Source organism: Rhineura floridana, chromosome 10, assembly GCF_030035675.1.
Source record: "Rhineura floridana isolate rRhiFlo1 chromosome 10, rRhiFlo1.hap2, whole genome shotgun sequence".
Lineage (NCBI taxonomy): Eukaryota > Metazoa > Chordata > Lepidosauria > Squamata > Rhineuridae > Rhineura > Rhineura floridana.
In genome coordinates this window covers 69,598,223-69,873,576 of record NC_084489.1, presented here as the reverse complement: position 1 = coordinate 69,873,576, position 275,354 = coordinate 69,598,223, and the positions used below count along the sequence as shown (strand labels likewise).

The window sequence follows — 275,354 nt, the reverse complement described above, 5'->3', positions numbered from 1 at the left end:
ACTGGGCCAAAACCCAGGTTCTTTAGCTACAGGGTGGATGCCTGAACCATTCCACTATTGTAGGAGGCATGGGAAGAAGTAGCACCTCCCCACAATTCCTTGTACTGTATTTACAGAGAGTCCCCAATTGACTTCTGACTCACCCTTCCTATTGGCTGGTGCCAGGGCCAAATTGGTGCTACAGGTAGCCATGCACAAACCAAGGTTTGGTGAGTGTGCTCTGAAGCCCAGAGTGCTTGAGGTTAGATGAAACCTAAGTGCAGGAGGCAGAAGTACTGCTCTGTTTATGCATGCAAAGACAAAGGGGCAGACTCCTGTGATTCTATTATTCTATTTATGTTAGGCCTACAGGGGCATCAAATGGCTTGGGCCTGATGTTTCCCTTGGTTCTTGAAGGGGGCTCTCTTCTTCATACTACATCAGGTTTTGGGAACCTTTGGATCTCCAGATGTTGCTGAACTACAACTCCCATCAGCCCCATCCAAAGACTAGGGATGATGGGAGTTGTAGTTCAGCAACATCTGGAGATCCAAAGGTTCCCCACACCTGTCCTACATAGCCCACTAGGCTGGATCAAAGCCATTGTAGATGAGGTCCCTAGTTTAAGATTCAGAGCCCCTGACAGTTGGGAATCAGAAACCTTTATACACTTCCAGGTAGGGTGGCCAAGTGTTCTCCTTTACAGAGGATTGCCCTCCATTGGAAGTGCTGCCTGGTCTAAATCCAGGTTAAAGTTAAAGAATCATCAGAAGGAAGAGCAAGAAAGGTCTTGAAGTTGCTCACCCACAGTTAGTACCTCCTAGACTGACAGCAGACTGAGCAGGCACAGAGGTCACAGCCTATCTCACTATGGTGAGTTCTATTTTATTTCTATTTAAATTACAGAAATTCTTTCTAAGTATGTGTCTATCCATGTAAATTAGCATATGCCTATTTTATGCAAATCAGTGGTGCATTTCCTCTTTGTGTGTGTGTATGTGTCAATGCGTAAGTGGCCATGCCAGTAACTAAATTAATGCATCTACATTTTTGTGCTCCAACAGAAAACTGTTTTCCTTTCTTTGGGCTCCCCCTCCCTCACCACAGTTTGTCGGCTGCTATTGTCTGTTGGTCTGTATGCTACATCAACACAGCACCCGTGGCTGCATTGGCACCCCAGGTAAGGCTCCCAGACTTTGAGTTTTCATTATTAGAAAAGTAACTCTGTTGTATCTGTATGTATATGAGTGTACTGAGAAATGGAAACATGGGAGTGACCTACTGCAGATGCTGGCCATGTGTATGATCTTTAGTTTCCGTATGAGTGCTATGTACACAGACAGAAAGAGAGTGTGTCAAATGTATTGAAATCTTTTCGAATTTTTTTTCTATAGTCTTGATCTGAACATTTTCTCCAGCCTGCGGCGTAGAGGAATAATCTGTCTGACATGAGATTGTGTATTTTAGTATTTTTATAATGCACCTTCTTGTAGTTGAACAGCACTGCAAAATTTTCTTTTTTAGAATACAAAGTCCCCAAAATTTGGTGACTTACCGCTCTGGGCTCCTACTGAGAGGAAAGGTGGGATATAAATTTAATAAATAAATAAATAAAATCTAGCCCTCCTAAAAAGCAAGTTATGGAGCAAAATGTGCAGGTACCCTTCTAAGCAATTTCTGTGAAGTGAATGAACCTGGCTGCTCCAGCCTGCCAGTGTTTTTAGCTAATGAATATAGTGAGTACAGGATGGCATTCTAGGTTTCGATTGGTGACTGGCATTGGAGAAAACAGGGTTCTTGTGACTTTAACAGCTGTATCTCCACAATCAGGACCAGCAGGACATAGCTGACTCCCCATGGTAAACATTTATTTATTTATTTATTATTTGATTTATATCCTGCCCTTCCTCCCAGCAGGAGCCCAGGGTGGCAAACATGAGGTTGTTGGGGGGAGAAGCAGCCATGACAGTACTCTCTCTCATTTTCTGTTATGCCATACCCCCAGGGCAGCCATTATCTGTTATGCCATGCCCCCAGGGCAGCCATTTTGTGATTGGTACCCTCAGCAGTCTCTCAAAATGTTAAATGTGCTCACTGGTCCAAAAAGGTTGGCGGCCTTGGTATCCTACTTAATCAAAATATCCCTAAGTGATGTACCTAAAAACAATATATAACAATAATCAATAATATGCAAATAAAGTCAGCAAGGTGTTTTGCCTGCCTGGTGCGAAGGTTGCGGATATCGCCCATCGTTTAGATAGTTTGGTAGACAGTGCTGGGAAGGAGTCAGTGGTCGTGGTGCACGTTGGCACCAACGACATGGGGAAATGCAGCCGTGAGGTCCTGGAAGCAAAATTTAGGTTGCTAGGTAGGATGCTGAAAGCCAGGACCTCCAAGGTGGCTTTCTCTGAAATGCTACCGGTTCCACGCACAGGACCAGCCAGACAGGCCCAGCTTCGCAGTCTCAATGCGTGGATGAGACGATGGTGTCGGGTGGAAGGGTTTGGATTTGTTAGGCACTGGGGAACATTTTGGGACAAGCCGGGCCTGTACAAAAGGGACGGGCTCCACTTGAACCAGAATGGAACCAGACTGCTGGCACTTAAAATTAAAAAGGTAGCAGAGCAGCTTTTAAACTGACTGAGGGGGGAAACCCGACAGGAGCTGAGAAAGGTCCGGTTCGGAATAAACCTTCCCCCTGGGATAAAAACCAAAGAAATGATGAAATTTTAAAAGGGGTAAGCCTAGAAGTAGGCATTGTGAGAGCAGGGGCACAGGATATCAATTCAGAAGAGCAAAATTACCACAGGCCTAACCACAAGTGCCAAAGACACTTGAAGAGAGACACTGCTTACAAGTGCCTGTACGCTAATGCTAGGAGCCTCCGAACCAAGATGGGAGAACTGGAGTGCTTGGTCTTAGAGGAGAGCATTGATATAGTGAGCATAACGGAGACCTGGTGGAATGGAGAAAACCAATGGGATACGGTTATCCCTGGATATAAACTATATTGGAAGGACAGGGAAGGACGTATTGGTGGCGGAGTCGCTCTATACGTGAAAGAAGGCATTGAATCCAGCAAGCTCGAAACCCCAAAAGAGGCAGACTCCTCCACAGAATCGTTGTGGGTGGTGATACCATGCCCCAGGAGGGACTTAATACTGGGAACGATCTATCGTCCCCCTGATCAAAATGCTCAGGGAGACCTTGAGATGAGATATGAAATTGAGAAAGCATCCAAACTAGGAAATGTGGTAGTAATGGGTGACTTCAACTACCCGGACATAGACTGGCTGCATATGTGTTCCAGTCATGACAAAGAAGCAAAGTTTCTAGATATTCTAAATGACTATGCCCTAGACCAGTTGGTCATGGAACCGACCAGAGGGACGGCAACCCTGGACTTAATCCTCAGTGGGGACCGGGACCTGGTGCGAGATGTAAGTGTTGTTGAACCGATTGGGAGCAGTGACCATAGTGCTATTAAATTAAATGTAACTGGCCAATTGCCAAGAAAATCCAACACGGTCACATTTGACTTCAAAAGAGGAAACTTCACAAAAATGAGGGGATTGGTAAAAAGAAAGCTGAAAAACAAAGTCCAGAGGGTCACATCACTCGAAAATGCTTGGAAGTTGTTTAAAAACACTATATTAGAAGCTCAACTGGAGTGCATACCGCAGATCAGAAAAGGTACCGCCAGGGCCAAGAAGATGCCAGCATGGTTAACGAGCAAAGTCAAGGAAGCTCTTAGAGGCAAAAAGTCTTCCTTCAGAAAATGGAAGTCTTGTCCGAATGAAGAAAATAAAAAAGAACACAAACTCTGGCGAAAGAAATGCAAGAAGACAATAAGGGATGCTAAAAAAGAATTTGAGGAGCACATTGCTAAGAACATAAAAACCAACAACAAAAAATTCTATAAATACATTCAAAGCAGGAGACCATCTAGGGAGACAATTGGACCCTTGGATGGTAAGGGAGTCAAAGGTGTACTAAAGAACGATAAGGAGATTGCAGAGAAGCTAAATGAATTCTTTGCATCTGTCTTCACAGTGGAAGATATAGGGCAGATCCCTGAACCTGAACTAACATTTGCAGGAAGGGATTCTGAGGAAATGAGACAAATAGTGGTAACGAGAGAGGAAGTTCTAAGCTTAATGGACAATATAAAAACTGACAAATCACCGGGCCCAGATGGCATCCACCCGAGAGTTCTCAAAGAACTCAAAGGTGAAATTGCTGATCTGCTAACTAAAATATGTAACTTGTCCCTTGGGTCCTCCTCCGTGCCTGAGGCCTGGAAAGTGGCAAATGTAACGCCAATCTTCAAAAAGGGATCCAGAGGGGATCCCGGAAATTACAGGCCAGTTAGCTTAACTTCTGTCCCTGGAAAACTGGTAGAAAGTATGATTAAAGCTAGATTAACTAAGCACATAGAAGAACAAGCCTTGCTGAAGCAGAGCCAGCATGGCTTCTGCAAGGGAAAGTCCTGTCTCAGTAACCTATGAGAATTCTTTGAGAGTGTCAACAAGCATATAGATAGAGGTGATCCAGTGGACATAGTGTACTTAGACTTTCAAAAAGCGTTTGACAAGGTACCTCACCAAAGGCTTCTGAGGAAGCTTAGCAGTCATGGAATAAGAGGAGAGGTCCTCTTGTGGATAAGGAATTGGTTAAGAAGCAGAAAGCAGAGAGTAGGAATAAACGGACAGTTCTCCCAATGGAGGGCTGTAGAAAGTGGAGTCCCTCAAGGATCGGTATTGGGACCTGTACTTTTCAACTTGTTCATTAATGACCTAGAATTAGGAGTGAGCAGTGAAGTGGCCAAGTGAAGTGACACTAAATTGTTCAGGGTTGTTAAAACAAAAAGGGATTGCGAAGAGCTCCAAAAAGACCTCTCCAAACTGAGTGAATGGGCGGAAAAATGGCAAATGCAATATAACAAGTGTAAAATTATGCATATTGGAGCAAAAAATCTGAATTTCACATATACGCTCATGGGGTCTGAACTGGCGGTGAACGACCAGGAGAGAGACCTCGGGGTTGTAGTGGACAGCACGATGAAAATGTCGACCCAGTGTGCGGCAGCTGTGAAAAAGGCAAATTCCATGCTAGCGATAATTAGGAAAGGTATTGAAAATAAAACAGTCGATATCATAATGCCGTTGTATAAATCTATGGTGCGGCCGCATTTGGAATACTGTGTACAGTTCTGGTCGCCTCATCTCAAAAAGGATATTATAGAGTTGGAAAAGGTTCAGAAGAGGGCAACCAGAATGATGAAGGGGATGGAGCGACTCCCTTACGAGGAAAGGTTGCAGCATTTGGGGCTTTTTAGTTTAGAGAAAAGGCGGGTCAGAGGAGACATGATAGAAGTGTATAAAATTATGCATGGCATTGAGAAAGTGGATAGAGAAAAGTTCTTCTCCCTCTCTCATAATACTAGAACTCGTGGACATTCAAAGAAGCTGAATGTTGGAAGATTCAGGACAGACAAAAGAAAGTACTTCTTTACTCAGCGCATAGTTAAACTATGGAATTTGCTCCCACAAGATGCAGTAATGGCCACCAGCTTGGATGGCTTTAAAAGAAGATTAGACAAATTCATGGAGGACAGGGCTATCAATGGCTACTAGCCGTGATGGCTGTGCTCTGCCACCCTAGTCAGAGGCAGCATGCTTCTGAAAACCAGTTGCCGGAAGCCTCAGGAGGGGAGAGTGTTCTTGCACTCGGGTCCTGCTTGCGGGCTTCCCCCAGGCACCTGGTTGGCCACTGTGAGAACAGGATGCTGGACTAGATGGGCCACCGGCCTGATCCAGCAGGCTCTTCTTATGTTCTTATGTTCTTAAGATTTTAAAACATGTATATGTTCCTAGATTATGTCTTAATAGGATTGCTGAAACAAAAAAAAAAGTCCTGGTAGGATTCTATGGAGGTCCTAGCCCTGTTTGTGCATTCCTTCCTCTGTTTATATGTGCAGCAGGATTATACTTGCTAGTTGTCATGGCCCCGTCAGAGGACTCCTCAGATGAGGACGACTCGGGAGTAACAGCAGCAGACCCAGGAGCAGCAGACCCAGAAGGAGACACGGAGGAGACTCCTGAGAATCCAGCTCCTTCTGCCCCTCAGCTGCAGAGCACCCCAGATACAGCAGAGGCCCTGCAGCCAGACGCAGACAGTGAACAGGACTCCCCCCTCACCTGCAGAACGTAGACAGCAGAAGGTCAGGCAGAAGAGAGGCAGGCCTGTCCCCTTAAGGCCCAAACGCTGAGGGCTCACACCTGCTGTCAAACCTGCTCCTTATAAGGCACACATTGGCCTCAGCTTGTTGCTGACTGCAACGTCAGGCGTGGCTTCGTGTATTCCTTGTTTCCTTGCAACGTCTCTTGGACTGACCCCTTGGCACTTGACCCTGGACCTCTCCTGACCTCGCTTCTGGACTTCTGACTCAGCAAGTAAGCTTCGGACAGGCCTGGCCCTTATCAGGTTCCCTCCTCATAGACCTGGCAGATTTACGACCAGACTGCCGGCTAAGGACTTTCCTTCCCTGCCTAAGACCCAGGAATTTCCAGCCCCCACCGGCACTGCTGACTCAGTGCAGAGCTGACACTAGTCCAGCCTCTGTGAGTTCAATGGAACTGTGATAATGGCTTCTATGGAGGGAACAAGTTAAAAGGGCTATTGACTGATCCAGGTGGGCCATGAGTTGACTATTAGGTATGGTCACTTTTCTTATCTTGGCAGCCATCTCTCTGTAAAAGCTGACATCGACACTGAAATTCAGCATCGTCTGACCTCTGCGAGTGCTGCATTCTCCCCAGTGAAGCGTAGAGTGTTCGAGGATCGGGATATTCGCAGGGAGACCAAAATGCTTATTTACAAAGCCATTGTACTACCGACCTTACTGTACGCCTGTGAAACATGGACCATCTATAAACGCCACTCCCAACTTCTTGAAAAATTCCACCAACGCTGCCTCCGGAAAATTCTGCAAATTACTTGGGAAGATAGGCGGACCAATGTGTGCGTATTGGAAGAAGCAAAGACTACCAGTGTTGAAACAATGATCCTCCAACATCAACTTTGCTGGACCGGCCATGTTGTTCAAATGCCTGATCACCGTCTTCCAAAGCAGCTACTCTACTCCCAACTTAAGGATGGAAAATGGAATATCGGTGGACAGCAAAAGAGGTTAAAAGATGTTCTCAAAGCTAATCTAAAAAAATGTAACATGAGCATCGAGAACTGGAAAGCCTTGACCCATGAGCGTCCCACCTGGAGGTCGGCCATTATCAAAGGTGCTATGGACTGTGAAGAAGCACGAGTACAGGGTGAAAGGGACAAACGAGCTAAGTGGAAGGCACATCAAGCAAATCCTCATTGTGACCATCTTCCATCTGGAAACCTATGTCCTCACTGTGGGAGGCTGTGTGGATCCAGAATTGGCCTCCACAGTCACTTACAGACCCATTATTAAAGACCTTACCCTGGAAGACAATCTTATTCGGCCACGAGTGATCGCCAGTGAATGAGCGATGGCAGGGACGGAGAACCTGTGGCCTTCCAGACTTAGCTACACTGCAATTCCTAGATGTTGCTGGACTACAACTAACTGTTGGCCATGCTGGCTAGGGACGAGGGGAGGTGAAGTCCAACAACATCTGAAGATTCTCCATCCCTGAGGTAAGTGATTAACTGTGTAACGCAAAGAGCGGGTGGCTACATGCACTGCAGAGAAGATCACAAACCAGACTAATGGTATATTTGTACTACAATCATGGATAAGTTCCCCACACACATGCATGCTCACACACACACTTTAACTGCTATGGCCTCCCTCAAAGAATTTTGGGAATGGCACATGGATTATATGTGTGCTGAGAATTCTGCTTGAGGTTTCTAGCTGTCTCTCTCTCTCCTCCTCCCCCAATCTTACAAATCCAAGGATTCTCTGTTTCCTGGACTGTTAAACTAGTTTAACTCTGCATTATAGATAAACCCAGGGACTAGCTGCCCTCACGTTGTGGGAAATTACTCATCTTCTGTGACAGGAAATTCCTGACCTTACACTGTACATGAGGGAAAATAATTCAGCAGTTCTGATCTCTAATCCCAACCCTGAAGTGTCAGGAACAACCATTATGAACCCTCTCCTGTCAAGAAAGCAATTAAAGGCCCATAAATAATGCCACTTTCACAAATTGCAACATTAGACAGATTTAGCAGTTCCTTGACTCTGAAGATGTCTTTCTGATGACTGAATACAACTGCTCCTTGGAACAACCCAAGCCAGTTATTCGTGAAAAATGAGGAGTATCTGCCTTGTGGAGAATCGAATCATGTATGGACATTTAGGGACAGACATTTTGTACCTGTTTTGAACAGGGAAAAGAGATAAAAATGATGCCTGACCAACAAAACAAAAAAGCATAAAATTAATCCTTCAGAAAAAAAATCAGTCCACAAGTTTATCAGTTTATGTATGTGGTTCTTTGAACAAACCACACTTTAAATACCTGTAGTAGTACTCTGCCTTCAGTAGATAACGAACATCTGTCCAGATTAATCAGCACACTGATGTGAATATCATTAGCTTTTTATTCAATCCCATAATTAGTAGCAACTGCTGGTGGGTTTTCCTTTTAATGAAAAACCTAAAAAGAGCATCGTTTCAAAGCAAATTAACAGTTTGATTAGTCAAACAGCAAACCTGTCATTCAGATAGCACATTTTATCAGTGACTTTGATCAGTCAACAAGGAGAGTCCCTTATTTAAGTGTCACAGGTTTCATTACACACATGAGCACACATAGAGACAATACCAATGTTTGCAAGATTAAAGGGATTTTGCAAAAACTTTTATACAGGGCATAAAAATATAAAGCAAATTCTTTTGTTACCAGCTATTGGAGAATCACACATGCACTGTTTTTGTCTTACTCTGACCTTTGTAGTGATATTTTCTGTCATGGAAAAAACCATCCTAAGAAAATGATACTTAGCGGGGGAAATGGGAACTTGTTGAGAACTTCTGTTTTCACCATGGTTTTATCTGTCCACAGTGCCCTTCTGTACGGAGGTGGAGTTTTTAAACATGAATTTTGGCCCTTCAGACTACACCCACAATCTCCAAGTGTCATTTGTGATGGATATTGCTACGCTGGTTCTTCTTAAGAGAATTTATTTGTTAACCTATCAAACAGGCTGGCTTTGCAAAATTAGATGATTGAAGCCTGGTTTTGCAGGAAAATGTTGCATCTATGCTGAAAAAAAAGCAGGACAGTAATAACCCAACAGGGCAAGAGTTTCCCAAGCTCTGCTACCAGCTGTAAAACATGCAATTGAGGAGAAACATTATTAAGAGACCTTCACTGGCCAGCCACCATTTCATTTCAATTCAGAGTGCTAGTCTTGGCCTTTAAAGCCCTAAATGGCCCGGGCCTGGAATACCTAAAGGATTGCCTTCCCACACACAATCTACCTGCTAATTAAGATGTTCTCAGATGGTCTTCTTCAGGTGTCTCCAACCAGCATGGCCAATGGTCAGGGATGACGGAGGTTATAGTCCAACAACATCTGGAAGGCCACAAGTTCCCCATTATTGTTACAAATGGTATAGATTAATTTCAGTAAGAAGGGGGACTTCTATAATAGAGAATGAATTTAACTGGTCATTTTCACACTGGATAAACAGCGTAATCCAATCTGTCTGGAATTACTGTGGGACATATCATTTCATGGGATAGCAAAACAGAATCCACAGGGGATGTATCTTGCAACCTTGAGAGCCTTTTTTGCGCCACTGGATACAGAGCTGGGCGTGGATGTGGTATATCTGGGCATGTCACCAATCTCAGCCTCAGCCTTTCATCTGTAAAATGGGAATGAAGAGACCACAGAGCTGTTCCAAAAACAAACACAACAAAAATGCTTTGCAAACAGAGACCACATGAACTTCACATAAATGCTAACCCACAGCAATCCACTGAGACAAAGTTGTGTGCATTGTGCCAGACATGCCCACACAGCATAGCATGGTATGGACTGACTCCTCACTTTAATGGGAAATTATCAGAGACTAGGAAACATCTTTTGAAAAATGGGATCAAGCTCAAGAACAAAGCAAGCTGCATTTGACACTTGTTGTACCTGGAATATTGTTAACAGGCTGATGTTGATGCCGGCCACCAGTAAATGATAGTTTCAGGCTTATGAGCTCTGCTGTCAATAACCTTTCCCTCCCCCCATTAATATGAAGGTGGAACAGCCTCCCCCTCATAATTAAAAACCTAAAGCAACTACCCATTGCTGTTGATGCCTAGTGAGAAAACACATCACTCGGCTGTGATTTCAGACTGCTGTGGTGACGCTGCTCCATGCCAAACAGGTCAAGTTCTCTGTGCAATGGCCTTTGGAGAGCATGAATGGAGAGGAAACTAAAGGGAGCTAAACCTTTTCCACAGCCCAGAGACCTAAAAGAGAGGAAACGTATGTTACAAAGGAAGCATGAAGTCTGGAAAGGGGGGCAAACAAACACACATCTTGATTAAATTTCCATAAACTGTTTGCTGTAAAGATACAGCGAGCCCCAATATGAAAAAGCCATTAAAATTACTTCTGCTTTTTCCTGTTCCCTCCCCTGCCCCCCCTTCCTTCTTTTTTGAAATTTTGCTGATTTGCAACTTCTTCTTCTCTCGCAGGTTCTCCCCCCCCCCCGCCACTCCTTGGAGTGCTATAACCCTTGGCTGTTGCAAGAGCAACACTTAATAATAATGCAAGGGGTGGGGAGAAAATAGATCTCTAGCCACACATTCAACTGAAGGCCCACATTCTGGCAAAATAAAGTTGTTAAAGAAATTAGAATCACAATGACACACTGTATGGTTCCCATTTATTACACCCATGATATTTTGGGAAGGAAGTGGGCCAGACTCCTACAAATTCTTGAGAACGGTTAGAGGAAAATATATCTGAATGTACTCCTTCCCTCCCCCCCCCTTGCTGTCCTTTATGCAGTTTTTAGAGAGAAACTAAACCATGCAAAGTGTCAACAAAAGGAAGATCTCCTTTGGCAACCGTTTCACTTCTGAAGCATCCATGCTTTAGACAACGAATAATGTTTTATTAGCAAGCATTTTTCGCTGGGAATATAAAGAGTTTGGTTCCGAGCAGTGTATGTAGTGGTGTGTTTTTTATCAGACTAGAGCAGCCTTTCCCAACCTTTAGATCTCCAGATGTTGCTGGACTACAATTCAAATCATTCCTGATCATTGGCTATGCTGGCTGGGGCTGATGGGAGTTGTAGTCCAGCAACATCTGGGGATCCAAAGGCTAGGGAAGGCTGGACTAGAGTAATGATGAAGACTCAGGATGAATCTGACCTGACAGGAGGGAGGGAGGGAGAGAGGGAGGGTGTGTGCATGCGTGCGTGAGCGTGTGTGCATGTGTTGCCTCCCACTGCTGGCATGCTATCCCTGGAAGGGAATGTACTTGTGGGCTGAAAAAAGCCACCCAACATAGTGGCATTTCAGCTCCAGGATTTCTTGGATGAAACTATCTGGATGCATTTCAGTCCAATATCAGAAGTACTCACTTTGAAGCTGATGTAGCTTTGGTCACCTGGATAAGCAATCTATACCAACATCCCTCCTGGCTCTGCTGGATGTCTCAGTGGTGCTCAATACCACTGACCATGATATCCTTCTAGGCCACCTGGTGGGGATGGGTTTGTAAGGCACTGTTTTGCAGTGGTGCACGTCCTTCCTTGTAGGCTGGTTCCAGAAGTTGATGGGGGATTCCTGTTCAATACCTTGGCCATTGCCAGAAACTAGCTCATGCAGCCAAACTGAGCAGGATTTAACCCCATCAGCTGAGGAGTGGGGTTAAATCCTGCTGCTTTGGCTATGCACACCAGGTCCCTGTAAGCTAGTGGCTCACGTAGCAAAACTGAGCAGGATTTAACCCCTCCATGCTCAGCTGATGAGCAGGGGTTAAATCCTGCTGCCTTGGCTGTCCCCTGAGAAAGTTCCCTGAGAAACCCCACCCCTGCACATCAGCTGATTTAAAAAAAAAACCTGCATCAGAGAAATGTCAACTGATTGACAGGTGGGCATGATTTTGAAAAAAAAAATGGCTTTGTGGGCTAAACTAGACAAGCCAAGATTGGCCCATGGGCTGAAGATTCCCTGTGTCTGCTGTATGGTCTCCCTCAGGCGTCAGTTCTGCCCTCCACATTATTCAACATATACATGGAAAAGCAAGGAGTATTTGTCATCAGCATGCGAATGACACACAGCTCGATTTTTCTTTTTCATCAAGTATCAATACACCAGTAATAAGTGTATTAGATGGACTGATACTTGGTGGTAATGGGCCAGATTAGAGGTAACAAACTGAAGCTTAGGTCAGACAAGACAGATGGGCTCCTGGTCAGGAGAGAGATGGATTCTGGAACAGGGATACAGCCTGTTTTAGATGGGGTTATATTCCCCTTGAAAAATCAGTTTTGCCATTTGGGAGTGCTCCTAGATGGGCCTTTACATCTGGATGAGCACATGGCAACTTTGCTTAGCTTAGGCTTTGCCTTTGCTTAGCTTAGGCTAGTGAGCCTGTTCCTGAAGATGTCAGACCTGGCTATGGCAACACACATCTTTGTTACGTCAAGATTGGGTTACTGCAATGCACTCCACACAGGGCTATCTTTCAAGAGCCTTCAGAAGCTGCAGTTGGTCCAGAATGCAGCAGTAGGGATGCTAGTAGCCACATGCCCATGGGACCACATCACATCTATCCTGCCACTGACTACCAGTTTGCTTCCAGGCACTATTCAAAAGTGTTAGTGATTACCTCTAAAGCCCTAAATGGTTGAGGTACAAGATCCCTGAAGGATCTACATCTCCCATTCCATCCTGCCCACTGCAGAAGCACAGGTCATTCTTCTCTCTGTCCCACCTAGAATGTGTTGGAATATTGGTAAAAGCAGCAGGGTTTAGCTGAGTGTCGCTTGCTCAGCATTTCTGTGCAGACTGAGTGTGTGTGGCTTACCTGAGAGAAAACAAGCTTTTATCTTGCTTTGAATGACTGAGACTTTAGTCTGAGTAAAAGAAAATACTACTTTATTAATTGAAATACCAACTTGTTAGGAAAGACTCTAGTTCTACCTAACTTAATTGAATTGGAGGCACATGGCCTGGTTCTACTGAGTCAGGCCATTGGTCCATCTAGCTCAGTATTGTTTACTCTGACTGGCAGCAGTTCTCTAGGGTTTCAGACATGAGCTTTTCCCAGCCCTACCTGGAGATACCAGAGATTGGACCTGGGGCCTTCTGCATGCAAGGCTGGGCCTCTACTGCTGAGCTACGATCCATCCCATAAATAATACCCCTTCATAACATAGATCACCTGGAGACATATTTTAAAAATCACAGTCTGATTGTTATGCCAAAAGAGATGCTGAGGTTCCCATTTTGATTTAAGCATCCTGCTCTCTGAGCCTGATTTGCATTGGCAGCTGGAGAAGGCCCATGGGCTGCCAAGTGCCAAGCAGGAGGACAGAAAAGCATTAAATGGGAGAGATGGGTGCTTTACTCTAGGTCAGCATTTTTAAAGGGTTGTGGAAGAGCATTCCTTTATAGCAGCCTTACCCTAGCCATTGCCCTCCAGCTGTTTTGGACTACCTCTTCAGCCTCAGCTAGCTGTGCTGGCTGGAGCCGATGGGAGTTGTAGTCCAAAACATCTGGAGGGCAACAGCTTGGGAAAGGCTGCTCTATAGCAGCATCATTACATTATTCCTGAACCATCCCCAACAGATAAAGATCTCATCTAGTCTCTAGTCATAAATATAAATTGCACACAAACATCTAACTGATCCAACAAGTTTACTTTCCCAAGGCTGAGTACATCATGTAATTCCCCTACCACCACCTCACCATCATACATCATACAACAATAGGAGAGTTTGAAGCCTGATCACCTGATTTATTATTATTTATTTATTTAGTTGCATTTCTAAACCACCCTATAGCTAACAGCTCCCAGGGCGGTGTACCTTTCAGCCTCTGCTTGGGGAATTACAGTAGACACATTGCCAGCAGGAATTATTTGGCTCTACAAAAATAAAAATGGGCTAGCCCATCAGTAATTATATTAGCATTAATTCTGGGTCCATCTAGGTGAGCTCCTAAAGTTGTAAAGAAGGAACTGTTTACAGCAATATAATTCCGCCGATTATCCCACGTTGTCACTCACCTCTCTCTCATCTCTGGCTCCTTCCCTGCTCTATTTACATATTCCCATTCTCATCCCTTGACCCATCTTTTATCTCTAACTACCACTCCATCTTCTTTCTCTTCCAAACTCCTGCAGTGTGTAGCTTACTCCCAATGCCTCAACTTCCTCTCTTCCAACTTGAGTCTGGACCTCCTCCATTCTGGTTTCCACCTACTGTACTCAACTGAAAATGCCCTCAAAAAATCATTTGACTGCAAAATCTAAATGCCTCTATTCAGCCCTCATTCTGCCTCTGACACAGCTGATCACTCCTCCTCGACTCCCTTTCGGCCCTAGATCTCTGTCATTCTGTTCTCACCTATTTCTCCTCCAGCCTATCCAATAATTATCTAGGTCAGAGATGGAAAATCCGTGGCCCACTAGATGTTGTTGGACCACACCTCCCATCATCCCTGAACACATTGGCCTGTAGCTGATGGGAGCTGGAGCCCTGCAACGTCTGGAGGGCCACAGATTCCCCTATTCCTGTTCTATATAGAAGTTCTTCCTCTGCTTTCTCTCTCTGTTGGAGTCCTTCAAGAATCTCTTCTTGGCCCTTTACTCTTTTTTTCTCTATACATTGCCCTGGATGACAAATCAGGTGGCTTTGTGTACACACTATACATTTTAAGCACATAGAATCCTAGAAACTGTAGTTTATGCCTCACAGAGCCGCAATTCCCAGCACTTACAGTTTCCAGGATTCTTTGGGGGAAGCCATGTGCTTTAAATGTGTTTAAAATGTATGGCCTATACACAGCCTTATACACGGATGAAATCTAGCTCCATCTTTCTATTCCCCTTAACTCTAGACGAGCAACTCCAGCAGCCTCTCTGATGTTCCTATTTGGATGATTCACTGTCATCTCAAACTCTGGGGCCCTATTTGTACTGCGCATTTAAAAGCAATATTATACCACTTTAAAGAGCCAGTGTGGTATAGTGGTTAGTGTTGGACTACGACCTGGGAGACCAGGGTTCGAATCCCCACACAGACATGAAGCTCACCGGGTGACCTTGGGCCAGTCGCTGCCTCTCAGCCTCAGAAGAAGGCAATGGTAAACCACCTCTGAATACCGCTTACCACAAAAACTCTTTTCATAAGCTATCCTGCCCTTCCACTGTTAAAAACAGAGCTGAGGACAGCTTATAAACATAACAAAACAAGGGAACTTTGGATGGATTCAAACCCCTTTATTCCATCCTGCATGCTGGTAGGCATACACCCTCATTGCATTCACTACTTAAGAGACATACCCTGAGACACAGAGGCAATTGAGATGAAGGATGCTTCTCTTGCTGACTCAGCCAGAAAGTGAGCTAGAGTCTCTGGATGAGGGGCAGAGCTGTATGTGTTGATCAAGTAAACATGTGCAGTTTTCTAAACCATTTAGATTCTGCATATGCAGCAGGCAGGCAGGTTAAAATTCTTGATTTTCCCGGGACAGCTGTAATGACCCTCAGTGACTAAGAACAATGGCAGAGGGGAGTAGGCTGATTTCTCACAAAATGACTGGGCAGAAAACTGCCTCCACAGTTTGCCTTATATCTCTGGATCTACAAGGGCTAAAGACTTGCTTTTTTAATGAAAGCTGGGAATCCGGGGCATCTAATGGGCTAAGTGGGCAGCAGGTTGCATGGCTAGATCTGGGTAAAACCTGGCTAACTGGGCAATATGGCAGGCAACCCTACCTATTCCCCTCAAAGAGCTACAATTTACAGAGTTCCCTAGGAAGAGGGATTGACTGTGATTCTTTGGGGAAAGCCTTGACTTTTTCAAGTGTTAAGAGTAATACTGCTTTAAATGTATAATGCAAGTGAGGCCTGTATGTACAAAGTCAAACTTCTTTTTTTATTGTTATTTGAAATTTGCAAATCGACATGCTATATAACATTATTCATCAATGATTATAAGAAAAAAGCATTTAAACTACAGAATAGAAAAATACAATACAAACCTTTATAAATTATTACAAAGATATAACTGCATTCAGTCTGTTTTTTTAAATTACAATCATGTTCAGTCTAAATTAATAATTCAAGTCCAAACTCCTCACCTTTCCTCCCAAGCCCTCCTCTCCCTGCACTTTTTCCTTATCCACGGAGAGCTTTGCCAATATCCACTCTGTGGCATGAAGCCTTCGCTTTACCTTTTGACTTCTCTCTTCTATGTTTCCTGTATTCAGTCCATTGCCAATCATCTTGCAAAAATGCATCCCTTCATCAAAAACTTAGGTCCACGCCATGGTCACATTTCACCTAGACCACAGGTTCCCAAACTGTGATCTGTGGACCACCAGTGGCCTGTGAGCTTTATTCAGGTGGTCCGCGGCATGTCCACATTTAAAATGTATATTTATATTTCACTGTATTTTTATTTATCATTTATTTACTAATTATTAGATTTATATCCCGCTCTTCCTCCCAGCAGGAGCCCAGGGCGGCAAACAAAAGCACTAAAGCCACTTCAAAACATCATAAAAACAGATTTCAACAACACAACAAACAAATTGGATTACAATTTGAATTCTATGGAATACAAATGGTAATTGTTCTGAGCCCGTGGTTCTGCAACCCACTGTGCCAGACAGTCAACTCAGTCTCCCTCTTTTAATCAGAACCTATTTTATTAAACCAGAAAACACAAAGGTATACAGAAACTTCAAAGGAAACTGGGGATGGTGAACTGAGGATGGTGATGATGATGGAGAAGGGTGAGAGCAGGTAATTACAGGCATACCCCGCTTAAAGTCGCTTCACTTAAAGTCGCCTCGCTATAACGTACATGCTCCATACGCCACCATACCCCACTTTAACGCACGCGCTTCGCAATAACGGACACTTAATGTCATGACGCCGCTGCCATCTAGTGGCGATTGCGGTGCAGTACATGCATAGGTAATTGCTTCACTTTAAGTACATTTTCACTTTACATACACGCTCCAGTCCCATTGCGCATGTTAAAGCGGGGTATGCCTGTATATTGTAGGATTGTTGAAGAGGTAGATTCAGGGGAGGAGAGGTACTTTCTGAGAGAGACAGCTTCTGGAAGAGGCAATTCTGCAGAGAAATAACTTCTGAGAGACAGCGATAGATAAAAAAGGAGTGTTGTCCTCTGGGGCTACTACGCCTACTGCTAGCTTCACTGATGACAGAAGCAAACTGAGGCAGGTTTTGGAGGGAAAACTAACTAACCAATTAAAGAAAGGGGTGATGTCACCTGACAGGAAGTTACTGTAAGGCTAAGGGAGCATAGAGACAGACTTCCAAAGTTCCATAACGCTAACCTAATAAATACCTTCTTTAGCACAACGGAAGGAGTCTCCCTGCGGGGGCAGCACAGTAATACTATAAAATACAATTATGAGAAACAAAAGAAGCAATACAAATACCATTAAAAATCATACAGCATCAAACACAGCACATTCCAATTGCTACAACAGGCAGAAAAATCACTCAGTAGCCTGCCGAGACCATTAGCAATATTCAAGTGGTCAGTGGGGGGGGGAGAAGTTTGGGAGCCACCAGCCTAGATTATTTATTTATTATTTATAGATTACTGCAAAACTGCTCCCCTCTGGTCATCCATTGTTTCATCTTGGTCCCTCATGTCTATCCAACATGCTGCCACCAAAATGATTCACTTCTGTCATGACTCTGATTGCATACTGCTTTTCCTTAAACCTTAAGCTGGTATCTTGCCCCAGATCCAGCTGCAGTTCCTTGTCCTTCCCTTGAAAACAGTGGAGGCTGCTTCATTTGGATGAATGGGCCACTTCCTCACCAAGCTCAGTCTGCTCTCAGACAGCCCCAACCTGCCTGCATTCTTTCTTACAATAAGAACATAAGAACCTAACAGCCTGCTGGATCAGGCCAGTGGCCCATGTAGTCCAGCATCCTGTTCTCACAGTGGCCAACAAAACTCCTATGGGAAGTCCACAAGCAGGGCCTGAGCACAAGAGCACTCTCCCCTCCTGCATTTTCCAGCAACTGGTATTTCAAAACATACTGCTTCCAACTATGGAGGCACAACATAGCCATCATGACTAGTAGCCATTGGTAGACTTATCCTCCATGAATTTGTCTAATCCTCTTTGAAAGCCATCCAAGTTGGTGGCCATCACTGCCTCTTCTGAGAGTGAATTCCATAGTTTAACTATACGCTGTGTGAAGACGTGCATTCTTTTGTTGGTCCTGAATATTCTAACATTCAGCTTCAGTGGATGTGCCCGAGTTCTAGTGTTGTGAGAGAGGGAGAAAACGTTTCTCTATCCACTTTCTACATGCCATGCATCATTTTATACACTTCTATCATGTAGCTTCTTATTCACCTTTTCTCTAAGCGAAAAGCCCCAAATGCTGCAGCCTTTCCTCATCGGAGAGTCTTTCCTTCCCCTTGATCATTTTGGTTGCCTTTCTGAAGCTTTTCCAACTCCACAATATCCTTTCTGAGGGCAATCAACCAGAACTGTACACTGTATTCCAAATGCATCTGCACCATAAATTTGTATAACGACATTATGATATTGGCTCAACAGTTTTGTTTGCAGTACCTTTCCTAATGATGGCCAGCCTGGAATTTGCCTTTTTTGCAGTTGCTGCACACTGTCCTATCAGCTTAGTCTCAGTGGTGCCCTTGAACAACTCAGCAAGGAGAAGGATGGGGACAAAACTAGAATTTGCCTGGCTCTGTCTGCACCAACAGTTGCCCTTCCTCCTGCTCTACTAGTCCCAACAGCACCGCTTCAAAGCCTTACAGGGCCATGCCCCTTCCCCACCCCTTCTCTCTGCCCGTATATCCCAATACATCTCTGCTCATGATCTTCGCTCCTGCACACCCACCACCCTCCACCATCTGAAGGGCTGTACCAGCACAAAACTCTACCCTTTCTCCTTTGCTGTCCTCAGAGCTTCACAGAATACCTGCATGATCCCACCTTTCTAACTTCCTTCAAATGCTTCCTCAGAGCCCCTCTTTTCCATGAAGCTGTCAATGTAACCACTCAGAGGTCAAAATGGTCTTTCGTAGAACTAAGCCCAGAGGAGGATGGAGACCAAACTAGAATTAGCTGACTGCCTGACATTGGCTCTGGCTCCACCTGCTGTGGATCTTCCTGCTGTAAGATGTACTTTTTACACAGAAAGGGTGTTGACCAAGCCACTTTATTTAGAACAAACTGGAACACACATTAGTCATGAGAAAAGCCCTCCAGAAATCTCCTCAACTGCCTCAGGGTCTAGTCTCTACAGCTCTTGAGATTTGTGTAAAACCTGGGCTGGAACTGCTCCAAACTCTGGTAAACACACACACACACACACACAAGCAGTCCATATGTCCAAAGAGATATCCCAATAAGATTGACAATTATGAGATATACATTTAAATTTAGACAAGGCAATATGATCTTCAGACCACTAAGTAATGGATGGTGGGTGTTTATCCTTCCAAACTTTAAGTCTCTTTGCAGCCATAAGGGTTTGAAGGATCCATTTTTGTTGTCCAGCAGGGGGTTGGACTCAATGGCCTTATAGGCCCCTTCCAACTCCACTATTCTATGATCTGTTAGTCCCCAATTACAGGAATGTAGTATAAAAGTGTGTGAACATCCACAAATATCAAGGTGCACCATATTGGCACTAGATAAGTGGTTGGCTGTTTTCACCCACATGTGTCAAGTATTCAGAGAAAACTGATATGAATCATCATCATACTGTTCCTTCCAGTAAACTGTCCAACTTTTAGAGAGCCAAATTGTTTGTCTTTTAGGCATGCTATTAAATTAAAGATGACTGAGAGGTTCTCCCAACAGTGAGAAAATACATATTTCATTAATGCTCTGTCATGTCATTTTACATGGCTAGAAAACTATCTATAAGTAAATCTTACACCTCTGGCAAATATGCCCATTTTTTCAAAAAGCAGGTAGTAAATGTGTGTTGTTCCTCCTGCGTCTGACCAGGAGCCCACTGCCAACATGCAGAGGAAGGATAAAATGGAACTGTGCCCAATATACTACTATAAAGCCTCTATAGTCAATTTAAATAAATGGGCCAAAGGAACTATTTCAAGATTAAAGAAGCAGAAAAAGATGTTGTGGTAGGAAACAAAACTCACCATCTCAAGTAGTTACAATCCTTTCAACCAACCAAGCCGGAATGCCCCCAGCCGCAAGCATCAATGGCCATCTATTATTTATCTATTTATTTATTATTTTATTTAGATCCCGTCCTTCCTCCCGGCAGGAGCCCAGGGCTGCAAACAAAAGCAGTAAAAACATTAAAACATCATAAAAACAAACTTTAAAACACATTAAAACAAAACATCTTCAAAAAAGTTTCTTAAAAAAAGCTTTCAAAACATCTTCTAAGATCAAAAACATTTTTAAAAAGAAGATTTAAGAACATATTAAAAAGCAATTCCAACACAGATGCAAACTGGGATAGGTCTCAACTTAAAAGGCTTGTTGAAAGAAGAAAGTCTTCAATAGGCACCAAAAAGATAACAGAGATGGCGCCTGCCTAATATTTAAGGGGAGGGAATTCCACAGGATAGGTGCCACCACACTAAAGGTCCGTTTCCTATGTTGTGCAGAACAGACCTCCTGATAAGATTGTATCTGCAGGAGGCCCTCACCTGCAGAGCGTAGTGATCGGCTGGGTATATAAAGGGTAAGACGGTCTTTCAGGTATCCTGGTCCCAAGCTGTATAGGGCTTTGTACACCAAAACGAGAACCTTAAACTTGGCCCAGTAACAAATGGGCAGCCAGTGCAATTCTTTCAGCAGCAGGGAGGCATGTTGGTGATACCCTGCCCCACTGAGCAGTCTCGTCGTTGCATTTTGCACCAGCTGCAACTTCCGGACCAACCTCAAGGGCAGCCCCACATAGAGCACATTAGAGTAATCCAACCTGGAGGTTACCAGTGCATGGACAACAGTAGTCAGGCTATCCTGGTCCAGAAATGGCCGTAGCTGTCTTACCAGCCAAGGCTGGTAAAAAGCACTCCTAGCCACAGTGGTCACCTGGGCCTCTAGTGATAAAGATGCATCCAGGAGCACCCCCAGGCTATGAGCCTGCTCTTTCAGAGGGAGTACGACCCCATCCAAAGCAGACAACTGACCAATTATCCAAACTTGGGAACCACCAACCCACAGTGCCTCCATCTTGCTAGGATTCAGACTCTATTTATTGACCCTCATCCAGCCCACCACCGAGTCCAGGCAGCGGTCCAGGGCTTGCATGGCTTCTCCCGATTCAGATATTACGGAAAAATAGAACTGGGTATCGTCAGCACACTACTGACACCTTGTCCCAAATCTCCTGATGACCACTCCCAAGGGCTTCATATAAATGTTAAACAGCATGGGGGACAAGATGGTACCCTGTGGCACCCCACAGCACAACTGCCAGGGGGCTGAGACAGTCACCCAATAATATTCTCTGATAATGACCTTGGAGATAGGATTGGAACCACTGTAAAACAGTGCCTCCGATACCCATCTCACCAAGTCGGCCCAGAAGGATACCATGGTCAATGGTATCAAAAGCCGCTGAGAGATCAAGTAAGAATAACAGGGTTGCACTCGCCCTGTCCTTCTCCCGATAAAGGTCATCCATCAGGGTGACCAAGGCCGATTGAGTCCCATAACCAGGCCTGAATCCAGACTGGGATGGGTCAAGATAATCTGTTTCAGCCAAGAATACTTGCAATTGCTGCGCCACAACCCTCTCAATCACCTTCCTGAAGAAGAGGGTATTTGCAACCAGTCGGTAGTTGTCACAAACCAATGGGTCCAGGATGGGCTTTTTCTGGAGCGGTCGGATCACTGCCTCTTTCAAGACGTCTAGAACCACTCCCTCCTGCAATGATGCATTGACCACACCCTGGATCTACTTGGTCAAACCCCCTCAGCAAGCTTTAATAAGCCAAGAAGAGCAGGGGTCAAGAGGACACGTTGCTGGCAGCATCAAGGCAAGCACCTTGTCTATGCCATCAGGCTGCATCAACTGAAACCATTCCCAAGAAGTTGCAGCAGACATTGCACTAGACACCTCATCATCTAACTATAATGTGTATCAGAAAAAGCTCCTTTTGAGTGGCGTTGTGAAAAACTGGTAAGTTCAGGCTTCATTCCAATATCATTTTTGATACTCGCTCTTTTTGCAGTGCTAAATGAAGATTTAGTGCCTCCAGTTAGGCAAGCACTTTCAGTCCCTCCCATCCCAAATAAGGGTGCTTACCCGCAAGAGTCCTGCTGAAGTCTAGCTCCCTTCTAAAAGGCTTGCAAGGAAATCGTCGCTGCTGCATCTTTGTGCTTGAAGCTGCCCACTGACATGTTAAGAGTGCAAGGGAGGATGCGGGTATGCAAATGATGTTTGCAAGCCAGAGAAAATAAAATATACTGAACCATGAAAAAGGAATGGAAACAAAGTCCAACAGAAACAAACAAGCATCACCATCACCAGTGCATGGATATTTAGACCAAGTCTGCAGTTCGCTCCAGAGTCAGCCCAAGACATTTTGTTGCCTGGCACCACCACCACCATCAAGCTCCTGGATTCTATGTATGGCAGGGGTTGCCAATGTGATGCTCATGGGTGCCAGTGTGCCCACCAGTACCTCCTATGGCACCTGCAAAAGGTCTCAGTAAATATCCCTTCAAAAATCCACAGTGCACGAGAGACTATTTGGTCTTCCTGCTCAGTTCCTCTTTGCCTTTGCTTGGCCAGTCCTACACTGAACATGCCCTCCACCCCATTTAAAATGAAAATGGACTGCCTTCAAGTCGATTCCGACTTATGGCAACCCTATGAATAGGGTTTTCATGGTATTCAGAGGGGGTTTACCATTGCCTTCCTGTGAGGCTGAGAGGCAGTGACTGGCCCAAGGTCACCCAGTGAGCTTCATGTCTGTGTGGGGATTCAAACCCTGGGCTCCCAGGTCGTAGTCCAACACTCTAACCACTACGCCACACTGGCTCTCACCCCTTTTAAACATGTCTACATTTCATTGGATGCCACGCACCCCAGGGCAGCCGTTTTGTTAACCTTGCTTCAACAGTGGCCACAGGATAGCATCCTCTAGTGACCTGTGAGCAGCAGGCTAGCTTAGAGGGTACATGTCAGGTCTGTGGCACACACAGCTCTGATCTCCAGGTTGTGCCGGTGCTCTTGCACAACAAACCCACTTCTTCCCGTCATTGGACTTTTTGCAGTAAGGAAAGTGGTGGGGAAATGGGGGCATTCCTTGACACAATGTTGTATAACCTCCCTCAGAGAAATCAGCATAAATGCTCAGTAAATAGCCAACCGGCTTACCTCCCCACAAACTTTGTGCAAACAAGTCAGGATGAATGCTCAATAAACAGATAGTCTGGAAACTACCTGTATGTCCATTCATAGAAACCTAGCAAGACCAAGTACTCTGAGCAAATGCATTAGAAAACTTGGAACAGTTCATCTATGCATGGCATCAGAAGTATGCATAGGTAAGGGCCTCACCCACTAAGATCAGGCAATAGAACCCTTTGGACCCTAAACCAGCAGGACAATTACTGCCACTTAAAGATGGGGAAATCAAGGCTGTGAGAGAGTACTTTGCACCCATGACCCTCCTATAATAAGTTCAAAGCAGAGATGACAGAGGCTGAAACGCAAGCCCAGTATTTTATGCACTAGAACCCTCCAGTTCTTCTGTTATTAACATGATTAAGAAGGTTGTCCTTATCATACCTGTCAGAGTGTAGTAGCTAAAATTATAAACAGCAGAACAGGATGTCCATGGTTCTAATATGCCCTGAGCTCATGAAGCCACTGTCCCTTAGCCCATTAGCTTCTCCTCTGCAATAACAATGCTGGCCTACATTACAAGGCCATTGTACAAATTACTGAAAAAAAGTTTCAACTCTGTGTAAATGCTAAATACATTATTAGTGACAGATATCAAAGATTGCATCAGAATGAACCTTCCCTGAATATCGATAGGGCTGTCACCTTTTTTTGGAGGGGGTGCCTAGAGTCTTTCTCTGGGCAACAGTCACCTGACAGGTAAAAATCCAACAGGTGCCACTATTCTAGCTTGCAGAAACAGTAATTGAGAAAGCTGAGTTTGGGCCTTATAACTGCTAAAGCCACAGAGCCAGTATCTGGAAAATTGTGGCAAGTCTAGAGACGTGAGGCCCAGTAAACCAGTTCACCCACTTATGCTTCCTTGTGGTCATGTACACCAATTCCCTCACAGCCTGAATTTAATATTCCTAAATCATCCGCACTAGACATATATGTTTTGTCTAGTCTTGCGTATCCCCAGTGGTATTTTGGGTTGCAAAATACTCCTTGGCAATTTGTTCCATTGCTTAACTCCTGTAACGAGTGGGTGAATTTTCTGGAATCAGAGGCAAGTTTTTCAAGGGCTTGTTTGTTTAAAACTAGCATTCAGAATATGTATTGGAAACTCTTCCCATTAGCAGGGCTTTAAAAATAAGTAAAACTTTGAGCATAGGGAACAGGACATGAACAAGTGGAACCTGCAATAAATGTTGCAGTGTGAAGTATTCCTGTTCAATGCTGTCTTTCATAATATGCCATTCCATTCCCCCTTTCACCAAGTCTTCTGTGTGCCCCCCCCCCATGGCCATTAAGCATGCTCGGTCCATGGACTATTGGGGTTTTTTTCCCCTTCTTTGGGTCTTTGGGTCTTTTTGTACTTCTCCAAACCTTGGAGTACCCCTCTTGTGCACAGGAGATGTCATTTTGGCAATCTAAGCAACAACAGCACTCAAATCTGAACTACCAGAAATAGAGGAGGAAATTCCATCATATGTATCTCCTGCCATAGCAGAGAAAGCACTCAGCATTTGCTAGGTTAGGATCAAAGAGAGTGTCTCAGATGAGAGTGCTGCATAGTCAGGGTGACACCAATGTGAAGGTCCAATCTCTGGTTGCCATGTGAACCTGCCTGGGTAGTGGTGTGTTGGTAAATTTTGAAAATTATGACATGCTCACAAGGAGAATCCAAAAATGCAGACAGCTGTGTTGCATATGCACAAGAACATACATACCTCCTCTCCACCCCCCTGCTCCAAAAAAGCCACAGCATGATACCAAATTTATTAGGGTCAGCTGACAATAATGAAATAGAAGTTTATAGCATAAATTCAAATTTTAAAACACACTGAGCTTTAACAACCTTTACAGCTGAAAAGCAACCTTAATATTTTAATTAGAAATGCAAACAACCTTGCAAAGAAGTGTTGCCTTTTACACCAGTAACATGAAGAAGAAACTTCATCAAAGAAAAGGTAAGAAGTATCCAGCCTCTGGTTCTAATTTTCCTCATTCTCCAACTTCTGCTGTGCTAATCCGTTATAAACAAACCTGAAAGCTTTCACTTGCCAGACAAGGAGCGTCCATCGATTAACCTGGTGCTCTACCAGATGATGTCATTGCTCTTGCTCTGAAAAACATGCAAGAGCCATGCTTCCCTGTATTTCCCCTCCACTACACTTCTGTACCCAAGCCTAGAGATCAGCTTCAGAGGCCCTGCTCATGGGTCCCCCATCAAGATGTATTTTTAATTTATTTTTTAAGAGTCAAGTTTAACAAATAAACAAAAAGACAGAGGAAAAAATACAATACCAATTCATACTGTCAGCTCACATTGAAAATACAACAACCATCAGGGCTTCCAAATAAGTTTAAACATATAAATTGATATAAGCACTCCATATGTCCAGACAGGTATCCACAAGAAATTGGCATCTATAAAAAATATTTACAAATGTAACTAGGGTGGTGAGGTCCTCAAACCATTGCATAATGATGATGCTTATCAATGGTTCCTTCTCAAACTGGGCAAGTAACAAGTGGGGTACCACAGGGCTTGGTCCTGGGCCCATTGCTCTTCAACATTTTTATTAACGACTTGGATGAGGAGGTACAGAACATGCTTATCAAATATGCAGATGATACAAAATTGGGGGGCATAGCTAATACCGTGGAAGACAGAAACAAAATTCAAAGGGACCTTGATAGGCTGGAGCACTGGGCTGAAAACAACAGAATGAAATTCAACAGGAAGAAATGCAAAGTTCTACACTTAGGAAAAAGAAATCAAATGCACAGTTATAAGATGGGGGATACTTGGCTCAGCAATACGACATGTGAGACGGATCTTGGAATTGTCGTTGATCACAAGCTGAATATGAGCCAACAGTGTGATGTGGCTGCAAAAAAGGCAATGCTATATTAGGCTGCATTAACAGAAGTATAGTTTCCAAATAGTGTGAAGTATTAGTTCCCCTCTATTCAGCACTGGTTAGGCCTCATCTGAAATGCTGCATCCAGTTCTGGTCTCCGTACTTCAAGAAGGATGCAGACAAACTGGAACAGGTTCAGAGGAGGGCAACAAGGATGATCAGGGGACTGGAAACAAAGGAGAGACTGAAATAACTGAGCATGTTTAGCCTGGAGAAGAGAAGACTGAGGGGAGATATGATAGCTGTCCGGTTCAGAGCCGGAAGGAGGAGGCGGGAGCGTAGGTGCGAGCAAATCTCGTTTTATTAGAGTAATGGATACATCAAAGGCAGTGCGCTTCATAGAAAACCCTGCGCTAGCTCACTAGAATTCCTAACTACACTCTAGACATGCTCTGCAACATGTGAAGGAAGTTGACTCAACGACTTCACACTGTAAGTGGCAAGCTTATGAAGGGAATGTTTTCGCACGTAATCTCTGACTCCTACGTAATTCCTGTCTTTGCCCTGTCCGTTTCTTGCGGCGGCGGGCACACGGGGACAGAGGGCGTGCTTCCAATGGCTCATCAGAAGACACCTGCTCCTGAACAACAGGCTCAAGATCAGGGGGCTGTGCCACACTGGAATCCTCCTGGGAACTGCTTGGGAAGGGAGGAGCTGGCACTGTCTCTGGAGCTTCCCCCAACACGTCTTCTGCATCAGCCAGGGGCGGTGCTCCCTGTCCCTCAGAGAGTGCAGTAACCGTGGGAATTGGCTGGTGTGCGTGCTGACCCCCACCTGCAAGGTCCTGTTCAGACTCAACAATTCCCAACTCCACTTCCTCTGGCGGCGGAGGCGCCTGAAACTCATGCCTCCCCCTTCCCTGTCCATTCTGGTTTAGCTGAGGCTCAACAATAGCACTCTTCAAGGACATGAAAGGTTGTCACGTAGAGGAGGGCCGGGATCTCTTCTCGATTGTCCCAGAGTGCAGGACACAGAATAATGGGCTCAAGTTGCAGGAAGCCAGATTTTGACTGGACATCAGGAAAAACTTCCTAACTGTTAGAGCCATACGACAATGGAACCAATTACCTAGAGAGGTAGTGGGCTCTCCGAAACTGGAGACATTCAAGAGGCAGCTGGACAGCCATCTGTCGGGAATGCTTTGATTTGGATTCCTGCATTGAGCAGGGGGTTGGACTTGATGGCCTTATAGGCCCCTTCCAACTCTACTATTATATGATTCTATGATAATCAGTGGTGGGTGTTTATCTTTCAAGGATCAAAGTATAAGTCTCTTGGCAACCATAAGGGCCAGCCATTAATCCCCATACTATAGAAACATAGTTGAAAAGTTCATGAACATCTGCAAATATCACATATTTCATCAGTACAACATTGATACGGACAATCACTTCAGACCAAAAATAATATATCACCGGACATGCCCACATCATATGCCTCAACAAAGCATTTTTAGCATTACACCTCCAGCATCTAGATCTGTATTAGATAGTGCCTTCCTGTATAAACATTGTGGAGTCTAATACACCAAAAAACAACCATCTTTGCTGGATCAGTCTCATTTTCAAATCTAGAGAAACATTTCATATAGATTCTAAAGCAATTTTCCATTGTTAAGGTTGTATATCACATTCTGTTTCTCTATTCCACCACTCTCTAAGTTCCTGAACATCTACTTACAGTGGCCCAATCAGCATTTATAAACATCAGTAGAGGATTTAGCTTGCTGCAAAGATCCAATAATTCCCTCCAACAATTTAGGAGATGTTGAAGCACTCAAAGAAGATGGTCCGTAAATAGACACCAGCAGGTGTTGTTATTGAAGAAATTGCCATTTAGCACTCACTGGTAAAGGATATTTAAACTGCTATATAGAAATGGCAAAAATTCTCCATCTGAACCTATTAGGTCATCAAATGTGTAAATCCCACAATCAACCCATTTCTTCCATTAAAAAGGCTGCCTCTCTATCTTCAAATATGGATTACCCCATAAGGTTAATTTGACATGAACATATGGGTCAAATTGTAACTGATGGCCATCAAGATGAATTAGGCTGGTGGGCATTATATTCAAGACCTTTTCAGTGGCATCTCTGTGTTTTTGAAACTCCCTCCCCAGGGCAATACCCATGGCTCCTCCTTTCCCAGTTTTCAGATGGAGGGCCTTCTTATTTCAAGCTGCTTTTATCTAACATCTGGAGTACTTGCCTGGTTTTTCCCCCCTAGCTGTTACTGATCTAATGCTCTATATTAAACTGCTTGTAAGTATTATACGTAGTGCTTTATGTTGTTTTAAATTGCTGCTCTGTCAGTGTTGCATTGTTCTAATGTTTTAGTATGAGATGTGCTTTACTTGCATTGTATTTATGATGATAAATTTTATAGGGTTGTTCATTTTTAGAAGTGCAAGGGAGCGTTAGCCCTGAAGTCAGTGCTGAAATAAGTGGATAAAATTGCCACCTGCCATAATTGCAGTGGTGTGGAAACCTGAAGAAAGGCTTCCAGGGATGTCAGCAACCAGACAGGTTCGTATGAGCTAGGCAGCCCTTCTGGTGCCACTACCCGAAGCCATGAAGGGGTTTAAAAGCAATGGCAGCTGGTGGCTCCATGTCACTGGAGCAGTGGAATCTGCTCCAGGTTTTAGTCCAAACTTTCAAGGAGCTGTCCAAGGTGAAGGGGCAGATTCCACTGCACTCTGACATGGAGCCACCAGCTGCTACTCTTTAAAAGACCATCACTGGCACCTTGAACTGGGCCTGGAAACAGACCAGGAGCCAGTGCAGTTGTTTAAATACAAGGAAAATATGGTCCTAGCTCCCCAAATAATGGGAACTTCTCAGGATCAAGGTGGCACTGTTGCACAACAAACAGAAAGAGCAAATCCCCCATGCTCCGAGTCTCTGCAACACCACTTTTAAGCTGGAGGGCCACATTCCCTTCTGGGCAACCTTCCAAGGGCCACATGCCCGGGGGTGGGCAGAGCCAGAGGCAAAAGAAGGCAGAGAAATACATCTACATTTTGCCTTTGCACATTAGGCTAGTTTCTACACACATCCACACACCTCTCTCTATCCTCCATCCAGACAAAGAGATATTATCAGAGTCCGAGGACACATTTCAGGAAGGCAAAAACACTCCGAATGTGAAGCCGGGCCAGTGAGGGACATTTCCTGGGGAGAGTTCCAAGGGCCAGATAGAGAAGCCAGGAGGGCCATATTTGGCCCCCAGGCCTGAGGTTTCCCAGCCCTGTTATACAGAGTGGAACATTTGGTAGTGCTCACTGCCAGCTAGTATATGGCTGTGGTATATGGAGTGTAAAGAGTTAAAGGAGACTGACTGCAACCATTGCCCCTCCTATGACTCAGTGGGTGGGATTTATGGTGTGTGTGTTTCAGCCCTCTACCAGTTCAGCTCTGTATAAGCTGGCCGCAGAGCTAGTCCTGTTTATGACCTGTTCCATAAAGTGACTGTTTTGCTGTTCTACTGGAGTCTGCAGTGGTGCATGGTCAACAGGAAAGTGTGCAACTGTGTGAGATGCACAAGAGACTCACTTAAGAAGACTACAACCTACAGACTATGCTTTATTACCTGCAGTGGAAGGGACAGTTTGGCTGATGATGGAGATACCTAAATTATCCCTCCAGCTGCTGATAATGAACATCCTTCTCTGCCCAGACTTACAGGCTGGTCACCAACTGAGGAGTGTCCAGATGGCCTGTCTATTGAGCATTCATCCTAATTGGTCTGCAGGGAGATTAAGACAATGTTAGCCATATAATGAAGTCATGCTGATTTGTTTGCAGGGAGGTTAGATGACGTTGCATCAAAGCAAGTGTCATCCCACACTTTCCAGTGCATGTCCCCATCCCTTTCTTTGGTCTGATCTTTTGAGGAAGCAGAGTTGTTGCATAAGAACCTCCACATCAGTTTTAACTCTGGATCCTGAATTTGCCAGTATGTGATTGAATCGTACTGGAAAATAGCAATAGGCTGGAAGCACCCATTCTCTACCAAATTGCAGCCTTACCAAAAGCCTCTTCAGCATATCCAGCAAGCTGGAGCAGATACCAGAGACACATTGTAAGTAGCACAGAGGAAAGGTCTCCTGGTTCAAAACCCAGGCAATCCTGGCAACTCACACCACTGCCAAATATTGCTTCGTCCTGTTTGCCGAGAATATACAGCAGGGATGGTAGACTTGTGGCACCTCCAATATGGTGTTGAACTCCAACTCCCATCAGCCCCAGCCAATGTAGCCAAAAGTGAGGAATGATGGAAGTTGCAGCCCAGCAACATCTGGAGGGCCACAGGCTTCCTGTTCCTGATATATTAGATACTCTTCCTAATCTGCAGGGAGCAAGAGAGCCCTTGTCGTCCTTTTCACCTAATAATAGAACAAGAGGGCATGCAATGAAATTTAAAAAGAGCTGGAAAAGTCTGTTTCTCCATGCTGCACACAATGTGGAGCTCCCTGAAAAGTGGGGAGAGGCCAGTTGTATAGAAAACTGGTAAATAAACAGCAAATTTCTGGAAGGCATGAGTGTCAACTAGTCTACAGCTGGGAGAAAAGGTGCTCCTGACTGATGCTTTGTGAGACAGGAACTGTACAACCTACAGTCTACAGCAGCTTTCCCCAACCTGGTGCCCCCCAAGTGTTTTGAACTACAACTCCCATCAGCCTCAACCAGCATGACCAATGGCCAGGGATGATGAGAGTCATAGTCCAAACCATCCAGAGAGCACCAGGTTGGGAAAGCCCCACATCTCCTTTCTGTGATTGGTGGCAGTGTAGTGTTAATTATATTAAATTCAGCCCACCTAGATTTCCCTTTCGGCTCTTGCAAATTTCCAGAATTGTGCTCATCTCTTTTTAGGTCATGTATGGGGAACCTGTGGCCCTCCACATGTTGCTGGACTCCAACTCCTATAAACCCCAGCCAGCATGACCAATGGACCATCTGGAGGGCTATAGGTAGAATGGCATCTAGGGGGTACCAGAGTGGTGCCTTCCAGATATTGTGGTGTAGTGGTTAAGGTGTTGGACTATGACCTGGGAGACCAGGGTTCAAATCCCCACATAGCCATGAAGCTCACTGGGTGACCTTGGGCCAGTCACTGCCTCTCAGCCTCATGAAAACCCTATCCATAGGGACACCATAAGTCGGAATTGACTTGAAGGCAGTACATTGGGCTGCAACCCTCATCATTTTAACGTCGGCTGCTATTGTTGCTGTTTGGGTGCATTTTAATTGTCTGTTTGTTTTGTCTGTTGTGTGTATGAATGAGATTGTGTGGACGTGTTTGTGTATATTTATGTGTATTTTTATGCGTTGTTGTGTGAATGTGTTTGTTTGTATTTAAATATTTTTAAAATGTGCCTGGGAGAGCATGCTTTGTATTTAACGGGGGGGCTTCCGGGGGCCCCAATTAGCATAGTGACGGGTAATGGGAGGTATGGCGTTAGGAGGAGAACATGCCAGGTAAGGGGAACTCACCCCAGACAAGTTGTGTCTGTACCTTGTTCCGGTTCTCCTCAAGACCACAGAACTGCTGGTTGTTCTATCAGCCAGCCCTTAGATCTCCAGGTGCTGCTTTTGAATGCCAGGTCGGTATATAATAAAACCTCCCTTGTCCATGATTTAATTGTGGATGAGGGTGCCGACCTGGCGTGTATAACTGAGACCTGGGTGGGTGAGCAGGGAGGAGTTGCCCTCTCTCAGCTTTGCCCACCTGGGTATACGGTGCAGCACTATGGCAGATCTGAGGGCCGGGGAGGCGGGGTCGCTGTGGTCTATAGGAGTATTTTCTCTCTCACCAGGCATCCTGTCCAGATGACGACTGGTCTAGAGTGCCTCCACCTTGTACTGGGCCAAGGAGACAGACTGGGAATCTTGTTGGTGTACCGCCCACCTTGCTGCCCAACAGCTTCCCTAGCTGAGCTGACAGAGATAGTCTCGGAGGTGTTGTTGAGGTCCCCCAAACTTGTGGTGTTGGGGGATATCAACGTTCATGCCGAGACTGTCTTATCTGGAGCAGCTCAGGACTTCATGGCCTCCATGACAACCATGGGGCTGTCTCAATTTGTTACTGGCCCAACGCATGTGTCGGGTCACACTCTTGATTTGATCTTCGCCACTGGTCATGGAGATGGTGATCTGGAGGTGGGGTATTTTTCATCTACTCCATTGTCATGGACAGATCACCGCCTGCTGAGTTTTAGACTTACGAAGACTCTTTCCATCTGCAAGGGTGGGGGACCTATTAAGTTGGTCCGCTCCCGGAGGCTTATGGATCCTATGGGTTTTCAGAGGGCTCTGGGAGTTTTTCCAGCTGATAGTACTGGCGCTCCTGTCGAGGCCTTGGTCGAACTGTGGAATACAGAGATGGCCGGGGCTATCGACACGATCGCTCCCATGCTCCCTCTTCGATGCAGAGCTCATACAGCTCCGTGGTATACCCCGGAGCTGAGAGTGATGAAGCAAGAGAGAAGGAGGCTGGAGTGCAGATGGAAACGAACTCCAGACGGATGCAATTATGCTTTGGTAAGTGCCTCTACTAAGTCGTACATAAAAGCGGTAAGGGCGGCGAAGAAGTCCTACTTCGCTGCCTCTATCAAGACATCTCTCTGTCGCCCAGCAGAGCTTTTTAGAGTTGTACGAGGACTCTTACATTCTGGTCCTCAAGATACCATTGAAACATCTGAAGCTCGCTGTAACGACATTGCAGGGCACTTCCAAAATAAAATCGCATGCATCCGTAGGGACCTAGACTCTGATGTTACGACAGATGAATCCATTGAAGTGTCCAGAACACGGTCTTGTCTTTCATTATTGGATGAGTTTCAGTTGGTGCAGCTTGAGGAAGTGGACAAGGTGCTTGGAATGGTGCGGGCGACCACGTCTGCTCTAGATCCTTGTCCATCTTGGCTGGTCAAGGCTAGCAGGACTGGTACCACCGGCTGGGCCAAGGAAGTGATAAATGCCTCCTTGAGTGAGGGAGTAGTCCCTAGTAGCCTCAAGGAGGCAGTAGTGAGACCTCTTGTGAAGAAACCTTCCTTAGACTCAGATAACTTGAACAATTATAGACCGGTGGCAAATATCCCCTTTTGGGCAAGGTTCTGGAGCGGGTGGTTGCCAATCAGCTCCAGGTGCTCTTGGATGAGACCGATTATCTGGATCCGTTTCAATCCGGTTTTAGGCCCGGTTTTGGCACTGAAACAGCCTTGGTCGCCCTGTACGATGACCTCTGTCGGGAGAGGGACAGAGGGAGTGTGACTCTGTTGATTCTCCTTGATCTCTCAGCGGCATTTGATACCATCGACCATGGTATCCTTCTGGGGAGACTCGCGGAGTTGGGAGTTGGAGGCACCGCTTGGCAGTGGTTCCGCTCCTACTTGGCGGATCGTCGCCAGACGGTAGTACTTGGGGAACATTGCTCAACACCTTGGACTCTCCATTGTGGAGTCCCTCAGGGGTCGATTTTGTCCCCCATGCTTTTTAACATCTACATGCAGCCTCTGGGTGCCGTCATCAGGAGTTTTGGAGTGCGTTGCCACCAGTACGCTGATGACACGCAGCTCTATTTCTCCTTTTCATCTTCTACAGGTGAGTCTGTGGATGTGCTGAATCATTGCCTGACCGCGATAATGGACTGGATGAGAGCTAATAAACTGAAACTCAATCCAGACAAGACTGAGACACTGTTGGTGAGTGCCTCCCCTGCCCAGATGGTGGATGTTCACCCTGTTCTAGATGGGGTCACACTCCCATTGAAGGAACAGGTTCGTAGTCTGGGAGTTCTTTTCGATCCTTCCTTGTCTCTTGAGGCGCAAGTGGCCTCGGTGGCAAGGAATGCGTTCTACCACCTTCGGTTGGTAGCCCAGCTACGCCCCTATCTGGACAGGGATGACCTCACCTCAGTTGTTCATGCTCTGGTAACTTCTAGGCTGGATTACTGTAATGCGCTCTACGTAGGGCTGCCCTTGAAGACAGTTCGGAAGCTTCAGCTAGTGCAAAACGCAGCAGCCAGACTGCTGACGAGGACCAGCCGGTCAGCACATATAACACCTGTTCTGGCCCGTTTGCACTGGCTACCTATTTGTTTCCGAGCCAGATTCAAGGTGCTGGTTTTGACCTATAAAGCCTTACACGGCATGGGACTGCAATATCTTGTGGAACGCCTCTCCCGCTATGAACCTACCCGGTCACTTCGCTCAGCATCTAAGGCCCTCCTCCGGGTACCAACCCATCGAGAAGCCCGGAGGACAGTTACTCGATCTAGGGCCTTTTCTGTAGTGGCCCCCGAACTGTGGAACAGCCTCCCCGAAGAAGTACGCCTGGCACCTACACTTCTATCTTTTCGGCGCCAGGTTAAGACCTGGCTATGCTCCCAGGCATTTTAAGTGTTTATGTTATAATTTAAATTTTTTATTTTTTATTTTTTTCTTTAGTTGCTGCTTGTGTTTATTGTTTGTTGTCTGATTTTATTGTTGATATTTTGTATTTTAACCTTTTTGTACACCGCCCAGAGAGCCACTCGCTATGGGTGGTCTATAAATGAAACAAATAAAATAAATAAAATAAAATCAGTCCCAGCCAACATGACCAAAGCACAGGAGTGATGGGAGTTGTAGTCCAACAACGTCTGGAGAGCACCATGTTGGCTCCCCCTGCATGACTGAGTTACACAAAATAGATTAGCCTTGTTCAGAGGAAGCCGTGTTATGCCAGGTCAAGCAATTTGTACATATAGTCCAGCACTGTGTACTCTGACTGGCAGCAGCTCTTCAGGTTCCTTATTGCCTGCTACCTGATCCTTCTTAACCAGATGTCAGGGATTGATCTTGGGGCTTTCTCCATGCAAAGCATGGGCTGTACCACCAAGGGACATCGGAAGGTGCTTTCTGTCGAGTCAGGCCATTGCTCCATCCAACTCAGTATTGTCTACACTGGCTGGCAGCAGCTCTTCTCTCCAAGCTTTGAGAAAGAAGTCTTACTCTTTTCCAGCCCTATCCAGAGATGCTGGGGGTTGAACCTGGGACCTTCTGCTTGCAAACCTGATGCTCTATGAGCTACAGCATTTCCCCAGCCATGCAGGAGCCAGCCTGGACCCAGCAAATGGGATTGAAAAGCAGCCTTACTGCAGAAGTGCTTTACTCTTCCCAACACATTATTAGCATATACAGATTTCATGCAAATGTGTGCCCTTGTTTGTCTTCCTTTTTGGCAGTGTGTTTCCTCCTTTGAAGCGATGTGCAAGTGGCTACCCTGGGTGGTGACTGGTGACCATTGTGTCTGGTAGGGCATAAGGGAGGGAGGCTAGCAGTAGGTAGAGGCAGAGCCAATAATGGGCAGACTCAGCTCAGGCTCCATCTGCACTATACAGTTAAAGCAGTATCATGACTTTAAACAGTCGTGGCTTCTTCCCCCAAAGAATCCTGGGAACTGTAGTTTGTTAAGGGTGCTGAGAGTTGTTTGGAGATTTCCATTCCCTTCATAGAGCTACAGTACCTGGAGTGGTTTAACAATCACTCCCTCTTCCCAGGGAATCATAGGTCTGTGAGGTCTCCTAACAACTCTCAGCACCCTTAACAAACTACAGTTCCCAGGTTCCTCTGTGGGAATCCATGACAGAGGGAAGCTCGGAGGACAGCAACAAGGGAGAGGGCCTTCTCAGTGGTGGCCCCCAAATCATGGAATGATTTACATGACGAGGTGCACCTGGCGTCAACACTGTTATCTTTCCAGCAACAGGTTAAGACTTTCCTCTTCTCCCAGGCATTTTAGCATGTGTTTTTAAATTGTTTTTTAAAAATGTGTTTTTAAATTTGTATATTTGTTTTTAATGTTTTAATTGTTGTAAACCGCCCAGAGAGCTTTGGCTATGGGGCAGTATACAAATGTAATAAATAAATAAATAAATAAATAAAAAGTGGCATGATACTGCTTTAAAATATAGTGCAAATGGGGCTTAACTCTGGTTTAGTCCCCACCTTCCTCCCTGCTGGGTTCTGCAGGGGCTTAAGGAAAAAGGAGCTGACAGCCATTGCAACTCCCTGGGTTTGCTGTAGGAAAGAAGGCAGGCAGGTGGGGGCTGGCTGAGGGCAGTCTGAGGCTGGTGGGGCAGTGCCCCAGTTGCCCTAATGGACCAGCCTCCATCGGCTACCCTGTGTTTCCTTCCCCCACTCCAAAGGTGCATGTGGAATGCGAGGGTTGCAAATGCATTCACCTACACACACATCTGCTCCTCTTCGAAACCAAGGGAGACTCTCCCCAGCACAGCCTTGACTCTCGTGGTGGGCAGCAGCTCTGCAACCGGCTGTCCAGCAAAGCTGTCACATGACTGCAACCTATTACTGAGCCAGGCGAGACCACTGGAGATATCCAGATTGAAGGGGGGGGGCAACACAGCTGGTCTTGGGCTGGCCCGGATACTTTTCTGCTCAGAGCTTCATGTTCTTTCCAAATATACATTTGGCAGAAATCTCTATTCAGCCGTCTTGTTTTACAAAGCCATCCGTCATGTTTAGAGGGAGTGGGGGACTGAGATGTATCATGCAAATTGATCATATTATCTAGTGAGGTTTCTCAAAGTGCTATTAAGCAAAAACAATATTGCATCAGTGTGGTTTTTTTACCCAATGAATTATTGACATTGCTTCCTATGATTGCTGGAAATTGTTGATTAACATCACTTGAATTCTAAGGTTCACACAACTTTGTTGTTGTTTTCCTTAAACCACCGGCATATCAGACGAGTTCCTCCCAAGCTCAGCCACTTTTGACATGAGCCTTATTCTATAAGACAGCAAATAAATGTTTTACACTGTTCTGTTGGCAAGCAGCAGGCAGCATATTTAACAAGGAACCAGGGGACAGTTGTTCTAAACACAGACTATCGGCATGCTACGAGCTAACATAGTTTACCCTAGTAAGGGGGCAGGGGAAAGCAAAAGTGACAATTTGCAAACTTATTTCACATTACTCTTCCTAAGATATTTGTGAGAACATTTTCATTCACCCCACCCCATCTATTTACTACTCAGATCTGCTCTAGAGATTCATTTTACAATCAATCTGCACTACAGTTCTCACAGCATGAGTCTGGGCTCTCAAAGGAGACACCAGGAATTGCTAGAGGACATGGAACCTCCACCCTGTGTAAGAGTCAATTAACACAACCAAGTTAGCAAATTAGCAGATGTGAACCTGAAGAGTCAGCCATGCGAAGTTGCAATGAAGGCGCCATGTGATCTTCATAGACCAGCAACTCATCTGAGCCTTTGAACCAGTCTTGGGCCACATCCATACCATACATTTAAAGCACTCTGGGGTCCCATCTGCACCTTACATTTAAAGCAGCATCATACTTTGGACACATAATGAAAAGACATGATTTACTAGAAAAGACAATAATGCTGGGAAAAACAGAAGGGAGTAGAAAAAGAGGAAGACCAAGCAAGAGATGGATTGATTCCATAAAGGAAGCCACAGACCTGAATTTACAAGATCTGAACAGGGTGGTTCATGACAGATGCTATTGGAGGTTGCTGATTCATAGGGTCGCCATAAGTCGGAACCGACTTGAAGGCACACAACAACATACCACTTTAAACAGCCATGGCTTCCCCCTCAAAGCATCATAGGAACTGTAGTCTGTCCCTAGAGCTATTGGGAGATCCCTGTTCCCTTCACAGAGCTACAGTTCCCAGAGTGGTTTAACATCAATTCCTCTTCCCATAGAACTCTGGGAATCATAGCTCTGTGAGGGGAATAGGGATCTCCTAACCAGGGCCGGATTAAGCTGAGGAGGGCCCCTAGGCTGATTCTGAGCCGCCTGCCATCCTGTCCCATCCCATCCCTCTCGCTTCACCTACCTTTCCGCTTTTTTTGCAGCTGCGCGCACTGCGTGCACAGGTTTACCATCTATCAAGATAGCGGCTGAGGTTTCCCTAAGGGGCTGAAGCCTCTGCCGCCATCTCGGTTGATGGCAGCAATGTGCATGTTGTTCCCAAGCTGCTGACTATGAAGGTAGACCAAACCATGTGTGTTTTCTCTCTGTCAATTATTATTAACTGGAATTGGGTTGGCTGACAAAGTGAGTTTATAGCAGCCCACAAGGAGACAGAAAACAGTAGAGAATCTTCTTACTCTTACTCATTTCTCAGACCTCTTTCTGAAGTGAAGGGTCAAATCTGTAAAGAAATTTGGAGGAGCCATGTTAAAAGGTAGGGCCATTCCAGACAGGGGGTTGCCAGTCCACTTGGATATGGATATCTTTACATAGAATCCCTTGTCAAGCTTTACCAACAACACAATTCAAACCATATCTACTCAGAAGTAAGTCCTATTGAGTTCTATGGGGCTTAGTCCCTTAGTACATTTAGAATTGCAGCCTTCAGGGGCATCCATCTTTACTCCTGAGTGCTCCCCTCTAACATCTCCACAACACTAGGCTTCTTTCTTCCTACAATGGCCTTCTGGTGACTGGCCTGGCCTGAGGGCACTTAAACCCTTTTTGCCAGAAACAAGTTGGCTAGATTAAATGTTCCCTACCCAGACTCCATCTTTTAGCTAAGATTTCTATTCTAATTTCCAATCAGAGAAATGTTTTTGTTTGAATTGTATGCGACAAGCAACTGTGGTTGACGCTTAATGTATCATGCTTAATGACATCATTCAGGCCCACCCCATGACAATACTCAGGCACACCCCTATGACATCACTAGGGCCTGCCCCAAAAATCTCTGGGTCTGGTATGCTTCTGACCTGGCAACCCTAGGCCCAATTCAGCAGACCTGGAGTTTTTTATATATTCTGTATCCCTTTCTTTACACACCATACATTTAAAGCACATGGCTTTCGCCAAAGAATTCTGGGAAGTATAGTTTAATAAAGGTCCCAGGAATTGTAGTTCTGTGAGGGGTAAATTACAGTTCCCAGGATTCTCTGGGGGAAGCAATGTGCTTTAAATGTACAGCAGGTATGCTGCCTTAGATTTTGGTACAGATCTCCAGTTTAAAAAATGGTTATATAATGAAAAATAGCAGCAGGTGGGCTACCTTAGGAAGATTAGGAATTTGGTAAAATCAATATTCTAGCTTCTGAGAACTTCAGGAAATACCTGCCTGGGAAAAGTAGAGAACAGGGAAACTTAATATGGTATTTGTAATCATTATCTATTAAAAAAGAAAAGAAAAGGTCCTTTGAGAGACAAACTTCCTGCTAAGCCAATTTATTTTGGAGATAATAACAGAGATGGCCTAGAAGTCCTGTTCTGAAGGAAAACAGTAATTAATTTGTCACCTGGAACCTGAGGGGTCCTCTTCCACTTATAAGTGATAATGAATATTTTGCATGTAATTAGCAGGAGTAATTAGCACATTGCTAGTAACAAATAGACTGATTGGTACTCTGCAAACAAAACAAATTGTTGTGCTAACACAGGCAATTGTCAGACAATGTCCCCAGTTTGCACTAAAGATTAGGTGGCTTTGTGCATTCAGGGGCAAAGAAAAGTCTTGAAAATTGTACCTGGTCCATGTGGCTTTGGATGGAGTTTCAAAGCCATCAAGAGAGTCCTTTGTCAAAACTCTCATTCAACAATTTTCAATGTTTGCCATGAATTTCACAGTACTGTATTGAAGGATGACTTGTTCAATTCAGCCGAGGAAGTCTGCAAAACTACATTCAATTTAACATTAATTTATATCCTGCATTTAGATTGGATTCCTAAAGCATGAATAAACAGCAGAAATAACATATAAAATGTTAACAAGTGAAATTTAAACAAAATCAACAGAAATAGTATGGAATCAGCTATAACTCAAATCACTTTACATTTCCATAGAATGCAGATACCAAAACAGGAATAGTTCTGAATGCAGAATTCTACTACAGATCTTATCATAATCAGGTTCCACCCAGCCTCCACTCAAAGTCCTGTGTAAACATTTACTTTGGTTCCAAAAAGAGTGACATTTCAATCTGGTTAAGGTTGACCAGGAACAGGTTTAAATAGGTTCAACAAAATAAACACATTTCATTAAAGAAAATTGGTACAAGTAATTTTGTTTAGGGGGAAAAAGCGTTAGTGACTTCTTGTTTCTTCATAGCTGACATTTCTATATCCAATTTAAGAAAACATGCATGGCCCATTTCCCCTCCTCAACAACAATATCACATCAGCTTTTAAAATGTTCCTTCCTTCAGGTTTCCTGGCTTGCTGTTTTGTCTGCTCACACCATAGTTCTCCAACAGAGATGTGTATTCCCTGGCTACAAAGAACACAGGAGGAAATAGTATCATTCTCAATCATTTATCCTTCTCAAACAAGATTTGATTCAGAAAGAGAACAACTATAACTGTGGGTAAAAATCTGCAGCAGAAGCCAAAGTGATAGCATCATTTCATTATCCACCTCATTTTGAAACTTTTGAGTGATCATTGGCTTATTTCCTATTGCCCTGAAATGTTAGATTTCGCAGCAGATGTAAAGTCAGAATTTCTACATTTGGACCCGGAAAAGCTTAAATGATGTCAGTTACGATGGACTGAAGCTAATAGTAAAAGTAGTAAAATAAAATCTCTGTCAGAGCTATGATTTGAGTAAACAGTGCAAGGGTCTGTGGGTCTGAAGGTGCCTCAGGCAGCAACCTTGCCGAAGCTAAGCAGGTATAGGTCTCACTAGAGCCTGGGGAAAGGCCATAGTTCAATGGTAGAGCATCTGCTTTGAATGCAGAAGGTCCAAGGTTCAATCCCCGGCATCTGTATATGTGTTTTTAGTGTTTTTAGGTACTGTAAACCACCCAGAGAGCTTCGGCTATGGGGTGGTATACAAATACAATAAATAAATAAATAAATAAAATCTCCAGGGAGGACTCAGAATGTTTCCTATCTGAAACTGTGGAGAGCCACTGCCAGTCTGAGTAGATAATACTGAGCTGGATGGATTGATGGTCTGACTCAGTATAAGGCAGCTTCCTATTATGTTCCTAACCCTATGCACAGTGCATTCATGGAAGATATATGGGATATAAATGTAATAATACTGTTGGTCATGTTAGCCCTACCTCTCCTCTCAGCAGGCCCACTGAATACCACACCGCCCATCTTTGGGCATATCCCTTTAGAAACGGTTATTTCATCATGGTGGGGACTGCCTTCAAGTCGATTCTGACTTATGGCGACCCTATGAATAGAGTTTTCATGGTATTCAGAGGGGGTTTACCATTGCCTTCCTCTGAGGCTGAGAGGCAGTGACTGGCCCAAAGTCACCCAGTGAGCTTCATGGCTGTGTGGGGATTCGAACCCTGGTCTCCCAGGTCGTAGTACAACACTCTAACCACTATGCCACACTGGCTCTCTGTTTCATCATGGTAATCATTTTAAATTACATTTTTGTATTGTTTTGGCGGTTGCTTAATACTGTATTTTGTATGCCACTGTTTGAATTTTCTCCTAAAAATTGGGTTGTAAATGTATTAAATAAAATTAGGTAGGTAAAAGTACCTCTGAGCATATAAAAATGTATTTGCTCACCAGTGAGGAACTGCAGCCTGTTCCCACTAATTTAGAACTTATAAATGACAGTGTTTGAAAGGACTTGATCATTCTTAGCTCTCCTGAAAAAAAGGCTCAGGGCGGAACTTGGATCTAACCATGATATTCTGATATACATATTCAAAGGTCTCATTAGAAATGGATGTATGGGATGAGCTGGGCTTCATCCTTGGAACATGGAATGTAATCTTGAATGTGCACACCAGTTTCCATTCCAAGGAAATTACATTGTCTTTTAATTTTGCTCCCCACTTTACAAAATCAATGTGGAGAGCTAGTATTGGAATGTAGAATTGTGCACCAGGTACATGTACCAAATTTCATTTCATTTCATTTATTTTATTAATTTATTTATATCCCGCCCTTCCTCCAGCATTTCAGCATTTCCGTGTTCGCTGCAAATATCCTATAACAAAATAGCTCTCATGCTTACAAAACTACTACTACAAATAAAACAGCAGAATTAAACTGAAAGCTTTTCTTAACAATCAGGGCATCTCATTTTAAAATTCAAGCACTGCCAAACCATTACTTATAAGCATCCTGAAAGAACAGCCTAGTTTTGTGCATATGATTGATACACACATCTTGCTGAAGCTCATCAGGTCTGGGTCTGGTTAGTGCCTGGATGGGGAACCCCCTAGTCACTCTTTCATAGAATCATAGAATCATAGAGTTGGAAGGGGCCTTGTAGGCCATCGAGTCCAGCCCCCTGCTCACAGCAGGAAATCCACAGCTAGAGCATCTCCCGCAGATAGCTGTCCAGCCTCTGCTGGAAGACATCCAGTGAAGGGGATCCCACCACCTCCCTAGGCAGTCGGTTCCATTGCCGAACCGCCCTTACTGTCAAGAAGTTCCTTCTAATGTCCAATCTGAATCTACGCTCCTGCAACTTAAAACCATTAGACCTAGTCCTACCCTCTGGGGCAGCAGAGAACAAATCTGTACCCTCCTCTATGTGACAGCCCTTCAGGTACTTAAAGAGTGCAATCATATCACCCCTCAGCCTTCTCTTCACCAGACTGAACATGCCAAGTTCCTTCAACCTTTCCTCATAAGACTTGTTCTCCATACCGGCTATCATCCTCGTCGCCCTCTTCTGGACCCGCTCTAACTTGTCTATATCTTTCTTAAAATGAGGCGCCCAGAACTGAATGCAGTATTCCAGATGAGGCCTGACCAATGCAGAATATAGTGGGACTATTACTTCCCTCGACCTGGAAACTATAGCTCTGTTTCAGATTCTGTGGAGGAAAGGTGGGATGGAGATAGAATAAATAAGTGAAAATACACTCCAGTAATTTTTCTTCAAGGGTACTTATGGTTGTACTCTCATGTCACTGTTCACAAGCAACCTTGTGCTGCTATTGCGTACCACCAACTGGAACAATCATCCTGGTCTTCTCTGCCCAGTCTTGACATCATGTCTCAGAGTTTTTGTGAACATTCTTTGATTGCCACCATCCACCCTGAAGATCTCAGACCTCTCCCTATTTGAAAAGGAGTAATTCAGAATCAGGATAAACAAACAGATGACTCAAATTAATGGCAACTATAATGGAAACAGTGAAGCTTGAGAGGTATGATGGGGAAACTGCCGTTCTGAAGGCCAGTTAAGAGAGTAATCATGCATAGGAAGATGGTGGAGAGGGAGAGAGGTGAGCTTGGAAGAGGAGATGCGGGGAAATCCAAACTTAGGGTTGAATCCAATAAACTCATTGTGCAAGCGAGACAACGTCCGCTCACACAAAGGCACTTCTCTCCTCTCCCTGTGTGCCCTTGCACCAGCCTCAAATCTGCTTGGATGGTTGGGAGGAAACCCAGAGCAGATTTGTGGGATGAGGGGGAGAGGAGACAGAGGGGAAAGTTCCCTTGCACAATTATTATTATTATTATTATTATTATTATTATTATTATTATTATTATTATTATTAAATGTATTAGTCGCCCATCTGGCTGGCTGTCCAACCACTCTGGGCGACGTACAAAATAAAAACATACAATACATTAAAACATTAAAAATCTCAACAATAATAAAATCTAACCCACCCCAAAAGCCTGCCTGAAGAGCCAGGTCTTCGCCTGGTGGAAGCTCATCATAGAGGGGGCATGGCGGAGATCATTTGGGAGGGAATTCCACAAAGTGGGGGCCACAACTGAAAAAGCCCTCTCCCTAGTTCTTACCAGTCTAGCTGTTTTAACTGGTGGGATAGAGAGAAGGCCTTTTGAGGCTGATCTTGTTGAGCAGCATCCCTGATGATGTTGGAGGCGCTCCTTCAGGTAGACTGGGCCGAAACCGTATAGGGTTTTAAAGGTCAGAACCAGCACCATGAATTGGGCCCAGAAAACAACTGGTAACCAGTGCAACTCCTTCAGCACTGGAGTGATGTGATCTCGCAGAAGTTCTGCTCACAAAGTGTCTTAGGCAGTGTACAGAACCCTGTTGATTCTGCATACAGTGCTCTCCCATTGTCGGTTTGGTAAGCTGTGTACACACATTGGCCACAATCCATATCTACCCTGTCATTTTTTATGAACTACGGCATTTTCAAATCAGCTTCCAAATTGAGAAAAAGAATGACCTAGCTGTGTTTTAAGTCAGCAATGTCTATACAGCCTTAGTTAGGTTCTGCCCTTAATTTTGATGCTTTCCCCATGATCCTGGGACTCTCCTTTTTCAAGGCCTTTGGGATTTATAGAAATATCCAACCAAACATTGGTGGCAAGAAAATTCTACTCTTGCTATAGATCAGGGATGGGGGAAATGTGACTCTCCAGATGTTGTTGGATTCCAGTTCCCACCCAGTTCTAAACACAGACTATCGACATGCTACGAGCTAACATAGTTTACCCTAGTAAAGGGGCAGGGGAATGCAAAAGTGACAATTTGCAAACTTATTTCACATTACTCTTCCTACGATATTTGTGAGAACATTTTCATTCACCCCACCCCATCTATTTACTACTCAAATCTGCTCTAGAGATTCATTTTACAATCAATCTGCACTACAGTTCTCACAGCATGAGTCTGGGCTCTCAAAGGAGACACCAGGAATTGCTAGAGGACATGGAACCTCCACCCTGTGTAAGAGTCAATTAACACAACCAAATTAGCAAATTAGCAGATGTGAACCTGAAGAGTCAGCCATGCGAAGTTGCAATGAAGGCGTCATGTGATCTTCATAGATCAGCAACTCATCTGAGCCTTTGAACCAGTCTTGGGCCACATCCACACCATACATTTAAAGCACTCTGGGGTCCCATCTGCACCTTACATTTAAAGCAGCATCATACTTTGGACACATAATGAAAAGACATGATTTACTAGAAAAGACAATAATGCTGGGAAAAACAGAAGGGAGTAGAAAAAGAGGAGAGAAAAAGCAAGAGATGGATTGATTCCATAAAGGAAGCCACAGACCTGAATTTACAATATCTGAACAGGGTGGTTCATGACAGATGCTATTGGGATATTTCAGATCCCATGGTTCCTGGTTCTAGCTCTACAATTTTCTGACAGTCACCCATGGTCCTGTACCAAAATCCAACAGGAGGAACAGGCATATGCGCAACTGTATGGCATTCACATTTTCCTGGGGTGGAAAGCCTAATCCAAGAGTCAAAGTGGCATGCAGAACTCCAGTCAAATTGTCTTCAGTTGCACTGATCAGCTGTTCAGGGGAGGGGAGGTATTACCCAACTTTCTATTCCCCCTGCCTTTCACCACCCATGTAAAGAATCTACACACAAAAAATACAAGGCTTCTCTTATTCTTTTTTTGTTTTTCAACAGAACTCTTTTTTCTTTATTATTTGTGCTTTGCATAGTCCATATTTGTCATCATGGATTTTTCCACTGCAGAAAGAACTCGCAATGCCCTGAAGGAAAATTCACAGTGAGGCTGAATGAGATGTCTATATCATTCTTTTTCCTGCAGAAAGTGCAGGTACAGAGCGAAGCTAGAGAAAAGCCACAAGTAATTACCCACGTCAGGATGAGCGCATGAAAATCCAGGACACATGAAGCTTGGTACTTATCATGTTACTTCCACACCACTGCTAAACTTTGTGCGCTCCTGTACGGCAGGGGAGGAGAAACTTTTTTTAGCTCAAGGGCCACATTCCCTTCCCAGAAGTCTTATGGAGGCCACATGCCAATGGTGGGTGAGACCAGAGGTGAAAGTGGGTGGAGCAGCTAATGGAAATTTTACCTTCATACAGTAGACTGGTTTCTATACATGCATGCTCCCACACTTCTCTCTGTCCTTCATCGAGACAAGCAAGAGGCATGATCAGACTTCAAAGACACATTCCAGCCAGGCAAAAACACTCAGAGTGTTAAGTAGGACGAGTGAGAGTGTGTGGCCTGGGAAGAGTGCCAAGGGGCAGACGGAGAGGCCCGGAGGGCTGCATTCGAGGTCCCTCACCTCTGCTATACTGCATAGCTGACTGGATCCCACTATCTACCGCCGCTGACATAAACATGCAACGTGGCTCTACCTGCCTCTTAGTGCATTTTCAGTGTTGGAAGTGGGGCAAGAGCAGCTCCTGTTTTGTTCTTTTGTTTGTACTCCAGAGGGAAGATAGAGCTAGGATCCTCCAGATGGATAGGCTTGTTTACCTTTACCTGTGATGCTGTGACTGACTTCCTTCTGTCGCTAGACTGTTAGTCTTTAGGGAAGCTTACCTGCCCCTCCTCCTTCCGCCCTTTCCATTCCTGTGTCCTCCGGCTGTCCGGAAGAGAGGAGACATCCCTTTGTCTCTGCTCTCTCCAAGCATGGGGCTGACTCCCACACCTGGGCGTTATGCCTCCAACTTAGCTAGTTAGTTAGAACTAGGTTTGCCTTTTCTATCTACTATGTATTTCTATAAATAAAGTAGCTTTTCTTATTTTACTAATTCTCAAGTCTCAGTGATGCTGATGCAGGGTATCACACATGCTGACGCACGCACGTGCTGGCACACTTGCATTTCAACATCTGCTGTTACTCTGCTGCTGTGGTGTTGCTTTAAACAAATTACACACAGCGCAACATTCAGAAGGATGATGCTCCTTAAAGATGGTTGGAAGTGGGGCAAGAGCAACTCCTGTTTTGTTCTTTTGTTTATGTTGCACAAGGGAGATAGAGTTAGGGTCCTCCAGATGGATAGGCTTGCCTACCTTTACCTGTGATGCTCTGACTGACTCCCTTCCGGCTATTAGACTGATACGTCTTTAGGGAAGCTTACCTGCCCCTCCTCCTTCTGCCCTCTCTTCTCTTCTCCAACTGTCTGGGAGAGAGGAGACACCTTTTGTCTCTGCTCTCTCTCTCCTAGCCATGAGGCCAACTCCCAAGCCTTGATGTTGCACCTCCAACTTAGTTAGTTAGTTAGAACTAGGTACAGCATGCCTTTCTATCTACTATGTATTTCTATAAATAACGTGGCTTTTCTTATTTAACTAAGTCTCAAGTCTCAGTGATCCTGATGCAGGGTAAAAGCCTGCTTTCTTAGGTAAACACGCACACGCTGGCACACTCGCATTTCAGACAGCTGTTACTCTCTGCTGTGCTGCTTAACTAATTTAGCACCAGCAACAAGGACTAACACAGGCAAACAAGGACTGATTCAGAGGAAGGCAATGAAAATGGGCAAGTCCTATGAGGGGAGAGTGCAAGAGCTGCGTATGTTTTGCCTACAGAAAAAAAAAGATGGCCACCTCCACATCATATATTTAAAGCACATTTAAAGCATATGGCACACACACACCCAAGAATCCTAGGAACTATAGTTTATTAAGGGTGCTAGCCACACCTGTCAGGGCAGGCAGATGAAGTATATCCACCTCAGCCAGGAAAAAGGGTTTGGGCTACGGGTTTGAAATTGGGGGGGTAGTATCTTCAGTAGGGCTGTGCCTCAGTTGCCCTAATTGAATATCTGCCCTTGCATAAGATCATCCTCAGTTCACATAACATTTCACAAAATGCACAGTAAAATAATGTCATCAGATACCAGAGCAAGTGCATCATATTGGAATTTCTTCAATGGATTTATTTAATATAAGCTGGGCATGCTTCACACACACACAAAAAGCTCACATAAGAGCTATTGGTTGCCATGAGAGATGCCCTTTAAAAAGAAAAAAAGGGGGTAAGGCCTATGATTATTTGCATACATTTACATGTGTTAAAAAGCACAGCCATTCAAAAAAGAAACAAGGGTTCACTTTAGGAAGACAAACTCCTGGCAGATGATTGAGTGACAGCAAAGCAAACAAAAGCCAATTGAAAACTATATTGGCCCCCCTCCCCATTCATTTCCCCCTTTTCTTGATGACAGCGGGTCAGCCAAGGATGTCTTGGGTCATTCCTTTTTGGAAATTTTAATTTATGATTGGTTTATCCATTCATATATGTATTTCAACAAAAATTCAAGTGCCTTTGCTGGATGCAAACTGCGGGGGGGGGGCGAGAGAGACATGGATCAGAGCCTTGTACAATCACAGGGGTTAACTTGGAAGACAGTGGTTGCAATAAGGATCCTTCCCTTCTCCCGAGTTTGTTACAAGAAGCAGGCCTCACTGATTTAGCAGAGAAACCCGCATACTTCTCTTAACCAGTCCTTGCATCAAGCATGTCAGCAAAGCATTCCTGGCAGCCTGTGACAATAGTAACACATCCTTTCAACCTAATGGGTCCTGAGCTCCCTCCTTTGTCTGCTGATTAACTGCTCCATTCAGTGACCAGGCCGCTAATTGCATGCTCCTTATACATTACTGTAAGAATTAATGAGACACAATTACAGCTCCCAGAAATCGGAGGCAGGAGCTTACCGCAAAAGCACTCCAACTGAATGAGAACTCCCCGAGAAGGGAGGGGGGGGAGATCCAGCCCATTGTTCACAGGAAGCAGAACGTTGTGGGGGTTTTCCTTGGGGTTAAAATTTTCTGTATTTATTTGAAGCTGTTTCATAATTAGGACTCAGAGAGTTGTTGAGGAGGAGAAAAGGAAAATGGGGGGTCTGCAGGGAGAGAGAAGACTTGAGAACTAGCATTCACTGGCAAAAATGAAAGCAGAGGTGAAGAGATGGAGATTCCAGTGTAAGGGGAAGGAGTGCAAGTCCTGGCTCGAAAATCACCAGAGTGCAGGACAAATTGCAAACATGATGGATGGGATCCAGTCGTACAGTTAAAGCTGGACCTTTGGGTCAAAGTCCGGGGGCCTCGCAACTCACAGGGCCCCCAAATGACTACCCTGAGGCCTGGTTCACATGATAGAGCACACCACACTGTCTTACCAGGACCACATGAACAGACTGTTTTTTGCTCCTCTGTGGTCCATAGTGTGCCATCTGAATTAGGACCTGTTGTTAAACTCTCCCCTCATGAAGAGAGCCAGCAGGGTGCAGTGGCGGCTGGTGGCTCCATGTCAGCAGGGCAGTGTAATCTGCTCCGCATTGTAGTCTGAACTTTCAAGGAGTTGTCCAAGGTGCTGAAGTCTGTTACAGTGTAGTCCTATTCAAAGTAGACCTAATGGAATAAATGAACCTAAGGTACTCATGATAATTAACTTCAATGGCTCTGCTTTGAGTAGGACTAGCACTGGATACAACTGTTGCAAGCAAAGGATGTGCACAGCTTGAACACAGGCCAAGATGGAGCTTTAAGAGGACCATCCTCATCAATGTACTGCCTGTTGGAAGTTTAGCAAGAACAACTATTATTTGGTTCTCTTTGCATACCTAAAGAGAGATAGAGAGAGGGTCCTCCAGGTGGCTAGACTGCCTGTCCATATCTGTGTTCCTCTACCTGTCTTCCTTCTGTTGTAAAATGATGTACTCAGGAAGCTGATCACACTTCCATCCTCTCCTCCTTTCCTTCTTTTTGGGTCAACCGAGTGAGAGCAGGCATCTTCCTGGGACAATGTCCAAGCCAAAGCATTATGCCTCCACCTTAGTTAGCCAGAACTAGAACCTTTCCTGTCAAATACGTATTTCTATCAATAAAGTAGTATTTTCTTATCTTACTAAGTCTAAAGTCTCCATGATTCAAAGCATGGTAAAAGCTTGCTTTCTCTCAGGAAAAACATACACACTCACTCCAGAGAGAAACAATGAGCTCAGCTAAACTCTGCTAATTTTATCAATACTCCAGCACTGCCAAGATTGAACCTATGGCCCATGCACACTCTAAACCTTTATCCAGCAGCTACAAGATGACTCAAAAGGAGCAGCTGAACAAGGAACAAATGTACAGTAAAAGATGATTATCACAGTTGCCTACAAGCCCTGTCCAGTGTTCGAGGCATCAACAGCCAAGCTCCCATCATCGTCATGCAACCATACAACTGGACAGGTCTGCAGCTCTACCAATCTTGGCTGAGACTCATGGAAAATTGATGTTCTCTTCTGATGCTGTTAGTCACACCATGTCCCCTGCTGATCATCACACATCCTTCCCTGCTGAGTGTAAATGCTGCTCTCAGAATGTAACACTCTTGGCAGCAGCCAGCAAAATGGGCTCCCTGTGGGAAGACGGCTGCACCTTACTCATCACACACTCAAGCTTGTCAATTGAAACACTGCTGGGAGGGTCCACCAAGAAGCGATTGAATTAGGAGTGTTAACTCTTCTTGCCAATATGGCTGGTGTTGCGGGATAGAACTTTGGTGGGCAGGCTAGTGAAGAATCTCATGAAATGTAACAGTAGGAACAGGCAACCAGAGGTAGGGATGTAAAAAGGCACTGTTTTCCATCCTGCCCCATATCTATCACACACGTCACTGTTTCTGTTCTTCTGCAGTTCAGGTTCCTCAAAAACGTTATTTGGCTCGCTGTGGCCAAATTTAATGTCACAAATTCAGAGCTTGGAAAAGTTTTTTTTTTTTAACTACAACTCCCATCAGCCCAAACCAGTGGCCATGCTGGCTGGGGCTGATGGGAGTTGTAGTGTAAAAAAAGTAATTTTTCCAATCTCTGTACAAATTATGTGATTGTTATGTGATTCCATACCATTCATTTCAAGAGGCAGGGACGGGGGGGGGAGGGATGTCATCAATAACACATTTAAAAAATAACAACAAAATGATGACAGTGAACACCGATTGTATTTGCCTGCCTGATTTCAGTTCATGTTTGCATACCAATGCATGAACTGACACAATTTTCCCATAATGTTTCCCATTTTGACGGAATTCTCCAACATCCCTAACCAGAGGCCAGAGGGCCTGCCCTGCCCTCTTCCTCGCATAGGCGTTAATCCCAAGGACCCTCCTCTGCTATTAGGCACTCAGCCCTTGTCTCCTGACCTGAGATACAGACAGACATTTTTCCTCCAAAGCAAGAGGTTCTGCCGGAGATGCTTAAAAGGGACAGCTGGTGAGGTGTAGTGGCTACACCACTGGACAAGGACAGGAGAATATTGTTTCAGCCTGAGGGCCTCATTCCCTTTGAGGCAACCTTCCGAGGGCCATATGCCAGTTGTGGGTGGAGCAAGAGGCAAAAATGGATGGAGCAATTAATGTGAATTTCACCTTTGGTACAGTGGGCCAGTTTCTACACACACTCACATACCCCTCTCTATTCTCCATCCAGACAAGCAAGCGGCATTCTCAGAGTTCACGAACACATTCCAGCCAGGCAAAAGCACTTGGGGTACTAAGCAGGGCCAATGAGGGGTGTGGCCAGGGGAGAATTCTGAGGGCCAGATAGAGAAGCCAGGAGGGCCACATCTGGCCCCCAGTCCGGAGGTTCCCCACCCCTGGACTAGACCTGGGAAACCATGAAGCTCACTGGATGACCTTGGGCCAGTCACTGTCTCTCAGCCTAACCTACCTCACAGGGCTGTTGTGAGCAGGGGGGAGAACCACATACGCCACATTGACCTCCTTGGAGGAAACATGGGATAGAAATGTAATAAATAAGTATAAAATAAAATAAAACCAATGGGGAGGTCAATAGCTCAGGAGGAGAGCACAACCTTTCCCATCAGGGCAGAGGAACCAGATGTTGTTTGACTACAGATCCCATCATTCCCTACTGTTGGCCATGTTGGCTGGGGGTGATGGGAGCTAGAGTCCCAACGCAGTCTAGACGGCTGCAGTTTCTCCTCATCCCTGCTTTACCTGAAGAAGGTCCTCAGTTCAATCCCTGGCACCTGAGCAGGGGCAATGCAGAGCTAGAGAGACAAAGAGTCTATCCTGGCATAATAATAATAATAATAATTTTAATTTATAAGTCGCCTATCTGGCCAATGGCCACTCTAGGCGATGTGCAACTCAATTAAAATACATCATAATAAATACAGTACAACAATAAAACAGTAAAACAGTGACAGTTCAGAGTAGCAGGCAATTAGTCAAAAAGATTAACCCTCCCCGGAAGTCCCGAAGGCCTGTCTGAAAAGCCAGGTCTTCAAGGCCTGGCGGAATACATTCAGGGAAGGGGCATGTCGAAGATCATATGGGAGGGAGTTCCAGAGAGTGGATAAAGCAGATTCCTATGTTCCCCTGCTTGGGAGCTTCCCACGGACATCTGGTCGGCCCCTGTGAGGACAGGATGCTAAACTAGATTAGCTTCTGGCCTGATCCAGCAGGGCTCTTCTTAGGTTCTCACGTTCAGTGCTGTTGTTCACTCTGGGGAAAAGACTTGCCTGGAGTGACTGAAGAGGCAGAGCAAACGCTGCTGTTCCTCCAGCACCTTGGCCAGTTCAAAAACATGTCTGTTCCTAAAACATAGCTGCCAGCCAGGACTGTAAACCATGAAGCTGACTGGGTGACCTTAGGCCAGCCACTGTCTCCCAGCCTAACCTACTACGCAAGGTTGTTGTGAGGATAAAAGAGAAAGGGAGAAAGGGAGAGAAGCATGTACACCACTTTGTGCTACTTGGAGGAAAGGTGGGGTACAAATGTTATTACACTCAACATACACTCAAATAAAGGTCCCAGGGTGTTCTCTTAAGGCAGGGGTAGCCAAAGTGGTGCCCCCCACAGATATATTGGGCTACACCTCCCAGCCCCAGCCAGCATTGGCAATGGTCAGAATGATGGGATTTGTAGTTGAGCATCATCTAGAGCAGTGGTTCCCAACCTTTATGAGCATGGGACCCCCTTTATAAGCAGAAAAAAAATGTGACGCCCTCCCCCCAGGGAGGCAGGCTGGCTGCCACGAAGGAAGGGGGAAAGCAGCCTTTCTTTGCAGGCTTGCTTCTTTTTGCTTCACAAGAAGCCCTCTCCTCTCATTCTAAGTAAGGGTGTTGCCAGTAGTGGCAGTGCAAGGAGACGGGAATCAGTGATAGTAATCCCCTCTTCTTCCTGGTAGCCCCACCCTCAGCCTCCTTTGGGATCTGCCATGTATTTTATAGGCAGATGCCTGCCCTTAGTGCGCCTGAAAGATGCTCTGGAACTTCAGAAAAGGCCTCCCCTCTTGTTTGGAGCAAGGGGGAGGTCATCTCAGCGGCAGTGGAAAGCAGACAGTGTTGAGGAGTGAAGACTTTTAAAAAAAAATTAATAAATAATTCATTTCTTTACTGTTTGCGGCCCCCTCTGGATTACTTTGTGGCCCTCCTGGGGGTCCTGGCCCCCAGGTTGGGAACCACTGATCTAGAGGTCACCATGTTGGCTACCTTCACGTAGATCCAGCCAAAAAAAAAAATCACACTGGCCATCTTTGGGGTATATTGTGTCCCAATGAGATTTCCAATGGAAGGATTAGTGAGTTTGTCCCCCAGAAACCATTTTTTCTGTGTTGTCAGCACAAGTGTGCTTGACAATACTAAAGCACCTTGAGCCAAAAAAATAACCACTTATTCAGAGGAGGAAGAATTTTTCTGAGCAGTAAATGCAGTCCCTTCCCCATGCATATTAAGTAAACAACACAATTTGCCCCCAAGGCATTTTGCTAGGGTGTATTTGGACAACCTGGTAAGTCCATTCATGTGTAAATTACACAGTAAAAGTGCATCTGAAGTAGAAACTTGCCCCCGGGGCTTTTTGCTGGGGTATATTTGGCCCCCAGTGGTTTTTTGCTTTCAGAAGGAAAACGGTAAGTGGTAACTGGCTGAAATTTGGGGACGTTGTACAGGTTAACATTTGTGACAATGTCCTAGAAGGACATCCCTATAGGTCTATGTATAGGTAAATCATACAATGAAAAGTGCAGCTGGGATCCAAATGTACCCTAGAAGTCTGCATGAATGCTACAGGATATGGTACAGCCACCTTGCTGAAGCTTAGTAGGTCTGAATCTGGTTAGTGCCTACAAGGGAAGCAGGTTCTGTCATGAAGGTGGGAGGTCACGGTCATTAATGAATAAGTTCACACAATTCAGTTGTGCATGATTTACACTGAAAGGTCACCTCTTCTCTAGACCCTCAGATCATCATCTGAGGCCCTCCTCCAAGTGTGAAGTGAGGTGTGACAGGTGGCAACGAATAAAAGAGCTTTTTCACTAGTTGGACCTCAGCTGGGGAATACCCTCCGTGCCTCCCTTGACATTTTGCCAGATGTCCCCAATTGCAGGGTAACTTCTCTTCTTGCTCAACACTCGGCTCCCAAGGGACACGCACAGCAAGCGCCAAAGTGTCTCCTATATTCGAAAGAAGCTGCCAATGCTAGGAAGGGAAACAACAGTGACAGCCAAGTCTCGCTATTGAGACTGGTCTCTCCTCAAGACTGCGAGCAGGTTCGGCACTGAGAACCTGAGTTCATCTCCCTAAGGCAGAGCGAAGCAATCCTGTCGGAAAGATCTCTAGAACTTGTTGCACAATCGTGCCATCGTAACTTTGTCAAAAACACAGAATCCCAACCGCATAGCAGTATTGCTTCGGTGCCATTTTATGAAGGCCTGCTTATGAAAGGATTAGTCAGGCCAGGCATCCCAGGTACTGCCCAAACCCTTGCAAACCCATTTATCTGCCTCAGTGAATGTCTGCTTCCCAAGAGTGCAAAGGCCACTCATTAAGCCCATTTGCCTGTAATTTCTCTTGTCAAATGGTGAGGAGAATTTGATCATGCTACCACCCTGAACACGGAAAGCAGGGGAGTTGTAATAACATTTTCCTTCCATCCATCTGTCCATCTTTCCTACTAAGGCTGCATACACACTAACCCGTTTCTAGCACAAAAATGTAGTTTTTCTCAGTCCGGAATCATTTATGCTCGTCCTCAACATGCTGCTTTCAATCAAGGTTGATTCTAGATCCTGTCACCCACAAGGCTGGGTCTCACTACTTGATGCGTGTTTGAAAAGCCTCCCCTCAATTAGGGTACCCATGCCTTTTCCTACACATGCCATGGCAAATGAAGAAGGAAGTTGTGATTGCGATCTTGATATATGCCATCCACAATGTCATTGGACAGGTGTACATACTGTTGGAAGTGTGGCAAGAGCAACTCCTGTTTGGGTTCTCTTGTTTGTATTCCAGAAGGAAGATAGAGTTAGGGTCCTCCAGCTGGCTAGCCTTGCCTACCTTTATCTGTGCTCTTCTCTACCTAACTTCCTTCCATTGTAAACTGATATTCTCAGGGAAGCTGACCTCACTTCTGATCCCCCTTCCTGTTTGCCTCTTCTTCAAATGTCCGAGGAGAGAAGAGACATCTCTCTCCCGAAACATGAGGGCAAGAGCCAAGTCTTGGCATTGCGCCTCCAATTTAGTTTGGCTGCAATCCAGTACACACTTATCTGGGAGTAAGTCACATTGAACCGAATGGAGGTTACTTCTGAGCAGACATGGATTGCAGCCTTAGTTAGAACTAGGTATGCCTTTCCTATGTACTATGTATTTCTATAAATAAAGTAGCTTTTCTTATTTTATTAAGTTTTATGTTTCAGTGACATAAATGCAGGGTAAAAGCGACACGCACAGCTTCGAATGCTGAATTACTCTGCATACACGTAACAGAGGGGGAGAACCATAGGCACACACACATTGCCAGGAATGCCTACATCTTTTTTCATCTGTTTTCAAATGGACACACTACAGGGATGAGCTTTTATTTTCAGAATGAAACCAGTTTCTCAAAAAGGACTTTTCATGGGCAAAAATATATGCAATGGATCTAGATTGCATGTGGACTATGTAGAAAAAACCAAGTACTCAATCTCCATTGATTCTAGAATAAAATGCTGTGTGTGTCCACAGCCTGATTACACTTATATCCCACCTTTCCTCCAAGGAGCCTGTGACGGCCTCTACCCAGTCGCTCTGAACCTGTGCCATCTGAGCAAAGATAATTCCTGGTTAACACAGTGAGTACCCCTCTGTTTTGCCTATGGTTCTCCCCTTCTATTATCTCCACAGCAACCCTGTGAGGTACATTAGGCTGAGAGTTTGTGGCTAAAGGTCAACCAGTGAGCCCCATGGTCAAACAGAGAATTAAAATCTGGTCTCTAGGTCTTAGTCTGTCACACTAACCACTACACCACATTGGCTCCAAACCTTCTTGGCTGTACTAGTGGTGCCGGGTGCATTTCACAGTGTTTGGGGTGCTACTAGTCCCACCCACCTTCCCAAGCCACTCCCACTTTGCTCCATCCAGTTAAAGCTCCCTCCCACATGCTCCACCAATGGAAGTCCCTCCAATCATCCATGATAGCTAAAAGGGGAATCTTCATGTTGAAAGGCAGGACTGGAGATACATCAGAATCTGGAGTCAGACAACAACAGGCGGACACCATTGTTCTTATGCCCTGCTTGTAAGCTTCTCACAGGCATGTAACAAACCACTGCTGAAAACAGAATGCTCCACCAGAAAGAGCAGAGCTGGCCCAAGGCACTCTGCTGCCTGAGGTGAAGAAGAAGATGTAAGGGGAAAAGCTGTGGCTCGGTGATACAGCATCTGCATTGCATGCAGAGGTTCCCAGGGTTAATCTCTGGCATCTCCAGGTAGGGTTGGGAGATATCCCAGTCTGAAACCTGGGGAGCTGCTGCAAGTCAGTGTAGACAACACTGAGCTTGATGGACCAGTTCTCTGATTCAGTATAAGGCAGCTTCCCATGTTTATGTCATGTACAGAAGCCTACGGGCCTGGAAGTTGAATCTGACTTTAATACTGGTGGTGGGATAGCATCCTTCACCAGCAGGTCAGCAGGTCAGATTAAGGGGACTGGCTGGAGACTCAGGAGGAATAGCTTGGGCCTGCTGTTGCTCTCCGACATCTGCCTCCTGAGGTGGTTGCCTCGCTTGACCTAATGTCCAACAATATCTGGAGGGCCATGCATTCCCCAACCTTGCTCTGCAACCACATGTGTCCTAGTTTACAGAGTTGTTGTATGGATGGGTTTGTTGAGGTTGTGTCTTGAATGTTCAAGATTTATTACTGCCATATAAGCGGTCCATTTTTGTTGTTGCTGTTATAGCTGTTGTATCTGGGCTGGCTTTTGGTGGCTGGAATTAATCCAGTAATATGGATGGATTTTTGTTTTTTGTTTTAGTCTTTTTAAAAAGCCTTTGCTTCAGGTAATGACTACGTTCCATTCCAGCTGCTTCCTGGGAAGGCTTGGAAATGCAGACAGCGAGGACCCAACCTTCATAACTCTTTTATTTTTGAAAAAGGAAAATCACCAGATGATGCTGGGGAGTGACAGGAGAGAGGGGGGAGTTATCATCAAGCTGTCAATCAATTTTTAATTGAGTCTGATCTCAGCCACATACAGATAGCAGTGTAAATTTGATTTTAAGGGTGCATTCACACTGGCACTTTACTCCTGGAAGACGCTGCTGGATGGGTCCCTACATTTACAGGGTTTGCAGTAGTTTAAATTACTGTTGGAAGAATCAAGCCATAGTTTACTGCTGTCTCCCCTGGGATATTTGAAAGAGGCAGTATGGACCGTTCTGGACTTCAGATGAACTCCTTGTAACCTCTTGGGAAGAAATAATTGGGTAGAGTGCTCTTTTCAAAGGCCAGCATCCTCCGTGCACCTTAACAATGCAAGGTGTCAGGCTATGGTCTGAAAGCACATAAAGCCAAGCCAACTCCCTGATGAAGCTAAGCAGGGTCAGGTCTGGTCAGTGCCTGGATGGGAGACTGCCTGGGAACCATATGTAAGTGCCTTCGGTTTCTATCATGGAAAGAAAGGCAGGGTATAAATGTAATAAATAAATAATAATTCCAAAAGCGACAGAGTGAAAAGGCAACAGGATTTTCTGATGTGAGATGCATTTTAGCTGACAGATGAGCAGAAATGAGAAGAGATTAAAACTTATTACAATTAATTTTTGAACCCATTAATAATTAGCCATTTTTCTTATGTAAATAGTGGCCATGGGAAAGCCTAAGCAGTTTTAGGACTGTGGGGCCAGAGTAGGGGTGAAATGGAGTGAATTTAACTCTTTCATTCCCTACCATAACTGTCACCATTTCCAGGTGAGATTCAGTCGCATACTGGCAAATTTAGGGTGCAAAGTTAAAGCTGATTTAGAGGCTGTTGCACAACAAACCCACTTCCCCAAAAGGTCTGACTTTTTGTGATAAGGAAAAGGACAGGAACATGCCCTGGAAAGTTTGGGATAACACTTGCTTTGACGCAACGTCATCTAACCTACCCACATGCAAATCAGAGTGAATGCTCATTAAATGGCCACCATCATCTAATCTCGCTGCAAAAATCAGGATGACTGCTCATTAAACAGGCTGTCTGGAAGCGCCCAAAATGTTCCTCTCCAAAGCTGCTATTTCAAAGGAAACATCCCTTTGGTGCCAATGCAAACAGCAGCTCCAGAGAAGTGATTTCTCAGGACCTCACTAAGGAAAGAAAGAGTGAATCTTCCCCTGCCTGCCCCCATACCCCACAAAGCTGTCACAAAGCTGCTCAGGGTTCCTTGCAGCTGCTACTGGCACACATTTTTTTTAAAGTGTTTGTTAACTCCAGTCATGTAGGTCATGTCACCTCAAGGTTGGCTCTGAATGGACAAAGGTGAGGGTGGGATGCTTGGAGGCAATATGAACAGGAAATGCTTTGCTACAAAATTCTCCCTATCTGGATTTCTCCCTGGGTTTTGGAGTTCTGGATCACCTGCTCTTGTTTGCTGTTCTGCTATTCTACCGGTTTTGATTTCTGGATTTTGCACAGACAACTGCAATGTACATCTTGTTGCAGCTCTCTGATCACTGTTTGCATGCTTTCCCCCATCCAGGATACACAACATGCACATGCACATTTAAAAAAGGAAAGCCAATGCATTCGTTCAGAAAGCGAACCCATGCAGCAGGATGCAATGGGGACATCAGTTCATCCCTGACAATAATTGAGCCATCCCACAGTTGCATCATGTTCTAATCTATGCAAGGGCACAGATGAAACCCCTCATGGTGAAAGTGTTGGGCTAGCACAGAGAAGAGGCTGGCTCAAATCCTCATTTAGCCAGGAAGGTCCCTGAGCAACCTTGGGCTGGTCATTATAGCCTGTTCAGGCATTGAACAGGAAGATCTGAACAGGGCTTCTAAGTGCATTTGGCTGAACACACTTAGAAAGATCCTTATGACTGGGAGCCCTGTGTGAATTGTAGGGGGGCATCTAATGAGGTCAGCGAAAAGCTATTATAAGCCCACTTAAAATCCTGACACAGCAAGGTCCAGGGTGGAGTGGGCAGAGACAGCATGGATGGAGGTATTGGAGGGGGAATACATATGCCCTGGTGCCCCTAGAGGGTTCATGCCTTCACACATTTTGTAAAATGCCAGAACAAGGCTTATTTTTCTGCTCAACCTACCCACAGGGTTGTTGTGAGGACAAGATAGGGAGGGAAACAATGTGCACTGTCTTGAAAGAAAGGCAAGATATAAAATGTAACGATATGTTAAATAAATGCATAAGGATAACTTTTTCCCCATTCAGACCTGCTCATATGTCGAGATCATCAGCAGAGTCCCCCTTTTAGGCAGTGGCAGCTCCATGCCAGTGGGGCAGTGGAATCCGCTCTAGGTTTAAGACCGAACTTTCAAGAAGCTATGCAAGGTGCAAGTTCCGACTAAAATCTGGAGCGTATTCCACTGCCCCACTGACATGGAGCCACCAGCCGCCACTGCTTTCAGGGCAATGCAACAGGGTGGAGCGGCCTCCTTCAAGCAGCACCATGAGAAATGGGAGGATAAATACAGGCAGGAATTGGTGTCTGAATGGTGCAGCAAGTGTTGGCCCTAGCACAGAGGAAGGCAACACTGGGATTTCACTCCAGGCAGAAAAATGTTTTGTGCCAGCATTGCCCGCATCTTTGGAAGTTAGGCAGGAGCTCTTTTCTTGTGGAACCCCGACTGTGAAATGCCCTCTCCAAGCATGTTAGCCTGGCACCCTGTTTAACCCAATTTGTCCAAGCACCCATTTTATAGACTGGCTCATTTGCTAAAGCTTTCCATAGGTCATTTTAGATTTCTGTACAGCACCTTATTTTTTTGTAGGTGCTCAAGAAATGAATATTAATAAAGTGGCAGGCTACTTTTCTTTTGGTTACAGACAAAAGGTGCATCCAAAGGCCCTTTTGAATAAGGCTGTGTCTGCATTAGCACAAAGTTGAAGGATTAGCTGCCTATTGGCACCAGCTGATAAACTATCAATGCATGCAATCTGCTCCATGCCTCTTGCCCATTTTCATGCCAGATAGTTTATATTATCAAACCTATTGCACTATTACAAAATTTAGGTCACCTTGAGATCAATCTTGTCTTGCGGCTGTTCCTTTGCCAGGTCTATAGGAAACAGCAGTGCATTCCCAGTTAAGCAAGTTTACAAGTGTCATTACAAATGTATTTACAAGTACACTTTTGCACCCAGGCCTTTGGTTAAATAGTTATTGGTGGAGATGGTCACTGTTACCTCATTGGATACATATGTCTTACTGCTGTTGATGTTTTTGAGTTTTGCTTTGTATAACTTATGTTTTCTTATGTAATTATGTTTATTATATATACCCAACTCTGGGATTATTTTTTAATGAAGAGTGGATTAGAAAGCTTCTACATCAAATAAATAACTCCACAAATGTATTTATTTATATTAGTCCAGTTGTGTAGTGACAAATTCAGAAGTGCAGGGTCCCTTCATGTTAGTCACAGCCATGCCCCCCCTTTTTTTTTCTTTTGCTGCAGGGTTGAGAATGAGTTCCTTGTTAATGGCTTCTCCCACAACAACAGATGTCCTTAGGAGCCAATAAGCATGAAAGAGGAGTTAGCTACTGAGAAGAGTCTTCTCAGCGGCTGACTCACCTCCTTTCACTCAGTTTTGCTCAAATCAACAGGAAAGGACAAGGAAGTATATTAGAAGACTCTTCTCAATGACTAACACACTCTCCTTTCATGCTGATATGCTAGAGACATAGGGACTCTGCTGGGACTTGGCTCCCGTAAGGAGTCTAAGACCTGCTGAGGCCCCCGATGACTGCACCCCCATATAAGTAATGTATATACCACTTAGCATCATTTGTCAGTGGAGTACATAAAAACAAGCCATACATAACTGGTACAGTGGCTAAGATGAGCTCTGAGCCAGGAAAAAAGCCCAGCTGAAATTTCATCTGAGCCATAAACCCATGAAGGCTGCAATCTTATACCCATTTACTTGGGAGTAGACCTCACTGTACTCAATGGGACTGACTTTTGAGTAGGCATTGCTCTAGTGGCCTTAGAACTTAGACAAACCACTCTTTCTTGGCCTGACCCCCACCTACAATAAGAGGATAAATAACTTTTGGCTGCCAGTTGTTTACCGAGCCCAATTTAAGGTGTTGGTATTGACCTTTAAAACCCTATATGGTTTCGGCCCAGTTTATCTGACGGAGCGCCTCCAGCATCACCAATTATGCCGCCTGACAAGATCAGCCACAAAAGACCTTCTCTCGGTCCCACCAGTTAAACTAGCTAGGCTGGTGCAGACTAGAGAGAGGGCATTTTCGATCGTGGCTCCCACCCTCTGGAACTCCCTCCCGTTTGATCTTCGCCATGCCCCCTCCCTGTCAAGTTTCTGCCGGACCTTGAAGACCTGGTTGTTCAGGCAGGCCTATGGGATTTCTGGGGTGGGTTAGTCTTTTAACTGTTGTTATTAACTGGTGTTTTATTAATTACTGATTATGGTCCTTTTTTGGTTTTTATATTGTATTTTATTGTAATTTGTTCGTCGCCTAGAGTGGCCGTTCACTCGGCCAGATAGGTGACTCAAAAATAAAATTTTATTATTATTATTATTATTATTATTATTATTATTTTGCCCACCTTGCAGAGCTGTTGTAAGGATTATTGTCTGCTAAAATGTATCCAGTGGTGTAGTCGTCTGGGATCTCAGGGGGTCTTAGATCCTTTACTTTTGGGGGAGCAGGATCCCACCAGGGTCCCTATGTCTCCAGTTTCCTGTGAGCCAATCAGCATGAAAGAGGAGTGTGTTAGCCTCTGACAAGAATCTTCTAACATGCATCCCTTGTCCTTTCCTATTGGTTGGAGCCAATCAGAGTGAAAGGAGGTGAGTCAGCCACTGAGAAGACTCTTGTCAGAAGCTAACACACTCCCCCTTCATGCTGATTGGTTCTAGGAATACATATATTTATTTATTTCGGTCCAAGACCAGCAAATACAAGGCATATAGGACGCAGTCATAAAATACACTTTTTCAAACCAGGTAAAACATTTAAAAAAATATTTAAAGCAGAAGTTAAAATTATTGGACCAGAGTTTTTCTATGAGCCATGGCCACCACACAAAATTTCGCAACCATGTCCATGATCAAAGGGTCACGATCGTCGAGTAAAAAGTGCACCGGGTTTTCTCCTAAGATTCTGGGCCTTTTAAGAAGACATGGGCAGATAAACATAGTGCGGAGATCAGAATAAAGGGAGCAGTGTAATAGAACATGCTCTACCGCTTCAACCGCTCCAGAGTCACAGATACAAACCTGTTCTGTATAGGGCACTCTCTTGTATCTCCCCTCAAGTAGCGCTGAGGGGAGTACATTAAATCTTGCGAGAGTAAATGCCTTTCTGTACTTAGGGATACTCAGACTAGTTAAGTAGTCCACAGGCGCAGGTGCTTTTGCACTAGCCCAAATATTAGGAAATGCTGCCAGTAGGTTCAGATTGTGTTGGAGCTCAATATCCCTGATACGCTGAGAAATGAGTTCTTTGGCCTTAAAGTAGCCGAGTTGCAGCACGGCTGTCTGCGAAAAGCCAAGGAAAAGCAATTTGGAATTCACCACGAGTTTCCACCTAGATTGGAAAGTGTCGGTGAGAGTTAATGGAGCAAGCCCTAGAGGGGAGAAAATCAACTTTAGCCACATAGTCAACCTATAAACCCAGGCCCTCGTCTCGGTCAACAAGGTATCTACTTCCCGGCGTAACACAACATTTGGGACACTGCTAGGCAAACCATGAATGCTCCTAATAAATTTAGATTGTGCACATTCCAGAGGGGCATAATTACCCTGGGGACAAAGCTGAGTGCCATATAAAAGTTGAGGTACCACTCTGGCATTGAACACCAGCATTGCCGAGGGGATGTACTGGCCCCCATTAGAGAAGAAAAACGCAAGTAACGCCCTAATACTTCTCTGGGCACTTTCAGCAGCGTTACTTAGGTGTAATTTCCAAGAATTGGTTCCAGCGACATTTGCTGTTGTGCACACAGAAAGGACTGAGGCGTGTGGAGATGATGACAGAGAGCAAGCATGCGAGTGAGGAGGCATGGCTGTGAGGGGGCATGGTGTCACTGTCATGAAGGGACTGCACTTCTGAATTTGCCCCTACATTACTGAACATATCAGAAGAACTTTGGACATTTGTGAAGTTCTATATATACGCTAAGTAAGACTTTTTGCAAGCCAGGCTGGACATTTATTTTAAGGATGAGGTTAAAAATACCTATAAGAAATGGATGATCAACTATGTGGAGATTTAAAGACATCACTGAAAGAAATCCAGTCCTTGGAGTGGCTTAGTATCAAACCCCTTCAAAGGACCAACCAAATTAAAATGAGGTGAGCGTGTGCCTTTAGTTGTTTATTAGACTGACATCAGCCTGGTCATGTAATGGCTTCACTGGCACATCCAGCTTCCAACTCAACCCACATTAACATTTCCATTCCAAAGCTAGCAAACAAAATGGGTCGTTGGTGGCACAGTAAATGTGGGTTGAAGCATGAGCTGAGCATGTGACAGGAGAAATAACGCAACCCCTTTTGCCCCAATGTACAACCAGCATAGGTTGTCAAAGAATAATCGGGGTTCAAACGTCTTCTAGGTCATCTAGTCTAACATCCCTGGAGCTCAGTGCCATAAAGCTCACTAGTAGAGCACCAGCTTTGCATGCAGAAGGGCCCTGGTTCAATCCCCAGCACCTCCAGGTAGGGCTGGGAGAGGCCCCCATCTGAAATCCTGGAGAGCTGCTGCCAGTCAGTGTAGACAATACTGAACCGGATGGGCCAGCAGTCTGATTCAGTATAAAGGAGCTTCCAATATTCCTTTGTGTATATGTTCCTAGCATAACCACAATTCTCAGCACACTAGTTTTATTTGTGAATTTAACAACTACATTGAAAGAAATCCAGCCTTAGAAGTGGGGTAGGATCAGAGCACTTAAAAGGACCAGCTCTTTCTCTACGTTGCTCGCTCCTTATACCTGGGACTTTTTCTGAGAACTCCCACATAGTATCACCACCCTATCTTTTCTTTCAGAACCTAGCATAAAACCCAATTCTTTCACGAAACATTTGGCTACAGTCTCTGCTCCCAATAAAATTATAATCTTAAAGAGTGTGAAAGTGCTTTGACTCACTGCCCAGACCTGCTGGGGCTCAAACTGGGAACCTTCAGATCTGTGGATGGCTGCCCCATGTGGCGAGCCACTGAACTGCAAGTTCCAGCATCTGCCTAGGGGGCAGTTCAGTATCCTCAGGCAACGGACTGACCTCACTCATGCCAATCATTGGATCCTTCTGGGTCCAAAAGGCTTCCGGTTTCCATTGAGCTTTGCTTGAGTAACCCGGTTTTCTGAATTCTGGCGTGTTCCTGTTGGTTGTTCTTCGGTTCTGACTTTTGGCTTGCTCCTTGACCCTTGCTTCTCATCTGTCCTTCAGTCCTAACTTGCTCCTTGATCTTGCCTGACTCCTTGGTCCCGACTACTGGTTTTGGCCCATGGCTCCCAGCTCACCTCAGACTGTTGCACACACTCCAGCTCAGAAAGTCATCTTTATAGGATCACAGGAGAAAGAAACATGTTCAGAGAAGGACCGTAGCTCAGTGGTGGAGCATCTGCCTGGCATGCAGAAGGTCCCTGGTTCAATCCCCAGCATCTCCAGGTAGGGCTGAGAGAGAATCCTACCTGAAACCTTGGAAAGTCGCTGCCAGTCAGTGTTGACAGTGTTGAGCTGGATGGACCAATAGCCTGAGTTGGTATAAGGCAGTGTCCTATGTTCCTAAGATGCCTTATTCTGAGCCAGAGCATTGGTCCATCTAGCTCACCACTGTCTACACTGACTGGCAGCGCATTTCAGATAGAGCTACCTCCCAGCCCCACCTGGAGATGCCAAGGACTGCACCTGGGAACTTCTGCATTAAAGCAGACGCTCTCCCACTGAGCTACAAACCCTTCCCTGACTTCCTTATCCCAAGCTGGTAGATGCAGCTTCTCTCTTTAATGGTCATGGAAAAGCCAGAATATGGAAAACACCTCATCCGCAGGTAGGCCAACCAATCCTCACACTGGTGGAAGCTTCCATTGGTCTCTGCAACGAGTAACTCAGTGCCTATGAATGAAGCATGACAAGCACTTTCACCTTCCCATCATAGGTCAGCGAATGTACGGAGCTGCCTTATACAGAGTCTGCGCAATCTTGTCTACAATGAGTGGCAGCAGCTCCCCAGACTGGGGACGTTGATTCTCAGACGCCAGGGATTGAACCTGGACCTTTTGCCTGCAATGCTGATACTCTGTCACTGAGGTACAGGCCTCGCTACACTCCGGCCTGACGCCAGCAGTCGGCAGTGTCAGTGCCATCTCGGACCACTACTGCTGCCCTGTCAACATATTCTGATTGTTAGCAGAGTGACTGGCATAAAGCAGGGAGAAAGAAAACTGGTAATACTTTACTGAACAAGAATAGTGTATGATACAAGGAGCAAGGAAACAGAGAGGTTGTCTTCCTTAGGTCAGGCCTAAGGCCTATGTGTGTGGGGCAGGGGTCCTTCAGAACAACATTTTCCCTCCAACTGTCAAATCTTCGTGGTCTTCCTCACTGACAGCTAACTCCCAACTCTAGCCAATCAAGAGTCTGCTGTCAGCCAGACCAGTAACAGAATTAACCCCGTAACTTACTGACAGAACGGTCCCCAGTGCTGTACTTCCAATATTGATGAGCACCCAATTGTCAACATTTAGATTGTAACCTCCTTGGGGCAAGGACCTCAATGTTTCTGCTCAACTTAATCTGTGCATTGGGTGGTGCTGTATGCAAACCACCAGCTGATACATGCTGACAAGAAAATAAGCATTTATACCGTAACCTGTGCTTCATTTATCTTGTAGCCTCATGGGGGTGGCATGAAGTGAGTGTGGGCATCCATCCATCTGATAGGGAGCTTGGAATCCACCAGTTTATTTGAAATCCACACTTTCCCTTTCTCCCTCATAGTAGCTTCACTTCAAAGGGGATGAGGTTAGACGCTCTCTTCTTATCACAGACATGTCAGTGTAAACAGTGTAAAATTATATTTCCATTAGTTAAAGACAGTCAGGGGTGGGAGGAGAGAGTGAGAGGATTGTCTCCTTCCCTTAGAACATATAAACTCTCATAATTAAACTTTTCACCTTTCCAAGTAGCTGACTGTGTATTCCTACGCAGTGGGTGGTTTGCTTTGCAGACATTATGACTTGGAACAATATACAAAGCAGGAATAACTGAATGGAATTCATCTCTCAATGTAGTCATGCATGGCTTCTTTTTTAAAACGTATGTGTACTTGCATGTACAGCTGTGCAGCATTCTGACTGCCCCCCCCAAAGTAACAGTTAGAAGGTTGCAGTTAAATGGAAATAAACATTTCATTGTTTTTTTTAGGAGAAAAAAAGGCACACATTTCAGCAATTCTCCAGTTCTGAGCCTAAGACGATATCTCTAAGAATTTCTGGCATTAAGCAGGAGTCACTAACCTTAAGTGGAGGGGGGGGAATAAGGTTTCCCCAAAGAAAAATTACTTAACCCCTTACCTTGCAAAAATGTACACAGTGTAAAGCAGAGGTAGCTAATGTGGTGACCTCCAGATCTTATTGTACTCCAAGTCCCATCATCCCCAACCAGCAAGGCCAATGGTCAAGGATCATGGGAGTTGGAGTCCAATAACATTTGGAGGGTGCTGCATTAGCTACCCTTGATCTGAACCTTTGAAAATAGCTATATACTTGAACACAACTGTTTCTAGCATATTCCATAGCCTTCAAAAAGCACAATCTTGTTTTCAAGAATCATAGAATCATGAATAGTAGAGCTGAAAGGGGCCTATAAGGCCATCGAGTCCAACTGCCTGCTCAATCCAACATAAAGCAGACCCAACAGGTGGCTGTCCAGCTGCCTCTTGAATACCTCCAGTGTTGGAGGCCCACCACCTCCCTACGTATTTGGTTCCATTGTGCCACTCTAACAGTTAAGTATTTTTTCCTGATGTTCAGTTGAAATCTGACTTCCTGTAACTTGAGCCTGTTTTTCCGTATCCTGCACTGTGGGATGACTGAGAAGAGATCCCGGCCCTTCTTTGTATGACAACATTTCATGTACTTGAAGAGTGCTATCTTATCTCCCCTCAGCCTTCTCTTCTCAAGGCTAAACATGTCCAGTTCTTTCAGTCTCTCCTCATAGGGCTTTCTTTCCAGTTCCCTGATCTTCCTTGTTGCCCTCCTCTGAATCTGATCCAGTTTCAGAGAAGGGAGAAATTTAATTCAAAGAATTTTTAGGTAGTTTAAGAAGCTTTCCAGTTATTTCCCCCCCACAGACATTGATATTTGCAATGATTTATCCCCTGTAGTCAAATGCAAAAGATGATGGCCTCAGGTATATCACCATCAAGTGATATACTTCGGGTTCTAGTATGACCCTCTCCAAAGACTAGAAGATCTTTCCTGTTGATAGCATTGCTGTTTTTATGAAACTATTAAATGTCTACACAGTGACACACACTGCTGGCTTTGGGAGAAAAAGCACAGGGAAAATGTTGACATGTGCTTCAGCAACAGAGAGCTTTTAGTTTGGTGTGGAGAGCCAGTGTGGCATAGTGGGAGACCAGGATTCGAATCCCCACACAGCCATGAAGCTCAGTGGGTGACCTTGGGCCAGTCACTGCCTCTCAGCCTCAGAGGAAGGCAATGGTAAACCCCCTCTGAATACTGCTTACCATGAAAACCCTATTCATAGGGTCACCTATAAGTCAGAATCAATTTGAAGGCAGTCCATTTCCATTTACTAACCATACGTACCTGGAAGCAAGTTCCACTGAAATCAATGAGAGCTTCTTTTCAGTAGGTATACCTATCAGAACAGAGTTTATATAGGTCGATTCAAACAACTAATTTAGAACGAGAGTATGCCTTCAGAAGTTTATGGTCATGAGATTGCTTCACTTGTGACTCCAGCTTCCAGCACCACCCACACTGACAATAGTGCCATTCCAATGCTATCAAAAGTGGATTATGGCAGCACAGTGAATGTGGGTTGAAATGAGGCGAGCATGTGAAAAGAGAAAGCAGTCATGCAACCCCTTTGTCATGTTGTTGCCACCTATTCCTGTGCTCACCCTATACATTTATTTTATGCTCCCTCCCAAAAGTGGCGCAAAAATATTAAAATTTAAATTACAAATGACCTCAAAACAACATATGCTAACATTTTTAAAAAAAACATTTTCTTCCAGAAGGGTAGCTGTGTTAGTCTGTTGCAGCAAAAATAATAAAGCATCTTGTGAACCTTAAAGACATATGCCATAATTAATTTGTTAGGCTTTAAGATGCCACAAAATTCCCATGAAACTGAAACAGCCTTCCCATGAGGTCTTATGCCCAATGGATGCATTTTGTGCACATTTTAATGAAACCTACTTGATTAACCAACTGAAAATAAAACAGGATTCTTGAAGATGCCCAGTTTATGCTAAGCTGTGACAGGGCCTTTCCAGTGGCGGCTCCCCATTTGTGGAATGCACTCCCCAGTGAGGTGTGTCTTCCATCACTACTGACTTTCAGGAGGAATTTGAACATATTCCTGTTTACCCAGGCATTTGATGGCTGTTGCTCACAACCCGAAGATCACTCATGAAAGAATGTTTTTAACTGGTGTTCTGGAATGTTTTTAACTGTTTTTAGAAAGCTTTTCTTTTTTTCTAAAATTGTTTAAGTTTGCCACCCTGGGGTCCTTTGGGAAGGTTGGATATCAATTAAATTAATAATAATGATGAAGATGATGAAGGATTTTCCAGATAAACGGAGATTATTTTCTACAGTGAGGAGAAAATACAACTACTTGCTTGAACCTAGACAAAGAAGGTCTCACAATAATACTCCTGGCACTTCTCTACTTTTCCATTTGACAGTTCCATTTAAAATGCAAATTATCAGTTAAAATGCACATTTTACGCTATACAGTTAACTGACCCTTATAACTGACAAACCATAAAACCAAGATTTGTTAAATCTGTACTCAAAGTTTTATCATTCCACAAGCCCTGGGTTTTTGTTTTCGTTTTAAATGAAAACAACTCTGAAATGAGAACATTTCAGAGGTATTGACATTTCTCATCTCTAATCCCTTCAGCCTAGAAAACCTATGTAAAAGTGTAGCTCTGACTGTGACTCTTCTTAATAGGACATTTCCTCTACTTAAATGCTTGTTAGCTACTTAACTTTTCATTTGCAAGAATCAGCAGTTATTTGCATAAGCTACCAATCTGTCTTTGTTCCCAAAGCTAGAAGTGCATTAGACTTTCCACCCCCTCCCCTTAAAAGCTCCTACCTACAGTTTAGATTCCACTGCTGATAGCTCCAGGGAGCAATTACAGGGCAGAGGTTGGCCTGTTCTCCATCTCATGTCTTATCATTTAACACACTGGGCAGAGCAAGTCTACTCCACAGTGAGATTCTACCAATAGCTGTCAACATTATCACTTATTAGAGAATATGCAAGCAAGAGAGAAGGCAGCAGAAGAAATATTTATGTACATAAAATGTCAACAAGGAATGTGGATTTTGTGGACAATGTCTGAGGCACAAGCACGTGTTAACTAAATACATTGATAGTGTGATCCTTTTTTACATGACTACTCAAAAGTAGATTCCCAAACCTTAAAACAGGAATGGGGAACCTGTGGCCCTCCAGATGTTGTTGGACTACAACTCCCATCAGCCTCTGCCAGTATAGGCAATGGCCAGGGATAATGGGGACGGCAGTCTAGCAACATCTGAAGAGCTACAGGTTACCCATCCCTGCCTAAAAGGAACCTGTGTATTTTGGCTTAAGGTTTGGGACTCATCTGGGTTACAGACCCTATGATCAACAGGGGAGGTCCTGTTGGTGCTGCCTGGTTGGGGATGATCTGTAACAGAGCTTTCTTGGTGGTGATTCTCCATTTGTGGAATGCTCTCCCCAATGAAGTGCATCTGTCTCCCACATTATTAACTCATTATTTAACCAGGCATTTGATGCCTGAAATATGCTGTTACTAGCATTTGAGGTAATGAGCTATGAGGCATGTGACTGTTTTTAGATGTTTTTATTTTTATTTTCAATTGCATTGCTCTGCCATTTTGGTGTTTGCCACCCTGGGCTCCTTTGGGAGAAAGGGCAGGATAGGCATTTAAATCATCATCCCTTTAGTATAGCAGCATCTACTCTTTGGAACTCCCTGCCAATTGACATCAGACAGGCACCTTTGCTATATTCCTTTCAGTGCCTGCTTAAAACTTTTTTCTTTAGGCAAGCCTATGCAGACACATAGATGTTGAGCTGTTTTAATCTTCTTAGGAGCTGTTTTAATTGTTTTAAATATGTTTTAATTACTTGCTTTTAACTGTTTTGTTGATAATGTTCATGTTTTGTAAACCGCTTCGAGGTCTTTACATTCAAGCAGTATATACATTTTGTTAAATAAAGAAATAAAATCTGCAATCCTGTGCATGCTGAGTTGAGACTGAACCCAAATGAAGTCAATGGATCTTACCTCTGAGTGAATATGCATAAGATTGTGGTGTTAGGCTGCAAACTCCACTTATCTAGAAGAAAGCCACATTGGATTCCATAGGACTTACTTCTGAGTAGATGTGGTTAGGATTGTGCTCTTTTTCTGTTCTGCCCAATAGTTTGTAAAACTTCTTGTTGTTGAGCAGGAAGAAGAAAATCTTGTTAAACTAACCCTGTAGATAATGTCCTTAATTTGGCTCAGAGGAATCAGAGTTCAAGCCCCAGTTTAGCTACAAATTAATCTGGTGGCTGGAACAAGTCACTGTCTCTCAGGTGATATCTACACTGCCAGTGTAATCCTATACAGTGGTGCCATCAGGATAGGACTTTTGCGGGGGTGGAAGAAATCTGAGCAGAATTATCAGAATCGTCCCCAAAATGCAACACTGCATTCTAAATAATACATTTTGAATTGTACCTAAAGAGGAATCCCTCAGAAGACCATCAAGTCTAGAGCAGCAGTTCCCTCTGGACCGCTTGAAAATTCCTGAGGGTTTTGGTGGACCACATAATTATTTTTTGCTTGTTGTAGCAATTGTCATGCACTGTGCTAGATGCTGCATGATTTTCATTTGCATTTTTATTGCTTCCCTTATTTCTTATATGTTGTATGTAATTGCATTACAATTTGAATTTCAGACCATTCAAATTACAATACAGTAAAATAAAATGTAAGAAATAAAAGAAGCCATAAAAATGCAAGTAAAAGTCAATGCTAAAATTTAACGTAATGGACATGCCATCTCCAGTCTCCAACCATCAATCCACATACATGCCACAAACCACCTGAACGAAAATTGTGGACCACAGGTGGTCCATGGCCCACAGTCTGGAAACCACTGGTCTACAGCACCAAAGTAACTAACTGTATCACTGATTCTATACATATCTACCCAGAAGTAATCCTCATAGCATTCAGTGGGGCTTACTCCTACATAAGTGTGTATAGCAGGGGTGGGCAATATTTTTTTCTGTTGAGGGCTACTTTTCCTTGTCATTAATCTGTTAGGGGCCAATGCTGACACAGCCATTGACAGATGGAATCAGAGACAAAAGTGTTCTGGATTAACTAATCTGGAATAAAGGCAACCATGTTTCAGTATTCACCATGATGACCTCAGATTAGAATTCCCAGTCCTGTGCCACTCTTCTCAGAAGTAACTCCTACTGGGTTTGACAAAGTTACTCTCATGTATGCAGAGGATCTGTTGTTGTTGTTCAACAGATTAATACATCTGCTATTCTGGAAACCTCCTCTAGGATGCAAACCTTAACGTGGTGAGGGGGTTTGAGAGTGTCAAAGAAGCTGACAGCAATGCCATAAGAAGTCTAGACCAAGAGGCTAGACTCCTAGCAGGGGCACCCAAGGTGGAATGGTCAAAGTTGAGACACCAGACTAAGATGCATCCACACTCAGAGGAAGGCAATGGTAAACCACCTCTGAATACCTTTTACCAGGAAAACCCTATGAATAGACTGTCCAAAATGCAACACGAGATAGTGCTGGAAGATGAGACCCCCAGGACAGAAGGCACTCACCGAGCTACTGGGGAAGAACAACGGACAAGTACAAGTAGCGCTGTGACTAATGATGCCCCTGGGTCAAACCCGAAAGAAAGCCCAGAGGCTGATACGCACATATGTGAAAGGAGAGTCTGGAGTTGTACGATGCACACAATAGGAACATGGAATGTGGGAAGCACGAACCAGGGAAAGTTAGAAATTGTCAAGCAAGAAATGGAACGCATCAACATTACAATACATGGTGTGAGTGAATTAAAATGGACAGGAATGGGATACTTACAATCAGGTAACTACAAAATATTTTATGAAGGAAATGAGAAATTAAGAAGAAATGAGGTTGTTTTAATAGTGAGAAGTGATGTAGCAAAAGTAATTAGGAGCTATAACACAAGGTCTGAGCACGTGATATCAATGAGATTAAATGGGAAACCTATTAACATAACCATCATCCAAGTCTATGATCCATCAGCAACCGCAGAAGAGGAGGAATTGGAGAGATTTTACGCAGAAGTACAGGAAGAAATTGATCACACACCAAAACAAGATGTGCTGATAATCATGGGCTGGAATGCAAAGGCAGGAAACAGAGAAGAACTAGAAATTGTGGGGAAATTGGGCTTAGGAGATAGAAATGAAGCAGGAGAGAGACTTACTGAATTCTGTGAAGCCAATAATTTTCTTGCAAACACATTTTTTGAACAACCAAAAAGCCAACTGTACATGTGGACATCACTAGATGGTCAATATAGGAATCAAATTGATTATATAATTGGTAGCAGAAGATGGAGAAGTTCCATACTTTCTGCAAAAACAAGACCAGGAGCAGACTGTGGTACAGATTGTGAACTGGTACTATCGAAAATCAGAGCAAAGCTAAAGAACAACAAAGCAATCATAATGCCAAAATACAATTTAAATAACATCCGAGAAGAATATAAAGATCAATAAGGAACAGATTTGAGGCTTTCAACTTAGTTGACAGAGAACCAGAAGAACTACGGATCGAAGTCAAAGACAATATCAGGGAAGAATGCAAAAAGACAATACCTCTAGCTGAAGAGAGAAAAACAGTGACTAGTACGTAGGTACAAAGAGAACTATTACAATAATTATTGTATAGAATTAGAGGGCATCAAAAAAGGTAGAACAAGAGCCCTATTCCAAAAGATTAGAGAATAATCAACAAGGGAACACACTGACTGACCGAGATAAAATAAAAGGAAGATGGAAGCAATACACTGAAGAACTCTAAAAAAGGGATGCAAGGATGACAGATTCATTCACGGAGAAACCGTATGATGAAGAACCAGAAATTTTAGAATGTGAGGTGAAAGCTGGTCTTAAAATACTTGGAAGACACAAATCACCAGGAATAGATGGCATACCAATAGAGTTGCTACAAGCTAGACTGAATTTGTCAACAAATATGGAAAAGAAAACAATGGCCCACAGACTGAAAGCGTTCAATATACATCCCAATTCCAAAGAAAGGAGACCCCAGGAAATGTAGTAATTATCAAACTATTGCGTTAATATACCATGCAAGTAAAGTAATGTTCAAGATTTTACAACAAAGGCTCTTACCATATATGGAGCGAGAAATGCCAGATGTCCAAGCTGGATTTAGAAAGGGAAGGGGTACCAGATATCACATGGCACACACACGTTGGATAATGGAATAGACCAAGGAATTTCAGAAGAAAATCACCGTGTGCCTTATAAATAACAGCAAATCCTTTGATTGTGTAGATCATGAAAAACTATGGAATGCATTAAAAGAAATGGGGGTGCCACAGCATCTGATTGTCCAGATGTGCAACCTATACTCTGGACAAAAAACTACTGTAAGGACAGAATATGGAGCAACCAATTGGTTCCCCATCAGAAAGGGTGTTAGACAGGGGTGTATTTTATACATTTGTTTAATCTGTACACAGAACATATCATACGAAAAGCGGGATTGGACCAAGATGAAGGAGGTGTGAAAATTGGAGGGAGAAATAGCAATAATATAAGATACGCAGACGATACCATACTACTAGCAGCAACCAGTAATGATTTGAAATGAATGCTGATGAAAGTGAAAGAGGAAAGCACAAAAGCAGGACTACAGCTGAACGTGAAGAAGACTAAAGTAATGACAACAGAAGATTTATGTAACTTTAAAGTTGACAACGAGGACATTGAACTTGTCAAGGATTATCAATACCCTGGCACAGTCATTAACCAAAATGGAGACAATAGTCAAGAAATTAGAAGAAGGCTAGGACTGGGGAGGGCAGCTATGAGAGAACTAGAAAAGGTCCTCAAATGCAAAGATGTATCACTGAACATTAAAGTCAGGATCATTCAGACCATGGTATTCCCGATCTCAGGGTATGGATGTGAAAGTTGGACGGTGAACAAAGCGGATAAGAGAAAAATCAACTCATTTGAAATGTGGTGTTGGAGGAGAGCTTTGCGCATACCATGAACTGCCAAAAAGACAAATAATTGGGTGTTAGAACAAATTAAACGAGAACTATCACTATTTATTTATTTATTTATTTATTTATTTATTTATTTATTTATTACGTTTGTATACCGCCCCATAGCCAAAGCCCTCTGGGCGGTTTACAACAATTAAAAACATTAAAAACAGATATACAAATTTAAAAACACATTCTTAAAAAGCAATTTAAAAAGACATGCTAAAATGCCTGGGAGAAGAGGAAAGTCTTGACCTGGCGCCGAAATGATAACGTGTTGGCGCCAGGCGCACCTCATCACAACCATCATTCCATAATTTGAGGGCCACCACTGAGAAAGCTCTCTCCAGTGTTGCCATCCTCCGAGCTTCCCTCAGAGTAGGAACCCAGAGAAGGGCTTTCAATGTTGATCATAGTGTACTGGTGGGTTCATACACTAGTAGCTAAAATGATGAAACTGAGGTTATCGTACTTTGGACACATAATGAGAAGACATGTTTCACTAGAAAAGACAATAATTCTGGGGAAAACAGAAAGGAATAGAAAAAGAGGAAGACTGAGATGAATTAATTCCATAAAGGAAGCCACAGACCTGAGCTTACAAGATCTGAACAGAGTGGTTTATAACAGATGCTACTGAAGGTTGCTGATTCACAGGGTCGCCATAAGTCAAAATCGACTTGAAGGCACATAACATATTCTGAAAAGCAAGTGAAAGTCACTCCCTTTCCGACGTTACTGTTCTGTACGCATACCCATATGCATATATGGCGGAAGTCTAGCAATTTGTTCCCAAACAGCTGGGGAAAATACTTGTTTTCCCCAAGCCACACATCCAGGAAAAGTGTTTTTTTTTAATCAATTAATTTTTATCAAATAAAATACTGACCCTTCTGATTGTTCTGAAACTACACAGAAAGAATGGGAACTGCTTTTTAAAGGCCAGGAAAAATAAGGAGAAAAACAGGATTGAAGGAAGTTTGACTGGGATGGGTGAATGGGCCAACTTCAGGAGGTATTGGGAGCTGCATCAAATGAGGTCAAGGGCTGTAGGCAGCCCCTGGGCCACAGGTTGCCTTCCTGTGGTGCACTGGATTGTGGCCTACATAACTTATAGTGGTTTTATACCATGGCTTTCTACAGCAATCTTAGGAATTGTAGTTTAATGAAAGGTTGACAATACTCTGTTTACAAATCCCTCTCTCCCTCTACCCTTATACTATTATTTATCTATTTATTTATTACATTTGTATACCGCCCCATAGCCGAAGCTCTCTGGGCGGTTTACAACAATTAAAAATGTTAAAAACAAATATACAAATTTAAAAACACTTAAAAAAAACCAGTTAAAAACACATGCTAAAGAGCCTGGGAGAAGAGGAAAGTCTTGACCTGGTGCCAAAAAGATAACAGTGTTGGGTACATGGGTAACTACTGCATTTCCTAGGGCTCACTGACTGCTAAAACAGTTTAAGGCTATAGTCCTATACCTCTGCACGGGGGAGATAAGCCCCACTGAATGCAGTGGATCTTACTTCTGAGTAGACATGCACAGTATGGATGGCTCTAATTAAGCCCAGCAGAGATCCTAATTTGGCCCACTGAACCATTTCATACAAACCACTCCCATCTTTCAAATCAAGTAACATAGCTGCATTCATTTTCATTAGCTGCCTTCATTTTCACCATTACCACATTATCATTTCCGTAATCAAGGCTTAATTCCGTGGTACCCTGTATATATCATTGCACTGATATAGCCTGTAGTATAGGCACACCCTCAGTCTCAGTCCCCAGTCTGTAAAAAAAATGGGTGGGGGGGGCAATGGTGACCTGATTAGCTATTCAAATATTCTTTGGATTGCGCCCAAAGTATGTTCCTTGGCTGGATTACTTTTCATAAAAGTTATTCCCTGGCCATCCCAGTATGTAACACAAACTGTCCCTTGTCTGCTCTAGTCTAGGCACAGCTTAGCTTGTCAAGGATTCCTTTTCCCAAGGTTACAAAGGCACAGCATCACTTGGAGGCCCAAGACCAGGTTCTATCTAATGGTCAATCAATACTCTAGCAAAGGATGCTGGTGTTGGTAAAGAGATGTGTCTTCATCAGCTGCCTTTCTGCTTACGCATGGTTGTTCTGGCTGGACATCTGCTCTCACCTATAAAAACATGCATATACATACACACACACACCTAAAATCATGTTCACACAATTACGTTTCAGGAAAAGCAGCTGCTGTACTCAAGGGACAAAAGGCGTAGATGCACACAAGTGTACTAACCTAACATTCCTTGCCCGCTTCAGAACTTCCACTTGCTTTTACAGTTTTCCTGAACTGTAACTGATTTCAGCAAGAAATGGATTCAAACTGAAGGGTCCTGAAGCCTGTCTGAAGAAATCGGCTTGTAATTCTGCTCTTATGGAAGTTAAAAATGTTGGGACACCACCAGGCCCAAATAAACATGACGTTAATGGAGTGCAAGTAATTAACAGGCCGCACTTACCATTTAAACAGCCTCCGGGAGCAGGATTGAGAAAGTAACATGTGGGAAGAGGGTTTGATCCTTCCCTTCCCCCTGCTATGGCCCTGATGAAAGTCATTTGTGCCTAAGTTACAATGGGGAAATAGTACTGATCGCAATGCAAGGAATCTGTACATGGAGGGATTGCTCCTAGGTATTCCCATGCTGAGGATGGAATGTATGGTGGTGGCTCCATCCTTGAAGACTACAACCTGCATTGCAGCCAATGACCTCTTAGCCACTGGTGGAAGTGCTTCATAAGGAAGTCATTCTACTGCCTGCAGCTCAGAGATAGCCCAGCCTTGGGATCTTGACTGTGTTTTACAGTTCATAGCTGGTTCACCAGAATATGGCTAATAATAATAATAATAGGCATTTTTATCCTGTTCTTCACTCGAAAAATGCTCCCAAAGCATTAACAAATATCAGCAACACAAAAGGAAAAGGGACTGTGAGGGAGGAGGAGAAAAAAAGCAAGGCACTAATACTTATTTATTTATTTTATTTTATTTTTATCCCACCTTTCCTCCCAGGAACTCAAGGTGGCATACATGGTTCTCCCCTCCCTGTTTGATCCTCACATCATCCCTGTGAGGTAGGTTTGGCTGAGAGGTAGTGACTGGCCCGAGATTATTCAGTGAGTTTCATGCTCACCTCTTAAGTCACAGAGATATTTTGTGTACAGCTGGTATGGAAAAAAACTGGCGCCAAAAATTGTCAGTCTTTCAGCAGAGCTAATGAAAGGTTCCAGTTTCATTTCTCTCCCTTTCCTATAGCCAAGGGGTTATAGAAAACCCCTGTAGACAGAGTGGGGGGGGGCTGGGAGGCATGCCCTCTAAAAATTTTCTTCCCCCCCTATTTTTTCCACAAATATTAAAAAATTTACCGTAATTTATTATAGAAAAAAAAAATTCCCCCTTCTACATTTTGGGTACCCCCTCTTGAACTTTTAAGCTGGCTACTATCCTGCTTCTAAATGCTGCTGAACTACAACTCTCTTAAACTCCAGAAAGCATGGTCAATGGCCAGGGATGGTGGGAGTTGTAGTTCAGCAACATCTGGAGAGCTCAAGGTTTCCCACACCTACTGTAGCGTGATGGAATGGCTCTTGTCAGCTGAGGGAGGAGCCTAACTGATCTGCTCTCTTAGCAGAGAAAATTGACTCAACCTAGCAAGCTGATGAGTGGCATATTGCTTCCCATTCATAAAATATAAACAACAGAGCTTCTGGTCCAACACCTCCAGGGACACAAATGTAGTTTTGGAAAAACCTATGCATATGACTGATATTTTATGCAATTCACAAAATATGTTTACATGACATAGCTAGCAGGTACTTATATGCACATGATCAAATCCTAAATGTACTCTGCAGATGTTTTAGGCATTATGTTGAAAAATGGAAATGGACTGCCTTCAAGTCGATCCTGACTTATGGCGACCCTATGAATAGGGTTTTCATGGTAAGCGGTATTCAGAGGGGGTTTACCATTGCCTCCCTCCGAGGCTAGTCCTCCCCAGCTGGATAGGGCCTGCTCAGCTTGCCACAGCTGCACAAGCCAGCCCCTTCCTGTCTGCAACTGCCAGCTGGGGGGCAACTGGGCTCCTTGGGTCTATGCAGCTTGCCCACGGCTGCACAGGTGGCAGGGCACGTAACCCCTGAGCCACTCACTGTGGGGGTGATCATTAGCTGGCCCTTGACACCCAGGAGACATGAGCAGGAATTGGAACTCACACTCTGGATTTTTTAAAACTGCATTGCAATAAGGGCGGAAAGCTGACAGAGTATTGGAAACACAGGTCAGTGTCAAAAGAAATCTAAATATTTTAGGCTGTTAAAAGTCCCATAGGTCTAATAAAGAGAGTCAAATCAAACCATTGCATTTTTAGTAACTTTAAAAGATACTTTTAAACAGCTGAACACTGAGCCCCCTTATTCAGAAGTAAGTTCATTTAAACTCCAAGGGGCTTGTTTCCATGTATATGTGCTTAGGGCAGCTCGACTGTTAAGAAGGAATACGATTGTTCAATATGCACTAATGCTAAAGGGCATAACTGCACCTCCTGTTGAAATCCTTGCAAATTCTGACAACTTCGCACAATTTTTTTAAAGCCCTCCCGAATTCTCATACTGCTAATTAATTATACGAACACGAGGCAATCGCTTAGATTGCGCTTTCCGTGCGCCGGCGACAATTTCATGCAGCCAGATCCTGTGCAAGCTTTACTTTATACCATGAGACTTAACCCACAGGTAAAGACGCACAGAGAGTTACGGCTGCGTGTACCCAATCGTGGGCATGGCGAGTCCGACGGGAACTTATTCTCCGTGCCGCCGCCGCCCCGATTAAGCGGGCAAGGAAACTGCAAGTCCAATCGGACTTAAAGGAGGAATGGAAACCGAGCATTCATTTTAAAAGTGTATTATTTATCACTTAGGTGTTGCTTTTAACTTGGGAGGAGAATGGGGGCTTCGGATTTAACAACACGAGTCTACATATAAATTCAGTGGGGCTGACTCCCCAGCAAGCGTCCGCAGCCTGCCTTACAAAGAGCGAAGAGAGGGCACGCCCCCTCCGCCCCCAAGAGAGCTCCGTCCGGGAGGCGCCCGTCCGCTACGGTGCCCCGCCCGGCTTGCTCCACGTGCTTCACTCCGTACCAGCCCAGAGACTACCAGCAGTCCCTGGAAAAGTTGTGCCTTCTCCTCCGGCCTTTCCACGTTTCGTTTCATTACGCTTTCCTCGCCCACCTGACTAACCACCCCCTGCCTGAGAAAAGGCGCTTCCCCACCTCCGTTTCCTCTGCCACCCTCTTGGGCCCTGCAGAACGCTCGTTGCCGAGACGGCAGCAATTACGGCCCCAGCGTGAGCTCCGTACAAGCGCTAAACGAAACAGCAGATCAATTAAAAAAAATAAACACTCCGTTGGAAACGGAAGGCAGCCCCCTGGGACGGCCTAACAAGCGCAAATGAACCTGCCAGGCAGGCTGGCCCCTGGCCCCGCCTCCTCCTCTCCCCGTCCCCTCCTCTCCCCGTCCTCCGCGCTTAAGGTGGCTTGGGAGGATGCGAAAGGCCGAGCGCGGCAACAGGTGCGCGCCTGAACGTGCGCCGGGGAGAGGGACTGCGGGGCTCTCCGCTTTCCCGTCTGCGGAAATGATCCCCGACGGGACTTAGGGCTTGTCCTGGCGTGCAAGGAGAAGGCGGGCTTAATGGAGCAGGGGATTGTTGCTGCTGGGACTCTGGAGGGAGACGCGTGGGATTTAGGGGAGGGGAAGGCTCCCCACTTATTTTGAAAGTAGGGGTGGGGAAGTTGTGGTTTCCCGGATATTGCTGAACAGTGGCCGTGCTGGCTGGGGTGGAGGGTGTTGGAGGCCATCAACATCTGGAGGGCCACAGGCTCTCTCTCTCCCCCCCCTCGTTTTAAAGGGTGAGGGTAGGGTTTATTCTAAGCTTTTTTTCCCCCGGCACTGCACAAGCAGCTAGCATACTACCCGTCCCCAAACTAGTCAAGTAATTTGTCCCACAATATATTATTAGCAGGGCTTTTTCTGTGATAGTACTCACCAGTATATAGTACCTGCATCTTCTGTCTATCTATCTGTTTGTCTGCCTATGCCAGCCATTTTGTGCTGGCACCCATAACACATATTGATTGATTATTACATTTATACCCCACCTGTACTCCAAGGACATCAAGGTGACATACAGACATGGTCTTCCCCCGCCCAATTTTATCTTCACAACAACCCTGTGAGGTAGGTTAGGCTGATAGACCATGACTGGTCCAAGGTCACCCAGTGAGCTTCGTGTCTTGAGTGGGGATTTGAACCCTGGTCTCCCAGGTCATAGACTGGCACTTTAACCACTATGCCACACTGGCTCTCTTTTGTCCAGATGTGAGCACTGGCACCTTGATTTTTACCAAAAAAGTGCTGACTATTCATATGAGGTTTAAAAGGAACCAGTATTTATTTTCATTTCTATTTCTTTTGATCTTTTCTCATCTATTTCTTTTTAGAAACTGCCTAGCTCCTTGTTAAATCCCATATGCTCAACAGCACAAAAACGTATTTCACACTGCACAATTTTTTTCGACACTGCACAAAATGCGTCTAGCTGCACATTAGAGCAAACGCTGTGGGTGAGCAAACTTGTCTAGCTATTATCTTGGGCTTTCAATATTTAATCTGCTACTCAGTATTTAACCCCTCCATTTCTGATACTTTGATTAAATTTATTTATTTGTTTTTTTATTGATTTCTTACCTACCCTTCACAACGAGGTCCCACAGGGTAGGTTACAATAAGGAAGTTCCCCTAGAATTAAATGTCATTGATCTCAATAGTGTTTTTATTGTTATTATTGTTTATTATTAGTTGTAGTAGGACATTGAACTTGTCAAGGATTATCAATGCCTCAGTACAGTCATTAACCAAAATGGAGACAATAGTCAAGAAATTAGAAGAAGGCTAGGACTGGGGAGGGCAGCTATGAAAGAACTAGAAAAGATCCTCAAATGCAAAGATGTGTCACTGAACACTAAAGTCAGGATCATTCAGACCATGGTATTCCCGATCTCTATGTATGGATGGGAAAGTTGGACAATGAAAGAGGATAAGAGAAAAATCAACTCATTTGAAATGTGGTATTAGTTGCGCATAACATGGACCGTGAAAAAGACAAAAATTGGGTGTTAGAACAAATTAAACCAGAACTATCACTAGAAGCTAAAATGATAAAACTGAGGTTATTATAGTTTGGACACATAATGAGAACACATGATTCATTAGAAAAGACAATAATGCTGGGAAATACAGAAGGGAGTAGAAAAAGAGGAAGGCCAAACAAGAGATGGATTGATTCCATAAAGGAAGCCACAGAACTGAACTTAAAAGATCTGAACAGAGTGATTTACAACAGATGCTATTGGAGGTCGCTGATTCATCAGGTCGCCATAAGGTGTAATCGACTTGAAGGCACATAACAAAAAGTAGTATTAGAGTTTTCACATTTTAAGAAATCTTTACATTTTGGGGTCAAGAGCCCATATCTACATAATGCTCCTGCTGTGGGATCTCCATTACTTTCACTGTTGTGGAATTCTCTCCCTTTGAATATTAGGCAGGCGCCATCTCTGCTATCTTTTCGGCACCTTTTGAATACTTTCCTCTTTCAACAAGCCTTTTAAGTTGAGACCTATCCCAGTCTGCATCTGTGTCAGAATTGTTTAATATATTTTTAAATAATGTTTTAACCCTTTTTTAAGGTTGTTTTTAAAAAATGTTTCTAATGCTGTTTTGTTTTAATGAATTTTAAGATCTGTTTTTATGGTGTTTTAAAGCGTTTTAGTGCTTTGTTTGCCGCCCTGGGCTCCTGCTGGGAGGAAGGGCAGGATACAAATTAAATTAATTAATTAATTAATTAAAGTTCTCCTGTGCTATATTGAAGAGCTGCATATGATCCCTCAGTAACCATTACAAAAAATAAGGGTATGATCTGGCCAAAGTTAAGCACTTTGTGGTCCCTGTATTTAATGTCAGTTTTGGAAATTTACAAAGCAATCCACTACCCCTCTTACACTGGACTTGGGGAGGAAGTTGGATTAGAGAGAGCTGTCCCTGCACCCACCTCTCTTGCCTGAGCCACCCTCTCACTGAATGTGTGGGCAGGCAGAAGGCTTGCTGCTGGTATCCCCACCAGGGTGGGAGCCCGTGGAAAGCCCCGAAACAGGCCATTCTGGGGGCGAGGATGAGCTGGCTCTAGATCCCGAACTGGTCTCACTGCAGTCCTGCAATCCAATTTGGGCCCAGTCGCCCTGTCCCCCACTTAGTGACTGGTAGAATCACAGATGAGGCATTGGCCCCACCATTGGCAAAGCCCTGCTGGTGAGGTGGGTGGGAGTTTGGATGGCACCCTTAATCGTGTGCTCAACTATGGTTGAATATTTTAACCAAAGCTTCAGAAACAGATTTATTTCAGTGCATAAGCATTCTGAAGACAAATACTTCTTGCAATCCTCTCTTCCTCCATTGTCTCACTGGCTTTCTCCAATTTTGCCTATGTCTTTGTTATGGATCCCCTCTTTTTTTAAATAAAACAACAACAACCCTAAAGTTAAATCAAATTAGAAGAGCAACTGATAACTCTATCAGTGTGCCTAGCCAATTCCCAAAATCCTTCTTTTTTCATATTCTATTTTGCAATCTTACCTCTGTCAAAGGAGTGTGTGTGTGTGTGAGAGAGAGAGAGAGAGAGAGAGATGGTTTGACCATGTTTCTTGGACTCTGTGTTCATTGGGTCACTTCAGATCAAGATCAAGAAAGGAGCTGGGAGGAAGCTTGGCAAGAACAACTCCTATTTGGTTCTCTTTGCATACCTAAGGGGTGATAGGCACACCTGGTATAGCACAGTGGGGAGGAGAGCCTGGCTGAGAGTCCAGTCTGTGAGTTCGTGTCTCCTGGATGTCAAGGGCCAGCTAAAGATCACCCCCACAGTGAGTGGCTCAAGAGTTACGTGCCCTGCTACCTGTGCAGCTGTGGGCAAGCTGCATAGTCCCAAGGAGCCGAGTTGCCCCCCAGCTGGCAGTTGCGAACAAGGAAGGGGCTGGCTTGTGCAGCTGTGGCAAGCTGCGCAGGCCCTATCCAGCTGGGGAGGACTAGCCTGAGAGGGAGGCAATGGTAAACCCCCTCTGAATGTCACTTACCATGAAATCCCTATTCATAGGGTAGCCATACATTGGGATTGACTTGAAGGCAGTCCATTTTTCAAGGGGTGATAGAGAGAGGATCCTCCAGATGGCTAGACTGCCTAACCTTACCTGTGTTCCTTTATCTGTCTTCCTCCATGAATTCACAGGGAGCTGGCCTCACCTCCATCCTCCTTCCTTCTTCAACAGCCAGCCGAGGAACATTTTGTGTGTGTTCCTCGACGAATGACCAAAGCCTGGCCATTGTGCCTCCAACTTAGAACGAGTTCTGCCTTTCCTTTCAACTATGTATTCTGTAAATAAAAGTAGCTTTTCTTGTTTTATGAAATCTAAAGTCTCCATGACTTGAGTGCAGGGTAAAAGTCTCCTCCTTTCAGGTAAATCACACACAGCACAAGTAGCTTAACTCCACTGCAGCTTAAATTCTCTAACAGCCGGGACAGAAATGTCATCTTTTGTGACCAGCTCTTCCACACTGAACCCATGCATGTTCGTACATAACCCTACTTTGATAAAATGAGAAGATGTCAAATTCAATTTGTGAATGGTTCATTTCCAAATTTCATAGTGTATATAAAATATATTTAGAATGTGTGCCTCTGTATGTACCCTATGCCAACAAGCTCCATGGCATATAAAAACAGCCCTGCTAAATCAGGCCAAAGACCCATCTAGTCTAGCATTCTGGTCTTCCAGTGGGCAACCACATGCCCTCAGGAGGCCCACTAGGAAAGAGCTTTGCCCAGGTTCCCAGAGAGATCCTTCTCGTGATCCCCACCAACTGCTGTATAAAAGCATAGTGTGGTGTTCAATGCTGGCCCTGTAGTCCCATTGAAGTTAACACATGGCTAACTTAGGGTAATTAATTTCAGTGGATCTACTCTGAGTTAGACTTAGTTAAATACAACTCATACTGCCTCTGATCCTGAATATATGGCATTTTTGATAGCCTTTTTCTCCCTGAATTTCTCTAATCTTTTAAAGCCATCCAAGCTGGTGGCCATCACTACAGCCTGTGGTAGTGAATTCCACTCTGCAACTATGTACTACTGTGCAGAGTAGTCCAGACTATTTTCAGTCTCCCAACATTGAGCGACATTGGATGATCCCAAGGCCTAGCATTTTGTTGTTGTTGTTATGTGCCTTCAAGTCGATTACGACTTATGGCGACCCTATGTATCAGCGATTAAGAGAGGCCCTATCTACTCTGTCCACACCATGCCTAATTTCATACATCGCTATCATTGTTCTTGGAGCTGTTGGAGGTAGCAGATTCATAGGGTCTCCATAAGTCATAATCGGCTTGAAGGCACATAACAACATCATTGCTCATTTGTTTCCTTAGCTGAAAAGCCCCAAATGCTGCAAACTTTCTTCATGGAAGAGTTGCTCCATCCCCTTGGTCATTCTGGTTGCTCTTTCCCAGGTCTACGATATCCTTTTTTGAGATGCAGCAACCTACACAGTATTCCACCTGCAGTCGTGCTGTAGACTTGGCATAAAAATGTTATAATATTGGCAATTAAAAAAAAATCCCTTTCCTAATGATGAAGAACATGGAATTCATCAAACCTTTGCCTAGCCTGCAGATTCCTTCTCTGCACACAGAAGAAATCAGCACTACCAGAAGGGCAATAGTTTAGTGGTGAGGCTCACCCTTGGTGTGCTTATGGTCCAATGTTCAAGCTCTCACTTCTTTGGCTCAAATAGACGTCAGGAAGCTAGACTAGAAAAGAGCTTGGCCCAAGATCCCGGAGAGCTACTGCTAGTCAGAGCCAAGGTAGATAGACTGACCTGGTATAAGAGTTGTAGTGTTTCCCTTCCAATGTTGCTAAAATGTTCAGTGCGGCTCCACATATGATCATCTGCTGCAGGAAGAGGCAGTGGCCAGAAGAGGTCAATTCCTCCCATAAGTGCACTTGTACGGCAGTGCCGTGCAACATCTGCTTTGTATGCAGGAGGCCACAGGTTCAGTCCCCAGCATCTCCAGGTAGAGATGGGAATATCCCCCATCTGAAACCCTGAAGAGCTGCTGCCAGTCAGTGTAGACAATACTGAGCTTAGAGGACTGTTGGCCTGGCTCACTATGCAACACCCTGACTCTGAGCAGAACCTGTTTTTGAAGCAGCTGAAGAAAAAGAGCAGCTTAGTTCCTGAGCTATGGGTCAATGCCTGGGGCAGGCAGGCAGGCCCTGGTGTGCCAGTCCTATCCTCATCCCTCAGCCCGCCTGGATGGAGCAGCTGTCAAATCCTAAACTCGCTGGTGAGTGGGGAATGAGAATGGAGACTGGCAAGACTGGGGGAGTTAGGAGAAGCAAGGGAAGGCACTTCTGAAAATTATTTGAGCAAGCCTTCTCCATTGCAGCAGTGAGAATGCTCACAGCCCATAATACATCTCTGTTTATTCATCATTTAGACTGATGGGCCAGCAGGGAGGCAAATGTTCAATTTCAACAAGTTTGCAAAAACGTTATCTCTTACGGAAGGTAACTTCCATCAAAATAAATGGGATTTACTTCTACTTAATGTGCTTATCATGGGGGCATGTGAGATCTTTGCACCTCCATGAAAAGTACATTAAGTAGAAGCAAATCCCATTTAAACTTGTTTCAACTGACACGCATACGCACACCCTTTTAAAACAAACACTAGGGTTGCTTCCCTGCCTCGGAAGGAAACTGATGTAGCTGTAAGATGTTATGCCATCAACCAGCATGATGCTTAGCGGAGTTAACAGTACAGATGGGGGCTCTGCCCCAAAGCGCTTCAAATCTAAAATTCAGCACAGGGGAGACGAGAAAGGGAAGGGAGAAGGATGGAGGTGAGAGAAGACAGGGAGAGAGAATACATGTCCTGTCACATGTACTTAGTACCAGTGGTACTGTCAGGGCAGGACTTTGAGGCAGAAGACCAGGCCCCAACTCAGGAGAAGAAGCAGGAGGGGCCTCAAATGCTGACGTGAGTGCAGTAATATACAATACATTGGGGAAGAGTCATAGCTCAGTGGTAGAGCACATTATCTGAAGGCAGAAGGTCCCCAGATTCAATCCCCGGCATCTCCAGGTAGGACTGGGAGACCCCTGTCTGAAACCATGGAGAGCAGCTCTCAGTGTAGGCAGAACAGTAAGATAGGCCAGTGGTCTGACCCAATATAAGGCAGTTTCCTATATAAAGCCACGGCGAGTTGCATTCGAGTTGTCCAAGCCAGTAGGCAGCATTGCACTAGCCTTGGCGCTCAGCCATCGCAAGCTGCCTCTTTGTATGGACGGGTCGTAGCTCAGTGGTAGAGCATCTGCTTTGCATGCAGAAGGTCCCAGTTCAATCCCCGGCATCTCCAGGTACAGAATTCTACCTCAAACCCTGGAGAGCTGCTGCCCACCAGTGTTGACAGTACTGAGCTGGATGGATCAATGGTCTGACTCAGTAGAAGGCAGTTTCCTACGTCCCCATCTAGAAGAGGCGGCTGGGAGTGGGAGAAAGACCACTAAGTCCAGAGTCAAATATGATTTCACTCGGCCAGTGGAGAGGGCACCGTGAGGTTAAGAGGGAAATGAGGAATAGGCGGTTGCAACAATACCAGTGGCTCCATGTCAGTGAGGCAGTGGAATCCGCTCCAGGGTTTTGTCCTTAAAAGGTGTCCAAGGTGCTGGACCTATTGTGGAAATAGGTTTCAGGACCTTAGACAGCTTTTTTGAAGTTCAGACTAAAAACCGGAGTGGATCCGCTGCCTCACTGACATGGAGCCACCAGTTGCCACTGGCCAACCTCTTCTCGGAAAAGCTACCCTGAGCAGTGTAGGCTAGGGGTGGGGAACCTCAGGCCTGGGGGATGAATGTAGCCTCCCAAGCCTCTCTGCTTGGCCCTGCAGACTCTCCCCACAGCATGACCCTCACCTGCCCTGATTCGTACCTCAGCTGTTTTTGCCTTGCTGTAAAGTGTCCTTGACCTCTGATGATGCCTCTTCTCACCTGGATGGAGGATGGAGAGAAGTGCGGAAGTGTGTGCAGAAACGAGCCTGCTGTGCAGAAATAGCGTTGACATTGGTTGTTCTGACTACTTTTTTGCCTCTGGCCCTGCTCAGCACTGGCATGCGGCCTCTGGAAAGTTGCTCAGAAGGAAATGTGACCCTTAGGCTGGAAAAAAAATGGCACTCGCCTTTGGCATAGGCGCTGTAGGGGGTTGGGGTAGAAATGTCTACATTAAATATCTGAAGTGAAATAAAAGGTGGCTCTTCAGGAGCTGTTTGGAAAAGAGAAACAATGGCTTGCATGATGAAAATGTCCTGAATCTGGAAGATAAGCCAGTGAATTTACTGGTACCGCTTGAGGTCATACCGCCCTGAGCAGGCCCCATCCTGTCCAGAATCTGCATGAATTGACATCAGGCCCCTGCTTGCAATGTTACATTTTGTTTGTTTGTTTTATATCCCACCTTTCCTCCCAGGAGCTCAAGGTGGCGTCCCTTTTCATTTTATCCTTACAACAACCCTGTGAGGTAGGTTAGGCTGAGAGATTGTGGCTTGCCCAAGGTCACCCAGCAAGCTTTTAGGGCTGAGTGGTGAGTTGAACTCTGGTCTTCCAGGTCCTAGTCCAGCACTCTAACCACTACACCACACTGGCTTTTTAAATAATAAAAATAACTAATTTAAAATTTTAATTAATTACCTGGCTTTTAAAATTTTAATTAAAAGGAAACCCTGGAGCAAGCCCCCACTCCCACTATTTCCATCTTCTTTCGCAGGGGAAAAAACGAGAGAGAAAAACTAGGGTATGTTAAAAATGAAACACAGAACTTCTTGGGTGGCAATCTTAATTTTATTATAGGAACTGAATACGACTCACCGTTCAGTTGCTGCACTAGCAGCAAAGAAACAAAGAATCTGGTAAGTGAAGAACTGGAAACGGGTATTTAGCTCGGATATTGTTTGAGCAGAAGCTTTATAACTTACCTGCCAAAGTGTTAAGTGAGTCATTTACACCTTTTTTAAAAACAAACAAACACCCGTCCCCACCACCGAATCTTAAAGGGCCAGAGGCGCCAGCCGATTTCCCATCCCGGTGCGCACCACGATCCACCTTAAGGGAGCCTGCTGGGTTGGGGACCCCCGTTCCCCGCCCGTAGCCCTCGTGATAGGTAGCTGGGCCAAGCGAGGGCGGGGCCTGGCAGCCTTCTGTATAAATATTCCTGAGAGCGAGGCCACCGGATTGGCGCTGCCGGAGCTGGAGAAAGCGAGAAGTTGTGCAAAAGGGACCGTGGTGGCTGCTGCCGCTCACGGAGCCTCGCAGGTGGCGCAGCTTCAGGAGCGCGCTGTAACTTGCCCGCGGCTCTGCAGGCATCGGCGTCCGATCGCGCCGGGATCTGGAAGGCGACCTGAGCTCTTCGGAGCGCCCGCGCTCCGGGGATACCGCGGACGGCTTAAAGCCGCCGCCTCTTGAGTGGCGTTTGGGATCCTTAGCCATCTTGACACGGCGCGGCGAGGGGAAAGTTGAGGCGAGCCAGAAGGAGCAGTCGTTGCGGCGCCGAGTCCCTCGTCGCGTCAAAGCCGAGAGGAAGAGATGGGCGCGGGACGGCTCGAAGCGGACTGAGCCGCGCGCGCGAGAAGGAGCCGCCAAGAGAGCTCGCCGGAGCCGCCGCTCCTCTCCGTCTCCCTCCCGGTCCGGAGAGGGCCGACTCGCTTCGAGGACAGGAGGCAGCGCTCTGGAGGCGAGCGGGGCAGCTGGAGCTTGGAGAGGTGGCGGCAGGAGCAGCGGCGTATCCCGGCGTGGAGCTCGTATTGGCGGGGCTGGTGGCATTGGGAGGCGGCGGCGGCGGCGGCAGAGAAGCGTGGCTGGCTCTTTCTCTGCCGGAGGAGTCCGCCGAGACGTGCCGCCGCCTGGGCTGCGGCGGTTGCTCCTCCTCCCCAAGCATGGAGCGGAGCTACCTGTGGGCCATCGCTCTCCTCCCGCTCTTCCTGCCTGCTTGGTCCCCGCAGCAGCGCTCTAACTGCGCCGCCTCGGCCGCTTCTGCTGGCGCCGCCGCCGCCTCGTCGTCTGCCTCGTCGTCGTCGTCTTCTTCGGCGGCGTCCGCCTCCGCCTCGTCGGCCAAGGAGCTCTCCTGCCAGGAGATCACGGTGCCGCTGTGCAAAGGCATCGGCTACAACTACACCTACATGCCCAACCAGTTCAACCACGACACGCAGGACGAGGCGGGGCTGGAGGTGCACCAGTTCTGGCCTCTGGTGGAGATCCAGTGCTCGGCGGACCTGCGCTTCTTCCTGTGCAGCATGTACACGCCCATCTGCCTGGAGGACTACAAGAAGCCGCTGCCGCCCTGCCGCAGCGTCTGCGAGCGGGCCAAGGCCGGCTGCGCGCCCCTCATGCGCCAGTACGGCTTCGCCTGGCCCGACCGCATGCGCTGCGACCGCCTGCCCGAGCAAGGCAACCCGGACACACTTTGCATGGACTACAACCGCACGGATCTCACCACGGCCGCGCCGCCGCCGCCGCAGCAGCCCAAGCCCCCGCACCGCAAGCCCGGAGGAGCCGGAGCCGCTTGGAGCCCCGGCGCTGCTGTGCCGCCGCCGCCACCACCGCCGGCCGAGCCTCCCCTGCGCAAGGCCCGCCCGCCGGCCCCCTGCGAGCCGGGGTGCCAGTGCCGGGCGCCGATGGTGTCGGTCTCCAGCGAGCGCCACCCGCTCTACAACCGGGTCAAGACAGGCCACATTGCCAACTGCGCCCTCCCCTGCCATAACCCTTACTTTAGCCCGGACGAGCGGGCCTTCACCGCCTTCTGGATCGGCCTGTGGTCCATTCTTTGCTTCATCTCCACCTTCGCCACTGTCTCCACTTTCCTTATCGACATGGAGCGCTTCAAGTATCCGGAGAGGCCCATCATCTTCCTGGCTGCCTGCTACCTCTTCGTCTCCTTGGGCTACCTGGTGCGCCTGGTGGCCGGCCATGAGAAAGTGGCTTGCAGCGGCGGGGCAGCTGCAGGAGCAGTGCCGGCCGGCACCGCCGGGGGCGCCGCAGGAGCAGCTGTGGGAGGGCGTGGGGCAGCAGGGGGTGCCGCTGAGCTTCAGCCAGAACTAGCTGTGGCTGAGCACGTGCGCTATGAGAGCACTGGCCCTGCCCTGTGCACCGTGGTCTTCTTGTTGGTCTACTTCTTCGGTATGGCCAGCTCCATCTGGTGGGTCATCCTGTCGCTCACCTGGTTTCTTGCGGCTGGCATGAAATGGGGCAACGAAGCCATTGCGGGCTATGCGCAGTACTTCCACCTGGCCGCTTGGTTGGTGCCCAGTGTCAAGTCCATTGCTGTGCTGGCACTCAGTTCAGTAGACGGGGACCCCGTGGCGGGCATCTGCTATGTGGGCAACCAGAGCCTGGAGAACTTGCGTGGCTTTGTGCTGGCCCCCTTGCTCATCTACCTGGCCATCGGGTCCATGTTCTTGCTGGCCGGCTTTGTCTCGCTTTTCCGCATCCGGAGTGTCATCAAGCAGCAAGGGGGCCCCACCAAGACGCACAAGCTGGAGAAGCTCATGATCCGCCTGGGCCTTTTCACAGTCCTCTACACAGTGCCGGCGGCCAGCGTGGTCGCCTGCCTTTTCTACGAACAGCACAACCGCCCCCGCTGGGAGGCCACTCACAACTGCCCCTGCCTACGGGACCAGCAGCCCGATCAGGCTCGCCGCCCAGACTATGCGGTCTTTATGCTCAAGTACTTTATGTGCCTCGTGGTGGGCATTACGTCTGGAGTGTGGGTCTGGTCTGGGAAGACTCTGGAGTCCTGGAAGGCCCTCTGCACCCGTTGCTGCTGGGCCAGCAAGGGGACTGCCGCTGCAGTGGCGGCTGGGAGCGTTGGAACTGGGGGCGGTGGTGGGGCCCTGGTGACTGCTGCTGCGGTGGGGGGGCTGGGAGGTGGGGCGGGGTCCATGTACAGTGACGTCAGCACTGGTTTGACATGGAGGTCGGGCACCGCCAGCTCAGTTTCGTACCCGAAACAAATGCCCTTGTCCCAGGTGTAAAAGGGGTAGTTTGGGGAGTGCAGCTAACTATATTATCCACTCCCCGTCATTCCTGAGCTTCCTAAGAGCCTCCCCACGTGCAGAACAATACAACTGCTAGAGGCTGTCAAGTGCCAGACCAGCTCCTTGGCCCCCTTTCCTTACTCTTTTGTCTTTTATTCACACACAAGGAGCTCCATACTTTTAAGGTACCAGCTTTCCTTGGTGATGGAGGGAGTGGAAGCCAAAAAGAACTTTCTGAAGCTGCTCCTTGGACTAGCAGGAGCTCCTCTTTTGTATGGAGCTCCCCTGCTTGCTCTTCCTTTTACCTTCAAACTGAAAAAGACGACATCCAAAATATGTATGGATGTCTGATAGGACTGCAGGGTTTGGGAGACTTTTTAAAAATTAGTTTCTTTTTTAAAAAAAAAACCTGGCAGATGCCTTAAACACAAGCTGTGTCTTAATTATACACCCCAAATAAATACGGGTTTCTTATGTTAAAGGATGTATTTATATAATTATTTGGTACCTTGTACAAAATGTGTAAAATATGTATATAATCCAAATGCTATACAGTCTGTAAATTTTTTTTGTAAAAAAAAAAAAGTTTAGAGGCTTACCACCACCGCTCCCTCTTAAGAGCAAATATTTGAGTATTCTATTTTGCCAATAAAATAATGATAAATGATTTGTTGGGGAGGGGAAAACCTCCTCTATTGATTCCCAGATTATTCCTGTGGGTTGACTCTGGAGAAGTGTGTAATTTGGGATGTCGTCTTGGAGCAGAGTTGAAAACTCATGGGACGCTTCAGGGGGATGGAGTTTGCACCTTCAGAATTTAAACAACAGTGTTCCTCTAAGTCAGGTGTGGGGAACCTGTGGCCCTCAAAAAGTTGGGCTCTAACTCGCATCATCCACAGCCAGCATGGTGTGAGGGATGATGGGAGCTGTAGTCCAACGACATCTGAAGGGCTGCAGATTCCTCTATGCCAGGTGTGGGGAACCTTTGGCCCTCCAGATGTTGATGAACTACAACTTCCATCATTCCTGGTCATGTTGGCTGGGACTGATGAGAGCTGTCATTCAGCAACACCTGGAAGGCCAGTTGTTCCTCACACCTGCCCTGAGACAAGGATGGGGACTGTTGTTGGATTATACCTCCCATCATCCGTAGCCATTTGCACTGCTGGCTGGGGCTTAATGGGAGTTGGAGTCCAACATCAGGAGGGCCGCAACTTTGCTATCCCTGCTCTAAGGTTAATGGTCAGCATTGGAGGCAAGGAGGAGCTGCATAAGGTTTGACAACATGGAGCATCTTGTCACCAAAAAGCATGGAGGAGTTCCCAGTCCGCAAGCGGCTTCCTCAGAACAGGACCACTTGAAATCTATGGGGCTAACACAAGATAGGGAGAGATCCGGCCTCAGGCCTGTGCTTTTATTTACTTATTTTTTGGAAAGAGCAGTGAATCTGCCATTCTCAACCAAAGATGCTAAAGGGATGGCTCTGAAACGCAGAATTAACATGGCATTGCTTGAACAATTCCAGAGTGGATATCCAAACTGCTTCCTCTCCGTAGATTGGGGCTCCTTCAGAACAAGCGGCTGGGAGACATGCTACCTGACGCCTGTGCCATCATTTCTCTTGAAGCCATCTGCTGTGCCATAAGAAAGAGAAACGACAACAGGGCAACCAGTTGCTGAATGTTACTTTAGGAATGTGGGAGATATGCTCACTACGGTTTGCCTGTGTTTGTCCATGCTTGTTTAGGTAAGCACCTGCTGCTTCAGCGGGCCAAGGCAGAAATGTTAAAGCCGATTTATGATGGAAAAGTAAGCTAAGAATTGTTCAAGGGGTTGGTTTTGTTTTTTTGTTTTTTAAAATGCACTTAAGGATAGTGTGATCTTAGCTTTTCATACTTACCTACTTCAAATATCTCCCTCCCGGGAGACGGAGACTGTCCTCCTTGTCAAGGCTAAAGCTAATTGATTGGTGTCAGAGGCTGTGGAATTAGCAGAATGCTTTGAGAGAGAGCTGAACTTTTTACCTGTCTACCCCAACAGCTCTGAACATCTCTGCTTTTTAAGAGGAACTAAATGAATAGGGTTAATCTATAGGGATCTTGGTTCCTTTTGAGATTGGGAAAAACTTTGATCTTTTCTTTTCTCTAAATGCAGTGTATAGGGGTGTGTGGTGGTGTGTGTGTGTTTTTAAATTCCACCTCCTGCCCAGATTCTCTTGTTGCAGACCAATTGGCCACCATGGAGCCTCAAAGTTCTTCAATTAAAAGAATGTGGGGCTTTTTAAAAAGCGGGGTGGGGGGGCAGACTTGTAACAGTTAGTGAACACCAGAGGAACAGGAGAGAACAGCCTTTTAAACAGATTTTCCTAGCATTGTTAACCAGTAAGGCCCAAGGTTAGAGTATTATAAAGGTGGGGGGGGGTAGAGAAATCCATGAATACTCTACAGGTGGTCTTCTTACAACTGCCTCAGTTTAAAGCATGTCGTTTTGCAGAGAACAACTGTGTTCCAAAATTCTTCTCTATAGCAGCTAATTGAACCAGAGAAGAACTATTACAAGGCAGATCTGTGTGTGTGTGTGGTGGTTGGGTGTTTTCTTTTTAAAAAAAGAGAACTCCAGTGCTTGAAATCCTGGCACAGCGTGTGTGTGTGGTAAAAAAAATATCAAGGTTTCAGTGCACCAAAAGCTATATTCTGCTTCATATTTTTATGCCTACTGCTTCTCTGAGATTTGCTTGAATACAAAATCAATAGATCAGGCTGCCTGTCAGCAGTTAAAAAAAAACAACAGTCCCAGGGCTTGCTAGCTAGACAGCCATTTTGCTTAATGACACAACCATAAATTGTAGGTGAGGGTGGGGGAGGAAAAGGCCCACTCAATTTTTTCTAGAGTGTCATGGTTTGGGGAAGGCAAGAGCACCTTAGTGCTCAAATTAAAATAGTAGATTCTCTCCCCTCCCCAACACTGAGTGAGGGGAAATCTAGGTGTATTTTTAACTTTGCTCCAAGGTTTGAACAAACATTTATTTAACAGCATTTATATACTACTTAATCATCAACAACTCTAAAGTGGTTTACGTAAAGTAGCACATTAAAATTACCAATAAAATCATGTTAAAAACAAGTTAGCCTATTTTTTTTCAAAGTAAAGCCAGCAGTTTTAAAATGTATGTTACCAAATTCCATTTTAAAATACATGTCAATGGACATGCATGGGTAGGCTTGTTTAAACAAAAAAAGATTTTAGTAGGCACTGAAAACAGTACTGCAAAGCATCCCGTGTAATATCAATGGGCAGGGAGTTCCAAAGTGCAAGTGCTGCCACACTGAAGGATTGATTCCATGCAAGTGTGGAATAAATGTTATGTGGCATATAATTTCTCCTCCCTCCATCCAAAAATGCTAGGCCTTTAAAAATCCCCAAATGAGGGAGTTTCCTATCTAATAATGGTTAACAGTATCAGAAAAGAACTTAAGTTGGGAAATTAAGTTTTGTGTCCTGCACAAGATTTCACTTTTCTTTTTGGCTCCTGTGTGATTTCAGCAGCTGAAGCAGAACACAATCTGCTGAGCTAAAACAGCCTAGTCAACATTTGAAAAAAAGGTGAGATGGGAGCTGAGGAGTGAAGCTGTTGCTTTGACTTGTCAAAGCAGTAAGTAGCGTAGGGTGTATGTTTTCTAGCAATTAAAATCACATGGGGGTGGTGGAAGACAGCTTACGATCTTTCTGAAGCGAATTCTTCCAATGGCATACAATGTTCAATATAACATCTTATAGCAGGGATAGCCAATGTGGTCCTTCCAGTTGTTATTGGATCCCAACTTCCATCTGCCCCAGCCAGTAGGGCCAATGACTAGAAATGGTGGGGAGCTGTAGTTCAGCCACATGTGGAGGACGCCACATTGGCTACCCTTGCCTTATAGGGCTGAAATAAGACAGTGGGTTGCATCATTCTCAGGAGTAGACCCACAGACATCTGTAGACTAGAGGAGGTTAAGTCCATTGATTTCATGGGTCTGCTCTGGGTATGGCTTGATTGGATATATCCAGTGGCTGCATGACTACTAAAGGTACTGGAGAAATGTGTTTTTATGTTGTTCTTTTGGGAGAAGCTTGGTGGGTTTGTTTCCTGCCTTATTAGCTGGATCACTACTCAAAAGCATTTAGTTAGGATAGGATGTCATTTTTGTCTCAACACACCGACATGCAATCTTAAAAGCCCTGATAGTAGTGGAACTGTAGGCCATTTCACACGTTTAAGGAACACACCAGACAGAATTTTTTCACTGTAAAAGAAAGCCAGGTCCAATTGCCCCTTCCCTTAACAAGTATGTGTAACTAAAAGGCATTTATCGATCTCGCGTAGTGTTAAGTGACACTGTGCTGCATACACTGTGCTTCAGCACGTGAAGTGCCCCTTGCAGAATGCCAAAGCAACCAGAACAAATTTGAAGTCATCAATAGAAGGTAGCCAAAGACAGCAATGGAGAACTCTCCTTACATTAAAACAAGTTGGGTAAAATTAATTTCACTTTGGTGAGACAACAAATTTACAAAAGTAGAGGAACATCCTGTTAATAGTTAGGGAGCAGTGCCACCCACTGGCCACATAGGGAACTAAACCCCAAGCAAATTAGAACAGAATGCTGTTTGTCAACAATCATGTAACAACTTAGTTAACTTAATAGCAGAGCTTGGAAGAGTTACTTTTTTTGAACTGCAACTCCCATTAGCCCCAGCCAGCATGGCCACTGGATTGGGCTGATGGGAGTTGTAGTTCAAAAAAGTAACTTTTCCAAGCTCTGCTTAACAGCATGCACCCTTGACAAAATTGATTGAGGGAAAAATCAGGTGTATTTTTACATGTGGTTTCAGAACTTGCCCAGGCTGTCATTTCTTTCTTGCGACGCATACATTTGATTTGTGTAAGATAAGTTTGCTATGTACGTCTCACTTTGAAGGAGAAAAATGTGCCAATTCTGCATGTAGATTGTTATATGTGATTATTCTACAGGTCTTGTGTTTTGCTGTATGCATGTGCTGGACGCAACCACAGCTTCACAATGTAAATGCAGTAAACCACACGTAAAGATAATGCATGATTCTCTTAACATCATAATCTACATGATGGATTTCCTACAGAGAAGGAAAGTATGCCATGTTTGAAGCAGCTCCTACAGTAGTCTCTTCCAGTGCAGACCTAGGCAGGTGTACTCAGAGATAATTGGACTGAGTTTAATAAGGATTATTCCCAGGTAAGTGTATATACAACTGCGTGCTTAAGAGTCTTACCACAAGTAAGCTAATTTGGACTTCTCTGGCTGTGACATGGATCAGGTAGTGGGATTACCATGTTTTGGATTTATATATATTGTTATGTGCCTTCAAGTCAATTAAGACCTATGGTGACCCTATGAATCAGTGACCTCCAACAGCATCTGTTATAAACCACCCTGCTCAGATCTTGTAAGTTCAGGTCTGCGTCTTCCTTTATGGAATCAATCCATCTCTTGTTTGGCCTTCCTCTTTTTCTACTCCCTTCTGTTTTTCCCATCATGATTGTCTTTTCTAGTGAATCATGCCTTCTCATGATGTGTCCAAAGTATGATAACCTCAGTTTCATCATTTATATATATATTTAGTTAAATTTACCCTGTATTGAAAAAAAAAATTAAGTGTCAAGCTGCAATACGCTGAAGCTTTATTCAACTCAATGGAAGCTGCTTTCAAGTAAAAATTGATAGGATTGGGCTGAACAATTGATAAAACCAGCAGTACATACTTTATATCACACATACAGTTACCATTTAAACCACTTCAGCCTCCTTTTGCTTAAAATGTAGTTTCTGTAATCACAAGCACTAGTATGAGCTACCATTCTCTTCCTAGCTAAACGTTGATCATTCTCTTCATCTCTTTGCACTAAGGGGGGGGGGAACCTGTGGTGCTTCAGAACTCCTGTTGTCCCTGACTACTGGCTACATTGGCTGGACCTGATGGAAGCTGGAGTCCAACCAGCATTGCGGGGGCACAGGTTTCCCTCATCTGGTGTCAGGAAGTAATCAATGAATGCCTTGGTAGAGAATGATAACTCATATTAGTGGCTATGACTACAAAACCTAGGCTGCGTTCAGATGTGGGGTTTATTGTGTTGTTTTATGGATTATAACAGTAGCATTTCTGTCCCAATTTGTAACATTCCTTTCACACTGTAGTACCAGGAATCATGCGTTGTTGACCTATATACCATCATGTTGCGCTAAATGTCTTTCACACTGCTGCAATGAACGACTTGTTTCCATTGGTCACCCGTTACATATATGCGCACTGTTTTGTTGTTGTGTGCCTTCAAGTCAATTAAGACCTATGGTGACCCTATGAATCAGCAACCTCCAAGAGCATCTGTTACAAACCACCCTGTTCAGATCTTGTAAGTTCAGGTCTGTGGCTTCCTTGATGGAATCACTCTATCTCTTGTTTGGCCTTCCTCTTTTTCTACTCCCTGCTGTTTATCCCAGAATTATTGTCTTTTTTTAGTGAATCATGCCTTCACATTATGTGCCCAAAGTATGATAACCTCAGTTTCATCATTTTAGCTTCTTGTGATAGTTCTGGCTTAATTTGTTCTAATACCCAATTATTTGTTTTTTTCACAGTCCATGGTATGCACAAAGCTCTCCTCCAACACCACATGTCAAATGAGCTGATTTTTCTCTCATCTGCTTTTTTCACTGTTCAACTTAGAGATTGGGAATACCATGGTCTGAATGATCCTGACTTTAGTGTTCAGTGACACATCTTTGCATTTGAGGACCTTTTCTAGTTCTTTCATAGCTGCCCTCCCCAGTCCTAGCCTTCTTCTGATTTCTTGACTATTGTCTCCATTTTGGTTAATAACTGATTGATAATCCCTGACAAGTTCAATGACAGTTTTAGTGAGGATTTTAAAAAAGGGCAGGAGCAAATTGCATGCTGGGATATCACACCCCAGCTGGTCACATCAGTGACGGTAGCATGATCATGTAAAAATGACAGCACAAAACTCCCATGATTTATCAGATTTTAGGGCTTGCAAATGGAATATTTCTGGAATCATTTATCATGTAAACAAGTGCTAAACTTCCATTATATTCTGTTAGATTTCTGGAACTTGCCTCTCTACATCATGTGAAAGACCAAAAAAGGGGGGGGAATTATGCAGTAAGGAACCATCAGGGAAATGGATTAAACTGCTGTCTGAAAGCACCCCTACTGTGAATTAATTAATTTGGCATTGAAAAATTAGTAGTACAGTACAGTCCTGTGCATGTACAATCCTGTGCACTATGTCAAAAGTGGCTTACTCCCCTTTTTGTTTAGAGTTGCAATCAATGTGAATCTAACCCTACAATGTTTGAATTAGCAAAGTGGCAAAGTTGTACTGTTTATAACTAACTAATACAGCATATGTCCACAGAGGCTACTATTTGCTCTTACATCTTTTTAGCTTGCCTTTGCCTGAGTTGAAACTATATGTCCATCATTCTTTCAGCCTCATACTCTGAGAGAAACACTTTTCTTGGCAAAGGTGTTTAGGGTTACTTCTTGGAGCACTAATGGAGGCTCAAAGCTGCACAGGTTTTCCAGGAAAAGAGTCCTTCACCATGAACTCTGGTACTAAAAAAGAACATGCTTATTGGGATGAAGTACTGGTTTCTTCGTTCTGCACAAATTGAAGTTTGGAAAAGAAATGATCTGCCTCTTAAAAGTTGAGCATTCCAGGGAACTTGCCCAGGTTTGTTTATCAACAGAATGGCTGTCAAGGCCATGGAGCCCTTTTGTAAAACACTGTATGTGATGATTACATTTGTATATTTCACTGTGAGTATAAGCACAGGGGTTTATTGGCCAGAATTTGCCAGAATTTCTTAGTCTTGTAAAGCTAGTATAGCACAGTGAGGAGGAGAGCCTGGCTGGGAGTCCAGAGTCTGTGAGTTCAAATCCCCGCTCCTGTCTCCTGAGTTAAAGGGCCAGCTAAAGATCACCCCCACAGGGAGGGGCTCAGGGGTTACGTGCCCTGCCACCTGTGCAGCTGTGGGCAAGCTGCATAGTCCCAAGGAGTCCAGTTGCCCCCCAGCTGGCAGTTGCGGACAAGGAAGGAGCTGGCTTGTACAGCTGTGGCAAGCTGAGCAGGCCCTAGCCAGCTGGGGAGGACTAGCCTCAGAGGGAGGCAATGGTACACCCCCTCTCAATGCCGCTTACCATGAAATCCCTATTCGTAGGGTCACCATAAGTGGGGATCGACTTGATGGCAGTCCATTTCCATTTTCTTAGCCTTGTACATCCAATGTACACATTGCAAAATAAGTAGCATGATGATGAACTTTCTCTCTGCCTATTCCACACCAGGATGATCAGAGTTTTCATGATGAATTGCTCGGGTATGGGGACATTCAGTAGGTGTATGTGACCAGTTTCTCCAGATGCAAACACTGGCCTGGTCTGCACGTCACAATAAAGCAGAGCTTGGAAAAGGTACTTTTTTGAACTACAACTCCCATCAGCCCAATCCAGTGGCCATGCTGGCTGTGGCTGATGGGAGTTGTAGTTCAAAAAAATAACTTTTCCAAGCTCCGAGCAAAACCATGATTTAACACAGGGTGGGGAACCTTTGGCCCTCCAAGGTGTTGCTGAACAACAACTCCCATCATCCTGGCCATCAGCCATGCTTGCTTGGGGCTGACAGAATTTGTCATTTATCAACATCTGGAGAGCCAAAGCTTCCCCACACCTGGCTTAAACAAACATGAAGGCTCCTGGAGGTGAAGTCATGGACAGTTTGCTCCTCCCTGATCATTCTGCTGTGCTGAGCTAAGCCATGTTTGTGTGACATCTGAAGCCGGCCTCATGCTAAAGCTTGCCTAGATGCACCACTAGCTATAAACCATAGGACCATCATCTTGGTTACAGTCAGTGGATATTATTTATTTATTTATTTATTTATTTATTGCATTTGTATACCGCCCCATAGCCGGAGCTCTCTGGGCAGTTTACAACAATTGGTGGCTCTGATGTTAGTTGAGCACTGAATCCACTCTGAGTTTTAATCCAAATTTTCAAGGAGCTGTCCATGATACTGAAATCTGTTCCCAACCTAGGTTCAGCATCTTGACCAACTCTTTGAAAGTCCTAACTAAAACCTGGAGTGGATTCACAGTCTGACTGACATCGGAGCCACCAGTCTGCACTGGTTACAATTCATGGTTAATATGGAGAAAGCTAAACCACAAGCAACAACCTAAGCCCAGTCATAGCTTAGTGCAATGCAGGAGAATTAGGGAGGACCAAGGCAGCTACAATCTCCACGTTTGCACTAAGCCACAGTTTGGCTTAGGAACAGATGAGAGATTGGTAGCTCATGTTCTGTTACATGAATTCACATCAAAGCTCAATAAAAAGAGGAGCAGGGGCTACATACACACAACAGAAGGTGTCCAGCTGGTGGAAAAGCTGAGAAGAACATGGTGTATAACATCAAGGGGGCCCTAAAGCAAAGAGTATCTCCAGGGAGATCAGGATGAGGTGGTGTATAGTAATAACAAATTCATTCAGAGTGCCAATCCTTATTTAGCCAAAACAGCACCAACAACTCACAAGAGAAGCTCAGTGCCCACAGTGTCAATTTTTTGGGGGGGGGGAATGGGAGGGATGGAATGAAGCATCTTGGGAAAGGGTTTGACTGGCTGGTACCCTGAGCTCTAGCCTGCAAGCACGCTGTAATGTTTTGTTCCAGGTTCCACTTGTATCAGCTGAGATTCCAGTGAAAAAGCAGGGATGCAGGCTCCTCCTACGAAAGGTGCTCATCCTGCATCTTCCAAGGTTGAATGGTACAGACAGTTTCTGTTGGTGCGTCTTTTTTCGTGACCACAGGAATGGCAGGCACAGACTCATGGGCCCCATTGTTTCCTGGTTATGTGTATTGGGGGGGTGGAGGTCAGTTTTAGGCTGGTAAACTTATTGCTGAAGGGGACACATTCACAACCTTATTTCAAAATGTAACGGGGAAGGAAAATAATCCTCTTCAAAAGGCCATAATGAAAATGTATATAATTATAGGGGTCAGAGCAGCTCTGCAAGAGCATGTAGTTCAATCCCATATCTCCATTACACAAGAGATTCTGGATCCAGAAGTTTCTAGCCAAGCCACTCATTTCAAGATTTTCAGTCTGGATAGTGTCCCTGGGGCAGATGCACAATTGATGATCCCTTGGCTGAAGACAGAGATGGAGACATTCTGAAGGGATGCTGCGTGATCTTCCATTCCAGCGTTATCTTTTCTAACATTTTCTTGGCTTTCTCCTCCCACCACAGCCTGACGCTTCTGTGGAAATATCAAGGTCTAGTACTGCTCTGCGGTGTCTGGTGCCTATTGGGGCTGGTAGGGCAGAAAGTAGAGAGGAGGCCAACAGCAGGTGGAGCCAGAGTCAATGACAGAGCCATCTGATTCTAGCTTTGTCCCCATGGAGCTCTACAAGGTTACACAGAAGGAGGAAGCCCCTGGACTGGTTGTAAGAAGGCAGGCTGAGGTTCGATGATCAGCCTCTGCTCTTGTACTCCTCTCGGGCTTCCAAACAGCCTGGGTGCTGCAGCCTGATCAGTGAAGATCTAAATCAGAGATGGGGGAACCTCAGGCCCATTGGCTAAATTTGACCCTGCAGGTTTCTCTAGCTGGGCCTCAAGTCTGTCTCCCCACACCCAGGTCACACTTCGCGCTGGGCCTGCTCCATGCGCTCCTCAAGGGATCTTGCATGCCTGGAATGTGGTTTTGAACTTCAGCCACGCCGCTTGCTTCCCTGGATGGAGGGATGTGGGGGGGGGTGTAGAAACCTCTGGCTTTTGCATGATTGGAATGCAGCCCATGATACAAAAGTAAGGGTCACATCGATTGCTTTACCTGCTTTTGCCTCTGGCCCAGCCCCACAGCGGCATGGGTCCCTAGAAGGCTGCTCATCAGGGAAAGCGGCCCGCAGGCTGGAAAATTACGTTTCCCCTCCACTCTACTGAATACAGAATTTGGCATGCTGATCGTTCACTTCTGCTAGCAGTGAGGAGCCAGAGGGGGTGGTGATCCAGCTGTGAGGAAGGAGCAGAGCTGGCGGTCATTTCTAGATCTGTCAGCTGTAGCGGTGAAAAACATATAGCTGGGAACAGCATGCAGGGGTCTAAGAAATATCGCTGTGTGTTGGGGGGTTGTTTTTTTGGGGGGTGCACAACGCATTTGGTACAAGAGGAAACAGACATTGTTTACAAACAGCATCACATTTAAAGCTTCCAGGAAAATCAATATCCAATCATATCTGGCTGAAGAAAAGGTGTTGCCAGGTGTTGGGCTGTGTAGGTAGCAGGACGTAGCCTAAAAGTTTCACTTCCATGGAGTGAGGACACAGAAATGTTTACAGTGCCATCTGCTGGTAACAGGGATGAAATTCATATAACTGTTTAATTATACAGCAATACCTCAGTTTACCAGTGTGGTTAAATGGTTAAGGTGTTGGACTACAACCTGGGAGACCAGGGTTCAAATCCCCACCTAGCCATGAAGCTCACTGGGTGACCTTGGGTCAGTCACTGCCTCTCAGCCTCATGAAAACCCTGCTCATAAGGTCACCATAAGTCGGAATCGACTTGAAGGCAGTACATTGATTGACCTCAGTTAACGAAGTGCCTGTGTTCCTGGACATTACTTCCTTCACAGAAACTTTGGTTCCAAAGGTAGGAATAACGTGGGAAGAATAGGGATAGGTTCCTACACCACAAAAAAGAAGAGCAGGTCAACATATTTCAGCGAACTTTTTATTCAAAACTTAGAATACACATGTCTGAAATGAAACAACCAGGTCAGGTCAGCCTTGCATACAGGCCACTTGAAGGCTTCTTCCAAAATGCATCCAAGGATGTCTGCCTTGCCTTTTTTATTTTATCAGGTAGCATCTTGCTATAGCAACCTAAAGTTTTGGGCACAGCATTCCCCTTTGTACACTCGAGCAGGCAGGCATGGGGTGGCTGCCACTACCATCCTGTGCTCTCTCTCTCTCTCTCTCTCTCTCTCTCCTTCTCTCTCTCTCTCTCTGCCATCCTCCCCTATACTTGAGCAGATGCATCTGCAGTAAACAGGGCCATTCCAGTCACATGTGAGAAAGCTGCCTGCAGCTGCCGCAATCCAGGAGACAAGGACCCACATTCTGACTGTGTCAGAGTGTGCCCTCCCCACACCCAAAAAGGACTTTGTTAAAAGAACGTTGTTAACAAAGGATATTTAACTGAGATATTACTATACTGCCTTTCAGTCATATCTCCAGCCCAGTTAACTATAATTAGCTGCAGACTGTTGTCGATCATCATCATCATCATCTATATAGGGAACAGTCATTCACACCATTTATATTTTTTGGATTATTAACCTGCTCTACTTCCGTGAGAACATTGAAGACAGTGATATATAAATGTAAGATGTGTAAAATATTAGAAATATTAATTTAAAAGTTGCTGAAACTTGGTGAAATAAAACTATCTTTACCATCTTCATATTAGAGGACAGCAACTCTCAAGGAGGTTTCAAAATGTAGAAATGTGCATCCACAAGCACGTGCGTGCGTGCACACACATTGCGATAAATATCTCTCTTTGGGTTTGCAAAACTGTGAATTAATTGTGGTGTATTTTAATCTAGTATCAGTTTAGTAAAGTATAAAACTCCTGCCTCCTTCCCCTCAAAATACTCAGCCAAAACCCTAGTTCAGACTGAAAGCCACACTTGTCTGAAAGACGAAAGCGGTTAACATGATTAATAAGGGAACAGAAAAGAGGAGTAAAAAACTAAAGTGGAAAAAATGGAGGAAAATGAGGTAGTTGCCCCATTTCATCCATGTTGTTTAAGGAAATGCATCCAGCTTTTTCTGAAAAGGTTTTGATTACTCAAATCCATCATAAGCCAGGCACCTATTCATAAATCCTCTATTTAACACTCTCATCCCAAGACAACAGGCAACTTACAATGTTGTAGGAATCGTAGGATTCATCTTTGGATAATCAAGGCTCCCTTATGTTATGTATCCAGTTATCAATGAGGAAAGAACATGATCTACCATTTCTACACTGCTAGGATACCTGCTAGTTTTCAGGGTGGACAGCCGAAAAGTACAGTGTGCAGAGGCAAGCGCTGACTCCAGCAGAGGCAAGGATATCCTGGACAGCTCCATGCATTGCTCAGGCTGCACACTGCATGACAGCAGAGCTCAGATGTTGCTTCAGCAGCAGTTAGTCTCAGATTGAGCCTTATATGGGGGCTGCAGCTCCCTCTCAGTATCTTACTCCACCTTCACTGAGAGGTGCTCCTTCATTTAAAGATCCCCAGCCTTCTCCAGCTGATGTTTGCTCTGATGTAGTGGGGGAGACTCTGGTTGCTCTGGAACTTCTGAGATGTCCTCCAAGTCAGAAGAGGCCAATGCAATATCCTTGGGCAAGAGGAATACTGACTCCAAGGGCTTTTCTAGTGCTTCTAGTAGGTTAGATGGTCCTGGGGATGGCCCCAAGGACAATTCCCCCTTCCACTCTGAATCCTTGGGCTTCCCATCATCCCCAGAAGATGGGAAGTCTAACCCTAGGGTAAGACAACTTGGATCCAGGATACCCTTAGGACAGTCTGACCCCTTATATCCCCACCTGATCAGTGAGATCATCTGGAGGAGTGCTGTTCATTGTCCCCCATGTTACAAAGCCCTAACTGGCCTCAACTAGAAGTTGGGCATTTACTGTCACTGGTCTTACTTTGTGGAAAACCCATTTGGCAGAGATGCGGCAGGCATGCTTGCTTTTGACTTCCAGCCATTTTAATAACTGCTTTATATTGTTTTAAAATGTTTTTATGTTATTGTACACATCCTGAAATTTTGCGATAGGGCAATATATAAACAAATTTACTAATTTAGTAATAAATAAAAAACACCTTGCAGTTTACCTATAACCAATGGATATTTCTATCAAAAAACAGGGAAATTGGGCAGCTATAGCGAGTGCACCAGAGGAGCAAGAGACCTGACCTCCTTTCTGAGATTTTGTACTGTCCTACAAATTTGTAAAAATGCAAACACAGTTTGGGATGGTCTTTCTCAGTCCAATCCATTTCCTGTGTAGCTTGAAAGAATTTGGCAATGTCCCTCTGAGCATATGGTATTTTGTTGCTGTTCTTATTTTGCTTCTTTCCTGTGTTACTACTATTTCTACAGAGAATCTAACCTAGAAAATTATATTTCTCTCACTATTCATCCTAGAAATCTGTGTCAGTTTTATTTTCATTAATTTCAAAGCTTTTTTATTGGTCAATGTCATATGATAGTGAAGACAGCCTTTTGTGTTTCAAACTGGGGGTTATGTTCTATTTCTATTTTGGGTACATTCACAATTGAATCTGAAACTTCAGTTTGATGTAAAATCAGACTGATTACAATATGTTGCTACTTAAAGCAATGAATCTAGCTGTTAGAAAAAATAAAGTTGGCCTGCCCAAGATGCATGTTTTCAGCCTGCTATGCTTAAACTACTCCACTTAAGGAAAGGTGGGCATGGTCAATTAAGAACATAGAGCACACCTAGAATTTTGCTAGAATATATTTCACCTCCCACTGTTTTATCTTGTGCAAACTGAGATGCTCCTCCTGTCCATTGGAAACTATTCTGCAGAATAGTCAGTGCAATTACTCCACAATAATGTTTTTGGAGTTTTTTGGTTTAGTGTAAATTATGTTGCTGTATTTCACATATTCATAGAAACATATGTCACATATTCATAGAAACAGAAGCAAAAGAAAATGATTTACTTTAGGAAACTTCATTAAAATTCCAAAGTAAATCAAACATATTTAAAGTGACTATCTGAACTATATCAACTGTCTTAATAATGTTGTTTCCTCCCTGCTAAAACAAGATCAGCACAGCACATCTTGTTGCTGTTATTTGGGTTAATTCCCCCCCCCTTCAGGTTTTTAGCCAATGAATGAAGTCAGAGCTGTGATTGATTATTGGGCCCCAGCAAATTAAAAGCTGCTGTTTTCTCCTCCCTGGCTAGTGGCTTGTCTCCATTTTGATCATCAGGTACTCCCAATGAGTTAGTTTCTGCACATTCCATACACACTAAATGTTAATGAGGCAGATAGATTTTTCCATAGCAACTTTTTCCAGCACTTGCTTTCATTCTCTTTCCTCCTCTCTCTTTTACTAGTGTTGTCAAGGAGGAAACGTGTAAATCTTCCTGGTCCCTTTTTTGTTGGTAGCGTCCCTGCAGATCCTTTCCCTGCTGCCTCTGCCCACTGGTTTTTCTGATTCTCCCCCACATGCCATTTATATAATAATAATAAAATAAAATTTTATTTGTTAGTCGCCTATCTGTCCGAGTTAACGGACACTCTAGGTGACGTATAACAATGCCATCGGGGTTGACCTACTGGAAGTGCTGCTCTTCGGGGTTGGGTGGAGAAGGGTCCTTCCACCTCCTCCTCCCAGACTCTACCCAGAGTTGTGAGTACTTTACATGAAATTAAAAAAAATATGGCAGCCTTTTCCCCAGATTCTGTTGGACTACTAGTCCCATCAGCCCCAGCCAGCATGGCCAATGGTCAGGAATGATGGGAACTGTAGTCTAGCAACATCTGGGGGCCCAAAGGCTGGGAAAGGCTGAAATATGGCAAAAAAAATTGGCCCTGTGGTCCCCGACACACCTGATAACCAGGGAAGCAAGCAGAGTTCCATGTCCAGCTCTGGGCTCCAGCAGGCGTTCACTCTCTGTCTCTCTCTCCCTCACACACACACAAAGTGCTCTAAGCATGTGAAATTTGACTAAACCAACTCTTAGCCTAACCTACCTCACAGGGTTGATGCAAAAATAAAAGTGGGAGTACCCAGGAAGAAAAGAGAGGTGCAAATATATAATGTCACATTCATGGACCGTGCAGAGTGTGCGTGTGGGGGGAACATGCATATTTTACAACAGTTATAAATACAGTAATACCTCAGTTAAGAAATTCTCTATGCAAGCTCCTTTTAACAAAGGCTTTTTTTAAGGTGAAACTGAGCAGCTTTGCATTGCTATGGACAAGGTTTCAAGCCTGTGCCTTTGCTTTAAGGTGAAACTGACTGGCCTGTGTAGGTTGCTTTGCCATCAATAAGCTGATAAGGCTGTGCCTTTGCTTTGCTAGGGTGAAACTGGCAATCCTGTGTCTTTGCTTTGCATTAAATAGATCTCTTGCTTTCTCCCAGGGCTGGAGAAGGAAGGATCCAATATGATTCAAAGGAGGGGAGGGAGAGGAAGGGGAGGAGGGAGAGTGGGTGGGTGCCAGGTAAGCACCCTTTAAAACCCCTGCTGAAACTGCCCCCACCGTCTATAAGTGGGTGTAGGAGCCTATCTATGTTATTCCTACATCTGGTACCAAAGTTTCTGTTAAAAAAGCCATGTCCAGGAACGCATCTACTTTATTAACTGAGGTGTTACCGTAATAAAAAATTAAAACAATAAATCATTTTGGTTGCCCTTTTCTGAAGCTTTTCCAATTCCACAATTTTTTTTTTTAAGTGAGGGGACCAGTATGAATGTCAAGATAGATCAGAAATAAACAAAACAGTGGTTGCTTACAGATTTTGTACACATATTTTAATAGTTAATGAACGGTGACGAATGGATATAAGGACATGCAATACATGTCCTCTTCCCGCTCCTCCCCTTTTGCTCCTGTCATGCATGCACTCTTAAATTTGGTTAAAAGCTGTAAATAAAAGGGCTCCTGCTAAACGCAAGGCTTTCAAAATGCTTGCAATCACTCCTCTACAGCTAAGCTAAATCTTCCTGTTCACTGCAGAAGGGCCGTGGCTCAGCGATAGAGCATCTGCTCTGTATGCACAAGGTTCCTGGTATCTCCAGAGCTTGGAAAAGTTACTTTTTTGAACTACAACTCCCATCAGCCCAATTCAGTGGCCATGCTGGCTGGGGCTGATGGGAGTTGTAGTTTTAAAAAAGTAACTTTTCCAAGTTCTGGGTATCTCCAGGTTCAGCTGGAAGAGTCTCCAGCCTGAAATCCTGGAGGCTAGCTAGTAGTCAATGTAGACAGTCCAGTCCTGAGCTAGATGGCCCAGTGGTCTCACTCGGTATAAGGCAGCTACCTATGCACCTAGGTGCTGTCAGAGGGATCATGGCATCCTGGGGCACTCAGCCTCAACTCCTTTGTGAAAGTAAGTGGGCCCTTTTTAAAAACAGTAACACCAGATTCTTGAACAACAGAGCCTAAGCTGTGCAGGCTGATGGATCAGTGTCCTCATGGCACTGAATACATTCACGTGCTCCACTTTATGTGCTCCAGGAGCAGAATTTGGAAAAGGTAGTTTTTTGAACTACAACTCCCATCAGCCCAATCCAGTGGACATGCTGGCTGGGGCTGATGGGAATTGCAGTTCAAAAAACTACCTTTTCCAAGCTCTGTCCAAGAGTGAGGAATGCATCATGCTTTTGCTTGGAAGTGGGCCACTAAGGTTGTAAATTCAAATCTCAGCATCTACTCCTAAGGGAGACCTGGGTTCTGTAGCTTTAAACTGTGAGGGCAGGAAACATACTGTAGCTCAGTAATAGAGCCGTTGCCAGCTTCAGACTAGTTTTCTTAAAGGACCACCTTACCCCATATAGGCCAGTTCAATCACTTCAATGTGCAGAACTAGCATTTTTACAAATGCCACATTATGTCCATTCCGGATTTGTAAGAAAATGATATTTTGTTGTGGCGGTACCTACTCTCTGCACCTCCCTGCCCATTGACATCAACTAGGCACCTTTGCTGTAACATTTTCAGTGCCTGCTAAACACTTCTTTGTTTAGGCAGGCCTACCCAGATATGTAAAACTAGCATACATTTTAATATGTAACTTTAAATAATGTGTATTTTTAACTGCTGATTTTATTTATATTTTGAAATGTTGTTCGGTCAGACCATGGTATTCCTGATCTCTGTGTATGAATGTGAAAGATGAACAGTGAAAAAAGCGTATAAGAGAAAAATCCATTCATTTGAAATGTGCTCTTCGAGGAGAGCTTTGCGCATACCATGGACTGCGAAAAAGACAAATAACTGGGTGTTAGAACAAATTAAACCAGAACTATCACTAGAAGCTAAAATGATGAAACGGAGATTATCATACTTTGGGCACATAATGAAAAGACATGATTCACTAGAAAAGACAATAATGCTGGGAAAAACAGAAGGGAGTAGAAAAAGAGGAAGGCCGAACAAGAGATAGAGTGATTCCATCAAGGAAGCCACAGACCTGAACTTACAAGATCTGAACAGGGTGGTTTATAAAAGATGCTCTTGCAGGTTGCTGATTCATAGGGTTGCCATAAGTCGTAATCGACTTGAAGGCATATAACAACTTGTTTTTAACTTCTGACTTTGATTGATCAGTTTAATGTATATTTTATATTTTATGTGAACTGCTTAGAAGTTGTTACAATTAAGTGGTATACACATTCTGCTAAATATTTTTAAAATGTACGTATAGAGAGAGCACATGCTTTGGATGCAGAGATTCTAGGTTCAATCCACAGCACTTCAAGTTAAAATATCTCTGGTAAGAATATCCCTCCCACCCCAAGAGATTGGTACGGAACTTTATCATGTATGATGCAATCTTTAATGTTGATTTAACATATGCCCACAGCATTCACCATCCCTTATGGGAAGTTGGGCTCTGAGCTCATAATTGGCTAGCTGGCAATCGAGGCAAACTTACCTGAAATCCTAGTTCAAATGCAAGAGGAACCCTGATTATCATTAACTATGGTTAGCACCACTGCATACATAGCTCAGGGGTGGGGATCTGTGGCCTTACAGTTGTTGTTGAATTACAGTTCCCATTATCCCTGACTATTGGCCATGCTGGCTGGAGCTGATGGGAGTTAGAGTCCAACAACATCTGGAAGGCACCAGGCTCCCCATCCCTGCCATAGTTGCAAACCATGGAAGAGATGGAACAGATTTACAGAGGACAGAAAGGAGCAGGGAGCCTATAGCATGTTTGCTGACCACCAAACCATGGTTAGAAGATGAGGACTTTGTCTGCACTAGGCAGAGCTTGGGAAAGTTATTTTTTTGAAGTACAACTCCCATCAGCCCCAGCCAGCATGGCCACTGGATTGGGCTGATGGGAGTTGTAGTTCAAAAAAGTAACTTTTCCAAGCTCTGGCACTAGGCCAAAATGTCTATGGCTCTTGAAGTGTACAGTGGAGTTCTCTGGAGAGAGAAACACAGATGTTAAGGCTGGTAGAAGATATTTATGTAATAGCGCATAAATATATTGCACACGGCCCATACTTGGGGGAGGAGAGAGAAGGTCCACCTACAATTACCATGTAAGGTGTCAAAACCAGATCTTCCTCCCTTAGGGTTGCCACATTATCCCCAAACAATGGTTCAGGGTGGTGGGTTTTTGTTTTTTTGTTTTGTCTGAGGTTTCTTCCTTGAGGACCCTGACATACGCAAGTACATTTACGCACATACATGCACTCCAATGTGGACATGGAGGAGTTTCTGTACATGCTAGATTTCCCCATTAATTATTCAAGGGGGGGAGTGCCATTTACTCGAAAAGACCATAGGACCATGACATACCCCTTCTGTTTAAATGAGTGATGAGAAAGATCCAGTGCACTGGCGTTAATATATGAGAGAATGCTTAAATCGGCAGTTTGGGTCAAGGTGCTACCCTCTCCCCCAGAGCTATGTGAACTCTATACCAATAGAATTCTGCAAGGTTCACCCATATTCTGTGCCAAGGAAATGGTAGGCCTGCAGGTTGGATAAATTATGCAAATCATGTAAGTCTGCAAACATATTTGGGTTTTTTAAAAAATAATTTATTCTACTTCCACTATTCAGAGGACTGGTAGAGCAATGAAGACCACAGAAATTCTTGCTCCACCTGCTTTTGGGTTCTGAGATTCCATCCTGCATTTCAAAGTTTTTCTTCTAGCCATTAGGTCTAGAGATCAGCTTTCTACCAACCAAAAGTCACCCAAAAGCCAATATTCTGAGAATGCTGAATTTTGCCTTGGGCAGCATTTTCTTCAATACACAGAATGCCCACAGTCATAAATCCTTACTAGGCACTCTCCGCTTGCACTGTTACAATCACATAAGGGTGAGAAATGCAAGCATGCTCACTGGCTCCACCCCTCTGCCATGTCCCCATTAGCACCACCTCACCAGGAGGAGCATCTGAAGATGGGAGCCTGATCTTCACACCCAGGCTCTCTGTGCAGTTTAGAAAACCCAACCACACAGGGTTCCAGGTCATGTGGGTAGGCTGTGTGTGAACAGCAGGCTCCCGGGGAGGGGGGGAGTGGAGCCAGCAAGTGGAGCCCTGCTCTCCATTTCATGCGGCTGTAATAATGATGTGAAGGATTTCCCCTTTTGCTTTACAGCTTGTGCCCAAAATGTATAAATGATCACATCCAGATGCAACATGCACCCACATTATTAGTCTCTTTAATAAAACAAAAACAAAACACCTACCTACTTAAATAGAATATTTTATATTCACCATATGAGATTCTATCCTACATTGCTGTTTCCATTAAAAATGGTATCAGCAGTAACTGATAGTAGCTTTTCCAACACACCATGCTCTATTCTGGCATTTTACACCCACTCAGATTTCTTGGATCTGGAGCACGCAGCACTGCTGCAGACAGACTGAACATCGGAAGCCTTCCTCTCAAGAGCAGAATAATGGACTGAGGGCTTGGAGCAACTTGCAGGTGAATGAGCTCCATGACGGCACCCCTCTGGCGTTTTAAATACCAAAGCTCCTTTGAGAGCGGGTGGCTCTTGCTCAAATCTCGAGTGCTCATACGAGATCTCTGGCTGTTCACTTCCATGGAAAAGCACCCCTTTCTGCTGCTCATGGGCGGCTGCAGTGCACAATTCATTACTGTTGAGGTTAGAGCCAAGTTTTTGCTGAGGAGTAAACACAGGTTGACAAGAGCAGCCCTCCTTCACCTCACAGCCAATTAAATAGTGGCCAGAGTTGCCAGCATCAGCTATGCTGCCTTGGTCCCCTAGCCCATGGCTGTGCAAGCGTTTGCTTGGCTTGTCATCTTGATGCAGAAGGCTAGGACTGCACTTCTCCTCGGCTGTGAAGCTTTCCAACAGCAGCTTCTTCCTGTGGTTTCTTACAGCATTGGTTCGGAAGGCAAAGACCAGGTCAATAAGGCTAAGGAGGAACGAGAAGCCACTGAGCCCCCAGATGAAAAGCATCATGATGGATTTTTCAGTGGGCCTGGAGATGTAGCAGTCAACATAACTCGAACAAGGGGACTGGTTACAGGAGAAATGTCTCGGGACAAAGAATCCAAAAAGGTAATAGTGTCCCACTCCAAAGCCGGCCTCTGTCAATAATCTCAGAAGAAGCTGAACTGTATATGCTCCAGAAAAATCAGGAATGTCCATTTCATTTGCCCGGCAGGCAACTCTACACCTTGTTGCCACTTTGGATGATTTCTTGGTGACTCTGCGGCCTGCCAAAGGTTTGATGTCTTTGTAGCGATAGTAAGGTGAGGAATAGGCCTTCACAACCTGCCTGACCACATTGTGCAATACATAGATGCCAAAGATGGCGCAAGGGAGTAGGACGGACACAGTCTGAACAAGCCAGAACCGAAAGTGGGAGACCGGAGCAAAAATGTCATAACACACATTGGAGCATCCTGGCTGTAAGGTGTTGCAGACAAAGCGTTCCTGTTCATCTTGGTAGAGAGGGTATGCAGCTAAGAAAATCACCATAAATCTCAGCAGGATCACAAGAGTTAACCAAATCTTCCCTGGAAAGAAAGAACAAGGGTGGAGATGTCATTGGTCAAGGAGTTGAATCATACTGGAGAATCCCTGTCTATTTATGACCCTGGTCAGTAACATTGTTGCTGTTGCTGTTAGAGAAGTTGTATTCTTCATTTATCAAAGGCCGATAAACCATCAGCATCACCCATTAACTCACTCAGCCAAGATGCAGGCAAGGGGCTCTCAGTATTCCATGTGAACAGCAACAGAGGGCTTTGGTAGGTTTCACCCTTTACACTCCTCAGTTGATCATTTTCATTGTCCTGTGTACATATATGGGAGATGACCGCTGAGGTGCATGTTAAGGGACAGAGCTTGGAAAAGTTACTTTTTTGAACTACAACTCCCATCAGCCCAATCCAGTGGCCATGCTGGCTGGGGCTGATGGGAGTTGTAGTTTAAAAAAAGTAACTTTTCCAAGCTCTGTTAAGGGGAGGGGTCTAACAAAGGCAATGTTGCTGTTCCCACTGGGAAGGAGGGATGCAAAAGGGTTGTCACTTGTGTGTTGACTTGCATGGGAGAAAGTGCCTGAGGTGCATAACGTAGGACCCTTGAGAAATGAACTGAAGGTTGGGCATTATCAGCTTTTTTGCAAGTTGGTGAGCTCCCAGATCTTCCTGAACTACAACTCCCATCAGCTCTGGCCAGCATGGCCAACAATGAGGCGTGATGGGAGTTGCAGACCAAAACATCTGGAGGGCACAAGATTGGGGGAAGGCTGGGGTCCAGATGAGAAGCCTTTGAGGGCTGCTAGTTGCCTACTTCTAATTTATGAATAAATATCTCTTTCCACCCCAGACCTAAGAAGCCCTTGCAGTGCACCTGCACTCTGCTTCTTTTTTCTCCTTCAGATCACACCTAAAAGCCCGCTTTGTTTAACTCCCCCCAAATCTTGATTCCTAACTGCCATGAAATCTAACCAGACACAACTGCATTTCCTCATGTTTATCCCTTGTTTGCAATAAGAGCCCTGCTGGATCAGATCAAAGGTCCATCAAGCCCAGCTTCCTGATGTATTTATGGTATTTATATACCACTTAATCATTAATATTTCTAAGTAATTGTCCATACTGGGCAATGAGACGCCACTGGGAAGCTCACAAACGTGGAGACAAAAAACCCTCTCCTGCTGTTGTTCCCCAGCAACTGGCCATTGGTGGCACAATGCATCTAAAAATGTAGGTTCCATTTAGACATCATTAATATTAATTTATTAAATTTATATCACACCCTTCCTCATAGAAGGAGGCCACAGTGGCAAATAAAAACACTCTATCCAATGTACACCGCCCAGAGAGCCTTGCTATGGGCGGTATAAAAATTGAATTAAATAAATAAATAAAACAGCTTAAAAACAGCTTAAACAGCTTAAAAAGCTTTAAAAACATCTAAAAAGTAATTCAAACAGAAGCAGACTGGGATAAGGTCTCTACTTAAAGACTTGTTAAAAAAGGTTTTCAGCAGATGCCAAAAAGATAACAGAGATGGTGCCTATCTAATATTTGAGAGGGAATTCCAAAGGGTAGGTGCCACAACACTAAAGGTCCATTTCCTATGATGTGCGGAACAGACCTTCTGATAAGATGGTATCTGTAGGAGGCCGTCACCTGCAGAGCACAGTGACTGACTGGGTATATAAGGGGTAAGATCATCTTTCAGGTATCCATTGATAGGAAATGAATTTGTCTAATCTCCCTTTTAAAGCCGCTTAAGCTAGTGACCATTACATCTTGTAGCAGTGAGTTCCAAAAGTTCACTATGCACCATAGTCTGTCCTAAACCTTCCCACCAAACAGCTTTATTGGATGATCCAATGAAGTTTTAGTACTATGAGAGAGGAGGGGAAAACCCTCTCTCTATGAATGGGCTTCTCAACCTGTCTCCAGAAACCTGACAGAAAGCTATTCACAAGTTCCTATCAATAATGTGTAGGTTTGTATGTATGTATATCAATAAATATATCCATAGACATAGAACTGTAAAGAAGCTGGAGTTCCACCAAAACTTCACCTAAGACATAATTTGGAGAGGATGCTACAGGTTAAGACTGTTCCTGTTCAGGATGTTCCTGAACTGACTGGCAGAAGCTCTCCAGGATTTCAAATTGGGTTCTCTCCCAGCTCTACCTGAGATGCCAGGGATTGAACCCGGACCTTCGACATATAAAGCAGATGCTCCACTATAGCCATTCCTCAAAGACTTGGGAGTTCTGCAAACCCCTGCAACAAGAAGAACACCAGGCCCAACTTTTCATCACAAGAGAGAAGAAAAGGTCTGCATTCTTAGTATTATTCTTATGTATAACCTTCTTCGTTTGCTACCTTAGGCTGAGGTCCCGTTTGCTGGGACAAAAAGCCAGAGTAAATACATAAACAATTATGTAGCTCATAAATTCAGGAACATAAGTAATCTCTACTCTAGAGAGAGTGAGCCAGTCTTAGAGTTCGATGAACCTAAAAAGAGCTGAGAGATTACTTTCATTAACTTATTTACCCCCAATTGCTACACACAACATGAGTAATAACATCCACAAAAATTACTCCCACCAAGGGGAGAGACAACCATGTTTTTGGACCAGTACAAAATTAGGGTGAAATCTAGCCAAAGATGGATATATACATGCTAGCTATTGGCCTCAAAAACCAAACATGGGAATCAGGAAGAATCTTTATTTTAAACAGGGAGCAATCCAAGCTCATTGTTACCATTTAAAAGTGCTGGATAAGCAAACTGTTAAAAGAACCAAAATATCAGGATCAGCAAATGCCCGTGAAGTTACTTTAAGAAGCGTCCTTAATTTTACCTGGGATTTGCACAGTTCAAATGATTACTTACTAAAGGCGTAACTCGGCTATCACGTATGGCGTAATAAATTCATGCTCTTACATTTGCTATCATCTTCATATGTATCACACTAGCTTATGGAAAAGACAAAAGACAGCCCATTTAAATAAATGACAGTCAAACATCAATATCAACCATCATTTTCATTTACAGGCAAATGTTTTTTAAAAAAAATTAAATTAGTGGATGCTGGAAGCAGCCAAACACACACACACACACACACAAACAGAAGGGTGCCAACCCTGAACAAAAACCACGACACATATTTCTTCATACTCACCAATAATTGTCACATTGTAGCTGATAGCAATGATTAAAAGACCAAGGGAATCCCAACATTCCATGTTTGAACTCAGTTGCGGGAGTCCCCCCACTTACTGAAGGAATACAAAAAAATTGAGCATTTTCAACAACCACTGTAATCTAAACGGAGAGGGCAAAAAGGGGGGAGGGAAATATTTAAGAGCTGTCCAGAAACAGGAGTAACAAAACACTCTGCAGAGAGAAAGGAGCCTTCCTTAGGAAGCCCTGCTAAATGCAACAGCTTCACGGTCGGATTCATTGCTCTTACCTCTGGCCTGACGACTGCGAGAAGACAAAAGGCAAGAGGAATTATCTCTGCCATTGTCGGCTATTCTTACTCTCTCGGGGCATTCCAGCCTCCTGAAATTGCTGGGATAGTTCAGCGATGAAAGAGAAACCGAGCAGTTGACGAAATAATAGAAGCAGCTTTGTTTCCTCTTCTCGAAGTGATAAAAATGGATAATGTGAGGAAACTGGATACCAAAACACCAAGTGCCATGTCTGCAGATTATATTGTCTCCACAGAAGCTCCATGAAGCAGATATAAAAGCCAGTTCCCAAAAGCCAGTCGCACGCTAGTATCGCCAACAGAACTCAATGGCGTCTCTGCGTGTTCCTATTTTATCCCTTCTAGGTAAAGGAAGAGTGAATCTGTCTATATCGGTTCTCATAGCTTCTGATTTTTCCAGTCTTAAATTCAGTACTCTACATTTGCACAGCAATTTGGAAAACAATAAATAAGTAAAAAAAATCACATCTTCATGAACATTTGTCAGAATTTTAGGGTGATTTCTGCTAATATACACAATTTTGTATGGTTTTGACGAATATATACATATTTTTGCAAGAAACTTTCTCTGATATAATGCATTTTGTATGTTATTTTCATTTATATGCATTTGAATGCACACTTTAATATATGCATTTTTGGCACACATTACTTGGATGGAGAACTGCATCGCAAAATTCAGAGAAGTGTGAATTTCAAATGATTCTATGATTTCGGTTTGCATATTGCTTCAGAAGGTGCAAATTTAGTAGGTTCTCCTTTAACACAAACAATCAAATTTCTCCCCCATCCCTAGCTCCTTTCTCCCCCATTCATTGCTATGGGTCAATGAAGAACTGAACTTGGGTTCACAAAACCTGCCCTTAACCTCCAATCTTGGATGGCCTGGTCTTTACAAAACAGGTCTATGTTGTAAGGGATGCGTGTGTGCGTGCGTGCTTGCATGTATCTAAATATGTCTCTGTGCTAAGTGTGTACACTGCCTTCCCTAGAGGTTGTTGTAATATAAAATATCATGTTCCACACCATTTCCACCCATCAAAGGCGAGTAATATGGGAGCATGACAGCATGCATAAAATTATGCATGGCATGGAGGAGGGGTTAGCAAAGTGTCGTCTGTAGACCACCAGTGGTCCATGAGCTTCATTCAGGTGGTCCATAGCATGTCCATTTTAATTGTATTTTTATTGCTGATTTCACTTCCTGTTCTATGGAATGCAAATGGTAATACAATAACATGCAATATAAGAAATAAAAGAAGCCATAAAATACAATTAAAAATCATACAGCATCTAGCACAGCATACTACCATTATTGCAACAGGCAGAAAAATAATTAAGTGGTCTGCCAAGACCATCAAGTAGGAAAAGAAGGTTTGGGAATCACTGGTGAGGAAAGATAAAACTGGCAAGTCATCCAATGAATGTCGGAAGGTTCAGGACAGACAAAAGGAAGGACTTCTTCATACAGGTTAAACCATGGAATCTGCTACCGCAAGATGCAGTGATAGCTGTCAACTCTGAGGACTTTCAAAGGGGATTGGACACATTTATGGAGGATAAGGCTATAAATGACTACTAGTCACAATGGCTATATATTACCTCCAGTGTTAAAGGCAGCATGACAGTCACTGGGGAGCATGAATAAGAAAGAGCAATTGCACTCATGCTGTGCTTGTTGGCTTTCCATAGATGTACCTGCCATTAGGCAATGTGAGACAATTGTCTCAGGCAAGAGATGGTTTGGGGAGGGGAGGTAGGGTCAGCATCCCCCTGGCTATTCCTCTTAAGCCTACCAGATATTCCCCTCCATTGGACGACAGAGCTGTGTATACCACATGTCCTGTCTTCACCCCCCTAAACTAGTATGCTGACTTAGATGGTGTAGAGGACACTGTCCTATCACCAGTGTTGAAATAAGATTCAGTTGCCAGTCCCATTGGATTCTGTACATATGAGGGGCTGCCATCTTGTCCTTCTCTGAAGCAGCAAAATGTCCTTGGGCTAGCCCTCCAGACTAGCCACTGTGGGAACAGAATGCTGGCCCATATGGGCCTTTGGCCCAATTCAGCAAGATTCTTTTCGATTAGGACTTTTACAAAAAGACCCAACTTCAACAAAATGGCATGGGCTTGTCATTGTGAACGGCAGGGAAATCTTAGAGCAAGACTAGCGTCTGTCCCTGATTCCTCTGAATCAGTACACAACAGAAAGCTAACAGTAAATCCTCTCGTACTGATTATCGGTGCTGATGAGCTAATCTAGCAACCCCCATGCCCCAACCCCCAAGAGTGCTGCTCCAGTGGACCACAACAAGCACTGACATGTGAAGTATCCTCCTAGGACAAAGTTTGAGCATTACAGGCCTCGGGGCCCAGGACACCTCTGCAACACATTTCCCTTACTTACATACATTTTTGCACTGTTGTCCCGTTTTAAAATCAAAAAATGACCTGCAAAACAGTTAACAGAAGCGGCTTGCCGGGTGGGGTAGCGCCGCTACAGGAGCTTCCCAGCAGGTGGGTTGCTGCTGCTTACCGAGAGGGAGGCGGTAGCAGGGAGGTCAGTGTCATACAAACACACTGTCAGGAAAGACAGATTGACTCCACTGCTGCGTTTATGCCATGCCAACCTTTCTGCTGCTTCACCCGTCTCCCTCCCAGGAAGCAACTGGAAAGCTAGTGCAGTGGATCCCCTCCACGTGGTGATCTGCTTCTGTCAACTAAGCATACATAAGATTCATCCAGGCAAAAGTGAACGGTTCCTTTCTACTCTTTCTCTCTGATAATCTCACTGTGGGAGCAAGGGGAAGGGTCTCCACTGGAAATTCATGCAGGCATGATTGAAACGTGCCTGGCAGCTGCCTTGGTTGGTTCTTTTCATTTTCTATTCTCATTACAAAATTCATATACGATACCCGTATATATATAAATACACAGAGGAAAACTACAAAAAGATATTATGTTGGACCCAGACTTATAGCACAATTCTAACCATGTCTACTCAGAAGTATTTGCCACTGAATTCAATGGGGCTTACTCGTAGATCAGAGGGACTGGAATCATACATGAGAGTAGATCCATTGAGTGGGATCTATTCTATGTATCACTATTCTAAGTTGGACTAAGATCCAACCCATCATCTTAATATAAATGTACTGACATAATATTTTCGGCACCAGGTTGAGACTTCCTTGTTTGCCCAGGCATTTCAAAGGCAGTACATCTGGTGTTTAGCTAGGGTGTTTTTAGTTTTTATTGTCAGTTAATATACTTTGCATTTACTGTTTTTTATTATTGAGATTACTATTGTATATTGCTTTGGGATTTCTTTGGATGAAGGCCAGTTCAGAATTAGAAACAGTAAGCATTAAAACATTGATATTAAAACCTGTCTTAAGTGCTGTCCTAACCCATTTCTTGTATTAAATTTTCTTACTTCAGGCAGGGAGAATCTCTACCCATGAGCTTAATCTGTCCGTCGTGCCTTTTACTCCTGTCTCCAGCATTCCCCCTAAGCCACACCCCATTTCTTGCAGACCACACCACTTTCCCCTCACCCCCAATCCTGTCTCACAGTGAGAGACCCACACAGGAACACAAGAAGTGCCTGTTGGATCAGGCCAGTGGCCCATGTAGTCCAGCATTCTGTTCTCACAGTGGCCAACCAGATGCCTATGGGAAGCCCAAAAGCAGGACCTGAGTGCAACAGCATTCTCCCCATTTGTGATTCCCAGCAACTGGTATTGAGAAGCATATTGCTTCCAATAACAGGGGGGGAAACACTTAAGGCAGTTTGCTTTCCTTCCTCAGTCCTTCCCCCTATCCATGAACTCACTGCATTTCCATGCTGCTCTTTGAGGAAGAGACATTCCTTTCTCCGTAGCTTTCTCTGTATGGAAATCAAGGGAGCTGTCAGGAGAGGAATGGAGTGATCTGGCCCACCTCCCTACGTGCACGGAATTGCTGGCTACCAGGCGAGTTGATAAATATGGGACTGTACCACACCTCAACTTAGTTTATATTTCACCATGCAATACCTAGACTAGGGCAGCCAAACACACAATTGCTTTCCAGTGTTCACAGAGCATTTATCATTTTGGCAGTAGGTACGTTATTAAACAGCTTTTTCTAATAAAAAAAAAGGCACAGGGAAAACTGCAGAGTTAGAATAAGAATCCTTTACACATTCTTGAGTTTCTCCAGTGACCGTGTTAAAAGACAAAGCTCAAAATTGTTTATTCAGAGTTACTGAATGAAGATACTGTTTTTGTGTGTGTTTTCAGCCATTTGAGACAGAGAGATAGTTGAAAGATGGGCTGCTGAACGCTGGCAAGGAGATATCCCTGAACAGAGGGTAAATTTCAGCAAGGGCAGAGAGATCAAAGGGATGATAATGAAGTGATGCTATGAAACGGGTTCACTTACCTCTAACTTTGCTTGTTCTTTAAGTGGCCCCGTGTAGTAGGGGTGGGTGAGAATTTCGATTGAGTTTGCATTTCAAGCAGAATTTATCAAATTCACAATTTCAGAAGCAATACGAGAACTGAAACATAGCCATCGTTCCAAATTCGCACTGATTAGAATTTTGGAATGCAGTTTGCCAACTAAACATTTACAAAAATGCATATATTAGGGGAAAGTGTGCATAAAAATGAATATGAGTGAAAATAACATGCAAACAGGCATGATGTGATGAGAAACGGCTTGCAAAAATGTGTACCTTTGTCAAAACTGCCTACAAAAATGTGTTTATTTGGAGAAATTCACATTAAAATGGTGGAGAATTTTCATGAGTTCTTTAAAAAAAATTCACAGATTGTTGTAGAAATGTAGAGAACTGAATTTAACATTGTAAAAATGAGAAACTGAGAGAACCAAAACAGACAGATCTTTCCATCCCTACTGTGTAGTAGTCAAATATACGGGGTTGTGAATGTATGAACTGTGGCACAGAAACATCCAAAGGGGTATTCTGGTCTCTCAGTCGCAGAACCACTCCTAGCAAGCAGGCTTTGAGAAAGCAGCAAACATTCTGTGGTTCTAAGAGCTGGAGAAGGTCCGTCCTCCACAGCAGTTTTCATTGTTTGGCATAATTTATTCTGGTTTGGGTAGTCATGTGGAGGGGCCATGGAGCTATACAGGGCACTGATGCCTCACCTCCAACTACTGGACATTTTATTTAGCCTCTTCTCTTGCTGGCGAGACTTCAGCAGGCTTTCTCTATCCACTTTCAAGAGTATTTTCATAGCCATAAAAGCTAAGCACTTTCCCAAATGCCACATGCTGTGATACCACAAAGACTAATGCTGTTCCACCAAGTCTACGCATTAGTAATGGTGCCCTCAGGGGATGACATTTGGGCAAAAGACCAGGGTGCCACTCAGGGGAATGAGCAGGAGAGCCCCCCAAAAAAGCAGGGCCAGCTGACCTCATTTTGAAGTAAAGTAATACGCTTTACCATCTAAAGAGCTTCCCACCCCTTCATAAAACCATTAAGTCCAGAGAAGTTATCTAACTGCGGTACGGATGTGCTAGAATTTTGCCCAATTTGGATTTGGTACCGAATTGTCCATTAATTTGCTTATTCTCTATCATTGCAGATTGGATTTTTATGTAATGATTTTCAAAAATGGATTTTAATACGCCTCCAAAATATTGATAATATAAACATGTTTATCAATATTTCCTTTCATTTATTGACCTTTCCTTTCAAACTATCAGTCTTTCCTTTCAAAATACTGGTATTTCCTTTAAAAATATTAATATCACTATCTTTTCTTTTTTGCAAGGGAAAAAACAGATCAGTAAAAGCAGCAGCTAGTGGACAAAGAACAAACTCAAATCAATACCAGCCTGTTAGGTCAACAGAATCCTTTTGAACCAGCACCAGTCAATACATCCTGTCCCTAAACTGCGCCACTGTTGGTCAATGCCTCTTCTGATAATAGGCTAAAAATCTTAGGAGAGTCTGCTGGATCAAGCAGGTGGCCCATCTAGTCCAGCTTCTTGTTCTGACAGCAACCAGAGCACAACAGGCCTTTCACCTCTCCCAGCAATCGGTATTCATAAGCATACTGAACTTTAGGCTTGGACTCTAGCAATGTGTAATTAGGCTTCTTTGCAAAGCCACTTCTTAGACCAGTTCTTCTTCCAGCTAGAGTGGTGTAATGGGTTAGAGTATTGGATCAGGACCTAGGAGACCAGGGTTCAAATCCCCACTCAGCCATGAGGTTCCCCTTTGGGCCAATCTCTGTATTTCAGCCTAGCCTACCTCACTGGGTGTCACGAGGACAAAATGGGAGGAGAGAGATGCATGTACACCACCCTGAGCCCCTTGGAGGAAAGGTGAGATAGTCATGTAATAGCAACTAAATGGAACTAGTTAAGGGATTCAGTATGGGTTTGCTTTTGGTGATGGAGGTACAGCTTTGTACTCACAGTACTGCATCCCGTTAAAAACACTGAGGAATATTAATAAACCAGAATGTTTCAACAGTTTTTGGCAGTTCCATACACTTTATAGAATCATACAGGGAAGAACTCTTTTAAAAAGTTCAAAACAATTTATATTGCAAAAATGTAATATCAAAATAAAAGGAAAATACCCACATTTAACAGCAGATTTCGTTGGTTTTTTAATTTTTAGTGCAAGAAACATAACCAAGTTAAATCACAGAATCAGTACTAATTGAAGAATATGGAAAATTCTCCTATACAGAGGTAGAATCCAGTGCACAAGGCTAAAACAATATCCAATATAGTCTAAACAAGACTGAGCCAGGTTTTACGGAATCCACTTGAAAGTTTACAATAAATAGACTATACAATCTTTAAAGTTGTTTAATAAACTTCACAAAATTATAGTAGATGCATTGAGAACTTTACATAATGCAAACCTTGCTCTCTTTTTTGGCTATCCCCTACACCAGCTTTCCCCAGCCTGGTGCCCTCCAGATGTTTGGGACTTCCAACTCCCATCAGCCCCAGCCAGGACAGCTAGTTGGGGATGATGGGAGTTTTAGTCCAAAACATCTAGAGAGCACTGGGTTCATGAAGGCTGACCTATACCCATTCCAAACTGCATAACAATGCTTTTGCTAGAAAGTCAGCTCCAAATTGTTCTGCAAACTGTTGATAAAACAATTAACTGTACAATCACATATATATTTGGGAGAGATGCCGTAACCCAATTCTATCAAAAGCTGACCCTTTTCATTCTCACTGCTCTCTTTTCCTTTGCATTAAAGAATTTTTAAATTTAAAACGATCTAGTCAAGAAAAAGGAAAATGCAAAAGGGGGAGAACCCTCAAAACTTGACGAAATCAGAGTTTCAATATATTGGCACAACAATAACAGTAATGAAAATTAAACTGATCAGGAAATGTAGGTGAGCAAAACCTTCATGTCATATAATACAGGTTTAACCTCATCAGTGCTTTACCCTTTTAAGGCAAATAGCATAATCGGGGGCACAGTTATCTGATTTAAAAAAAGACCTTTAATGTTCTGAAGTGCTAAGCACATTTAGGGCACATTGAGAAGCTTCCTACATTCTTGATTAGGCACTGTAGAACCAAGCTAGAAACATGGAAAGTTGTATTCACAGGAGAGAATCAAGCTCTGTTTCTGATGCAGCAGCTCGCACCGGTTAGGAGGCAAGCAGCTGTTTAGTTTTAAAAAGCAGCTTGCCTCTTTAGCAATGGGAACTTTTGCAGGAGAAATCAAGAAGAAACTTTCAGGTGTGCAGACCTGTTTCCTCTTTGGTTCCTGGCCTCTGACTGCAGGAATCAGAAGTGGCAGGAGCATGCTTCTGCTCCCCAAAATTAGAACTGTCTGGATGTGCTCTTATAATGGAAAAGTTGTTTTACTGGAAACAGTCAAGTAAACAATTCATAATTGGGGTTTTAAGGGTTAATGAGATCAGATAAAGGAATGTGTATGAGCATGTCTCCTGCAAGTGCTAACACTGAAACTAATTGGAGTAGCTCAGGAGGACACTAATGAATACTTCCCCTGTGCAAGCACCCAATGAAATGAATTGGGGGGGGGGATAACAGCACAACTGGAACAGGAGTGGATCTGGTGGAATGTGCTTTGTATGTTTTGCTCAACCAATGCACACAGAGCGAGATCAATGCAGCAAAAATGAGGGTCATTTATTCCACTGTTTCTTGTACAGGAGAAGAGAATTGAAGGATCATGAAACTACAACTGATTTTGGTTTGTCTGTTTCATGTATTGTAAAATGACATCTTTCTCAAAATATGCAAAATAATTCATAGACACTTTCATAGAGCACAAAGGTTGTTTTTACAGAGATAACCGTTGATTTACTGTTCATAAAAAAGGGTATTCAACTTGTTTATCTCATGAAGGAAAAGAAAGGTGGGAACCAGTAGTAACAACAAAAAAGGTACAATATAATCAACAAAGAAACAAACATTTCTTCACAGTTTGCATTTTGTTTAAATTTCTATAAGCACCTACAGTGAAAAATGCATTTTTAAAAGGGATTTTTATTTTGAAATCTAACCTGTGACAAAACACTTGGTAAAAGTAATATAGATTTTCTTCTTCCTCCATGGACCCTTTCCCACTAGAACAAAAACTTTTTTTTAATTTTTCTATTTTATACAAACAGATTGGTTTCCATTTAAAGTAAACATATAAAAAACTTGAGGCTATTGCTTGCAACATTGAACCAGGAAGTGAAGGAAATAAACTGTCTGGGCCTTACAAAAGGAGATTCTCTCTCTCTTCCTCTCTCACTTAAACTCTACTAAATCTCTAAATGCTATGAAAAAGTTGCAAAAAAAAAAAAGGACTACTACATCCAGTGCAGATTTCAACTCCTTGGCCCAAATTTCACTGTCAACCTGGATCCTTCCAACAATCACAACTTTATAGTAAGGAAAAATAAACTATTCCAAAGAACAGAGGAAGGCACATGCAGCCACATATACTATGAAGCAGCCCGTAATCATGACGCAGCCTGGGGGCAGGCATCCCGGACACGGTTGCTATAAATTAAAAATAAAAGATTGCAAACGATCACCTGATCTTCTTGTATACTTTTGGTTCAGCACTAGAAATCAAGTCAAAATTTTGTTTTTTTAAAAAACAATAAAGGCATATGAGAAACAAAATATGCATAACAATTAAGGGGGAGAAAAGGCTAATAAAACAGCTTTTATGAAGGAAAGCTGGGGGGGGTGACAGAGAAGAAAACCACCAACGCCGTCTGCTTCAGAGGCTTGTGCTCTTGTAGATACCGCCTTTGTCAAGTTTGCTGCTTTGTAGAAGCAGGAAAAGCAACTCCTGGACATATAGCAAAGAGGAATGAAACCAAACCAAACCCAGAAAAACCGATGAAAATATTGAAGAGAAAGTGAAATGTTTTCAACCCCTTTCTCATAGTGCTTCTTCCAAGTTGATCATGAGGTTGTTTGTTTTTCATTTCCATGCTGTTGTCTCTGCTGAGGATCTTTTGCTTTTTAATGGCGTCCACTTGTTTCTCTCTGTTCTTCCAAGCATATGTATGAGTTTCCCTTTTTCTCACGTTAAAAAAGGACAAATCTGCAGTAAAATAAGCAAACCGGCTCTCTTCCAAAGTTCTTCCCGATGGACTGATGTCTCTCTCCTGTCCCTATATATTTATCCTTGTGTGCTACACAACAGGGGAGGCACTGTAAAGGCAGATCTAAAAGTAAGAATAAGGGGGGGAAAACAAAAAACAAAAAACACAACACACACCCTCCCTCCCAAAGTCGAGGATAGAAACAGTACTTTTGGAGGACTATCCCAGACTTCACTGTTAGGAGATAATAGCCGGCGACCACCTAACTACAGTCAGATTGTCCGAACTGACTGACCGTTTCTTGGCTGATTTCCTGAAGTCCTTATACTTGTCTTCACACAAGCGGGAGATGGCCTGCAGAAAGACGGGTAAGGGAGAAAGGTTAGGCACATGCATTAGCCCACTATTGTCTGCTTTGACTAGCAGCAGCTCTCCAAGGCTTCAGACAGAGAAAGATCTTTCCCATCACCTGCAACTGCATGATGCTTTTAACTAGAAATGCCAGGGGAGGAATCTGGGTCCTTCTGTATGCAAAGCATGTGCTCTGCCACTGAGCTATGCTTTCCCTAAATAACTGAATATGCCACAGATTGATCCTGCAACCTTTTGCTTGCAAAGCACATGATCTGCCAACTAAGCTATGGTCCCTCCCTCTTCCCCTGTATTCCAAGCCTGCAGAACTTGAGACCTAGCAAGCCAAACACAGCCCACCCAGGTAGTTGCTAACCCCCCTCCTGCCCCATTGCTTTGGTTGATCTCCCATCTCCATGTGGGACAGAGAAGACTACTGGGCCTCCAAGGGTCTTCAACTTGGGGAGTGGGGGATTGTCTCATTAAGCTGCTAGTTCCTAATAATGATGTCATTCCCAGGAGGCCTCTGGCCTCTAAGCAGCATGGCTGGGAAAAATCTGGTTTCCTTCAGACAGCAAAAGTCATCTCTGAACTAGACCAAACATGGAAGTCTTCAGGGGCTGGTCCTGTTATCAGACAACTGCTAACTCTCACCTACGGAAGAACACTGTTGGGGTCACATTTTTGCTGCAATAAATTATATCCTTTCCCAGGGTGAATGAAGTTCGGAAGGTAATATGACAAGAAATGTAAAGGGAAGTAGACTGGCAAAATAGGAGATTGTTGGCACTAATTGCCAGGTGTCACAAGACCTGGACAAAGGGTGTGAGATGGCAATGCAGCAGGGAGTGACCTTCTGGTGATGTGTAGGAACATGGAAACAATGGGGAACCCTGGAGATGGTGCTGTTTACTGTATATTTTTAAATGAACTTTTTTAAAAAGCCCAGGATGCAGCAGAGGTAATGGGCCAACCCTTCTGAGAGCTGTACTGTTTGGAAACTCTGTTGCAATCCCTGAGAATGAGAAATTGTACTCTACAACACACTTGCATGAACTTGTGCTTACGGATGCACTTGACTCTGTCCTTTAATGTTTTAATGGGATTGTTTTATTGTGTGTTTTAATGATGGATGGTTATAGTTCAGTGCTTCTGTAACTGGTTTTATGTTTGTAAATCTCTTAGAAGCCTATCTTAGCACTAAGCAGTAATCTATCAATTAATTAATAGTACTGACAAAAGAACAAAAGCAAGCAGCATCAGAAAGGCAGTTAAGAGTGCATGCCTGGTGATATCATCACAGCTAGTTCCATCCATGGCTCTTCCTGCTCCAGAGTACCAAAATCTCCATGCCACTTGGAAAACCACAAGTTGGGGTAGGGAATAACTGATATATCCCCTGTCAAGGTAAAAGTGGCTAAGCTCAATCCTTTCTAGTGGGCAGAAAAGAAAGTTGCATTTTTTTTTGAAATTTTTCAGGCAGCGTGTCAAAATAAAAAATCAGCTTGTAATGTCCACAAGATGTGTGTGTCTCGGGAGGGAGGGGAGATCAAGGGTCTCACCTCAAGTTTACAGGCCCTATCCCGGCTGAGGGGCTCCAATGGAAAGCTCAGGTTGTTTGCTTCTGCCAGGGATCGCAAATCAAAATAATACTTGGCATAAACACTGGAGGGAACATTGATGTTGAACTGCAACAACTCAAGAAACTGGCGTTCCAACTCATTCCTGCAAAATAAATAACAAGAAGTACGAAGACCCATTATAAACTCCTGACCAGAAGGACTATGGTTTACTTCAGCTTGTAACAGGCTGGCGTGAGACAATGCCAGACAGAAAATGTATGGTAAGTTTGTGTCACATAGACACTGCCTGGAAATGAGCTATCTTCAGTCCAGGCCGTTTGATTCTGGGGTTCTCCTCCCCACCTGTCCAAGTGTTCAGATTCAATAAAAGTGTTTCCTACTTCAGTGTTTATTTCATGTTGTTTTATGGAATATCAAGACCTCATTTCCATCGCATGCCTGTACCTCACTTTGCAACAACAAAATATGAAATTTAAGAGCAGATGCTCAATAGTCAGTACAATAGTTGGTGTTGTGGCACCGACACTTTGGAATTCCCTCCCCTTAAATATTAGACAGGCACCATCTCTATTATCTTTTCAGCACCTACTGAAGACCTTCCTCCTTCAACAAGCCTTTTAAGTAGAGACCTTATCCCAATCTGCATCTGTGTTGCAGTTGCTTTTTAAGATGTTTTTAAAGTTGTTTTTTTTAAAGATGTTTTTAAGAAGTTTTGTTTTAATATGTTTTAAAGTCTTTTTTAAAAGAAGTTTGAAAGTGCTTTCAGTGTTTTTGTTTGCCACCCTGGGCTCCTTCTGGTAGGAAGCGTGGGATATAAATTTAATAAATAAATAAATCAACAATACAAAAATGTGCATGTTTTCATTTATTTATAAGATTTCTTACGCATCCTTTACCATACCAGGGTTACTTACAGACCAGACCCTTTCCTTGGTTGCTCGCGGTTTGCTTGGTCAGATATGTTCCTGCACATTTTGACTTGTAAAAGGAATTTTGGACTACAGCCTCTAAACTACACAATATAATTTGTTGGGGAATAAGATTCTCTTTATTTTATGAGCTTTTAAATAGAGCTTTTTGTGTACTATTGAATTCCAGTCCAAAGTAGCAACCCTCCCTCAAACGAGCACATGTAAATATAAAGACGCTCAGATACACTTTGCCACCTTTTTTGATGTCCTTGTGTTAGGAAATGCCATTGCTTCACAGAGGAAGACAAGCTATACTCAGGACATCCTGAGGCAAAGGCAGTGTGAGCTAAGGCACCATCCTACTTTGACTGAGCCTAAAAGCCACTTCTTTATTTGCCTTCCACTTGTCTTCCCTGCTCTCTCCCTCTCTTATACATTTGACTAAAGTTTCTGTTTCTACTTATTCTGTGAAACTGATCCTTGTCTTTTTGAAAGTTGTAGAGATTTTGATTTCTCGTTAGGGACACCAAGGGGTTCCATGTGCTACTTATTGCCTCCTCTGGGGTGAGCAATTACTCCCACATGAGCAGATCACAAAGGCAACGACTGTGCAATATGGTGGACAGCAACGGTTCAAGCCTGCATCAAAATACATCTAGCATAAGGCCATCAGAGGCTACTATGATGGCTATGTTATACCTCCATGGTCAAAGGCAATGCGCCTCTGAATACCAGTCACTGGGAGTCACAAATGGGGAAAGTGCTGTTGCACTCAGGTCCTGCTGCCAGAGATCATCAACTGGCACACAGGGAAGGGTCAAGTCTATATCTCCAGTATTCCATGATTGATTGATTGATTGATTTTTATTTACGGTCATAGACCAAACTGTGTATTCCATGGAGAATCATGTCACATTATGTGATGATTCTTACATTCGCTACATTTTAACAACAATATGTTGCAAATGCTTTGGGCAATGGTGTTATCCGCCACCACGAGAAATCTAACTGGGTTGGATACAGGCTAAATTAGTTGAATTTATTTCCCTTTGAAAAATCAATGGGACTTATGTTACGGATAATAATCCACTGATTTCAATGGAACCTAAGTTCAATAAATTTAGCCTGGATCTAACCCTGTTTGTTTATATGTTGTATTTATATTTATGATCTCCCCACAAAAGTGGTGTACAGTGCAAAAGAAACTGTCATAATAAATTAAAACAACAGTAAATTATATTAAAAAATCAGTCAAAAGTATGGTCAATTATATTTGTAAATCATGGGGACAACAGAAACCTCTATAAGAGTCTACAGTACTAGGTGTGTTAATCAGAAAGAAATAATAAAACTGAGACAGAACAGAACAGAACTCACATGTCCTCAACTGTGATATCTTTCAGGATCTGACAGTAGTCCACATTCCACACAGCCTGGTCATCCCAAACTTTTGATGCCAGTAGAATTGCACCCAGCACAATTCGCTTCCAGTTTGCTGGACATATATCTATCTCTGCGTAAGTTAAAAGTCTTTCAAGATATACCTAAAAAGAGACATCATTCATTCATCATTCATATAGCATGTCATCCATGTACATGACAATCTATAAAGAACAGGTTTGACAGGTCCTCAGCCCAAGCAATTTACAATCTAAAAAGGGAAGCAACAGAGGGAACGTGCATACGGGATGGGGGAGAACGGAGGTATGGGTAGCCAGGGAGGTACATTATACTTCAATTACACATATTTTGGCTTAATGACAATGGGGATCAGAGGGGCTTCCCCAAAAAGGGGAGTTTTGAAGAAGGGCATAAGGGAAATGTAAACACATTATGATAACAGCTCATTGTATTTATCTAGCTGTATAGAAATAAAGATTTTTTTGGGGGGGGGAATAGAGAAAGCAGTGTTTGATTGACCTTGCTTGATTTAGTACAAAAGGAAGCACTTCTTCACACAGCACATAGCCAAACTATGGAACTGAATCCCACAGGAGGTAGTAATGGCCACCTTGGATAGTTTTAAAAGAGGATTAGACAAAATAATGGAGGATAAGGCTATCAATGGTTACTAGCCATGATGGCAATGCTCTCCCTCCATAGTTGGAGGCAGTATGCTTCTGAATACCAGTTGCTGGAAACAGCAGACGGGGAAGTGCTCTTGCACTCAGGTCCTGCTTGCAGGCATTTGGTTGGCCACTGTGAGAACAGCTGCTGGGCTAGATGGACCACTGGCCTGTAGAATCTTATGTTCTTATGGTTGACATATGATTCTGCCCACTGGCATCCCTTTCCAACAAATGTGTTTGCTCAATCCACCGTCTCCATACTGTGTTGATATTTGCAATCACCAAATGATGAGAATCAAGAATCACTAAATTCTGAGAAGGGATTCAGTAATCTAGGGGTAGCCAACATAGTGCCCTCCAGATGTTGTTGGACTCCAACTCCCACCAGCCACACCCAGCATTGTCAATAGCTAGGAATGATGGGAGCTGCAGTCCAACAACATTTAGAGGGCATGAGGTTGGCTACCCCTGCAGTAATCAGTGGCCTCTGCTTATCATTGGATAAAACACAGATTGAAAGCTCGTCAAACTTCTAGCCTCCCTGTTGCCAACACAGACAGGTTTGGGGACAGATGGACAGACAGGGCTCTTTTGAGCCTTCTGCCAATCCAAATGTGTGCATGGATGGATTATACCAAAGGTGTGGAACCTCCAGCCTGCTAGGTTGTTTCAGCCAAGAAACGTCCACCTGCCCTACGCCTGACATCATATACAATGACACATGAGGGACAGATAAAGGTAGGGCTTGGATGAAAGAAGCTTTGCAGGCACCACCAATCAGCTGATTAGCAATGACTACAAAGCCCCTTGCACAGTGCTTCCCAGGTGCCTGAGAATCAGCTGACTGTCAGCTGCTCAGAAGCACTGCACAAGGCACTTTGCAAGCCCTGTGCTTGGTGCTTGGGAAGCACAAAGCTTGCACAGTCTCTTCAAAGGAGGTTACTCTAATCGATGATCAGCTGATCGGCAATTACAGCAAACTCCTTTGAACTTTGATAGATGGTGGTCACCTGACATCATTATGATGTCAGGTGATTGCCAGGTTGGGGGGGTTCTGCCCACCTGTCAAAGCTGGCCCATGTGGGTTGGGAGAGATAAGGATCTGGCCCAACAGTCAAATCCAGTTCCCCACCCCAGGATTATACTCTAGAGATTCATAATCAGATATTAATTTTTATTGGAGTTTCTCCCCTCCCACAAGCTGCACATATAAAATAATACTAGCTATGGTACCCAGAAGCACAATCCAATGAAATTAATTGCCTCCATTCTCCTTGCGATTATTTGCTCCATGTGGCCTAACACATCAGATTGCTGGTATTCTGTCAACAGCACCTTATTGCCAGTTAATTGCTCCGTAAGGATTGTCATCCAAACTAAGGTTCACCCCAGCACTCTGGAAGAGAGGTGAACCCAGAGGGAACACATGATCCCACTGCCTACTTGCAATTGAAACTGTGATTAATACAGTCATCAGTGTTATATATCTGCATTGCTCTCAATGATTGGCAACCATTGAGTGCACTCAGTTCAAACATTACATCCAATAGCAGAGGAAGCAGTATTATTGGCTATTCTGGTACAACATGAGTAATTACAGGGGCCCTTGCAATATGCATCACCTTCCACTTTAGAAGTGTGTGTGTTGTTATTTATTTACATACCCACTTCACACCCATCGCTATGACATCTAACAGTAACTGCCTCTTGGGCACAGTTGCTGGGATGCCAGGTAATGGCTCTTTCCATTAATTTTTTTAAAAATAGCCTACATTATTTATATATTTCACTGTTAACGCTTAAGAGGTTTTTAGGAACAGAGCTTCTGCTCCAGGCAATTAATAGTCCATGTCTCCAGGAAGTGGTTTCTATAGGGCTACGTGGCCTGAATCCTTTAAATTCAAATTAACACCACTCTTACCATACAATCTGTGTGTCATCAAACCGCACTCATGAGCGACTGTGCTGCATGTCCAAGAAAAGAGCCCAAGGAACCTGCACTCCATGCTTCATTCCCAAATGTATATAAATGAGGCAACATGTGACGCCTCTTGCGAGCTTCCCATAGGCATGTGGTTGGCCACTGTGAGAACAGGATGCTGGCCTAGATGGGTCTAATCCAGCAAGGCTCTTCTTATATACTTAAGGTAGGCAGCAGCAGTGCGAAGCCACTTCTATGTTTCTTCCGGGGTTGCCTTTCCGCATACTCTAAGCTCAACATTGCATGTGGGTGAACAGAATACATGGGTGTTCCCACCCACGTTTATTACTGCTCATAGCCCATTGGCACTGAAACAGATGATAAGGAAAGATACCATGTTTTACAGTTTGAAAGAGCGATCCTACGCATGTGCACTCAAAAGCAAGGCCCACTTGCTTCAAAATCTCAAGTCTTCCTCCAGCCTAGGCAAGTTCAAAAGTGAAACAACAAACAGCAAAAAGCCCTAGCTATTTATGACAGATTTTTAGAAAATCAGTCAGCAATTTAAAAAATAAAATTCAATTAATGTTCATTAAGATTTTTAAAATGTGTAGGATTGTAATGTAATTGCCTGCCTCTCCAATTTTAATTTCATCACCTACGGGAACACAGAATCTCTTGGCAGCTTTGGAAGCTGTAAGAAAATTACATAGCTTGTGTTTAATTCATGACTTGCTTTTTCTTGTAGAGTTAAAACAGGCTTTAATTGAAAGAACTTAATTAAAGACATTGAGGCAATTTCCTCCCTCTCCCTGTCTTTCCCTGCTGGAAACCTGTCTTTCCAATGGAAAAGATGAACCCACCTAGCACTGTGGCTACAGCAAACCCTGCTGAAATAGACCACAGTCCTCCTGTACACCATCTTGAGCTCCCTGGAGGAAGGGTGGAGTAAAACTGTGATTACATTTTTAATAATTAAAATATGCTGTCATGTGATTCTAGCTGCAGGGCAAATCTAGAGATTCCTCCTCAGATGAAACATCTGAGGAAAGCCAAAAGTGTTTTAGCGTGATTAGTGAAAAGTCTTAGGATGGGTTTGCGGAACCCTCCTGACTGAATGCCACTATGGAAATTTGCAGCTATGGATTCAAGTCAACTTTTGGTCCATTGTAGAAAGAACAAGAGCAAGCAAGAAAGCTCTCTCACACTTAGAAATGCATGTGCAAATGGTATGCACACAGGTATGTGTAAGAGAGCAAATGTCTACAGCAACTTCAACTAGATTGCTAGGGTCTAGTTCCCCAGGGATATTTGCAAGCTGGTTGACAAGTCTCTGAGCCAGAGCCCTGGGTCCAGCTGCAGGATGCTGGGGAAGACTGCTTGAAGACACCTACAGATGGATGGTCCAGATTGCTTATTGTCTCAAAATAATGCTCGGGGGAGGTGGGGGTTCATGCTCGCTAACACAGAATAGTCATTAGTTCTTCAACCCAAAATTTATTGGCCTGGCATCACCCACAGTGGATGATTTTACAAGGCTCCTTGTGACAGGACAGAACTTTTGAAAGGGTTTGGAAATAGATTTGATGTGGTTTTGAATCCTGTAAGGAAAGGGCTAGTAAATGGGGAGCTTCTCTTTCCATTCCTGGCAGGCTCTGCCACAGAAGGGGATCCGCCCAGATGTTTCCTAATTTCATGGCAAGGAACACAACCTCTTGTACACAGCCTGAAGGGCATGCTTTCTGTGCTTCTGATGTTCCCTGCCCCCAGCCTTTCACCTCTCTACTTTTGCAACCCTGTTGTTCTTTACCAGTCATACCTCTCACCTTTTTGTGCAACTGAGGCACACCTGGGTTTAAAGAAATGGCCTGCTGCCATCACATCTTATTTGACCAATTAGATCTTAAAAAAAAATGAAGGTATATTGTAAAGGGGGCGGTTTTTTGGGTTGTGGATATGTTTGCCCTGTATCCTCACAACAACACTGTGAGGTAGGTTAGGCTGAGAGAGTGTGACTGCATCTGCCTCACCCAGCAAGCTTCAAAGATGAGAATGGATCTGAATCCAGGTGTGATGACCCTGAGGTAAAACTCTCCTTCCTCAGTAGATGAGCCCAGGAATTCACAGTGGCAGGGGGAATTGCCTCAGAAGTACCTTATCTGATGGAAATACTTTTGTAAGAAGAGCCACGGAGCCAAGGATCCTCTGGCCTGAGGATACCATGTTGCCCTCCTCTGACTTGAAGAACTAAGCCCCTTGCAACTGGAGTCTCCCCCTCTCTATTAGCATAAGCTCTGCTGAAGAAGCTAGGACCCTTTTAATTAAGAGACACTTCTTAGTGAAGGCGGAGCTAGTTAGCTACTGAGACAGAGCTACAGCTCCTATATAAGGCTCAGTCTAAGAGGAACTGCTGCTGAAGCAACATCTGAGTCCTGCCCTCATAGTCAGCCTGAGCCCTGCCTGGAGCTGTTCAGGGTACCGCTGACTCAGCTGAGTTCAGTGCTTGCATTGTAACATCAGGTCTCCCAGGGTGCAATTCTCTTTCTATTTATACCACACTGGAATATATGGGAAATGGGAAGCTAGGAGAAAGGTGAGGTTATAATAATCCAAGGCGGTTTTGATGACGGAAGAAGGAGCCCAAAAAAGGGAAGTGATGATTAAAGGGTAGCAAAAGTGAGACAACTTCATGGGTCTTGCACTGCCTCAGAAATACATTTGAGGTACCTATGCTACTGAAAGGAACTGAAACTTAATTAACACACCTGACATTAAATAAGAGAGCCACAGTGGCTCTCTCACTGTGATAACAGTAGCCCTCCATAGTGACAGAGAAGGGGCTTTGCACACAGAAGATCTGGTTTCAAGAATTATGATGGGCTCAACCAAAGACTCTGCATCTATAAAATGGATATAACAAAAATCTGTCTTGCAGAGCTTTTTTTGACAGTAAAAAAAACTCCCGGTGCCTACTCCTAGGGAAGCTCGGTGGATGGCAACAAGGGAAAGGTCCTTCTCAGTGGTGGCCCCCAAATTATGGAATGATCTGCCTGACGAGGCGTGCCTGGCACCAACCCTGTTATCTTTTCAGTGCCAGGTTAAAATTCCCAGGCATTTTAACTGCATTTGAATAATGTGTGTTTTTAATCTGCTTATCTGTTTTTATGGGTTTTAATGGTTTAAATTTGTACTTGTTTTTAATGTTTTTAATTGTTGTAAACCGCCCAGAGAGCTTCAGCTATAGGGTGGTATATAAATGCAGTCAATCAATCAATCAATCAATCAATCAAGATACAAATGTACTAAAGCTCTTTACTCACAGAGGCTGCAGTGCAACATCCAGTTAAAATGTCCTTTAAGTCACAATGCTCATTAATATATCTGGGATGTAAGGAATCAGTCCTGTTTGAATTCAAATGACAGTCCTTCGAAACATAGGTACTAACTGCATCATCCTGCTCCTGTGAACAAATGCAGCTTTTGCCAGGTTTCTCTGTCATCATATCTAGCAAGGTATGGACTTTCCCACAATAAAAAACATAATGGATAACCATATTTCAAAGCACACAATAGAGAATCTTAAACAAATCCAGTATAGACGGGTAGGAAGCAATTGCACATATACAGGGGAACCTCTTTTTTAACAAAAGCCTCATGCAAAAGAGATGACCGTTAAAGAGCTATGAAGGTCTGCACAATAACTCCCATCTTACTTTTCTAACCATAAGAACACAAGAAGAGACCTCCTGGAGCAGGCCAATGGCCCATCTAGTCCAACTCACAGTGGCCAACCAGATGCCTATGGGAAGTTCGTAAGCAGGCCCTGAGTGCAAAAGCACTCTCCTCTCCTGCGGTTTCCAGCAATTGGTATTCAGAAACATACTGCCTCTGACCAGGGAGGCAGAGCATAACCACTGTGGCTAGTAGCCACTGGTAGCTTTATCCTCCATGCATTTGTCTAATCCTCTTATAAAGGAGAATTTATAAAGGATGTTGGTGACCATAACTAACTCCATAGTTTAGCTATGCAATGTGTACAGAAATGCTTTCTTTGTCTGTTCTGATTCTTCCAACACTCAGCTTCATTGAACAGTCCTGAGTTCTACTATTATGAGTGAGCAGGGGAAGCTTCTCTCTGTCCACCTTCTCCACGCCATACATAATCTTATATGCCTCTATCGTGTCCTCTCTTACTCATTGCAACCTTTCCTCGTAGGGGAATTGCTCCAGCCCCTTGATCATTTCGGTTGCCTCTTTCTGAAGCTTTTCTAGCTCTATAATATCCTGTTTGATCTTTAATAAAGCCTTTTTTTTAGGTGGGTGTCCTTCACCCTCAGCTATTGAAGTTGTTTACTAGTCTGGCATGCACCAGCAAGATGCATACACTGAATTTATTTTATTTTTTAAAAAACGTCCCTTTACATCAGCCACAAACATGTGCCAGTCACTCACGCAGCCCTTTGTGCATCCATCAACTCTTATTAATGCCCCTGTCAGTTACTGACAGTTGTCCAAGATTGTTTGCTTGAAGCTACAATGATTTACAATCAGCTGCACAAATATGGAAAAGTTCCAGTGTCTAACATCCATAGGATGCCTGCACGATTACAGCCCACCTGTGTGTTATATTAATCAATCAGCAGAGCCGTCTGTAACAGAATCCGTTTACACAGCCAAGATGTAATCTAGGCTAGGCTCACTTTAAATAGATTTCCTTACTGTATATAACAATGGTTACAATCCCCCCCCCCAAAAAAACCCCAACCAATCATCTGCACATTTCTATGGGCACTGCTGCACAGGACACTCAGTCTCTTTTCAAGGAGATCATTCTATTTAATTACTGAAAATCTAAGCAGGACAGAGGAAGAGAGAGAAAATCTGTGTTGTGTTATTTTTTAAAAAACATTTAACATCAGCAAAGAGCCCTGGAAACTCACTGAAAAGTGCCAACATTATTCTATATGTGTTTTTGTTGTTTTATTATGGATTCTTATCGTATGTATTTTGTATTTTTGCTGTACACCGCCCAGAGAGCTATGCTAGTGGGGCGGTATAAAAATATAACAAATATATAAATAAACATTCTTAGGGCTCTGATCTATTTTTCTTTGTTCATGTTGTTATATTTTTATCCAAGCAGCCTAGGGTTGCATAACTAGCTCCCCTCCATTTTATCCTTACAACAATCCTGTGAGGTAGGTTAGGTTTAGAATGTGTGACCGGCCTAAGGTCACCCAGTGAACTTCACGGATGAGATTGGATTTTCATCCCTTACGTAGCCACAGCCTCTGTGGTTGCTCCTACACCCCTCCAGGTAACATCTATATTTTCCAGCCACATTATTAGAGCAGACGTCATTGCTATATACAGTATACCATGTTGATTACACTCACACTTCCATCAGGCAGGCATCAGCACCATGACATGTAATTGTACAATACACCCTAAGCATGTGCTAGGAGGTTTAGGCATTACCTGGTGGAGGAGAAAAAGGGAGCAACCACAAAAAAGGGAGCCACACAACAGATCTAGGAAAAGTGTAAATGAGGCTTTACGTATCAGTTTTCAGGCCCCAACCAACCAGGTGCCAGGGATTTGTCTAGCTCTTGGCAAGATCCACCATGCTCAAATACATACTGAATCAATTATAGTTCACATTGTTTTGATTTCTGGGTGACATATCCTGATTTGCCCTATTTAGAGCCGTGTTGGAGAAGCACCATGCCTAAGGCATTGCTGCCACAGGAAGTCACCACATAAGCACTCGTTAGTAGTCCTTAAACTGCACATGGTGTCCTCATGTGCACATCACGTACCTTTGCATACATCACCTGTGGCAGAAAACCTAGATTACAATGATATACACAAGCTTAGATTTCCCACCCACATGCACACCACCGGTTCCCTAGTTTTATCCGTCCCTTTATTCTAGGTCAGCTTTTCCTTTGGATTCCCACATGCTGTTGGACTACAACTCCCTTCTGCCCCAGCATGCATGGCTAATGGTCAGGAATGATGGGAACTGTAGTCCAGCAACATCTGGGGAGCCAAACATTGAGAAATGCTGTTCTAGGTAAACCTCTCCCTTGGGGGCCGAACCTAGAAGAGTTTTCTGGAACACAGGAAACTGTCTTTTACCAAAGTAAAACATGGGTCCATCTAGCCCAGTATTTACACTGTCTGAAGGTAGTTCTCTAGGGTTTCAGACAGAGGGCATTCCCAGCCCTACCTGAAGTTTCCAGGGATTGAACCTGGGACCTCCAGCACTCAAAGCAGATGCTCAGCCTACAGCATGGCCTGACGCATCGCATACTCACCAGAGTGACAATGGCACATTCGGCAGTCAGTTGAGCAGCGCTGAACAAAGTCCGCACGAAGCGGTAAATCTGCTTCTGCTCTGGGTCGTGTTTGTCATAATCTGGCGGCACTTCGGATTTCTGTGGGAACAACAGTGTTAAAAAGGTGAGCAAACTACCATTCATGGGTGTGGGGGGAAAGAGTTAATAGAGGTGGTACGATCCACTTCAGGAAGAATGAAAAAAAATATGAGGTAGATGAGCTTTACCGAAAGGGGGTGGAGGTTTTCATCAAAAATATCGAGGAGCATCCTTCCATCTGTGTCCCTGGAAACAGAAAGAAAAGAAGGACAACTAACTTGTTACACCATAGAGGGCGATGAAGGTGAAAATGGAAAAATACATTTATGACAAAATGAAAGACCTCTTCATACTTTGGCAGGTCTGGTAGGAATTGTTTACCAGTGGCTTATTCCCACGTTGCTCCAGCAGTGTATATTAAAAAGAGCCACATTGTCATGGACAGTTTCCTCTCATGTAAATATTACCCAGCCAAGAGGGACATTTGCATGGGAAAAGAGCACTTTAGTGGCCCTGCCAAGTGGCTGCTTCATATACACGTCACTGGAGTGGTGTGGAAGGATGTCACTGGAAAATGGCACACAGGATGGCAATGTAAGCACAAATCGCTCCCAAGTCAATTACAAAACTATTTTGGCTTTGGAGAACTATTGCAGACAGACAAAGGCTTATTCACAGATTACAGTCAGTCAGTCAATCAAAAAGTGTGGTAAGCACAAGCCACTACAAAACAGAACATGAAATAAATGAGGGAAAACCCTTTTGACCCCAGCAAATAAAAAACAGACACAATTTATAATTTAACACGGAATTAAGTGCCAATCTATCCATAGTAGGTTGCTGATAATACACAATGATTTCCATTGAGTGGATTCAAGCCAAGTCTGCAAAAGAACATAACTTTTTTTCCTTTGCCAGCCGTGGTTTGAATTCAAGCAGGTCTGCAAAGGAAGAACCAGGAATGTACTTAGAGACTGTGCTTCCAAATCATTACTTTGAAGTTGAGTCACCTGATGTCACCAAGATTTCCCTGTCAAAGTGGCCTGTGGGGGATGGAGGAGCTCAGGATCCCACCCACCGGCTGGACCCTGATATGCACCTCTGCATGTAAATTGCATTCACTCTCAGGCAAAAAAACCCCTTGTGGTTTAAGAATATACCTATAGCCAACAGATATTTCTATCAAGCTTTAAAAAGCAGGGAAATTGGGCAGCTATAGTGAATGCACCAGGGGAGCAGGAGACCTGACCTCCTCTCTGATATTGTACTGCCCCACAAATTCGTAAAAATGCAAACACAATTTGGGTTGGTTTTTCACAGTCCAATCCACTTCCTGCATAGTTTGGAAGGATTGGGCAACATGTGCCTCTCAGCATATGATGAGTGCTGGCAACACTTGCCATCTCCACAGATGGAGAATTACATTTTCGTATGTTTGTTGGTGTTCTTCTTCCTTAGCTTCTTTTCTGTGTTACTACTGTTTCTACAGAGAATCTAACCTAGAAAATTATATTTCACTCATTATTCATAGTAGAAATCTGTCAAATTTATTTTTATTAATTTCAAAGCCTTTTTCTTGGTCAATGTTATAAGATGGTGAAGACAGCCTTTTGTGTTTCAAACTGGAGGTTATGTTCTATTTCTATTTTGAGTGCATTCACAGTTGAATCTGAAGCTGCAGTTTGATGTAAAATCAGACTAATTACAATATGTTGCTACTTAAAGCAATGAATCTAGCTGTTGGAAAAAATAAAGTTGGCCTGCCCAAGATGCATGTTTTCAGCCTGCTATGCTTAAACTACTCCACTTAAGGAAAGGTGGGCATGGTCAATTAAAAACATAGAGCACACCTAGAACTTTGCTAGAATATATTTCACCTCCCACTGTTTTATCTTGCGCAAACTGAGATGCTCCTCCTGTCCATTGGAAACTATTCTGCAGAATAGTCAGTGCCATTATTCCACCATTGTTTTTGGAGGTTTTTTTAGTGTTGCAAAGTGTTCTGTACTTCACATATTCACAGAAACAGAAGCAAAAGAAAATGATTTACTACAAGAAACTTTACTAAAATTGCAAAGTAAATAAAGCATATTTAAAGTGACTACCTGAACTATATCAACTGTCTTAATATTGTTGCTTCCTCCCTGCTAAAACAAGTTCAGCACAGCACATGTCTCATTTCTGTTATTTGGGCTTTATTTATTTATTTTATTTAAAGTATTTCTATCCCGCCCTTCTACCCTATAATAGGGCACTCAAGATGATTGCAAGTGTTGCCACCACTCACCATACGTTCAAAGGCACGTTACCAAATTCTTCCAAGCTACACAGGGAGTTGATTGGACTGTGAAAGACCAACCCAAATTGTTTGCATTTTGACAAATTTGTAGGGCAGTACAATATCTCAGAAAGGAGGTCAAGAGGTATGAAATGGGATCCTGTGCAAGTTTGCTGAGAATGGATTATCATTTGCATACCTACTGAGTTTACTCCCCTGCAATCATGCTTAGGATAGGTGAATCTGACCACCGGGGAATGGGGAGGGGAGAAGGAGGAAGGGCAGAAGTAGGGGAGGAAGGACAGAGGAGAAGAGGGGGACGGGAGCAGGCCCAGCCTCCAAGAGGTCTTCTGTATCTTTAAAAGTTGTGCAGGGGGAAGGGAGAATTCTACCTTGTGGTTTTTCTCATTACAGTGTTGCAAGAATACCTGTACTTGGCTGACTTTCTCTTCTCCTAAAGATACAGGATCAGTTTCAGGCCAAGAACCTGGCAACCCTATCACACGGCTACTGCATTCACTTGGGGCAATATCAACTCAGAGCAATATCACAAACACTACAGCAAACCTTTCCCAACCTGGTGCCTTGCAGAAGTTGTGGGATTCCAACTCCCATCAGCTTCAGCCAGCATAGCCAAGGGTCCAGGCTAATGGAAGCTGGAGTCCAACAATACCTGGAAGGCATCAAGTTGGGGAAGGAACTACAAATGTTACAGAAACAGTGCTTATAATTTTAGTTGTGGAAGCACAAATTTAAATGTTTTTATTGTTAACAGAGGGCCATTGTTTACCATTTTTGGACAATAAAAAAACCTACCTCAAACTGTTTAGTTATATAATGTGAGCTCAAGATAAAAAATGATGCTTTTTGTTTTAATATGAAACTTCACACAATGCATAATAAATGTATAGAATTCATTGCCATTAGATGTGGGGATGGCCAATAGCTTAGATGGAGATAAACAAGGAATCAGACACATTTGTGCCTAGAAACAGCTGCTAATCATTATGGTCAATGGCTATATACTATTTCCAGGATCAGAAGCAGTTTGCTATGGAATACCAGTGGCTATGGAAAAATAGGAGAGGGCTACTGTTTTCATATCCTGTTTGAGGGCTTCCCCTAGGCATTTAGCTGGCTATGCTGCAAAAGAGGATGATGGACTAGTTGGGGCCTTTGCTCTGATTCTGCTCAGAGTAAAGAACAATATCTCCAAGATACAGCAGAGGGCGCATGCAGAACATGCTGTGTACTACTGATGATTTTAGAAGATTTCCACAGCAATTGCTACTTGACAAATTTACTGGGTGGGATGTAAAACAAAAAACAAACAAGCAGCACAAGAACATAGGAAACTTCCCTGCACTGAGTTAAACTCAGTGGTCCACCTTGCTCAGCACCATTTACACTGACTGGCAGCGGCTCTCCAAAGGTTTCAGACACGGAGTCACTCCCAGTCCTACCTGGAGATGCCAGGGATGGAACCTGGGACCTTCTACATGCAAGGCAGATGCTCTACCACAGAGCTATTGCACTTCCCCACCAGCAGCTCTCATCTACCCCCAAGCTCATGTCCAGCTCCTCTCCAGAGTTCTGAAAACTAATTTTAGAAACATCTAGGTTTGTGATAATCAGGCTTAGAATAGGAAGTCATATGTAACACCATGCCAGAGTAAATGGGGAAAAGGAAATTAGAGAGGGGTCTGGACTGACACAGGGAGCATAATCGCACAGCCTGACTCTTATCCACCACCTAGTTAAGGGCCAGCTAATACTATGTCTGCAAAAGCACTGTTGTTATGTGCCTTCAAGTTGATTATGACTTATGGCGACCCTATGAATCAGTGACCTCCAAGAGCATTTGTTATAAACCACCCTGTTCAGATCTTGTAAGTTTAGGTCTGTGGCTTCCTTTATGGAATCAATCTATCTATTGTCTTTTCTAGTGAATCATGCCTTCTCATGATGTGTCCAAAGTATGATAACTTTAGTTTCATCATTTTAGCTTCTAATGATAGTTCTAGTTTAATTTATTCTAACACCCAATTATTTGTCTTATTCGCGCTCCATGGTATCTGCAAAGCTCTCCTCCAACACCACATTTCAAATGAGTTGATTATTCTCTTATCTGCTTTTTTCACTGTCCAACTTTCACACCCATGCATAGAGATCAGGAATACCATGGTCTGAATGATCCTGACTTTAGTGTTCAGTGATATATCTTTGCATTTGAGGACCTTTTCTAGTTCCCTCACAGCTGCCCTCCCCGGTTCTAGCCTTCTTCTAATTTCTTGACTATTGTCTCCAGTTTGGTTAATGACTATGCCGAGGTATTGATAATCCTTGACAAGTTCAACGTCCTCATTGTCAACTTTAAAGTTACATAAATCTTCTGTTGTCATTACTTTAGTCTTCTTGACGTTCAGCTGTAGACCTGCTTTTGTGCTTTCTTTTTTAACTTTTTAAAACTTTCATCAGCATTCGTTGCAAATCATTACTGGTTTCTGATAATAGTATGGTATCGTTTGCATATCTTAAATTATTGCTATTTCTCCCTCCAATTTTCACACCTCCTTCATCTTGGTCCAGTCCTGCTTTCCGTATGATATCTTCTGCATATAGATTAAACAAATAGCGTGATAAAATGCACCCCTGTGTATCAGTGATACATCCTTTGGGAAGCAATCATTTTCTCCATATTCTGTCCTTACAGTAGCCTCTTGTCCAGAGTATAGGTTGCGCATCAGGACAATCAGATGCGGTGGAACCCCCATTTCTTTTAAAGCATTCCATAGTTTTTCATGATCTACACAATCAAAGGCTTTGCTGTAATCTATAAAGCACAGGGTGATTTTCTTCTGAAATCCCTTGGTCTGATCCATTATGTATGTTTGCGATATGATCTCTGGTACCTCTTCCCTTTCTAAATCCAGCTCGGACATCTGGCATTTCTCACTCCATATATGGTAAGAGCCTTTGTTGTAGAATCTTGAGCATTATTACTTTACTTGCATGGAATGTTAAGGCAATAGTTTGATAATTACTACATTCCCTGGAATCCCCTTTCTTTGGAATTGGGATATATATTGAATGCTTCCAGTCTGTGGGCCATTGTTTAGTTTTCCATATTTGTTGACAAAAAAATTTCTTAGTGCTGAAGCACTAGGAAACTTAAAAGGAATGTTTGGAAGTCTTCCAGCTTCTAAGAGATGGGATTTAATGGCTTTATTATCCCACTCCTTCAGGGCTGCTAGGATGTTATATTAAACATGGCTATTTGGGGCTTAGTCCTACTTATATTGATGGCCTCCTACTTCTGAGTATTTATTATTGGGCTACATCTGTGTATGTTGAGGATCTTGCACCTTATTCTTCCGCCCGACACCTGCTCTGCATTTCTGCTCTCTGTCCTCAAAACTTGCCAAAAGCCAGACTAAATTCTAAGGAAACTTAAAAGCTGCAATCAGAATTATGTAACCTCAGCAGACCATGCATATTTGATGAAAGAAAGGTGAGATATAAGTGTATTAACCAGATGAAAATAAAATAAAATAAATGGTTGAGATTCAATTTGAAAATGTTCATTGATGACATTTTCATACCAGCCCTGACTAATATCAGGGCAATCCTGGGCATCTCCAAGTAGTGCTGGGAGAGACCCCTGTCTGAAACTCTAGAGAGGCACTGCCAGTCAGTACTGAGCCAGATGGACCAATGGTCTGAGTCAGTATAAGAAGTTTCCTATGATATGTACTGTTGGCCTCATTCATAAAGAAGCAACACCAGCACTTCAGAGGTAACATATGAAATGGCCCTAAATCTTCACCCAATTTTATTATTTGCAAACTATAGCTATACATTACTAAATAGAAAGGGAAGGAAACTAATTAATGGGTGGGGGATAATTGGGATTCCCAAAATAAACATACCTGTTTTTGATGTGGTAATATATTGCAAGAGCTACACTGTAAAAGAAAATATAGAGTTAATGCCTTAGGATACAATTGATGCCTTAGGATACAATTGATGCCTTAGGATACAATTGATGTGGTAATATATTGCAAGAGCTACACTGTAAAAGAAAATATAGAGTTAATGCCTTAGGATACAACTGAACATTTTCTACAACTTCACAGTATTAAGTTCTGCAAATATTTTCAACTTTCTCAGACGGCTCAGACAAACTGGACCATTTCTTACCAAGGGAGGAAATGGGGATCATTTAGCAAAGTGATGAATGTTAAGCTGTAGCACACAGAGCTGAATACCATCATCCACACTGTGCTAAATAAAATGCTTCTTCAGTTCTGCATGACAAGGGCAGCTGCTTGAGTTAGCAAAATGTCTTAGGTAGGCCTTGGAGCGTGGAGGGAGGCACAAAAGTGGAATGGGAAAGGGGAATGAAATGGGTCAATAGCAGATCACCTTGCATTAAGCTAACTGATCAAGGAATGTAAGAGGGAGAGGTGAGAGAAGAGCTATCGTCAGTTATGACAAAGCAACAAATTCTGAATGCAAGGCCTACAGTTTTGAAGCTGACAATACAGAAACTGGCAGGGATCCACAGTGGAGAGACTTACAGCGTGGCCAGATCCAATTGCAACACAAAGAACAACATTTTAGTAGAGACATTCTGAACTGAGTGAAGTAAAGAGAGGAAAAGAGAGACCAGCAACAGGGAGTATACTTGGCAAAAGTCTATTAGGCCACATCTGCAGCTCACATTTAAAGCAGTATTTTGCCACTTTTACAGTCATGGCTTCCCCCAAAGAATCCTGGGAACTGTGGTTTGTTAAGGGTGCTAAGATTCCTCTTCTCCTCACAGTGCAACAATTCCCAGAGTTCCCTGGGAAGAAGGACTGATTGCTAAACCACTCTGGGAATTGTCACTCTCAGAAGGGAACAGGGGTCACCTAACAGCTCTCAGCACTCTAAAAACTACAGTTCCCAAAATGCAGATCCCATCTTCTCAGGAGGTCCATTCTGCACAACACAGGAAACGGACCTTTAATGGCACCTACCCTTTGGAATTCCCTCCCCTTAAGTATTAGACAGGCACCATCTCTGTTATCTTTTCAGCGCCTACTGAAGACCTTCCTCTTTCAATAAGACTGTTAAGTTGAGACCTTATCCCAGTCTGTGTCTGTGTTGGAATTGCTTTTTAATATGTTTTTAAACCTTCTTTTTTTAAAAAAATAAATGTTTTTAAAGCTTTCTTTAAAAAAATGTTTTTAAAGATGTTTGGTTGTAATATATTTTAAAGTCTGTTTTTATGATGTTTTGAAGTGTTTTTAGTGCTTTTGTTTGCCACCCTGGGCTCCTACTGAGAGGAAGGGCGGGATATAAATCAAATAATAAATAAATAAATAAATAAAAATCAAACAATAAATAAATAAAATAAATAAATAATTCTTTGGGGGAAGCTATAGCTGTTTAAAGTGGGACAATACTGCGGGACTTCCCGGAAGGATTGCTCCGCCTGTGGCTGCCTCTGAGATGAGCTCTGTCTCAGAGGAAGCTTTTTTCAGTTTAAAATCAGTCAAAAGGGAACTTTGACTGGTATAAATGTTCCCCCAGGCAAGGGTGAACCGAAGATTATCCACAGAAACTTCGTTAGGCTGTCGGTGGCTGGAATCGATCAGGAATTCCCTGGGAAAGGAAGGCATACCTAGCAGCCAAGGACGGAGTTAGGACTTCCAGCAAGCTGGGCTGAAAAAAGCGAGACGTTTTTTCTTTTAAACGATCCACAACAGGCGAGCTTGCTTCTGTCTAATCTTATCATTTGGCTTAAATTACTACAGTAAAAGAGATTTGTTTAAGAATCAGAAATCAAGATACCTGGGTGAGTTACACTTCTCTCTTTTATACAAGGAATTAAGGAGGAGGAAAGAAAATTTTAAAAGCTTATCTTATTTTTTATGGCAAAAAGCTGGCCTGAATTTGGAAACTATAAAGATTAAAACGGATGAGGGGCAACTTACCCGAAGAGAAAATCTGATCTAGATGATTATTTGATTGATATATGTCTGGGACTACTTTTTCTTGGACTACTTTCTTTAGACGAATCTGCTGTTTGTGTATGTTACTAATTGTTCGGCGTTGTGAACCAAATTTGTTTTGCATTCTTGGACGTGCGGGAGATAAGAACTGTGCTGGCCAGATGATGTCAACAGGCCTGGAATATTAACCCCCTTATTGCTGGAAAAAGAAGCAAATTACTCTTTGCTTGGGAATTGTGGCTATATTGGAAATTTGAAGGGTTTTTTCTTCGGCTTTAAGAATGACAATCAAAGAAGTGGCAGAGACCCTGGATGTATCCCTGGAAGGGTTTTCCCCTCTGGATATGTTTCAGAAGATAATGGATGAGATTAAGATAATGAAACAAGAACTGGGACAGAGTAGACAAGAGATGGCAACTGAATTTGGTAAAGTGAAACAGGAGTTGAAAGAAATAAAGGATTATATGAGAAAAGGAGCAGATGGACAAGCAATAGAAGATAAAAAAGAAATTAAAGGGAAGGAGCAAATTCTGGAGATTGGATCAGATATATCAAATGTGGAATTGGAAAAAGATTTGGACTTTATGGCAAAAATTGAAGGGAGGATGCAAGTCCTGGAGATTGGAACAGATATATCAAGTGTGGAACTGGAAAAATATTTGGAGTTTGTGGATCCTGGAGATAAAGATTACTGTTTGGAATTCGGCGTTGTCCCTGGAGAAATTGATGAAGATATCAGAGATAAAGTTATCAATGCTTCGATGGAATTTCTGGACTGGAATGATTTGATGGAACTTGAAAAAGAGAAAATTTATAGAATTAATTCCAGATATGTGACAATGGAAAAACTCTCAAGAGATGTGCTAGTGCATTTCGTAAAAAAGAGGAACAGAGATATGACTTTACAACAATATTTCAGCAACACATTCAGAATTGACGGCAAGGAAATATTTCTGATGAAGGAAATTCCCATCAGACTCTTACTATATGACTATGACTATGACAGCAAGATTATTATGGGTGCAAGGATGGAAGTTGGAAGATGGAATTAACACTGATAATGGAAAAATGGCTATTGAAATTACTGGACCTAGCAGACTTGATGAGATGGATTAATTGACATGTTTATTTGGAGAAAAATTGATGGATATATTTCTCAAGGAGTGGAAACCTCTCTGACTTTTTGCGGAAAGAATAAAGTGATGTTAATGAGATTTGATGATTAATTAAGATAACTACTGGAGGAAAGTGATTTTGTAATATATTAAGAGACAGATTTGTTATATACCATAGACCTATATCTGATCTGCGACAAATCGGAAGTCAACATTTTATTTTATTGTTTAATCTGTTTCTTTTTTGTTTTGTTTTGTTTTGTGTTTGAAAATTTGAATAAAATTAATGGAAAAAAAGTGGGATAATACTGCTTTGAATGTATGGTGTGGATGTTGCTTCAATTTGGGGGAAAGACCTTTATTAATTAAATGCCCCATCTGCACTATACATTTAAAGCAGTATCATACCATTTTAAACATAGTTTCCCCTAAAGAATCCTGCTTAAAATGTATAGCACAGATGGGGCCAAATATGGAACAGAAATAGCAGGTCATCTAGATGAGGAACCAGTAAGATTTGATAGGAACACTGGCGTACTAAGAAAAGGAATACTAATATCTGGAAACAAACTATTGCTCTAACTGTACAGGAGATTAACAAAAACCTAAAAGGCAAACAGAAAAAGAAGAAGAGATTTTACAGTTTCTACTTGTTGACAACTTGTTTTCAACCATTTCACTGCTTGCTAGCCTTATTTGGACTTGCAAGTTCCCATCAGTGTGCCTTACATACATATTTATATAAATCATTAAAAAGAATCAATTTAGATTTTCCCCTCAGAAGGAGTTTTACAAGGAAACCTCTGTCTTTCTGATGCATCATAAGTTAACACAGACGGCATGTTCCAATTATACTATGATTTGCCTTTTATGGGATTTCAAAAACTTTTACGAGAAATTGGGGAGGGGAAAAAAGGATACAAGAGGATTATTTATGCCTCCTCTGAAAGTTGAAGAAATAAACTATTTTTATGCAGAAATATGGTAGCATTTGGATGCCATGTGAGTTGCAAGGCTCAACTTTTCAATATTTGAAAAGTACAGTGAATGCCAATGATATTTGGAGGCTCAAATATGTGATGTGCTGGCATCCCACATGTACATATTGAAAGTCTGAGCAGATGACTAAAAAGCTGACTGCAGCAGCAAAAGCAAAGGTTTCCTTTTGGATAAACATGTTTGAGTCTTCTGATGTCACAGTTCTTTCACTATAGGCGTGTTCACACATTAAATTCAACAAGTGTACAATCTGTGTGCACAATAGTTGAGCTATACAGTCATACAGTTATTCACAAAATCTGCCACTGTAATCCATAGTACTTTAGATTCCCATGCAAAAAGGCCAAGAGATCCAGCCATTTCATTAGGGCAGCTTTCTCCAATCCGGTGTCTTCTAGGCAGCTTTGGACTGCAACTCCCATCAGTACCAGCCAGCATGGCCAGTGGGCAAAGATGATGGGAAATGTAGTCCAAAACAACTGGAGAGCACCCACCACATTGGGGAAGGCTGTATTAGGTCTCCTCTCCTCTTTTGGAGTGCCTTTGTTATAGAAGCAATTATTCAAAAATAAGTAAAAACCAACATCATACCCACCATTTAATTGTATATTTGAGGTTGGGCTGACTGACTGTGCTGTCATCCAGGAAAATAGTGGAACAGGAACTGTATTTCCTTCTCAGTTGACCAGGAGGATGCTAGAAAGCAAACATACAAGAAGAACAGTGGTTGTCACGTAGTGCCAAAGGCATTCCTTAGACAACACAAAGTTGAGTAAACAGTTCCTCTCTGTCTCTTGCACGCACACACATAGGTGCATTCAAGTCAACAGGGGTCTGGGGGGGGAAATTACAGGTCGTTATCTCATGAATCAGACAGAAATGGCACTTTGCTAGTGGCTCAAATAGAAAAGCAAACAGGGACAATGCGTTTCAACTACATTTATTCTGAAAATGACAGAGATGGTGGATGCAACAATGTTTGCACAGGGTATAAATAGAAAGCACATGCCGCACTTTTATTTCATTTCAAAACAGCACAGATAAAGGCCTGAGGAAGTTAGTTAGCTAGTAAGTTAATGGCATTTATAAACTGCTTGACAATTTAAAAAATCTCTAAGTGGTGTGTCTATCTGTCTATCTGGAGATGCTGGAGATTGAAGCCAGGATCTTTTGCATGCAAAGCAGATGCTCTACTGCTGAGCTCAACCCTTCCGTGATCAGCTTCAGACAAAACTATACTCTATCCACCTTTCTCCATCAGACAAAGAAAGGAGGATTTGATCCCACCAAAGTGATCATCTTTACCGCATCTTCAGAAGCATACAAAAACACATATTTTGTAGCAGACACATTTAAACAATTAAACAATTTTGTGGTTTGGTTTTCTTTGGCCATCCAACTTCACCAAAAGTGGATGGAGGCCTATGCCCAACGTACACAGCTAAGGACTGATGCTATAATTCTCAAGCTCATCTATTCCAAGAGTAGTAGGTAGACTATGAGGATGTCATCAGCCCTCTATTCTCACTAATCCCACCACCACCAAAAATAATAATAAAAAAATGGCTATGAGAAGCAAAGGGTGTGCTCCTGCTGCTGCTGCTATTTCATCATCATCTATATTCCAGGACCAACAATGCCTCAGGCAATGTGCAGAACAGGATAAAGGAAGAGCAAATTAATAGTAAGAATTTACCTACTCCAATCCACCCAGAGGCAGCATTATTCATACCCAAATGTCCACTGGATGCTGCAACCAATAAATGGGGAAGTGGGGAACCAGGCCTACCTGCGGAGGTATATATGCCTGCTGGGACTGACGTTACTTGCAGCCTAAAACCTTTGGAGGGCACCAGGTTGGCAAAGGCTCTGTGCTAAGCAATCATAGCATGGTGTGAAAATATTGTAAAAATATCTATTATCTGGAGCTAAAGAAGGAAATGACTCAGGTGCTGTACAACTTCTGTCCCACCATCTGTTACTTTACATATGTAAGCTTTTGAACACAGTTTAGAGCAAATGTATCCACTCTTGGGAGAAGAAAAAAATAGAGGAAGCTGGCAAACAGCTGAATTCACATCTTAACGAAATCTTTAAGTAATAAGACTTTCTTCTTCTACCAGGCATTTTATCATGTGTTTTTAAAACTGATTTTTAAGAATGTGTTTTTAAATTTGTATATTCATTTTTAATGTTTTTAATTGTTGTAAACCGCCCAGAGAGCTTCGGCTATGGGGCGGTATACAAATGCAATAAATAAATAAATATGTAAAAAAAAATCTCTCCCCAATGCACATACAAATTAGATGAAGTTGGCCTATATACACAGTTGGACTATTGGTCCATCTCAAGCTCAGTATTGTCCACTCTGACTGGTAGCAGCTCTCCAAGGACTCAGGAATAAGTCTCTCTTAAGTCTGCTTCTGGAGAAATGTGAACAGGAGATACTGGGATTTGAACCTGGGACCTTATACATGCAAAGCATGTGCTCTGCCACTGTGCTAAAGCTCCTTGCAGCACCCCTTGGTCTTCTCTCCCTACGCGGCAAGAACTTGCAACCTTATGATCTGCATGCAACAATTCACATTAAGTAGTACTGATTGCCAATTATTTGCTCAAAATTGTTGATGCTTGCAGAGAAACTGACTATAGTTAGTTTCAGATGGGATTTGTTAAACATTTTGAACATGGTCCCCTTCTGTGCACTCCCAAAGACCAACAATATGTTCCACTGACAAACATATAGAGTATCTCATGCACAGGTGCATGTAGTCAGGAGATTTGGAGTGAGGTGCCATCAATATGACACCCAGCTCTACCTCTCTATTCCATCTGAATCAGAAGAGGCAGTTGAGATGTTGAACCAGTACTTGGAGGCAGTAATGGACTGGATGTGGGCCAATAAATTGAAGCTGAATCCTGAAAAGACAGAGGTGTTATTTGTCCAGATTTCTCATGTCCAAGAGGTAGGAAGACGGCCTGTTCTGGATGGAGTTGCTCTTTCCTTGAAGGAGCAAGTTCACAGCCTAGGAGTACCCCTTGATCCAACACTGTCACTGGAGGTTCAGGTGGCCTCAGTGGCTAGGAGTGCCCTTTTCTGCCTCCAGCTGGTTCACCAGCTCTGGCCCCTTTTGGACAGAGACGACTTGGCCACAGTGCTCCATGGTCTGGTAGCTTCCAGACTGAATTATTGTAACACGCTCTATGTGGGGCTGCCCTTGACAATGACTCGGAAACGTCAACTGGTCCAAAATACAGCAGCCAGATTACTGGCAGGGATTCCTTTTAGAACTCATGTAATCCCTGTTTTAAAACAGCAGCATTGGTAGCCAATTCGTGCCTGGGCCCAGTTCAAGGTCCTTACATTATATATATATAGTGTGTAGCAGTCCATATCATAAGATGAAACTGAGGCAAGCCAAGAGCCCCTAATTATCCAGGGACTCTCTTCTTTTTTGCTCACTTTGGTTTCTGATTTTAATTCCTTGCTGATGATACACAATAAGAACATACAACATAAGAACATAAGAAGAGCCTGCTGGATCAGGCCAGTGGCCCATCTAGTCCAGCATCCTGTTCTCACAGTGGCCAACCAAGTGCCTGGGGGAAGCCCGCAAGCAGGACCCGAGTGCAAGAACACTCTCCCCTCCTGAGGCTTCCGGCAACTGGTTTTCAGAAGCATGCTGCCTCTGACTAGGGTGGCACAGCACAGCCATCATGGCTAGTAGCCATTGATAGCCCTGTCCTCCATGAATTTGTCTAATCTTCTTTTAAAGCCATCCAAGCTGGTGGCCATTACTGCATCTTGTGGGAGCAAATTCCATAGTTTAACTATGCGCTGAGTAAAGAAGTACTTCCTTTTGTCTGTCCTGAATCTTCCAACATTCAGCTTCTTTGAATGTCCACGAGTTCTAGTATTATGAGAGAGGGAGAAGAACTTTTCTCTATCCACTTTCTCAATGCCATGCATAATTTTATACACTTCTATCATGTCTCCTCTGACCCGCCTTTTCTCTAAACTAAAAAGCCCCAAATGCTGCAACCTTTCCTCGTAAGGGAGTCGCTCCATCCCCTTGATCATTCTGGTTGCCCTCTTCTGAACCTTTTCCAACTCTAGAATATCCTTTTTGAGATGAGGCGACCAGAACTGTACACAGTATTCCAAATGCGGCCGCACCATAGATTTATACAACGGCATTATGATATCGGCTGTTTTATTTTCAATACCTTTCCTAATGATCCCTAGCATGGAATTTGCCTTTTTCACAGCTGCCGCACACTGGGTCAACATTTTCATCGTGCTGTCCACTACAACCCCGAGGTCTCTCTCCTGGTCGGTCACCGCCAGTTCAGACCCCATGAGCGTATATGTGAAATTCAGATTGTTTGCTCCAATATGCATAATTTTACACTTGTTTATATTGAATTGCATTTGCCATTTTTCCGCCCATTCACTCAGTTTGGAGAGGTCTTTTTGGAGCTCTTCGCAATCCCTTTTTGTTTTAACAACCCTGAACAATTTAGTGTCGTCAGCAAACTTGGCCACTTCACTGCTCACTCCTAATTCTAGGTCATTAATGAACAAGTTGAAAAGTACAGGTCCCAATACCGATCCTTGAGGGACTCCACTTTCTACAGCCCTCCATTGGGAGAACTGTCCATTTATTCCTACTCTCTGCTTTCTGCTTCTTAACCAATTCCTTATCCACAAGAGGACCTCTCCTCTTATTCCATGACTGCTAAGCTTCCTCAGAAGCCTTTGGTGAGGTACCTTGTCAAACGCTTTTTGAAAGTCTAAGTACGCTATGTCCACTGGATCACCTCTATCTATATGCTTGTTGACACTCTCAAAGAATTCTCATAGGTTACTGAGACAGGACTTTCCCTTGCAGAAGCCATGCTGGCTCTGCTTCAAGCAAGGCTTGTTCTTCTATGTGCTTAGTTAATCTAGCTTTAATCATACTTTCTACCAGTTTTCCAGGGACAGAAGTTAAGCTAACTGGCCCGTAATTTCCGGGATCCCCCTGGATCCTTTTTTGAAGATTGGCGTTACATTTGCCACTTTCCAGTCCTCAGGCACAGAGGAGGACCCAAGGGACAAGTTACATATTTTAGTTAGCAGATCAGCAATTTCACATTTGAGTTCTTTGAGAACTCTCGGGTGGATGCCATCCGGGCCCGGTGATTTGTCAGTTTTTATATTGTCCATTAAGCTTAGAACTTCCTCTCTCGTTACCACTATTTGTCTTAGTTCCTCAGAATCCCTTCCTGCAAATGTTAGTTCAGGTTCAGGGATCTGCCCTATATCTTCCACTGTGAAGACAGATGCAAAGAATTCATTTAGCTTCTCTGCAATCTCCTTATTGTTCTTTAGTACACCTTTGACTCCCTTATCATCCAAGGGTCCAATTGTCTCCCTAGATGGTCTCCTGCTTTGAATGTATTTATAGAATTTTTTGTTGTTGGTTTTTATGTTCTTAGCAATGTGCTCCTCAAATTCTTTTTTAGCATCCCTGATTGTCTTCTTGCATTTCTTTTGCCAGAGTTTGTGTTCTTTTTTATTTTCTTCATTCGGACAAGACTTCCATTTTCTGAAGGAAGACTTTTTGCCTCTAAGAGCTTCCTTGACTTTGCTCGTTAACCATGCTGGCATCTTCTTGGCCCTGGCGGTACCTTTTCTGATCTGCGGTATGCACTCCAGTTGAGCTTCTAATAGGGTGTTTTTAAACAACTTCCAAGCATTTTCGAGTGATGTGACCCTCTGGACTTTGTTTTTCAGCTTTCTTTTTACCAATCCCCTCATTTTTGTGAAGTTTCCTCTTTTGAAGTCAAATGTGACCGTGTTGGATTTTCTTGGCAATTGGCCAGTTACATGTATGTTTAATTTAATAGCACTGTGGTCACTGCTCCCAATCGGTTCAACAACACTTACATCTCGCACCAGGTCCCGGTCCCCACTGAGGATTAAGTCCAGGGTTGTCGTCCCTCTGGTCGGTTGCATAACCAACTGGTCTAGGGAATAGTCATTTAGAATATCTAGAAACTTTGCTTCTTTGTCATGACTGGAACACATATGCAGCCAGTCTATGTCCGGGTAGTTGAAGTCACCCATTACTACCACATTTCCTAGTTTGGATGCTTCCTCAATTTCATATCTCATCTCAAGGTCTCCCTGAGCAATGATTGGAACTCTTCCCATTATTCAGTTGTAAACCACCCAGAGAGCTTCGGCTATGGGGCGGTATATAAATACAATAATAAATAAATAAATAAATAAATAATACATTAGTGTTTAAAGCCCTAAGCGACTTAGGTCCCAAATATCTGAAAGACTGCCTCCTTCCCTACAGACCCTCTCAGGTGTTGAGATCAGCAGAGGGGGCCCTTTTGGTAGTTCCGCCACCTTGGAAGTTTGGGGGGCTGGTCCAGGGGAGGGCATTCGCCTCCCCTCCCACCGAGGTGTGTCTGGCAACTTCATTGTATAACTTTCGGCAAATGCTGAAGACGCACCTCTTTACCCTTGCCTTCGACACCAGAGATGTATGTTTTTAGGACCCACCCTATTTTCTGTGATGTTGTTTAGGTTGTTTTTAACTGTTTTAATTACAGTATGTGTTTTAAATTGTTGTAACTCGCCCTGGGACCTCTGGGTGAAGGGCGGGTAATACATCCTATACACTCTCAAACCCCCTCACCACATTAAGATGTGCGTCCTAGAGGGGGAATAATAATAATCACAATAATAATAATAATATTAATAGTCTCCTGCCACTGCATCTGGGGAATCTGTGAAATGGAGTACTAATTCAACACTCCTGTAAAAAGAGGAATATAACAGAAAAGGACATATTGAATCCCATTCTAAAACCATGTATTTGGGACTATCCTGATTTTAAAAGCGGTATTTTTATATTGAGTTCCTTTCTTCCTAAATAAGGAGGTTGTGACGAGGTGCGCCTGGCGCCAACACTGTTATCTTCTCGGCGCCAGGTCAAGACTTTCCTCTTCTCCCAGGCATTTTAGCATGTGTTTTAAATAGTTTTTATATTGTTTTAAATTTTAAAATTGTGTTTTAAATTGTATATTTGTTTTAATGTCTTTGATTGCTGTAAACCACCCAGAGAGCTTCGGCTATGGGGTGGCATACAAGTGCAATAAATAAATAAATAAATAGTCAATCCTACAAAGTTAATGTAGATCGATGAGGAATCCTGTACAGGGGAGGGCCTTCACCCTGGTCTTGGGTGGGTGGGGTTAAGGCTTCACTTCCTTCCAGGTCCTATTCCTCCCTGGAATTTTGTGTCCTCCCTACAGTTTGAAACTTGCTGAAATAAACAGCACTTGAAGAAACAATTTCAATTGAATAACTATTAAATGAAATCTATGGCACAAATGTCCTTGACACTGCACCAGCATTTATTTCTGACACATCTGCATGATGCCAAGAAACTTCAGCACCTCTGAGACATCCTTTCCATGCTGCTTTTTTAAAAATGCAAATTATCTCTACATTTGGAAGGAGGAGAGAAAGCATTGCTTTGGAATTACAGTACAGGGGAGCCAAGCTGCACTCCTCGCAAATGCATCATCCACTTATGGAGGTCAAACATAAAATAAAAACACAAACTATTTCCCAATAAGAAAAAGTTTGTAAGGAAGTGTGGATGCCAACTTAGTTGCTATTTTATCCAAAACCATTACAATAGCTTTATATTATAGATATTTGCTTTCCTAGGACCTTTATGTTTCCACTCTCCTCTTCCATGTCTTCCTTCATTCCTTTCCAGCTTCCCAGGAATTATCAAGACTACTCTCCAGGACACTAATAAAGTTCCCTTGAGTGGTGCTCATCGTTGACCAAGACAACTCCAAAGCCCTTCACCACTTCCTAGGAAAAGTTGCTGTGAGTTTTTAAAGTCTCTTGGAAAATTGCTTCCAGGCTTAGAGACTCTGATAAGCTGATAAAACTCTGATAAGCTTACAGATTTAGAGAGTCTGGTACACTGAAGGAGGATGTTGGCTGCTTAACTACAATCATCATCATCTCTCCTCATGCTCTTTTGTGTAAAAACAAAAGTGCAGCACAAACTACCTGTGGAAGAGGAGAGGAGGTGATGGCAGCAACGGCTCCAGTTCAGCTCATGACTGCTGGATGAGTGCCTATTGCAAATTATTGCAGTCGAAGAACATGTGTAATGAGCTTGAAATAACCAGGCTCAGGCCAGACATCAGCAGGTGGCACCTTTATGGGGCATTGTTATAATGCCAGCTGCCTGGTACTAGTCAAAGGGCCACTACCACTGCCACAACCCTCCTTCTTCTCCCTTGTTGTTGCAGCTACTGGGAGGTGCTCCACACACTGTGCTTTCAGTGGAAATGTACAGGAGGGGAAGCTGCTTCCTGCCTGCATGCAAGGGGCCCACAGTATGTAGGGGTGGCAACTAGAGGGTCCCATGCCAAGCCCCTAACCCCAAACAAAAACCCACTGGAGCTGACTAGGCTGCAAGAAAATACTGGGAGACATTGTTCTGGAACGAAGGGTTCTTGTCCTCATTCTTCCCAAGGTATCAGAACAAAAGAAGAGGCTGACTGGATGATACTAGAGGTCTATCCATGAGTTTTAATCCAGACCTCATGTCTTACAGTGACCCTATGGTGGAGGTGGGGAAAACTGCTAGCTTATTAAGAGCCTCCTTCCCATCCCCTTACCAGCAGAAGAATATAATAACTGAACTGTTGGGCACTGTGTTCCAGGTTTGAAAAGGTGGAGCCTGGATCCCAGAGCCAGGAGGATTCCATGGCTGAATGCATATGGGTAAAAGCACAGGCTTGTGCTACCAGGGTGGGGATGAAGCTGGATCCTGTGTAGGCAGAACCAGGCAAACATCCAGGACAGGTAGGAAACAGCCTTAGCTACCAGCAGTGACGGCTTCATCTAAAGCAGGGGTGGTGAACCTTTGGCCTCCAGATGTTGGCTTGACTGCAACTTCCATCAACCCAGCAAGCATGGCCAATGGCCAGGGATGATGGGAGTTGTAGTTCAGCAACATCTGGAGGGACAAATGTTCCCCACACCTGATCTAAAGCTACAAGGAAACATGGGTCTTAGACTGGCAGCCCTAGCAGCCGGACTCCAGTATCTTCCCTTACTGTGCCACTGAGACAGCATGTCTGCTGACAGATTTGAAGCCTAAGGTGGGTTAACCCAGGGGCACTGCCTAGGCAGCATCACAAGCTCCACCAGTTGACCTAGTGAACCAATAAAGCTCTGTCTGGCGCTATAAAGCCTCAGCCTTGGGGACTGATTGTCATGAGCCCCATGGAGAACTCTTGGCAGGACTGAGGAGGAGGGCTGGGATCCAGAGGAGGGCTGGGATCCAGAGGAGGGGCCCAGTGGTCTGCCCACCAACAGCCCCTCCTCTGAGGTGCTGGCGGACACAGATGAGGGGGTTGAGCTGTCATTCTTCCCAATTGTGCCACTCTCAGCGGCCGATCTGCTGCTGAGCTGGCCTCCTGTAGCTGACCCACCCTCAGTCCAGGAGGGAATGTCGGAGACAGGATCAGGAGAGGGCTTTGCAGGTTCATCTCTGCCTCCGCCGCCACAGACACACCATCAGCTGCGCAAGTGCAGGCAAACCAAGCCCATTAACAGCCTGCTCATAGGAGCACCTGCTTGCTTGCCCAGTGCCAAGCTGCGAGAAAAGTCCCAGGCAAGTAGTTGTGCCCGACCCATCCTTTATTAAGGGGAGGCAGGAGGTGTGTCAAGCATTGCAACAACATCTTCACTTGAGTAGCCATGCCAAGTACTGCCTTGTAGTGATTTTAAATCTTGTAAGCTTTAGATCTCTTGTGACCTACGTCCCCATCGTATGCTAACTTGTGTATTAAAGTCATTAGCAACAACCCAGCTGAGAGTCCCGCCTGTTTCATCAACTTATCCTCAGGTGAAAACATCCTGACAACCTCTGTTCCTGCATTCCAGCCTTCCAAACATTCTACCTCTGGAACCTGACTAGTTGCCTGCCTCAAAGTACAGTGCTTGTTTCTGGCCTCCCCCTGGCCTGGTAAATATTATCTGAACAGGGCCTCAAGATCACAAGCTGTGGTTGGGGAAAGCATTATCAGCTAGCAGGTGAAGAAAATGAACCAGTAGTGCCTTTTGAGGATCAAGTTGCATTAGCCAGAAATGGAGAAAAAGGTCTTTGCTTGTAACTCCTTCCCTCCCCTCCGCCCCCACTTTCAAATGGCCTTTAAATTAACAAAAGAAAATCACAAAGGAAATGACCAGGAAGCAAAGTCCTTGCCTGCGGTATTTTGTTGTTCTCTCTTTGCCACAACACATTTGGAATTCTGAAGAAATATTGCTGCCGCCATCTGGCACAGAGGCTCACCCCTGCATCCTTTCTGAACTTTCAATCCCCTGCTGTTTAGCTCTGTTGCAGCAGCTTTCTTATTTTATGTTATAGCAGAGGGAAAATGTTTGAACAGCTCTAATCTCAACAGAATGTCTCTTATCAAAATCAGAACAGCCTGCAGTCTGAGAATCACAGAGAAAAGATGAAAAATGGTCAAGCTCAGAAGCTCTTGAAGTTCAGTTTTCTGTTTATTAATTCCTGCATCACTGCCAATTTTATCCTAATGTTAACAAGGTTTTTTAACAAAAGGTGTGTGCAAGGGGTGGGGAGATTTGGTTTCTAAACCAGAAAAGAAAAAGCTAAATAACAGATGACTATGAAAAACCGGGTAAGTTGAAAAAAGGGTATGAAAGGTCTTGGAGAGATAAAAACAACAGGAGTTATATTAGCAGGGGTGTAATTGTCCAGGGTCTCAGGGTGGTGGTGGTCTTAGACCCTTTACTTTTTTTGGAGCAGGGTCCCTATGTCTCTGGCATCCTATGAGCCAATCAACACGAAAAGGGAGTGTGTTAGTCACAGAGAAGCGTCTTCTAATATGCTTCCTTGTCCTTTCCTGTTGATTGGAGCCAATCAGAGTGAAAGGAGGTAAGTCAGCCACCGAGAAGACTCTTCTCAGCAGCTAACCCACTACCCTTTCATGCAGATTGCTTCCTAGGAATCTCAGTTGTTATGGGAGAAGGTTTAAAAAGGATCTCATTCTTAACTCAGCAGCAAAAAAGGGGGGCATGGCTGTGACTAACCTGAAGGGACCCTACACTTCTGAATTTGCCACTACACTACTGTATATTAGTAAAGAACAAAGTATTTTGGACTCTAAGCATTGTATAGCACTCCTTAAAGTTCCAGGCCAGTTCCAACCATGGTACGCTATATTCAGCAAGGCAACACAGTTCAAAACTGGCTCTGATCCATAAAAGCTCACACCGCAATTGAGGTGTTACAGAGCAATCCTAAGAGGAGGGGAGGAGTGAAGTGATGGCAAGACTTCCAAGGTCTCGCCAGCTTATGCTAGCCAGGGCAGGAGGGTGATGTTGGCTATGTTCTCCTTCCACTGGCAGAATATTAGTTGCTGGGATTCAAAAGAGGGAACAGCACTTTTGCACTCAGGTCCTGTGTTGCAGGCTTCCCATAGGCATCTGATTGGCCACTAAAAGAACAGGATGCTGGACTTGATGGGCCTTTGGCCTGATTCAGAACGGTTCTTCTTAGGTATTTAAAGTGTTTCAAACTAATAATACAGCAACTAGCACTTAACCTTTACTGGAGTTGGGGAAAATCACTGTGTCCGTGCCTAATATTTCCAAAGACAAACTGCATTTTATTTGGAAGACAACTTTTTCCCTTGCTTTTTATTTCTTGCACATAATATTATGAAAAATGAGACTTTTGCTTCTGATTTTGGGTGCCAACTTTAAAAGATTTCTTAAGTGTAATGCCCCAAATCTAAGAGTTTGCTTTCTGAGCAACATGAAGCCAATACATTGATTACTGCAATTGTATTGATTACTGCATTAAGCACAGCTGAAAACAGATTTGCCAGCATAATATAAGTGCAGAATAAAAATCCTAAAATTAGAAGCAAAAGTCATTGTTTTCTGCAAAACTGTACCAATATTCTGTAACCTTTATTTAATTGGGTGGTTAATTACTTAATATCCATGCAGTTATTAACAAAACTGAAGTAGTTTAGATAGCAAAACTTTCACGGCATAAAAAGATGCTTAAGGGCATGATTCTGCTCTTGAGATTTACCAGTCAAGGGGCTTTAGGGTTTGGCAGAAGCCCTGCTATGCCAGTGGAATTCAAGATACACCTCCACTATGACAAGATAAACCATCAGGACAGAGTCATGGGCAGGATGCAGGTAGCATAAGGAAGAAGTATTCATATGCTGTAGGGTTGCCAGGTTCAGGGCCTGAGACTGATCCTGTATCTTTAAGAGAACAGAAAATTCAGCCAAGTGCAGGTTTTCTTGCAACACTGTAATGGGAAAAACCACATGGTGAAATTCTCCCTTCCCCCTGCACAACTTTTAAAGATACAGAAGTCCTCTTGGTTGCCAGGTGCAGCCTCTATGTATCTTCTATTCACATGGTTAGGGTACACTGAAGGTTACGTACCATGCTGGTCACGTATACACTCTGAATAAGGCAGCAGACATGGCAAGTATGGTATGTTACTATGCAACTGGACTTAGAAACACAGGCAGAAGATAGTGGCATACCTGGAGCAGCCATGGAGGTGGTGGCAACAACCATGCCGCTCAAAGTAATGTGCAAACAGGATCTGCACAGACTAAAAAAGATTAACATCTGAAAGAGCTTTGTTTTGTTTGTTTATTTATTATGGGTTGCATCCAACAGTACCATACTCAGAGTAGACCCACTCATGGTAAGCGGTATTCAGAAGTGGTTTACCATAGCCTTCCTTGGAGCTGAGAGGCAGTGACTAGCCCCAGGTCACTCAGTGAGCTTCATGGCTGTGTGGGGATTCGAACCCTGGTAGAGCTCGAATAACCAATCATGATAAATGACACATGCACAATTATACCATTGTGATGCTTGACAAAACAGAAGGATGCAAGGGTTGAAAAAAGATCAGGTCTCACGTTGCATGCATTTTATTGAGAAAAATGAAAATCTGACACATGTACACCATTTATAAGTGAACAGAGGTACACATATTTTATACCTGGATATCTGTACCTAAAATCCATCTGTGCCTAAAATCCATGTGTAGCATGGTAAAACCAAAATAGACGATGGCCTATTTTACAAGGCAATATTTCTATATTCATTCATTTAAATTAATTTCCCTAAAATTTCAGAGTTGACATAGATCTACAGATTCATCAGCAACTACCCAGATACTTTAAAGATCCTGAGAAATCTACATCCCCCAGCTACACCTTAACGCAAAGACAAAGGGTTTCTTTAGGGCAGTGGTTCTTAATATTTTTGGGTCACAGACCCCTTTGAGAACCTGATGAAAGCTATGGATCCTGATAGATAAATAAATAAATACATAAAATGTATTTAATTGCATTGGAAGTTGATTTTTTCCCACCCAGTTCATCAACTCTCTGAAGCACATCCATGGACTCCTGGGGTCCATGGATCACAGGTTAAGAACCCCTGCTTTAGGGTATTTACAGACTACTACATATCTGTACAAGTAGTGCTGAAAAAGTGTACCTTTCAAGAAGCATTAACTGACTACGACAAAATGAATTGGTAAACAAGGAACTAACTCAACTCATTACAATTTGGCTTTCAGTAAGCCACTTCGTCTTCCTTTTCCATTCTAATATGTGGCTAAAAGAATGGATAAGAAAATGGCAAATGCTTGCACCCCCAGTCTAAAATGCAAGGTGTTTTGCACACTTTCTTGCCTTAGGCTTATGCAACAAATTTATAAAACACACAAGGCTTCCTCCTCAGTCTCTGGATAACTTTAGGCACTCCATTGGTTGTACATTTAGACAACTGATTTGCTTGCAAAGCAGACTTTTAGATTTTATAGTGTGTACTCAAAACATGCTATTCAGCCCAAAAGTTTTTTCTCACTTACGTGGTTTATAAAGAGACTCTTCCGTTTTTCTCTCACTGTGAAAACACAAAAACATTGTAGAAACGTCATATGAGTTCATTTGATCTAAATTAACTCCCCACTCCCAACTCCAACATCTACCATTGGAAAACAATATAAACTACTTCCCTTTGTGAAACAATGCTAACAAAAAGAAGAGGAAAACATCTCCTAGCTTTACTTCACTGTAATACTGGGCAGTGAATAATCAGAAGTTTCTGATATGTAAATTGAAACAAGACGTATTAAAGTTCTGCTTTCAAATTTAAATGGCCCTGGTTTTATGTAGCGTACAGGGCAAAGAGATTTTAAAACATTAAGCGGTTTGTAAATCCTTTTAATTAATTAATTAATTAATTAAATATGGCCCATTTGTTCAGTTTGATTGGAACTCAGTTCCAAAGGCCAAGAAAGCTTTTGATATACTTGAACGGCACCTACAGGTGAAACATGTTTTTAACGGTTAAAATGTTAATAGACATTGGTCTGTAAGAATGTTTAACGGCCAGATCTCAGGTGAAATGTTTCAATTCAGTAAGGTGACAAACCAAAGCTTTTGGTATCAAAAGAATGCCTAAACTGCCTCCAGATCCTTGGATGACTTGGTTCAGTACTGCTTCACTCCACCATCCTCTTTTCCTCCATCGGCATCCTGTCTGCTGTAGTTCCAAAAGCTAATTCATGCCAATCCACTGAGTGGTTTATGCAAGAGGCATCATATAACTAATATTCTATAATTCCCACACCTGCAGGAATTCCACCCCTGCTCCCCCACAAGTCTTTCTGGACAAATATCATATCATTTTGAGTTGCTCAAAAGGTGACCTTAGAACCAAATGTAATAATTATGTGTTTCATTGAGATGACAGTAACACCCAGTTGAAAGCCTGATGCCCGACATAAAAAAAAGAATTAACAATCCAATGCTATATATATATATGTATATATATATATGTGTGTGTGTGTGTGTGTGTATATATATATATATATATATATATGTATATATATATATATGTATATATATATGTATATATATGTATAGATAGATAGATAGATAGATAGACAGACAGACAGACAGACAGACAGACAGACAGACAGACAGACAGACAGACAGACAGACAGACAGACAGACAGACAGACAGACAGACAGACAGATAGATAGATAGATAGATAGTACTCAGAAGTAAGCTAGAGTTCAATGAGACATACTCCCAGGTGTAAGACTGCAAGCCTAAATGAAATCGAATATGTTTTGAGTCAAGGTTGAAAACTTAAACTGACAACCTTCTGCAATGTCCAACAAAAATAACAATCTGCGATTTCTTAATTTGCTTTATTTTTAAAGCCAGGTGCTCCATCTAATTTTTTAAAATGTAGTTTAACTATTAAGCTTTTTAGTGCTGCAAGGAGAAATCAAATTAGGCAGCATTAAAATTAAGAAAACTTGTTTTCATCTTACAGTGCTTTTCTGTACTCTTCTGCAGTGTGTAAGGAATAATTTTAGTGGGAGACTTCAAAAGAACAAAAGGCAATATCCTTGAGTTAATAATTACACATCAGTTACAACTTCTCATATTTTGATACCTTCTAAATAATTGAGCACTGGAATAAAAACATTTCTTCAAGTTAGGGGAATTATCTGGTACTGATCTAAGCAAAGGACTACATGAGTTCAAAGAAAAACCGAGTCTATTTCTCCAAAACCCCTAAAATGAAAACTGGATTTTCTTTTGGTCTTTTGAAGCTGTCAAGTGTACTGGCAGCAAACACACACAGTCTTACTGAACTGAGGCAAGCCAGTGGGGAGGGGGTTGCATCTACAGATGTTGTTGCACATCTGCGAATCAAGATAGACTGTACGCCAAGGCAAACAAGGCTCCTCCATTGCTCTAATACAGGGTTGGGGAACCCCAGGCCCGTGGGCCAAATGCATCTCTCCAGTTCTGTCTGCCTGGCCCTCAGGACTCTCCACAGGCCATGCCTCCTCCACAAGCCACACCCCTCAGTGACGCAGCTCCACACTCCTCCAGTGGGTTTTGTTCAACTGAAATGTGTCCTTGAACTGTAATAATGCCTCTTGCTTGCCTGAATAGACTTTTGTGTGGCTGGACTGTAGCCTACTGTACAAAAAGTCACATCTGTTGCTCCACCCACTACTGGCATGTGGCCCCTGAAAGGCTACCCACTAGGGAATGTGGCCCCTGGGCTGAAAAAGGCTGCACCATCCTTGGCTCTAGTAGTATCCAGCATTTCCTTCCCATGTCACTTTACCGTTGCTCATCTCAATTTTTAACATGCTTGCAGAGGCATGGAGTCTAAAATGCCCAGACACAATTGTATCCTCAAAGCAAAGAAGCAAGGCTTCTTTTGCATATGGCAGCCATTTGTTACCAGTTGCACAAGCCAGCACATCTCAGTGATTTAGGTCTTGCAAACAGGTGGATTCAAGCGAGGTTGTGTATTCATATTCTGCCATACTTCAGGCAGAGGAAGAGTTGTGCCTGTCCATTAGGAAATTGTGAGCCACCTTCAAAGGCTTATGTGGAACGTAAGGGCCAGGACAGGCATTTTAAAATAAAGAAAAGCTTTAGAGCAAAGCTTTGCACTGGGAAAACAAATATGCTTTGCACATAAGGGCATCCAAGATTGAAATTTTCCCACACTGGGGACCTCAAGGAGCAGGGTTGGGAAAGGCCTCTGCTCAAGACCTTGGAGAGCCACTGAACTAGATAAGAGTCAGTGATCTGACTTGGTCAAAATGCAGCAAGTCTTCACAGGTACAGTCAACATTAAAAATAGTGCCCTCCCTCTGCAGCTGGAGATGAAAGTGAAGAAGCAATGTTTGCTGCCCAAACATTTGAATGAACTGTCAGAGAGATACCATCAATCAAGATCCACAACCCACTAGGGATGGAAACATCTGTCAATTTCTGTTTTCTCAGTTTCCAAGCTTAAATTCAGTTATCCACATTTCTGCAGCAAGTCGCAATTTTTTTTAAAAAAAATCCTCATGAAAATTCTCTAGCACTTGAGTGTGAATTTCTCCTAAAAATACACATTTATGTAGGCAGTTCTGACTAACACACATATTTTTGCAAGCCATTTCTTGTAATATAATGAATTTTTGAATGTTATTTATATTTGTATATTCATTTTTATGCACACTTTCCCTTAACATAAGCATTTTTGTGAACGCTGTCCGGCTGGCGAACTGCATCACAAAATTCAAATAAACGTGAATTTCAAAGGATGGCTGTGTTGGAAAGTGAGGATTGCATAGATCAGCTTGAAATGCTAACTGACTCTAAATTCTCACCCATCCCTACAACCCACTCACACCTGCCTAAAATTACCCCTCCCCAAGACTGATTGACATTATAAAGAACTATGGGGAAATTTCAGGACATAAGACAAAATTGAGGCAAATCAGTGGCCGCATCTGTAGAACTGTCTGTTTATAAACAGTTGAAGCATGAAGTCCCTTTTGAAAAGAATAGCCTTCCTCTTTCCTTTGCCAAAGCAGTACTCTCAGGAAGGTATGCAGCCCTCAAAACACCAGACAAGTCTCCTTGCAGCCTAGCACCCAGTGACTGAAACTCCAGGTTTTGGAGGGCAGTTAGGCAAGATACCCTCCATGGCGTTCCCTCCCCTCAGTGAATCTACCTCGTCACCATCATTATCACCAGCTGCTGCAGCTGCTTCTCTTACTCATCGCTGCTGTCACCTATTTGCTTGCCAGGCAGAGACAATGGCAAGAAGGCAGTGGCGTCTTTTGCTCTTCCCTCTCACCACCATAGTTGTCTGGGCCAGACTGAGAGAGGCAGGGAAACAAGCAAGATGTAATGGCGAAGAGGAAAAGGTCCAGGGGGTTCTTTTCAGTGGCCCCCTGCTGGGGTTTGGGCCCTTGACAGATGTGTGACCATGCTGACGCTTGACGCAGGCCGTGCTAACACCCTGTTCCTGGACAGAGTTTCGTTTCATTTTTTAATTTGTCACTGGATCTTTAAAACTATCCCTGGACCTGTGTCATGCTCTTCTTCTGACCCCCCTTATCCCGGGGCTTCAGATGAGAGAGCCACATGCATCTTCTCCTGTTTTGTCCATAACTAGCAATTCAGATGTGTATTGAATTTGTTCCTAACACCAGAGCCTACTTGCCAACTGCTCTTCTTTGGCTTCCACAATGCCATCAGTCTTATTTTGGGAATGGAATTTCACATCTTTTGCAAGCATGGCCTAAATTTAGAAATTCTGAACAGTGTTTTGGGCGCGAGAGGCTGCATGACAATAAAAGATGTTCCCATTTATTATGCAAAGATACGGGCTGCAACCCAGGGGATCAGAAATGGGCACATATACAGCTACGGTCTTCTAACAGCAACAACAAAAAGGAACCTGAATGCCTCTGACAAATGTCAGAAAATATGGGCTGAGCACTAATTTGTCTATTTTATCTATTTGTGCTCCACCTTTTTAAATTCCAAAAAATTCACAAAGCTGCATACAATTAAAAACACAACAGCAAAGAAATTTAAACACAGCATAATATGATGATAAAAATGACAAAAGTTACATAATAAAGACAATAAAGCAGCAGAAAACATAACACACCAACAAAACAGAATAATTAGTAAAATTCCAGCAGCAACAGAAACAATCAGCAACAATATTCATTCAAATCCCAGGCAAATAAAACAGTTTTGACCAAGTTCTGAAAATCTGAGTAGGCTGTAGAAATAGATATTTCCTTTTTGTTTTGTCTTTGGCCATCTTTCCAGGTTCCAGGTGCTTGGTATATCTTAGGATTCCTGTTTCCTGCAGTCCTGGCATTTGACCGCCTACTCTTGTTTGCAGAGGTCCACACTGTTGACCAGAACCAGCATGCAACTAAGCATCTGGCCAGCTTTTCACAGTAAATGCAAGTTGTTCCAAAGGACAGACTGCCTCCCTGTCCTAAGCTACAACAAAAATGGACAAGGATGGTAGTATCCTGATAGACAAACATCTGAGAACAAACCTAGAAAAGAAACCACTGCCTAGCAATGCTTTTCCTTTTACTTCACACTTCAAGTACAGGACAACTGCACTGGAGTACAAAAGGAGTTTTACCACTGAGAAGCTTTTCCATGCTATGGCCATTAACTTAAGAATGTAGTAGACTAAAAATAACACAAAAAATGGAACAGTGGTCTAAAATGTAATCCATTTTTACAATCACTGGGATGCAATATTCCTTGCTTATGTTGGAACAACAAATCACTGAACTGCAAGTATGGACCAAATGTTCATTCACAAGCATCTCCGATGTGGAAAATTTTCCCCCAAAGCCCTATATTTTTCTGACCATTCACATTTTTTTCACATCTGTTTGTAGCCGTTATTAGAGAGTGTTTCATTGCTAATTCTGTGGCTTCTTCCTGCTTCACTATGCAATCCTAGCCAATCAAGAATCACATAGAGAACATAATGATATCATGGTACCACATAGATTCCGCTACCTTAAGGGAAGGCAAAGTAAAGTATACTGCTGTAAATGGGCATTGGAAAGGAAGGGTGAAAGGGAGTGTGTTCTGTTGCCCCAACTGATCAGGATGACACACACTGTTTTGCCAAACTACATAATTTACTTGTCTTGGAAACAGGCTAATGTGTTCCCTCTTCCAGCCTCCATTCAGAGTGGAAAAAATGTGATAGCTTTGTTTGCCTTCAGTGACACCACCCTGAAGCCAAATCTGATGGGCCATGATGTTATATTGTGCTTCTTCAGACTCGCATACCCTGAAAAAACACTCAAAGGCATGTGATGGTGCAAAAGTGTTCACAGAAATCAATTCCCCATTGGGGTTCATCTTAGTCTCAGCATCCAATAAGGTTTACAGAACTGTGGAAAAAGAAGGATAAAAATCACACATTGCACACTGATTTGCTAATGCTGCTCTTGGATTAGGGCAAAAGTAAACACTATACAAAAACAGGTCTGCTGTTAAAGAGGTATCTTTTTTATCAGCCTTCCCCAACATGGTGCCCTCCAGAAGTTTTGGAGTAACTCTCAACAACATGGCCAATGGTCAAGGATGATGAGAACTGTGGTTCAAAACATATGGAAGGGACAGGATGAGGAAGGCTGTCTTTCTCATGTTGTACAGCTTACCTCATGTCCTGATGCCATTTTGAAGTAGATTTCCCTGACCAGACACACAGCAGTCAATTACACAGAGCAAGATCAGGGAAACGTACACCCTAATGGTGTTAGCAGATGTCAGGGCCCTCCATGGCAGAGCAGATGTCAGGGCCCACTAGGGCTGACATAGTTAAAAAAAACCCAAACCTCATGGAGCAGAAGACGATCAGTGGCTACTAGCAATGATTTATTAATTTAAAATATTTCTATCCCACCCTTCTACCCTACAATAGGCCACTCAGGGTGGCTACAATAAAATCGCACACATATATAATGAAATACACCAAAAAATACACACTAAAACATAAAACATTACAGTAAATTAAAATATATAAAATACTATTAAAATAAATAAAATGCATTATGCATACACATACAAACAGAAAACATGTATATATGTGCATATACATATAAGAAAGTGAAAATAAAAGAACTTAAAAATAAAAATAAAAGAAAAAAGAAAAAAAACTTAAAACAGTGTCAGGCTGATGGCTATGTTCTGCCTTCACTGTTGGAGGCAGTATGCTCTGAATACTAGTTGCTGGGGAAAACAAATGGGGAGAATGCTATTGCACTCAGCTCCTACTTCTGGGCTTCTCATGGGCATTAGGCTGACTACTGTGAGAACAAGATGCTGGGCTAAATGGGCCTTTGGTCTGATCCAGCAGGCTCTTCTTATGTTCTTTTTTAAAAACAAAATCACCCAGTGCTCTGACAAAAGTCCCAAGCAAAGTGGCTGTAAGGCACCAACAACTTTATTACTCCAGATCGCCTCTTGCATATTGGGGTCCCAAGGCATTCTGGGGTAATAAAGATGGTGGCAGCTCCAGCAGACACCTGACTCAGCATCTTTCTGCTGAGCACTTGGCAGAGCTTTGCCTCTTGTGCCAACTACTACCGCCTGGCCTGGCAAGGTTACAGGGGTCAGACTGCAGGTGGTATGCAGGGCCAAGGAAGGGTGCCAGTGACCAACTTGGTCTTTAGCAGAGCAGTGCTAAGGAAAGCACATGCAGCAGACATCGCTCTCTTCCTTTCCCTGGGGTGAGTCCACCACGGTGGTGTAGTGGGGGGGGGAGAGATACAAAGAGCATCTTTCCCAGAGCCCCCTCAAACCCAGCACTGGCCCTGAATGTCAGGACATGATCTTACGGAGAGGGAAGAAGAAACTTAACAGAGGACTGCCTTTTTTGGCAGGAATTTCTAGCAAATGTTTCACAGACATCATGGTTGCCACTTATTACATCTGACAGCTTTGGGGTGGGGGGAACCGATAATCATTCAGGCCCAACACTACAGATTGAATAAGCCAACAGTAAATGAATCTCCCCTCTACTCTGATTACATCAAGATTCACTCCAAGGCAAACACATTAGTTTCCAGGGAGGTAAAAACCCAGACTAATAAATGATGATGTTCAACTCCACTGATCAATGAGCACAAAGAGAAAGTCTGCATTTTATTTTTAAAGCGTGCAGCCTGCAAGAATGACGTTATAAATCACTCGCCACAACTCTCGAGGAACGAATACAGTTCGTGAGAGCCTCAGCAAATGCAAGCCTCTCCACTTGAACTAACTTGGCAAAAATTATACCAAAAGTTTCTGATAAGTAACTCTTGCCTGTTTGTAAAACAAATCATCATTTACAACATGGCCCTGTGTGGTTCACTGGAAAACGTGTTGCAACTAGCTTCAAGTCCTTGCTTGGCTTTTCAAGGGGTTGCCTTGAGAAAAGAACTGTCTCTCAGCCTACTTATTTGGTACAAGAGAAAGCCATTCTTTGTGGGTTGCCACACACCTGAATATGTGGGCTCATATTATTCTATGTAACGCCCAATAATTTATAGAAAAAAGCAAGATTTTACCTCATAGCCTTTTTAAAAGGAAGACTTGCATAGAGTTAGATCAGAATTCTGTGCTACAATACATCAGTTTCAATACACTTCACTAGTCGATTGTGTCTGTATAATGGAAACATGAATTGTAGATAAAATACATAAAGGATCTGGAGTTAAAAAACCCTAAATAAATAATTTAGTAGCCGAAATGCAGTGATTCACTATTAAATATCACCCTCATTGAGAATCAATAGCACATAGGAACACAAGTGGTCTTAGAAAATGGGATTAAAGTGTGTTTGGACCCTCACCTATTGGACTGTATCCAGCCCGTTGGCTGATGGAACTTTTTAAAACAAGAGAGAGATTAGATTGGCTTTTGTGGATCAAAAGAAAGCTAGATTATTACTCTTGCATATTATTTTGTTAAGGCCCTGAAAAATGAAAATAAAATCATGCAAAGACTCTCTACCAAAACATGCTTATTGGAACTTATCCATAAACAAACATGTTTAAGTTGAAAGTCTTTGCATGATTAATTCCTGGTTTTGGCCCCATTTGAATGTCAAGTAAGATATAAACCATAGCTTAGTGTGAACAAGCAGTACGCTGGTGCATGCTCCCATCTTGCTCTGCCCTTCCTCTGCCATGGCTTACTGTGACATGCGAACTAGTGCTTCACAATCAGTTATCCAAGACTGGTTTGTTTGGAGAGATACAAGTGCTGCTTTGCACATCACAGTATGCCAAGGCTCATGGTTTGTTGCCCCTGACTCAAGAAAGGGAGCGGCAAAATGGAAGGAATTCAGTAGCATGCACTACCATGTTGCTTCCTGATGGTTTATCACAGTGTGCAACTGAGGTCAATGACATCTTGATTCAATGCATTTGTGTTAGACAATTTGCCCTATAAATGCCAAGGTGATGCATCACAGTTCTTTGCTAGTGAAGGACAGTTGGTACACCTCTCTCCCAATTGTTATCAGATACAGTCCTACAATAAGGCCACATGTGTATTATAAAGCGTTCATGAAACAGCAATATCTTTACATGTTGAACAATAGTGGTTCTTCTGACAATATAATAAAATTGGTGACCTACCATCTGTTTGAGATTTGCTGAGGAAGATTGTGCTGGCCCGCGGGTGATCTGATGGGTTGAACTCCATGTTCAGATCTTGAAAGAAAAGGGGGAAAAGACAGAATATTAAAAGAATGTCACACATTAATCCATCTTTAAGTAACCATATAACTCTATGGCCTTGAGAATCTACTCCCACAGCCAATTCCCTTTAAAGCATTGAGCCTGTTCAGATATATTTTCAAGTGGGTTTTGTAGAAGTAAGAATCACTTGTGCCTCTCCATACACACAAATAATGTAATGTGCAAATCCTTCACAGAAGGGCGTCAATTACCATCACATCCACTGAGATCATATTCAGACATGGAACTGACAGTTGACAAGATGCAAGTAGGATGAGCCAGTATAATGAAATAATAACATGCTAGACTTGGATAGAGGTGCCCTGGGTTCAGAAGTCAACTTAGCCATGAAGCTCATTTGTTGAACTTGGAACAATCACTATCTCTAAGCCTGACTGTAACCTACAACACAGGTTTCTATGAAGTTAAAAAAAGGAGGGAGGTGGAAACCACGTCCACTTTCCTGAACTCCTTAGAGAAACATGTAGAAAGTAGGCATACTATTACAGGCTTGTAAACAGTGCCTTCCTTAATAACTTGCAGTGAGTAAAAATGCTTCCAGGGAACCAGCACAAAACTCTGTATAAAAGCAATAAATGATTAACATAGTCAATTTCGACTTATGGCAACCCTATGGATCAGCAACCTCCAATAGCATCTGTTACAAACCACCCTATTCAGATCTTGTAAGTTCAGGTCTGTGGCTTCCTTTATGGAATCAATCTATCTCTTGTTTGGCCTTCCTCTTTTTCTACTCCCTTCTGTTTTCCCCAGCATTATGGTCTCTTCTAGTGAATCATGTCTTCTCATGATGTGTCCAAAGTATGATAACCTCAGTTTCATCATTTTAGCTTCTAGTGATAGTTCTGGTTCCATTTGTTCTAACATCCAATTATTTGTCTTTTTCACCTTCCATGGTACCCACAAAGCTCTCCTCCAACACCACACTTCAAATGAGTTGATTTTTCCCTTACAAGCTTTTTTCACTGTCCAATTTTCACATCCATACACAGAGATTGGGAATACCATGGTCTGAATGATCCTGACTTTAGTGTCCAGTGATACATCCTTTGGGAACCAATCGGTTTCACCATATTCTGTCCTTACAGTAGCCTCTTGTCCACAGTATATGTTGAGCATCAAGACAATCAGATGCTGTGGCACCCCCATTTCTTTTAAAGCATTCCATAGTTTTTCGTAATCTACACAATCAAAGGCTTTGCTGTAATCTATAAAGCACAGGGTGATTTTCTTCTGAAATCCCTTGGTCTGTTCCATTATCCAACATATGTTTACGATATGATCTCTGGTACCTCTTCCCTTTCTAAATCCAGCTTGGACCTTTAGCATTTCTCTCTCCATATATGGTAAGAGCCTTTGTTGTAGAATCTTGAGCACTACTTTACTTGCATGGGATTTTAAGGCAATAGTTCAATAATTACTACATTCCCTTCGATCTCCTTTCTTTGGAATTGGGGTGTATATTGAACACTTCCAGTCTGTGGGCCATTGTTTTCTTTTCCATATTTGCTGAAAATTTTTGTCAAAATTTGGACAGATTCAGTCTCAGTAACTTGTAGCAACTCTATTGGTATGCCATCTGTTCCTAGTTTCTTTGTTTCCTTTGTATCTTCCAAGTATTTTAAGAGCAGCTTTCCCCTCACATTCTAAACTTTCTGGTTCTTCATCATACAGTTCCTCTGTGAATGAATCTCTCATCCTTGCATCTCTCTTACAGAGTTCTTCAGTGTATTGCTTCCATCTTCCTTTTATTTCATCTTGGTCAGTCAGTGTGTTCCCCTGTTGATTATTCAACATCCCTACTCTTGGTTTAAATTTCCCTTAAATTTCTGTAATCTTTTGGAATAGGGCTCTTGTTCTGCCCTTTTTGTTGTCCTCTTCTATTTCTATACAATAACAATTGTAATAGTTCTCTTTGTCCCTACGTACTAGTCCAGCCTTTCCCAACTAGTGGGCCACCAGATGTTGTTGGACCACAATTCCCATCTTTCCTGACCATTGGCAATGCTGGCTGAGGCTGATGGGAGTTGTGGTCCAACATCATCTGGTGGCCCACTAGTTGGGAAAGGCTGTACTAGTCGCTGTATTATTGCATTTAGGGTTCTAACTGTGTTTTTGTCTCCTTTTGCTTTTCTTCTCTCTTTAACCATTTTAAGAGTTTTGTCAGTCATCCATTGCTGTCTTTCTGTCTTTTTAACTAGATGTATTGTCTTTTTGCATTCTTCCCTGATAATGTCTCTGACTTCAATCCATAGCTCTTCTGGTTCTATATCAACTAAGTTTAAAGCCTCAAATCTGTTCCTTATTTGATCTTTATATTCTTCTGGAATGTTATTTAAACTGTATTTTGGCATTATGATTGCTTTGTTCTTCTTCTTTAGCTTTCCTCTGATATTCAATACGACCAGTTCATGATCTGTACCGCAGTCTGCTCCTGGGCTTATTTTTACAGAAAGTATGGAACTTCTCCATCATCTGCTATCAATTATATAATCAATTTGATTCTTATATTGACCATTTGGTGATGTCCACGTGTACAGTCGTCATTTTGGTTGCTCAAAAAACGTGTTTGCAAGAAACAAATTATTGGCTTCACAGAATTCAATAAGTCTTTCTCCTGCTTCATTTCTATCTCCTAAGCCCCATTTCCCCACAATTCCTAGTTCTTCTCTGTCCCCTACTTCCAGTCCCCCATGATTATCAGAACATCTTGTTTTGCTGTGTGATTTCTTCCTGTACTTCTGTGTAAAATTTCTCCAATTCCTCTTCCTCTGTGTTTACCGTTGGAGTGTATACTTGGATGATGGTTATGTTAATAGGTTTCCCATTAAATCTCATTGATATCACTCGCTCAGACCTTGCATTATAGTTCATAATTCCTTTTGCTACATCACTTCTCACTATTAAAGTAACCTCGTTTCTTCTTAATTTCTTATTTCCTGCATACAATATTTTATAGTTACCTGATTGAAAGTGCCCTATTCCCATCCATTTTAATTCACTCACACCAAGTGTTGTAATGTTGATGCATTCCATTTCTTGCATAACATTTCTTGCATAACAATTTCTAACTTTCCCTGGTTCATGCTTCTCACATTCCATGTTCCTATTGTGTACGTCGTACAAATCAGGACTCTCCTTTCGCATCTGTGCACATCAGCCTCTGGGCTTCCATTCAGCTTTGACCCAGTGGCATCATTAGTCAAAGCGCTACTCGTACTTGTCCACTGTTCTTCCCCAGTAGCTCAGTGAGTGCCTTCTGACCTAGGGGTCTCATCTTCCAGCACTATCTCGTGTTGCATTTTGGATACTCTGTTCATAGGGTTTTCATGGTAAGAGACATTCAGAGGTGGTTTACCATTGCCTTCCTCTGAGTGTGGATGCATCTTAGTCTGGTGTCTCAGCTTTGAGCATTCTGCCTTGGGTAATCCGACCTCTTGGTCTAGACTCCTGACAGAATTGCTCTCAGCTTCTTCAACACTCTCAAACCCCTTCACCACATTAAAGTGTGCATCCTAGAGGAGGATATATATACACATACATCATAACAAATGTTGTAGACTCATTTGCAGGACAATGCTACTAATGCTGCTAATACAAAAGTGGGGATCCACAAAAAAGTTTCAAAGAAGGGAAGAATGGCAGATTCAAAAGCAGATTTTAACTCTTTTCACTCTCCTAACTCACCCCATAACCAGAGCTTGGAAAAGTTACTTTTTTGAACTACAACTCCAATCAGCCCCAGCCAACATGGCCACTGGATTGGGCTGATGGGAGTTGTAGTTCAAAAAAGTAACTTTTCCAAGCTCTGCCCATAACCTCCACTTCTCAGCTCCAGAGTTTCCTGAGAAGAGGGATTGATTGTTAAACCATTCTGGGAATTGTAGCTCCATTAAGGGAATAGGGGTGTCCTAGCAACTCTCAACACCCTGAACAAACTACAGTTCCCAGGATTCTCAGTTCCCATGACTGTTTAAAGTGGTATATACTGCTTTAAATGTGTAGTGCACAGGGGGTCTAACTCTAGGAGCCAACTTAAATATTAGAAAGGCACCACTGCTGTTGTCTTTTCAGTGCCTATTGAAGACCTTTCCTCTTTCAACAAGCCTTTTAAGTAGAGACCTTATTTATTTATTTATTTATTTAAAATATTTCTATCCCGCCCTTCTACCCTACAATAGTGCACTCAGGGCGGCTACAATTAAATCGCACACATATATAATAAAATACACAATAAAATACACAATAAAACATTAAAAATTACAGTAAATTAAAAAGTATAAAATACGATTAAAATACATAAAATGCATTATGCACATACATACATAAAATGCATTATGCATACACATACAAACATAAAACATGTATATATGTGCATACAACACATATAAGAAGGTGAGAATAAAAGAACTTAAAAGATAAAAATAAAAGATAAAAAACTTAAAACAGTGTCAGGCTGACCCGTCAGTCCCAACCAAAGGCTCTCCGGAACAAAACAGTTTTTACAAGTTTCCGGAAGACCATCAGGGAGGGAGCAAAGTGGGCTTCTTGGGACAGGGAATTCCAAAGTCTGGGGGCCACAATTGAAAAGGCTCTCTCCCGTGTGCCTGACAATCTAATTTCTTTCATTCCGGGCATGCAGAGGAGACAAGAGGTAGATGATCTTAAATCCAGGCTAAGAACATATGGGCGTAAGCGGTCCCTTAAGTACACTGGTCCAAGGTCATTTAGGGCTTTAAAGGTCAAAACCAGCACTTTGAATTGGGCTCGGAAACAAATTGGGAGCCAGTGGAACGCCTCTCCCGCTATGAACCTACCCGCTCACTTCGTTCAGTATCGAAGGCCCTCCTCCGGGTACCAACTCACCAGGATGCCCGGAGGACTGTTACTAGATCTAGGGCCTTCTCTGTGATGGCCCCCGAATTGTGGAACAGCTTACCGGAGGAAATACGCCTGGTGCCTACGGTTCTTTCTTTTAGGTGCCAGGTTAAGACCTGGCTATACTCCCAGGCATTTTAATGTTTTAATGTTTAATGTTTTATGTTTTATGTTTAATGTTTTGTTACTGATTTTATTCTATATTGTATTTTAACCTCGTTTTGTACACCACCCAGAGAGCTACTGGCTATGGGCGGTCTAGAAATGAAATGAAATGAAATGAAATAAATAAATAAATAAATAAATAAATAAAGCACAGGGGTGATATGCTCCCTGCCCCGTGCTCCAGTTAACATTCTGGCTGCTGCATTTTGCATTATCCCACTCTACATCTGTGTTGGAATTGTCTTTAGGTTGTTTTTTTTAAAAAAAGATGTTTTAAAGATATTTTTTAAGACTTTTTAAAGATGTTTTGTTTTTAAGATGCTTTAAATATGATTTAGTGTGTGTTTTTTCCGCCATGATCTCCTTCTGGGAGGAGGGGTGGGATAGAAATTTAATTAATAATAATAACTCCTGCACTCTCCCTGATTTGTTGCCTAGCTTGTTCACATATGATACACCCACTTCACTAATATAGAGGAATAACATTGCAATTATTTGCTTCAAGAAATCCCAGTGAGTTTTTTCTGGGTAACCTGAGTTAAATAGGAACATAGGAAGGTGCCTTATACTGAGTCAGGCCACTGGTCCATCTACCTCTGTATTGTTAACATTACCTTGAGATGTTGGGGATTCAACTGGGGAGCTTCTAAATGGAAAGCAGATGTTCTACCACTGAGCTACAGTCCTTCCCCACTAATTCTCTTATTCACATTACCAGCTTAAAAGTAATGACCGAAACTATCAAAGCAGGATAGACTGTGACAGGACTAAAATAGGAGCTTGTTCGAGCTTATATACAGATGGATTACTGCACATTTGTATTAGTATCTTCCATCCACTGCACAACACTGCAAAGAACAGAAACAGGGTCTCCTGCTCAGTACCGTGCAAGAGTTAAACCACTGGAACTAATTATGTAGCACTGACTATTAACTGGGTGGTCATTATTCAATGCGATTGCTAAAGAATGGTAACTCCTTTCGAGTTTAAAAATAGATTAACACATTTAACCTAGCATCTATGGGCAAGAAACGTTTTCCCTCCCAAGTCACAGGAAGGGAAACAGGGCAGTATATTTCCATTTACATCAGCTTCATTTGTATTAGGAACATACACACACACAGATGGGAGGAGAGAAAAACAATAAGGTTTTCAATAGCACATTTTCAATCTAGTCATTTAGCAGCAAGTCTATAAGGTTTTCCAGCCACCTTCCACCAGCCCCACTGTTGTGGGCCACTGCAGCTGAACGGAGAAGACAACCAATAAAAGCTGTTAGCCTAATTTTCTGTGTTGATTGCTCATGCTGGGGACCAACAAGAAACACTTGGCTTGCTGCAAGCTTCTCATTTTTCCTACTTTCAAGAGATTATGTTAGTTTTGCAGCAAAATGAACACAGAGCCTTGTTACCTTCAAAGCAGGTGTAGGGAACCTTTGGCCCTCTAGATGTTGCTGAACCACAACTCCCATCAACCCCAGCAAGCAAGGCCAGGGATGATGGGAGTTACAGTTGAGCAATATCTGGAGGACCAGAGCTTCTCCACACCTACTTTAAAGGCTAACAAATTTTATTATGACATAAACATTTGTGAATCACAAGTTATTTCATCAGATGCATGAAGTTGCAACTGAGGTTTACACTTCATGTGTCTGATCTGCTTTCGTCCACTAGTTCCCAAACTTTATTTCCCCACAGGCTACGTGAAAATTGCTGATAATCTTGGTGGACCACTTACTGTTTTTTCTGCCTACTGTAGCAACTGAAATGCACTAAAGCATAATTTTAAATTGTATTTGTATTGCTTCTTTCACTTCTTGTATTTTATTTTATTGCATTATAATTTACATTCCATTAGAAATCAAATACACAGTACAAGACAACACAATGTAAGAAATAAAAGAAGCAATACCAATACAATTAAAAATCAATATGAATATTTAATACATACATGCTGCGGATGACGCTCACAGACCACCATTTGGGAACCCCTGCAAAATGGAAATGCACTGCCGCCAAGTTGATCCCGACTTATGGCTACCCTATGAACAGGGTTTTCATGATAAGCGGTATTCAGAGGGGGTTAACCATTGCCTCCCTCTCAGGCTAGTCCTTCCCAGCTGGATAGGTCCTGCTCAGCTTGCCACAGCTGCACAAGCCAGCCCCTTCCTTATCCGCAACTGCCAGCTGGGGGGCAACTGGTCTCCTTGGGACTATGCAGCTTATCCACGCCTGCACAGGTGGCAGGGTACATAACCCGAGCCACTCACTGTGGCGGTGATCTTTAACTGGCCCTTTACATCCAGGAGACACGAGTGGGGATTTGAACTCACAGACTCTGGACTCCCAGCTAGGCTCTCCTCCCCACTGTGCCATACCAGCTACACTAGTCCATAAAAGTGTAGGTCATAATAAAATCTGTTAAGTCTTTAATGTGCTTTAAGGCTCTTTGTTCATTTTTTCCAAAGTCCCTTCCCTAGGCAATATTAACATAAATTGTAATTCCTTTGTTTCTGCTTCCCCTGGCCCCTTCAGTTAACCCATTTCCTCTGCCCTTATCTCACACTCTCCAATAGTCCCTATTTCTGGTACCTGTGCCTGGTATAAACAGTGCCTATTTTGTCCCTATTTTGAGGAGAAGTGAGTCCACAGAGTTCAACAGGGCTCACTCCAAAGTTAAATGTGGGTAATACATTATCCTGGAATGATTAATGGAAGGGGAGATAATACTTTCATACACACTCACTTCTGAGTCAAGGCACTAGACAATCCAAGCTGCAAACATTAATGCTGTTCTCAAGTTTAGAACAGTGTTAGGATCAGTTTGCTAACACACCCTACTTCTGAAGCCAAAACATGTTAGGCTATTACAGAGTTAATATGTACAGCATACAGCTAGCAGATGATCGCCTTTGGAAATGTGTAATGAAGGGGGTGGGGGCTCAGGAAGTGATCCTGCTGGTTGGGGCTGATGAGAGTTGGGAGTCCAACAATGTCTGGAGAGCCATAGGTTCTCCACCCCTGAAACAAACAAAAATGCCCCATCTTCACTTGTGAAATGTTGGAGCATATGTTTATTTGTCCTGACCATGGCCCAGTCCTATCTGGTTGTCCTAGTTTTGACACTGCTCCAACTTACATCCCAGGACCACCTTGACCCATTTACACTTCTTGCCCCTGGCAAGGCCCTGAGAGTTTTGCACCAAGCAGCTTACAATGAGGACTGTCCGACTAACATTCATTCTTGGTTATTTTTCAGCGTTTTCCTGACTAAGAGAAGCTGACTAAAAGGGAAAACTCTTGTAAAGTGCTTTGTGAAAATAATTTTCACATAGAACCTTATTTTGTATTTCCACCTTTGGAATGCTTGTGCATGGGCTGAGCACTATTTACACATCCATCCAAACATAGGTGGGGAGTGGACTGTGGCTTCTAACCCCATTTGTATGGGGGCAGGGCCTTTCATACGTTCTGTGAAACACATCCTTAATATCTCCAATGGTTAACATTTATTATTATTATTATTATTATTATTATTATTATTCTATTTATATTTATATCCTGCCCTTCCTCCCAATAGGAGCCCAGGGCGGCAAACAAAAGCACTAAAAACACTCTAAAAGATCATAAAAACAGACTTTAAAATATATTACAACAAAAATATATTACAACTTATAGCTAAGTATGCAAGACAGACCCATTCTGAATACCCCAGTATTAAAATAATACTCAGAGTCAAAGCTCTTCGGGATCTCAGCACAGTAAATAACCAGCTGTTGGTTTCATATGATCTAAGCTGCTTTACGGATTTGAACTAGAAATAATGACAACACACAGCTGCTGACCCACATCTCACACAGAAATGTGTAGTGAAAGAAGGTGTGTGACCCAACATAAACACTTAGCGTTTTCTAGCCCATGTTCCACTTCATTGGTTTCCACTTGAAGAGGTCAGGAAATGCTGAGCACATTGATGCCACATCACACAATTTAATTCACTAGACATGACTTACAGCCGATTCACACAAGCATGCAGAAAGACTACTTATTACAAGTCCTCTCTGGACTGTGCCAGTTTAGACTAAGGGAGGGGGGGTTACAAGTTTGAGTGCTTCTCCATGTACAAAGCACTCTGGAGACTGGGATGTTAACCATGTTTTCTCCTCAACAGGTCCATGGAGTCCACTAAGAAGAATTGGAGACAAATGGGAATGTAGGGAATCTCCAGCTTGGGCAGGAATGAAACCCCAATTTACTTGCTGGCTGATTCTCTACAGAACCTTTTCACCCAGTATGTTTTCATGTGTGCAGTTAAAAAACAGAAGTGTGCAAATTTGGCAAACGAGTGTTTTCAAAGGCAGGTATCCTATGCTCATCAGGGATCCAGAATTGGCTGCAGGTCCCTTTTGAACGTACACTTAGTGGCAAACCCAGGTTAATATGAGAAAAAGATCCTCGCGTGTGTAGTCCATTAGGATGATCCGTTAAGAGGGCTGCCAACTGATCGGCAGGGGGAGGACCAGTCTGCCCTGTGCTCTTTTGTCTTTCACAGCCATTTCATCTTTTCAAAGAATGGAGATAAGTACTATCATCTGATGCAGAAGGTGCAAAAAGAAACATGGCTGGGAAAAAGTTGGCAACCCAGTCATCATGATGTAAACAGCAGTTAAACAGCTTCTTATATGATTTAGGCACACAAATCAAACTGTCAAGAATTTCCTTATGTTCATGTCTAAGGCTGAAACAAGAACCATTCATCTTGTTTGCAAAAAGTTGGCATGAGTCAATGCCTATTAAAACTGTACTGCTTTTAAGGAAATGCAGTCAAGTAAACCTTCCAATCAGAGCTTGGTGATCAAAGCAGACTGCCATGCCACAGGGCATATTTGGTACTCTCATAGCTCAGTCTCATAATCTGACCCTCCAAAGGCACTAAGGGGAAAATTGCCTCTTGATGACACATTATTAGTAAGTAAGCTTGTTATGCATGGTCCCAAATTTGCCAAATTCTTCACTTCAGGGACCCAAGATGTTTAAAAAACAAACAAGCCATGATTAGAAAAATAACTATGCAAGGAAAGAGGGGGGAAATTAAAAAGCTATCTTGGCATCATTTCTAAAAGAGAGGGAGAAACTCCTTAAACTCATTAGTGCACAGGAAGGAGACCATCACAAAAAAGAATGAAGGCCCGGTATCCTAGCAACTAGCTGCTTCGGAGGAATTCTCATCAGAGCTTCCTTGGGTGTGTAATAAGAAATGCAAGCAATTGTTGCCTGGTTTGATTACAAATCGTACAGGAATGAGCTTCAGAAAGAAACAAGAATGCACACTTTTGAGAGAAAGCTAAGAACTTATTTTCTTATACTTCCTGCTTAGCCACATTCACCGGGCAAGCACTCAACTCCTCTAACAAAATGAGGGACTTTAAAACGGAAAACAGGAATGCCACTTTCTGTTTCAGTGACTGGGAAAGGAATGGGAAGGATGGATCATCATCAGGCTCAAAAACTTGCTTTTCAACATAGTCATGATTAAGTTACAAATAGCATAATGCACTTTAAGTCCACTTGTTGAGTTTACATTCTTATATCTTATAGCCAGAGACTGAAAAGGTACTCCTGAGAAATAATCTAATATGATCTGAAGTCTGATGTGCAGGTGTGCCCTTCCTAAATGGTACACTTATTGGAACAAAAATTCAAGATGTTGGTTTTGACCTTTAAAACCCTATATGGTCTCGGCCCAGTCTATCTGAAAGAGCGCTTCCAGCATCATCAGAGATGCTGCTCAACAAGATCAGCCTCAAAAGACCTTCTCTCCATCCCACCAGTTAAAACAGCTAGACTGGTGAGGACTAGGGAGAGGGCTTTTTCCATTGTGGCCCCCACTCTGTGGAATTCCCTCCCAAATGATCTCCGCCATGCCGCCTCTGTGATGAGCTTCCGCTGGGCCTTGAAGACCTGGCATTTCGGACAGGCTTTTGGGGTGGATTAGGTTTTATTTAATGTTGTTGAGATTTTTAATGTTCTAATATAATTGTATGTTTTATTCTGTACGTCGCCCAGAGTGGCTGGACAACCAGCCAGATGGGCAACTAATAAATCTAATAAATAAATGAATAAACAAACAAGAATAGAAATTATAACTTGCATTAATTCCCCATGCCAGATTATCTTTTGATTCTGCAAGAAGTGATTTGCACCTACAAGTAGGCCTTGGTTTAAATTCATGCAATTTTGACTAGTTACCTGTTTGGAGCTACCAGGACTAGAACTAAGTGCTGTCAATTTTGTGTGCACCTGCCCCACGTGATGAGCTTTCAGATCTTCACCTTGGAATATCATTGCAATGAAGCGTTTTCAGGCTCTGGAGCAACCTTCCTGGACAGAAAGCTACATGTTTGGGCTGGGATCTTGTCTGAACAACAAAGTCTCCCTGGATTTGGTTCAACTTAACTCCCTACACCTCACACCTCACATTATGCATATGAGCCAACTTTGAACTAAGCATATTTCAATTTTGGTTATGAAGCAGGGATTCAGCTGGTGTATCACTACATGGCTGTGGTCAAAAAGGGCAGTGGCAGGAGGATGCGATATTTTCTTGCTGGTGTGGCTGACCACCAAAAGCCCAGAGCAAGTCTGGTAATAAATTGTAAATCAGAGGTAGGGAGCTACAATTCCCAGCACTCATCACAAACTAAATCTGAGGAATTGGGGTGTGCGTGTGAAATGCTCTTGAAATGTGCTTTAAATGTATGGCGTACATGCAGCCTTGTTTACCATTCTGAGAAGCTAGCAGACTCTGCTCTTATTCACTACAGACAGACTTTGCCCTGCCCTCAACTTAATGGCTATTGTGAACATACCAGCATTCTTTGCCCATGAACGAATCCATACTCCTTTTCTTTCAATTCTATTTTTGTACAATTTTTGTTCAAGCACATGTTCTTCAAAACTGTCTCCCTAGATTTCTACAGCCAAGCAAATACCAGCTGGAGTTATATAATCCCTTGCTCACCCCCCTCAACAGCAATCAAAATTCTATTCTTGCAGACAGCCTATGCATGTTTCCCAGCAGGAACTTTAAAATTCTGAATAAACACTCTCAGCTGTGAAAACCTTCATTAAGCTTCTTGCTATGGTACTGTTTGAGATGAAGTTCTAGGACTAAATGGATCATTTGGTCACACCTAGATAATGTTGGTTCCAAACAAAATTGGGTCCAGGGGGGGAGCTTGGGCAAGATGCCCTTAGCGGCTGTGGACATACCATACATTTAAAGCACATTGTTTCCCCAAAAGAGTTATGGGAACTGTACTTTACCCCACACAGAGCTACAATTTCCACTACCCTTCACATACTACAGTTCCCATGTTCTTTGAGGAGAGTCGAAGTCTGGCGTATATGCAGCAAGAGTTGCTTCCCTTCGTTGCCACTATCACCCAAGGCTCATTAGCTTGCTCTGACTCAATCTGCTGCACTGTCTGGAAGGAGAGGGCAAGGCAAAGGGAGGCTCCATCTCCTTATTCTTGTCCACACCACTTGAAGATGGCAGATGAACAGGTAGCAACAGCAAAAGCAAAGAGCAGGGCCAGGGATTCAGTAGCAAGGCCCCTGCCAGTGTGTGGGTCTCAGCAGACGTCTGAAACTACCAGCCTTTGATACTCAGCACTTCATAACCTAGGAACATAGAAATCTACCTTATACTAAGTCAGACCACTGGTCCATCTAGCTCAGTATCGTCAACGTTGATTGGCTGCGGCTCTCTAGGATTTTGGGCAGGAGCCTCTCCCAACCCAACCTGGTAATGCCAGGGATGGAACCTGGGACCTTCTGCATGCAAGGCAGATGCTCTGCTACTGAGGTACCCTTTCCCTAACCTTAAAGTCAAAGTTTTGCAATCCTGCTCTAAATGGAGACTGTCTTTGAGAACTGGCATAAAGTTGCCTGTCCTTTCAAGAGAGGGATAAAAATTGCAAACAAGACATTGGCCAGACTCCAGAGGGTCTACTCCAGAGGGAGTTGAAGATGGCGGAGGCGCAACAGCTACCTTACATTTGCACCAGGCTGCCGCCGCTGCCACCTTCACATCAAGCCAGGCTGAAGCTGGAGCTGGGCTGGGGCTAGGGCCTTTCAGCGGGTCTGGTGCCACGGCCTGTCCCTGGGAACACCGCACTGTTGCAATGATCTTTCGGTGAATGCTGAGGGCAGGGGAACGCCCCTGCAGACGCCGCTATCTTACCATCTGACCACTGTCTGCTTGCCCTTAATATCGGCCGTGTTTACATCTTAGTGCCTTTGTTTTTGGCTTCTGAAGAGAACTTCTCTGTTAGTAGTGACTTTAAGCGGTTGTTTGCTGCGCCCCACCCCCCGCTGAATGTACTGGACGCTGGATGCTGAAATCAAGAGGGGGTGTTGTTTTTCGGTCTTGCACATGGACTATCACCCACATCAGGAGTTTCCATCTGAAGGCGCACTTTTTGGACTATATGGACAAGAAGCCTTATTGTAACTGAATTAGTCTCTATGTTATTGTTTAGCTTTCTTGCTTAGTGTTTTTGTGTTTTTGATGTTTTATATGTTTTTTGCTTTGTACGTCGCTCAGAGTGGCTGAGTAGCCAGCCAGATAAGCGACTAAGAAATCGAATAAATAAATAAATAAATAAATAAGATGTGTTTCATCCTTCCAAATACAGACACACGCACGCACAATTTGATCCATTCATTTGATCCTGAGAAGCCCTGCTGGTCCAACTTTCTATTCTTTATCATTACTCATAAAGTTCTCCTATAATATTCTGAAAGTCACGACCAAGACTGAGTAACAGAAGCTTTTCATTTCCAATTTCATCTATTTTGAAACCCCTTTGGAATATGGCTGCTAATCAGCACAAACTTTCAGATCAAGTACAAATGATTTTTAAAATTAAAAAAAGAATTCGTTACACAGGTGATTGTCAAGAACAAGAAAGCACAATGAAAGGCAAGTGGGTGCCTGTCGTTTTTCTGTTCTAGTAAAAGAAGGAAAAGTCAATTCTCCCAGGAAAGAATGTCAGGTCATCCAGTATGAGTTAAAAGGGAAGAGCCTATAATTGCTACGGCATTAATTCAAATGTTCACATGTCAAAACAAACAAACATAAGATGTTCTTTTTGGGCAAAAACGAAGCAATAATTTTGTAGCCAACCCCCTCCCCCTGCATATATATTAGGCAAGCCTACAAGAAAGAGAGGGAAACATTTTTTAGGGTTGTGGAACACATGACAGCCCAAGGACAACAAAATTACCAGAGTGGTTAATTCCACCCTCTAATGGAATGAAGTGAAAGTTATCATTTCATGCTGCTCCTGAAGAACACACTGTCTTGATTCACTGACCCCATTAAGTTAATGAACATAAATCTTTCTGAGTCCGATGTTACCCTCTTTTTTAAAAAAGTTATCTTTCTTTACCATTATTTCATTCATAATTTCTCCATATCTTACAGATGTTGACAGCACAAGTTAAAGATTATGTTCATGCACAGGCATACAAGCACACAAAAACAGCCCAGGAAAAAGCAAGTAAAGGGAGTTCTTGCTTGAAATAGAAATCAGCGTTGCATTATGATTGTGTTCAAAGAGTAATTAAAGAGCTGGAGCTGCAGATCCTCCCCTCAAAAAAATACTGTGCTAAAATAAGCCACGCTGTCAGAGCCATGTGTATGCAGCAATGCTGCTTCTATGCCACACAAGGGCAGAATCTGTTGTTTCATTAAAAAAGTCTGGACCCAGAGAACATTTGCTGGATTTTTTTAAAAAAAAGCCATTTTCAGCCACAGAACTACTCTGGCAATCCCTTTTGTCCATTCTCAAGACTCACAGCAAAGAAAGTTTGCCAAAAGTTGTTAGAAGTAGCAATAAGGATCCAGAGAATTAAGGATCATATGGCTATTTAACACATTATTGGGAAAACTGAATTTGCCACAGATTATACAATCAACAGTAGCTGAAGCCAGTCACAGGTCTGTCACAAGCATGCCTGTCCACTGTATTCATATTTTAAGACAGGAGTGGGGAACCTTTTTGGCTACAAGGGCCCAGATCTTTAAGTGGCCCCACCCTGCAGGCCAACTTTGATAGGTGGATAGGGCCACCTGCCCGTCAATCACATAACATAAGTATGACATCACATGATTAACAGGTGAGTAGTCCCACCCACCTGCCAAAATCCCTTCCTCTTTGTGAGATTCCCAATGCTTCTCCTCGCCATCCCCAATGCTGGAGGCGGAAAGCAGAAGTGTGGGGATACAGTAGGGCCCCACTTTACAGCGCTTCACTTTACAGTGTTCCGCTAATACAGCAGTTGTGAATTGTAGAAAGGCCCCGCTTTACAGCACTTGTTCCGCTTTTATGGCTTTTTTTTGCCGCCGGGCGCCATTTTGGTCAATGTAAGTCAATGGGATGCGCTTTACAGCGGTTTTCGCTTTACAGTGGGGAACGTAACCCACTGTATGAGCAGGGCCCTACTGTACCTGTAAGTCTGTCAAGTGGGCTGGAAGTTCTCCACCCTTGTTTTAAGACATTTAGGAATAACATAATGTGTGAAACAGCCACACAGCCCAAGCAAATAGTCAATTCATGTTGTATTTTTTCCATGCTAAGTATTCAAACTAAGTGTTCAAACTAAATTTCTTTAATTTACACAAACACACCTGCATCTTATACCCCTTGTTTTATTTTTTATTGTTTTTAAGGCTCATTCATTTTACATTAGCATTATTTCCCAACATATTATGAAGGCTCAAACAAGCATTTTCTCGACCTACAAGAAGTCATTAAGCCTATATTTGAAAAATTCTACCATATCCCTGAAAAGTCTTAAATCTACCCTGGGGGGAGTGGGGAATTGGAGGAGAGTGCATCTCATAATGAAGCTGACCCATTTATTATGCCTCGTTACAGAGTACAAAATGAAAACAAACCTTGTTCGGATTACTTTGAACCCTTTGCACAGGAAATAATTAGAAGCTACTTGCACGGTTAAATCTGAGATATCAAGGATAACACAGCTGCTTCTTTAATATGCAAAATTATAATTTGCAATCTTTTCTGGAGAATACAAAGAAGGGTGCTTGGGAAAGGGTAAATACCATCCCTTCTGTCTCCTTCCCCACCCCTTCCAAAATACATTCACATGGCAACAAGGAAAAAATTACCAGGCTAGCAATTGACAGTATTAAAGCAGCTTTCTAAAAACATTACCATCTAAAGTAACTAAAGCAAGACACAGGCAAATGTGTGAGAAAGGAAGCCCCTAACAGTATCTAAATAATTTATTGCACATATTTTTATGTCAAGGAGATAGTACAACAACATCCAGCTAGAAATGGAATATGAGAACTGAACCTTCCCAGTATTCTTACTGTACACATTTTCACACAAAACATGTAAGAATTATTAGATTTATTTGGCAGGCAGTTTATGCGTAGTCCCCCACAGCCACTGAAGGCCTCTTCCCACATTGTTTTTAAAAATGTAACATGTGAATGCAACAAACATGTTTTTTAAAAGCTTATGCATCGTAACGATATGCTGAGCAGAAAGCCAGATGTATCTCCACAGGTACATTTAATTGCAGGCTGCTATTTAATATATAAAGTTGCTTTAAAGGCATTTTCAAACATAACACTAAAGCTGCTTTCAAACTGTCTCTGCTTTGGAGGTGCGATTCAATTGGATGCTGCCAAATTCAAGTACTGCAATTAAAGTAGATTTGGTGCCCCCTTGCCAAAAAATGTGTTTTTCTGCAGTAAAGAAAATGATGGGACAGTGCACTAGAAAGTGCGGGACAGACCTTGATGGGGTGTGGTATAACCTCCCTCAATGATCAGAAGGAATGCTCAATAAACAGCAGGCATCATATAATCTCCCTACAAACTTTGCGCAAACAAGTCAGGATGAATGCTCAGTAAACAGGCCATGGAGCCTAAATACCATTCTTGCATGGTAGGAAGCTGAAGAGAGCCATTTTTCAATTGAGACCATCCCCTAGTCAAAGTAGGTATTAGACTGATCGAATTATAGATGAGAAAGTGCAAAACTGGCTGAAGTATCTCATGTGAAAATGGCCTAAAACCAACTTAAGACACACACACACACACACACAAACACACAATATTCTGCTGGCTAAAACTTTAAGTAAAACCAGCCACACAACTTTCACATACACATACAGATCATGTTCCAAATTAAGCTACAGTTATTACAAAATCTGTAAAATGTCCATTATCGTCACAAGAAAGACGCATGGGCTTAGTGCAAGATCTGCAGGACAAGATGCAACTATAGCATTCCTGACAGATGGACACCCAGCCTCTACTTAAATACCTTCAAAGAAGGAAAGCCCACACCCATGAGACTGTCTGTTCCACGGTCAAACAGAATGTCTTGGCATTAGGAAGATTCTCCTCATGTTTAGCTGAAATCTGCTTCCCTGCGATCAAACACTGGTTCTAGTCCTGCCCTCTGGAGAAATAGAGAACAGGTCTACTCCATCTTCCGCATCAAAGTCCTTCATATATTTTAAGACCATAACTTGCAGGGACCTTTGAGATCTGTGTGAAGGGCCATCGGTCAATAAGACAGCACATGATTCGCATGCAGGTAGTCCCAGGTACAATCCTTGGTGTCTTCAGGTAGGGGTGGGAAAGTCACCTGCCTCAAACATTGGAGGGCCACTGCCAGTCAGTGTTGACAACTGAGCTAGATGTACCAATGGTCTAACTTGGTATAAGGCAGTTTCCTATGTGTGTTTTGTCTACAGAAACACACTGGGGCTCCCCATGAGGTGCCCCTTATCAGAGGCCAATCTATTAAATAATGGCAATGTGAGGACTAGTCTCACTGCAACAGCGTCCTGAAGGCAGTAACTCTTCTGTACATGGGAGAAAGCAAAATAAAATTAGAGTCATTAGTGGAGCAGAGAATAAAACTGCTCCATTATTCTGGCCATCCCATGGGGGAAGTGTGCACATGCGTGTGTGTTGGGGGGGGGGATGCAGTGCAGGCTCTTTCCTCCCAAAAATATTGATTTCAGAAAGAAAAAGCAGATCTTTCACCACAAGGAGAAACACCCTGCAAATACATATACCATACATCCATGTGGCAAAAATATAAATAATTATAGAAAATATATGCCATACAGCAGGGGTTCCCAATCTGTGGTCCGTGGACCACCAGTGGTCCGTGAGCTTCATTCAGATGTCTGTGGATTTGTGGTTGAAGATGGGAGATGGCACATTCATTGTATTAAATATTCATTGGTTTTTAATTATATTTGTATTGCTTCCTTTGTTTCCTATATACTGTATTTTACTGTATTGCAATTTGATTTATATGGAATTCCAAATAATACAATAAAATGCAATGTTATGGAATTCAAATTGTACTACAATAAAATACAATATATAAGAAATAAAGGACACAGTAAAAATATAATGACAAATCACAGAGCACAGCAATTGCTACAACAGGCAGAAAAAGTAATTAAATGGTCTGCCAATAACCCCCCCCCCCCATATCATCAAGTGGTCTGTGAGGGGGAAAGTTTGGGAACCACTGTCATGCAAAAAGGAACAAAAAGGGGTAACTGGTTGGGGGGAGACTAATTGGTAATATCCCCCTAATATAACAGTGCAGTAGTTCAGCTCTGGAGCTAGATAAATAGCCCTGGTCCTCAGCAGTCTAACGCTACAGTGCAATTGCCTTATTGACTGCTATGGTTCAGGGCCAGGCAACTAGGAAGCTGTTCATCTATCCCGAATCCTAAACTGTTGGGTGCGGGGTAGGACTTGATCAGGCCAATTCCTCCCATTCTTCAACTGACACACAACTGCCCCCTACATTTTGTGGTTCCTAGAGAGCAATGGCCATGTTCAGTCCTGGTGAGGCCAGTCTAACAGCTTCTTTCTTCATGGCTTAAAAACAAGTAATTTTCAGCATATCCAGAGACACCCCAAAAGTATGCAGACAACCTTGCTTTGATTGTAGGTGGCCGTACTTCACTGCCTCCGATACACGAGGCCACCAATGTCACACAATCAGAGCTGCACCAGACCCCAAGAAGTGTCTTGTCCTTAGGGAAGCTAAAATGTCCCACAATAAACTTGATGTTGGGTGGTTGCTAAATATCTGTGCACAATTCTCACAACTACAGGTGGTCAGTAAATTAAATTAATAATGTTATTTAGATGTTATTCAGTTTGCAATTGTTATTATCATCACTATTGTTCTATTCAACTGTTACGTTCTGGTAGACAAGATAAGGTTTATAGTTTGATACTGGATTTTTTAAATTTTATATTTTCGTATTAAAAATGAACAGAAAAGATGATGAACATTCCATTATCAGCAAACAAAATAATGACAAAATAGGCAACAAGGATGACATTTGCTCTAATGAACGAGATTATTTTCATTTTCTTACATTTATATTTCATCTTTCTTCTGTCATGGAACCCAAGGCAGTGTAAATATGGTGCCTGGGGTGTGTGTGTGTCTGTCATTGAGGCATTGCCCAGACCTAGACCTTATTAGCTCTAGCAAGGTGGTACCTTCATGTGCCTTCAGACCATACTCTGGGATACATGTATGACTTCCAAAAGCCTTGGAAGCTGTTGCTCAAACATATTTTCCGGAAAGTTGCTTCATTCATACACATTATAAACTAGTCATGCCTCACTAAGAGTTCTTTGAGAGTGTCACTAAGCATATAGATAGAGGAGCTCTAGTTGACACTGGGTACATAAGACGTTCAAAAAACTTTTGACACAGTACCTCACTAAAGACTCCTGAGTAAGCTTAGCAGTCACAAAATAAGAGGAAGGGTCCATCCTCTTAAGGACAGTTACTGTTTAAGAAACAGGAAACAGAGAGTAGGAATAAGTGGACAGTTCTCTCAATGGAGGACTGTAGAAAGTCGAGTCCCCTATTTAGTTCAACATTCTGTGCTCACAGAGGCCGGCCAGAGGCTGGTAGGACACTCGCAAGCAGAAACTGAGTCCAACAGAAGCTCATATATTCTATTATCAAAATGAAACATTGCATCAAAATCTTGAGTTTGCCATGCATATTTGCACAGAATAAAAGCTAGAAAGAAAAAATAGTTTCTATTCACAAAATTTCTTTTGAGATAGCCTATCTTTATTTACTCCCCACCCCCAAAAACCCAACTTTATTTTTTCTTCTTCTCAGCAGCCCTCAGTGCAACCCAAAACCCACAAAACACCTCACAGAGCCTCATGTGAATGTCTGCTACCTCCTCCTCCATTCCAATTTAAGAATGGGATTAAATGCAGATGCCAAATGTGGCTCCACCATCAGCCAACTTTTCCCCTTTCCCAGTAGAAGTTGGTGGCTCCATGTTAGTGGGGCAGTGGACTCCGCTCTGGATTTTAGTCTGGACCCCTTGGAAGTCTGGACAAAAACCGAGAGTGGAGTCCAATGCCCCACTGACATGGAACCACCAACCACTACTGCCCTCTCCCTCCCCTTTTTGCTTACCATCTTAGCTTCATGAAGAGTTTTGGAGCACTCAGGAAATGTGCACACTACACCATGTTTTGCAACATTTTGACTGACCTAATGAATTGCCCCAATGTGGATTTTGAAGTTTTTCTTACAGGCCAACAAAGCTTTTCATTAGTGCAGATTCTTTGTTTGAAAAACAGAGTGATTTCACACATTCTTTTAATGCTTCTCTCTCTCATCATTTCCAATTGCAAACTTTTTCACTATTCCAAGGACTATATTGCCAGATTTTCAGCATTTTATTAGGTAATTGACAGTACTTCTTGCCTGTCAGGTATGAAGGTATATTGTCAGCTAAATGTAATGAAAATCATTCACGCTTAGCCAATGGTGTTACAACAGCAAAATGACAAAAAACAGAGATAAAAAGAGTAGAAGTGCACTCAAAAAGAGGCCCTTAATATAAGAATATCTACACCCATCTCTAACAATTTGACCTGAATTACTTTTCCTACTGAATTTTTTAAGGGTAGAAGAAAATATTACAACTTCATGGGACTGTCAAGGAAAATGGCAGGTCTATGTTGCATTCTTCCCCCTCTAGATTCTAGCACAACTTCCCCCACACCCTGGACTTATGCTGTGTGCTTTCCTGGCCTCATTCCATATAAACTAGCTGTCACTAGTAAAGGCGGAATGGGAGGGAAGAATGCGCAGGATAACATTGTGCACGACCCAGTTCCATTTAGACAACTGCAACACATTGTATGTGGTGCTATTTTTGAAGACTACTTAGAAATATAAATTGGTTTATAATACAGCATCTACATTGGCTGGTATTAGCTGCCAGGAAGGTCTCTCACAGCAGTGTTGAAAAGTTCATGGTCATATCCTGCACCCTGAATAGCTAACACCCTGGAAGACAGAAACAAAATTCAAAGTGATCTTGATATGGTGGAGCATTGGGCTGAAAACAACAGCATGAAATTTAACAGGGATAAGTGAAAAGTTCTCCACCTACGAAAAAGAAACCAAATCCACAGTTATAAGATGGATGATACTTGGCTCAGCAATACTACATGCGAGAAGCATCTTGGAATTGTTGTAGATCACAAGCTGAATATGAGCCAACAGTGCAATGTGGCTGCAAAATAGACAAATGCTGTTTTAGGCTGCATTAAGAGAAGTATAGTTTCTAAATTGTATTAAGTATTACTTTCCTTCTATTTGGCAATGGTTAGGCCTCATCCTTACTGCGTCCAGTTCTGGACACCACACTTTAAAAAGGATGCAGACAAACCGGAACAGGTTCAAAGGAGAGCAAGAAGGATGATCAGGGGACTAGAAAAAATGTCCTATGAGGAGCGATTGAAATAACTGGGCATGTTTAGCCTTGAGAAGAGATGTCTGAGGGGAGATATAATAGCACTTTCAAGTCCTTGAAAGGTTGTCACACAGAGGAGGGCCGGGATCTCTTCTCAATCATCCCAGAGTACAGTACACACAGAGAATGGGCTCAAGTTACAGGCGGAACATCAGGAAAAACTTCCTAACTGTTAGAGAGGTATGACAATGGAACCAATAACCTAGGGAGGTGGTAAGCCTCCAACGCTGGAGGCATTCAAGAGTTATGTTTTATGTCACATATGTTTTAACTTGGATTCCTGTATTGAGCAGGGGGTTGGACTTGATGGCCTTATAGGCCCCTTCCAACTCTTCTGTGATTCTATGATCTTATTGGTTTCTGGGCACAAGTCAGAGTGCTTGTTCTGGCCTTCACAACTCTGTACAGCTTGGGTCTGGGTGTCCTGCAGGGCTATCTTCTACTATATGAACCCTCCTGGTGGCAACTGGAGATAGAGTCTTTTTCCTGGTGGCACCTCATTTGTGGAATCCACTCCTAGAGAGAGTAGCCTGGTACCCTCATTATTAAATTGCATGCATCTGGTTAAGACTTTTGCTTGCCTAGGCATTTTATACTGAATGGTTTTAATCCACTATGTTATATTGAATTTATCCACTGTGTTATCTGGTATTAGTATCTGTGTTTTAGTCTTTTTGCTGTTTTACCTTACTTGTTTTAAGATTTTGTTGTTCAACTGCTTTTGTTTGAAATGTTGAAATGTTTGAAATTATTGTCTAGGTATCTTATACAAATTGAAAAGCAAGCTATAAAATGATTATATATGACCTTAGGTGCATGGAGTAAGTTGAAAGGAAGAGGCAAATTCAACAATGAACTGCTGTTTTCACTTAATTTAGCCTTAAGTAAATGAAGTAAATCAGGGGGAAAAAACCACTGGAATTCATTTTAGCCAATTAATTATTCCTCTCTCATATAGAGAATCGCTCTTCGCATGCTACCTGTGGTACTGGCATAAGATTTATTTAACAAGGAATGTTAAAAGTGTTGATGCTTCTCTCCTTTGAATTATACCCAGCTGACATATAATCATGGTAAATATTATATTAACCATGGTTATATAATCCATATCAGACTGTGTCAAGGGCCCCTTCATTCTCAATATTTGATATTATTTAAGTTGGTTGTGTTGTGTTTTGTCTGCTCGTCTAATTGTGTTTTTAAGGATTGTTTTAAAACTGAAATGTAATTATATATCTTATTGTTTGTACACCGCCCAGAGAGCTTGCTACGGGCGGTATAGAAATCGAATTAAATAAATAAATAAAATAAATAAACTTATGTTATTATCAAAGTCCCTAAAGATTTGTCAGCCCAAATCTGCATTATTTCTTTAGGGGGAAAATAAAAAATCACCTATAGCCGGGAAACAGGTTGATCCAAGAATCGGCATGTATTTTTAATAGCCAAATGAATTATTCATGACCAACAGAGCTCGTGAAACCAAATCCTGAGAATTATAATTTGCAAGAGCTTCCTTACTGCTAGGAAGTTGGTTATAGCTCTGCCGCATAATATTTTTCTTTGAAGATTTTTACATCCTTGGCTAAATTTGGATATTGAAATACTGATATAAGAAAACACAGTGTAAGTCTTTCCATATCCATACAGAACAAATTCACTTAATATTTTTAAAATGTTCTATCTTTACCTGCATTCTTCTCTGGGCAGGATTGCGGGGACCAAGAGATGTCTCTTTTCTAAGAACCTGATACAACCATAGTTTAGCATTATGATAATAACCCTGCTCCCACTTGCCCCTCCTCCTTCGGCACGGCCATTAGGAGGAGAATAGAAACATCTACTTTCTGGTATAAACTAACTAGCATTTTAAGTTTGTGCCCAAACCTGGCCAAATCGTATTAGTTCAAACTATGGTTTAATGAAACAAGCAAAGATCAGAAACTTGTCATGACTCAGGATTCTGACTCCCCAACCTCGGGGGATGAGGCTATGGGTTCAGAAAGAGTATCAAACGATAAGAAGGTATTGCCCTCAGAACCAGCCTTAGCGATCCCCCCACTGCTCTGAAAGCTCCAGCTCAAGGGAAACCCATATCACTCCCACCTCTCCACCTGAGGAGGTTTCACTACCACCCTCCAACTCTGACAACTTAAGTCCACAAGTCCCAGCAGAACCATACTCTCCCCCATGTCTCTGGAGTGAGTAGCTATTAAAAGTAGGCTAGGCCTCTTCAACTACAGCATGTTCACTCAACCAAGGATGGAGCAAGCAATCCATATGGAGCTACAGTTCTATTTAAGTCTCAGTTTGGGTTTGCTTGCTGCTGAAGCCACACAGGAGTCTGCTCTTAGAAGTCATTAGCCTGAGCGTCACATGGAGCCAGCCACGGTATTACTTGCTTTGCTTTGACTTTCTCTTATTGGAACCTGACCTCTGCTTTGCTTGACTATGCCCCATCAGAACCTGGATCTTGCCTTGCCAGAACCTGAACTCATGCCTAGAATCTCTCTGCTTGGACTAGAACCCCATCCAGCTGAGACCACCACCTAGGACAAAGCCAAACCACAATACAACCTTTGCTTGTTTCAAGAAACCACAGTTTGGCCTGGTTTGGACCCAATGACAAACTGCTTGTTTTGGTTTGGACCCAGCAACTTAAACCCAAAGTGTATGTTTCCAATCACCCACTTATGACCATGCCAAAGGAGAGGGGAGGGAGGAAATGCTTGAGGGTCAGGTTCAAGCACCATCTTCTCCAGACACTCTTTCAAAGGTGATATAACAGGTTACTTCCAACATCTCACATAAAGCATTCTCGTTTCTCAGCCTTTAGGATGAATTAGCTCATTTGTAGTAGCAAGTTTTTCCAAAGAAAAAGGAAAAATAACTGAGGGGTTTTTTTTAAAAAAAACTATCAGTATATTTATTTCCCCCCAGAACTTTTTCATTAAAAGTCATCTCAACCATAAATGGAAATAGTCTCCAAGTTTCCAACCATTTGGGGTTGTGAGAGTCATTTCCAGGAACACATACCTATTTGTCATTGTTTAAAACAATTCTGTCTCATAGTTGTATTTAGATAATTTCTGACTGAGAGACCATAATTTTTCCCAGGCTTGTATAAGAACATTGTTTCCTGCATTTTTTAGTCATGGCATTCAGCCTTTGCAAGAGATGGCTGACACAACAGTGGCTTCACTGATGACAATTGCTACAGGAGGGGGGGAAAGAGAGAGAAAAGATAGCAGCCTTATTGTTACCTTTCAAAATCATTAGGGTTTCTAGAACCAGAAAGGGACATTTTTCTCTAGTACAATTGTAATTGTGGATTGGGACAACCCCAAGAAAATCTGGCATCTAATACCTCTAATCGCTATCAAAACCTGTACTGCAATCTCAGCCAGTAACTGATAACACAAAAGCCTATTTATACAGAAGCAATATTTTGTCATTGAGCATCAAATGTAAAAATTTTCTCCAACAAATAAGCCTCCATTCTTCACACGGTAATATGAAAGAGAGTCATAAACATTCAGCAAAAATTTACAGAACTTGAAATAAGTCAGGAGTCTGATTTAAAATCCTGATATTAAATTTAAAATGTGCTAATGTGCAATTCCATGGCACACTTTCAAAAGTTTATTTATATAAGCTATTTATATACTGCTTAATTACTGATGTTTCTATGCAGTGTACATTAAAAAAAAATTAAATGCAATGGATGAGATCAATTAAAATTAACTGATCAATTCTCAAAGCAAGTCTCGACAGAGACAGCGTTTCCCTCAATCGGACCAATGCCATTAGATGTGTGGAATGGAGATGACAGAATGACAGGGTTGTTTTTTTTTTTTTTTAAGTAACCATAGTCCTTTGTTTGTGCTACATGGGCTTGATACCAAGACTTGTCGGTGTATTTTGGTTCACCCCACCCACCCAGGCTACTGTGTGCTAGTTTTATCTCCTTCATTTTCTCCGTAGGCTTTACTCCTTTATCACAGAACAATGCTCAATTATCAGCTTGATGTTTGGGGAATGGTGAGTAGAAGGCAGAACACACAAGCTGCACGAGGAGAGAAGCCAATGTGCAATGGTATGCCGGCCAAAATGAAGACACAGAGAGAGACTGCTAATAGCTTAGTCCTATGTTGTTCTTTGGTTACATTTTGCTCTACACTTGTTTTTTTAAAACAATAACCAAGCATGGTATGAGAAGGAAGCTATTTTATAGCAGAAACAGGGTTACACTGTGCAAACATGAAAAAAATCACCCTAATGAAAACAGGAACATAGGAAGTTGCCTTATATTGAACCAGGCCATTGGTCCATCTAGCTCAGTATTGTCTACACTGACTGGCAGCAGCTCTCCAGGGTTTCAGGCAGAGTCTCTCCCAACCCTACCAAGAGATGCTGAGGACTGAACCTGAGACCTTCATATCAAAGCAAATGCTCTACCACTGAGCTATGACTCTTTCCCAAAATGAAAATAGGAATCCTGTTAACCTTCATCACAGATACGTAAAACCAGTGCCCATCTTCCCTACCCCAGCTACAATCTTGAATTGGAAGCAGTGTGAAAACTCCTTCCCTGTGGTACAATTGCACGCCACTCAGGAAGTGCATAGCTAAAAGAAGTAAAATGAGTGGGGCTAATCATGGGAATCTTTAGAACTTATAAGGGAAATGTTCTGTGATAAGAGTCAGCAATGGAATCCCCCCTCCCCCGCCGCCAAATCTGGACTATCTGGCCTTCTCCTCAATGGCCATGCTAGAGGCATACAGTAAGTACCATCTATGACAAAAAATTTGCAGAAGGGCCACTTTAGGGACTGAGGTGGTGGCTTGTCACCATCAATTCCTTTTAAGAATTAGCTCTGTAGGAAAACTTCTTGCTAATCAAGGCTCTATGGAAAAGCTATTTGGAAGAAATAGAAATTTTCAAGCAAGTTGTTTTAACCCATGCTATAGGCAGCCCTATACTGCTTCTAGAAGAGCAGGGGTAGCCAGTGTAGTGTCCTCTAGATATTATTGGATTACACTCCCATCAGCCTCAGTAACCACAGCCAATGGTCAAGGATGATGAGCGTTGTAGCCCAGCAACATTGGGAGGGCACCATGTTGGCTCCCCCTGCTTTAGAGAGTAATGGTTCTCAAACTATGACGAAAAGCACTGGGAAGGGCACATAACAGTGAAAGGAGGAGCAATGTTCTAGGGAGGCATAGAGTGTTGGGAGATTGGTGGACTCTTCCTCCTCTCCTTAGGATGAAAATGTTTTTAAAAAATAAATAACCAACCAAGATACACAAGTAGCTTGACTAGTCTCTACAGAGGATCCTCATCGACTGACATTGGATTTATATGATGACTGGTCTCCTTCATTTGCCCCATCATCCGAACCCAATTCGAGAATAGCTGCTCATCTATTCTAATGAGATTTCCCCATTGGGAGTTTTAGGATGTGGGATCACAGATGACTTGCTCATTTGTCCTAACTCAGTGTTGGACTAGGGTCTTAATCCATAGATCTTTGTGCACAACAGCAGGCTGCATGGACATGTCTAAAAGCAAGGGCCATGGCTCAGAGGCAGAGCACATGCTTTGGATACAAACATCACGGGTTCAATCTCCCAACATCTTCTGGTAAGGCCGGAATATATCTCTGCTTAAAACCCTGGACAGCTGCTTCCAGTCAGTGTAGATGAGTAGTCCTCAATGCCCACTTTTAACCCAACCACGTATTTGAGGACTCCATTCTTGATTTTATTTATTTATTTATTTTATTTTTAAAACTTATATACCGCCCGACTAGCAATAGCTCTCTGGGCGGTGAACATAAATACAATAAAATACAGGGAAATACAAAAGCATCACAATCTAAAATCAAATTTCACAATCTAAAAACTGCATAACTAAGATCAAATTACAAACATTACCATCATTAACAAAAAATTAAAATGCCTCGGAGAAGAGAAAGGTTTTAACTTGGCGCCGAAAGGATGATAGGGTCGGTGCCAAGAGCACCTCCTCGGGGAGACTATTCCATAGTTTGGGGGCCACCACTGAGAAGGCCCTTGATCTTGTCACCACCCTCCGGGCCTCCCTATGGGTCGGGACCCGGAGGAGGGCCTTCATAGCAGACCGTAGTGTACGAGCCGGTTCATAACGGGAGAGGCGTTCCGACAGATATCGTGGTCCCGCGCCATATAAGGCTTTGTAGGTTAATACCAACACTTTGAATCTGGCCCGGAAGCGTATTGGAAGCCAGTGCAAGCGGGCCAGAACAGGTGTTATATGGTCCGATCGCTTCGTTCTTGTTAGCAGTCTGGCCGCCGCATTTTGCACCAGCTGTAGCTTCCGGACCGTCTTCAGAGGTAGCCCTACGTAGAGTGCATTACAGTAATCCAAACGTGAGGTTACCAGAGCATGTACTACTGATGTAAGATCCTCCTTACTCAGGTAGGGACGTAGATGGGCTACCAACCGAAGTTGGTAGAACGCATTCCGTGCCACCGAGGCTACATGAGCCTCAAGTGACAGGGAAGAGTCTAGAACGACTCCCAGACTACGAACCTGTTCCTTTAGGGGGAGTGTAACCCCGTCCAGGACAGAATATGCATCCACCATCTGATTGGAGAAACCATCCACCAACAGCATCTCAGTCTTATCAGGATTGAGTCTCAGTTTGTTAGTTCTCATCCAGTCCATTGTCGCGTCCAGGCAACGGTTCAGCGCATTGACCGCCTCACCTGAAGAGGATGAAAAGGAGAAGTAGAGCTGCGTGTCATCAGCGTACTGGTGACAACGCACTCCAAAACTCCTGATGACCGCACCCAACAGCTTCATATAGATGTTAAAAAGCATGGGAGACAAAACCGAACCCTGCGGGACCCCACATTGGAGAACCCACGGTGTTGAGCAATGTTCCCCAAGCACTATCTTCTGGAGACGGCCCGCCAAGTAGGAGCGGAACCACTGCCACGCAGTGCCTCCAACTCCCAACTCCGCAAGCCTCTCCAGAAGGATACCATGGTCGATGGTATCAAAAGCCGCTGAGAGATCAAGGAGAATCAACAGAGTTACACTCCCTCTGTCTCTCTCCCGGCATAGGTCATCAAACAGGGCGACCAAGGCCGTCTCAGTGCCAAAACCAGGCCTGAAACCCAATTGAAATGGATCTAGATAATCGGTTTCATCCAATAGCGCCTGGAGCTGGTCAGCAACCACTCGTTCCAAGATCTTGCCCAGGAATGGAACGTTCGCCACTGGTCTGTAGCTGCTGAAATCCTCTGGGTCCAGGGAAGGCTTTTTCAGGAGTGGTCTCACTGCTGCCTCTTTCAGACAACCGGGGACCACTCCCTCTCGCAAGGAGGCATTTATCACTTCCTTGGCCCAGCCAACTGTTCCCTCCTTGCTAGTTTTTATTAGCCAAGAGGGGCAAGGATCTAGTACCGAAGTGGTTGCACGTACCTGTCCAAGCATCTTGTCCACGTCCTCGAACTGAACCGACTGAAACTCATCCAACAAAACATGATAAGACTGTGCTCCAGACACCTCACTAGGGTTAACTGCTATAAAATGAGAGTCTAGGTCCCGACGGATGCGTAAGATCTTATGCTGGAAGTGCTCAGCAAACTCATTGCAGCGGGCCACCGATGCATCTACAGTGTCCTGCAGGCCTAGATGGAGTAGCCCTCGGACAACTCTAAAAAGCTCCGCTGGGCGGGAGAGAGATGCCTTAATAGTGGCAGCGAAGTGTTGTTTTTTCGCCGCCCTCACCGCTCCTACATACCGCTTGGTGGAAGCACAGACCAGCGTATAATTGCATTCGTCGGGAGTTCGTCTCCATCTCCGCTCAAGCCGTCTCCTATCTTGCTTCATAGCTCTCAACTCTGGAGTATACCAAGGAGCTCTGCAAAGGAGAGGGCGCGCAGGAGCGATCGTGTCGACAGCCCGGGCCATCTCCGCATTCCACAGATTAGCCAGGGCTTCGACAGGAGCGCCGGTCCTATCAGCCGGAAAAACCCCCAGAGCCCTTTGAAAACCTTCAGGATTCATTAGTCTCCGGGGGCGGACCAATTTAATAGGTCCCCCACCCTTGCGGAGGGAAAAGGTCACTGAAAGTCTAAACTTCAGCAAGCAGTGATCTGTCCATGACAAAGGGAGAGATGTAAAACTCCCCACGTCCAGATCACTATCCCCATGTCCAGTAACAAAAATAAGGTCGAGAGTATGCCCCGATATATGTGTTGGGCCACTAACATATTGGGACAGCCCCATGGTTGTCATGGAGTCCATGAAGTCCTGAGCCGCCCCAGACAAAGTAGCCTCGGCATGAATGTTGACATCTCCCAGTACTAATAGTCTGGGGGATCTCAACAATACCTCCGAGACCACTTCCGTCAACTCAGTTAGGGAAGCCATTGGGCAGCAAGGTGGGCGGTACACCAAAAGGATTCCCAGTCTGTCCCTCTGGCCCAACACAAGGTGCAAACACTCCAGACCAGTAGTTGTATGGACATGGTGCTTGGTGAGTGAGATGGAACTCTTATAGACCACAGCGACCCCACCTCCCCGACCCTCAGATCTACCATGATGCTGAACCGAATACCCCGGTGGGCAGATCTGGGAGAGACTAACTCCTCCCTGTTCGCCCACCCAGGTCTCGGTTATGCATGCCAGATCGGCTGCCTCGTCCATAATCAAATCATGGACGAGGGGGATTTTATTCTGTACCGATCTGGCATTAAAAAGCAGCAGCTGGAGATCTGAGAGTTGGCTGAGAGGACAACCAACAACCGTGCGGGTATGAGAAGGACCGGAACATGAATTTGAATGGTGGTAGTGCTGCTGTTCCGATCCATCTTAGATCAGGCCACAACCCAGTAGTGGTTCCCTGGACTCACCAGCTGAAGACCAGAAGTTCCCAAACTGTGATTGGCAAGCTTCATTCAGGTGGTCTGCAACTTATCTTTGGATTTGTGGTTGAAGACAGGAGACATCACATCCATCACATTAACTATTCATACTGTTTTTATTCTCTCATTTATTTCACTGTGTTTTACTGTATTACAATTTGATTTATATGGAATACAATAAAATACAATATATCAGAAATAAAAGATGCAATAAAAATACAATTTAAAAATCATACAGCATCTAGCACAGTGCATGATAGCTGCTACAAGAGGCAGAAAAATAATAGTGGTCCACCACAACCCACAGGAATTTTCCATGAGGGGAAAGGTTTGGGAGCTATTGGTGTAGTAAACAAAACTGAGCTAGACAGACCCAATGGTCTGACACAGTAGAAGCTCCACTTCAACTCTCTTCTGCATGCTCTACTGTAGAACAGATGACAGCTGCTGGGTTAGGGTTTGCCAGAGGCCGGGGGGGTACCTCAAGAAGCATGAGCAGCATCTGAGAAACACACTCCCACAGTTTAATGTAGACATTTTGGAGGGCGGAAATGGAAGGTTATGTTTTGCATTTCCTTTAGGAAATAGAAAGCTGTATGCAGCAGCATCGCCTGCCTGCTACAGACTTTGGAAACTGCTGTCCTCTGCAATCCTGCAGTTTCTCCCATTCTAGCATCAGAATGCCAGGCATAAAAAGGGGCTAAAGCTGCACAACTATTCACCAATAGTCCAGTACTGCTGGGATTTTGTTGCTTCTCTCTATCAGTGTCCAATTCTGGTAAAAACAGCCCCATCTCAGCAGGGGAGAGAGTATCAGGATTGTTAATTACTGACCTATATGCAATTTGTGTGTCTTTTGTTATTTTTGTTTTAAGCTGTAACTCAAAACAAGGTGGGCACTATTCCATCACAACACACACTGTTGTAGCAACACACACCATAAACCACACACTGAAGGGGAAAAATGCAAGCGCATGCTTGGTAAGCAACTAATCATTTTCCCATTACTTACTTGAAGGGGATATTCCTTATTATCCATTCGCATTTACTGAGCTATTCCAAGGGATCTGTTTCTCTCTTCAGATAGCTGACCTGACTCAGGGTCAAACATTCCACTGCTCAAGCAGAAGCCACTAAAAACTCTGCATCATGGCACTCCACAGTGGGGGGTCATTAGTGCTTCTGATCCACATGCCAAGTGAATGATGAATTTTATTCCAAGCGTGGAGGGGAAAAAATTGCATGCCTAGGTTTCAAGAAACTGTGCATTTTGAAGATAGCATTTCAAAACTTCACAGCAAGGATGCGCTGTCAGATACCTCTGGGAGACGTTCACATGATTCGCCTACTCACTAGTGATATGTTTGCAAAGCTGTCTAATGTAGGAAAAAACAACATGCAGTTTTACTATGCTAATGCAAGTGACTCTCAACAGGAGAGTGTCTTATGACACAGGCAACCAGAAAAGAAAGCAGGGTTGGAAATATATTAGAAATTAGTATATGATATTGGGGAGGGGGATGGTAACCATGGACAGTATGACACCCTCCAATTATCTTTCTACAGTTTATACAAACAGCAAGAGACTTAGTACTGTTAAAGTGTGCTCACATTCACTGAGAAACCTGGATTCAAATAATCCAAACTCCACCTATTTAATAGTCACTACACCCTGTCTTCTCTTATACTAGTTGCTGGTATGTGCCAGATTTGTACACAGATTGGAACATTTCACTGAATTGCAGTTATTTGCTTAATAAAGTACAGCACCATGAAAAAGTATTTGCCCCATATGATTTTCTGCATGGTTGCATATTTTTGGCACTGAATGTTATCAGATCTTGAACCAAACCTAATATTAGGGAAAAGGGAACCTGAGTGAATAACACAAAATTTTGATACTTATTTCATTTAAGAAAGTTAAACAACAACCAATGCCCCCGTGTGAAAAAGTATTTGCCCCATAAGACTCCAAACCTGGTTACGTCATCTTTAGCAGCAATGACTGCAACCAAATGCTTCATGTAGTTGTTGATCAACCTCTCACAGCTCTGTGGTGGAATTTCGGCCCATTCTTCCATACAGAACTGCTTTAACTCAGTGACATTTGTGGGTTTTCGAGCATGAACTGTGTCTTTCAGGTCCTACCACAACATCTCAATGGAGTTTAGGTCTGGACTTTGACTAGGCCATTCCAAACCTTTAAATTTCTTGTTCCTCGGGTATAGCACAGTGGGGAGGAGAGCCTGGCTGGGAGTCCACAGTCTGTGAGTTCAAATCCCCACTCGTGTCTCCTGGGTGTCAAGGGCCAGCTAAAGATCACCCCCACAGGGAGGGGCTCAGGGGTTAACATGCCCTGCCACCTCTGCAGCCGTGGGCAAGCTGCATAGTCCCAAGGAGCCCAGTTGCCCCCCAGCTGGCAGTTGCGGACAAGGAAGCGACTGGCTTGTGCAGCTGTAGCAAGCTGAGCAGGCCCTAGCCAGCTAGGGAGGACTAGCCTCGGAGGGAGGCAATAGTAAACCCCTTCTGAATACAGCTTACCATATTTACAGGGTAGCCATAAGCTGGGACTGACTTGAAGGCAGTCCATTTCCATTTCCAACCATTTTGATGTAGACTTGCTTGTGTGTTTTGGATGATTGTCTTGCTGCACAACCCAGCTGCGCTTCAGCTTCAGCTGACAGACACTTGGCTTGGCATTCACCTGTAGAATTCTCTGAGACAAAGCAGAATGCATGGTTCCTTCAATGATGGCAAGTCATCCAGGTCCTGATGCAGCAAAGCATCCCCAAACCATGACATTGCCACCACCATGCTTGACCATTGGTATGAGGTTCTTCATGTGGAATGCAGTGTTTGGTTTTCGTCAGATATAACAGGGCCCATGTTGCCCAAAAAGTTCCAGAACTCTTGACGATCGTCCAGGTGCTTTTTGGCAAACAATGTTCTATGGACAGATGAATCAAAGATGGAACTTTTTGCCAGAAGCAAGTAGGCTAGATTAAATGTTCCTTACCCAGGCTCTCTAAGCAGGTGAGAAGGAATGATCCGGTCACTTCAGCTGGACCTGGAAACACCCTCATTTAGCTAAGATTTCTGCCTTAATTTCCAATCAGAGAATTTGTTTTGTTAGAATGGTATGCTCAAGAACTGTGGTTGATGCTTAATGTATCATGCTTAATGACATCACTAGGGCCCATCCCTGAAATCTCACAGTTTGGGATGCTTCTGACCTGGCAACCCCAGTCTATACAGACACCACAAATAAACATGTTCACATTTATACAGTGTCACTGTGTGTTGGGCCTCAGCTCCTCCGCGGGGGCCAGGAAGTGGGAAGGCATGAGTTTCAGGGTCCCCAGCTGTCAGAAGGAGCGGTAGATCCAGGAGTTGTTGAGTCTCCGCAGGATAGGGGATGTGGGAGTGAGTTGGAGCCAGGGTCAGTTCCCACGGATGGCGCTCTCTCTGAAGAAGAGCATGCCCCACCCCCAGACCAAGACGAGGAGCCGTTGGAAGTTGCTCTGGAGGGCGCGCTCCCTCCCCCTCTGCCTAACGGTTCTCAGGAGGCGCCAGGAGAGCAACCTCCCCCTGACATTGAGCCTGTTGCCGAGGCCCTTTCAGACGAGCCATTGGACACCCGCCCCCCGTCACCCCACGCTCGTCATCACGAGAAACGGACTGGTCAGAGGCAGGACTTGAGAAGGAGTCAGAGATTAAGATCAAGGACTTTCCCTGCTTAAACCTGCGGCTCCAGGGGAGGAGCTGCTGAGTCAACTTTCTTTATACGTTGCAGAGCATGTCTAGAGTGCAGCTAGGGAATTCTAGTGAGTTAGTTTAGTGCTCTCTATGAAACGTACTGCTTTTGATGTATCCATTACTCTAATAAAACAAGAATTAATTACACCTGCGGGATCTGAACGGGACACTGTGTGTGTGTGTAAATTATAATTTTTTTATTTTAAATTAACTTACAAATGTTGGAACAAATGCATACAAAATTGGTGGAATAAAGCTGTTTGTTAATATAGATTAATACAAGCAGGACGTGCAACGAAAGGATGGAGTGTGGAATACTCCTATTCAGGTTTTCAACCAACTAGCCTTACCCTATTCCAGGATATTCCATTCCATTTCCCCTCCTCTGTTCTCCTGTTTTCCCCCTCCAGCAGTTGGCCAGCACTCTATGGCTGCTAAGCACGCTCAGTCATAACTGGGCCAGATTATTGTAAGGGGGGGGGTTATCTCTAGTATTTTTCTCCCTTTGTGCTTCTACAAACCTTGGGGTTCATTCAAGCCTGTTCTTGAGTACATACCTCCCTCTTGTGCATGGATGGTGCCATTTTGGCTACATAAGGATCCCAGAAGGGACTACAGGCTCCCTCCCTTTCTTTGGTGGAACTTAGTTGTTTTGTGCACCGCACGCACCTTACAAATAGCTCCACCCAGTACAGCATTCTAGCCCTGAGGTTACACACAGTGATAAATGCACCATTCTGCTTTACATTCTCTCACCATTTTCTTCTGATAATTAGATTGGTAAAAGGTATTGAGATATTGAAGACCCAAATCCAGGTTTCTACCTTTAAAAAATGGAGCTGGCCCAGATTTTATGCAAACACATTAAGGCAGCCTAATCCTGGAAAGATCAAAAAAGGCTTAAGAATTAAATGTCAAGAAGTGATAAATCTCTTCTCAGTTCACCAGCTCTCAGGAAACATCAGGGTTCTTTTTCACGTCAATCACCCTCTAGAGGAGAGGGTCAGCGGTTGGATTTTATAGTAAACAGCCATTTCAAATCCAGAGACTACTGCAGTAAGTATGTTTGAAAACTATGATGAAATAATGGTTTCATATAATACCAGCATGGGCAACAAGGAGCCCCCAAGGGGAGTGGGGAGAAAGAGAGAAAATGCACCAAAACACAGCCAGACTTTGATGATGGACATGAATAAATGTAAATGTACTGCCTTCAAGTCGATTCCGACTTATGGTGACCCTATGAATAGGGTTTTCATGAGGCTGAGAGAGAGTGACTGGCCCAAGGTCACCCAGTGAGCTTCATGGCTGTGTGGGGATTCGAACCCTGGTCTCCCAGGTAGTAGTCCAACACCTTAACCACTACACCACACTGGCTCTCAATATAGAGACTTTAATATACAATTCTGCTGCCATCATCATCATGATGACTGGGAAACAACTTCCACCACTGTTCACTTGCATCTTCTCTTTTAATTGTTTGTAAGCTCCAAGGCTTCACATTCAAGCAAGGATGGGAAACCTATGGACTCCAATTCCCACCAACTGCAGTCAGCATGGCCAGGCACAATGGGAGTTGCCTCCCCAGATGTTGTTGAGCTACAATACTGTGGTTGGTCTAGATATAAAAAGAATTTCCATTGGTACAGATATGGGCAACTGTGAGCACCACACACACACCCATTCAAACACTGCACATCCAAGAAGGTGTGACTTCACCTACTTTCCTCTTTTTCAACTCTTTAAATGCTTGCCAAACATTAAAGCATTTCATCCTGAAAATCTACATTCTACCATCTGAAGTATTTCCATTAGCCACACATATACAAGAATTGTGTTTCAAGGTGACCTGATTGATGTATTCCAAAAACCAGTTGCTGGGAACTGCAGGAGGGAAGAGTGCTCTTGTGCTCAGGTCCTGCTTGCAGGCATTCTATAGGCTTCTGGTTGGCCACAATGGGCTCACCTACACAGGGTTTTACTGTGTGTGTGGTGTACTTGCATCCCCTTTTAATTTGCATGGTTCACACGATGTTTACTGACAAACAGAAGTTATCACACAGTTTCCCCCCTGTAAATCCATACTAACCCAATCCTCTGATAATCCGAAAAGGGAAGGAAAAAATGTCTCCACCCCGTATCTCTATGGCTTGCAGACGCTTTGCTCCAGTACTTTTAGTTGGGTGTGTTAATTATTCCCTCCTTCTCCCTTCTTTCATTTCATTTCCTGTGGGGTGAAGAGAAACTTCCGCACCTCTCTCCCGTTCTGCAAGCTTTTTTTATATTGCTGCCAACAGTGCCTTTATTTTCTTTTTCCCCCTAACTTGTGCACAAAAGCATAACACTGGTCAAATAAACATTTGAATTTCATCTGTATTGTACCAGTGAAAATACAAATAATCGCACGTCCAGATTGTCGTTTTTTAAAATGAAACTTACTGACAGAACAAACAGCATGCTCAGTTGCCAGGTAACCAGAGGGAGTGGAAATGTTAAATTAGAGGGTGTGGTCTTTAGGAAACTGTGTGATTGATGTTTCTCTCAAGTATGACTGGAAAACACCATGTTTGCAGATGGCATTGAGCCCTTACTGTGGACAGTGCAAACAGAAAACAGGTAAAAATAGCATCTTTAGCACGAAGTTATGCTCCCATGTGAATAAGCCCTATGAGAACAGGATGCTGGACTAGATGGGCCATTGGCCTGATCCAGCAGGCTCTTCTTATGTATTAGGTTCTCACAGTCCATCACAATGAGCCTCCACTCTTCGGGAACACATGCGAGACTGTGTGCTATTAGATCCACTGCCCACTGAGTAAATATGCAATGTGCAAAGCCCCACACATTGAAAACAAAAACCGAAGTGCCACACAGCTAACCAGGTTGCATAAACTGGGAGAGTGGAAACTGGCACTGTTGCCCAGTCAAAGAGTGGTGGTGGGGGATCTACAGCTAGATCACATTGACAAAGAGAAATAACTTCTTAAAAATGGTTGGGTATCAAAAATGTAACTTACACAGAAATACACACATGAAGACATAGAACTCATAGCCTTTGATCTGCAAGGGATTGTCCAAAACAGAGTGATCATTATTTGTTTTAGTTTCAAACTGCCACATCTGTTCTGCTACACTTAACAATTTTATCAACAAATATAAATCATGCACATTTCATTTGTCACTTCAGTATTGATGCAACACAAAAAAACTACCCTAAAAAAATCTAGCAAAAAAAAAAAATCCTTTTCTTGCTCACTCACAAGTCATTAAAATTCTCATTTCTGTTAGGCTTGAATCTCAAAACCAAATAATGTAAATCCTAGCAGCACCCATATTTTATTTAATATCTATCTACAATATTTCTTCATTGCAAAACAACCCCAATGCTGGTTACAATTAAAATTCAAGCATTACAAAGATCGTATTACAAAACATATTACAAAAAACATATTAAAAAGCAGGAAAAACAAACAACCATTTTTGATCAGAATGAAATATTTAATAACTAACAAGCTCAGCACTAAAATCTAGCAACAGCCTGGGTGAATAAGTGAGTCTTCAGCTAATGCTGAAAACTCCTGTCAGCACCAGCCATGTCAGAGGGGAGGGGATTCCATAGCTGGGACACCACCTCAAAGAAAACCCTCCTCTTCATTGCCACATGGGAAATTCAGCTAGGAGCAGCACAGGCAAGAGGGCCAGATTTTGCTTAATACTGCCAATAAATATATCATAGCTTCTGGTAATTTAAAAAACCAAAGCACTGGTTTATTTCTGAGACAACCTTGCAATGAAAGGAGTGAGGCCTTCCACAAAGTAGTAACCTTGCAATACCACCACCACGCCCGTGCGCACACACAAGTGCAAAGACAAAGACTAAATCAGCAAGTAGCCAGCCCACTAAGAGCCTCCTCATTGAAGGAGGAGCCAGAAACCAACTGGGGGGCACCTTTCTGATGAGCAAAGGGGCCTGGGGATATCCACATATCCTAAGTTGCTTCCCATAACAAAGACTTTGCTAATCAACAGGCCCTTCACTACTGCACCGTCTATGGCTTCTGCCAGCCAGTCCTGCAGAGCATCTTGTTTACATTTTGATTCTGACTGTTTTTGTGTATAATAAGTAGCCCCATTTTATTCCTGCAACCTGTTGACTGGATCCTCATAACCTTGGAAACTGCTCCTTGCTTAGCTGTTGACTAATGAAAATGGACATGGCAAGGTTAATGTTTCAGATTTGGCTTCCTGTCTATTTTGCCCAGAGTCGATCCCCAAAGGCTCTTGCCTATCCTAGTAAAGGCACTGAATCTCTGAGAGACACAGACAAAAACTGTGCATTCAAGCGATTTCATCTGTGAGGGAAGAAAGAAAACTGTTATCCTGTCGTCATGCTATTCCCTTTGGGCATGACTGACGTCTAATAACACAGCTCACGTAATCCATGGAGCCACATGAAAGCTTCATGGTAAAATGGCCCATTGTGCACTTACATAGTAACTCTGCTCTGTCATGCAACTCACTTATGAAGCCACAAGCACAGATCGTACAGTAACCAGTGAACTGAAATGAACTACTGTACACTACTCTCCATCTGAATGTTGTGTCTACACCTGGAAGTTTGTCAGATATGCACTGCATTTATTTTTCTTCCACAGCTATACTGATGTTAGGGAAGGTGCTACTGAACATAAACAAAGGAAGCTGGATTATGCATCTGCCATTCCTAAATAATATAATCTGTTTCAGGAAGGAGCCTGCTTTTATTTCCTAGAACAAAATGACTTTTTTATCTATTAATATAAGTAAACTACCAAAGAGCACTCAGTCTTCTGTAACCAACTTGTAATGCTTGTATTGTGCTGCTCTCCACACGTTGAAAAACAAGGCCTTAGATTTGCATTTGGAGATTTTTTTTGCTATTGGAATACAGGAAGGCACTAGGAGCACACAGGCCAAGAGGAATTAGTAATTCTCCCTTCTTATGAGGACAACAGCCCAATCTTATGCATGTCTTCTTAGAAGTAGGCCCCAATGAGTTCACTAGGAGCTACTCCCAGGTAAATGTGGATATTTACTTTTTTATTTTATTCAATAGATTGTTCAACTGCTTTTCAGGGTAAGAATCCTCACAAAGCAGATTACAACGCAACTTTAAAACACAAAGTAAATAATCAAACAATAAACAATGTTTAATGCATGAATCATTAAAATAAGATAGCAACAGCAGAGAAAACCTCTGCACGGTACACTAAAATTAACCAAATGCGGACTGGGATAAATAAGTATTTAAAATTTACCTAAGGGGACAGCAAAGAGGGGGCCATACATAGTTTTCAAGATGCAGCACTTAAAGTGAACTAGTTAGGAAGTTGCTTTATACTGAATCAGACCATTGGTTCATCGAGCTCAGTATTGACTACACTGACTGGTAGCAGTTCTCCAGGACTTCAGAAGGGAGTCTCTCGCAGCCCTTCCTGGAGAGGCCGGGGATTGAACCTGGGACCTTCTGCATGCAAGACAGATGCTCTACCTCTGAGCTACGGCCCTTCCCTAGTTCAGTTTAATGAAATTCAGTTAGTTCAAAAAACCTCTGAATTACACCTGAAAGTAGTTTCCATAATCGTTGGGTGAACTGAACAGGAATTAAGTTTGTTTTGGAGTAGAACTTCGAATGTTTTCTAGTTCATCTTCAAGTTCATTCTCTTTCACTAGGGTGGCCAGGTTCAGGGCCTGAGACTGATCCTGTATCTTTAGGAGAAGAGAAAGTCAGCCAAGTGCAGGTGTTCTTGCAACGCTGTAATGAGAAAAACCACAAGGTGGAATTCTCCCTTCCCCCTGCACAACTTTTAAAGATACGGAAGACCTCTTGGAGGCCAGGCCTGGCAACCAAGAGGTCTTCTGTTTCTTTACAAGTTGTGCAGGGGGAAGGGAGAATTCCACCTTGTGGTTTTTCCCATTACAGGGTTGCAAGAACACCTGCACTTGGCTGACTTTCTCTTCTCCTAAAGATACAGGATCAGTCTCAGGCCCTGAACCTGGCACCCCTATCTTTCACATGTTCTCTTACTCGTTAGACTCTTTGGCCCTTTAAGCTTAAAGATCCTAATTGTTGGGGGAAACAAAACAGTTTACATTCCACTGTGTGTGTGTGTTTTGATGTTTTCGTAGTCTTAAGTATACTTCAGCACAGCAGCTTGTAACATTCTGCATGCTGAAAAACATTTGCAGAGAATTGCTGGATGAACTTGAATTGAACTTGAATTGAATTGAGCATGAACCAAACTAGTTCTTTTTGTAAAGGGACAAACATGATCAGGAATAGTTCCTTTCTGGACATGTTGAACTTGAATGAGATCTAGTTCCTTTTTTAAATGAACTTTTCAAGCTCTGCCAAGGTATGAGGCCACTACAGGAAAGGCCCTTCTTTGGTATTCACTAATCTCACAGTTCTCACCAAAGGACAACAGGGTAGGGCATCATATGCTCACCTTAAAGCTCAGGTATGCTCATATGGGTACAGGCAGTCCTTCAGACTGGTTCCAAACCATTTACGCTAACAACAGAACATTAAATTGGGGACAGAAATGAACAGGCAGTCAATGCAACCGGCTCAGAATAGGTGTTAACATGATCCTAACACCTAGCTCCTACAAATGTTCTAGCTGCTGCATTCTGCACCAATTGATTCTAGACCATCTTCAAGGGCAGCTCTACATAAAGCAAATTACAGTAATCAAGCTTGGATGTAACTACAGCACGTGTTACTGAGATAAGGTCAGCTTTCTCTAGACAGGAATCACTAGATAAACATGCACCCTAGCCTCCACCAGGGATGTTTTCACTGTACTTAAAATAAACAGAATGCTTTTATACACCTCATGCCAGATATTGGCATGCATTAGATTTGGGTAAATATTGCCAGCATGTTGTCAAGACATTAATCTTCACATAGTCCAAGAGGAGACACTTCAAATGTTTCATGAGGTCGCTCACTGAGACAGAAGCAGCCATACAATCAGGCAATGGTCATTATTTATCCACAATCCTGTTTCCAATTCGCATACAACCTCCACTGCCTACATTTCTGCATGGACTCCTTTCATATTCTGGGGGAGATTTTAAAGAATAATTCTGTTTTCAAACATGCAAATTATAACGCACTATAGTGAAGCTCATGTAACCAGAATCAGATTAAGCTTCACAAAATAAATGTGGTAACAACATATTCATATCATAGGAAAAGCACAGAAAAAGAACTAGTCATTCTTTTAACAAAAGGAAGCTTCTTAACAGTTTCATTACAAAAGAATTTACAAATATTAAATTCAGTAGCGTTCACTACTTATTGCACACTTCAGTAAATACTATAAAGCAGACTTCCCAGGATCAGCTTGGACGTTTACTCAAACTCTGAGATCCGTCAGGTGGAGCGGAGCCAAGTGAAACACACTCTTTGAGTGAAAAAACAGAATGCCTCAGACAACATGCTTAGCGCAGGAATTTGTTTTTAGTACCAGAACAGAGCACACAGTCCTATCACTCAAAAATCCACTCCTGGTTTCCCCCCACACACCTTTCTTCATCTCAGCAGCCTATTTTTTTGGGGGGGGGAGTAGGACCTTTTTCTTATAAAGGTACTTGAATGCTCTTCCCAGTACCGGCTCAATGTTTGGAAACTATTCAGCAAGACACCCTGAGAGGACCCATTTCCCCCTTGCCATTGTCACTATTGCGCAGGTTGCCCTCTCTCTTGTGGCCCAATCGACACAACGCCCAGAGGAATGCCTAGAGCAAGGTGCTCAGGGGAAGAAGATCGCTGCTGCTTCTCCTCACTCTTGCCATTGGCCTTGCATGCTTGGAGAGAGAGGATGAACAGGCAGTAACAGAGCCAAGAGGCTCCAGGTGTCGGCAACGTGAGCTGCGGTCTTCAACAGGTGCTCAGTGCCAACATCTAACACCAGCCCTGGTTCTTCCTCCATTCAACAACAAATAACACCAGAGCCAAGTTGAATGTTACCTGTTATAATGCTTCCTTTTCATTCAAGGAAAGAATTTTGAAAATAAAAGAACATGGGTGACATGCCTGCGAATAAAACCTGCTTCTCGTCTTTTCCATTTATTTCTCTGGCACTTCCTAACATATCTCCCCGTGTTCTAAAAAGCATCAAATTATGGAAAATATCATATAATCGCTTCCACTTAGGAACAGAATCCAGATGTTATGCAGTTGCTAACCATCCAGCTTGTTGCTCTTCTTGTATGAGCCTGAGATCAGTACCTGTCAGTGCCTTATTTTTAGATAGGTGGATCTTTTTGCTGCAAACAAGCATGTTCTAATACTGTTCTAAAGAACAGACATCGCAGGGGCCTTGGAACAACATGAGCAGTATCTGGAATACTGCAAACAAATTCTATAGGACTACAAGAAGTATCTAATCCCTGGTTGCTTGAGATAACCCTCTGCAAAACCTTGCAACTCAGAAATGAAGATAACATTACTTAAGAACAATAACGACACCTGAGCTATTTTGTCATGGAGAGGAAAAGCACCTCATTGATGAGCTCTCTGTTTACTGCCTATAACTTTTTCTGTGCATTGCTTTGGCTGTCACGTCAGTAGCAATGAATGTGGTATGTAACATTTAATTTAACTAAAGTGTGAAAGTAAGCCAAATTATATGTTCCCATGACCATGGTGCAACTATGACAAGGGGAAGACCAGAGCAAAGCCCTAGATTTTCCCAAAACTGAAAACAAGCATCATGCCTGCCTATGACAGTGTTGCCATTAGCCTCATTGTGTCATTATCCACTCAGGCTATCCTGAAGGAAAAATTATCAGTTTTCCTACAATTATCATGGGCAAACATAGCTTCATGGTAGAGCACATGCTTTGCAAGCAAAAAGTCCCACGTTCAATCCACATAATCTCCCGGGCTGGGCAGAGAAAGACTCCAGTCTGAAACCCTGGAGGGCCACCACCAGTCAGTGTAGGCACTACTGAGCTAGAAGGACATAATGGTCTGACTCAGGGCACTTCCAGACCTTTGCTATTTTCAGGTGGGATTCAGTCACACACCAGCAGTGGATGCTGGTGGCTCCTTATCAGTAGGGCAAGTGAACTCCACTCCGGGTTTTAGTCTGAACTTTCAAGGAGACAGCTTCTTCAAAGTTTGAACTAAAACCAGGAACGGATAGCATTACCCACTGACATGAAGCCACCAGCTGCCACTGCATATCAGCAAATTCAAGTTGTGTAATTATGGTTGATTGGGAGCTCTTGCTCAACAAAACCACTTTGCCAAAAGATCAGGTTTTTTGTGATAAGGAAAGTGAGGTGAAAGTGCATTTGAAAGGTCATCTAACCTCCACGCAAACAAATCAGATGACTGCTCAATAAATAGCTGAAGTCTTCTAACCTCCCTGCAAATAAATCAGGATGAATGCTCAATAACCAGGACGTCTGGATGTGCATTCAGTGTGCATCAGCTTTCTGTCTTCCAATGTCTCTCTCCTTCATAATATTTGTTTGTTTAAATATAGCAGAAAAAGTCAAAGCCGAAGGAGTGAATCTGGCAAACAGAAACTTAACAAGATGTGAGAAGAATTTTAATTCATGAGTGAGATATCGATTCCTTTTACTAGAAGAGAGAAATCCCCTCACTCCTCCATCTATGGGGCTTGAAGAGGGAACTGGAAGGGCCACATTCTCATTGACATTTGGCCAAAAAATGAGGTAGGGGAGTGGGAAGAACGCTCTGCATGACTCTAGGACAGCCTTTCCCAACTAGTGGGCCACCAGATGTTGTTGGACCACAACTCCCATCAGCCTCAGCCAGCATTGCCAAAGTTCAGGAAAGATGGGATTGTGGAATTGTGGTCCAACAACATCTGGTGGCCCACTAGTTGGGAAACGCTGCTCTAGGAGCTCTGGAAGGTACAAGTGTTGTTCTCAGGCACAGAAGCCATAAAGAATTACTTTAATCAATCTTGATCAACATGATCTTGCCAAACACCAGTTCTGTTTATTTGTCCTGCCATGATTTTATTTGGTCAGTAGCAGTGTTCTCCACTGGCCTTTGTAATCTCAGGCTAACCATACAGTGTTCAAGATATAGTAAACAACAGAAGAATGCTGCCTCCTAAACTGAGGAGAAATATAGAATTTCTATTAATACTGATGTTTTATATTGCTGTAATTCAATCCTATGAATTGCTGCTCTTCATGACTTCTTTTAATAGAGCCTATCATCGTTTTCCCACAAGGATCAAGTTGCCACTTTGATGGACTCATCGAGCAGTCAAAAATATTGACCAATCCTAAGAAGCCATAATTCTGTTTCTCCTTAGCATCAGAGCATCTCCCCCCACCCTTCACGTCCTTTGGCTATACTTAGAGATAAAGAACCCACTGTCAAAGGATTATTTTTAAAAAAGGATAGCACGTCACTTAAATCAAATTACAAATGTCACTGTTGCCCCTAACCTGTCCCACTCAGTTGGATTTCTTATGTCAAACACAGCTCGCTAACTGTCACGTTAATGGATCTTCATGCATTCTTTAACTAACTAGTGAAGACCAAAAAACTAAACAAAAAAAGTCACAAGACCACTTCACAGGTTTGAGAACTAATAATATCACAAAAGCAGATTGCTCTCCCTCTGTAGACATACACCCACATACTTTATGGCGCAATGCAAAAGCAGAAGAAATTGATCACTACTTTTGAAAACTAAAGAAACAGTCTAAGGGCTTATCTATACGGTGGTTTACTATGTGTTTGCTACTACTCGCATCTCCCCTTAATTCACAACGTTCACGTTACCAACAAACAGAAGCTATCACAAATAAATATTGTTTTTTAAATTGTTTTTACAAGATCTGTTTTAAATTGTATTTGTTTTAATGTTTTTAGTTACTGTAAACCCAGAGAGCTTCAACTATGGGGCGGTATACAAGTATAATAAAATTTTAAAAATCATGCAGTTTTCCCCCTGTAAAAGTACTAACCCAAACTGCTGATAATACAAGAAGTGGAGATTGATTCGTCTCCATTCCGTTCCACTAGTTGTTGTAGACACTTTGCTTCGATGTTTTTAGGTGGGTATGTCAATCATTATTTTTTCATACACCCCTTTCCATGCCCACTATATCCTCCCTTCTTCCATTTTGTTTCCTGTGGGTTGACAATCAACTACTGGCTGTTCTCAGTTCTGCTGGCCTTTTTTATGTTGCTGCAAACAGCCACAGGGGGCAGATTACTGACGGTGTTCTACAGTTATTTACTGCAACAAGCAGCCCCACTTCTTGGCAGATTAACGGTGCCTTTATTTTTCTTTTAATTTTTCCCAGACTTGTGTGCAAAAGTGGATGGGGTTGCACTCCCCCTGAAGAAGCAGATTTGTAGCTTGGGGGTTCTCCTAGAACCATCTCTGTCACTTGAGGCTCAGGTAGACTCTGTGGCACGGAGTGCCTTCTACCAACTTCGGTTGGTGGCCCAGCTACACCCCTATCTGGACAGGGATAACCTGGCTTCAGTTGTCCATGCTCTGGTAACCTCCAAGTTAGATAACTGCAATGCACTCTATGTGGGGCTGCCTTTGAAGACAGTTCGGAAACTGCAGCTTGTGCAAAATGCAGCAGCCAGATTGGTAACAGGGACCAGACAGTTCGAACATATAAAACCGATTCTGGCCCGCTTGCATTGGCTGCCTGTATATTTCTGAGCTCGATTCAAGGTGCTGGATTTAACCTATAATGCCTTACACGGCTTGGGACCACAATACCTGATGGAACACCTCTCCCAACGCAAACCCACCCGTACACTACAATCAATATTATACTATACAAGCTACTGCACAGCTCATTTATTTGAACTAGTCCAATCTAATCCATTTGTAGATATTAATGGAAAGACATGAGAGGGAATAGAACAGAATACCCATTTGCAGACCATAGTTTCTCAGCTAACAAAATACATGAAAAGATTCAGGCCATGAATAACTAGTAATAACCAGTATATATTTAATTCCAGGAAACAGAGGGAAGCATGACCAATTCTACTCCCATTTGTCATGACTGTGGAGCCCGAGAGTGGACGGAACACAAATTCAGATGCAATGAGACCAGTGGGATCAATGGAGGAGTCACAGGGCCAGAACACAATCCCTGAACCCAAGCCCAAGATATCAGAGAACTCCAGGACAGGTGCCAGACCCCGAGTGGTAGGTCTAGACACCCGAAACAACTACCAAACTAGAAAGAGATGAAAACACACCTGGCAATGACTACAGTTATTACAATGGCAAGTCAACTCTCCGTTTATGTCTTATATGGCTTGAAATTAATTTTATCTTATGAAACTATGGTGATACTGCTGCCAACTACCATCAATGGTTGCAAGAAAATGTTCAAGCAAGGTCCTTAATCAACGTGGTCCCAGGAGAGATTTGGAAATAATTGTCAAAGATGCAATAACAATTGAAGACTTCCAATAGGAAGTTCCAGGCACACAAAGAATGAGGAGAAAAAGGAGGAGATTGAGTGCAGCTATCTGAAATAACAGAGCATTTCAGTCAGGGAAGAGATCTGAGAAGCCCTCAAAGCATTTCCAAGGATCTAGATATTTTATGCTTGTCAATTCACCAGCACTTTCCATTTTGCTGTTTTTGAATCAATAGCTACTTGAAAGGGAGCAAGTTCAAGTCCTGGTATGACATGGCAGCCCTCTGCAAACAATCTCTTAGATCTTAATAAAAGCATTCAATATCAGTTACTTGGAATATCTGTAATTTTAAACACACACAAAAAATATTTACGCACTATAGGCCTATTGTTAAATGGCCATTATGTATGAGGCTACATGGAGCTTATTCTGAGCAAGGCATCTGATTTGATGGAAGATGTAAGTGCCATGATCTGGGAAATCAGCCCCTTATTAAGAAGCAAACTAGACCCTTAACATCTTCTTCTGGGAGCGAAACCCAGTGACCAGTTTGCATGTCATGGTAACCACAGTTAATGGGCTGATTTGTTTCTTGTGTCAGGCAGAAAGAAACTACAATCCCTGCCTCAGTGTTACATCCAAACCAGGGGTTGTGGTCTGTTTTGCTCCAATAACAAACAAGGCAAGCCTTATAGCACTCTAAAGGCTAACAAACTTTTGTAGATTAGGATCCACTTCATCTGACACATCAAGTGTATTTCTCAGCTTTTCAGATATACATCAAGTAAAGCTTAAACGGGAACAGCCCTCCGTGGCGCAGAGTGGTAAGCGGCGGTAATGCAGCCGAAGCTCTGTTCATGGCCGGAGTTCGATTCCAACAGAAGGAGGAAGTCGAATCTCTGGTAAAAGGGGTCGAGGTCCACTCAGCCTTCCATCCATCCGTGGTCGGTAAAATGAGTACCCGGCATAAGCTGGGGGGTAAAGAAAGGCCGGGGAAGGAACTGGCAATCCCACCCCATATATAAGGTCTGCCTAGTAAACGTCGCAATACGTCACCCTAAGAGTCAGAAACGACTTGCACTACAAGTGCGGGGACACCTTTACCTTAAAGCTTAAACATATGCAAATTAAGTACAGTGACCTTTAGGAACAGCAGTAACTGGGAATAACACAATTATTCTAGATCTGCTGTGTTAAGGTAGTTATGGGAAACTACTGTTCAACACCAAGGGAATTATCCTGTGGTATTCCACAGGGTTCCATCTTGTCCCCCATGCTATTTAACATTTATATGAAGCCACCGGGAGCTGTCATCAGGAGATTTGGAGTGAGATGCCATCAATATGCAGGTGACACCCAGCTCTACCTCTCTATTCCATCTGAATTGGGAGGGGCAGTTGAGGTGTTGAAATGGTGCTTGGAGGCAGTGATGCACTGAATATGGGACAATAAATTGATGTTATGTCTGGAGTTCTCATGTCCAAGAGGTGGGAAGATGGTTTGTTCTGGATGCGGTTTGTCCTGCCCGAACTCAAAGAACTCAGACTCAGACACGGCTGGGGTTTTATCTTTTATTGAAGTAAAAGACAGTTTCAGTTCAGTGTGCTTCATGAATTTACCTACGGCTTATTCAGAACTCAGCATCTTTCTAGGACTAACTAGGCACACTTTGCAGCATTAAGACATTCACTCAGCAACTACTCCCCACCCTCGCCCAGCTTAAGTAAGGCTGCGCAGGCACCCTGCTTGTGTGTGCCAACAGTCATTGTTGGGTGCGAGCACGTAAGCGAAGACTCCGCCTCAACTATGTCTGCTGAATCTCCCACCGCATTCGCCTCATGGCGTGAGGCAAAGGTGGAACCTCTGGCACCATCCCATCTTCCCCCTTCGAGGGGGGAGGGCTGTTTGCTGGTAATGTGGGCGCAGGGAGAGGGGAAACATCAGGCTGGGAAACAACTGGCTGGTTAGGTTGACTCTCCACAAGGGTATGGAGCTGCTGGGGTTACACTGTCAAAGTCCAGAGCGGGGGCAGCTTCTGAGTCCCACCCCCCCTCAGCCCTTCCCCACCTCAAACATCCCATTCTAAGTCCTCCTCATCCGCTTCCTCATCCGTCCGCTCCCTTCCAGCCAGGCTCACGACAGGGTTGCTCTTTCCTTGAAGCAACAGATCCGCAGCCTGGGGGTACCCCTTGATCCAACACTGTCACTGGAGGTTCAGGTGGCCTCAGTGGCTAAGAGTGCCTTTTTCCAGCTCCAGCTAGTTTGTCAGCTTTGGCCTCTTTTGGACAGAGAAGACTTGGCCACAGTGTGCCATGTTCTGGTAACTTCCAGACTGGATTACTGCAGTGTGCTCTATGTGGGGGTGCCCTTGAAGATGACTCGGAAAATTCAATTAGCATAAAATACAGCAGCCAGTTTACCAGATTACAATTACAGACACACTTGGAGGAAACGGATTATTTAGATCCATACCAATCGGGTTTTAGAACTGGTCATGGTACGGAAACAGCCTTGGTCGCTCTGGTAGATGATATGCGGAGGGCATTGGATAGGGGTGAATACACCTTCCTTGTCCTCCTGGACCTCTCAGCGGCTTTCGATACCGTTGACCACGGTATCCTTTTAAACCGCCTAGAGGGATTAGGAATAGGAGGCACTGTCTTGCAGTGGTTCCGTTCCTATCTCTCGGATAGGCAGCAACGGGTGGCACTGGGAGATGAGGTTTCAGACCCTTGGCCTCTTCATTGTGGAGTGCCACAGGGTTCTATCCTCTCTCCCATGCTATTCAACATCTATGTGAAACCGCTGGGAGCAATCATCAGGAGTTTTGGGTTGCAGTGCCATCAGTACGCAGATGACACTCAGCTCTATCTCTCCTTTAAGTCCTCACCGGAGTTGGCTGTGAATACCATGTCCAAGCGCCTAGAATCTGTAAGTGGATGGATGGGAGAGAATAGGCTGAAGCTGAACCCCGACAAGACTGAGGTATTACTTGTGGGAGATAAAAGGAAGTTAGGAATTACTGACCTGATGCTTGATGGGGTAAGTTTACCCCTGAAGGACCAGGTCCGCAGTCTTGGGGTCATACTTGACTCCCAGTTGTCCATGGAGGCTCAGATTACAACAGTGAGCCGGGCAGCTTGGTATCAATTACATCTGATACGGAGACTGCGTCCCTATCTTCCTGTTTACCTGCTCCCTCAGGTGATACATGCCCTGGTCTCCTCTCGCTTAGACTACTGCAATGCACTCTACGTGGGGTTACCCTTAAAAACGGTCCGGAAATTACAGCTGGTACAGAACGCGGCAGCACGCTTGATTACACATAGCCGTCGCTGGGATCATATCACCCCAGTGTTATTAGATCTTCACTGGCTACCAGTTGTCTACCGGGCCCAATTCAAGGTGTTGGTGTTGACCTTTAAAACCCTATACGGTTTCGGCCCAGTATATCTGAAGGAACGCCTCCAGAATCACCGATTGTGCCGCCTGACGAGATCAGCCTCGCAAGACCTTCTCTCGGTCCCACCGGTGAGAACAGCTAGGCTGGTACGGACCAGAGAGAGGGCATTCTCTGTTGTGCCCCCACCCTCTGGAACTCTCTCCCTTTCGATCTCAGACATGCTCCCTCCCTGTCCAGCTATCGCCGAGCCTTGAAGACATGGCTGTTCAGGCAGGCCTACAAGATTGGGACAGATTAATTTATGTTCTGAATTAATGAATGGTTTTTTAGCTTAAAATTTGATTATGTTGATCTATATGTATTGTTTTTATTCTTGTTGTTCGTCGCCTAGAGTGTCCCTAACCCGGACAGATAGGCGGCTGAAAAATAAAATTTATTATTATTATTTATTATTATTTCCTTTAGAACTGATATAACCTATTTTAAAACATCTGCATTGGTTGCCAGTTTGTTTCCAGGCCTAGTTCAAGGTGCTCATGTTAGTGTTTAAAGCCCTAAATGTGTTGAGATCAGCAGGGGGGCCCTTTGCATAGTCTTGCAACCTTGAAAAGCTTGGGGAGGGCAGGAGAGGGCATTCGCTGTGGCAGCCCCTAAGCTGTGGAATTCCCTCCCCACCAAGGTGCGTCTGGCAACTCCACTGTACGACGTCTGGCAAATGCTGAGGACGCACCTCTTTACCCTGGCCTTCGACACCCGCGATGTATACTTTTAGGGCTCACCCCATCTTCTGTGATATTGTTTAGGTTGCTTTTAACAGTTTTTAATCATGTATTTTAAAACTGTTGTAACCTGCCCTGGGACCTTTGGGTGAAGGGCGGGTAATACATTTTTATTATTATTATTATTATTAGGCTGGTGCATCAACAGTGCCCTTTCCTGGACAAGAATTGCTTGGCCACTGTATCTCAGGTGCTGCTAATCTATGCTTAGACTACTGCAATGCACTCTATGTAGGGCTTTCCTTATGGCTTGTACCCCTTATCAGGCACACACCACACTAGTGCTGAGAAACTTGGTCTTGTTACTTACATATAAACCCTTAAACAACTCCGGACCAGATTACCTGAAAGAATGACTTCCCCTCCATAAACCACTTTAGAAGTCTATTTTCACATTAAACAATAAATATTTAAATAAATAATATTGCTGGCTATGTGAATAAGCAAAGGTCAGAGTGGGCCAAAAGCACCAGGATCTGTAACCATCATGTGCTCTCAAAGAGAATATCAGGCGCTCAAAATATGCAGATACATGAACAGCTAGGTCTGCTGAAGCTGTTAATTGGATCCTGCATTGTAATTAAAAAAAACTCTAAAAACTGCACTCATGCTGATATTTATAGTGGACAGTTATTTCTACCCAAGCAGCATCTCAGTCTGAACATGGCTATCATGCACAGAAATCCCTGCAGGCCTGCAGCTTCTAATTATGTAAAAATATGGAATGAAACATGCACACTGTAGAAATCAATAAATACGGTAATAAGAGAAGAATCCCCCAGCTGCCAAATTCAGTAAGCCAAAATATAAAATGGGAAATTATTTTCTCCATGAAGTTTGCATTGTTATGGGCAGCTTATTCTTCCATCAGTGTGGCTCCTTTAAAAAGTCTATGAAAACAGAAGCACTGCTCAGTGGACAAGTCATTTGCCAGGAGGGAGATGGGAAAACACACAAGTTAAAATGACTGCTGACCTTTGAATGTTATACTGAATTGAAGGAAAAAGAGAACAAAAAAATGGGGGGGTGTTTCTAAACATGAATCTAGCCTAAGATGGCAGATCCTTAAAATGGCATGACATACCAATGGCACAAGGCAGGGGAGGGGGAGAGAAAGAGGACATACAAAAGATGCCAGAGACATTTGTCTTCTTCCGGTAATGAAGATGAGGGCAACAAATAGGCTGGAGCACACAAACATTCCCAACCGCTTACTCATTGTTAAGCAATTGTGGATAGGTTATGGGATCATCCCCTCCCTTCCCTCAGCTCATCCGTTCTCCAACTCAGATCCCAGCCCATTCCCCTGCTGGCCTCAACCACAGTTAAATGGCAGCACCAGCAGTGAAACCAAGATTTCAAAAAAAAAAAACACCCAGGGTTTCAAGTTAGTTACAAACCCTGACAACGAGTGTCAATTGCACACTTCACTGCAGTGTAGAATTTGTGCTCAGAAGACACCATCCAACCCTGTGGCCCTCCTTCCAATTGCTTAACCACAATTAAGCATTACATCTGCCCAAGTCTATTAACAACTATGGCGGCTCCTTGGTGTCAGCCCATATTATAATTCCCTTAATAATGTAAGCACGTAATTATACTTTAGAGAGTTGTAATTACATTTTATACCTTCCTCCTACATGCTCTCCCCAAAAAACTAAAATGATTTCCTTTTAAAATAAGACTGCTTAAAGTTTACTTAAGAATTGTGGGAAATATATATATATATATATATATATATATATATTATACGCACACACACACAGACACAAAATGAGTTGTGAATTACCTCAATTATGAAGTGGCTTTATTTCCCTTTCAATATGACGATGATACAGTTGACTTCCCAAGGCATAAAAATACTTTAAATCTGATAGCAATGTAACAGACTTGATCAAGCTTATTCTATTATAGCATCAGAAATTCATCAGTAACAAGTGGTGGAGGAAAAGCAGACACAACGGTTTGCTAATGATCCCATGCAATAAAAAACCATGCAGTTATAAGCTACACATGCTACAGGCAATGCTGAACAAAAATCATTATGACAACAGTGGCTGCATTCAGACATGGGGTTTATTGCGTTAGTTTTACTAATTATAAAGGTAGCGCTTCTATCCTGATTTCTAACATTACTTTCACACTACGGTACTTGTTGCATTATGGAACTGTGGCTTTCTGACCAATATACCACCATGTCGTGCTAAATTTCATTCATACCGGTGGGCGTAGTATGACACATCAATGGATATCATTGGACATGTGGCTACTTCCCCACTCTTTCTGCACATGTGCACTTCTGTTCCCCCATGATTCCACCATGAAAACAGCAGGAAATAACTGCATGCCAGTATACCACTCCAAATTTTGTCACTTCTCTCCTTTGATTTTTTGGGTTAACGGTGCTGCAAAACGCTTTTTTCTTGGTGCAATTAACATGGAAATAAGCGCTAAATTTCCACTATATTCCACTAGATTTCCAGAACTGGCTTTTACATCATGTGAACAATCAAATAAAATACGGAAATCATCAGGGAAGGAAATGTTGGGGAAATGGAACAAACTGATTTCTGAATGCAGCCAGTGAGATTTTGGGCATAATTGGTGTTGCTAGTTAGCAATAATTTAAGTGTTAAGATACAGCCCTGTTCTGGCTAGGCATTCTTCCTATTCTTCTAAGTGGAAGAATGCCACTTTCAATATTAAAAGGGTGGAGGGGAGAAAGAAACGTCTAGTCCTCTTCGACTCAAAGAAAAGTATGAAGATAGTTGCCCTGGTAGGCCTACAAAAGAATTATTTGCTTATTCATTAAAATAATATATATATGTATAAGCTCAGTTTGTTATTTTGAGGACAAAACTCACAAACTAACCACCAGCACAATCTTAAATTCAAATTAATGTTCTACATGAGCCACAGTAAAGAATGAAGGGCAGTTTTGGTAGGACAACAGATGCCTAATTCTGCACAAATCTGCAAGATACTGATAAGCGCTGCCAGAAACATTAAGACAAAAAGCAGGCAGAATTACCTAAACAATTCACTTTTTTTTCTAATTACCTGTGATAGATAACCTACAAGCAAATATCTAAAGAAGTGGACTCTGTTCCATGAAAATGTATGACATAGTAAATGTGTTAGCCTTTAATGTGCTACAAGACTATTGTTTCTATAGCAAACATGAAATGTCTACTTAGTGCCCCATCCAATGATCTAGTGCTACAGAGTTAAGGCAGAAATACAAAAGGACTAGCAGTAATGGTGCCCTGTCTTGTATTTATGCACAAGTGCAATGAGAGAACTGCAGCCTGAATTAGCAAAGCAGAACTCACTGGTGTACTGCACTATCAAGGGCCTTCAAACACAGCCCACTTGAACAAAATCTATCAGGGCATGAAGATAGCAGAGCCAGCAATCGTGTTGTAGCGTCAGCTTTGGACCTCACCAAAGCTACTGTCAATACTGCATTTGTCTGAGTCAGGGATGGGGAACCTGCCCCCCCGATGCTGCAGGACTACAACTCCCATCACCCCAGACCATTGGCCATGCTGTCTGGGGTCAATGGGAGTCCAACAACATCTACAGGGTCACAGGTTCTCCATCCCTGACCTAAGTAGAAAGTCTGATGAGTTCTCTGGCACAGAGCAGTGCTGGGTGGTAAACCATTGCAGCTCTCAATGGATCAGACTACTAATCATATTTATCTGTTCCAAGTATATATTATAGCAGTGGTTCCCATTTTTTTCCCCATGGACCACTTGACAACTGCTCATGGTCTTGGTGGACCACTTAATTATTTTTTTACCTGTTGAGAAATTACTTCACTAGAACAGACAATAATGCTAGGAAAAACAGGAGGGAGTAGAAAAACAGGAAGACCAAACAAGAGATGGATTGATTCCATAAAGGAAGCCACAGACCTGAACTTACAAGATCTGAACCGGATGCTATTAGAGGTCGCTAATTCATAGGGTCGCCATAAGTCGTAAGTTGCTAATAATTCATAGGGTCACCATAAGTCGTAATCAACTTGAAAGCACATAACAACAATAACCCTAATTTGTGAGTGATCCAGATACAAATTGGTGCGTCTTTCAATGGTATTTTATACTGTTAGTTTTGTTAGATTTTGTGATATTATCCAAACTAAACCCCATCCCCATTCTGTAGTATTATCCAAATTAAACTCTCTATAAAAACATGTTATGAAATTACAAAGCTTACACATTTAATGTCTTGGTTTCAATCATATTTGAGGAGCACATTGCTAAGAACATAAAAACCAACAACAAAAAATTCTATAAATACATTCAAAGCAGGAGACCATCTAGGGAGGCGATTGGACCCTTGGATGATAAGGGAATCAAAGGTATACTAAAGAACGATAAGGAGATTGCAGAGAAGCTAAATGAATTCTTTGCATCTGTCTTCACAGTGGAAGATATAGGGCAGATCCCTGAACCTGAACTAACATCTGCAGGAAGGGATTCTGAGGAACTGAGACAAATAGTGGTAACGAGAGAGGAAGTTCTAGGCTTAATAGACAATATAAAAACTGACAAATCACAAGGCCCAGATGGCATCCACCCGAGAGTTCTCAAAGAACTCAAAGGTGAAATTGCTGATCTGCTAACTAAAATATGTAACGTCCCTCGGGTCCTCCTCCGTGCCTGAGGACTGGAAAGTGGCAAATGTAACGCCAATCTTCAAAAAGGGATCCAGGGGGATCCCGGAAATTACGGGCCAGTTAGGTTAACTTCTGTCCCTCGAAAACTGGTAGAAAGTATTATTAAAGCTAGATTAACTAAGCACATAGAAGAACAAGCCTTGCTGAAGCAGAGCCAGCATGGCTTCTGCAAGGGAATGTCCTGTCTCAGTAACCTATTAGAATTCTTTGAGAGTGTCAACAAGCATATAGATAGAAGTGATCCAGTGGACATAGTGTACTTAGACTTTCAAAAAGCGTTTGACAAGGTACCTCACCAAAGACTTCTGAGGAAGCTTAGCAGTCATGGAATAAGAGGAGAGGTCATCTTGTGGATAAGGAATTGGTTAAGAAGCAGAAAGCAGAGAGTAGGAATAAATGGACAGTTCTCCCAATGGAGGGCTGTAGAAAGTGGAGTCCCTCAAGGATCAGTATTGGGACCTATAGTTTTCAACTTGTTCATTCATGACCTACAGTTAGGAGTGAGCAGTGAAGTGGCCAAGTTTGCTGACGATACTAAATTGTTCAGGGTTGTTAAAACAAAAAGGGATTGCGAAGAGCTCCAAAAAGACCTCTCCAAACTGAGTGAATGGGCAGAAAAATGGCAAATGCAATTCAATATAAGCAAGTGTAAAATTATGCATATTGGAGCAAAAAATCTGAATTTCACATATACACTCATGGGGTCTGCACTGGCGGTGACCGACCAGGAGAGAGACCTCGGGGTTGTAATGGACAGCATGATGAAAATGTCGACCCAGTGTGCGGCAGCTGTGAAAAAGGCAAATTCCATGCTAGCGATAATTAGGAAAGGTATTGAAAATAAAACAGCCGATATCATAATGCCGTTGTATAAATCTATGGTGCGGCCACATTTGGAATACTGTGTACAGTTCTGGTTGCCTCATCTCAAAAAGGATATTCTAGAGTTGGAAAAGGTTCAGAAGAGGGCAACCAGAATGATCAAGGGGATGGAGCAACTCCCTTACGAGGAAAGGTTGCAGCATTTGGGGCTTTTAGTTTAGAGAAAAGGCGGGTCAGAGGAGACATGATAGAAGTGTATAAAATTATGCATGGCATTGAGAAAGTGGATAGACAAAAGTTTTTTTCCCTCTCTCATAATACTAGAACTCGTGGACATTCAAAGAAGCTGAATGTTGGAAGATTCAGGACAGACAAAAGGAAGTATTTCTTTACTCAGCGCATAGTTAAACTATGGAATTTGCTCCCACATGACACAGTAATGGCCACCAGCTTGGATGGCTTTAAAAGAAGATTAGACAAATTCATGGAGGACAGGGCTATCAATGGGTACTAGCCATGATGGCTGTGCTCTGCCACCCTAGTCAGAGGCAGCATGCTTCTGAAAACCAGTTGCCGGAAGCCTCAGAAGGGGAGAGTGTTCTTGCATTCGGGTCCTGCTTGTGGGCTTCCCCCAGGCACCTGGTTGGCCACTGTGAGAACAGGATGCTGGACTAGATGGGCCACTGGCCTGATCCATCAGGCTCTTCTTATGTTCTTATATAATGCAATATTATAGAACAGAATAATATCTCAACAAGTCTAAGAAATATATTGTGGTACTGCACAAGACCTGACAGAGATGTAATAAAATCAAATTCTTGTACAAAGAATCTTTTTGAAATTTGGTCTAGGTTAAAGAGGAAGTTAAGTCCCAGATTATCTTTGTTAATAGCAATAACCTATGATGAGGAGATACAAGAATGAGACTTTTTTGGGAAATTTTTCCTTATAGAAGAACTATGGACTAATTGAGATTGGCAAGCCTGTTAATGGGAATATTTTAAAAATTACAAAATAAGGGATTTAATGCAACAATCTCAACCTCCCACTTTACAGTACCTCCAACTAAAGTATATTGCTTTGAAACTTTTATAGATATACCGTATATTCCGGTGTATAAGACGACTGGGCGTATAAGACGACCCCCAACTTTTCCAGTTAAAATATAGAGTTTGGGATATACTCGCCGTATAAGACTACCCCTGCTTATGACATGCAAGCAATGTACCTTACCGGCGATTGGCTGGTTGTTGTATACAAAGCCTATCGTGCGAAGGCAAGAATGTCTTTGAAGTCAAGACTAGGGGCATCAGGCCCTTCCCACTCTCCAGTTCATTCTTGCCTTCGTATGAACAAGATTGAGATCCTATAGCGTAGCTTAGCTAAGTCTCTGTGTGTATTTTGTGTGTATTTGTCTGACAGGGTGTGCAGGATTTGTTACTTGTGCGTTTACCAAGTTTTTTCCCTTCCCTCTGTCTTGTTTCTAACGTTGTTGTTATTCCTGGGGAACTCCCTTGGGGGGGGGGATTCTTCCTGACCCGGGTCGCTAATTTTTCCTGTTTTTCGTCTAACGGCCATCAGAGAGACCGCGGCTGCGGTTCTCTCTATTCCCAGCGGGAGCTTGCGGCTGCAGCTCCTGCCGTTACCCCCCGTTTGCCCAAGTTCTCCCCGGGAGCCTTTTGTGGCTTCTCCCTCCTGTATCTGGTCGTTTCGAGTCAATTCGTCTCAGGCTCTGCCGAGGCTTCCCTCCTCACGGCAGTAACGCCGTTTCGAGTCAATTTCATCTCAGGCTCTGCCGAGGCTTCCCTCCTCACGGCAGTAACTTCTTGAGCCTCACTGCATTGCCTTCCTCGCCGCGACGGTCTCTCTGGACGGCGGCTGCGACTGCTTCCACTCCTGCTGCAGCTTTTTTTTTACTTAATTTTCCCGCTCTTTTTCAGCACCCGGCGTATAAGACGACCCCCGACTTTTGAGAAGATTTTCCTGGCTTAAAAAGTCGTCTTATACGCCGGAATATATGGTATATATGGACCGCTCAGGGGGAAAACTCCTTTTGAGGAGCTTATGATTTAAATTTTTAAAAGATGCTAAGTAATATATATGATTCTTTTAAATTTAGACACCTCCATCAACAAATCTCAATCTAAATGGGAACTGGAGTTAGGACAGCAAATATTACCTAATGCTTGGAGATGGATTTGGTGAAATGTTTCTCAACTGACATGAACGTTAATTTAAAAGAAAAGTTCTATAAATTTATTTCCCATTGCTATTTAACCCCAGCTAGACTAAAATGGATTTAGATTAACGCTGATCCTGCTGGAGGTGTAAGAGCATAAATGCAGATGTGAAACACATTTTTTTGTTTTGTATTAAAATTAAGAAGTTCTAGCTAGATATAATTGCCGAGTTGAAATTAACGCTGACTATAAACTACCTCTAGATCCTCTGTTTATACTATGTGGCTATATTAAAGATTTGGTACTTCGGTTATACATCTTTTGACAGTGGCTAGAATCGCCATATCATTGAATTGGGAAAAAATAGAGTGCCTACATTGGATGAATGGATAATAAAGCTTTGGGATATTATTTATATAATACTGTAAATCTCACAAATTATATAAGAGGTCAGAGAGTAGACAACAGGATAATCGGTTCACTGACAGATGGAGTCCATTTGTCATATATTGGTGTAACAAATATCAAGACAGTGGAACAACTGTACATCTTATTTGGTATATTTGCGCTTGAAATACAAATGTAAATAAATGTAACTGTAAATATTAAAGAAAAGAAAAGAAAATGGCTTCCTCAGAATCCTCCGCAGGCAGGATCACTGTGGAATTAATTCTGAGATACTTGCTGGAATCCCTTGGATGAGCCAGTACTGGAAGCAACTGTAACATTTTTCTTCTGAATCTAGCCAGTTGTTCACTCTGCAAATGATCAGTTGATTGAACCTCTGTGAATAATCAATTGATTGTATCTTCCAAGTGCAATGGTTGCATATCCCACTCTTTGTCTAGATGAGCTGGTAGATGGTACTAGGGAGGACACGGCAGTCACGACAAAGGAGAATAGGCCAACTTTTCTCTAAACTAAAAAGCCTCCAAATGTAGTAATCTTTCCTTTGTGTCCTAGAACAGCTGGTCAGAGAATCAACCAGAGTGGTGACCCTTGACTTAGTGAGGTTTAAGTGTTGTTGAACCAGTTGGAAATGATCACATTTGACTTCAAAAGAGGAAAATCCTCCTTCACCATCAAAATGAAGGGTTTAGTTAAAAGGAAGTTGAAAGGAACAGTGAAGAGGGTCAGTTCTCTCCAGAATGATTGTGGGTTGTTCAAAACCACAATAACAGGAGCTCAGCTAGACTGTATATCACATACTGCAGATTAGGAAATATACCACCAGGGCTAAAAGGATGTCAGTTTGCTTAATGAGCAGAGTGAAGGAGGCTGGTTGAGGCAAGAAGGCTTCCTTCAAAAATGGAAAATCTTTGCCCAAATAAAAACAAAAAGAAACACAGACTTTGGCAAAAGAAATGCAAACAGACAATAAGGGATGCAAAAAAAAAAGGATAATATTGCTAGATATATAAAGACTAATAAAATCTTTAAACAGGGCTGTGGAGTCGGTACGCCAAACCTTCGACTCCAACTCCTCTATTTTTCTACTGTCCGACTTCGACTCCGACTCCGACACCACCCAAAATTGCTTCCGACTCCACGACTCCAATTCTGACTCCACAGCCCTGGAAAGGGCTGTAAATGTCTTTTTAAATTGGAAGCTCTCATAGGAGCATTTTAATCGCTGCCTAAATATGCGCTGATCTTGGCATCACAGCATTTGTCTTCATCTAGGTCCTGTGTCATACACTGACACACAAAATGTTTTCCATCCTGAGTTATGGTGATATGCTCAACTACAGCTGACTTCATGGGAAGCTTCTTTGACATTGTGAATTTATATTTTAAAAAAACTGTCAATCAAAATTTATTTTGAAGCAGAAGTCGGTACACTTCTACCGACTCTGACTCCACCCAAAATTGCTTCCGACTCCAACACCCCGACTCCAACTCCACAGCCCTGTCTTTAAATACATTAAAAGCAGGAAACTGGCTAAGGAGGTTATTGGACAAAAATCAATAATGGCTAAAGGTGCACTAAAGAAGGAAAAGGAGATTGCAGGGAAGATGAATGAATTCTTTGCATTTGTGTTCACCAGGGAAGATGTGCCTGAATCTGCTTTCATAGGAAGTGAATATAAAGCACTGAGGCAAATTGTGGTGACAAGAGATGAAAAAATGTAACAGATCATGGGGCCCAAAAGGTATCCACCCGAGAGTTCTTTAAAAAACTCAAAATATGTAACTTGTCCTCAAGATCAGCATCTGTAGCAGAGCACTGGTAAGCAGCCAATGTAACACCAATATTTTAAAAGTGATCCAGGAAATTATAGGCCAGTCAGCTTAATATCTGTTCTGGGTAAATTGGTGGAAAGCATTATTAAAGTGAGATTATGGACCGGTGATGGGATAACTAGAAACTGATCAAGTTACTAAGGGGAGAAAATCCCGCCTCTCCTTTTAAAATCTCCTTATCCTGGTCTCTGTAGCATCCTTCACTAACCCCTAGTCAGAGACAAGAAAGCCCGTTATGCAGAAACCACACAGCTGTCTTAACACTGACATTTTTTAAAATCTGTTTTATTATTTGTGTGCTGCACGTATTATGAACACAATGCTTTTGATAATTACAAAAGACCAACTGGAAAAGAATTCCCCGGGGGGGGGGAGTGAACTTTCATCCCTATCCAACAGCATGCACTATGTACAAAGGACAGATCAGTACTATGCACACTGGCACATTTCTGGCATTTGACAGTCCTTGGAAGTCACCTGCTGTTCATCCATCAATAAAAGCCAACCCATGATCAGTTTCAAGTGACCAGTTGTGGGGAGCATCATGGGATTTCTGCCATGAAGGCTATCTAGTTCAGTGGCTACAACAAGAACTCTATTTATATTTCCCATTCCAACCATATTGTTTCAATCAACAGTGCTGAAAAAGCCCCTTCCCCACTTTAATAGATCAAAGCCCCAAGCTTAAGAGCCACAGCCCCAAAAACTTTTCAGTAGCCGAAATGCAACCCATCTAACTCACTGTCACATTCCTTACTTCCTTCTACAACTGTTACACCCTTGCTTGCTATCTGTACACTCACCCTTCAACAGACCTGTGTTTTTCCCTCCTATCTTGCTATAATCCTGCCTCCCTCCTCTCCCACAACCCTGTGATCCTCGCATCCTCCAGGGACCACTTTTAAAAATTCTTATAACTATTCATTTTCTGTAAGTGCCCACAAGCAGCACTTTGAATTACTCCCACACACTTTCTTCATATGCATAATTTTGTCAATGATTAGAATACCTATTCACTAACAGGCAAAAAAGGGAGGAGGAGGAGGAAGAGGAGGAGGGGATAGAAGCAGGTGGGGGGGAGAAGGAAGGCAGATTTGAACATTTGCATGCTTATTGAGTTCAGTGGGATTTACTCCTGTGCAATCATGCTTAGTATAGGTGAAACTGGGCAGTGGGCAGAGGGAAAGCCCCTTTCCTTTCCAAAAGGAAAACATTGTGAACAGTATCACTGTTTTTCAAGGTTTTCCCCATCTTTTTATTCTACAGCAGGCACATGTAGTCTCCCACCCAAATTTAAATCAAAGCTGTCCCTCACCACATCCACACCAGACCTTTATTCCACTCTAGACAGTCATGGCTTCTCTCAAAGAATCCTGGGAAGTGTAGTTTGTGAAGGGGGCTGAGAGTTGCAAGGAGACACCCTATTCACCTCACAGAGATACAATCCCCAGAAGTGGGGCTGACTGTTAAACCACTCTGGCCACTGGAGCTCTGTCAGGGAAATAGGAGTCTCCTCTCATCACCCTTCACAAACTACACTTCCAAGGATTCTTTGGGGGAAGCCATGACTGTCTCAAGTGAAATAAAGGTCTGGTGTGGGTGTGGCCCCCTGATTAGGCAAGCCCAGCAGCTGGGAGTCTGGCTTTTAGAACACTGACAGTTGGTACTTCTGTGCATGCCCGCGCTTATCATTGACTCCAATAATTAAAAATCAGCTGGGCATTTTTTAAACTTTTAAACTGCAGAAGATGAAGGTCAGAGTATGGGGCAAGGTCAGTACTGTAATAGGATTGCAGGCACTCTGTGAACATGGCTGATTTTTAAAATTAATTTCAACAAACTATGAGACCACCAACAGACAACAGTCCAACAGGAGTCTGGATTTTCCCCCCTTTTGTTTTACACTTTGAACTCTTGATTCTCTCTGACTGTTTTGTGTATTGCCATGAAAACTTAAGAGAGTTGTTAAACAAGCGTATCTGAGTTCAGCACTATAAGTTTTCTAAGGTTTTGTTTTGAAATGAACTTATGGAAAGCAACAGAATAGCATGGGGGGTATTTTCAATTTAACACAGTGGAATGTGAAAAATCTATGCTGGCTATAGTATACAGCCACTCTCCTGGCTGTATAATAAAACAGTTGATGTCTTCATTAAATCCAGAAACAAAAACAGAGTCAGCTTTTCAAATACAGGATGCTCAAGTCATGACTTAAGTCAACATCTATCCAACTGAAATAAGAACTTAAGGGAAGCTGTGAATCATCAGCCAAACAGTTCTGAAAAGCATGCCTCTTAGAATTTCATGTCAAAGTATTTAAAAATAATTATTGTCAGAATGCCTATATCCTAAAGATTGCTGGTACAACTCCAAAAGATACACAAGGGACCCTCAAACATTTTAAAAAAATTAATCCTAATTTAGTGCTGAGATCTCAAATAATAATGTACCCATAATAAGGTGTGCAAAGTAGTTCGAAATGCATATTATTTACTGTGCATAACTTATTTTGCTTCGGAGATCCAGAGTTTTAAAATAAATAACTTAGAATTATCTGACTGTAAAACTAGTGGATAGGGGGAGAGTAGAATGGAAGAACAGAGACAGAACTGAAACTAAGGATTTATAAGAAGTAAGGGATGGGACATGAAGGAAAGGGGACAGTAGCAGTGAAGTGCCCCCAAGAAGAGTTGACAGACATACCTACTCAAGGAGACTCCCAAAATGTAGACAGCTAAGTTGATCCATTATTACACACACCAGCAGCAGCACTTAAAACCCAATGTATGAAAATCTGCATGACTGCAATCCTATTCATAGGTTCCTCAGAGTCAGCTCCATTGAACTTGGTAGTACTTATTTCTGACCCCATATGTTCAACTTGCAAAACACACTGAACTTTAAAGCAGTTTCTGGGGCAGAGCTTTAATGCGTAAAGGGAACCCACACCAGGAGGGCACAAATTCCATGGGGCTCACTTAATTCAATCCATGTATTTCTGGACTAGACGAGTGAAAGGCTGCGCTGGCTGGAGCTGATGGGAGTTGTAGTCTGAAATGGGAGTCTTCCAAGTTTTCCAATCTGGGACTCACCTTTAACCCAAACATGCATTTGGGGACCCATTTCTTTATTTTATATTTTTACCATGTATTTATATGGTGGTAGTATCGCAGCTGTGACCCATCTTATATCAGGCCACAACCCACATGCAAGTCCTGACCCACCCGGTGAAGACCTTTGGTCTAAAGCATCTGGAGGTCACCAGATTAGCAAGGCTGAGCTAGTCTGTCCACAACTCCACACTGCATCTGCTACTTTAACTTGAGGGAGGGGAAATACTTCAATAAAGCCCATAAAATGTCAAGCAGTCATAATCAACAGAGGAACTGAATTCTAAAATCCAAATATGCAGCACTCACTTGCTAAAAAGAGGAAACATAGGACCGATGAATGTCTTACTGAACCATGCCCTAGTAAGCAACTTCATGTTTTGCTGTCACCTTTACAATAAGGAAGGAAAAACATTCTTCCTGTTACTGAGAAAAGCAAATTCTCCAGGAGCAAAGAGGGCAATAAATAAAAGGGAAAGTTTTCTGGAACAAAAGCAGCACAGCAGACATCAAATCCACAAGCATGATAAGTATAAAGGGGGAGAGTTATTTCTTCACATTCACTCGTTTTGTATCACAGAACGGCATTCCATGCATACCAAGCACACATTCACTGTTTCCAGTCCAACACAGAATTATGAGTGCTTATGCTAATTGATTTCAATGGGCTTGTGCTTCAAACTCTCTATTGGATGGTGGTCACTACAGTACAGATAGCTTCTACACTGGGCAAAACTGGAAAACAGCTGGCATAGGCTTGTCTTAACATCTATTGTTAATACAAGTTGAATAACTTTTGCAGCCAAATGTCTACAATCAGGGTCAGCTCATACTGTCAGAAACGAGTGGTAAATACTGTTCCTGGGCTATCGTAATTCAGATTAGAGGATGAAGCTACGTGTTTGAATGCTCCCCCATTGGGGGAGGGGAGGGGAAAACATCCAATACAGAGAATGCATTCCTTGAAATCATGTGAGGCTACTTCCAGAATTCTCGCACCCACTTTCCACGGTAGGAGGAACCTGTTTTTTCTCTGGTGAACACAAATTTTCTAGAGCAGAGGTAGCCAACTCGGTGCCCTCCAGATGTTGCTGGTCTCCAACTCCCATCAGCCCCACCCAGAATGGCCAATATCCAGGAGTGATGGGAACTGTAGTCCAATAACCTCTGGAGGGCAAGGTACCAGCTTGACTGCCCTTGCTCTAGAATGAATGGATGAAAAAGCAAACTGCAAAAGCTAAACATGTTGAACTTTGTAAGCTTGTCTGGAAGAGAGACTCCTCTGGCAATGGAATCGTATCTCTACTCAAAAGTAAGTCTGGCTGAGTTCAGTGGGGCCTATTACTAGGTAAGGGTGTAGAGAGGACTGCTGCAGAGTATCTCAGAGCAAAAGTGAGTGTAATAAATAAATACTAACAACTACTCTGGTATTGTTGACTTGTTTTAATACTATGATGAGTACACTCAGTTGCTACCTCCCCAGTTTAAATTCTCTTAAGTGAGGAATTAAAGGCAAGGGTGTTACGGGTTTCTGCTAAAACTGAAATTAATTATTTTTGTGGGCATGGCAAGACACCTGCAGCATACATGCAAAATTAAAAAGAAGCACAAACTGGGGGGGGGATGATGGACATGCAGTAGGAACTAAAATATATCCAAAGAGCCGATCAGCCTTGGCTGCCTTCCAATTTGGAATCAAGAATGAAATGCCAGACACAGTAAACACATTAGAGCGACTATAGGCAAGAACTATATAGGAGACATTTCTCCTGCATGTGACAGCAGCAAGAGAGTTAAAATGTATTCTGGACTAACAACAACAGCAACAGCAGCAACCACCCTCAACATATAAAGTCCCAGTCACCTCTCTTCAGAATTGCTGACACACCCTAACAAACACTGCACATTTCCCCCCTTGAAAAGGGCACCAGGCTGGCAAAGTTCCTAAGTGCCTTTTACACGTCAATGATCACACACAAGATTTCCCAATGATGAAAGGAAAAACGTTAGCATGCTGCATAAAGAGATGATGCCGTCTTTGGCGTCTATGCTTCCAATCTTGAATTTCAGCTTCAGCGAACACTGTACAGAACACATTCTACAGTAGAGTAAGGTGGTTCAGAATTTTTTTTTAAAATGAAAAGCATTACAAATATCACATCGATCTCCCATACCACCTTACTCCTAGAATGGTGCTTTTCCAGGATGAAAGAGAAATTAAAGGCGGGACTTCCGGGAAGGGTGACTTAGCCTGTGCCTGCTTTTGAGACGGGCTCCTGCCTCAAAAGAAGCTTATTCAGATATATCAGTCAGTTTTTTCTTTTTTTTTTGACTGATTAAACTTCTCCCGGGTAGGGAGAAACGAAGAGATTAACCTCAAAGCCTATTTTTGTTGGGACGACCAGATCTCATTAATTTATGGGACGAGGTCCAGCCGACGAAGGTGGGACGGATTTTCAACAGCAAGCTCTATCTGTTAAAGCGAACGTTCATCTTATCTTCTAAGAGAGAACGCACTAACAGGCAAGCACCCTTCTTTCTATATTTTTCTTTTACTTGACTTAAATTGTTGCTGTTTAAAAGAGATTTGCCAGATTGATCGGTTTTTGACATCTCACTGGGGAGCCGTAACTTCTCTCTGCTACGCACTAATTAATAGCTTATCTCTGTTTTTGTTGCAAAAAGCTGTCCTGGATTTGCATTCTAAAGATATACACAGAAGAGGGATTTCTATTCCAGATTTTTATTTTGAAAAATATTATACTGTTTTGAGACTACTCTCTTTTTGGTCTATTTTATTTTGACGAATCTGTTTCTTGACGATTGCCATTAATTGTTTCGATCCTGGGAACTGCATTTTGTTTACTTAACTATTGGAGAGATAAGGCTGTCTGCTCTGTTTATACTGTGATGTCACCAAGTTTGGAGTATTAACCCAATTGTTGCTGAAATAAGAAGTGGTTTTCCTATATTTTTCTTTTAAAATGGCAATTAAGAAAGTGGCTGAGAATCTGGAAATAACTATGTTTCAGAAAATAATGGATGAGATTGAGATAACGAAAATTGAATTGAGTAAAATGAAGCAGGAGATTAAAGATATAAGGGTCCCTGTGAGAGAGGTGACCCTGGAAGGGGTCCCTGTGAGAGAGGAGACCCCGGAGATTGGAACAGGGGTCCCTGTGAGAGAGGAGACCCTGGAGACTGGAATAGGGGTCCCTGTGAGAGAGGAGATCCCGGAGATTGGAACAAACGTGGAACAGGAACAAGATTTGGAGTCTATGGACTTTAGAAATAAAATCTATTGTTTGGAACTCAATGTTATCTCTGAAGAAATTAATGAAGATTCTAGAGATAAAGTTATCAATGGCATGGATTATCTTCTGGACTGGAATGATGTGATGGAGCCCAATATAGAGAAAATCTATGGAATTAACTGCAGCCATGTGACAATGGAAAAGCTTTTAAGAGATGACCCAGTGTATTTTGAAAAAAAGAACAGAGATATGATTTTACAGCAGTATTTCAGCAACCTATTCAGAATGGATGGCAAGAAAATATTTGGGATAGAGGTAATTCCCATCAGACTCTTACTATATGACTATGGCTTAGACAGCAAGATTATATTGGAATACTGATAATGGAAGATTGGATATTGAAATTACTGGACTTAACAAGACTACTGAAGATGGAAGATGGAAAATGGAACTAATAGAGATAATAGAACAATGGCTACTGAAATTACTGAACCTAACAGATTCTGATGTGATGGATTAATTGAAATGTTTATTTTGACTATGGTTATGACAATAAGATTATCATAATTAGTAATGAGATGGATTAATCGATATGCTTATCTGGAAAAAAAAAATTGATAGATATATTTCTTAAAGAATTGAAACCTCTCTTTGACTTTTTGTGGAAAGAATAAAGTAATGTTTATGAGATTTGATGATTAAGTAAGATAACTACTGGAGGAAAGTGATTTTATAATATGACTTAAGAGACAGGATTGTTATATATTATAGATTTATAACTGATTTGATCTTTGACAAATGGGAAGTCAATATTTTACTCTTTATTTTTTATTTTTGTTTTTTTTTTTTCTTTTTTTCTTTTTGTTTAACTATTTTTGATTTTGTTTTTTGTCTTTGAATGTTTTATGATTTTGTTTTGTATGTTTTATGAAAATCTGAATAAAAATTATTGAAAAAAAAAAAAGAGAAATTAAAGGCAAGGTTCAAACTATGGAGATTGGATTAAATATGGACATGGAAAAAGATTTGGATTTCCTGGCTGTGATGGATCCTGGAGATAAATATTACGCTTTGGAACTCAGCACTGTCCCTGAAGGAATTGAAGAGACTGGAGATAAAGATATTATCGGTTCAAAAAAATTCCTGGACTGGAAGGACTTGATGGAACTTGAAATGGAGAAAGTTAACAGAATTAATCCCTGTTTTGTGTCAATGGAAAAATCTTCAAGAGATGTGCTAGGGTATCATGTAAAAAAGAAGAACAGAAATGTGGCTTTGCAACAATACTTCAGTGATACGTTTGGAATTGATGGCAAGAAAATATCTGTGATAAAGGAAATTCCTATCAGACTCTTATTATATGACTATGACAGCAAGATTATTGGGTGCGTAAAGATGGAAGATGGAACCAATACGGATAAAGGAAGAAGAGTGATCTGTAATTACAGGACTTAGTAGTCTTGATGAGTTGGATTAATTGACATGTTTACCTAGAAAAAAAAATTGATGGACATATATCTCAAGGATTGGAAACTTCTCTTTGACTTTTTGTAGAAGAATAAAATGATATGATGTTGATGAGATTTAAAACCAATTAAGATAGCCGCTGGAGGAAGGTGTTTTTATAATCTATTAAGAGACAAGCTTGTTATATATTATAGATTTACAGCTGAACTATGACAAATCGGAAGTCAATATTTTTTATATTTCTTTTCTTTTTTTATTGTGTTGGTTATTGATTTGTGTTTTTTCTTTTTGTATTGTGTTAGTTTTGAAAATTTGAATAAAAATTAATTGGAAAAAAAAAAGAATGGTGCTTTTCCCATTTTATCCTGCCTGTCAGGTCCACTGGGGTGAGGGCTGACTCAAAGGCCACCCAGAGAACCAGACAGCCGATTCAGTCTAGTTCAGCTCTTAGGAGTCTATCTGCTACATCATACTGTTTTTAATGTCTTAGTTATTAAATGTTAGATATCTAAACATTAATAACCTCAAACCAATGTCAACTGCTTATAAAACTTATTTATGAGGCCACAACATATTACAGTGCTCCTATTCCATTGTATCATCACTTTGTTCTGTCTCACTCATAATGCTTAAACTATAATTCATAGCTGAAGACTTAGGGGTACCTCTACAATTGTACCTCCTAGTATATTTTAGGTCTACAGACATAAGTACAATCAATTGCAACACCATAGGCACATGTTTTTGGAATTTTTATGTCGCTTTTTGTCCCGAGTTCCCATATCAGCTAAAAAAAAATAGTAAAATATAACCATTAAATAAAATAAAATAAAATTAATAAAAAACCCATCCATGATAGAAATAGTGCATTAGTGAGAAGTCAAAGATTGGGGCAATTGAATCTGTGAATTTTTAACTGACTGAACTCAGAAGAAGGGGAGAGAAATCTCTTCCACAGGTTTGGCTTTCCTAACTCTGTACAGGCAAACTGGAGACAATGCTCAGCTCATCCCTGCAGTAGGCGTGTGAAGGCGTTTCCACTTGCCACCCTTTCTTTCCGGGTTCTCCAGTATTATTGCCCAGGTTCGCTTGTCACATAGCTTCGATACACTGCAGCTCTCTGATTAGTTCGTACCTGGATTTGCCACTAAGTAAAGTGTTCAGAGTTAATAGTGAACTTTGATTTTAATTTGGGGGGGGGAGAGGAGGAACAATTTAGCATTCCAGTCTAAACTTTACTGTATCTTATACTGCTATCTTATAGCAAGAGATAGTTCTTGTACAGCAGGGGTGGAGAACCTTTTAAGCCAAAGGACCACATTCCCTTCTGGGCAACCTTCAGGGGCCACATGCCAGTGGTCGGTGGGACCAGAGTAAAAGTGGGCAGGGTAATAGATGTTGATTCCGCCTTTGCACAGTAGGCTAGTTTCTATATCCCTCTCTCTCCTCCATCCAGGCAAGCAAAAGGCGTCATTGGAGTTCATGGACACATTCCAGCCATGCAAAAACACACAAGGAGGGTCCAAAGTGAGGGATGTGCCTTGAGGAAAACTCCCAAGGACCAGAGACAGTCCTAGAGGGCCACAATTGTTCCTATGGTTCCCCACCCTTGATGTAGGATTATAATTTAACCTAACACAAAAAAACATATGTAGCTCCCCAGAGCATTTTTAATTGTTTTGCTGCTGTCCCCTTTGCAATGCTGATTACTCTGGACAGCTGGCCTGGAAATGGAAGGGTTTACCAAGCAGCTTACATATTGCCATTCACAATCAACCACCATAAACAAAACATGACATAATTTCCTTCCCTCCCTCTTTCAAAGACCAGAGTTTTATTCTTCAGTGATGAAATATGTGGCACGGCATGCATGACTAAATCATTTGTTCAAAATTAAACATGTGCAGAGATCAGTCAGGCTGCCTTCTCAAATTTGTCTCAGGCTTGATAACTCTGCATCAAATTCTGGAATTAAATATCTGTAAACTCCATAAGCTATTCAGTGTGGACACCAAGACCGCCCTAAAATCAATTCTGTTTCACACAAAACTGTTTTTGGTTCTGGTTTTTAAAAAAGGTAATTGCCATGCATGAAAATCATCCAAGTAACTATACACACCACCACATACACAGAGCAGAGAGTAAAAACAGTGAGGGAAATCCATCTTGTGGAGGATTAAACATACCCATGCTTATATATGAAAGCAACTATTACTGTACATGAATAGGTGGATTGAAAAGAGGCATAATGCAATCTTGGGGATTAAATAATGTGTCTGAGTCCTTAAGAAGGATGCAAACCTCCAGATAAATGACAGAATTAATATTATTCCTTGGGATTTTCCAGAAAATTGGAGTGCTTGAAGTTCTAAAAACAGGGAATCAAGTAAACATATTATGTCAAACAGATAGATTATGCAAATACTTGTGTCAAACTGAAAATGGACCACCGCATTCAAGCACACATAGACAAACCCTGAATCAGAAACTTAGTTTGTTCACATTAACAATCCAGATTTCACAACCAGTTGAAAGAGTGTTGAGAACAGGGTGTTTAATTTCTGCACTTTCTAGGGTGAGACCTAAGTGATGGTTCTTAAAGGCACATAATGCAGCAACTTTACTGAAGCTAAGTAGGTGCAGATTCAGGTGCCTAGAAATTACTGTTTTTAATGTATTTCTTTATTTATTTATTACATTTATACCTCGCCTTTCTTTTCATGCTAGAAACCCAAGGCAGCTTACATATGGTTCCCAGGCGGTCTCCCATCCAGGCACTGACCAGACCAGGTGCTGGCCTCATGTGCCTTCAGACCATAGCCTGACGGTTGTTGTAATTAAAGTTAATGGTTGTTGTAAGCTGCTACAAGCTCAGATGAAGTACAAAAGTAGGATAGATGTCGACTGCCAGAGGCAGAATGCCTCTGAATACCAGTTCCAAGAATCACAAGTGTGGAGAGTGCTGTGACACTCAGGTCCTGCTTGCAGGCTTCCCATAGGCATCTGGTTGGCCACTGTGAGAACAAGATGCTGGACTAAATGGGCCTTTAGTCTGATCCAGGAGGCCTGGGTCTCCTTTGTGCACTGGCTTGAGAGCAACTGAAGACAAGCAGGGTATACATTAATTTTAACTAAACTTAAAAATATTTCCTTGCAGGTGACTAGGCATGTAAGCTTTTAAATACTGGAAGAGATGTCTCTTTCCCTGCTCTATTTCTTTCTTTCTTTCATAAGGATGTCAGTTTGCCACAAAAGGCTTATATTGGGCAGGTGGGCCAGTAACTTCTGTAGACGTATTATCGAGGCTAATTTTGATGGCAACAAATAAAACTGAAAAAGTCTAAAGGCGATGCTAGGGTGGGGGGAAGCTCTAATAACGTTCCTGTGCTCCCATTTTATTTTCACCATTTCTCCAATTCCCCACTCATATTACTTCTATGCTCCCATACTTGCACATATTAAGAGTGCATATGTTGAATAGCCTGTGAACCAGCTGCGGTCTGCAAAGCAATTACTGGCTGGGCCCCACATCAGTCCTGTCTCATTTCACTTTAACTTTATGTCTTTATTTGGGTTTTGTATATAGTGCTGTAGTCATAGCTCAGTGGCATGCTTCACAATTGTGACTCCTTAACTCCTAATGCCACAAACTTGTTTAGAGAGCCTGTCCACCTGCAAAGGGGTTGGATTATGCAGTACAGCATAATTCCAGCTCCCCAGACCACAATGTGGAGAACAGAGATGACCCTGAAGATACAGGTTTACCGCATCTGCCATGTGAAGAGGCCACTGCTAATTTAACTTGTACCTATAACTTCATTCCCCATGCCCCAAGTGTGCCACATATCACTAATTTGATAGCAAACAGAAAAAGAAAAAAATCAGGGAAGCCCTTTCCTCCCACAGCCTTTTTTTCTTCCAGCAGAATCATGAGGTAATGGAAATTCTATTCATAAGAAGTGGGGGCATTAAGCTCAAGGTCACACTGTGAAAAAGCAAGCCGGTATAACAACAAAAAGTGCTTGTGATTTCCAGCTACTTGTATTCAAAGGCATACTGACCCTGACAATGGAGATTGAACACAGCCATCATGGCTAGTGGCCACTGATAGCCCTAATGTAAATGTACTGCCTTCAAGTCGATTCCGACTTATGGCGACCCTATGAATAGGGTCCTGAGGCTGAGAAGCAGTGACTGGCCCAAGGTCACCCAGTGAGCTTCATGGCTATGTGGGGATTCGAGCCCTGGGATTTATCTACTCCCTTTTTAAAGCCATTCAAGTTGGTTGCCATCACTAGAAATTCTAGGAGCAGATTCCATAATTTAACTATGTGCTATGTGAAGAATGACTTTTTTTGCCTGTCCTGAATCTGACAGAACTCTAGATGGTAGCAAGAGAAGATATGCTGCGAAACATGGGGGAAAACGCAGACTCCAAGTAATGTTATAATGGTGTCTAGGAATTTGAAGTTTAGACCTGTGCAAGAAAGGCCCCTAAACATTTCATCTTGATTCCTTGAAATCCATATGATCTTATGATGCCCTCCTCGTCCTCCTGTCCTTTGGACTGGGAAACATACTACAGTGAACAAGTGGAAGGGAGGAACATATGGAGTTAATTTATATCAGGGGTGGGAAAGCTTCTTAGCTCCATGGGCCAGATCATTATCAGGATCAGTTCTGCGGGGCAAATTTGACAGATGGGTGGGGCTGCCCACCTATCAATCACATGATGCCATGCACAAAGTCCTTTGAAGTTAGAAGTCTGGACTTCAGAAGAACCTTGCAAGGCACTGCTCAAGGGACGTTTTTATTTTCAATCGTTTTAGCAGGGGATCCCATGCAGGTGTTCAGGGAGGGGTGTGCATTAGAATCCCCCACTGAAAGGGAGGTTTTCTTCCTCATTATTTTAAGAGAGAATCCCACGCAGGTTTAGGTGCACCACCATGCCATACCAGCCCCACTTTTCATACGCTCCCTTCCCAGGGATCAGCTTTCCCCTCCAACTTCTGATTTAGCAATGAACCATCGTTTCCTGTTAGAGCTGAATAGCAGCTATATTTTGCCCTACATCAGAAGTGAAAGGGGAAATCAAAGAGCACAAGAGAAGGGTTTGGCATTTTGTTTGAACTTATATATTAAAAGGTGTATGCCAACGGATTTCTCAGTGCTTTTCAAACTACAAATACTGGAATTGCCAATGGGGGGGGGGGAGAGAGAGATTTGCTTTCTCCAGTGCGATTCTCAGCACTTTTTCTGATTAAAAAAAAGGTTTTACAGTCCTACACGGCTTGTGAACCTCCAAGCCGAACACAGACCACATCCATCCACCCTCTTTATGAAGTTTATCAAAACTCTTGAGGGACTGACATCCATAGCTGCTGAGAAGCACTCAGCTTGGTGCATTATGCACTCTGGTCAGTAAGATAAGACTTTTTTTTAAAAAAAGTAAAATATCCCATTCAGAGGTCTCTCTTATGAAGCAGTTGAGGTAGCAGGATATATGCCAGGGATTGGGATTATTCTTCACTTGAATACTGTGAACCAACCCCATAGGAAGCTGACTTAGACTGCATCAGATCAGTACCCATCTAGCTCAATGTTGTCTGCAATGACTGGAGCAGCTGTCTGGAGTTTCAGACAGGAATCTTCCCTAGGCTTACATAGAGATCTAAAGTGAACATGGGACCTTCTACATCCAAGGCATGTGCTCTGTCTCTGAGCCGTGGCTTGTCCCTCTATTTGAAAGCCCTGCATGAGAAAGGTGAAAGAGATATACAAATTCCATCTGTGATAATCCATTCAAGCAAGTTAACCATTGAAGTTGCAGTCATCAAACAATGAATGCACATGGGTGAATCAGGTGTAACTTCCACAAGCTTGAAATGCAGCAATGGCTACATTTCTGCAGAAGCACAAAAAACAAAATAATAAAGATCAATATCAAGGTTACCTGTACTTGTCAGCAATGACCCAACATTTTATAATATTCTCATCTTCCCCCCTCATGAAGTTTTCCCTTCAGGGGGCATGAAATTGACCAGGGAGCTATTAGCTCTCCAGAAGTTCAGATGGAGATATTTCCCAATGCTGTTACCCAAGATCCATTTGACTGGAGATGACAGGGATTGAACCTCAAACGTCTGACACACAAAGAATGCAGTCTTCTGTTGAGCTATCATCCCTCTTCAACAAAATCAGGGTTGTTGGAGGGGGTTCCTTCTCAGGAACCCCCTATACCTTTATATCAACAGCATTTGCTGCATCAAGGCAAATGTTATTATACCACCAAAGGAGAAGAATCACATTCTACAGCAGCAATCATGCGCTCGAAGCTTCTTTTACCCAGATGTAAGTAGGGTCACACTAAGATGTGAGAGAGGTAGATCTGTGTGTGTAAACCTGTATCTTCCACAATATGTAGAGAGGGAGTGCACCTAAAGCCAAATGGATGGCACACCATTAGCTCTGTCCTTGCTTGCACCTAACCACTCCATGGCAGGGAAGGTGGAGAAATTCAATTCAGTTTACATTTAAAGCAGAATTCGCATTTTCCAAAACTACTGTATGAGAACTGAAACACAGCTGTGCTTCAAAATTCACACTTATTCGAATTTTGCCAGGCAGTTCTCCAACCGATGTTTACAAAAATGCATGAATTAAGGGAAAATGTGCATAAAAATGAACATATTAATGAAAATTAACATACAAACATGCTTTATATTTACTGCTTGCAAAAATGTCTACATTCAAAACGGTCAAAACAACATAAAAATGTGTTTTGTAAGAAAATTGCAGACTAAAATTTTGAAGAATTTTCATGAGGGTTTTAAAAAAGAAAAATCATAAATTGCTGCAGAAATGTGGGGAACTGAATTTAAGAATGTAAAAATGAGAAACTGAAATTGACAGATCTGTCCATCCCTACCCCACAGTTGGTTGGTCTCTCTCTAGCAAGGCTCACTCCGTAGAGGTGCCTGGCTGGGAAAAGTAATCTCAGACAGTCTTCATGGAGATAAACCTATGCCGTGCAGCAATTACAGAAGAGCAGCCTTCCCACAAGTCTAACAACATCTGGAGACCCAAGACTGGGGAAGGCTAAAATGGAGTATGGCTGAGGACACAAAACCCTAAGAAGGCTCTACCGGATCAGGCCAGCATCCTGTTCTCGTAGCAGCCAACCAGATGCCTGTGGGAAGCCATGTTCCAATCCTCAGTCAACCATGAAACTCCCTGGGTGACCATCTCAGAGACTAACCTACCTCTCAGGGTTGCTGTTATGTAAAACATGAGTGAGCTATGTGCACCACCTCTTTTGATAGTGGGGTGAGATAAAAAAGCACCAAACTAATGACAGAATAACCCACAGGCTTGGGGAGGCTTCAGCACATACACAGATCTGCTACCTTCATGTCTAATCTGGCTCCAATTGAAGCCCCAAAAACTCAGCTGACACCAAAACTTTGCTGGTGGGTTATGTTTGTTGTTGTTGTTTGTTTTTGCCACAAGGCTTTGACAACTACAAACAGAGGTGTAGTCGTCCAGGGTCTCAGGGGGTCTTAGACCCTTTACTTGTTTTGGAGCAGGGCCCCAGCAGGGTCCCTATGTCTGCTGTATCCTGCAAGGCAATCAGCATAAAGAAGAGTGTGTTAGCCACTGAGAAGAGTCTTCTCAGTAGCTAACACTCTCCCCTTTCATGCTTATTGGCTCTTGGGGATATCTGTTGTTGTGGGAGAAGGCATTAACAAGGATCTTATTCTCAACTCAGCAGCAAAAAAAGAGGAGGGGGTGGCTGTGACTAACATGAAGAGACCCTGCATTTCTGAACTTGCCACTTACACTACTGAGTACAAATAAGACAACAAATGCTGACTAACAGCACAATCCTATGTATGTTTACTCAGAAGTACCACTTTGTTTTATGTAAACTATGCCCAGGTAAGTGTGCATTTGGCTGCATCCTGGAAACCTTTATTTCTCTTGCTTATATCTTCAGCAGCTTCTTCAGCAATATAAAGGCATTACAATTCCCATTTCTAGAAATGACAGGGGGTCAACAAAGGTTTGCACATATTTTATTTTTGCAGCCAAGGGAATCTCTACTGGTTTGTGTCAAGCAAAGGCAAAGCTATTCAGCAAGCTTATACACCATCATATCTTTTAGCAAGCATTCCAAGCTTACACAGCGAGCTCCAACCAAGGATGGATTAGCCCAGCATGATTTACACAGCGAGGGTGCTTGTCAGAATTACTGCTAGCAAGAGGAATGCTCTTAACAGCAGGTAGGCTTAGGAAGCAGCACAGACAATTTGGGCAATTTCCCACAAGGGCCTTGTTTTGATAATCATATGGAAGTTACCACTCTTGACACATTGCGGGGGGGGGGGAAGCAAGAATCACAAAAGGAAAGAGAAAATGGATGCCATTTTCTGCATACAACACTGGTTTGCACTTTTGCTTCATTTCACCATTCTCATATAAACCTAAAAAGAACATCAATTGCCAGCAGCAGGCAGAGACGCAAAAACCAGCCCACTGCCGTCAGAGATCACAATTTTTTTGCTGCCCTTGGTAGTCAAGCCGAACATTTTGGAAGCTTCCCCCCCACTCCACCAGAGCAGAAAAGGAGGCTTGATGCCCTTGATAACACAGTGGCCAAACTGGTCCCAGCCTTCCTTCCACCTTTGGAGTGGGACAGGGGCGGGATTACAGGACAATTGCCACAACAACCTCCCACCTACTTCTGGGGAGGAAGGAAGGATGGTCACACTCATCAGACAGCTAGAGTCACACTCCTCATGATGAGTGGAAACATACTATTTTTATTTATTTTATTTGTTAAATTTTTATACCGCCCCACTAGCATAGCTCTCTGGGCGGTGTACAACAGAAAGTATATACAATAAAATCACATAAATCGGTACAAAAACATATATATATAAATCCACTAGCCATCAGGTGCCACAGCTGGAACTCTGCCCATCAGGTATGGAGGCTTTGCAGTCACAGGGCTGCTAGCCAGAGGAGGAAACTGCAGGCCCATCAAGCTGAAACATTTGCACCACAGCCCAGAATCTTAGGGGCTGGGCAATCAGGTGATACCGATCAGCCAATCCTGCACCACCCAGTGATCTAAAGCTCATAAATCTGCCCACAGTCCCTCAGTATGGACAATATTGGCAAAGGAGGCCACTAGCTTCTCCCACCCTTCGTCCTCTTGCCTATCCAAATGCTACAAAGTATTTGCCTACTTGTGGACAACCATAAACCTGCATGTCCAAAAGACAAATTACCTTTGACCATTTGTGCATATCCCATGAAACTGCGCAGAGGTGGAAAGAGGCTGTTGAAATATCCAGTGATGTACCAAGGAGGAAGTGAACGAAACATATCTCCAGGAAAGAGTTATGAAATGTAGCTGTGCTCCAACATCTCTCCATCTAGCACAACTCTCATCAATGTCAAAGGGGATTGCAAAGGAAACATCCCTAGTGGATTCTGTCCCAAGCACACTCAAGGAAGGTGTCAAGAATCGCATCTTGACTGGGCCCCTATAATGCAAAACAAAAGCAGCAGCAGTCTAAAATTCAAGAGGAAAAGTGCCTGGTGATTTCTCTCAAGCCCACTAAGTATAATTGGCCAGTAAAGGGACCTGTGTTTATTTTTAGTTACTTTTTTGTTTTAGAAATAATCACACACAAAAACATCAAATGCCTATACATAAAACCCTTGGGACCACCATTCAAATACCTTTAAGGAAAAACTAAGACCAACATAGTAGATGGGGAGTCTCATATTTAAACTTGCCTCACTCACTGTAGACATTAAAGGAGGTCAGTAAGTCATCTGTAGCAAGACTTGATAGTTGCAATGACGAACTCTGATTGAAGATACAAGTCGCCAGGCAAGCTATATTGAAATGAATGTGCGGTAGAAATATCTAGCAGACTGCACAACACAGACAGGGCTCTTGCTTGTGACGTCTAAATAAAACCATTTTTCAAAATGACTATCAAAACAGTATGCAGTGTTGTCCAGGGCAGCCTGGCTTGCACAAAGCTTTACTCAGCTTTCTCAATGTGAATACTATTTGTTATTTTAAAAGTGGTGGCGATGGTGGGGGTAAATATTAAGAATGAAAAGTCCTGGGTAGTGTCACCCTGGAACAGAAGACAAAATTATTCAGCTGATATGAACTCCTGTGAAATCTAAATACACAATTCCTTGAATGGGCCCAGAGACAGACAGCCTTTTCTGCTGGGCAAAAACAATAGTCTTTAGTACCAATGACGGCAAACAGAGTTATATATTTATTTCAACCCTAGCTTCCTAGAGTCACCCAAGAAACACCACCATCTCTTTCCAAAAGCAACAGGCAAGAAGTTGAAAAAGTATTCAATGTTAGTCCTATTCACAATTGACCAACTGAAGTTAATAGGCATGAGTAACTTAGGTTCATTAATTTCAGCAGTTAAACTCTGAGTAGGATTTAGTTGCATCCAATCCACTATCTGTATTTTTTAGCTAATATTCCTACTAAATTTGTTAGACATTGTACAGAAATACAGGTGCGATACAGTTTCTGCCCTCAGGGCTTACAGATGAAGACACATGAAACAAAGGGGAAGGCAGGGAGTCGTTACGCAGTGGGGTGGAGCATCTGCTTTGCACACAGAAGGTCCCAAGTTCAATCCCCGCCATCTCCGGGGAGGGCTGGGAAAGACTCCGTGTCTGAAATCCTGGAGAGGCACTGCCAGTCAATGCCAACAGTAGTGACCTAGATGGACCAATGGTATGACTCAGTATAAGGCCACTTCCTACGCTTGCTATATGGGATGATAGGGATTCATCAAGGAATAGTAAGGATGCATACTAGGACAGCAGCAGAAATCACTGAAAAGGTGAGTCCAGAATGGACAAGGAAGCCCTTGTTAATAGACTTTTCAGTCAACAGATATTTTGCCTACCTGTTTATTATTTCTTTGCCCCAGGCTTAATACTAGCATTTAACTGATGATTATTCTGAAGGGCCTGATCCATCAGGCCACTATCGGACTCCCTAAAAATTCACAGCTCCATTTCTTGCCCCACCAAAAACCTACTTTGTCCTGTAGGTATTTTGAAAATCACAAGTTTGCAACCCTATTTGTGGAAGCAGGAGGTCCGAAGGACAAACTCTGAGGAAGGCCATTCCAGGCTGAGAAAAAACAGCGTGGAAGAAAGCAGGAGTGGGAGACTTCAACCCAAAAGGAGACCAATAAGAGAGGATGCTCTTACCCAGATCATAGCCAAGGACTGATGTTGGCATTCTCCTCATAATGAAAATGCAGGTCTATCCTCACTATTTAATCTTTGGAAGGGGCAATCATGTAGCATAGGCAGTGCCCATTCCTAGCATTCACCAGCTGGATCATTGCTTTGTGATCCCAGGAAGGTGGAACAATCAGCAGGGAAGACCAGGTAATTTCTTGGTGCTAGAGCCACACATTCACCGCTAAGCGCCAGCAGCAGGTGCTCACTCATCCCAGTGCCCACTAGTTTCACTAACTTACAGGATAATGTGAAAATCAGCCCCATGTTTACTTGAACAGGGGAGGAGGAAGGTGGCATGTGCTGAAATTATTAGATAGCCTCCATTGTGTGTGAGGGGGAAGTCACAAATCATGCTCCTGGCACTACCGGGCTCTCACAGTCATCACATTCTCTAATGAAGAGAGATTTGACAATTAATGTTGTGGCCAAAGGGCAGAGTGCTACTTTCAGCAAGTACACAGTCAGGGTATTGTCAGGCCCAGGATGCGACTCAGGAACCAGACCAGAGGTTGTAGTTAATTCGTGTTTTATTAGAGTAATGTCCAACAAAGACTGCGCTTTCTCATGAAGCAATACAGGGATACAGGTCCTGCGGCATTGGGAGAAAGTTGACAGAGCAAGGGGCTGCTTCCCGCCTGTTCTTTAAGAAGGGGCTAAACGGGCGCGCAACCTTTCGCTCCTCCTTAACTCCCCCTCAGATACTGCCCGCCTTCCCCCCCTTCTCTCCTGTCTTTTCAACCGTCTGCGTGTGCGTGGTGAGGGGGGAGGCATCACCTCCTCCTCTTCTGAAGTGTCCGATTCCCCTATGGGTGATAAAGGAGGAGCTGAGGGTAAACCATCTCTCCGCCTTTCTGCTGTGATCAGCCCTCCCTCTTGCTCTGAGCTGCAGAGAAGGGAGGGCCTGGGAATGTCTGGGGGGGATTCTAAAACTTCAAGGCTCTCAGGCTCCCCGTTGCTAGGCGACCCTATCTCTGGCATGTCCTCTGTTTCGGCTTCGCTCCACAGAGGGTAAGTTCCTCCCTCCTCCCTCTGCCAGCCATTTGAATCCTCTTCTGACAACCCCCCAGGAGCCCAGCTCATCCTCCCGACAGGTATACTGGGCATACAGTCTCAATTTCACCGTACATTTCCTGGTGTACACAGCTGACAGCAATTCCTTTCTTGCTAGTACACGAGTTTAGTACATCTCGACTTACAACATGTATTATTTGACTGAATTATTGATTGACTGATCTGAAAGACTTATCAATTGCTAAACATCACAATACCAACACAGCAGGCCACAAAAAATATATAAAACAAGTAAAAACAAATGCAACAGTTCTCAAAAAAAATACTGCCTGAGAGTAAACTCATCTTTGTCAGAAATCCTGTAAAAATAAAGGTTCTTAAAAGGTAAAGGTGTCCCCACACTTGTAGTGGGAGTTGTTTCCGACTCTTAGGGTGACGTCTTGCGACGTTTACTAGGCAGACCGTATATATGGGGTGGGATTGCCAGTTCCTTCCCCGGCCTTTCTTTACCCCCCAGCATATGCCAGGTACTCATTTTACCGACCACGGATGGATGGAAGGCTGAGTGGACCTCGACCCCTTTTATCGGAGATTCGACTTCCTCCTTCCGTTGGAATCGAACTCCGGCCGTGAGCAGAGCTTCAGCTGCGTTACCGCCGCTTACCACTCTGCGCCACGGAGGATTTTTTTTTTTTATGTTTTATAAAGGTTCTTAGCAAGATGTATAAAACATCAGAGTCTAACTTCAATGGGCAGTGTGTTCCACAGAGCAGATGCCACTGCACTGAAGGACCTTGTCCAAACCACTATGGAATGAACCTCTGGCACCACAAGGAGCCCCTTCTCCCTGTAGATTACCACAGCGGATGGCAAGGTATATAGGGAATAAGGCAATCCCCCATATATCCTAGTCCCAAATTGTTTAGGGCTATATACGCCAACAATAAAACCTCAAAATTTGGCCCGGTAGCATATCATCAGTCAGTGCAGTTCCTTCAGCATGGCTGTTACATGTTGACAGAAGACAACCCCAGCCATAAGACAGGCTGCCATATTCTGCACTAGCTGCAGCTTCTGGACCAAGCCTAAGGGCACATGTACACATAAGAAAGTGCATGTTCACACAGGGAAAAAACCAAGCATGCCTGTTTAGAACACTGGGCACAACAAGCCCAGAAAACTCAAACTTCTAAACAATTGTAAACATATGTGCAGCATTTAATAAAAGCAGTTATACATGTACTCTTGCTCACAGCAAACCATAGGGCACATTCACATTAGTTTACACATGGAGGCCATTTTTATAAAAACTGACCATGTTTAAATGTAAATGCACTGCCTTCAAGTCGATTCCGACTCATGGTGATCCTATGAATAGGGTTTTCATGAGGCTGAGAGGCAGTGACTGGCCCAAGGTCACCCAGTGAGCTTCATGGCTATGTGGGGATTCGAACCCTGGTCTCCTAGGTCATAGTCCAACACCTTAACCACTATACCATGTACAATACTGTAAATATAGTGGCTGGAACTGGTGAGCTAGGAGGTGCAGCAATAGCCCTGGAAAAGCAGTTAAGGAATTGAGCCCAGTGTGCCAGCAAATTGATTGAGCAATGTTACTTCATGAACATGCACTCTCTGGTGTTTGCACATAAGGAAATTGAGATGTACTAATTTGAATACCAGCAAGAAAGGAATTGCTGTCAAATGTTTCCACCAGAAAATGTATAGTGAACTCAAAGCTGTAGTTCCAGTATTCACTAACTGGGTACTTGGTAAACATAGCAGTCTTTTGTTTGGACCTAACAGTATTTATAATTTCTCCTAAGAGAACATGACAACCGGGAGAGCTACGTAGTGTCTGGGTCGGGGCAAGGCCAGGATGGGGGCGGGGGGTGCTAAGATGGCAGAGGGGCATGGACAGCACATAACTGGACATCGGGAGACAATAAACACACATCAGCAACAACCAAAAATAGGGAGTTGCAAAAAATTCCACTAAATCCACTATCAAGACTATACACAACCTAGGAGATTGCCTGTCTCCACCAGCTCAGCAACAGAGGAGAAGGCTGTTAACAGGTCTGTCACTGCAGCTCCCAAAGGATTCTTGTGTTTTTTTTAAAAAAAAATCTATTCCAACGTAAAGGGAAAAAGAAGCATCAATTTTGCTTTCTTTACATTCTCAATAACCTTGCCCAGAGCAAAATGCAAAGTGCCTACAGAGAAAAGTGAATAAATTTTAATCTGTGCTGGCAAGCTCATGCACTAACACAACTGAAGGAGAAACTTTTCCCCCCTCAAAAAAAGATAGCCAAGCAAAAGTCAGCATTAGGCCCTTTAGCATAAAATAAATGCATCCAGAAAGGAAATTAGTAATCAAGTCCAAATTTAAACTGGTTTTCAAACAGAGCCCTCTCTTGTTATCTTCCTTTACATTAGCAAGAAAGCTCAACGTAACATGGCAGAATTGTGTTTACAAGCATCTCCATTTACAGTAAACTTTCCCAGTACTCATGCAAAGTGACAGAGAGAGACAGCACATGTACTATTACTGATCATTTGGAAATTGTGAAGAGGTCTCAAGAATGCAAGAACAATATGCTAACAGACGTCCAGACCCATACATCACTGAATCAGTAGTGCACAAGGGAAACTTCAAAGGGAAACAAACGAACTTTGCTCTGGTTGCTACCCCTTCACTCTTCAACTTCCCTGTTTTCCCCATACTGACACTCCTACAAGTGGATAAATGCAACTATATACCATCATATATATCATCTCTTTTATGAAAAACTGCTTCACAACGGATAATGGCATGATACACTGAATAACCATTTAGGCATTGCTGCTTGCTTTTTCTGACGTACCCCTACATATCCTTAATAACTAACAAGAGCAGCAACGGGTCAACAGTCCCTTTTTTTAATGGATTAGCTATCTTCATTTTATTGCTCCTTCCTCCAGGAACAAAAACTGAAGTTTAAGCTGGTGATAGTCCTCAGCTCTCAGAGCAATTGTTGTGTGAGCAACACTACCACCAAGGGTTCAGGTGCTTCGGCCCATTATGGCCTTCAGCTCAGGAGAACCATGCAAAGCAAAGCAGATACAGGCAGGCAAGACAGAAGAAAAAAATAATCCAAAGGTCAAATCCCCCCTCCGCTCCCAAGAAAATCTAACTAACCCCAAATTGGAATACATCATTTATACTAACCAGCTTCACACACTTCGTCTAGCTGAAACCATAAGGTCCAAATGGGCCTAACCATCTGGTTCAGATAGGTAATGATGATTTTTGTTTAACATACACAAGTAGTGGGGCTGGAGCGAGGTTGATGGCCAATTTTATCATTTATCATATAATTAATGTTTGCTTTGTCAATCCTATTTGTAATCACAATGATCATTATGATGTCAGTGTTACTAGTTCATATTTTTATCATTTTAGTCTTAGTCTATCTCATCATTAACCATCAGTAGGCATATAAGCATAGAATTATAGTATTATAAGATAATGAACAGATAGAAAATAAAATAAGGATAATATCTGATAATATTTGAAACTATAGCACCATAAAGTAACTTAAAATATCTTTTGATATATATTTGCATAAGCTTAATGGTGTTATAGAAATGATTTTATGAAAGAATTGAAAAGTGAACAATTGGACTTTAATATATAGATATATGCACACACATATATATACATATACATATATATATTTAAGTTCAATTGTTTAATTTTCCATTCTTTCATATAATTATTCCTATAACACCATTAAGCTTTTGCAAATATATATCAAAATATATTTTAAGTTACTTTACATTGCCGTAGTTTCAAATATTATCCTTATTTTATTTTCTATCAGTTCATTATCTTATAATACTATTAAGCTTTGTACATCAGTAACCTGGTGCATTCGTTTGAGTTATAGTTTAGAGTTTATTTTCTGTGGTCATCCCTTACTCTTTATTCCACTGAGTTGGTGTGGAGCAAATTGAGCCAGGATTGAAGAATCCAATGAAGGTTTATGCCAGAGGTTTGTCTGGCAACTTCATTGTACAGTTTTCGGCGAATGCTGAAGACACTCATCTTTATCCTGGCCTTTGACACCCAAGACATATATTTTAGGACCCACTCTTTTTGTGATATTGTGATTTTAGGTTGTTTTTAACTGTTTTTTATGATGTATTTTAAAACTGCTGTGACCCACCTAGGGACCTTTGGATGAAGAGCAAACAATAAATCTAAATAATAGAATCATAGAAGAGTAGAGTTGGAAGGGGCTTATAAGGCCATCGAGTCCACCCCCCTGCTCAATGCAGGAATCCAAATCAAAGCACACCTGACAGATGGCTGTCCAGCTGCTTCTTGAATGCCTCCAGTGTCGGAGAGCCCACTACCTCTCTAGGTAATTGGTTCCATTGCCGTATGACTCTAACAGTTAGGAAATTTTTCCTGATGTCCAGTCGAACTCTCGCTTCCTGCAACTTCAGCCCATTATTCCGTATTCTGGGACGATCGAGAAGAGATCCCAGCCCTCCTCTATATGACAACCTTTCATGTACTTGAAGAGTGCTATCGTATCTCCCCTCAGTCTTCTCTTCTCCAGGCTAAACATGCCCAGTTCTTTCAGTCTATCCTCATAGGGCTTTGTTTCCAGTCCCCTGATCATCTTTGTTGCCCTCCTCTGAACCCGTTCCAGTTTGTCTGCATTCTTCTTGAAATGCAGAGACCAGAACTGGATGCACTATTCAAGATGAGGCCTAACCAGTGCTGACTAGTACTTCACACGATTTGGAAACTATACTTCTGTTAATGCAGTTAATAAGTTCTGTTAATAAGTTGGTGTGAAGTGCATGGGCCCTGATTGGATCTCCTGATTCATACCCACGTCATCCAAATGCAGCCAAATTAACCAAGCATGTTCACTTATCCATTTCCAAACATTCTCTTGTCTAGTTCTTCAAGATTACAGATATACCAACAGCTTTACACCTTGTCTGCATATGCCTGGCCCAGATCTCTAACTGAAATAATACCCTAGATATACAATTTATTATTATAACTGGAGTTCATTCAATAGTCAACTCCAAGGAAATATACAAATATCAATAAGCAGCAATGAAATGCTTATATTTCCAGATGATGAAGCCACACCCATTTTTTTCTGGGTATAAGATGAAGACTGTACTGTATCAGTACTTTGGAGGACTATAACAATCTTGATTGCTTGACATTAATGACACATTTACTACTCCTCTGACCTCAGTGGAGTTTTAAACACATACATACGGAGTATGTTGCAACCCAATCTAATTGAACATTCTTTTTTAGTAAAATTTCTTTAAGAAAACCATGCAAGGACTGCAAAACAATCTGCTACTTGGGGCATTTTATTGACTGATTGATTGATTGATTGATTGATTGATTGATTGTATTTGTATACCGCCCCATAGCCGAAGCTCTCTGGGCAGTTTACAGTAAAGACATTTAGTCTTTTATATCCAGTTCAGCATGCCTAAACTCTTATTCTGCCCTTTATCAAAAAGGTTCCCACATACTTGGTTAAAGGAAATAAACTGCCTCTGTCTAGCAAATAAATCATTTTGAAAAACAATCCCCTGTAAAGAGTTCTTCCACCAAGCACAGAAAATTTAACATCTGACTGACACGGCATAAAAAAAGTAGGGTTGAGTGGGTTTTATTAGAGGCACAGTTATATGGGATACAGTTTTCTGATCTGGAATCTGAAAATGAAAGTTGTGATCTAGCAGTATTAATGCTTCACTGCAAGCACAACAGAGGAAGATATGGCATTAGATCTCAAATTATGATGCTATTAATAGTTTCAAGCCAACCCCACAAGCCACATCTGGCACTGTTCTATGGCTACAATATCCTGGTGAGCTTATGACATTAGGGCAACATCACAGATAATGACACCAAAGCAGGGTAGAAATCATTGCACCTAATCTTAAATGCTAATTTGCTAGCCCTGCAGCTAACAGGATCATGCTGCAAGAACATTCTAAGGATCAGATTATGCTTTAGCAAGTTGATATCAGCATTAATCCCCTAATTAATGGAATTTATATAGTAGAACAGTTGATGTTAGCAAAAGCCAGAGAAGGCCTGCATTTGTTGAGCACAGCCAGTTGAACACTTACCAAAAAAAGGTCATAATTGTGGGAAATATCACTTAAAGAACATGGGGGAAATGCCATAAATTTGGGATGGACTAAACTTTGAACGTTATTGTCAAGCAGTGATTTTTCTCTTCAATAGTCAATGATAAAGAGTAACCCAAGTAAAAGGGCATGGTTAAACAAATTCTTCCATTGTGAGAATGTGTAGGAATTCTGAGGTTTCAAGCTTCGATCAGTTAGCGAAGCAAGAATTATGGTATCAATCCTGTTTAAGCAATTGCATAAGAAACAGAATTTGTCTTATGGCATTCTATAAGCAGGCTAGCATCTCTATCCAGGAAATTGCCAATAGTTCTGACTGCAGAATGAAAGAATCACAGCACTATACCTGCTTGAGAAACAAAGATGTGTTACCCTTCTGTCTCTTGATAAACACCAAGCTTTGAGGTACTAAACCTAAAGTAAGCCTATTGGTATCAGGGACAAGGAAAGAATGCATTAATTAATTAATAATTAAAACTGTGACATATTAAAAGAAGATATATCAGAAAATACTCTTATGTTACTGAGCTATTGAAATGAAACAAAACCCAACATTTATTTTCATCGATTTGATTTTGCTTTTTAACTTTTTTTTTTTTACATTATCTCCTGGGTTTAATAATCTCACATATAATAAAAACTTGAAGAATTCATTAGCTGGGAAGAGAGCTCAGGCCAGGCTACACCCTTACCTCTACTTTCATTCAAAATTAACCCTGAATACTGTGGCTTTTGGCAAGGGGTCATATCAAGTCAAGCATAAATTATTTTGCAAAACATACACAAAACCATATTCAGAACTACCACTTTACCTTGAAAGGGTACAAAATAAATACTACACAGCACTGAACACACTTGTATGAAAGATGGTTAGGTTTTTTTCCCATTAGCATGCTATAAAAATGCACTCATTGCAAATCTGACCAATTCTGATGTTGCAGTGATAGAATTAATCACTCTGAGGTCAATCATTGGTCCTTTCACTAATAACAATTAAGCATGCTTGTCATCTATTCCTTTGTGACCATTTTTTCACAACCCCAAGTGTATTCCATACTACTACTACTACTACTACTACTACTAATAATAATAATAATAATTCAATACCTGACACTTTAGCCAATATCCACCCACTATTTAGAAACAACGTCCCCAATATTTCCAGTCAAGCCATAGAACACAGGGAAATAAAGTGTTAAAATAAAATCTCGTGTAAGACAAAGATGAAGCACCCATGTTTTTAAAATACAGAAACACATGCCTGGACACACACACTTTTAAAAGAACTGACTAAATTCCAGTTAACCAATGCAAAGGACACACACTTGACTAGACAGGCAAGTCAGAGTTTCCTCATACTTTTCAAGTAGCCCTGTGATTCCAACACAAGTGTTCCTATTCTATTACACCGATGCCCTGTCAACCAGTGCAGGGGAAGGCATTGCTTAACATTGCCCCAGGAGAACCTGTCCAATATCTATCTGTAAATGTTGCCATCCAGTACATGTCTACTCAGAAGTAAGCTCCACTGGGATCAATGGGACTTACTCCCAGGTAAAGTGTATTGGATTGAGCCTAAGTTTCTCAGTGAAATTTAGTACAAACCAGGCTTTGTTTTGCTACATAAAATGAGAATGGTTATCCCCATGATAATAAATCATATTTGACGGACCATTCTTAAGCCTACATGACTGTATGAAATATGGAATATATATATATGAAATATGATTATACTTAGGAACTGAAGGAGGGGGGGGGTTGTATACTGCAATTGGCCATATGTGTCCATTATATGTATGCAGTCCAAAAGCATAGCATTCTTATGCATTACAGGCTATTCCACAGATGTACAGACAGGGCCAGCACCACAGGGCGGCCAGGTTGGGCCCTAGCTGATGGCACCTGTAGCTCCCATTCTGCGATCCACAGCAGCGGGGGGTCCTGCAACCCAACCCTACCATGGCACACGGAGAGGAAGCTCCCAGGCACCCCCCAATACAGACAGCGCAGGTTCAATAAGCCTGCCCGCACACCCCACCTTCCTCTCCCATCAGTGTGAATGCCATGCACTCTGTGCACGCATGTCTGCCATCACCCAAGATAGCTGTGGGAGTTTCCCTAAGGGGCTGACACCACCATCTTAGCTGATGGCAGCCCTGAGTGCTATGTGCTCACTTCTTTCACAACACACAAGAGGTAGGTGGGTCACACAGGTGGACTTATTAGCCCCACACCACCTGTGGGGGGGGGTTCCGCTACAGTGCCATGAGCCCAGGGCAGGCTGGTACCCAAGGGCCTAGTCATGCCTGGCACCGGCCCTGGTACAGACTGTAAAAGGATAGAAAAGAAAACCCATATTTTCTTGTTAGAGTATGCCCCATAAAAGATAACAAGACTGAGTGAAATATATGTTGCCTAGAAACACATTGCCTTAACTATAAAAAGTAACTGAGGGTTTTTGGGGGTGGAGGAGGCGCTAAGGCAAGGACGCAGAGGCCTTCCCTTCTGAAGTATGAGAAGCAACACAGACAGCCCCAACACATGTCCATCTCCAAAAACAATTTGCCGGGGTGGCCTCTCATTTGGAAATAATAATATCTAAAAGCTTCTTTGCGAGTGCATCCATCAAAAACAGGAGCAACCTATGCCAGCAGCTCTCACAACAGAATGACACTGGCATTTAACATGTGGGTGGACGCCTGGCACAAGGTTAATTAAAAAAACCCCATGTTGCCACTTTCAAATAAAAGCGTCAGGAGCATGAGCTACTCAGGAGTCTGTGTGTGGAGAAAACTTTCTCAGATGGAGGAAGGAGAGGCGTATTCCAAGCCCTATCCTTTTACTCTAACCCCCCCCTCAAAAAAACTGCCTTTGCCAACCTAGTGCCCTCCATCAGATGGCTGGGGCAAATGGGAGTTGTAGTCCAAACAACTGGTGGGCACCAGATTAGGCAAGGCTGCCCTAAAACACGGACACTGAGATAAATCTCCCCCAGTGGATTGACATTGAGAACCGTCTTCCCCGTCTCTTCCCTACCTCACTGCATTGGGACAGGAATGACTTTAGCGGTCAAACTACAAAAAGATTTGCAGGGTCTCCCTCACTTTCATTTTCTAGCCAAAAAAAAAGCAGTACAGGCGGGCCCCGCTTATACGGCAGGTTCCATTCCAGACTGCTGCTGTAAAGCGGAAATCATCATAAAGTGGAACCCATTGAGAATAATGGGCGCATCGTGTGAAAATGATGCAAAATGCCGCAAAAGCGCAAAACTGGCTTTAAAGTGGGGAATTGAAAGCCGCCGCATTAGCAGAACGCCGGAAAGTGAACCACCGGTAAGCGGGGCCCTACTGTATAGGAAAAAAAGAGCTGCCCCTCCACTTTCCATCAAATAAGGAATATTTCTCTTGGTAACACCATGTCACCCCACTCCTCTGTGGCCTAGCGTGAGGCAGAAATTTTGGACCACTCCTCTCCCCTCTTATACAAAACACTTGAGAGAGGGGGAAGTATTTTTATTTGTTTGTTTATTAAATTTATATCCCGCCCTTCCTCCCAGGAGCCCAGGGCAGCAAACTAAACACTAAAATTACTGGAAAACATCTTTTAAAAAGTAGTCAGAAATTACTCATCGCCCATCCATTTACCCCCAGGATGAAGGTTTACTTCCTTTCCCCTTTTGTATATGACAGGGCCTGTGGCCCTCCAGATGTTGGACTCCAACTCCCATCTGCCCTTGCCAGTACTGGGTAGCCCAACAACATCTGGAGAGGCACAGGTGCCCCCCCAATCCATGGTGTAAGGGGAAAGAATGTACTTACAGTGTTCCATTTAGCAGTTGCAGGTTTTGTTTATGAAGTAGGGTCCACAGAGCTGCACTGTCCAGCTCTGTGGTATATTGGTTAGGTCAACCATAGAGAAAACTTGCAGTGGGGGGAAGACATTCCCTTTCCACCTCCCTTCACAACTGCTAAACGGACAAAGGTAAGTTACCTTGACCCTGGGTCAAATTGTGGCCCCTGGTCTCTGACAACTGCCTCAGAAAATCTCAAGAGCACATGCCTATCCTCCTGGGCACAGCTCATAACAAAAGGCATTGTTTCCAGATTTGAGGAAAGGTGGCCACTCGCAGAAAACCACTAGTGACCTATGGAAGCTCACTAGTAACCCATGAGAAAAGGGGTGGCCTTACTTTTCATACCAAGGCATATTTCTTAGGTGGGAAGATCCAAAACTGATGCAAATCTACCACCAGGATTTCGGGAGGTGGGGACATATTGCTCCCGGTGACCTATGACCCCGCCACCACAGCAAGGCCATTTTACCACCAAGTACCCTTTGGTGAGAGGGATTCTGATGACTTTTTATATGTTGATATTGTTTATCTATTTATTGTTTGTTTTTAAATGTAGTTTAATGTTGCTTGTGAAAGCCGCCTCTGAAGGATTTGTATCCTGAAACTCAGTATATCAATAATTGCAATAAATAAATATAACTAAAACAAGGGAAAGGCCTCCAGCCTCTCTCTCTATGGTGGCCTTGGCTGTATAGTTAAGGGATCATTTGGAGCGACCAAGTGTGTTCCAGATCAAGCCCCCGCCCCAAAACATCAAAAAATAATCCGCTTATGCAACTGACAATCTGTAGCCCTTCAACACAACCCCAAAATCTGCCACATCAAGTGGGGCCTTGTCATCATGGGTAACGGTCAGGCCTACCCAAAGCACCCACCGCACACGCTTAGAGGCTATGCATCTGGAAACCATCACATGCTCAGAGTCACTCTTCTTTATTACTTTTTCAGGAGCCCTGATTTCTAGCTTTCATGGATATTTTAAAAAAAACAAGATGACCACTCAAAAGCTCAAGTTTTTATTCAGCTTTCTTTTCTTTTTAAAAAATCTTACTGGTTGCTTGATGCGTGCAGGGAAGCCTTACCATGTGCATGCAGGGAAAAGAGGGGAGAAGAGCATCTATCTTTCCCACGCGCACCCCACGAGCCCTCTTCCCCGCCGGGGTTTCTTTTTCTTACCGTCGATGTTTTCCCTGTCGCTGATGTGCTGCAGGTTACAGCCCGTGTCCTCCCGGCTCAGCTCGGTGTCGGGGCGGTAGGACTCCAGCCGGGAATGGGCATTCCTCCGCAGCTTGGGGCTGGACGACACGCAGCAGGAGGTCGTGTTGCCCATCTTCACTGCCGCCGCCGCCGCCGACGCCGGGACTGGCCAGCCAGCCGAGAGGCTGCAGCCAGGCGGGGGGAAAGAGGAGGGGGGAAAAGAAGGGGAGGAGGAGGAGGAAGAGGCAGTCACCAGTGGCGGTGAGTAGCCATCGGCGGCGCCGGCGTGGAAAACGACAAGCGCCGCTGGCGGACAAGACGACGGTGGCGACAGCGGCAGCAGCAGCAGCAGTGGAGCCTCCCGCCCGCCGTGCTCCCCGGCTGCTTCTCCGCCCCAAGGCTCATGCAAGCCGCCTTGCCCTGCCGCGCGGCTCAGTTATTCTGCCCTGGCATGCAGAGCTGCAAAGCCGGGCTATGCTTTTGCTGCAAAGCCACAGCCCCATTGCTCGCCGCCACTGTCGCCCTCCACCTCTACCGCTGGCTGGGACGGGCTTCGCTCCCCTGCTTACACCGAGGAGGAGGGGCAGGAGGGAATGGCAACGCTGCAGCCTTTCCCCCAGCAAGCAAGCGAGCACCAGGAACAAACCCCGAGGCTGCCTTTCGCGAGCAAAAAAAAAGAAACAAAAACGGTTCCGGTTCAAGTGGGTGGGAACGTCGGGCTCGCCACACGAACGAGGCGAGCGTGTACTTGCTCCGTCCCACAGCACCCAGCGACGCCGCGGCGCTTTTTTGCTGGCGCCTCACGTCGGGGGAAGCCCGGCCTGGCCCCGGGTGTTCTCCTGAAGCGCGGGAGGGAGGAGATTCCAGCTGCGGGCGAAGGGAAGCCTCTGCCGGACTCCCTGGAGAAGGCGAGGAACTACCGCCGTAGCGCCTCCTTCCTTCTGCCTGCTGCCCTGGAAGGAAACGAGGTCGGCCGGCAAGCCGGGAGGAAAGGAAGAAGCCGCGGCCGGGCAACAGCAGCGACAGCTCCTGCGGTGGTGGCGGGCCTGGGCCAGTCTTGCTCCTCCGTAGTGGAGCTTCTCCTCTCCTCTCTCGGTCTCTTTTCGTTTTGAAAAGGAGAAAAGCGGCGGGGTTGGAATCCTTCTTTCTGGTTTGGACGGGAAAGGCCTAGTACCCGAAAGACGCGTGGGGCTCAGGAAGCGCGTCTCCTGTGCACGCAGAAGAGACCGGGCTCGAGCCTTGGCATCTGACGGGGTTGGAGGGGCCCGGATGGACCTGGGCCCAAATGGGTCAAAAGCTTTGGTTTCAAGCAGGGGACATCGAGTGTTGGGTACTTGAAAGATTGGGGGGCATGGGCCCATAAACCCAAGCATTTGCAAATGCTTATGTATATATATAGATTACAATTTAGATTTGAAATTGCGCAGAAGGCAAGCCAACAGATTTCCCATCCAAATCTGCAACTTGTGCAGCACCCCAGATGAATTCCTTTTTGATTCTTTTACCCCCATTAACTTTCCAACAGATCCTGTCGCAAATCAGTTCAGTTTGCCCGCATTCATTACCTCCAAATCCATCTTCAATCGACTGATTCCCCACAATTAATGCCCTGTCCAATAAGCAATATCTCACACACACATAATCAGACAAATTTGGAAGCCCATGCCTGTAGGAATGCAAGGAGGCAACTCAGCCCTAGGAGGAAAGCGGCATACACAACCACAAATGCATGGCCAGCCCTAACATTAGGCAGAGTAAAGCAGCTCCCTCAGGAGACAGATGTCATCAGTGACAGCATTTCCCATGGGTCTCCGAAGCCACCTGCTCTGCACCTCCTAAGCTAGCCAAATGTCCACCGATGCAATAAAGGACTGGGGGAGGGGGAATTGAGGGAAACCAAAATTGACAGATTCAGCTGCCATCTCTAGCTTCAGCTGCCACAGTCCAGTTCAAGTGTATGTGAACTGGGATGTGGGGCGCCATCTCGTCCTCTGCCTCAGGTAGCAAAATGTCTTGTACTGGTCTTCCCCAAATAGCAGTGCTTCTCTATTTGGCTTACATGTGCCAGTGTTGACTGAGACCCTACCTCAGGAAATAGGCTTCATTGAGTCCTGGTTCAGATTAACTCTGCTTCCGGAGCATATAGGGCAAACATGCACACCAACCGCACGTTATCTGGTTAGTAATTTGTACAAGAGGGGCTTTGATTTTTTTTTCCTGTTAGGGTGCTCCCAAAGCTTCCTGCAGCTGTTACTGGGGGGGGGGGTTGTTTTGTATATTTGTATGATTCGCATGTGTTTTCGTATGAGTGTGTTACTATTTATCAACATAAATATGTTATAATAGTAAAACACACATACAAAAATATGCTGTAAGTTGGAGACATCTCTGTAATGACTAACAAGAAAAAAAAATTGTGATGACTTGATGGGATAGTGGTCCAAAGCCTGGCATGTACCAACTTCAGAGAGAGGGCAGTTCCTGTTGTTTTTAATAGAGTGTTAGCAACTGATTTTGTGTACTGTGCCCTTTGGTGCAAATTTAGGGGATCCTGTTCAGTGTCAAGGAAGAGACATTATAGAAAAAGCTCAGACGAACCTCAGCAAAAGGGAAAGGAAAATGTGGCCTGCAAAGCAAATTGTTGTACAACTTGCTCTTTCCATTGGTAACAATGTTTCTTTTTTATTAATCCCTTATGAATAACGGAAGGCAGTTCAGTGTTAGCACGATTACTCAAAAGGAAGTCAATGCTATTATGGGCATTCACTAGAGCAGGGGTAGTCAATGTGATGCTCTCAGATGTTTTGGATGACAGCTCCCATTATTTCTGACTGTTGGCCATACTGGCTGGGGCTGATGGGAGTTGTACTCCACAGCATCTGGAGGGCACCATGTTGGCTACTCCTGTACTAAAGACCAAGCCCCACAGAACTCTGTGGGACTTCCAAGTAAATATGCATAAGATCAGGCTGCACAATGGGGTATATTAACACTGCAGTGTTTTCTGTACAGTGCTTAAATCTTAAAAACGTCAGTTGCTTTCCCCCCCTCCTCAAATCCAAAATTCTAGCACATGTGCTCTCTGGCCCTTGCATAACTGTATATATGTTTGCAGTATGTTTTATTTCATTATCTAGAAAAGGTCATTCCTTGATGTATTTATTTACGACATAGAAGCTTACTATTCCCTGCGGTCAATGTCCATCTTGAAATATGACATTCAGAACTGGACTCAACTATCCAGTTGTGGGATTCAGATTTATGCAGTAGTTGCACTAGAGTAGGCAGGGACAAATCTGTCCCTTTCAGTTCTTTCAATTTCTCATTTTTTTCCCAATTTTAGGTTCAGTTTTCCTCATTTCCATAGCAATATGCTATAAAATCCTCATGAAATTTTATCAGTATTTTCATATGAATGTCTCATAACAGTAACATTTTTAGCAAACCATTTCCCCTCATATAATGATTTTTTTGTTATTTTCACTAATATATGCGTTTTTATGCACACCTTGATATATGTATTTTTGTACACATTGCTTGGCTGGAGAATTGCACAAGATTTGGAGAAGTGTGAATTTTGAAGGATGGCTGTGTTTCAGCTCACATATTGTTTTGGAAACTGCAAATTTGGTAGGTTCGCCTTTAATTGCTACCTTTAGAAAGAATCAACATTCTTCCTAATCACAACACTAGAGTCTTTCCTTCACCTGAGTCCTGTGTCCAATTCTGGACACCACAGTCGAAGAGGAGCACTGACAAACTTGAATGTGCCCAGGAGAAAGGGGACCAGGATGATCTGAAAGCCAAGTCCTATGACGCCTGGTTGAATGAGCTGGGTACATTTAGCCTGGCAAAGAGGAGATTAAGGGGCAACCTTCAGATATCTGAGGGGCTGTCACAGTAGATGGAGCTGGCTTGTTCTCTGTTGCTACAGAGGGCTGGGCTAGAACCAATGAATGGCAACTGCAGAGAAACAGATTTCAGCTAAGCATTAGGAGAAACGTGAACAGTACAGGCTGTTTAACAGTGAAGCAGAGTGTATTAGGAGATGGTGGGCTGTCCTTCCCTGGAGGTATTTAAGTCAAGGCTGGACAGCCATCTGTTAGTTGCATCCTGCAGTAAACTGGTTTGGACTAAACAACCTCCAGGATCCCTTCCAGCTCTGTGATCCTGCAGCTGTATGTAGCAGGGTTCTTCAGTCAAGGGGAAGCATCCACCAGCATTGCAGAAAGTGGAGCATACCCTGGCTGTGTAAAACTGTACAAGTCAGAGCTCCTCCATGCTTGGTTGGGTTGGAGCAAATATCTTCAGCTTGATGTGTTTCTTGTTATTCTAGCTATACTAGCTACCAATTCACTTCCAAGCTCAATTCAAAATGCTGGCCCTTCAGAGTCTGGTACTGACATACCTGAAGGACCAGTGGTGCAGTTAGGTAATTTTAGACTCTAAAGCTAATGGAAGGAGGCTCTTCAGACAGTAATGTGTTTTACTCCACTTACTTAAAAATGTGGTAAGCCAGCCCTGTTGCATTTGAAGATAAGAACAGCCTGCTGGATCAGGCCAAAGGCCCATCTAGTCCGTCATCCTCACAGCGGCCACCCAGATGCCTACAAACAGGATCTGAATGCAAGATCACTCTCCCCTCCTGCAACTGGTATTCAGAAGCATACTGCCTCCATAGGCAGAGCATAGCTATCATGCCCAGTAGCTATTGATAGCCTTCTCCATGAATCTGTCTAATCCTTTTTTTAAAAGCCATCCAAATTGGGGCCCTTGTATGCATTCTGCAGAGTGGGACCCTATACGCCTGCCCCAAAGTCCTGCCTGGAAGGTGCCATTGCGAAGAACCATCTCTCCCTCTAAGAGCCCATGAGCTCCATCCTTCTGCCAAGTAAAGATGACAGCTGCTATAAACAGGGCTTTTATGATAGCTGCTCTTAAGCCTTGGGACTTTCTGCATGAGGACAGCATCCACAGCTGAGATCTCAGAGAAGTTGTAAAATGTCTCTGTGTCAGCAGCCACTTGATTGATTTAGGGCAGGGATGGGGAATTTGTGGCCCTTTGATTGTTTCTTGGATTCCAGCTCCCATCAGCCCCAGCTAGTATGGCCAGGGATGAAGGCTCAAGGGGACTGTAGTCCAAGAACATCTGGAGGGCCACAGGTTTTCCATCTCTGATGCAGGCTCTGGTGCTAGTTTCTGTATTTTTTATTATAGTTTTGTTTTTAGTTTGGGTATATGATTTGTGCACTGCTTTTGAGATTTTGAAAAGTAGATTACAATGTTGTAAAAGCAGATTATTCTGTTGTACACCGCCCTGAGAGCCTGTTGCTAAAGGGCAGTTTAAAAGTGCAATAAATAAATATAATAAATATAATGTTTAAACTCAATGGGCCCACAAATGTATTTCTGCCAAAAAAGTTAACTGAAAAGGTCATTCAGTTAAAAAAAAGATTAGTTGTCACTTGATGCCTTTAAAATTAAATGTCAAACACCTCTGCTGCTCCTTTTAAGAGCGGACCCAAATAAATGTGAAAATTAAACATCAAAAAGACATTCTCCAGCTTCTAGAACAATAAATTAATTTCCAGCCAAATCAAAATGTGGGATGCTTCTGTAAAATTGTCAGCATATGAGCTGTCATTAAACAAAATCTTTTCGCTATACTGCTGTTGACTTGCATAAATTGTCACTGAATGGAGACATTGTTTGATATATTTCTATGTCATTCGGTCAGAGACCTCTAACTATAGAGAGAGCTGCTCACATGCAGGATCTTCCATATTCTCTAAGGAGTCTGCAGAAAAATAGCAGCATCACAGAAGTCCAGAGGCTGTACTGTGGCCCACAGGCGGCATTCATATGGACAAAACAATCACATCCAAACTAACCAGAAAATTGTATTGAGCCTTTCTTCCCCCCCCCACCTCAAATTGTAACAGAGTCCAAACTATTACTTGGAAAGTCACAATTGAACATGAATTGGAATGTCACTGTCCATAGTTCTTCTGGTTATCAATTAAGTTTAAAGCTTTAAATATGTTGCTAATTTGATCTTTATATTCTCAGATGTTATTTAAATTGTATTTTGGCATTATTGCTTTGTTGTTCTTTAGCCTTACTCTGAATTTTGATATGACCAGTTCGTGGTCTGTACCACACGCTGCTCCTGCTCTTGTTTTCGCAGAAAGTATGGAACTTCGCCATCTTCTGCTACCAATTATATCATCAATTTGATTCCCATATTGACCATATGACGATGTCCACATGTACAGTAGTCTTTTCAGTTGTTCAAAAAAATGTCTTTGCAAGAAAATTTGTTTCTTGCGAACACATTTTTTGAGCTACTCTTAAAATACTTGGAAGAAACAAATCACCAGGAATAGATGGCATACCAATAGAGTTGCTACAAGCTACTGAGACTGAATCTGTCCAAATTGTGACAAAAATCTGTCAAGAAATATGGAAAACTAAACAATGGCCCACAGACTGGAAGCGTTCCATATACATCCCAATTCCAAAGAAAGAGGATCCCAGGGAATGCAGTAATTATCAAACTATTGCCTTAATGTCCCATGCAAGTAAAGTAATGCTCAAGATTCTACAACAAAGGCTCTTGTCATATATGGTGCGAGAAATGCCAGATGACCAAGCTGGATTTAGAAAGGGAGGAGGCACCAGATATCATATCGCAAACATACATTGGATAATGGAACGGAGCAAGGAATTTCAGAAGAAAATCACCCTGTGCTTTATAGATTACAGCAAAGCCTTTGACTGTGTAGGTCATGAAAAACTATGGAGTGCTTTAAAAGAAATGGGGGTGCCACAGCATCTGATTGTCCTGATGCGCAACCTATACTGTGGACAAGAGGCTACTGTAAGGACAGAATATGGAGAAACCGATTGGTTCCCCATCGGAAAGGATGTGAGACGGGTGTATTTTATCACCCTATTTATTTAATCTAGACACAGAACATATCATACGGAAAGCAGGATTGGACCAAGATGAAGGAGGTGTGAAAATTGGAGGGAGAAATATCAGTAATTTAAGATATGTAGACGATACCATACTACACCAGTAATGATTTGAAACGAATGCTGATGAAAGTTAAAGAGGAAAGCACAAAAGCAGGACTACAGCTGAATGTCAAGAAGACTAAAATAATGACAACAGAAGATTTATGTAACTTTAAAGTTGACAATGAGGACATTGAACTTGTCAAGGATTATCAATACCTCGGCGCAGTCATTAACCAAAATGGAGACAATAGTCAAGAAATCAGAAGAAGGCTAGGACTGGGGAGGGCAGCTGTAAGAGAACTAGAAAAGGTCCTCAAATGCAAAGATGTATCACTGAACACTAAAGTCAGGATCATTCAAACCACGGTATTTCCGATCTCTATGTATGGATGTGAAAGTTGGACAGTAAAAAAAGCAGATAAGAGAAAAATCAACTCATTTGAAATGTGGTGTTGGACTGCGAAAAAGACAAATAATTGGGTGTTAGAACAAATTTAACCAGAACTATCACTAGAAGCCAAAATGATGAAATTGAGGTTATCATACTTTGGACACATCATGAGAAGACATAATTCACTAGAAAAGACAAGAATGCTGGAAAAACAGAAGGGAGTAGAAAAAGAGGAAGGCCAAACAAGAGATGGATTGATTCCACCAAGGAAGCCACAGACCTGAACTTACAAGATCTGAACAGGGTGGTTCATGACAGATGCTCTTGGAGGTTGCTGATTCATAGGGTCACCATAAGTCATAGTCGACTTGGAGGCACATAACAACAACAAGGCATCTAAAATAATATAGTGAGGGCATTTTCCTAAAATCAGTAGGCAGGATTATAAATGGTAAAGCAGGTTCAGTCCCCAGCATCTCCAGATATAGCTGGAGAAAGACTCCCTGTGTGAAAATCTGGAGAGTCACTGCCAACCAGTGTGTCCAATACTGAGCTACATGGACCAATGGTCTGGCTCTGTACAAGACAGCTTATACAGCTTAGATGCTCCTATGTGAGCTTGCTTCTACCAGGTCAGACTATTCGTACAACTAATCGAGTATAGTTGTCCAGGGTCCCCAGGGGTCTTAGTCCCCCTACATTTTTGGGAGCAGGGTCTCAGCAGGGTCCTTATGTCTCCAGCATCCTACAAACCAAAGAGCATGAAAAGAGAGTGTGTTAGTCACTGTGAAGAGTCTTCTAACGTTTCCTTGTTCATTTCCTGTTGATTGGAGCCGATCAGAGTGAAAGGAGGTAAGTCAGCTACTGATAAGACTCTTTTCAGCGGCTAACACTCCGCCCTTTCATGCTGATTGGCTCCTAGAGATGTCGGTTGTTGTGGGAGAAGGCATAAGCAAGGATCTCATTCTCAACCCAGGAGCAAAAAAGGGTGTGGCTGTAACTATCATGAAGGGACCCTGCACTTCTGAATTTGCCACTACACAGCTGCAATTAATAGTCTGTCTAATTTGACAAGCAGCATCTCTCCAGGCACTCCAGCAAAGGTCTTTTTACATCACCAGCAACCTGGTCCATTTAACTGGA

General features: G+C 43.1%; 3 protein-coding genes across 3 annotated transcripts; 1 reads left to right on the top strand and 2 right to left on the bottom strand.

Annotated features, from left to right (window-relative positions):
* Window positions 1-89,662: 89,662 nt before the first annotated feature.
* On the top strand, window positions 89,663-93,123 carry FZD8 (frizzled class receptor 8). The gene has a single exon (XM_061586853.1). It carries the CDS (start codon window positions 90,360-90,362, stop codon window positions 92,451-92,453), a length of 2,094 nt encoding a protein of 697 aa, XP_061442837.1. The 5' UTR covers window positions 89,663-90,359; the 3' UTR covers window positions 92,454-93,123.
* Window positions 93,124-113,133: 20,010 nt separating this feature from the next.
* GJD4 (gap junction protein delta 4) lies at window positions 113,134-117,565 on the bottom strand. The gene is made up of 2 exons (XM_061587203.1): window positions 117,489-117,565; window positions 113,134-114,348 (listed from the first exon to the last, which is right to left on the bottom strand). Exons 1-2 carry the CDS (start codon window positions 117,550-117,552, stop codon window positions 113,168-113,170), a joined length of 1,245 nt encoding a protein of 414 aa, XP_061443187.1. The 5' UTR covers window positions 117,553-117,565; the 3' UTR covers window positions 113,134-113,167.
* A 6,847-nt stretch (window positions 117,566-124,412) lies between these two features.
* Window positions 124,413-267,542, bottom strand: CCNY (cyclin Y). The gene is made up of 10 exons (XM_061586505.1): window positions 266,777-267,542; window positions 174,108-174,182; window positions 164,972-165,006; window positions 151,582-151,682; window positions 146,803-146,838; window positions 140,784-140,841; window positions 140,536-140,655; window positions 131,603-131,769; window positions 129,294-129,456; window positions 124,413-127,734 (listed from the first exon to the last, which is right to left on the bottom strand). The coding sequence occupies exons 1-10, from the start codon at window positions 266,928-266,930 to the stop codon at window positions 127,618-127,620; spliced, it is 1,026 nt and encodes a 341-aa protein (XP_061442489.1). The 5' UTR covers window positions 266,931-267,542; the 3' UTR covers window positions 124,413-127,617.
* Between the last annotated feature and the right edge of the window lie 7,812 nt (window positions 267,543-275,354).

Coding starts and splice junctions, on each gene's coding strand:
- FZD8 (XM_061586853.1), top strand. CDS start 90,360: ATGGAGCGGAGCTACCTGTGGGCCATCGCTCTCCTCCCGCTCTTCCTG.
- GJD4 (XM_061587203.1), bottom strand. CDS start 117,552: ATGGAATGTTGGGATTCCCTTGGTCTTTTAATCATTGCTATCAGCTAC. Junction 114,349..117,488: donor CTACAATGTGACAATTATTG/GTGAGTATGAAG, acceptor CTTTCTTTCCAG/GGAAGATTTGGTTAACTCTT.
- CCNY (XM_061586505.1), bottom strand. CDS start 266,930: ATGGGCAACACGACCTCCTGCTGCGTGTCGTCCAGCCCCAAGCTGCGG. Junction 140,842..146,802: donor TATTACCACATCAAAAACAG/GTATGTTTATTT, acceptor TTCTGTTTCCAG/GGACACAGATGGAAGGATGC. Junction 131,770..140,535: donor AATGTGCCATTGTCACTCTG/GTGAGTATGCGA, acceptor GTCTCTTTTTAG/GTATATCTTGAAAGACTTTT.